Consider the following 249,443-nt stretch of genomic DNA (forward strand, 5'->3'; position numbering starts at 1 on the left):
CATCTTACTACGCTGATGGACAGTGACTGTAATGTGATATGTTGGGGGGACTTAATAGGGGGAGTCTAGTAACCATAATGTTCAAGTAATTGTACATTAACAATATCAAAAAAAAAATCACCAGAGGTAGTTGGCTGTGCAGTCCATTCATTTACTCACTACTCAGAGTAGACAGGTCTTCTTTGGTAATAGGGTATATGAAATAAAGTAACCCAACCCAATTGAAATTATGGATATCAAAAGAGATTAAGGATACTATAAAAGGAGCAGAAAGCACAATTGCCAATTTCAACCTCAGTGCTGAGGGTTTAAATACCTGACAAGGATTTTAAATAAACAAAGGTGATAAAAGTAGGTGAGAAATGAGGTAGGTTCTCAGTTCTGTTATATCCATGCTGTCAAATGATCAATTACCAATCAGATCCATGTGGAATGGAAATTTAGCGGTTTAGTTTTCCTAGAGTGAGAAATGACATCCTAACTGTTGGAGAAGGGGCAAACTGTATCCAGGAATACAAGTGAGACTTTGAAGAGATGGCCTGTTCCTTTTTCCAGTGCATGTCAATTCCTGCACTGAAATGCAGTGCTAATTTTTAGGCTTATCTACATCTGGTCACCACCAGTTAAGGCAACAGAGCTTTCCAAGCCCTAGAAGATTCACTTCTAATTCTTGCTTTTAGAGCCTGTTATCAGCAGGAGGAGGATGCATTTTGTCACCCATCCAACCACCACCACCCAAGTTACGCCTGGAAAAATATACTAGATCAACCCACAAATACAGTCCATAATATGGTTGAGAGGGCGGTGAGAGAGGGGAGAGAAAGCTATAGTAACTGTTTTAAGGAAGCATTTGCATTCACCTAAAACTTCTATATCTGTCTCTAGGAATCTGAAAAAGAATTCATCTAGAGACAACAGTATTTAAGTGGTCACTCGTTTTTGCATGTTTTAAGAATTACAAGCTTCAATCCACAGCATTAATAAGTTAGCCAATTCTGCACTAGAAGTGAACATAAAAATCTAATAGCTTAAAATTTTTTGCTATCTGACAAAGCTTATTATTTCCATTGTTAAAAAGTAGTATTTCAGATAAAAGACCGTGAAACTATAAAAAAGAACAATAAAATCTCTGGAAGTCACAGAAGACTTGAAATGATGCAAATGCCAACTAAAAATATTCAGACTAACATTTTAAATAATGAAACCAGGACACAGCTCTGCATCTTACAGCAATCCTTGCAATACCTCTTTTCCACTAATTGAAAGAATCAAATTTTGAGGAGATATTTCCAGGAAAACTATTTCTAGAGTACATGTATAGCTTCATTAAACATGGTTGATTTCAAAACTAAATTTGGCAGATTATACATAAAAATCCCCAAAGTTTATATTTTTTGTGGATAAATTTCAAATGTGTTAGTGTAACATTTTTATATTATGAATTACAAAATAATTCATAACAATCCTACAGACCACATGCAAGTTTATTTAAATAACACTGCACAGAGAGCTAATTTATAAATATAAAAATAGATTTAGCAACAAAATATAAGCACCACACACAAGTAGATTAAATACACACCATCAGGCCTTTGGAAGATTAAGGCAATATTAATATCTCAAGTAGTTTTATATGAATACTTTACTCATATGACAGACGTTAGTGAAACATCTAAAAATAGGTAGAGACTACAAATTTTTCGGTATGAAGTCTTCCCTTCCAGTTTTCTTGTCAATATATTAATGATTCTTCTTAAATACTGTACAACAATTAATCTAAATTGACAAATGGGCTATCAAAGCCACTATCTTGTTGGCTGGGCAGAGGAGCACTTAATTTCCTTGAAGGCTGCTGAGACACTGAAGATGGTACTGTACTGCTCAGTTCTTTGAAATCTGACTTTAATACATCAGTTTTCTGATGAGGTGTGTGTCCAAGAGTCATACTGATCTTCCCCGGCTGTGGATACTTGGTTTCCTCTGACAGCTCTGGTGCATGACCACTCCGACATTTCATCGGTTGACAAAGCATATTGTTTTTCTCCCTATCTGAAAGACAACTGGCTCCTGAAAACTGTTTGAAACTAACAGATTCAGCTACTGTATCCAGATTTTCCTGTGGCCTGCCTTGTAAAAATGACACGTCCTGACTGTTGCAGGGTAAAGTGGCACTGCTGGAATGCCAGTCTATTGAATCACTGAGGCCCACTGCGTCCTTCACCAGAGTGTCCTGCACACCCAAACTTGGGCTCTTCTCAAATGCAGCATTTTCACTTTCCATTAGTGGATTACACTTATATACTTTTAAACCAAGTCTTTCATTATTACCTCCAAAGGTTATATGTGTGGATCCGGATTCAGAAGGACTAGGGGTATATCTGGGTGAGGGTTTACTTCCGAGGGACCCAAGAAAGGGGTATGCAGTTGAATGTTGAGGTGATTCAGAGCCAGTGTCACTGAGGAGGTCTTTCTTCCTGTGCATACCAAAGCTTCTTTCACCTTCACAAGGAACAAACTCAGGAGCCACACTGCCTGGCAAAATGTAACTGCTACCCCTGAACTGGAAGTCTGAATGTGATCCTTTGGAAGCCATGTGTTTTACGTCTCTGAGCTCTGCATTTTCTAACCGCCTTCCTAAGTTACAAGCAGCCCTTCTCTTAGGAGCTTGATCACACATACTTCTGGGGATACTTTTTATACTGTTTGATTCACTTTCAATGTGATGTGATATGTTCTGATTCACATTATTTCTTTTTGATTTTTCAACTCCAATCAGCATCTCTGAAGTTAGAGGCAGTACTATTATATATAAGGGAACACAAAATTAGGGGAAAACAAAATTAGGAGATAATTAATATTCAAAGAGGAGGAAAAAAATAATGTTTTTATGTTATTTCCAAAGAACACATATATATTTTAATCATTCTCCAAGAAAATATATCAATGCTAGACATTTAAAAACATTCTTTTACATATTTTGTTAGATAAAGACAGGCAATTTTGTTACTGAAATCTGATAATTATTGCTATCCATCTGATCTATTTATTTTCCGCAATAGATGTTACAAGCATTTCAAAAACCAAGTGCAACATTTACAATCCTGCTCTGATGTCAAGTATGGAGTTTCTGATGAAGAAAGGTTGATGGAAGGACCCCACCACCCAACACCTACATACACCTACCTACACACACACATACACACACACATGCAGTGTAAAAGCAAAAATAGAGTTTCTGATTTAATTGGTTAAGACACTAAATCAGATCAGAAGCAAAGCAGCTACATAGCAGTGTCAGAGGCATCATATCTCAAAGTAGTGTACCTTGTTCCTTAGAGCCCATGAAAAGGTTTGCTTCTACTGAGGTCATTATGTACATAGTTGCCCTCAATCTAGAAAATTCTTTTATCTGTTATATGCTTACTGCCCTTGGATCATGGCTCCTCCATTCCAAAATCTACTCAAATAATCTTTGTGCTTCTAACTGAAGGATGTTTATCAACATTAGACTTGTGGATTGCTGAACAATCTCTACTTCAAGCTTTCAGAAAATTGAAAAACCCCATTTCTCCACAGATATATTCAAAATGCTCCAGTGTGACTGAGAATTTACCAATTTTTTCATATATTTGCATAAGCTTTATATATTCTACAGCTATTTTGTTATGAGCAGGAAGAACCCACACAGCTTTTGGGAGGCTGTTCCCTTATCATTATGAGCTATCACTTTGGTCCCTTTCAATGCTGACCGCAATTTACCTAACACTGTATTTAATGCTATAATTTATCTAATAACATTGCATCGCCTAGTGTTTATCAGTCTCCATCCCTTCATTTTGAATTTTTGATGTTGTTCTTGTGAAAATGACATGTTCTGATTTTTAAAAACTATTTGGAATTTGTAATCTTTTACTTAGTTTAACCTCTTTATTTAATGTGATTGCTGATGTTTCAACCTACCATAATTTTCTATTTACCATGCTTTCTAGTTGTATTTTCCCTCTTTTTTGATTCTGTTGGGTGGAAATGTTTCTTCCAAGATTTTCCCCTACTAGTTTGAAATTTACATATTCTATTTCTCTATTGGTAAGCTTAATACACATACTTAAACTTGTATTTTTCTAGTAATGCTGGAGTTATCAGTATCTATATCCTCTCCTAGAAAATAGTAAAAATCTTAGCATATTGTTTGTCTACTCTACAATATCCTTTTACATCTTTTCTGAGAACTCTACTCTTTTCTAACATTCTCAGGTCCTGTTGTTTGTTCTATTAATTCTATTTCCTTAGGTGTAAGTTCTTTTGGCTTTCTTGTTGTGTCTTGTTTTGAGTTTAGGGACTTTTTTTTATGGTGCTGGCTTTCTATAAATAAAGGGAGATTCTTGGTTAAATGCCGATCTTTGAGATATCCTGAGTATGCTATTAATGCTGTTTGTTTAAAGGAGTCGGGCATGGAATGGGAGGAATGACCTGCAGGATAGCAAGACCTAAGACCTAATACTCTGGGCATGAGGGCTCCCATTTCCTCTTTAGTGTGGCTACCCACCTGGAGTGCTGCCCTATTCCCAGACTGTTCCTGTTGCTTTTAACCACTCCAGTATTGGGACTGGGAAAGGGTCGGGAGAAGGAGAAATAAAGGGGGTGATCCCAGCAGGTCACTGTTGCTCTAGCACTAATCACACATTGTATCTACCCTCTAGGTTTACTTCTTCCCCTGGCGCATACCACCTTCCTCTGTGGAGGAGTTTCAATACTGTTCCGACTTGTACCTGTCATCTGGCAGGTTTGAAATGAAGATTCCATCTTTAATCTTACTGTCTTCTTTATTTCAGGGATTTCTCATAGTTTCTGGTTTGTCAATTGTAACTTTTTAAAGCCCAGTTATAATTTTTTTATTTTTCTCCTTCACTTGTCGAAATCTTTTCTGTCATTTCTAGGCATGGCAGCAGCAGTAGGAAGTTGGTGGGTGTGCTCAGTCCGCCTGCTTGAACTGGAGGTCTGCACTCTCTTGTAAGTTCCCAGTTTAAGTTAGACATGCACACAACTTTATAAATTAACTCTCACTCCTTATGTTCCCTGTTTTTTCCATACTAAAAATCTTAAATAGCTAAAAACGAAGAATGGAAAAAACCCTTTAAGTGACTCATTTTGACATACCTGACTCCATAGTTTTGCTCTGGGATCTATTAGAAATAGGTGTTTCCAGCAGTTTTGCCATTGTAGCCAGTTTGCTAGCAGCAGTCATAATCTTTTTTTCAGCCCTGGGGTGGGGGGATTCCAGAATATTGAGTTAATATAGTTTCAAGAAAAAATGAGTTTCCTGAGCCCTAGGATTTCTCTTCTCCTATTAGTTTTGCCAACATGTAGCAGAGCACAGACATAAGCCCTTCTTAACCTGCAATGGCTGATCATGTAGAAATAGTTAATTTTGTGGTTAAGGAAAATGCTTAGAAAATGACAGCATGCTGTCTTGGTACTCTCAGGACACACTGTTTGTTTAGATGGAACTTACCCTTCCTGCTTTCCATTATCTTGCAAAATCTGTTGAAGGCAAATCAAATAATATTTGCGCATCCTTCGGGCGGTCTCTTGACGTTCTCGCAGTACCTCTTCTTTTACCATTTCCGCAGCTCTTGCCTTGCTCTCCTGAATGTAACGAAGCATATCACCTGCAGTGAGGGGAATCCCCACAGAATGCATACTTATTAGCAGTTTTCCAAAGACAGGAGAGGCAGATGTCAGACCAATTTTCTGAGACAAAGTGACTGGAGTATACCTTCAACATTATACTTTGCCACAGTGATTAGAATGGAACATTTCTGATCACTTGGGTAGGCTCAAGGAAGTATCGAAAAGTCTTCTAGCATGATGAAAAACACATATGATAAGGAAATAGCATTTTCCCTTGAGAAATTCTGTCATATTCTCAAACACTGAGGCAAGAAAATACCATAAATATGAGGCACAGAAGCATACATTTCAATGATGTATTATGTCCAGTTAAGAGAAGAGAAAAAAGAAATATACAGAAAGGGTGAGGGATAAAGAAGGAGAAAAGTATATAAAAGCCCAGTAAGACAGAGGGAGGTGCTATGAGCTGGACTCATATTCTGCTTATCTGTGTTCTGAAAATCAATGTTTCAATATTTATTCAATTCTTTCAGCAGTATTTATGAGCATCCAACTAAACATAATACTAGTCCACGGGAGAGATGTACAAAATGCTGCTACAGGGAGAGAAATGAGAAGTAATGCTGCTTTCTGACATTTATTTAAAACTAGGTCTCAGCTTTCAAGTTCTCTTTTTTCTTTACCTCAACGTGCTTTGATTGGGACTATGATTATTTAAGGTTAACATTTTTTACTAAATCCATGGCTACAACCTAACTGAAGAATATCACCATCCCTGTTATATTAAGGATTCCAGTTCTTAGAGGAACCTTCCTCCATATCAGTAAGATCCTAAAATTAAATATTCTATGTGAAAATACTAATTGAAAAACTATTTTCTGTATTTGAAATGGGAAAAATTAAAGTAGAACACATGGTCAACACAACTTCCAACCAACATCTAAAATGTAAAACAATATACACACACACAAATTGTCATGCTAGGATGAAAAGATACTTAAAATTTCACTTCCCAATTAATATGACTGCTAACAAAAATTTTCTGTCTGTAGTAATACAGCCTCTGTTAGCACCAGCGAGTGAGAAGCAAATTCACTTTATTGACATTAAGTCGACTTTTCAGAACATCTATCAATGATTCTGATGATCTACCAGTTATATTTGGAACATGAGACCGTTCCTACTCAATTTGTTAAGAACAAAAGCAATTTTAGGAGGTAAATATACATTTCACCTATATTAATGCCGGTTATTGTTTTGAGACACACATACAATCTATGCAATTAAAAACTAGAGGTATTCTGGGAAAACACATGCCAGGGAAATGCTTTGCAGGATATGCTTCATCACTAAGATCACAAAGAACTTGACAGAGTTATATCTATGACTTAATCCATTATCAAAATGAGAAAAAAACAGAACTCCTAACCAGATCCATTTTCCATGGTCCTAAAAAGTTTACTATAACATAACAGCTGCTGATTTAAAATCTTTATGACATTTTCTTTGTTAGTAGTTATTTAAGTTGTAAGATTACACAATTTTACATATTATGTAAACAGGATACTTAACAATATAAAAGTAACTGCCCACATGTCACCTCCAGAAGATACTAGTTGAGTAAAATGATCCATTACTGCATAGTTTAGAAAAGGTACCGATGATCTCTTCTAAAAGCAGCTGGATTCCAGAACAAGGTAGTCTGGAAAAGTCTCCAAAATTACTACAGCTAATAACAGAAAGGTCCACCACCTTAAAATACTGAGAATCTCTTTAGGGACTTACACTTTATTTTTTTTACAGCCCTAATGTACTGCCCACGAAGTTCTTCCAAGACGCTCCTACTGCACGGCAGGCAAGCATTTTCAATGGCCCCTTCTGACAATGACCTAAAAAACCCAAAAGATTGTAGAAACAGAGAATGTAAGTGAAAAACTTTATTTGAAAAAATATCTAGACATATATTACAGTAAAATAAACTGAGATGTACTACAACAATTCATATATAAGTATCTTTACTACACAGTTACATGAAGTGGGAGAAAAACAACAACATGAATATTATGGTTAATATATCACAGTAACTCCATATCTATGCAGCTAGTGAAAAGCATATTACAGGAGAATATCTAATGACTTGGGGAAATGTTCATCTTACAATATTATAGTAAAGGACTACAAAATAGCTTATACAATAATGTGAATTTTTAGAACATGTACATGTGTGTGCACAAAGGGGCTAAAATGAAGGTTTACACTCAAAACCGGGTTAACAGGGTATCTTCTGGGAATAGGGTTTTGAAAGATTTTCTTTTTTTAAATACCTTTTGCTGTATAATGATACTAATAATTAATACTCTTGGTATGATACTGATATGATTGATATGAAAAATTTAAAGATTCTTAGCCATAAACAAGTTCTTTAAAATAGTGAAGGTTAACCTAAACGTAAGACCTGAAACCACAAAAATCCTAAAAGAAAATATAGGCAGTAATCTCTTGGACATTGGTCTTAGTGATGTTTTCCTGGATCTGTCTCATTAGGCCAGGGAAACAAAACAAAAATGAACAAATGAGACTACATCAAACTAAAAAGCTTTTTTGCAGAGTGAAGGAAACTATCAACAAAACAGCAACCTACTGAAAGAGAAGAGACTGGCCAATGATATATCTGATAAGGAGTTATCCAAAATATATAAAGAACTCATACAACTTAACACCCAAAAAAGACAAATAATCCAATTAAAAAATGGGCAGAGGGTCTGAACAGACATTTTTCCAAAGAAGACATACTGAGAGCCAAACACATGAAAAGATGCTCCACATTAGTAATCATCAGGGAAATGCAAATCAGAGCCACAGTAAGATATCACCTTACACCAGCCAGAATGTCCAGCATCAAAAAGACAAGATACAACACATATTAACGAGAATGTGGAGAAAAGGAACCCTTGTGCATGGTCAGTGGGAATGTAAATTGGTACAGACACCATGGAAAACAGTATGGAGGTTCCTCAAAAAATTAAAAATAAAAATAGCATTCAACCCAGTAATTCCACTTCTGGGTATATTACTAAAAGAAATATATATAATGTCAAGTGAAATAAGTGAGATAGAGAAAGTCAAATACCACATAAATTTACATATATGTAGACTCTAAAAAACAAAACAAATGCACAAACTAAAATCCAGGAAGACTCATAAATAAAGAGAACAAATGCAGGGTTGCCGGAGGGGAGGCAGGGTTGGGAGCTGGCAGAATAGGTGAAGGGGATTAAGAGGTACAAGCTTCTAGTTATAAAATAAGTCATGGGGATGAAAAGTACAGCATACAGAATAGAGTCCATAACATTGTAATAACTTTATATGGTGAACAGATAATATCTATACTTCTTGTAGCATATTTTATAATTATATGTTGTCGAATCATTGTTGTACACCTGAAACTAATATTGTATGTCAACTATACTTCAATAAAAAAATACTTATTTAGAAAATAATGGAGACAACACTTGACAAAATATAATTTTTTATAACGAAAAATAGTGGAAGTCTACCTTGATGGTGTTTTACAAAGTGTTTGCAGTTCTTCCAATTTATTCTTCATGTCAGTGTTTTCTTCTATTAACTCTTCAACAACTTTACTATTTTCTTCTAGAAAAGAAAGTGTACAGTATGTTGGTCAATTAATGTCTTTTTTTCCCTCAGTGTTGCTTTCCTGTAGGTTCCCAGTGCAAATCTTTATAGAGGAGACTGTGGAATTTCCAGTTGCTCTCTGTGTTATTAATTCCCTGATGAACCTAATCTGATCAATCCCTGTTCTGTTTTCTCAGCACTCAAAATCTGTATTCCATCTTCACCTTGTTTTGGATTACACATTATCCGGGAATAGGTTTTCCAAATGTTTTATATGCATGTGTTTTATTTTCCAGTTCTAAAGAAACATACTGGGTTTTCTAATTCCACGCTCCTCATGGATCCTGGTATATAGTTTATGCCCATATAAGTGATCATTGACAAGCACCTCAATACAAAATAAAAAGAAAACTAAGCTTAAGTAGGTACCACTTTCACAATTAATGTAAGATTTTGAATTCTTTGAACTTTTAAAAAAGTTCAAGATGAGGAGGAGGAGATTGATAGAGTCCATATGGTATGGAGGAGAAAGCATAAATTTCACAGTCAAGAGAGAAACAGCACTTAAATCCTAGCTCTGCTTCTTATCAGTTGGATGAGCTTAGGGAAATTACTCAACCTTTCTGAACCTGAGTTTTTCATATGTAAAATAAGGATAGTATTACCTACCTTCAAGATTGTAACAGAAATAAAATAATAAATGCACAGCACCTTATCAAGGCCTGGCAATACCAATGTTTAATAAATATGACATGGCACCTCATGATTCCTACTATGCCCCCCCTCTCAACACACCTCATGAGATAGGAAATGAATCATTCTATTTCTCCTAGTAATTGATATACTTGCGTGTTTTAAACCACTCACTCATTCCATCACTTTTCAATAAATGCTACCAAGACAGTGGAAAAGGGAATTTAAGAAACAGAAAAGAAACAATCACAACAGCAGAAGTATTATCAACTAATAGGTTTACACTAAGACAATGCTAAAACCAAACTATCAAATGACTTCTGACTCTGACTGCTTTTAGCAGCCTATTGTTTTGAGCTAAGTATCAACTTTTTTGGATAACTTCTATGTCTATGAATTACAGAAGATAACTGCAAAAGGTACTATTTAGAATAACTATTTTGTGATCACAATGTATGGTCCTAAATATTTATAAATAATAATCATATCCAACTGCCCTTGTCATTTTATCATGTAAAACAAATTTCCTTGTTTCTCAGAAATTTTATAATAGCTGCATTGTATCCACAGCTACAGTTGGAGAAATACCTCATTTACTCTGTGGGCCTCTACTAAGCAGTGAAGCAACCACCAGAAATTGTAGTGGTTATCATTTTTATCTCAAAATCCTTAAAATTCTTTCTGCCCTAAAGAAGTTATCTCTCTCTAACAGACTTAAGAAACCATAGGTGGAAAGTGGGGGCCCTTTTAGCAACATCTTTCCAGTGTGCAGTGATGCCAGGTAGGTGCTAAGTGCTGGGCAGGACTTGATCCTTGTCAACATCAAGTCTATATTCCAAAGGAAAATACGGACAATAAATAATTGCAAGGACAATGACTTATAAAAATCATAGCAGCTTCCGGGAATCTCTAACAGAAGAACCTAACCAAGTCTGGGGAGGTTAAATCATCCCTGAGGAAGTACTGTGCTGGGGGTCAGGTGAGTAGAAGTTAGCCAGGCAGTGTGACAGGAAGACAGAGGTCTTGACAAAGGAGAGATGAAAAGAGGTCCACAGAAAAAAGGCAATGAAACCCTTCAAAAGAGAACCAGAGGGTGAATAAGGGGCAATGAGGCTGAGGAGCTGGCTGATGTTGGCTCATGAAGGACTTCTAGAGTATATTAAATTAGATGTTGTATTTCATACTGAGGGCCAGACAAGCCACAGAAGGACTTTAAACAAGAGAGTGTCATGATCCATGTACATTTTCAAAAGGTTGCTCTAGCTCCCTAATGGACTGGAGAGCTAAGATTGGAAGCAAAGAGTCAGGAGGTGACTGCTGACCAGGCAAGTGATAAAGGCGAACATGAAAAAAAAAGTGAACCCCCATATAATACAGGTTGGTCACAGGGAAGGCAGTACAGCATGGAGAAGACAATTAATGACTTAATAGCATCTTACTACGCTGACAGACAGTGACTGCAATAGGGTATGGGGGGGACTCGATAATAACGGTGAAGGTTGTGACCACAATGTTGCTCATCTGAAACCTTCATAAGACTGTATATCAATGATACTTTAATAAAAAATAAAAATAAAAATATGCTCACACACACATAGTGAACCCATCCACTCAGTCTTTTCTAAATGATGCAGTTATTTGGGGTCCTTGCATTCAGTCTTTCATTCATTCAAACATTTTTATTTCCTGGTATATAATGGGCACCATGATTACAGAGGATGAATAAGACAAGACATATATGTCTTATTCTCTGGGAATTTATAAGTTGGAAAGGATATCAGACAGCTAACCAAAAAAGTAAATAGAGAATGGTAATAGAAATAAAACCAAGTGCTACAGAGCCACGAAGCTGCCGCCCATCTAACCCAGCTGGGAAAGTCAAGGATCGCTTTGCCATTAAGGCACCTTCTCAGCTGAATTCCAAAGGATGAGGAAGAATTAGGCCAAAATGAGAATGAGAGGGTAAAATGTAGGACAGAGTAGAATATCATATTCAAAGTTCAGTAGTAAAAGAAAATTCCTGACCAGTTCAGGAATCTGAAATAGTTCAAGTGAAAAAAGTACAGGGGATATAAATAAATCGTGAAAGTGAACAGGGAGCTGCCTCGTAAGCCCACAGCTTCCCCTCCTCAGCAGGGCAATGGGAAATGGCAGCACACATCCCTTTTTGATAATTTCCTGGCAACATTGTGAAGAATGGACTGGAGGGAGGCCAGATCAGACCGATATGCCTTCGCTCATGTCTTTTCTTTCTGCCTAGAATGCTATTCTCTTTGGAAAATACCTTCATCTTTCAAGGCTTAGTCAGCCCTCCTTAACTCTAACTGGAGAAAGAGTCAATTAACATCCTTTCTTCCAAAATGAACATATGCCAGCAGTACTCAATGTTGCAGTTGTTTATTAATCTGTTTTCTAGTTCTCCAACCTTGATAAAACACTTCTTGAAGGAAATTAACAGGGCCTTGTATATCTCCACTGGCCCTGGAATTCTGTCTGATGTAGTCACTGCTGTATCCCCTGAGCCTAGAACACCTGCTTAACACATATGGGGCATTCGATACCTGTTCAGTCAAAAAAGGAAGAAAGGTATGTGACCTTTTAATCAAAGCTCCAATTTTTCTCTTTTGAGTTCAGTAATAATAATTTGCTTAGTAAAAATGAGGTCAAAACTAGTTTACATTAACCCCAAAGAGAATCAGTGCCTACATTAATTGAAATAACACAATTGAACATCTCAAGGAGATCAAAGAGATTTATACTGGTAGCAGTGCCATTTTAAATGCTAACCTCCGATTTTTTCCACTGCAGCTTTGTGCTTTCTTTCTAAATGCTGCAAATGCCTACAGCATTTCTCCAGTTTCTTTTTCAGATCTTGACATTCCTGCTTGGCCCTTTCAAGTTCTTGGAAGCAGTGTCCACAGCATGAATCTTTAATTTCAAGGATCTTTTTCTTATCTGCAAAAATTAAATGATAGCAAACTTTTATATCGATTCAGACTAAGAACTACCAAAAAGAAAGAAAGAAAGGAGGGGGGTAAGGAGGGAGAAAACCAGATGACATGATTATAGGCTATGGTGTAATTGAAAAGAGCATAATGCTCAAGAGACAGACCTGGGTTTAAATCCTGTTTCTACTATTTACTGGCTGTATGACTCTAAGTGTATTACTTAGCCTCTCGATGACTTGTTTTTTAACATGTAAAACGGATTACAATCATGTTTTAAAACCTGCTATGAAACATAACGCTCAGATCTTAGTAGTGAATGCCATTCCTCACTGAAGGAAACCAGAGATCATCAAGAAATGGCTGACCCCAGTACTGAGACTGGGTCTATACAACACGAGACTACAACACTTTGCTTGCCAGAAAGTAAGAAATTGCTCAAAAATACAGGCATGTCACAAGGACATAACAGTTTGAAGGGGCTCTACTACATGAATCTGGGATGATTTGAACAATAAGTACAGTAATGCATCATGAAATACTGAAATAATAGGAATTCATGAGTCATACCAAAAATCCTACCAATAATTGGGTGGACGGTTGGATGGATGGATAGATAGATAGGTAGGTAAGTTGGTAGGTAGACAGATGGATGGGTGGATAGATAGATAGATAGATAGATAGATAGATAGATAGATAGATAGATAGATAGATAGATAGATAGATAGACAGATAATTTCACAGACAAACTAGAGAGGAGGATTCTCTATTATAACATTCCAAGTGCCAACTGGTAAAAGTGGAAGAAAGTCTGGAGTTGGAAAAATTACAGTTTTGCAACCACCATAGTAAAGACTAGATCACAGAAACTTCATCAGTGACTATTACATACAAGGGAAAGCTTTAATGAAGAAAAGGACATTTTCATGGTCTTAAAAGCATCTTCCCGCAAATTGCTTATTAGTTGCAAGGGGGGAAAGCCCAGTAATAATGAAGTGAAGAAACTGGACAACTCCTGGACCAGGTGTTCAAATGAACTGCACCAATGAAAGACAAATGGATATCGTACACCCCAGATGTGATAACACATCCCCTGTGCAGTGTTCCAGCCAAGAAAACACAACCTGAATGTGCTCATGAAGAAACAGCAGACAAACCTGAAATGAGGAAAGTTTATTAAGAGCCTGGGGTGGGGGTTGAAGGGGTAGTGTTGGGGAGAGCAGAGAACATGTCTTTCCAAAACATCATAAAAATGTTGTAAAAGGCAAAGAAAGGCTATAGAAATATTCTAGATTAAAGGAGTCTGAAGAGACATGGCATCTAAGCATAATACCTGACCCTGGACATTCCTGTACTGGAGGGAAAAAAAATGCTGTAAAAGCCATCACTGGGTCAACTGACGAAATTAGAATACAAATAGTACCTTGATACAATATGTTCATCTAACGTTAAATTTACTGCACTAAGGTTATACAAAAACAACTCCTATTTTTGGAAAATACAAAAGTACTTAGAGGTAAAAGGACACAATATCTATAACTTATCCTCAAATGATTCAGAAAAAAATGAAACCTTCACATACACATACACACAGATGAGCAGAAAACAGAGTAAAATGTTATCAATAGGCGTATCTAGGCAAAGGACGTATGAGTATTCTTTGCAGCTATTTTTGTTTTTGCAAGCTTTTCTATAGGTCTGAAATTATCTCTAAGTGAAAAAAAGGTTTAAAACTGTCAGGAGGTATAAATGCGTATAAAAATTGTTTGGCACAGTACCTGGCATACAACAAGTATACAACAAATAATAGGTATTACATAGAATTTACAAAATTCAAATAATATATAAAAATGACATAAAAAGGTTATGACTATTAATATAATTGATAGAATATAATTGGCTCAGAAGCCAATATCCAAAATGTCGATGTAAAATCATTAGTTCAATAGTCATTCTAAGCTCTGATGTTATTAGATATATATATATGTGAATATGTAACATAATGTTAAAAGACAAACCAAATAAAGCAACAGCTATTTGAGAATACTTATACTTGGTCAAAACATAAAGAAAAGCAAGAGAATAATTTTTTTAAATCAGAATATTTTTGCCTCAGTGTGGGGAAGTTACAGAAATGGATCCGTGGTAAAACACACAGGTCTTCAATTGTATGGGGGAGGTTCTCTTTCTTAAGTCCAGTGGTGTCCCCTGGTTATGAGGCTTCATAATTTACATGTGCATTATATATATTCTTTGTGCATATCAAGTATTTCATAAGTAATGTTTACAATATCTTTTTAAGTGGTTAAGATATTGGGAGAATATAACCAGTTAACAATGGTACTCTCTGGGTGATAAGATTGTAAAGGCTTATCATTTAATATATATTTTGAGTTGTTTAATCCTTTCTAATGAATTTGTTATGAGTTTGTCTTTAGGGAAAAAAGATTGAAGAAAAATAAATCCTTTTTATAGTCTGATTTGTTTTAAGTCAAAGCTAATTTTCTTTCATTTTGATAGACTTCCCAAAGCCAAATAATATCTAAATATTGTTTCTACCCATTTCACAGATTGAAAAAAAGAGTTATCAGGTTATTCCAAATGTAACAATAGGAATAAAATGACATTGAAAAGAAGCAAAATACAAATTAAGATAGTATTACCATGCACCTAATTGACAATAAGACATTCTCAACCATCTAGAACCTAGAAGTAAGGGGAAAAAGTCTATGGACAATGAGAAAATAACAACGGACTTCTTAGGAAAGGGAGACGTTCTCCCAAGATTTTGGTAACATTGCCAACTGAATTAGCCATGTGTGGGAACTACAGTTATTACTTAGTACATACGATTTACTCTGGCAGTTCTTGATTTTTTCCAGGTAATAGCAAATAAGAAACAGAAAGAGTGGACATGTGTTTGTATGTGGAGGAAAAGAGCAGGCTTCAAGGGGTCAATATCATAAAAAGGATTGGAGCTAATAAAGGACACACCAATTTCTAGTTCAGAAATCTCAGTGAATAGGTGATATAAGTCCAGTACTCTCAGTAAGCTCTGAATAACTCAAGGGGCTATGCTATATTAATTTCTACTCATAATGACAACTATAAATCCTTAAGGAAAAGTCGAACTATTAATTTACCAAACATTCAAGGAACACAAACTGTGGGCGTTCACTCTGCCATGTGTTGGAGAGGAAGATATAAAAACACTACCCCTGTCCTCAAGAAACTCACAAATAAATCAGAAAATGCCTAATATACTTCAGAATATTCTTCAGGAAGACTTCCATTCAAAAATGGTTGAAATAAGCTTCAGTAGTTTGAAGGAAAAAGTCTCAGTTATTGGGCTATTCTCTTATGTGAAACCCTTGATTTCTCAATAAGGCCAGGGAATAAAAACATGACTGCTCTATTACAATGCTCTATTTTCTCCTTATAATAAGGATAACTGCTCTATTATTTCCCTTATAAGAATCACTTATAAATGGAGGGAAGATTATGAAAAGACAGAAAAGTAAGAGGGCCAAAAACAACTGTCTTCTAAATGCAAAATGAAATCTCAGGAGAGAACACACATTAAGTAGGAGCAATACTGCACATTGGTTCACTCACAAAACCTGTACACACCTCTGATTTCCTGTTATCCTCAAAGCAACCCTCTGGAATGGTCATTATGGAGTTTACAAAGACCAGTATGAATAATATCCCATTACCTGCTTCTGCTTCTGTTTCTTGCAAAGTCAAGAGCTGAGTGTGGTTTCCAGAAGCGGGTACAGGAAGCACCGCCAGGACTCCAGGGTCTGCTCTGCCAGTGACCTCTGTGGCAGGATCCTTAGAAATCATGGCCATATTTCGCTGAAATAGATTATCTTTATAGGTAATGCGTAGTAAAAATCTTTACAGAAGTCTGCATTTAAAATGTTAATATTAAAAACATAACAGGAAACATTGCCTGAAAAAAATCTTGCCCAGAACTATCACCAGTATTTTTCTTAGAGTGTTACATGAATACTGTCATTATTATGAACTAGTCTCTTATGACTATATTTTCCAAAGTAGAACTTTTGACAGATAACTGGTGGGCTAGCTATGAGACAAACAGGAGATACAGTTTGCACACTTACATATATATATCTCCATATATTATTATTATTATTATTGTATGATATTATTAGTTATTATTATTATATGAAATTAAGATATTTTAAAGTTTACATGATAAAACCACAGGACAACTATAAGAAATCAGAATTGTTCTTGAAAACCCAGAACATTTCACTGAAGCAGGGGTCAAATTCATTGGAAACTATAATACAAACCTTTGCTTTTCATGAATTGAAATTAACAACAGTAAAAAAAATTTTTTTGATTTACAAAGTATGTTATGTTTCTAAATACTTTAATACACACTGTCATTTTCTAAGGAATGCAATGTTAAAGAGAGAAACTGAGTTTCACCTGAGTTAAACATCTTCACAGGACCATTTCTTCACTAACACTTATTAAACATTCTCTGCATTCTAGACCCTGTGATGGCAATATAGATATAAAATTCACTAATGCTCAGACATTCATTAAAGGCAATATTTTCAGATTTTGGACAACTACTAAATCCCAAAGGAACAGAACAGGTGACCTTGAAAAAAACTGTCTTGTTTAATTACTTAAAACACAATACATATGCTTGATTTTAGAAGCTTTAATTCTGATTATGACAAACTCCTTTAACCAACTCTCAGGAAACCTACCTACGATGTCCAACAGAAGCAGTCGGCAGTTACAGAGGAAATACTGATTCCAGGCAATGAAGAGGGTCTAAGGCCGAGGCCAGAGGGCAGCCTATAAAAGCTGAGCCCTATGGGAGCCGGTGTTTCCAGTTGCTACTCAACCTGGAAAAAAGCCAAGATGCCAAAAAGGGCAGGACAGCAGCCTTTCTGTCTTAGTTTGGACTTGAATTTGGTGATACGAAAAGACAGAACATCCCTAGTTTGTCTGAAAAAAATCAATTGTTCCAGTTGATACTTGTTTTCTTTTACCCATTATGAACTGTTGCATTAATACATTTTGATAAAGTATTCATTGTCTTGGAAACTGTACTTTTAATTTATTGCATCTTCCTGTTTAAAAAAAAACTCCTGATCATCCAAGTTATTTTAGTGAGGACTTGTTTTATAGATCCTGGTTGTTTTTATCTGTTCTAATTTTCATTAGCAGTTCCAAACACTACCAATTTAATCAATTGTAAATCAAAGTTCCTTGCTTTTATGGCACCTATATTGCAAACTTATAGTCACTGCTGCATAGTCACTGCTTCACCTCAAGGGCCTGAGCCAAGTAGCTCTAAAATGGCAGACGGTCAAGCATTCTTCGATGAAATGCTGCTCTATTCTCAGAAACAGAATCTGGTCCCACCAAACAAAAGCTGCAAAAGTCTAAGCTCTTAGCCAAGTCATGTGATTCTGCCTCCTCAGACATGAGAGCCACACGAAGTCATGCAGATGATCTTACACTGCTTGCATAATTCTAAGTCCCACAAAAAGACCCCAGGTTGATTATATATTAATAGTAGGAGAAAGGTGTGTTTTCTTGATTTTATAGTAGAGATTACCTTTTCAGGAGAGAAAACTTGAAAGCATGTAACTGATTTTTTCATCATTTCTCATCCTTAAAACCTATAATAAAATTCCTCTTTTTCAAATTACCTATTTTTTCCAAAAATTCTTAATAAAGTATTATAAGTAGTATTCATGGGAAGTGATCTTGCCCAGTTATTTATACACTGAAAGCAACTATTAAATAGTGACATCTTTGTGAAGTCAAAAATAAAGATATCAAATGGAGTAAACTGGGAGGGGGCAGACTGGTCTTTCAGTCCCTTTGGCTCTAAAAGTCTTACTCTTTCAAATGCAGGACACAGAAAGACCAAGCTGTCATTCATATCCTACCAAACTCAAGGAATTAGGCCAGGAATTTGTATTTTCTTTTTCAGATGAGCAGATATAATATACAATTACCTGTGGTAATAAGCTAGCTAGCCCCAAGTGTGGGACCAGAACTCAGACTTTTTCCTAGCTTTCCTACTCTTTCTGGTACGTATGAAGACCAAATGCTCAATGGTGGCCTTGAAAATCTTTGATCAGGATATCTTATTGAAACTTAATTTTTATGCCTCAATTCTATCAGAAAACCTTACAATACTGGCATTTTTTTTTTTCCTACCTCTAATTCCAAATGTGGAAAATGGCTGATCACAATGCCTAGAATATCATTCTGGATTTTTCATGCATACCTAATTTCATTAATTATAGGAAGCATGACTTTGGCTTTATCAGATCTTCCACACAAACTAAAAGCTGGTGTCACAATACATACGCAAGTAAAAGAACCCAATCATTCACTTTACATGCATATGTACGTCCGCCAACCAAGCGGGCTGCACAGCTTCGTGTGAGTGAGCCATTCCTCTACTGGCTTGTTTCTGCACCAATATTCCTGTACTTCTTGGCCTTTTGTTTTTGCCTATGTGAGATATAAATTCTTTGCGGGCAAGAAATAGGCCTCCAAACTCTTTAGAAGCTCTTCAGAAACCCTAATTTAATATGATACATATTTCTTGAAGTGGTCATGCCTCAAAAACAAAAATAGGAATGAGAGCTATTCAGTTTCTGAAAACTTCAGGCTCCTCAAAGAATAGCTTATATTTTTTAGGAAAAAGAGCCCTAGAGGCTAAAAGCTCTGCCTCTTATTTGTGGCACTATGAACTAGAGTTTTTTTGATTAAAAAAAAAAAGCAATCCTTTGGATTTGCTACAAAAAGTTTTTTTAAACCCCAGGTAAAAAATACAAGTCTTATATCTCTTAAGCTGTAAATGAAGAAAGGAAAAAATACCATATATATAATTTCTACGATCATCCTTGGTATTTAATAACAGCTCTTTTCACTTATCAGGAACATACCTTTTCCCATTCTAAGTTGGCATTTTCTATAAATGGGGAAAGCATATCTTGAAATGCTTTCTGTATGCAGACCTTTAGTTTTTCAAAATACTGCACGGACACCCATTTTGAAGAGCAAGTTGACACAAGTTCCAAAAATTGCTTGTTCTCTGAATCACTGACATGCCCCTTTGGGGCGTCCTTTAGGAGGAATTCCAGCACAGTCAGGATGTCTTCCTCATACTGACAGATTTCCGGCTGGATCCGCCTGGCTTCCTGCAAAGCCCACTCTCGATGACTCTGGTCTAGACACGTTCGCAATTCCGTCTCCTTCTCAAGAAGCAGTTCAGTTTTTTGTTTCACAAAGTCTTCTTTAGCTGCCGCAAGCACCTCATTAATTTTATTTCGATGATCATCTAAAAATTGCCGGTAATCTTGGTCATTTTGTTCTTGAATTCTGTGGATTTCTTCTTGCTTTTCTTTGGTCCATTCACTGCGGGCCTTCGCCAGCTCAGCCCTGACAATCACAGGGACTTCCTCGCTCTTTAACTCAAGCTCTCTCTGAAGAGAATGAATCGTCTCTTCCAGGTCCCTTCCAGCTATTACATTCTTCTCATTTTCAAGCTCACTTTTCCATTTTGCTTTAGCTTCAGAAACAGCAAAGGATACCTAACGGACATAATAATGAATGTACATTTTAAACTCTTCATAATTTTCCTCATTAATAAAACTACTAAAGTAACTATTTGGATTCACTTCTGAACTTAGTAAGAGATTTAAAATCAAAATTAAGAAAAAGAAGTGAAGATAGATAAGACATGGTTCCTAAAATATACTAACACTATACTTAAGGATCTTTTCCTTCATTTTAAATCACCTAGTATTTTAAGTCTTACATGATTTAAAAAATGAAACATCCTTTTGAACCACTGTGCTGTATATTTCAAAACAGTATATGATTGTATATCAACGATCCTTCACTAAAAACAATCAGCTACTTCATGGGAACTTAAAATTTAAACTGACCCCCAAAATATATAATTGTATAATTATCCAAAACTAATTTTATAAAAACAATTGTTAGGTTTTTTATACATATGCAGTCTCAAATTTTGCCTCATCCTCAACAAATAAAGTATCTTTCAATGAAGCAAAAGCAGCCTCAAAAGGAAATCTTACTATTACTTAGGAATATAACATATGCCTGTATAATAACTTGCTGACAAACAATTATATTTTAAAGCAATTTTAGTGGTTGGAGCACTTCATTAAATGACAGTACCAAACAGAAAAAGTTATTTTTCCATTAATCTGAAATTTTTTAATAACAGAATAACAAGGCTAGGAGATCACAGAATCAAAAAGTAATAGAGAATCCAAACTCCCGGGCTCTAGCTCTAACCCTGCCTTTGATCACAGAGGTGGCCTGGCACGGTGCTTACAGAACAGGTGCTGGAGAGACACTGCTAGAATGAATGTACTGGCTGGGGGACCACAGACCCATTCTTCAGTTTCTTTGAGCCTCAGTTTCCTCATCTATAAAATAGGGGTAATTATGACTGCTCACCTGATGAAGCTTTCTTTAGGATTAAATGACAAAGGAGACATGCATTTAAAACACTTAGTCTGGAGCCTGCCCGACAATGACTCGATAATATTAGGTAGTCACTGCTACTTTTGTCTGTATGGCCTTTAAGTCACTAAATCGCCTCTGTACTTAGTGTCTTCACCGATATAGTGGGCAGATTGGATAATGACTTTGAGTCCTTTTTACTTCTAATGTTTCCTGACTGAATTCAAAGAAGGACACAAAAGTTCAAAGAAGTGGGCATCAGCAAAGGCTTGGCCTAACAATTGTAACTGCTATTACTCAATACTGTAGATACGCTCTGGATGTTGAGATAGACTGTCTGCTTCCTAAATTTCTAGCTATTACATAATTTCAGCAAACATCTTCACCTATGTAGATTCTTAAACACATTACATACTTTTATTCAATCATGTGTGCTCCTGAATAATTTTGAATTGCACTTAAGTTTACTAAGGAAACTAAGATGAGTTTTACAAAAGAATTCACAACAAAATTCTTTTGCTACCAGGAGAATAATTCAGTAGCGATGTGAAATATGTTCAAAGAGTGCTTTTAGGGAAAACAGATCATGTCACAGTGGGGCCTGGAAACCATTACCAGGTGACTTGGGTGGAGGAGAAGCAAACCCCCCAGAATCTGGACAATTCACCAACCTCCCCAAAAGTGCACATCCTCTCACACGTACTTTTACAGGAATTTGACAGCAGTGACTCAGGGGTTCCAGATATTGCTGCATATCAGAATCACCTGAGGAGCTTTTAAAAATCCTGATGCGCCATACCCTGTACCAATTAAAGCATAAATCCTGGGCATGGGAGCCAGGCAACAGTACTTTTTAAAAGATCCTTAGGTTTCTCCAATTCACAGCAAACTTTAGGAATCACTGAACCAACTCACCTACTTCTGGAAACTGGTTATAAATTTCCACAGGTCTTGATGGATCACTCTTATCTTATAAGAACCTGCCAGCCAATGCTATAAAACTGGCCCTTGCCCACCTCTTGGTGTGGCGGAAGAACAAGCAACATGTTAACGTTATGCTTTGTGGCCGAGTAATTAGCTAGAATAGTATTATTCACACCCAAGTGTGGTCCAGGGATCAGCAGAGTCACATCACTCAGGAACCTGTTAGAAACACTAATTCTCAGGACTCACTCCAGATCTACCCATCAGAATCTCTAGGAGGAAAGCCTGGGAATCTGCTTTAACAGGACTTCCAGGTGATCCTCACGCCCACTGACGTCAGAGGAGCAGCACACTGTCCCCTGGTTTCTGTAGTTCTGCATTCACATACAGTCAGGCCTTCTGTGTTCTAAGGAAAGATCTCTTGCCAATTTTATTTTCTATATTCTACCCAATTTATTATTCATGACTTTTGAGCTCTGAGACATATATGCAATACCTCATACTGTTTCCTCTTTTTCCCTCTTAAGTTTCCTTTTGAAATATTTCAACATATTAATATAGAAAATAATGTAACAAACACCCATGTATTGCCACATAACTTTAGAATAATATTGAAAGATTTTTTTATGCTGAATTATTTCCTTAAGTAATGTGTGTAGTAAGATTATGAATACAATGTACAAATCATTTATAATGTCTGTTACACATTATTTTCCAAAGTAGCTGTGACATGGGAAGAGTAGTATATGCTTGTCATTGCAATCTATTATGTTTTGTATATTACAATTAAGAAGAGGGTATTTATACATATGGCATAAAATAGAATCTTAACTTTGCGATTTGGACTTCTCATGAAGACTATGTGTTCTTAATCCTTGGTACAACTTTCTAAAGATTGTTTTTCTTATAAATTTGTATTATTTTTCTTATCATCTAGTAGTATTAATGTTTCTGTTTGATTAATTTATTTTCCTTACTTTTATTATCCCCTCACATTTGTTTTAATTACAAAAACCAAAATATTTTATATATTTGTACATATTTTATCCTATTACTTTATCTTTCTTTGCTCTGGTGTCCATTGCCTCAACATTGAATTATTGTGATACGGATTTGAAATACTCAATTTCTTTTTCTTGTACCACATTTAAAAATGTTTAACTCCTTAATCAACCTAGTTTCTTGTGATGCATGGTATAGGTAAGCAATTTTTCCAAAGTATCTGGCTATCATAAAACTGTTTATTAAAGAAAATGCCTCTTTCCCTTGTTCTGAAAGAACTTATTAAGCTTTTATCATAGTTGGACCTATCTCTTAAGTCTGCTTAGTATTGAATGAAAAAGAATTCTATTTTTGTGACTCAACACTGCCTGAATTGTTGCTTTCCAACATACTCTATTATGTGTTAGGCCTGGACTACTATTTATTTTCCAGAACATTACAAAAATCTCTAGTCCTTTTGGATTTCCAAATAAATATTAGAATTACTGTGTCAAATTTCAGAACTGTTTTCAGTTTATTGGCATTTTGATTGGAATTGGTTTATAAGTTGGGAGAAAATGATTATAATATCTGATGTTTCTAGTCAAGGAACATGACATCTCTGGAAAGGAGAGTTGGCTGTACACCAGGGAGAATATGTTGTAAGACTATTGACACAGCAGAAAAGACAATCTTGTAGCTAATAACGAACAGGTAAATAACTTTTCTCAATTTCTCCTAAAGATAGGGCAAGACAGAATGGGATCTGTTTCACGAATATGGTTATCTTCCTGATTATGAGAGTTTCAAGACTCAAAATACATATATTGTCTTCTCAACCACATGATGATAAGAAGAGATACTACTAGCCAAGCCCTGAGCTATGCATCACATGTATCATTACATCTAATCCTTCTACAACACTGTAAGTATAATTCTTGACTGAGATGAGAGAAGAAGTCAGGAGAGAGGCCCGCCTGAAGCTTCTTTCTGGGAGAGCTCTTACCCGTTTGGCCACAGAGATCTCTTGTTGTTCTTCCCACTTCTTCTGTTCTGCTCTTACACAGGCTTTATACTCCGCAAGCTCAGGCAGTTCTTCCAGCCATCGATGACGAGCATTTTGCACAGCTGTTTCTACCTGCAGGATGTTGCAAAAGAAAGAGGTAAATTGAGGTATACAATTTCAAGAATAGCCTATTTGCAAATAACAATTATGATTTCATGTGTTTTACATGGTACTGCACTACTTTAGTTACACTGACTTCAAGTACCTCACCTTATCCCAAACAGTGGATTCTAATCCTTCTGTTCTAAAGTTCCCATACTGATCTATGCAAATGCTACATCAAGAAGTGGAAATCTATAAGTATTTCGTGGTCAGTACCATTATTATAAAGCTTTATGCAAAGTACCAATTAATATTTCCAACAAATTCCTATTTATCTTGGGAAAAAGAAAAAGATTTACAGGAAGGCTGCTTGGTATCAGCTGCTGTCCAGTCTGTACACCCACCAGCTCTTCAGTGTCCTCAAGCCCTAAACATAAACACATGCACGCGTGCACCAGTACAGTGTAGAGCCTTGTACCCGACAGATTCTCATGCTGTCAAAAATGAGTTTGTGACCAAAGAATGAGGGTGATAACATCAATTCGGGCAAAAATGTAAGACTTGATAAATTATGAGGTTGAACTGGTTGTAAATACATTACAAAGTACCAGAAGATCATTTGTTAAGTAATCTTTCCTTATTTCCTAGTTTTGAAATACACACAGATACATACATACATATATCATATATACACCAAAAGCAGAGCTGATGTAAGTGGCTGCATTGCTCACTAAAATGCTAAATACATTTACAGGAAAATTCCATGCATTTAATAATTGCAAGTAAGACAAAGTTCCTATAGGAATTTATATTCCTTAAAAAGTTACTACAAACATTTCCTTTCTACTATTTCATGCTATTTGTTTTTCTTCACAAAATCTGTAATTGCATAAATACCAAAGCAGCTTCCTTAAACATGTCTGACTGTAGAACATTTTCTCAACTCTATTCAAATATAGCAAATGTCAGAAAATTATTTAACTGATTGAAGATGTCCTTGATAACATTACATATATTTGCCTATGTTTCCATACTTTAAAGCTTCTCTGTAGAATCATATAGAATTAACAATAGGCAGATTTCCAAGTATTTACCAAAAGCTGAGTATATTTTTAAAAACTTTACTTCATATTTCTAATAAGTAAATAGATCTAAAATAATAAATATACAATAAATAATACTATATAAGGTTCAAGGACCTCTGAGGGCTAGAAACTCTGTCAGGTGGTCTGTGAGCTCAAAACTATTTTAAAAACAATGTTCAGAGCTCATTCATCCTTTATTACCATTCTTTCATGTGTAAATAGAGCTTTACACAGGCTATATGCTATGTAATGTGTCACTGCTGTGACAGCCAATGGCAAGTTGTCTTAGTGTTCTTGTATTTTAAAGATTTGTTAGATTTATTTTCCAATACAGTAAATAGATATAACCTACACAAACTAAAGCTCTTGGGAGTCTTTGATTTTTTAAAGTGTAAAGGCATCCTAAGACCAAAAACTTCAAGAATCACTTAATGGATAACAGAGATAAAATAAATGACTCATCTTTATTCTGCTAACACAGAGCTATACTTCTCTCAGTTTGACATTTCTTGGAAATCAAGTGATATATCCCAGTTAAAAGTGAGCTAGCTTTCTGAGTGCTTCCAAGGGGAGGCACGGCACCACATTTTGGCAGAAAGGATTTACAAAGTCCCACTTAAGGGCCATGCCTGCAGATTCAGCTCTGTAAGTCTCAACACAAATATCGTTAAACACTTTATTCGCTTGAAGTTTGCTTATCTCTTAACTACCTTAGTGGAATACTTTCTATAGAGTTAGATATGAAAGATTCATAATTAAATTGTGCTTTATTCAGATGCAAAAACCACCATCTTCAACCTCAGGCATCTTAAAGCTGAGACTAACCTCAGAGGAGCAAACATTTTGTAGACTGAAAGAATATATAAAAAAATCTGAGGGGGCGGTAGCTTTGTGACAGCAATATAAGGAAGAAAATGTTAGGAACATTGCAAGAGGTTTTCTACCCTAGAATGCAAAAAACTTTTCAAGTACAAAGTTATGAACAAGTTCAATGGTAGCACTTTATAGCTTTCCATTAATAGGCAGTTAGTTCCATTAATTTGGTTATCATAAACCTGCCTATTACCTGTTTGGCAATATTTTCACAATATTTGAGTTCCAATCCAACCTCAAGTCCCTTTGAGCTCCCCTTGCTGGCTGGCTCCTTCTCCTGCTCTAGGCCTTGCTGGACCTTCCACCTCTGCTCTCCCAACATGACTGCCTTCTCCTTCTCAGAAATGACATTGGTGGTGGCTCCTCTGTCAGTTTGGCTGCAACAGTCTGAGGTCTTCTTTTTCATTGCCTTTATAGTTTGATCCAGCTTAGACTGCCACTCCTTTTCAAGTTGTTGAGTAAGTTCTTGCTTGATCTGTTTTCAGAAGAAAAATCGTATGAAGAGAAAAATAGTCAAGCAAAGACTAGAATAGCTAGCCAAAAAAGTGACCACAGCTGTGTTTGAAAGCCATCTAGACATTGTTGTAGTAAATACATGAGGTTTAGAAATGTAATCAATGAAAATACACTCTCAAGTAAATCCTGGAAGTTTCTTTTTTGACCTCATCTATAGAACCTCATCTAAGAAATTACATGGAAGATTTAAATATACTTGGTGAGGTCAAGCCTTCTTGCTTTCAAGATGCAACCTTCTGGAAGCTGGGAAATTGCCACAGCAAAGGTGGCATGGTTTTTAAAACAAGGGAATGTCTGCTAATAATATGTGTTTTCCATTAACACAAGGCATTCCACACAGTGGACTGGGTAAGTCTAATTAATGAACCTAAAGTTGAATAATCTAAAAAATAGTTTTACTTAAACACATTAGAATCTTGTTTTATGATATTTAATTCTACTGAGTCACTGTGCATTCAAGATGGGGACATTATTGGAAAAATGTCTTCATGATTCTTTTCTGCTTTCAACGGTGTAATGAGATACATCTAAACTAAGCATAGTCTTGAGCAAAATCATGAAATAGCGAAATTTGCTTTTCCCTTTTCCTGTTTCCCATCTCCTGAGTACCCCGGGTTCTCAAACTGCTTCCTTGGCTACCACAGCCCCAGGTTGTATTGATTTACTTGAAATGGACATCTTCTGTAACAGTTTATGCTTTCTGACATCCTCCCAAAAATAGTAGCTGTCTCTCTCATCTCCCTGATAAATAACTGGTTAGCAAATCCAACTAAAAAACAATTTGCAGAAATGTAAAAATAGGGGATTTGCTTTGTGCCTTCCAGTATATACATTTTTATGTTAAGAAATGACTAGTAAAATAATTTAAGGTGCCAGCATATGATTAATGAAATGGTACTTGTGGGAGGGAATGGGAGATGAGGAGGCCAAAGGTCAGGACAGTGGTCTACTATTGAATCTTGAGGTAGTCCCAAACCTAATAGCAATTTTGTGGACAGGAGACTAGTTTAAGTAAGCTTGAAAATTTATTTCACTCCCACTATGTTGTTAAAGATCGTAATTTGAACCTTAACTTTCTAAGAAACTATGAGCATTTGCTAGTCTCCTTTGCTACTTAGGTTAGCAGAGATAATGTTTTATGCTTCTGAGCCTGCCCAGTCATTAGTCCTTTCTTCTAATCCAAAATAGGAGTTACTTATTTGTTAATTATAGGTTGGTCTAGAGTTATCAGAAATCATTTCACAATATGAAATTAGATCATGGTTTTAGTTTGAGAAATCAAGAAAGTGTTCCAAAACATCTATTATACCCTGAATTGAGTTGAAGAATCAAGAGGTGGAAGTTTTAAAAAACAAAACTTGTGTAAGATGCTAATAGCCCAATTCTGAGAAATATAATGATGATATATGTACTTGGCAATTAAAAATTATATATCTGCTCAGAAAAGAAATCTCTTAATAGTTAATACTACATTTTAAAACATGGTGACTAGAAAGAAGTTCTGGCCCATGCCTCTTTCTGTTCCTTATCCCACTGTGCTTTGGTTAACATCACCTCATTTTCAACCTGCTGTTTAACATCAGTTCCTTGTTTCAGCCACTTTTTCTTTTCCATCCTAGGAGTATCTTCTACTTTTCTCCAAGTTCCACTGGCAGTTTGCTTACATATGCTTCTCTTTCCTCCAATAGCTGTCTCTTTAAACAAAATTCAAGTATCTCTGTACAACACTAATATTCTCTGTCAAATTCATGAAATAAAGGTTAAATGCATATAGAGACAGCAGCAAGAGGACAACAGATGTTCCTACATGCTAAACCAGTTAGGTGAAGAAACTGTAGTGTGAAGACCTGCTTACATCTCCAATATAAGGGTACAAAATATACCTGTGGCTGTATTAAAAGAAAAAGCACTAATACAATACATTCCTAGAAGACCAAATACTCCTTTAAAAAAAGTAAAACTGACATTTATGTTTACACCCCAACTATCATGGGACCCATCAGGTATCTGAGCCCAGAAAAAATTCACATTTCCAAAAGACCTGTAATCTGACATAAGCCAAAAATTATTGTTCTATCCTAAAAGCTAAGCATCCCATGATAAATCCAGATTAGCATTATTTCATCATTAGCAAAGACAAAACTTTTTATCGAGTGTCAGTTAAACTTTAATAATTTGAACTACTCAATTCACCATTTTCTATTCATTCTAGAAAGCCAGTTGTTCCGAAAAGTCTAATAAAAGTGTATTAGGGACCAAAACTATGAGAGTTTCTGTTTGGAAAATGCTGGGGTTTTCGGGAGGTCCCACCAAGATGCCGTGAGAAGTCTGAAACTACAGCCTCTGAGGGCGGCGGAGCAACCTCACGCACCTACTGCCGCACAGCGTCACAGCAGTAGCTCGTGTCTCCTTGGCTTTATTTCTGATTCCTGACAATCTGGTTCTGTTTTTTCTGGCTCACAGCTGACCTGGATTACCTCTGTCTTAATTGCCATCTGATTTCTCTACACTACTGGCAAATGCCAAGATGATATCTGTGTTTATTCAGTGTTATATGATTTTGGAAGATCTCTGGTGGTCGAGGGACCCACTTTGTCACAATCAGGTCATGGAGACTACAGCAGTATTAAGACGACTGGATGGTCTCAACCATGTGGTGGAGAAAGTTGTCCAGTGTCACATCCTATTTTCACTGTTACTATTTTTGCTTGACTGCAGAAGGAATTCTCATAGTCTTATCTGCATACGTCTATCATTCAGGAGTTGTTTCCATATATCTGCATTTCCTTTTGACCTAGAGCAGAAAATTGCTATAAATTTTCTGTGTTTGTATGTTTGTGAGTATATCAGTTAGCTTCGCTACATAATAAACCAGACGAAGCTTAGATATTTAAAACAACAAACATCTATTATTTCTCATGATTCTGTGGGTCAGCTGGATGTTGACTGGTCTGATCTCTGCAGGCAACTGGGGCTATGTGGTCTACAACGGCCTCACTCACATGTCTGGTGGTTGGCTTGATGTCTTCTACGGCCATGACTTGGTCACCTGTGTCACCATCCAGCAAGTTATCCCAGATCATTCACATGGTGACAGTCACAGGGTTCCCAAGAGTATCCAGCTTGCAAGCCTCAGTGCAAAACTGCTTTTTAAGCCTCTTTTTGCATAATGTTTATTAATTATGCCAAAGTAAGTGATATGGCCAAGATCAGATTCCAGAGATGAGCGGCACACTACCTCTCACTGAGGACAGCTAAAAAGTCACATTGCAGGGGCATGCATTTAGGGAGGGGGAAGGTGTGTGACTATTTTTGCAATACACCACAGTGAGGAAAACTTTGCTTCTCTCTCTTTACAGAGGAAAAATAATAGATTTATTGGGCATAGGAGTCTGCCATCTGAACATACTGCAGGAATATCTAATTCAAAAAGTTTTATCATTAAAGGGAAAGCTGTATTGGGTAGTTTTAAAACATTTAAACTTGTTTTGCATGCCTCTGATGGCAAAACAATTCCAAGAACTGAGTTAGCATTTATTACAATTGTATTAATGTGTATATAGGAATGGGCATGTTCTCATCTTTGCCTTGTGGCCTCCACTGATAACTACCGACTCTGAAGGTTCTGTGTCCATGACATTTTTCCCATTCTCTGAACAAGCTAGGTTAACTTTTGAGGCAAGTTCCGTGTTAATAAAAGTTTTAAAATGTGGAATTGAGCTCCCTTTTAACCCACAGCCTGACTCATCAAGTGTGTCAGACAAGGGCACATACGAAACAGGGAAATACACGCCAGGATTCTTGGTGGTGTCTGCCTTATAAATTCTGTTTCCAGACTAGTTCCAGCCTAATGGTCAACTGCAGGAAAATGGCTCATGCTCTGCAGAGAAGTTTCTACTGTATGAATGTGAAAACACTACCTAGGAAAACAGATGGCATATGTTGGCCTACCTCTGGAGGACATGAAAAGATTACATAAAATCTCAAATTTAAAGAGTGCTTACTGATTGGCTTTTAATGACTACTAAGCTTTCTAGGGCTTTTATAAATCTGAATGAAAAACTAAACAATTCCCAGAGAAGGAAGGACTTAAACTTCTAATACCCTCAGTACACTGGACATTTCAGTGCGGGGTGGATAGCTTCAAAGGGAAAGCAAAGGCAATTTTTTAGGCTGATTGATCTATACATGTGTTGAAGATTTATAGAACTGTGCACCAAAAGAAAAAGTTAACTTCATTGTATGACATTTTAAAAATTTTAAAGAAAATTAACATCTAAGGTTTTCTGGGAGGGCTAAAGAGCAGTTCTAGCTTTCCTTCTTGCCTCAGTGCACAAGCATTCATGAGCCAAACTATCAGTCAGTAGGAGCTATTAACTGCAACTGACGGATTGTATGAGATCCAGTTTTACAGCCAAATTAATTCTTTTAAAAGTACCAGAAAATATATTCCTGAAAAGAATGACCTCTTTGAGAGAGCTACTCTTACGTTCCTGCCAGTTTACATATTTAAAAAGAAAGAAAGAAAGAGAAAAGAGAACCACACTAGAGATCTTCTCCCTATTTAAAATTGCTGAAACATTACTGAAAGTTTAGTCCTTCATTCTTTAGGTAATTTAAGATCCCTTCTAGCTTTCATGCTGCCAGCACTAAAATATCTCCTTTTAGAAATTCTTTTTTTCACCAGATGAAATGTATACATGGCATGTGTTTTTACCATATTAATCTATTCAAAAATAATCAACATAGTAGAAGAACTGAATGCCTCGCCTGCTCTTTACTCTTCTTTTGAAGTCTGTCGTAGCAATAGCTTGCTTTAATGTAACTTATTCAGAAACCTCTGTATAGAATATTTATTCAAGCCTTTAAAAATATTTTCTGATCTTGATGCAGGTGGCTTTCAAGCTGTGGTCTGCAGGCCGGTCCACAGTGGAAGGGAGAGTCAGACGTGTGTGTGGATGACCCTCCGGCCAGAGCAGGGAAGAAGAGAGGAGGGGCAACCGTTCACATGTGACTTCACTCCTGGATACTCACCAAAGGCGACCTGGAGGGCCCGGGCAGGAGTAAAGCGTATACTGCAATTCATAAGCCCCTCCAGCTTCTCTGCAAACTGAGAGCTTCCCTCGAAGAGGTCCCACTCACACTGTGACCTTGCTCCTTACAGCTGCATGTCACTACCTTCTCCACCCATGAGACCCAAGTTCAAACTCCTGCCCTTCTCCCCAGGAGAATAAAATGGCACTTAGATACTGGGAGAGAAGTGGGTCAGAGGAATATGTTTCTGAGGGAGTATTTTGTGCTTTCAGTGTTCACAGGACTATGCAGAGCCACCTAAGCAGCCAACAAACGACTGCAAGAGATCTCTGGGTTTCAAACTCAAAGTGACTTGGGACCACTCTTGCTTATTTTTAGAACTCTTTCTATAAGGACGAAACACTTTCTTCCATATAGATGCCTTCTACTAAGGTTTTAATAATCATTTCAGTTATTAGTTTCAATATTTATTCGCTATATGATGATACAGCCCAGAGTAAAGAGGTTCCACATATGTCTTCCCCATTTCACAAGGGAACAAGGGTGTTGGTTTCAATGACAACAGCAAGGACAGAGAAATGAAGGAAACATGACATGAGCTTGTACTGTACCTTCTTCTCCTGAGCCTGCTGTTCCTTTTCAATGGTCCTCCTGAGAGTCAGTTCTATATTATCCTTCTCCCTGCACACTTCCAGGTAACATTCTTGCACAGCAGCCATCTCTTTATTCATCTTATCTAAGTCAGACCTTGGATACACAAAACCAGCAACTAAATGAACACAAAAAAATACAAGGACTGCAGAACAAACAATGTTCCTCTCAACCATGGAATAGAGAATGTTGCCTCTATGGCTCAAAGGGCAGCTAAACTCCCCTCACCTAAGCTGCAGGCGAGTCCCCTCATACACCTCAAAGAGCTGCTGCTTCTCCAAAGCATGCTTTGCTAACAGGCTTTCACGTATTTGGGCTTTCATGGCTTCATGGTGCTGCTGGTAAGTCCTCTCACACCTAGAAACAGACAGTGAACAGCAGAAATCTATGGCAGTGCCCGGCAATGCTAGAAACACTAAGGTGGACTGGTTTCCCTTCCCTCCTCCCCACTTGTTCCCTCTAATGCAGATTATAATTAAGGTCAGCTTCTTTTTTTCCCCAACTGTAAGTGTAGTAATAATTAATTTTCAATAGATGACCATCTGAGGATCTTCAAAATTTTCTTTCTTCAAATGTTTCCAGAGAAGAATTAAACTTAAATGTGAGAATGCCCCAGTTCTTCAGAGTTATGTGTTGAGGGCTTCTGTTTATAAAAAATTAATTGAAGTGATAGAAGGTATAGTTCCAAAATTCCAAGTCATCTATAATATTAAACGCAAACACTAGCAGTACCCCACACAAGTTATGTTCCAAGAGTCTGTTTCCAAGTTTATGGCTTGGTATTTAGAAGACATATTCCGTCCCACAGATTTTTTCCTTATAAAGAATAACTTCCCAGACTAGCCTTTAAAGAAAACCATTAAGCTATCCTACTTCAATGAACTGCATTTTGGACGGAGTTACAGAACCCAACTCACTACATAATATCATTTATATGAAAAATGCATTCCAAATTCTAATTTGAGAAGCTAGGGAGACATCTCCTCCAAATCCAAGATCTCAACAGGGAAGATTCACTCTATCGTTTCTCTTGAATCTTTTTTGGGGGGAGCAGGGGAAGGGAGCCCAGAGGCAGGCATCAGGCTTCTGTTGGATGTTACCTATCCACAGCTTCTTGTTTATCATGGTCAAAATCTTGTACCATTTGTCTCATTTGATTACATAAACCTTGATTGGCATGTCTCAGTTTTTCTTCAGTTTCTTTAAGTTCCTAGATACAAAAGAATAAAGTGTTTAGAGGAAATAAACATCATTTTTCACTGGTAAGTCTGATCTCATTTTTTAGCATCTTCTGTATTTTATCACTACCCTATATAACATTGTTTGAAGTAGTAACATGTTTATAATTCTACAAGAATCTCTTCATGCCTTAAAAGAGTAATATTCATTTATTTGACAAGTAGCCTTCTGGCAGGACTAAAAGTTAAAATTTTGTATTTATTTTGAAATGCATGAAAACATTGAACCAGAGAAGCATTGGCTTACTAATGCCTAAAAATAAGTCTTAGAATTCAATAATCTTCACAACTGTATACATAGCAAGGTTTTACTTTTTGGCCAACAGCTGGCCAGGCAAGAAAGAACACCTCCACTAGCCATGCTATTATAGACAGGAAACTGTAATTACAAACTTACCTTCTAATGGAACTACTACCCCCTGACCTGTAGGAAAGGGAAATCACTGGAATCTTTAATCACCTACTAAATATATATGTATACTAACGCACACTGTCTCTATGTTTTTCAAAAGTCTATTATATCCTTTGAACTTAATGAAGCCATGGAAATTCTTACAAAATAGAGGAAATGTTTTTAATCACCTGATTTTGTTGTCGCAAAACTTGAATTTCATTTTTAAGTTGCAGAATATCATCTTTGACAGTCATATCAGAGGTAGAAGAGTCAGGCCATAACTGATTAGTTGGTTTTTCTGAAATATCTGTTTTGGTCTAAATGATAAAAAGAAATCAAGTGTTTTAGGTTTTTAAAAAATTCTAAGTACTAGTTTTGAAATAATTCCATCGTGAAAGAGAAAATACAAGAACAGCACAAATAATTCCCATATACCTTTTACACATCATCCCCAAATACAACCACAGTACAATTCTCAAAACCAGACAATGAAAAAAAAAAAAACAGACAATGAACTAGGATGCAATACTATTAACTAATCTACAGACCTCATGCACAATTTTCCAGCCTTGCTCTGATGTCCTTACTCTGGCTCGGGATCCAATCTGTAATCCCACTGGCATTTAGTTGCCATGTGTCATCAGTCTCCACCAGTCCAGGTCAGTTCTTCAGCCTTTGTCTTCAAACCCATGACATTTTTGAAAACTACTAACCAGTTATTTCGCAGGATGTCCCTTAAGTTGGGTTTTGTGATGTTACGTCATTATTAAATTCAGGTTATACATTTTTGGCATGAATGGTACTGAAGGGATGTGTGTGCTTTTCAGGAGACATCATGTCTCACCACTGGAGATGATCAATTGATGAAGGTAGTGTCTGCAGGTACCACGATTGTAAAGTTACTATTTTTCCACTTATAATTAATAATATGTATCTTATGAGAAGATACTGTGAGATAATGCACATTCTCTATTTTCTGTCATACTTTCTCCCACTAAGCTTAGCATCTATGCTGTATCTATACTTATTATTATTATTAACTCATAGATATATATTTTATTCAGTAAGTACAATTTTTAAGACTCATGATAGGCTTTGGAAAATTATTTCCAGAAGTTGTACAAGTGTACTGCCAGGTAGTGCATAAGAATCTGTCCAACTCTCTTCACCTCTAATGGCGTTGACTGTCTTTAAACAGTCATTGTATTTGATGGGGAAAAGGATATCTAACAATGGCTTTCTTTTGCATTTCCTGTATTGCCATCTTAAGGAACCTCTTACATGCCCTCCATTGTTTGCTTTTCATTTCTCATATTTGTGTATATGACTGCGTTTTCCTCTTACCGTCTGTTTTCCTTATCTATTTTATGAGTTATTTATTCATTGAGGGGGTCACAGAGATTTTGGAAAATTCTCTGTTTTATTTGACTTGTTGGTTTATGTATTTACCTCAACTCTGAACTCTCTTCCACAATGTTTACAAAATATCCTATACCAAGGTTCATTCTACTCATGGATGGGGACACACAGGTATGTGTATCTTATTCCTATGTGGGGTGACAGACACCAAGGCTTTGGCTAGGTCTTCCAATTTATAGAGTTCACTTCCTTCAGAGGGAGACTGCTCTGGTTGTTGACTTTCCCCTTTCTACTTGCCATCATTTTTCAGAAGCTAGCTCAGCCAGAAGAGGGGAAAGCTAAGAATAGCTACTCTGTTAGCTTCTCTCCAGATTTGAGAGTAGTAATGAGATGTTAAAGGATTTTACTGCCTCATTCAAATGTCTTTCCTTTTTTTAACTTGATCTCCACCTTTTAAAGTTTATGATATTCATTTATGCTTCCCTCCCCACTGGTGAGTTTTTATTACTAGGAATAAAAGTAATATCATACTGATATACTGAAAATGACTTTCATGACTAGTTATTACATTCAGTTTTGACATATTATTGCACACACAGGAACTAGATACTTGTACTTGTCAGCACAAAATCCTCATGATAATCTTTAAAAAAGAAAAAGACCACTTGAATATCACAACATTTCTAAAAGTGGGATACATCTTCAATGAAACATATAAATGTATGAAAAATCCATCTAAAAGTATGGAAGCCATCTTCAAGAAAACAAGACATAATACACCAATTCTCAGACTATCTTCCTAATTTCTATGTCTAAAAAGATTCTAGCTAGGAACTTTATAAGTTGGCTATTGAACATTACCTGTCAAGTACCTGTCAAGTACCTTTGAGTCAGAGTATGGCTTTAACCACAACTTGTAGTAAGGTAACAATCTCTATTGAGTATCAGACACAGACAGGCCTCTGTGTTTTCACTTATGATGCTTACAAAAAGTTCAGTGTAGATGTGGGCTCTGACTGTTAGTATGCCTTTACCACATCCTAAGGCCTTTACCACATTCTACCTTATTGGCTCTGTTGTTCAATTGCAATGAATAGCACAGTATTTGATCCACTCCCAATTATCACATAGTGCTATGTATGGGTAGACTCCTAATCATGGATTAGCTTAGAAATGTCATAAAGCGGTATTCCTAGGAGTAGTTATATGACATGAAAACAAAAAAAGACCTGCGTAATGATTTTAAGTTGTTCAGCATAAGATGGACATAAACAAGCATAAAATGTACTTACTGTAAGGTGTATATAAAGCAGTAACTATATCAATATTTTAAAAATAATCATAAAAGGAACATGCCAAGTAAGACAACATAGTAAATATTTTTGCGGACCTTGTTCATACTTAGAAAAGTTTTAAGGGAGACTTGATGGCCTAGTTCTCTTTAAAAAGATATACAGGGAAGTTTGATATGTTCTTTCCCTTAACATTCCTATAGCAAGCAGAGAAATGTGATTTTACTTTGTTAACATCAGTATTTAATGCCAGCTATAATCATTCTGAAAGCTGATATTGAGACATATGTTTTTGGCCTTATTAAAGATTTCAGTAAGATTGAGGTTGTGTAATATAGACTTCTATTCACATGTCTTACCCTCTAGTTACTGCTTATTTGCTACATCCTCTTATACAGTTCTAGTCAAGGCTGAAATGTCCCTTCCCAACTTCTCTCCTGGATTTACCTTTGAGGACAGAGATCAAATGTTCCTTCCTCTAAGATTTCACAAAGGCTGCCTTACCACCCCACTCCCGCACTCAACTCTGGTTAATTATCCCTCTTAATAGCACCATTTAACTATTACCCAAAGTTATAAATGTCTATTTTCTTGTAGCTCTTTACTGTTGAATATGGTAGCCATTAACCACATATGGTTATTGAGCACTTGAAACATGTCTTGCCCAGATTGGAAGTGCCTTAAGTAGAAAATATATGCCAGATTTCAAGGACTTAGCACACACACACAATATGCAAACCATCTCATTAGTAATTTTATATTGATTATATTGAAAAGATAGTATTTCAAATTTATTGGTTTAAATAAAAGAGATTATTAAAATTAATTTCACCAAATACCTCCAATAGTACTACTAGAAGACTTTAAATTATATATGTGGCTCTACTGTATTTCTATTGGATAAATCCTATTCTAGAGTCAGTTCCTTCAAGGTATGGCCATCGTTTCTTTCCAGTGAATCCCACAAGATCTTGCAAAGAGCAGCTTTAAAAAAAAAAAGCTTAAACTGGAATGATTTTTGCTTTTCTTCCACATACCTCCCAACCATGCTTTCTGAATTTACAGACTAAATAGAAAACCCCCATAAGAAACGATGTGAGAAGAGGCAAAGGCAAAGTTTGAGGGTATCCATGGGCTAATTAGATGACTGTGAATTTGAAGGTTCATTAAAAAAAAACACCGGTTGGTTAAATTACTACTTCCTCTCCCTTCCCCCATCTAGGATGTGGATCATTATGTGCACCAATTCAACAAATATTTACTGAGCAAATATGCAGAAATTTATCAAGACCATACTCCCAAGGAACTCCCATAGAGCAAGTTTAAACAAAATAGATATAAACAGTAAGGGCTGAAGTCACACTTTTAAGAAAAATTGAATGTAGACTGCTGAAAAATCATGATGGCAAAAAGGTAGCTAGACAAAAAGAGTATTTGAAGATGAGAGAGCTCCCTTCAATCTATTAATCAACCAGACTACAGTGGCAAATGGAAAGGTTAAAAAAAACATAAGGGACAGCCACCATCAACTGTCACACATGTGAAAAGTGTTTCTGTAGAACAAATGCCACTACTTATTTCAATATGAAACAAAGCAAGCAGCGTGATACCTGTGCTAAGGCTCAGACTCAAAACAAGGTTCCCACTCTCCTAAATCTCAGGTACTCACCCCAAAATGCTTAAAATAATCAACTCTAATCCAACACAAATTGAGACAAGTGTCCATTACGATTCTTTTTAAGAAACATGGGAACAAGACAGCTTGAGTTAAAGATGTGAAATGTGCTGGGGGAAGATGGTTCTTCCTCATTTGGTTATTGACATTGAAATCAATCTTGTACTCATTAAATAGAGTTCCTTCAGAAGGAACCAGACTGGGCAGGGTTTTTAACAGTGAAAATACACTATTATTTCTGGAAGATAAGTTAGACACAATTAAGATTCCATCATAAGCACCACAGAACATCTTACATACTTTGCTTTAATAGGACTATTTTGATGAACACAATCCCTAGTTTAAAGGATCAAGAAATACTAAACAGGCCAAAAAAAGGAAGTAAAATATTTTTTCTATCCAGGAAGAAAAGGAATATACTACCTACATTCATTTCCTCCCTTCCCTTTCCTTCTAGGGATTATTTTCCATTGGAATGGTAGACGGGTTGGGTTTGGACATATGGAAGAGCAAAATGAGCTGCTGTGAAGGGAGGGCAAAGAACTCTGTGAGGGTGTGGTCTTGGGGAAATAACCTTGACTTAGTACCTATTTATTAGTCAAGTGTTTCAGTTTAAGTTTGCCTAAAGACTGACTGTAACCTCACAAATTCCTCCAGTTTCATTTCCTCATCTGTAAAGTAAGGGGACTAACTGAAGGATATAAGGTAGATTTCACTAATTGACATAACCTGATTCTGTGCCTTCCCCCCCATAATACCACCACTATATAATTATCTTCTTTATGCAGAATGACTCCTGCTGTAGAAACACAGACCAGAGAAATCTCACAGACAAAATGCTAAAGAACTTCACTGTCAATTTAACTCAATTTCAGAGCTCTGTTAGTACAAGCCAATCTTGAGGAAATGCAGACACTTTGTTATGTACGATGTTCCCTTGGATTTGTGGTAAAGGAATTTTTCCTAATTGGCATCTCATTAACTAGATGCCAAGGATAACCAGAGAATATATTCCTTTGCATGGCATTTCCTTCTTTAAACTTTACTTCTAAAAAAAGTCAAATGCTTCGAAAGGTTTAACTTAACTACGAAAATTGTAAGCATTTTCTTGATTAAGGCTTTTAAAAATGGCTTTTTTAAGCAGTTACTGTGTGCTGACCTCCAATGAGTTCTGCACAGTGGTATAGAGGGCATGTCAAAGTGTGGGCAAAGGGTCTGTTTGTTTCTATGCAGAAGATCAAGGCCTAGCTTGAATACCCAGAAAATGAACTAAGATACGATATGAGGAGGAGCTTCCGGCATCAGCACTCTCTGGAGGACTTGTGCTGGGGGATGATCATCAAAAAGCCTCCACAGGGATCTGAACAATGCTGCGGTTGTGGCTGCATCCAGCCCATCGTCTCCTGGACTTGCCATAGGAATGAGGAGGGAGATGTCTAGGCTGGCATGTGCATACAGTGAGACAACGAATTTGACCGGATCTGTACTGTTGGAACTCAACCAGGAGTTGGGAGGGGTGCAAGTTGTAGCACTCCAAAATCTCATGACTATAGACTATCTACGGTTAAAAGAACATATGGGATGTGAACAGATCCCAGAAATGGGCTGCTTTAATTTGTCTGATTGTTCAAGTACAGTTGGACAATATCCACCATATCATAGATAAATTTTCGCAAATGCTTAGGGTGTCTAAATGGTTTTCTTGGCTTCACTGGAGATGGATGGTAATTATAGATTTGCTTTGTTTATGTCACCGTATTCCTATTATGTTAATATGTGTGTGCAAATTAGTTAGTAGTTTAAAACCTATACATACTTAAGGTACTCTACAAGAAGATATGTCAAAGAAATAATCAATCCTCCCATGTTTCCTTCCATATGCTACCTCTATAGCTTTTCTTCTTCCTTCCTAATTACAACCCTTAAATAGAATTCGTGCCTCATATCGAAGTTACCGAGTATCATAATTCCTCCAGGTGGTAAAGATACCTCGAGACAAGTGCTGGGCATAGAAGCCACAGGGCATAAATGTGCAAAGAAGTAAAAAGCTAACCTTTTCAAACAATATGGCTTCTCTCTCACTTACCAACTTTACATTTCCCTGTATGGCCCCGGAAGATGGCTGGTTAGCCAGAGACGGGTAAGATTCCTCAAGGGAGGAACAACCTAAGACAGGCACAGTCGCATGGGGGCCATCAGGTGAGAATTTGGGGATCAACAGAGGTGAGGCTCAGAACCTCACCCCCCCTGCTTTGAGAGAAATCTTCTGCATCCGTGGATGTCTTGCTGCCCTTGTCTAGCCTGGATTAATACTTAGTCCATAGGCACACACCTGATCATCTGATCATCTACATTTGCCCTCTTACAGCACTAAACTATGTTTTCTACCTTTATCTTGCATCTACCTACCACTTCAGCATTTTATTAAAAATAAAAATAATAATAATAATAGAGGGAGAAATGTGGGATCAACGTATAAATCAAGTACAAAAATCAAATGAATATTCGTATTTGACCTGATTGTTTATGGGTCATAATGCGTGATCAAAACCGAAAGTTTCTGTGATGAATGCCCTTGTACTGTTCACCATGTAAGAATTTATTCACTATGTAAGAATTCGTTCACCATGTAAGAACTTGTTCATTATGCTTCAGAAGATTGGAGACTGACGAGAATTAGGCTTGAGATGGATTAATGATTGTACATTGAGCATTGACCCCCCCTATACTGAATTTTATTGTTGTTAACAACCATTTGATCAATAAATATGAGAGATGCCCTCTCAAAGAAAAAAAATGAATAAATAAATAAATAAAATAAAATAAAAATTTTTTTAAATGGCTTTTTAACTGTACAAACTCTACGAACCTCAACCTTGATGTTTCTTTCATTCTTCTCCACATGTTGGAGATCCTCAATTTCCTTACGACAGCCTTTGAGGTCATTTTGTAGCTGACACACCAGGTGACGCTTCAGCGAGTTGCTACCCAGCAAACGCTGCACTTCCCCTTGCAGCTTCAGAATGACCTCATCTTTGGAAAGCTCCTGGTCTGGGTCTTCATTCTGCACAATGCTAAAGGAAAATTAGCATATTTAAGATTAAATCAAGTAACACATCAAGCATGGTTACTCGTTAAAAGCAACTAACTGCAGTGGTGACCACGTTTGTAAACTATACAACTATATGCTAGTATTTCAGAAATAATCTTAAGCTTCATCATATACAAGGGTATCACCTTTGCTACATCCCCATATTCAGAAATAAGTTTATTCACAGGAAGCTCATTCTTAAGCTTATTGCAGCTGCCTCACTGAAAGGAGTTCAACCATGTGAACTTCAATAGCACATGCATTTTTAGTTTGGTAAACTGCATGTTGTAAATGCATGTCCTTCATGACTCCAAGAGAAACATGACAAAAATAAAAGAGGAAATGAACAGTAAAACACTAGTTATTCCAACCAACGATTTCTGTATCTCTTTCACTAAAACATAAGTCTGGGTAGATTGCTGGGCAATTGGGGAAAAAATAACAAAAATAAAAGCCATGCCAATTTTATCCCAACTTCGGTTTCAATAAATTTCAAAACAGGAATGAGAATTTCTTCTGCTCACCATAACAGAGTAAAAAGACCAGATTTGTCTTCCTGCCTTAAAGCACTAGAAAACCAGGTCATCTACATGAAGCAATAGTTTTCAATCATTAGATAGGCAGCCCAGCTAAGTGATTCCTGAGAGAAGGAAGACCAACAAGGTGAGCCCCAGATGCTGCAGCATTCAGCCTGTATAGCCCAGGGAGAGGAAACCCAAAGAAAGCCCAACAGTCTCACTGAGTTGCAGAGTTCAGTTTGGGGAGACCAAATAGTTACAATTGGAGGGGAGAAATACTGTGAGAAAGGTGGCTTCAGAGTTCTGAAGATCCCTGAATCCATGTATACATGTATGCGAGGCCAGGGAAAGTGCCACAGGAAAAGGATAGGACTGGGAATATTTTGTGCTTCAACGAACCATAATGGAAAGACCTCCAAATTCACAGACCATCAAACATTGCCTTGATAATGGGGCCAAATTAGTCCCAGATTAAAGGCTGCTCTAAATCTAATGTAACAAAGCCTATAAAGAAGCCCTGGAAGGACCAAATGGATTCCAGATAACTTAAGTGTGTCACAGAAGAGATGAACAATATTTTTAAAAATACAATGAAATCCAATGCGTTAGACATAAAACTCAAAATGTTCAGCATCCAATCGAAATTTACCAGGCATGCAAATAAGCAGGGAAGAAAATCTGAACCAAACCAGGAGAAAAATTAATCAACAGAAACTGAGCCAGCAATGATTCAGGCAGCATTATATTGGAAATGAATGAAAAGATAGGATTTCTCAATAGCAAAATAAAAACTTAAAAGAACCAAATATAAATTTTATTGTTGAAAAATACAATATTTGAAAGTTTTTTTTAAAAAAAAGTTCTCACTGGACAGGCTCAACAAAATAGAGATGACAGAGTAAAGAATGAAGAATGGGTGAATGTAAAAATAGTTCAGCAGCAATTTTCTAATATGGTAACAGGAAAAAAAAGTTGAAAAAAAAAATGACCAGTGTCTCAGGGAACCGTGAGACAATATATAAAGATTTCAGAGGAGACCTAAAAGGGGAGGAGAAAGAGAGAGGGCTAGAAAAGACATCTGAAGGAATAATGGTCAACATTTTCATAAATTGGTAAAAGACAATAAATTTACATTTTCAAGAAACTCAGTGAACCCTGAATGAGAAAAACTAAAAGAAAAAATACACTTAAACACGTCATAATCAAGGTGCTGAAAACTAAAGACAAAGGAGAAAAAAGTCTTGAAAACAGCAAAAGAAAAACTACACTAATTTTCCTATTGGAACAATGGCTTAAATAACAATAGATTTCTCTTCAGAAACCGCGGAGGCCAGAGACAATGAAAGAACATGTCTTTAAAATGATGAAAAAAATATCAGTTGATCCAGAATTCTATAATCAGCAAACATAAGGACATTTTCATATAAGGAAAATTAGCAGTAAAAATGCTAAGGAAATGTTAAAAGAAACTCTTCAAGCTAAAGGGAAATGATATCTATATAAGAGAAATCTCTACACTGAAAACTACAAAAAAATTACTGAGAGAAATTGAAGAAGATCTAAACAAAAGGAGAGGTATAGCAAGCATATTCAGACAGGAAGACTCAATTTCTCTTCTTTCCTCAGCTTTCATTGAGCTGTGATTAACAAATAGCAATTTCTTAAGAGGTCAATTCTCCCTAAATTGACCTGTATTCAACACAGTCCCAATTAAAATTCCAGCAGACTTTTTAGTAGAAATTGACAAGATAATCATAAAACTTATTTTGAACCACAATGGACTTAGAATAGTCAAAACAATTCTGAAAACAAAGTTGAAGGATTTGTCCAACCCATCTCAAGGCTTACTATAAAACAGCTACAGAGTCAAGACTGTTATTAGCAAAAAGGTCAGTGGAACAGAATGGAGTACAGAAATGGGCCCACAAATGTATGGTTGATTGATTATTAACAAAGATATCAAGGCAATTCAATGGGGAAAGAAGTTTTCTGACAAGTGGTATTAGATCAACTGGATATTGTTATGACAAAAATGAACTTCAATCCTTATCTCACACCATACTACAAAACTAACTCAATGGATCATAGATATATATGTAAAAGCTAAAACTAAGCTTCTAAAAATCATGATTGAAAATTTTTGTCATATTGAGTTATAAGACATAAACATCATGATCTATAAGATAATTGATAATTTGAATTCATAAAATCTTAAACTTTTGCTTTCCAAAAAATGCCATAAGAAAATGACATAATCTTGCATGTAAAAAATTCTAAGTAATCCACTAGAAACTATTTGAACTAATTAACAAGTTAAGCAATGTGGCAGGTAAGATCAGTATATGAAGTCAATCTTATTCCTGTACACTAGTAACAAACTACCTGCAAATATATTAAGGAAATAAATCAGCAAAAAAGAATACCTAGGAGTAAACTTAACAAAAAAAAGTATATGACTAGTATATGACTGAAAACCACAAAACTATAAAAATACATGTCTGGTACACTGCAAGAAATTTAAAAAGACCTAAATAAATGGAAGTAGACTGTGTGTCCAGGGATTGGAACACAATATTGTTAAGGAGGCAATACTCCCCCAAACTGATCTATGGATTTCATGCAACCCCTATCAAAATCACAACTGGGTTTCTTTACAGAAATTGACAAATTGATCATTTAATTCATATGGAAAGGCAAGACACTAGAATAGTTAAAGCAATCTTGAGAAAGAACAAAGTTGGGAGACTCACACTTTCCAATTTTAAAACTTACCGCAGAGCTACAGCAATCAAGTCAGTGTGGTACTGGCATAAGGACAGATATTTAGATCAGTGGAATAGAATTGAGAGCCCAGAAATGAACCCCTACATTTACAGTCAACTGACTTCAACAATGGTGCCAAAGCAATTTAATGGGGAACAGCTTTTTCAACAAATATTTGAAACTGGGACAACTGGATATCTACATGCAAAAGAATGAAATTAGCCCCCTACCTCACATCATATATGCAAATTAATTCAAAATGGACCCAAGACCTAATGTAAGAGACGAAACTGTCAGAAGAAAAATAAGTTAAATCTTCAGGACCCTATGGTTTCTTATATACAAAAAGCACGGCAACCAAAGAAAAAAGCAAAAGTTGGACTTCATAAATTAAATACTTTTTACATTAAAGGATGCTATCAAGTAAGTGAAAAGACAACCCACAAAATAGGAGAAAATATCTGTAAATCATATATCCAGATGGGGAACTTGTATTTGGAATATGTAAAGAACTCCTAAAACTAAGCATTTAAAAGATAATCCAATTTTAAGATGGCAAAAATACTTGGATAGACAATTTTCCAAAGAAGATACACAAATGGCCAATGACACATGAAAAGATGTTCAACATAATTAGCCAATAAATCAAAACCACATCACTAGCAAATCAAAACCACAATGAGAAACCATTCCATATCCACCAGGAGGGCTATAATGTTAAAAAATGTAAAATAGCAAGTGTTGGTGAGGATATGAGGAAATTCAAACATTGCTGATAGGAATACAAAATGGTGTAGCCACTTTTGAAGACAGTATGACCATTTTTCAAAATGCTAAACATAAAGTTACCACATGACATAGCAATTCTACTCCTCAATACATATCTAAGAGAAATGAAAACATGTCTACAGAAAATTTGTACACAAATGTTCATAACAGCTTAATTCATAATAGCCAAAAAGTAGAAATCCAAATATTTATCAGCTGATGAATGAATAAGTAAAATGTGGTATATTCATATAATATAATATTATTTGGCTATAAAATGGGATGAAGTACTGATACTTGCTATAATGTGAATGAACATTGAAAGCATTATGCTAAGTGAAAGAAGCCAATCGCAAAAGACCACATATCATATGATTCTGTTTATGTGAAATGTACAGAACAGGCAAATCCATAGAGACAGAAAGTAGACTAGTGATTGCCTGGAGCTGTGAGGACAGGAAGGGGTAATGAGGAATGACTGGTGATAGGTACTGGGTTTGTTTTGGGGGATGCTGAAATGTTCTAAAATTAGATTGTGGTAATGGTTGCACAATTCTGTGAATGCACTAAACACCACTGAACTATATGCTTCAAGTAGGTTTATTTTCTGGTATTTGAAATATATCTCAATAAAGCTGTAGAAGAAAAAATAACACCTAATGTATGAATGCCCTTTATATAAAGACAAACCTGATCTACAGTGTTTAGATATGAATGAAAGATAACAACAATAAAACCAGAAAATTATATCTTTAACAGTTAAGATAGTAGTTAACCTCAAGGTTCTGACTAGAAGGAGGAACAGAGTGTTTACTTCTTGACCTGGGTAATGATTGTTCCATGAGGATTCAGTTTAAAATAATTCATTAAGCTATACATTTATGTTTCATGCACTTCTCTTTATTATGTTATATTTCACAATTCTACAAGGTTTATGAAGTAAAATAAAACTATAAAAAGTAGTAGAAAAACACCATCCAGAAATCATAAGGGAACAGAGTAATGGATGTAACTATGTAAAAATTTTAAACAGGAAAGTGGTAACTCTCACCCTGGCTGGAGCACAGAGAAATGGGTACTGTCACATGATATGGGTAATAATGCCAGCTCAGCAACATGTATCAAAAACCTCAAATATGTGCATACTTTTTAGCAAAGACATTCACCCACATCATAAGGAAATAAAATATGAATAAAGACTAAACTACAAGGTGTTTATAATAATAACACTATTACTTCTAATAAAATTTAAATACAAGTATAATAAAATTATTACTAACTATAGTTCATTCATATCCATGAGTAAATATATACAATATATACTGACATGTAAAGATTTCAGAATGTACTAAAAGACACATTATAAATAGTATTTTCAATATGATTTTTATCTTTCAGAAACATACGAAACAGATAATGTGTAACTTACATACCAAAATGTAACTTGTGATTTTATTCATGGTAGTTGAAGTAAGATTATGGCTGCTTTTGATTTTCTTCTGTTTTTTTTAATATGTATTTTCTAATTTTTCCATAAGAAAGGAGAAAGTTATTTTTATAAGAAATAGTTGATAATATATACCCTTTAATCTGATGTGATGAAAATGGAACCTCATATCTGTTATCTTCCTCCTCAAAACCCATAAGAAAAATATGATATGAGGAAAACATCAAATTCCAAGAGGGGCTTCCTTTAAAATACTTGACTATTTCTCAAACTGTCAAGTTTATCGAAAACAAGGAAAGTCAAGATAACCTAAGGAAACAAGACTCTTAAATGTAATGTGGTGTCCTGGATACAATCTGGGAACAGAAAAAAGACATCAAGTGGAAACTAAGGACATCTACGGGCTATGGGCATCAGTTAATAATAATGTATCCATATTAGTTCATTAACTGTAACAAAGGTTAAGATGATGTAAGATGTTAATAAGGGAAACTATATGGGAAATTTTATACTGTATTAATTTTTCTGTAAATCTATATTTTTCTGTAAATTGTTCTAAAAAAACTAAAAACCTATTTGAAAAAAATAAATAGCACCTGAGTCAAAAAAATTTTACTGTTTTTCAACTTCAGATGATTTTGAGTGGAATGTTAGAATATATATATAATTATGTATATACATACACACACATATATACAGAGGATGAACAAAATATTAAGTTTTTTAACATTATAAAGAGCTCCTTGCAATATACTATGTATTTATCAATATACACAACTTTCATGTTATATAATGTAAATATCATATGCACAGATCTCATCTATTTAAACCACCACTTCTACTTCTACAGAAAAGAAATAGAAGATATAAATATAAGAAATAGAAATATAATTGCATAAGAAATAGCAAATATATTACATCTTCCTGTGCTGTAAGATGTGGTGAACTAATTTTTAGAACACTTACTTTGTTCAGTTAACAAATACGCATCCCTAATTTCTTTTCTTACTGAATGCTGACCACTGAAATAGCACATCATGTACTCCTAGAGAGAGCCAAGTCAGAGAGCAGAGAAAGCGCTTGCTAAAATAATTTTCTCTTCTTTCCCAAAAGGGAAAAAGTCAGCAGTGGTGACCAGTCCTGCATAAGGCTCACTCCTGAGCCCTGTGGAAGTCAGTTCCCCTAAGTCCAAATAAACTGTAGTCCCTTACGAAGCCTGCTGAGAAGACTGAAGGGAAAAAGCATTCCACTTGTTAAATGTTTATTGTTTGAGCTTCACAGCCAACTATAATAAGGGAGAAGGGAAGCTGTCTGCAAGCTGCATGCAGATTTAGCTACTCAAATGCCATGAATGTGAAATAGAACACTGAGGCTAAACCTTTAAAATTTACTAGGCGGGTAGCTTGAAGGGAAGTGGGAATTGGGAATTGGAGCTGCTAGTATTTGGGTCAGTGACTTGAAAGCTGCTCAAGTCAACAAAGAACTTAAATTCTCAAATGCTGGGAAATCTGCTTCTTTCTCTTGTTCAAAGAATCACAATCCAGCAGAGGAAAGGTACAAATCTCTCTCTCCTCTATCTCTTCTCATTTTGATCTATGAATAAATATTTTTACTTTTTCCTCAAAGCCAATTTCTTATCTACTAAACTGGTGATGAGCCGAATGACTATTAGCTAAATCTTTCTTCATTTATCCAGCCTTCAGGCAGGTCTAGCTGAACTTCAGTGACCAACCACTGTGTGCCTAGTTATTCTTTACTTTTCCAGTTGAGCGTGGCCGGCACTCCTTTTACTACAATTGTGATGGGATTGCTCAGATTTGTTATCTATAGGAATGTGCTTTAAATTAGTGTCGAATTTTATGATGTTTACTAATAGGGCAAAAGTAGAATACATTTTAGTAGACGTAGACATCATGAAGTCTACTTGAAAAGATAAACACATATATACACATATATATTAACATTTATATGTCTATTATATATAGATAATAGACATATACTGTATATAAGTATATTATTTACCCAATTCCCAGGATAATTGTGGCACAAAATAAAATAAAATAATGACAAGATGGCGACAAATCTTTTTTGGCATGAACTAAATCTTTAATCCTCTAAAATAAAAGACATAAAGAAGAATGAAGTCTAAGGGGAACAGGATGACTGTCATGTAAATGCGAACCAACAGATTTACATGACAGCAAAGTTTTGGGTTCAAGTACTGGTTCTAGTGTTAATGGTCTGTCTTATTGAGCAAAAGAATTCAGCTCTTTGAGCTCTGGTTTTCCCAAATCTAAAATGATAATATGGATTCAACATTCCCCCCAAGTTGAGATGAGGATCAAGAACTGTGTATAAAGTATATGTTGAACTAAAAGTGGATTAATACAAAAAATACATTAGTGATATATTTTAAGCAATCATTTATTAAATACTAATAGCTATGAGTGATGAAGTACCTAGTATGTACAAGAACATATTATTACATGAGGCCCTTTATGTTCATTATTTTAATCCTCACTTTAACCCACAAGGGATAAGCTATAATCTACTTAACAGAAAAAGCCTGATAAGAAAACATTCAGAAATGAAAAACTTGCCCAAGGTCATAACACTAATGATAAATGGCAAAACTATGATTCAAAAGAAAATATGGATCTAAAGAACTTGTTCTTTCCACTAGTCCCTTACAATTAAGCTGGCATTAACAGGATTATTAATTAAATGAGGCATTCACAGAAGTAAATTTTCCAGATGACTCCATTTTAACTTTGAAATTTTATGTAAATCTGGGTAAAAAATATAATGCACACATCCTTTTTTGCTTTAATTAACCAGCCAAACTAAGGCTTTCTTCAACAGCTCAGGATCATGACTGTGGCCATCCTGTTTGGATCTCAGCTCCATCTACTTGTGTTCCTATAATGTTCCCTTGCTAAGACCGGGCTGCCTGGCTAAAGCACTGGTAGAACCTCTCCTAACAGTCTCCCCCAACCACTCTGTGGTCAGTCAGGAAATTAGGTAACTCATGGGGTACAAACAAATCTAAGTGAATGTGACCCTGGGATAAAAGCTTGAAAGTGTCCTCTATTAAATACATCCCATAATCTAGTTCTACTATTTACTTCTTTGCTTCCTTCTGGAGTACAGCTGTGATCTGTCAAGATGATAGTCCAGATAAACGGAGTCTAGCTAAACTAAATTAACATCTTGTTTTACAGTATCACCCTGTCGCTTCACATTTCAGTTTCCTGAATCTTATCTTACTGCTCTGAAAATGAAATCACAGTAATAAACTACCTTTTAAAACCTATTGTAGAGCAAATCTTTTAGGAGATTTATATATTTGTATTTAATTGTGTGATACCTGAAACACAACAGGTAGCAAACGCTCTCACTAAACAATAATGAAGGTAGAACAGTCTTTAACTATAAACTGGATGGCGGTAGTGTGAGCCAAATGCATTCAAGAAAAGCCTTCCTTAAACCTGAATGCAGTCTCTTCCAAATACCTCATCCTTCCTCCTTACCCCAGACCAATAGAAGGAATGGGTAAATGCTCCTTTGTCCATCAGGCACAACACAGCATAAAGCACTTAGTTGGTTACAAGTATGTCTCCCTCTCCCCAACTAGGCAAAATGTAAACTTCCTATGAAAAGGGACAGTTTCTTTCTCATCTCATACTTTACTCCCAGAGCCTTGCGTAGCACCACACAAATAACAAGTGCCTCACAAATGTTCATCCTCCCCTTTGTTCATCTTCTAAGTGTTTAATGATGCCTGAATGTGCTCCCTCTTCTACCACCACCAGCACCCCCTCAAGCAGCCCACGGAAGGTCCCCTGCCATGAGATTGCCAAACTATCTGCGTTAAGCAGTAGTATTTTAAAGGTAAGGTCACAGTAAGGTTCCTAGGGAAAAGTAGTGCTTATTTTCTCATACACCATTGATAAATAATGGGAACCTACTTTCAACACACTTGCCATTTCTGTGCACTTTGATTTCAGACATTTACATGTCATTAGAAAATACTTAAGCATACTGTCCACATTCAAGAACCCCTAGTCGGCTCATTTCATGCCTGTGCTACTTGTTTACATGCATGATCAGTATTATTAATGTAGGTTCTTCTACAATAAACTATTTTCTTCATACCTCTTTACTTTGGAGTTTTTCCTGTTGATTTTTTTAATACCCAAATCCACATATGATTCAGTGAGTTCTATATTTAATTCTCCTTCTGAGTCACTTGGAAGTATTCCCAATTTTGCAGCAGATTCATAGAGAGAAATTTCATCTTTTAGTTCTGTTAATTCTTCCTAAAACACAAAATTTACATTATTTTCATTATTTTCCTGTATGAAGGAATCATTCTATCTAAACTTCAAAATTCATTTTAATGGTCAAAAGAAGGTAGAAACGCTTCCTCAAATACATTTTAGCATACATTAAAAGTAACTTTATAAAGGCCAGCACATATCAGGTTTTCAAGTAAACTGAATGAACAAATGAATAAACGAATGAGAAAGCAAATGTACGAAGTTTCCGTCACACCTCCCTAGCTTACATTTTTGTCCTCCAGGAAAAGTGTCCCTTGAGCTGGGGAGCTGATGGCAGCACGTTTTGGCTTTCTGGAGTAGAATGGTTTGCCAAGAACTTGTACTTTAGTTTGCCAGTGGTAAAACAGCGAAAGGCCTCTTCCCAGGGGAGGTCATTCAGGAACTCTTCCTCCAGTGGGAAACGTTAAGTAGCACAGGAGGAGGAGGATGTGAGAGAACTGCAGCAGACTGTAGGTTTCCCACACCTGTAGACGTCCCCACCTCTGGGGGCACCCATAGACGAGAGGAGGAGGCAGGCAGGCTGGCGGCGGGGGGCACAGCCCTGGCTCTAGAGTCAGACAGACCTGGGCTCAACAACCCAAGTGTGCGGGGAGACTGATCACCTCTCATGGACTGGTTTGGAAATGGCCCAACCACCACCTCTTCCAGAGAGAAATCTGTGATTCAGAAAGGTGACAGAAGCCCTGCCCAACTCAGTCACCCATAAAGTCTCTTCCAAGTGGCAGGACTCACTTGCAAAGCCTGGTTCATGCTTTCACTCATCGCGTGCGCCTTCTGTGCCTGCTGCAGCTGGAGCCGTAGCTGAGCCACCTCCTGTACTGAGCCTGGGGGGGAGGAGGGGAACATCAAAGAATACTGCAAATGTAAAGGGACAAAGTACTTAGGAGGTACAGAAAACCTGAATCTGCTGAAGTTACAGAAGGTGGAGTTCTGCTTTATTACCTTTTTCATTATCTTTTTGGAACACAAAGGTATATAGCCAGTGAGACCCACAAGGCATAGGTCCCGTCCAGACATTGCCAAGATTTAGTATGGCTCCCCCATGCCCTTGGGAAGTTGAAAACGTGGGCTACTGTGGCCTGCTATGAATAAGATCAGCCACATTAACAGACCTTAACACCCCACAGGTCCTTTAATAAGAGCATAACATTCTACCTCACAGCAAGCCAAAGCAAAAATTCTTTGGAATCCATTTCTACCCTCTAATAAGAACACAGCATGCTGCCTTTAGCTTCTTTCTAAATGCTTTTATTTCTACCACCCCCCCCACACACATGTGAAAAAAACATACTGGGATTATGCTTCTAAAACTTTAGGAACCTAATCTTTTAAATGTACTAGGGAAGGTTCCCATTTAAAAGGGACTTTATTGGGTTTATCCACAAGAAAATGAGCATCTGGGAAATGGTTAAGCAAAGTAATGATGGCATTTTATGCAACTAAACAAAATAGTATTTTCAAAGCCTTTAATGGCAAGGAAAAAGGCTGAGTAAATAATGCCATGTGAAACAAAAGGACAGAAAATCAGCAGGAAGGGGGAACCTTAACAGAGTATGATGCAAATTTTGCACACCCCACCCTGCAAAGCGCACACACACACATATTTAGATAGTCTTTGCCTTTAGTACTTTCAACTTTTGAATAGCCTTCTCTTATACATATCATACCAACAGTCTGAATTGACTTTATATGCCAAAGTGTGACTCTCATATATCAATAAAGAACCACTGACGGATTTTCAGAGTGAGATACACACCAACAAATAGGGCAGTTGTGTGCACTTGGTAGTATTTGTATAAACATTTTATTATTTTATTGCCTTTTACTCTAATATGTAATATAAAAATTAGTAAGAAATAAAAGTACTGCTGAAACTAATGATAGAAAGCATATGTCTCCAACTTAATACTATGAAGGACATTCTAGAAATCTTAAGCATGACAAAATGTTAACTCACTGGCTTCAACTGACCCGGCAAGTGGCTATTCCACTGTGAAAGGAAAAAAACATTGAAGAAGCTATACAAAACAATAGAAATTTGTGATCAAAGATAGAGTATTAAAAGCAAAATATAATGGGATTACATAATCATTTTTAGCCTTCATGAATAAAATCTACCTTGTAATATATATTTTAGTGTTCAATTTTTGAACATTCAGCTTTGGTATGTTTTCAGAAATGCACTACGTACAGAAGCAGAGAATTGTCTAGGTGTGTGCATCCATTTCACTTGAAGGAAATACATTCAACTGTTAGCAATTTGTGTAACAGGATTAGTGGTTATTTTTATTTTCTACTTTATACTTGTCTGTTTCCCAAATTATCTAATGCAAATGCACAACACCTTTATACATGTATACTAAAAAAAAGTTAAAAAAATTTGTCACTGATGATCTTTTCTGCCTTTCCTGGATTTTGATGATTCATGGATCCTACTGTTATCTCTGCAATTATACTAGCCTTTTGGGGAGACAATATTCCACCATACACCCACCTGAGTGCAACAGGTTGGCACACTGATTTTGACTCTCCTCTAGACTTCTTGTCAATCTGTTAATGATCTCAGTCTTTTCTAATTTGGTTGCTTCTTGATTCCTTTCCAGTTGTTTAACCTGATCTCTCAAATGACAGCAAATGTCTTCCTAAATAGAAAAAGTGTTCAAGAAGTCATTTTCACACTCATTTATTAAGTATTAAACTAACAATTACAATACATAAGTCAAATATAAAATCATCACATGGTAGCCTCACCTCTTGTATAAGGTTAAGTACACAGGGCTGAGAGTCAGGAGAATAAATCCACATGATCTTGGGCAAGCCATTAACCTCTGAATTTTTTCTTTTCTAACTCTCCTAATAAATGTTGAATTCAATGATTTCTAAAGTCTCCTCCTGCTCTACAATCATAAGACACTGTTATTCTAAAATTAGTCTTCATTTAAATCAAAAGAAATATATTCCTATTTGCATTTTATACTGTCAGTATAAGTGCATGTATACATATTTAGGCAGAACACCTTGAACCATGTTATTTGTATCCCAAGACAGCAAGGATACAGATACATGTGGAAAGTCACTTCATTCTGAACAGGCAAAAGCTCATACTATTTTGAGTAGCCAAAAATAATCTCTCCCTCTTCTGAACTTCTTTATACTTGATCTGCTTCTCATTTGTTTTCCTTTTTACCTTTTACACATCTTATTTCTCTTGAGTCTCCTGGAAGGTGCCCATGTAGTGCCTTATATGGAGTGCTACCAAAAAAAAAAAAACCTGGAGAAATGAATGACAGAGAAAATCCAGGATAAGTGTGTCTGTGCACGCATGCACGCGTGCATGTAGTTATATGGGGATACATAGGAAATACAGAGCACATATACAATACATTCAAATTTCTTCAAAAAAAAATTGTTTTGGAGAGTAATGAGCCATGGGAGTCCCAAGCCCAGATGGAAGAAAGCATAACCTGTCATTCAAAAAAGGCTACACAGGCTAAACTCTAGGCGAATTGCAGAGCACGAGAGGAAGAGGAGTAAATTAAGGTAATTGGTTGAAGTTGCCTAAAAAAGACCTGAGAAAAATAAGTAGTAAGAGGAATATCAGGAAAGGGCTTTGAAGCAGAGTGGACATCTGGGGCTCGATCCATAGAATAACCTAAAGGCCAATAATGTCTTAAGGATACTAACATAAGGTGCACCTCCCTAAAGATACTAACAATACCATTAACCAGAGGAAAGGGATGGTGAAGTCTCCCCTATTTTAGCTTAAAAATTCATGTGAAATTTGTATTCTATTTCATAATGTAGTCATGCTTGTTGCAAGTTTTCTCTACCAAATTTTTAAGCAAAATGAAGTTTCTGGAAACTGGTCTATGTTTATTCAACACCACAAACCTCTTGGCACACCGCTGCTGATCCCAACGCCAGCTCGAAAAGCATGGTTCTAAAGTGCCAAAGTAACATAACAGACACAATGAATAGGGTGATATTAATGATAGTGTGAATGTGTGTGCAAGAACGTAGGGAGACAACTAACATTTATGTACTGGGGAGATCACAACAGCTGTTAATAGGAGACTGAGAACAGACAAAAAAAAAAGTTCAAGAAAAGGTAAATATGAAAAACACTGACGAAAAAAAAAAAGGCAGACTGTGGCGATAATTTGACTCTACCAATTAAATCATGTTGTTTCCTGTTGACAAGTTCAGGGAATCACATTATACGCATAAAACTGCAGTTTAAGCACCCAGAAACAAACAAAACAAAATGAATGGGTCCATCTTTTCCATGATTAGCTTGAGTAAGAACATTCAATTCAAGACTCATAAAGGCAGAATCTTTTAGGACTGAACAAGACAATGTGGTAATAAAGAGAGAATAGCTGAATCCATGGAAGCAGACAGAATTGAACAGATTTCTAGTGCACAGAAAAATTAGGATTAGGCCACACACACAGATGTCTATAGGAGTTTCTTAGCCAATACAAAGTGTTTAACATAGAGCCGTTAAATATAACATTAAAGGAAAGTTAGAAAACGACCCAAGTAAAGGTCATAATATAGAAATCAAATTGATGACTTCACCAAAAGCTGAAGATTTCAAGAAGACCAGAATGAAGAAAGGTTTTATACCATCAAGGAGATAATCAGAGACCTTCACTTGTTACTTCTACAAACAGGAGGAGATAGCAATTTGGAGAGATAACCAGAGATTTAACACGTCCATGAATGGGAGAGGTGAAGGACAGTCTGGGGGAGTGTCCAGGAGATGGCTGGCTTAGTTCTGTTACCGAAGGAACACGGAGCTACAGAGCAGCTCATTCCTTCTCATTGTTTTTGCCTCTCTAAAAACACAAGAGGAACTCAACCCAAATAAAAATAACTGTTGTATGTTGAGTATTCAATCCTTTCTACCCAGGAAAGCTGATTGCTTAAGGAAACACTAAATTCACAGTATAATATTACAAGCCATGCATTTCTGAAAATACACTAGTTACAGAGACATTAAAAATAAAACAACCCACCAACTATATCATGGATTGCTACTCCTTCCATTACATAGTATTAGGTAGTCCCTGTGTTGAACTTTATCCTTCAAAATATAATTATACATTTAGTCTATTTACATCCTGATGTTTAGCTGTGGAATAATCTGATTAGCTTACAATTGTAGTCCTTTCTCATCAGTAACAAGTTTTTTATAAAGCAGTGATTTTCAACCCTTGCAAGGGGAGGCATGAAGTTGGAAAATCTAAGAAAAGCTCATGGGTCTTCTGTAAAAAAACTGCATATACTGACCCCCAAAGAAAATTACATCGCAATACCAGGGGATTCATCAACTGCCTGGAGCCTAGTCATGTACTGCCTTAGGAGATGCCAGATTAACAAACTCTGTAACCAGCAAAACTTACTATGTCTGAATAGCTACTCTGCTAACACTGTGTATACACTATACACTGTGTATACACTATGTACATAATATTAGGTTCAGTTGTGTACGACTACATTAGAGCCCCTCAGATCCTAGATTATTTATTAATCTTGGCTGTGTGTATGTAGTATACACATAAGTTTGGCAAACTTATTCATCTGGCAAAAATCATCCAGTTATTTGTACCTTGCTACTATTTTCCAAGAGTTGTTTCACTTTTCTTTATAATCTGCTGAATGGAGTATAGTGAGAAAAGGTTTATTAAAAGGGAAATAGTTTACATTTCTTCAGTAACTTTTATAAAGAAAAAGAGGGCAAGGAGCAAAATGCAGCATGTATGTATGGTTACCAGCTACTTTAAGAAAATCTCAATCCATCCCCTCTTTGTAGAACACATTCATTCATTTTTCCTATTACAGGCAGGCATCTCTTTAGCTCCTGGTTGATCTTTACAGAACCTCTCCAGTCAAGAATCTCACTGGGACTTAGATAATATGGACTGACCTTTTATTAAAAATGCTGCTGAGCCAGTTTATACCAAATGGATAAAAGGGATGGCACAAGAAACATTTCCCAGAAAGAAAAAAGTGTGAGCACTTTGGAATCACCGCTTTGCAAAGCAGTTATGCAATGATATACAGACAGCAGTTAGCTCTGTTTAAAAAAAAACATCAGCTCTGTGTTTTCTGTACAAAAATAAAAAAGCTGTTTAAAAAAAAATCCATTGCGAATCATAACAGGGAAAAAGACCTTAATCAACCCAGCATGGAAAAGCCTCCAGACTCTACTCCCCTCGTCACCAAGGAAGACCGTTCACCAGCTAACTTTAATGCTACTACATAAACACAGCCAAGATTAATAAAACTATATCTCAAATCCCATTTGTTTAAGTATTACAGAAAACAAACTTTTCAATGTGGCTAGCCTTTGTCTTTCCCCACCCCTACATATCCTCCACACCAAATTCACAAAATGTTTTCTTTATTAAAAAAAATTAAAACATTGAGGAAAAAAACCTAATAAAACTTACACAAGTATATATTATATATATATATACATATACATACATATATAAAATAAAACAGTGTACATCATTGCCAATAATGCAATCTGACACAGCTGTACCTAAGTCATGGAAACATTTAGCTGGTGTATAAATAACAACCTGAATCAGGACGAATTTAAGTGTGGTAGGATTTTCCATTCCCTCAACATCTTATTTGTCTTCTGTTCCCTTGGGTTAAATGAATTCTGAAATTTCATTAAGAAAAATGTGCTCTGAAATTTTTCTCACTCAAGTGATTACCTGGGGTTTTGGAGCACAAGCAAATCCCCCACATGGCTCACCCCCAGCTTCCAACATTTTATTCCCTTTGGGGCGAAAAAATAATAAAAACTGAAATACGCTCAAGTGTGAAATCTTGATGATTTTAGATCAGACTTCCTTCCCTATTTTCTTTATTACACTGTTCTCAAAATTAACTCTTCTCCCAAGAACCGCTTCCAGACAATCTTTATTGACAGGTTAATTACCAAATGCTGGGAGAACTCAGAAAGGCTTTCTACTGGTTAGGCTCCCAGGACAACCTCTCAAGTTCAGGCCAGCTCCCAGAACGCTCATTAGTGTTCTGGATCTATTCTAAGACAATGCGAACAATATGTGTAAATACGCTACAGGTAAAGGACCAGTAATGTGAGAATTGAGAAAGTACTAAGCAATCCTACAAGAAGAAGGATTTCCAATACTATGCCTTCATGGTTACTCTGAGGTTAAAAATCTTCGGCTTTTAAACTTTACTTACAATAGAACACATACACATACATCCAAAATTTCTACAGATGAAACACAAAATAGCAGCTGAAAAAATAACCAGCTTTACTCGTTTATAACAGTTGCTCATTTGAAATCATCCCAACCTGTTCCTTAAGTGCAGTGACTGTAGCATCCAATTTCTTTTGTAAGGACAACACTTGCTCTTCATACTTCTTTGTGAGGCCCAGAACAATGCTCTCATGTTGCTCTCTGGCACGTTGAAATGATTCAGAATGATGAAGGTCCAGCAGCTGCTGCTTCAGACTTTCCAGAGCCATCTCAGTTGTTCTGGACTTCTTAATCATCTAGTAAAAACACACAGGGTGTCCATGTTTACTGTATTTCAACTCTGTTCTCTCTTTATGATATTTAATTTAAAAAATCAATCATGCTTTAAGGAGACTAGAGCAGAAAGGATCTCCCCCAGTTCCTTAACACTTCCCCAGCTGGTACACACCAGGGCGATGGTTACTGGAAACATTAATCACAGAGAAGCAGTGTAGTTACCTGAGGAGAGGGAAAGAAGATTTTGCACAGCATGATGGCAGTGTGTGCACCAGGTAAGGAATCTGCTGCTACTACACTGGTCCCACTGCTGTTTGCATTGCTCTCCTCTGTGAGCCAAGCGGGAGGCAATCCAATTGTTAGGTCATAGAAAAATGATAACTGTTTCTTGAAAGACTGATGAAATCTGTCAATGCTTGCTTACTAAAAACAAAGTATTAAAAGCTGTAACTGTACAGTTGTTGAAAAAGTGGTATAGTACACTAAATAATGGCTCCCAAAAGATGTCCATGTCCTAATCCCTGAAACCTGTGAATATGTTATTTTACATGGCAAGGGAAAATTCAGGTTACAGACCAATTGAAGTTGCTAATAAGGTAACCGTAAAGAAAAAGAGATTATCCTGGATTATCTGGGTGGGCCTAAAGTATCCCCAAGTGTTTTTGAATGGGGGAAACTGAGCAGAAAAGTCAGAACCAATGACTTCTGGCTCTGAAGATGGAAATGGGCCTTACGCCAAGGAATGCAGGTGGCCTCTAAAAGTTGGAAAGGCAATAAAATTGATTCACCCCAGGAGCCTCCAAAAAGCAACACAGCCTTGCTGATGCCTTGATGTTAGCCCACCTATGTCGGACTTCTGACCTCCAAAACTTTCAGGCAATAAATCTGTGTTGTTACAAGCACTAAATTTCTGGTAATCTGTTACAGCAGCAATAGGAAACTAACACACTTGGTGGTTCTGTTGTTTTTATTTTATTATTTTATTTGTGCTACTTTATTTTTGTATAAATGTAATTTCTCACTTATAAAAAGATTACAAAGTTATAACCTTTACTACATAAAAGCAATGGAACTTTTTAATCTAGTAACTTTATCAGTTTTCAAAAAGTTAAAAATGTTCATAATCTACATTACACACAAAAGTTAAAATTTCAGATGAGGCTTATTCTTCATTCTGATCCAGAGACTGCCTGTTTATTCAATACTGCTTTAATTGTTTAAGACATTTATTCATTGGCTCAGTAAATAATGTGGATATTTTGTGCCAGGCAGGGTTCTAAGCACTTAAGCAGATAATGACAGTACAGGCAAGGTCCAAACTCTTAATACTTTCTGGCAGGAAAAGACAGACAATAACAAAGTAAACAAATGAGATCATTTCAGACAGTTTTCAAATAGAGTAACAGAATATGGCAGGATGAAGGGGAGTGGGAATACGGAGTTCTGGGCTACTTTAGATAAAAAGGAGATGGGAATTCCTCTCTAAAAAGGTGACTTTTTTTTTACCTGAGACCTGAAGGACAAGAAGCAGTCAGACATGAGACAACATTGTCCAAATTCTTCCATTAAACCATCCCCAGAAACAGCCTCAATTCTCATATAAAAGCAAGCTAGTTTATAACCACTTTCTCTTTTAACTACCCTCATCCCCTGCTCCAAAACGATGTATTACTCTCATGAATCATCTACCACCAGGCATGGCTACCAATAACTATTTCTAACAATCAAATGTCTATCTCATTAATCAAAAAACGTGCTACCACTTTACAGGCAAGTCTATTGGGATCAGGAAATTTAGGTTCTGATGCTTTGCCAATAACTGCTTTGAAACCTTAGGCAAGAAAATTTGATGTCTCCAGGATGTAGTTAACTCATTTATAATATGGTAAACATACAGTGTCTCACTAATCAAACTTCCAACAAGACTTTTTACAAAATATGAGAAGTTGATTATGAGATCTAGAAGAGAAAATATGAAAAAGCACTGCAAAATTTTTTAAGAATATTACGGGCAGCCCTTGTTTACCAAATTTCAAAACACACCATAAAGCTATAGTCATGGTAGTATCAAAGCCAGGAAAGAAGAAATAAATAAGAAAAAAATATACAGGTTATAGATAGGTTAGGTCAATGTTGAACAACATTCACACAACATACACTGAGTACCTATTATATGCCAGGCACTGGGCTAATGTGGTGAGGCAATAAAGATGAGGGCAGCCTATTCTTGCTTGTCAAGATGTCCAATATCTCCTACAACAGCTGTAATCATCTGGCTTGGGGAGGAAAGCAGGGGAGACTTCGGAAGAGAAAGTCTGTGAGCAGCTGCTTGCTAATCAAATAGCAACGTGTCATAGAAAGGGAATTCCAGAGAGGAGACAGCACATACAGTTATATAAAAACAGCAAGCTATTGAGTTTGAGGAGAGTAAGAGAAAAGATAGGCAAGGATCAGATGGTCACCTGGATGCCATACTTCATCCCACAAATAAAACAGCGTGACTGAAAGGTGTTAACGCAAGGAAAAGACATAATCAGAACTATATTTTAGAAAGGTTATGCAGATGACCAGCACAGAGAACTTGGAGAAGGGGTAAAAGACTGGAGACTAGTTAACAGACTTTTGTAATAGATGGTAAAATCCTGATTAGGGGCATCTGGACAGAAATGAGGAGACTCAACAGAACATAGTAGCTGACTGGGTGAAGAGAAACAGAGGAACTGAGGCCTCCTCTAGATTTCTGCTAGGTGGATAGATGCACCATTTCTCCAAGGTTAAAGGAAAGAAAGGCAGCTTATGGTTGAAGAAGGTATAAACGTCAAGGTTCTTCTAAAGTTGATCCTACTATATTACAAGTTAAGTAACAGAACTTTGCACTCTAAAAAATAATTTTACTATAAATAATCAAGATAAAATATTTACCTGTTCTTCATTGACTTTTAATGCTTGTATTTGGGTCTCTAGTACTTTTATTTGTGCTTCAAGCTGCATCTCTCTCTCTTTTCCATTCTGGAAGAGTTTCTGTGATTCCCGGAGGCTGAGGGTCAAACCATCCTTTTCATCTAACATTAAAAATGTTTAGATAAATAATGTTATTATAGAAGAAGCCCAATTGTCATAATTTCCATCATATATCATATCTATGTCACAAATAAATGTTGTTGCATTCAATTCAATTCAAATTATGAACTTCAGTTGATTTAGAGAAAACTAGAAAAGTTTCCAAAATGAATGCTTGAATGAGACCAAAAAATTTTTAGTGAACCAGAACCACTTCATTCAAAAATCTTATCATATCCCTTTGGGGACCAAATAGATTTCCTAACAATGATTTCAGGATCTGTTTACTTGAGAAGAGATAGAGAGGTGACAAACCCCTGCTAATCAAAGAAGGAATCTGAGGACTAATTACTTTTTATACATACTTGCAACAAACATTTAAATTCACCTAATCTTAAATTTTTCCCACATACTTCACTGTAACAGCTTACAAGTTCTCTCAAAATAAATTTTATGAGCATTACAGAAGAGACCTTTTCACTACCAATTAACTTTGAAATGAGCTGAAGTTCAGTCAAAAAATCATTCTACAAATGAAAGCTCAACACTGACCAAATACAGAAAGCATGAAGAGTAAGCAATTATAATTTGAATCCATTTACTCCATGTGCTTCTCCCAGACACAGCTCCATTGTCTCCCTGGCACAACTAAAGGAGTTAAGGACCACTAAATCTTACTTGGATTAAACATTATACTAATTTGTAGATTCAGAAGAGGTACTGCAAACTAAGCGCAGACTCTCTGGGAACTGAATACATCATCCAAGGTAAACTACAGAAGGAATCAACATTTTAGGACAGAAGATTATCAGTACAGTTGAATAGTGTTCATTGACTCTAACAGCCTAATAAAAAGAAAAAGAAGGGAGAAAATGAGGACCTCAAACTAATTTTGGAGAGAAGGAATCAAAGCCAAGGGTCAAGAGTCCTAGGTTTTTTGTTTTGCTCTGACTGACTCACAATGACACCTCTACCAAGTGTATCAGTTCTCTAAGCTTCATATTTAAAATCAGGTTACTGGAAACAAGGAATCTTGTAGTGTACCTCATAAACGACAGAACTCAACAGTTATCTTACCTTTGGTCATCAGAAGCTGGTGATTCAGATATCTGATTTGACGTTCACTTTCTTTTAACTTTTCAACTAAATTATCTAGTTGTCTCTCTTTTGCTTTGTTAAGAACCTGAAGTTGAATAATCTGCATATTTTCAGCAGAATCTGCTTTGGAATTAAAGGTAATTTATTAGATAAAAGCATACCAAAATATGTGGTCATTTAGGACAGTGTTTCTCAAACTATGGATACAAGTCATTACAGTATCATAAAATCAATTCAATGACTTGTGACTAGCATTAAAAAAAAACCAAGATAGAATATAATAGAATATATCACACTCCATCATGGGGTATGAATAAGTATAATTTTGTGAAACTTGTTTCAGTTATACAGACAAATATTATAGATGGCATCAAATGTAAATGTTTCTTACTGTGGTCACTGCCAGGTTATTGGTTTAGAATATAAGACTGAATGACCACCATTTTGGCTAATTAAAAATAAGTAAATACCAATTACAATGGATTACAGTTCTATACAGTAATAAAACTGAAAAAAAAGTACGCTTCTATAAAACCATTTTAAAAGAAAATTTTTAGACATACTTCTCAAAATATTTCATTTTGAGGAATGGGGATTCTATTCATATTTATGCTGAATTAATAAATTAATAATTAATAAAAAAAATTTATTTTTTGTTTCTTTTTTAATTTTTTTATTGAAGTATCATTGATTTACAATCTTATATTGGTTTCAAATATACAATACAGTGCTCGAACAGTTATCCACACTATTAAAATCCTCACCCCCCTCTAGTGCAGTTACTGTCAACATAGAAAGTTGCTACAGAATCACTGACTAGATTCCCCATGCTGTACTACTGTCCCCATGACAAACTTACAGTATGATTGAGAATTTTTATGCCCCTTTATCCCCTTCATCCTCCCCACCCGCCCACCCAAACCCATTCCCCACAGTAACCACCAGTCACTTCTCAGTATCTATGAGTCTACTGCTGTTTTGTTTCTTCTGCTTTGCTTTGTTTTTATATTCCATAAATAAGTGAAATCAGATGGTATTTGTCTTTCTCTGCCTGGCTTATTTCACTGAGCATAATACTCTATAGATCTTCTAGATACTTCTAGAATCTCTAGATCTCTCTAGATAACTCTAGAAACTTTTTAGTTTGATGTAGTCCCACTTGTTCATTTTTTGTTTCCCTTGCCTGAGATGTATCCAGGAAAAAACTGGCTCATACTTATGTTCAAGAGATTTTGCCTATGTTTTCTTCTAAGAGTTTTATGGTTTCATGTCTAACATTCACGACTTTGATCCATTTCGAGTTTACTTTTGTGTATGGGGTTAGACAGTTTCATTCTCTTGCATGTAATTGTCCAATTATCCAAACACCAGTTGTTGAAGAAGCTGTCTTTTCCCCATTGTATATTCAATGCCTCCTTATCACATATTAATTGGCCCATCACACATACATGGGTTTATATCTGGGATCTCTATTCTGTTCCATTAACCCATGGTTTTGTTCTTGTGCCAGTACCATACTGTTTTGATTACTGTAGTTTTGTAGTATAGCTTGAAATCAGGGAGTGTAATACCCCCAGCTTTGTTCTTCTCTCCCAGGATTGTTTTGGCTATTCAGGGTCTTTTGTGGTTGCATATGAAGTTTAGAACTATTTGTTCTAGTTCACTGAAAAATGCTGTCGGCATTTTGATAGGGATTGCATTGAATTTGTAAATTGGTTTAGGCAGAATGGTCACTTTGATAATATTAATTTTTCCTATCCATGAGTAAAAAATAGGTTTCCATTTATTTATGTCTTAATTTCTCTCATGAGTGTCATAGTTTTCAGAGCACAGGTCTTTCATTTCCTGGTTAGGTTTATTCCTAGGTATTTTATTCTTTTTGATGTACTTGTAAATGAATTGTTTTCCTGATTTCTATCTGAGCTAGTTTGTTGTTAGTATATAGGAATGTAACAGATTTCTGCATATTAATTTTTTATCCTGTAACTTTACTAAATCCACTTATCAGTTCTAAAATTTTTGGAGTCCCTAGGATTTTCTATGTATGTCATCTGCAAATAGCAACAGTTTAACTTCTTCTTTACCAATCTGGATGCCATTTATCTCTGTTATGTCTGATTGCCATGTCTAAGACCTCTAGTAGTATGTTGAGTAACATCTTTGTCTTGTTCTTAATCTTAGAGGAAAAGCTTTCAGCTTTTCTTGATTGACTATGATGTTAGCTGTGAGTATGTTGTATATGGGCTTTATTATGTTGAGGTACACACCCTCTATACCCATTTTGTTGAGAGTTATCAAGAATGGATGTTGAATTTTTCAAAAGCTTTTTTAGCATCTATTGAAATGATCTTGTGGTTTTTATCCTTTTCATTAATGTGGTGTATGATATTGATTTATAATATTGTACCATCCTTACATCCTGGAATAAAACCTCCTTGGTCATGATGGATGATCCCTTTGATGTATTTTTTAATTTCATTTTCAAATATTTTTAAAAATTATTTATTTACTTATTAAGGTGTCATTGATATACAATCTTATGAAGGTTTCACATGAGCAACACTGTGTTTACAACATTCACCCATATTATCAAGTCACCCCCCACACTCCATTGCAGTCACTATTCATCAGCATACCAAGATGCTATAGAGTCACTACTTGTCTTCTCTGTGCTACACTGCCTTCCCCATGACTCCCCTATATTGTGTGTTAATCATAATGCCCTTTAATCCCCTTCTCCCTCCCTCCCCCACCCACCCTCCCTAACCCTTTGCCTCTAGTCCCTTCTGGGAGTCTGGGAATCTGCTGCTGTTTTGTTCCTTCAGTTTTACTTTTGTTATACTCTGCAAATGAGGGAAATCATTTGGTACTTGTCTCTCTCTGCCTGGCTTATTTCACTGAGCATAATACCCTCTGGCTCCATCCATGTTGTTGTACATGGTAGGATTTGTTTTCTTCTTATGGCTGAATAATATTCCATTGTGTATATGTACCACATCTTCTTTATTCATTCATCTACTGATGGACACTTAGGTGCTTCCATATCTTGACTACTGTAAATAGCGCTGCAATAAACATAGGGGTGCATACTTATTTTTGAATCTGGGATCTTGTTTTCTTTAGGTAAACTCCAAGGAGTGGAATTCCTGGGTCAAATGATATTTCTATTTTTAGTTTTTTGAGAAACCTCCATATTGCTTTCCACAATGGTTGAACTAATTTACATTCCCACCAGCAGTGTAGGAGGTTCCCTTTTCTCCATATCCTCACCAGCATTTGTTGTTCCTTGTCTTTTGGGTGGTGGCCATCCTAACTGGTGTGAGGTGATACCTCATTGTGGTTTTAATTTGCATTATCTCTGATAATTAGCAATGTGGAGCATCTTTTCATGTCTTCTTTGGAGAAATGTCTGTTCAGATTCTCCACCCATTTTTTGATCTGGTTATTTGCTCTTTGGGTGTTGAGACTTGCGAGTTCTTTATATATTTTGGATGTTAACCCCTTATCAGATATGTCATTTATAAATATATTCTCCCATACTGTAGGATGCCTTTTTGTTCTACTAATGGTGTCCTTTGCTGTACAGAAGCTTTCTAGTTTGATGTAGTCCCATTTGTTCATTTTTAATTTTGTTTCCCTTGCCCAAGATGTGTTCAGGAAAAAGTTGCTGATGTTTATATTCAAGAGATTTTTGTCTGCATTTTCTTCTAAGAGTTTTATGGTTTAATGACTTACATTCAGGTCTTTTATTCATGTCGAGTTTACTTTTGTGTAGTTAGACAATAATCCAGTTTCATTCTCTTACATGTAACTGTCCAGTTTTGCCAACATCAGTTATTGAAAAGGCTGACATTTCCCCATTGTATATCCATGGCTCCTTATTGTATATTAATTGACCATATATGCTTGGGTTTATATCTAGGCTTTCTATTCTGTTCCATTGATCTATGGGTCTGTTCTTGTGCCAGTACCAAATTATCTTGATTACGGTGGCTTTGTAGTAGAGCTTGAAGTTGGGGAGCATAATGCCCCCAGCTTTATTCTTCCTTCTTAGGATTCCTTTGGCTATTCGGGGTCTTCTGTGATTCCTATGAATTTTAGAACTATTTGTTCTAGTTTGTTGAAGAATGTTGTTGGTATTTTGATAGGGGTTGCACTGAATCTGTAGATTGCTTTAGGCAGGATGGCCATTTTGACAATAGTGACCTTCCTATCCATGAGCACGGGATGGATGTATTTCCATTTATTGGTGTCTTCTTTAATTTCTCTCATAAGTGTCTTGTAGTTTCCAGGGTATAAGTCTTTCACCTCCTTGGTTAGGCTTATTCTTAGGTATTTTATTCTTTTTGATGCAATTGTGAGTGGAATTGTTTTCCTGATTTCTCTTTCTGCTAGTTCATCGTTAGTATATAGGAATGCAACAGATTTTTGTGTATTGATTTTGTATCCTGCAACTTTGCTGAATTCAGTTATTAGTTCTAATAGTTTGGGGGTGGATTCTTTAGGTTTGTTAATGTAAAATATGTCATCTGCAAACAGTGATCATTTAACTTATTCCTTACAAATCTGGATGCCTTTTATTTCTTTGTGTGGTCTAATTGCTATGGCTAGGCCCTCCAGTACTATGTTGAATATAAGTGGGGAGAGTGGGCTTCCTTGTTTTGTTCCTTATCTTAGAACAACAGCTTTTAGCTTTTCACTGTTAAGTATGATGTTAGCTGTGGGTTTGTCATATATGGCCTTTATTATGTTAAAGTACTTGTCCTCTATACCGATTTTGTTAAGAGTTTTTATCATGAATGGATGTTTAATTTTTTTAAATGCTTTTTCAGCATCTATTGAGATGATCATGAGGTTTTTATCCTTCTTTTCATTAATCTGGTGTATGATATTGATTAATTTATTGATATTGTACAATTCTTACATACCTAGAATAAATTGCACTTGGTTGTGATGGATAATCCTTTTGACGTATTTTTTAATTCAGTCTGCTAATATTTTGTTGAGGATTTTTGCATCTATGATCACCAGGGATGTTGGTCTATAATTTTCTTTTTCGGTGGTATCTTTGTCTGGTTTTGGTATTACAGTGATGCTGGTCTCAGAATGAGTTTGAAAAGTATTCCCTCCCCTTCTACTTTTTGTAGTACTTTAAGAAAGATGGGTATTAGATCTTTTTTAAATGTTTGGTAGAATTCAGCTGTGAACACATCTATTCCTGGACTGTTTGTTGGGATTTTTTTGTTTTCCAATTCAATTTCATTACTAGTAATTGTTCTGTTCAGATTTTGTTTCTTCCTGGTCAGTCTTGGAAGGTTCTATTTTTCTAGGAAGTTGTCCATTTCTTATAGGTTGTCCAATTCATCAGAATATAATTTTTCATAGTATTATCTAATAATTCTTTGTATTTCTGTTCTGTGTTGTGACTATTCCTTCTTCATTTCTGATTCTATTTATTTGTGTACACTCTCCTTTTTTCTTAATAGTCTGGCTAGGGTTTTATCTATTTTGTTTATTTTCTCAAAGAACCAGCTCTTGGTTTCATTGATTTTTTTTTTCTATTCTTTTATTTTCTTTATTTTCTTTATTTCTGCTCTGATTTTTAATTATGTCCCTCCTTCTACTTACTTTGTGTTTCATTTGTTCTTTTTCTAGTTACTTTAATTGTAATTTTAGACTGTTTATTTGGGATTGTTCTTGTTTCTTGAGGTAGACAATTAAAAAAGAATTTTGATGTCTTCTTACAGAAGTCATTTTAGGGACTACTTAAGAATAACTGGGGAAAAAAAAGAATAAAATGACTCATAGAACAATAATGTTTCAACTACATAATAACCAATATTCTTCATTTTCTACTAGAGCAATATTTCCACTTGCTAACAAATTAGCATTCTTTTTAAACAGAGATATTGTTAAAACCAAAAAAAGAAAAAATAACTGAAGACTGAAAAGCTTGTTACAAGTCAAACACCTAAACAGTCTACAAGCCACAGTTCTATTCAAACTCATTTTTTTAAACTCCTGTTGCTAAGAAACTATAATCACTAAATTTGGCACTGCTGTTAAGTTATTTAATTAACTCCCAAATGTCAAATTTAGACAAATGTATAACTTAAACAAAAAATAAATCAATTTGATAAAATGCAGATTGTTACAAAAATGATGAAAGGTTATATATACAGAAAGACCAGGAGATATAAACATAACTGAACACAGCATAACTGAAACAGTAAACACCAGGATCTCAGGCCACTGTTGTGCTACTTATTTACTCAACCTAAAACCAGTTATGCCACACACACTGTCCACTTCCTCATCTCTTCATTCTACAAACACTCCTGAACAAAGAGGGTCCACTCCATATTTGCTGCTGACTCCTTCTGAGGAAAGTGAGTCCTGGCCTCCTCCTGTAATTATCCTGTAGCTATCCTGTGATGGGAGCAGCCCTACAAGGTTGGTGCACAGAGTTCAGTTTGCTCTTTGGTATAGACCTGGAAACCCAGAATATCCAATACAACTTTCCCCTCTTCTTAAATGTAAAACAAAAAATTTGCTGTCAAACTCTAGAATCACACTGGCTCATAAACATGCACAACAATTAGAAGTTATCTCAAATATCATAGAGTATGACAAGAGAATGGAAGTGGACATATGCAAACTCTAATTCAGGTTAATCAGAATACAAGTTTTAGTTTTTAGTTTTGGATGTTTCATCTCCTCAAAATCTCCAGTAGCCCTTTTCTCATTCTTATACTTTATATATATACTATACAAAAGGAATTTTTTTGGCATGTGCCACACGACTACACCTGAAATAAAAGGCTCGTTCAAATTCTGAATGTAAAGTAATTTACATCAGAATTGCCTAATTATTACACTAAAACTCTAAAAATCAAAAGAAAACATTAAAGTGCAAATGGCTGCTATACTAAATTACATTTCTATGTAATGAAAAATCTACCATTGAAAGGAAAACTCCATTTCCAAATTAGACTTCAGTAAGAAAAACATGAAGCCAGTAAAAAGTCTTAACCAACTAGAATGACTGAAATAAACAGTTGAGAAAAATTTAATTTTTTATTATGGAAAATTTCAAATACATAAGAAGGTAGAGAGAAGAGCACAGTGAATCCCTTGAACTATCACCCAGATTCAACAATTATGAACTCATGGACAGGCTGTTTTATCTGTAATTTACCCAAAACTACCCCCTAACAACATATTATTTGAAATTAAGTACCAGACTTCATAACACTTTAATCATAAATACTTCAGGATTTAACTCTAAAAATAAGGGTTCTTTAAAAAACAAAACAAAACACAATTTCATCATCATACTTAAAAAAAGTAGTAATTTTTGAACATGGTCTAAATGTTCAAAATTCTCCAGTTATGTTAGTAAGAAAAAAATCCAAACTTGATACATACTTTCATTAGCTCCTAAAAATTGTTGTTGCAGGCCTTCAAAAGTGTCACTTCCTGCTACCTCCTGGGCTGGTAAGACATTATTCTGGGCTGAAGACTGGTAAGGTTTATATGTCACTTTATATGGTTCCAAAGCTTGACAACTGGGACCTTGTGATGTACCAAATTGCTATTATAAGATGATAAATGAAATTGACAATTAGAATTTGGTCTGTTCTTGAAAAATTACCTGGATTAGACATCTTAATTTGTTATAGAACTTTACTGTGATACAATTATATACATCTGCTTGAAAACCAACACTTATTGTTGTTTAATACTGGTAATTGAAAGTTTGCAATATACAAGTGCATGCATCATAATTCTTCTTTCGAGCACGTAATTCCACAGTAACATTCAAGAATTCCAATAAGATAGTATATAAGTATTTAAGAATGATTTAGATGACTCTAATATCTTAGAAACATAAAAATGTACATTAATAATAAGAACATGCAATACAAGGCCTCATATGTAACAAATATTTAATGACTTCCGTGGAATGAATAACATTCTATAGAGCTATAAGTGAGAGAAAATGATCACCTTAAAAGAACCAAAAAAATTGTCCCATCATTGGGTTACACAGAATAGCTGTTGGCAAAATAAGGCATTCATTGTCACTGAGAAAATCTAAAAAACAGCTAAGTGTATTCTAAGATTTTGTTTCATTAAACATTCCCAGGGTTTAAAAAAAAAGGTATTCTTTTCTTTACCATTCATCCTGTCTACTGCTATATCATCCCAAAACAGGTATCAGTTTTAAAGTGCTTAACTTAGAATTTGTTATAAGGGTGGTGAGCTAGAGAATCAAAGCAACTAACTGGTGTCATCAACATAGATTTACCATTTAAAACTGTATCAAGATAACTGAACATAGCTTCTCACTGAAGCACAGTGAAATGGTAGAAGCCAGAAGCAGCAGTAAATGAGGGTAGTTATTCTTCAACAGATGTAACTTTAAATGTTTAATTTATGTTTCCATGAAGCCTCTATTTTAAAACTCTGATTTAAGATCATGATTTCATGAGTGAACAGAAAACAGCAGCACTAATTTAACATGAGCCTGAATAAAAGCACTGTCAGAAATTTCTGCTCTTAAATTATACTATTGCATGTAAATAAATTTTACAGAAATACAAGCAAAACTGTGTACACACATACACAAATACTTGAAAGACAAGTTCTTACAATACCTGAAAATGATTCCTGTGAGGATCTGAAAATTTAATTACATTGGTTGGTTGGCTATTAAAGTCCTGCTTCTGACCATTGCTGTATGGCCTAAAGTTTTCAGGAAGGTGATATAAATCTGTCTGTTCATATTTGCTTGGAGGACTATAACCACTTCCACCTTCATCTCCGCCTTCTTCAGGATGGCACCCAGGATGCTGGTCTTCATTTTTACTTTGATTGTCTTCCCAATCATTGCCACTTTTCTCTCCAACATATATGTCCCGAATCTTACGATAGTCCTATTAGATAACAAGAGTAAAACAAAAGCACTAAGATCTATTCCCACCCTCATTAAAATCATTATCACATCAGATACTTACATTTACAGTTTGAGATTTAGGCAGCACTTGATGCTCATTCCACTTCACCTCCGATTGCTCAGAACAATGTGGTCTTGAGAAAAATCAATACTTTAGATTTACAGCCTATCATTTAGTTGGACACAAATATCACAAATATCTTAACATTTTTTCCCACCAAACTTTACCTAAAAGCTTAAGACTTAAGACTACAATTTTCTAACCACATACATTGTTTTTACCTGCGGAGAATGAAAGGAAAGAGGCTGAAAGAACTGTAATACACAAATGAAAGTGATTTCAGATCCTTACTCTCCGTCAGTGCCATCCTCACTGCAGTCCAAAGAGTGGAGCTCGGGCGAGGACAGGTCATCGTCCAGCATATCGTGAGGAAGGTCTGTGAGCAGCTGCTGCAACTGAGACAGAAGGTCAGCATCAATATCACACCGACTGAAACACAGCACGCCAAACGAAAGCTGCCTTGGAACAAGTGATTTTGACTGTAGAAGTCAAAAGAAGGTCCTAAATCCTCCGTTTAATAAATGTCTTACATTCCACATGAATTATGTTCATCATTTCACTTGGGCGAAGGGGAATACATAATATTAGGTTTTATATTAAAATTACATGAAAAGGCTTTTTTTATGTTACATGAAAACGCTTTTTCTCTATAAAGCTCTCAGATTTAAATACACATACCTTACAACAGAATTTAAAAACTTCTTTATGGAAACATAGCAAGTCATAATAATGGCACAATCACAGTATTGTGTTATCACAGGGTGGACCTGAGTCTCAGAATCCTGTTCTACCAGTAATCAGACATTCCCCAGGGAACCTGAGAAGCCATCTGCTCTTTGCCCAGGTGGTGAGAATAGCAGCAACAGGTGGCCTACAAGCCCTTAAAAGCTCTAATAATGTGATAGAAACCTCTGGGGGAGTAACTAATTAGTACACAGCCATCTAATTCCAATGATGAAAAGATATACAATACTCAGCTCTCATGAAACAGATGAGTAAAAAGAGAGCTGTGAGATTGTTTTCTACAGATAGCATTCTCAAAGCATAACTCTAAAACTGACATAAAAACATTTGACTTTGCTAATTTTTTCCTAGAAAAATCACATCCTTAGCATTTTGCCTATAAAAGCAGACAGAATAAATTCTTCCTATAAAAACAGAATAAAGTTATTCAAGTGTCAAACTGTGATAAAGAGATGATTTGTCTAATCTGTTGAATTTCAATATCAATCTGTAAATGTCTTTCTTCAAATCCCAGTATAATGTCTTAAAATTTGGTAACAATCAAAGATCCAAATATTATGTTATTAAATAAGTAGGGACTTCCTTTGAAAATTAAGTACCAGTTATGTACTTAAAGGAAGTAATGACTTCCTTTGAAAATTAAGCACCAGTTAAATTAACAAGGTGACTGAGTCCCTGCATAGTGCTTAAATCAATCCCATAACATTCTGCAGTGAGTGAATCTCAAAGATATTAAATGCCCTGTAAAACTTTAGGGGGAAAAAAATGAGATGCTTCTGAAGTCTATGGCAGGTGTTCTTTTTTCCAACTTTCTCTGTCTTAACAGTAAAAGAAATGAAATGTAGATACAAAACATATGAATTATATTTATGAACAAAAAACTGTCTTAAAAATATATATGGTTAAAGTTAAATAATCATATTCTAAGAAAGGTCTGAAAGGAATGGTCCAATCGTTAACTGAGTTTTGGTGAAGTTAAATTTGGGAATGTAAATGGGGTATGTGAGATGGGGAAAGGGGATACTTCCTTACTCCTATATATATTTCTAATATTCATTGGATTTTTTTTAAAAGCTTTTCTCAATCCATTTGGTTCTTTAAAAATGAAACAAGAGAAACATATTTTATTCCAATGAAAAGTTACCTTCATCTCAAAGTTTATTTGATACTAATATTAACAACAAAGATTGATTTATTGGCCACCATGCAGGCTAACTGAAAAATCAGTTTGTGAATTAGCCATATCAGATTTGACCTCAAGATATAAAGAATAAGAAACAACATCAAAAACAAAACAACACATTGTCATTAGTATGCTACATGCACGCCTCAGGTGAAAGGTAGCAGAGTGATTTGACAGACACAGAACTCAGAAAAAAAAACCACCTCTGAGGTCTTTCATAAGTAGTCCAAACTGTTGTCAATAATTAGGTACCAGTGCTTTAAGGAAAAAGACTCCCCCATTTATATGGGGAAAAACAACAAAATAAATCTTTTATACTTACATTAAGTAAGGACTCCTGAAAGAATATTTTCTTCTAAACCTTCAGAGAGGTTCAAATACATAGCCTTATAATTCAGGGGCACTTGGACATGGACACCTGAACAGTACATGTTCCCCACACACAAAGATCGGAAAAACTACATAATAATTAAGCAGTTCTCACAGATTCCCTTGCGATACTACAAAATGAACAAAACTGGCATCGACGAAGGAAAACTAACTTGAGTTTATAAGCATTAAGCTCATCAAAATGCTTCTGGATTCAGAGGTAAACTTATCAACTAGCAAACTCATCCCTATAGTTGTTAGTACCTTATAAAACATCTTACACGTATGCTAACACTTTTAAATTGCTTCATTCACCTTCAAAAATTTCTCCATCAAGTTCTTGGGCATTAGCTGAGCCATACCCTTCGGCTGCCATAACTTTCAGGACAAGGAAATGAAATGAGGTGAGTCCCCCTATCAAGGCCGTTCAGCAACAAAATCTCACCTTTGAGGCTCCCATTTCCCAAAATGAAAGCGTGCACTCCTCAAATACACAGACTGTCAAACAGATTTTGCTTTTGGTCACTGCAACTTACACCATAACACACAGATTGGCCATATCAACGTATGCATGTTACCAAAGAGAGAATTTTACAAACTATAGATTTTCCTTATTAAATATCCACCCAAATACCAAATACAGTTTCAACAACCCTTTCCAATGACAAGACTTAATTCTGCTCATTACTAGCAAATTCAGCAGACTGCTTTTTGGTGGCAAATGCCATCTTCTCAGTGAGATATCACTCTGTATCTACTGAGTTTAATAATTAAAGAGATTCCTTCCTTAGAAAAAAAGGTAATTTGCTATTGTTAAGGCTTCTACTGAAACACAATCTAAACCATTCTATAAACTCCTGCCCCTTTACTACTTCACGTTTCTTCCCTAAAGAGAAAAAAATGAGGGCACTTCACGCAAAAAAACTTCAGCAACAAAACACTTTACAATATAAAAACCTGTGTACAACATCTAAAAAGCCTATGTTAGGAGGACCGTAAAACAGAACACGTAAACCTTTTGTTAGGGTTTTTGACTTAAATTAACTAAACAGACTGTCTTCAGAGACTATAATCCTCAACATTCATGAGAGCAAGAGTTTCAGATTACAAACTGTACATCTCTCCCAAGAGAAAAGCAGCAAATGGGGTAGGCAACATCCGTCTGGCTTGGCAGCACGTTACCTCAAAAGTACACTGAAAAGAGTCTGATATTTTAAAATATGAATTGTTAAACAATCCTTCCACGGATACACACGAAGCAGAACCTTCATTTTAACCTAAGAGCCAAGACGCAGCATGGGCTGATAAAGAGCTAAAAAACCTGGCTGCTCCAGCTTTAGTTTATGAATTACTATGTGCAGAATTATTTTTAAAAATCTATTCCATTAGTTAAACTAAATTTTACAGTGTTAGTGGGGAAACTTGTCTAAATTCCCACATATCTTAAAAAGATACGTGGCGACATTTATTAAAGACAAATATCAGCTGCACTACAGATGCCGTACAGAACGTTATCCGGGAAAGAACATAGGAGCTCTCCAAGACAAACCTTCCGCCTAAAAGTGAGCAAACCAAGGCCCAGAGGAGGTCAGGGGCAGGCCCAAGAGAAGCGGTTGCAGTTCCAGAGCCAGTATCAGAACCGGCGTCTCTCCACTCCCACTCCTGGTTTTCCTATGTGACACTGAGTCGGTCACTGCAAGACACTAATTTCTATTTGTATACCGTCAAGCTTCAGTTGGCCAAAGTTCAATGCTTTTGTTCCCATTATGACAATCCCTGAAAAATACCTGTATATTATGGGAAACATTCAAAGGCACAATCTAGATAAAGTATAAGAAAGTACTGAAGAGAAACATCAGAAAAAATATATGAAAATATAAAGCTCAACCATGTTTCTTTGATTTTCTTGAGTGATGACAAGAAAATTCCAAGTCACACAATATAAAACGTAAACAAATAGTAGCTTTACAACTCCCTCTAGTGGGGACAAAATATCAAGATGTTTCCACGATGACATCAAACAAGGCAGTTAAAAAGTGGAAAAAAGGCTATGTATGCAACGGAAACTTTACATCTAAAATACACGATTCCAAGCTCAGCTCAGCTTTATTACTCTGTTAGAGAAGTACCAATCCAAAAACCAAGAGCAGTTCAAACCAGCACTGCCAGGTGCAGCTTTCCTCTGCCATCTGCTGCTTAAACCACCTACCTTTCTACTCAAGATCATTTTCCAGGTTTCAAATATATCATCACTAACTGAACCATACCAGCAAGTATTATCTTGACATCAAAGATAACTAAGTAGTTCTGCCTCAAACCACCAGCTCCAAAACACATATGTACACACGAGTTTAATATCTAAAACCAAACGATCATCACAGAGCTACTCCTGGTGACATTGCAGAAAGTACATGCATACCCAGCAAACCAAGATACCCATAACTTTGAAGCTTTTAACATCCATTCCTGTCCCAATAATTACAACTATGTCTCTGTAATATCCGACGATGAAATCATAAAGTATAATGATTTTAGGTGAGAAATATTCTATGAAATCACATTGTTACATTATGACTGAGTTAATAAAAGAACTTTTGAATTCCCCTTCTCTGGGCCAGCCTGACAAGTGAAAGTTTGCCTAGAATACTCTGGATGAGGCCTACTTAGTAGTAAGAAGGACAACTACATCAGTAGTTCTCAGGTGATACAGCAAGAGAATAATTTGCTCCAGTAAGTTATGAATATAAATGACTTGAATATTAACTGACATGACACCAAATGTCCGTGGTATCATTACCTTTACTTACCTGCACCCCAATCTGCTCTGTTGATTGTGCAGGAAACAGAGTTTCAGGTGAAAATCTGGATGAGGCTGTGGGTTATGATGCACTTCTCTGCTATGCCTTGGCCCACAGGGGCCAAATTTTACTAACATAACATTTAGAATTAATGATTCTACTGCTTTACTTTTCTATGAATTTCTTGGAAGTTTTATTCAAAATATGGGTCTATTCATGGAAGTCTGTTTTGAGATACCACTGGGCTAAATATCCTCTGAATATTGAATCACTTTACCACATCCTTTCCTCCTCTGAAGATTAAAACACTTTCTCCATTTGCTCTTCAATGTAAACAATGGAGGGAATAGAAATGGAAAAGACAAGATCATAATTGTAGAGCTGTTAATTAGGATGCCATGCTGGTTGAAATTTGGCTTATTCGCTGACTGATGGGCAAGTGTGGATGTTATCCCAACTGACCCCAAAGCACCAAAATTAAACTCAGTTGTATTTAAAAGCATGTTGTATTAGCACCTGGCCATTCACACCAGGTCAAAATCAGGACTATTTGCCATTTACAGAGAGAGGATCTCACAAACCCTTAGCAGGGAAGGCTATGAGTCAGATATGCCCTGCCTAGCCAGCCCTCCTGCACATCCTGGGGAATACAGGCATTCCTCCTACTTAAATGAATTGAATACCAAGTGATCCAGTAAGTAAAGAAGCAATATGCATTGGCCAGCTGCTAACTTCTAACCCAGCCACCACTCCCCAAGCTACCAATAAGGCAGGCAGGAAAAGACTATTCTCTTCTTTAACCTCTTAAGGCTGTGGCTGTTCTGCTATTACAGGATTACGGGGACTGAGGAGGTTGAAAAGGCTTCTAGCTATGCAAACAAACTTAGTTTTACTCCACCTACTTATTTTAATTTGCAGTGATGAAATATACATACACCTTTTATAAACAATCCTGAATTTTGTTGCTGAAAATCGGAAACCCTCTAGCCTCCCACCTCACTTCTTCCCTTACAGCAATTTAAAAAAAGCAGAAAGACTTTTTATTAACATGAATCATAATCACCATATTAGATAGTTATTATTCTTTTCTTTCATCTGCTAGAAACACTCATTCCTAGATACTGCACCTCTTAGAAGCTCCTTTTCCTCTGGGAATTCCCTACCCCAGCGTATTATCAAGTGATCCCAATGGCTATTTTCTGTATTTTCCAGAATGAACTGCCTTTTTACCTACTATGCCCTATGAAACTTACACCACACAATACCCTCAGCAGTAAGTTCTCTGTAGTACCTTACCTCCCTCTCTAATATCTTTCATAATGAAAAATCACCTGTCATATTATTTTTTCTTCTTCTTTAAAGTCTACTCTAGTAATTACTTAAACTGATCCTCTCCAGAATCCCAGTAGCTAAATTCCAGTGAGCTATCTAAAGCATTCAGGGTCATGAAAACCCCATGCCGTGAGTTCACAGAGAAACAGAAAATCCTCATCTCCATCCTTTCCATAGTTGTCATGAAGGACTCTGTCAGAACCCGGAAACCCTGGCCAGGGTCACAAACTCCAGTGCTCTCAGAGGTCTGGCAGAGAACTTACGAGAGAGGAGCTGGCAGGTCCAAGTGCCCAAGTCCATGTCGTATGACAGGTGGGGGCGGGGGTCAGCTGGGATGGAGAGGCAGTGCTTGGCTCCAGCCTGCCTGCTGCCATGTGCAGACATAGGCAGCACGTGGCCAGGGCTCAGGACATTTTAAGACAAGCCAGAAACTCTGTATTGTTACATGAAATTTTCCAATCTTTAAATACAATCTTTAAATAAATTGAATACAGGTTCAATTTTTTAAAAACACGGTGCAACCCAACAATTACATGTCTATGGGCAAAATCCACCACACTGCCAGTGTTCTGGCAGCCACACTAACTCTGCCTAACTCTACTGCCAGCCACACAGGCAACTGACCCTATTTCTTCCTTCCTGTTAATGTTGATGGTTCCCAGTAGCTATTAGAAAGGATTATTTTACACATTAGAAAATAGGTCATATCGAGCATAGCCTCTGTAAAAAAGAAGCCTGCTATAGTCAGTCAAAAATTTGACTCAGACTTAAAGGCAGTCATAACAAGGAAACTGACTTCCCCCAAATGCTACTATTACTCCTGCCACCATTTACTTAACAGTTACTTTTGTGACATGAATTCTGTTAAACACTTTATACACTTTAAATATATGTGTACATATATATATATATACATAAATATGCAACTTATATACAAATAATATGATCTCCTCCTCTTACTCCTTTCCTCCTTTAGTCTATTCACCACACAGCAATTAGAAAGATCTTTCAAAAATGTGATCAGATATTGCTTCCCTGCTTAAAATCCTCCCCTGGCTTCCCACTGCTTCTAGAACAATATACAAACAACTTACCATGACATACGATGATCTGGCTCAGTCACCTCTTCACCTCATCTCTACTGTTCACCTTTTGCTCACAAATCCCAACACCTCAGCCTTCTGGCTACTCTACAGATATACAGGGTCTCTTCCAGGCTTCCAAGCTTTACATTCATTGGTGTCTTGGCCTAGAATATGCTTCCTTAGACTTCTATATGGCTGCTCCTTCTCATGAGTCAAGTCTCAGTTCAAACATTTCCTCTTTCAAGAGACCTTTACCCATCAGTTCCCTAGCAGTTACTTTAATATCACCCTTTTTAGTTTCCCTATCATTTATCAATGATTAATTATTTTATTCACCTCAGATTGTATTTTATTCATCTGTTTACTTGTTTACTTACTGCATCTACTAGTATGTACACTGCCTGCAGCAAGGAATCTTGCTGGACTTGTTCAAAGCAAGACTCTAAATAAGGCCTCCACTAAGTCAATCACTACTCCATAAATGAAAAGATGTTAAGGAATCTAAGCATTTCTCTGATGGCATCATTCACATTTATGCTTTATTCTAGTCTCAAAAAAGGAAGCATTCCACTCATCCACCTTTTAGAAGTCCAAATACTGATTAGGTTTTAAGGGTTAAAAAAAAAAAAAGAACTATAAATTCCTTCAAAATGATGATATAATATTGATCAGGAAATAAAATGGCTTAAGATTGGGTTTAGGGTGTGAAACAAATACTAACAGAATTAAAGGAGGAAATAGGATGCAATGCATTCACTTTAAGAGACTTCAACACACCACTCACTCCAAAGGACAGATCAACCAGACAGAAAATAAGTAAGGACACAGAAGCACTGAGCAACACATTAGAACAGATGGACCTAACAGACATCTACAGAACTCTATACCCAAAAGCAGCAGGATACACATTCTTCTCAAGTGCACATGGAACATTTTCCAGAAGAGACCACATACTAGGCCACAAAAAGAACCTCAGTAAATTCAAAAAGATTGAAATTCTACCAACCAACTTCTGAGACCACAAAGGTATAAAACTAGAAATAAATTGTACAAAGAAAACAAAAAGGCCCACAAACACATGGAGGCTTAACAGCATGCTCCTTAATCAATGGATCAATGACCAAATTAAAACAGATCAAGCAATATATGGAGACAAACAAAAACAATAGCACAAAGCCCCAACTTCTGTGGGACGCAGCAAAGGCAGTTCTAAGAGGAAAGTATATAGCAATCCAGGCCTTTTTAAAGAAGGAAGAACAATCCCAAATGAATAGTCTAAAGTCAGTTATTGAAATTGGAAAAAGAAGAACAAATGAGGCCCAAAGTCAGCAGAAGGAGGGACATAATAAAGATCAGAGAAGAAATAAATATAATTGAGAAGAATAAAACAATAGAAAAAATTAATGAAACCAAGAGCTGGTTCTTTGAGAAAATAAACAAAATAGATAACCCCCTAGCCAGACTTATTAAGAAAAAAAGAGAATCTACACAAATACACAGAATCAGAAATGAGAAAGAAAAAATCAATATGGACACCACAGAAATACAAAGAATTATTAGAGAATACTATGAAAAACCATATGCTAACAAACTGGATAACCTAGAAGAAATGGACAACTTTTTAGAAAAATACAACCTTCCAAGGCTGACCCAGGAAGAAACAGAAAATCTAAACAAATTACCAGCAATGAAATTGAATTGGTAATCAAAAAAACTACCAAAGAACAAAACCCTCAAACCAGACGGATTCACCACTGAATTTTATAGGACATTTGGAGAAGAAATAATACCCATTCTCCTTAAAGTTTTCCAAAAAATAGAAGAGGGAATACTTCCAAACTCATTCTATGTCATGGACCTAACAAGCTGAAGCCAGCATCACTCTAATATCAAAACCAGGCAAAGACACCACAAAAAAAGAAAACTACAGACCAAAACTGATGAACATAGATGCAAAAATACTCAACAAAATATTAGCAAACCGAATTCAAAAATACATCAAGAAGATCATACACCATGACCAAGTGAGATTCATCCCAGGGATGCAAGGATGGTACAACATTTGAAAATCCATCAACATCATCCACCACATAAACAAAAAGGACAAAAACCACATGATCATCTCCATAGATACTGAAAAAGCATTTGACAAAATTCAACATCCATTCATGAAAAAACTCTCAACAAAATGGGTATAGAGGGCAAGTACCTCAACATAATAAAGGCTATATCCAGCCAATATCATACTTAACAGCAAGAAGCTGTAAGCTTTTCCTATAAGATCAGGAACAAGACAAGGATGCCCTCTCTCCCTGCTTCTATTCAACATAGTACTGGAGGTCCCAGCCACAGCAATTAGGCAACACAAAGAAATAAAAGGCATCAAGATTGGTAAGGAAGAAAACTGGGTTTAGGTTTTCTTCTGAGTCACTTACCTCTTTCTCCCTTTCATAGTCTTCTTTGTCATATTCATCCTCTTCATTTTGTGTCTGCAGTGCTACACTGCCAAAGTCTAATGACATGGTCCTCCTGCAGGACGAGAAAGATGTTCGGTTTCTAAATACCCCATATAATCTTCCCAGACCAAACTACACAAGGGGTGCTATACACAAAAAGACAACAGCAGCCAGGAAGAAGATACATGTCACTCACATGTGACACATGGTTAGTATTCCAAATATAAAGAGAGTTTTTAGAAATTGCAATTCACACAAAATAGAAAAAATGCAAAAAGCTAATAAACTTACGACTAGACCTTTCTAGGGATCTGAGAAATATAACTTAAACAGTAAGATTTTTATCCATAAAAAAATAAGGTAATCATAATAAACTAAAAATGTACCAAAACATAAAATTGTTCATATTACGCTGTTTCCAATTTGATGTATTAAATATGGCAAAGGTAGTATCCTCCACAATTCACTTCATTCTTTGATGACCACACAGCCAAACATCACGTTTTACACAGACAGCTACTAAATCCCGAGTTAACGAGGGCTACCCAAAAATCATTTCCGTCCTGGTAAACTCCATAGCACACAATAAAAATACACATGCTAAATGTCTGCTCTTAAGCTGGATAAAATCAGGGTTCTGGCAAAAAATACTCAGGAGAAACACAAGTGAAGGCTGTGAAGCTACACCACTGTGGGGTTTCAGTTCCAAAAACAACAGCGAGAGTCCCCTGGGGGTGCAACTGCTGGGGCAGAAGCACCAGCGGGAGATGGCTTTCAAGCACTTACCGTCAAAAGGCTGCTGATGAGTTGAATTATACTTAGGGATCCTGACATTAGACAGAAACCACCCCAACTTCAAAGCTCTAAACAATCTGGACAAAAACACTGGCAGACATCACCGATTACCCAGCCTAAAACTGCCCTCCATTCAGCCCACAACTCTACATGCCAATGAAATGCACTTTGATGTGAGCCAGAGCCCCTACTCATTGACTACAGAGTTTTCCAGGCTATAAGGTCATTAAATTGGAAGTGAAATAGGAAGGAAAAACCCAGCAACCCAAATGCATTTTACCATGAAAAACTTAGCTTCCTCATGTTAACGGTTGAAAACTACTTTAAGTCAAGGGTTCTATAGCAAAAGATACTCCATTTCATCAGATCTAAGTCATCCTTGACTATATGACATAGTACCACTTGTACCACTAAGAAAAAGATTTGGCCAATTACATTATAACACATCATTCATTTTATAATGCAGCTGGATTTTGTAGATGTTAAAATGTGAAAAGAAAGTGTGCACTTTAGATCAAATATGTATTACAGATTAACGTAAGTATGAATTTCAATGCCCCAAATCCCTATAGTCTGAGTTTTGTTTGTTTTTCAAGGACTAAATTATATTTCTTGGCCAAACTCCAATCTGCAGTCTATCTTCTTTATCCCTTTCTCTCTGGTCCCTACATGCAGCTCATCCCTTTCAATTCTATCAACTCAAACCCCTCATATCATTGTAAATTCTTCCATCCTCTTAGGCCAGACCTGCTCCTTTCTATTCTTGTGCCAGGGCGAAAAGGAGAAAGAACATGTATACTCTTTCACCAGAAGAAAAAAATATGAGCTTGGGGAACCTAAATCTTGTCCCCACCCAGCAGCTCCAAGAACCCTCTTGTACATACCAGCATAACATGGAGATCTGACTGACAGTGGGCCTATAATACAGATGAAGAGGTGAGGGAAAAACACTCATACAAGCTCATGTCCCTAGGGTTTTTTTCACTATTGAAAGTGGACATCAAGTCTGCAGAATAGATAAGGAAAATACTAGCCCATTTAAATTCTGGCTCTTTAAAAGAAATTAAATTAAACTGGACCTTAAAGACATCACTGAATTCTCCAGGCAGAATTATTTTTCTTGCTTCTGATTGTTAAAATATTCTCCTCTTCCTCTGCATTTTGTAGTTAAAGCCAGAATATGGAATTTGGGTTAATTTCTCCTTTATTATGTAAAAGAAGGGAGGGTTTTTTCCGATCCTTCACCAATCTTCCATCAATTCTTAGTGAATATTGAAAAAGAACATTAAGATTTTTATAAGAGCCTATTGCTACATACAACTATTTTAAATAAAATGCTGTTTTTCTCACACAATAGTAAATTCCACACTCATTTTTAAGCGACGAGAATTAAAAGACCAGTTTTTTTTAATGGCATTTCAAATCCAAACCATGTCATTAAAGAAAATGTCTAAAAACCAAAGACCCAAATCTCTATCCACTGGGGAAGAAAAGGTACAAGTAAGATTTCTTTCTGAAAAGTGCAAACAATCAGAGACTTTAAGAAACTATTTTAAGCATAAAAGGAAATTTCATACTTATGTGGTTAAGAAAAAAAGACTAAAAAGGTAATAGAATTTTAATCATAGTTTAAAGTAAATGCTAATGTTTTTCTTCAACTTACTAATCACTACCAATTATAGTACCACTGCTGTCAGAGACTACCAATATTCAGAGAGACTGCTTTAGGGAAAAAAAAAAAGTAAGACAGCAAACCCAGAAGCCAAAAAGGAAAAATTAACAGAAACTTAACTACAGAAAAATAAAATTTGTATATGACAAAAGACATTAGCAAGTCACATTTATGTATGGAAAAATACATCACTAATAAAGTCAAAAGATAAAATAATGAGAAAAAGACAAAAAAATTTTAAATGGACTGCTGTGACAATTTATTAAAAAAAGAAATGCAAATATTCAATTAACTTGAAAAGATGATTAAGCTCATGAAGAATTCAGTGTACCATTTAAACAATGAGATATGATTTTCAATCACTAAACTGAAAAAACTAGATAATGCCTTAGTGGTGGCTATTTTATAGGAAACAGGTATCCTCATGAATTGCTGATTAAACTATGATCTATGAAAATCATCTTGAAAACGACCAATATTGATATACTGAAAAAAGATTTGCCCTAGTAGAAGTACTTTTGAATAAATTTGGCAATACTATGCCACTAATAAAAATAAAATATTTTTGTATTTATTGAGTGATGATTTAAAAAAATCAAGATGCAGAAAAAGTGTACAATATTTTTTTAATAGCAAGCTGGTTAATACCTTCTTCCTAGATAGATAATTTAGCATCTGCTGTGTGACAGATTATACCCTAGATGTATCTAAGACATGGTACCAGCCATGGGGAGCTTACAGTTCCTTAATGTAAATAGTTACAATGACACACATTGTGATAAATTCTGTAATAGAGGAAAATATAAAACACACATTAATTTAGCTTAAGAAAGGAAGGCTGAGAGTTTCACAAAAAGAAAAACTTCAGATTAGAAATAAATTTTAAAGGACATAATATGGCTGTTAAGTGGTTAAGAATGAGGGCATTCATTCAGACAACCTGGGCTCAATTCTCCTATTTATCAGCTGTGTAATCCTGAGCAAACTGTTTCTATTTCTTTGTTAATAAAATGAGGGTAAAAATAGTACATAGGGCAAAGACTGGTTATGAGGATAATGCATATAAAGTGCTTAGTACTGCATACCAATCAATACGTTTTAGTTCTACTCTTACGACACTATTACTTATGAATAAGAATAAGCCAACTACAAAAGAGGTTAAAGGAAAAAGAGCATGCAGTGTATCTGAGAAAAGTTGAATGTAGCTTGTGGGAAACCTTACTTGAAATAATGCAACCTTTTCTGGGATGAAAATGCCAATCCCATACCCCCATGGAATTAGTCACTCTTTAACAATTTCAAACCATATCTCTTATACTTTTCCATGGCATTCACATATCTAGGGAGTACACATAAATTGTCACCCATTGTGAAGGATATGCCTAAATTCATCATAAATCAGACGCAAACTCATGGCTATAAGATACAAGAGGTTAAGTGCAATAAGGGGAATTGTAAGTGCCCTAAGAGGAAATTCTACATACTTGCTTACATGCCAGCTTCCCTTCTAGAATGGAAATGGCCGGGGCACACTAGCCTGTTTAAGACTTGCACTGCCAGGTTTAGGAGGGCTATTGAATCATTCAGCAATTACTTACCAATCACTGTTCAAGATCACAAAGTTGAACAGGACTTGGAGCGAAAGAAAACAGACCTATTAAAAATGATGAAAATAATCTGTGTTAAGTGCTAATGACAGCAGCTTGTACAGATCGATTCAGGGTACCCAGAAGATGCACCCACAGAATAAACGAAAAGAATAAATCAATGGTCTTATCGAGGAACTCGGTTTGGCGCTAACTACCGCACAACAAATAGGTACCGCGAGACCGAAGGTGCACGGAGCCTAGGATGGGTTGGGCTGCTGGCTTTGGCTGCCAGCGTCACATAGCACTCGGTCAACACGTGCACAGAGCACCCACTGTGAGCCAGGCGCGATGCCAGGGTGCCCACAGCGGGGGTCACCAGTATAGTCTTAGGGCTAGCCTAGCAGACTGGACAAGGTGAGGAGGGCTTCCCAGATTTCACGTCTATGCAGGATCTTGGGGTCTCGATGACATTTCAAAGTCAAGGGCTGAGTCCCGCAACCCGTAGGTTTGGGAAGGGGGCGGGTCTGCCCTCTCGGAAGCCTCAACCAAAATCCCCAGGACCCTGCACCTCCTCCAATTCCAGACCCAAGCCCCGCCACAAAGCCAAAACTCACCGGAGGCCAGGGATGCTGTCACCGTGGGACAACCTTAGTCCCTGCCGAAAACCTATTTCTAGCAATCCCCCTTACCCTGGCCCTAATTAGCCAGCTCCTTCCTAGTCACAACCAAACCCAGGGAGCCGAGGCCATTGAGGGGCAGCCGCCTCCTTCAATCACCCGCTAGAAGGTGCCTGGTGGGCGGGACCATTCCCGCTGAGGCGGGGCGTGGAGCGGAAGTCTCCGCCTTTCCCAAACTAGGTTGAGAAGTCCGCCTGCAGTTGAAAAGGCAAAGCTGTTTGAAAGCGGGCGCCAGAGGTGGCGGGAAGCTCCTCCTGTGCGTTCATTGGTGGATTCGCGAGCCAATTATGAAAGTGTTAACTCTGGAGAGGGCGGGCTTATCGGTTGCCTAGAGATGCCCAGGCGCCTGGCCTTCCGCCTTCAGCGAGGAGGAATGGGCCTGCCCGTCATCCCCGCCCTTTGCGGCTTCCCTGACCACCTGGTGCAGGAGACTGGTGAGGTGACTTGATCTCCCCGCGCTGCCCTCTCCTAAACCCGAGTTCTCGACTGCAGCACACTGAATCCCTCACTCCCCCACTGAACCCTCAACCTTGAAGGATTTTGCATTTGCACTTATGACTGCCCAAGTTGCCTGCTTCCCCAACACGTAAACAACTTTAAATACCGTTTTACTTTGTCTTCTTGTTTACTAGATCCCGCCTTGTGTGAATTTGTGTTTCTTTAACTACTGATGAGATAGCACATTTTCCCACGTGTTTAGTCACTACTTGAATTTCCTCAACTGTTGAATGTTCTTGTGACTTGGGTAAGTTAACCCCGTCTTTTAAGACAGCACTGCCCACTCTGCAGTAAAGCCCGTTACTGTGTCCACCTTCCGTGGTTAAAAGAGTTCAGGTGAGTATCAAGGTAATTGTTGCAGTATGTTCGCTTATCTTTTTAACCCTTTCCCGTATACACTACATGAGTAAAATGATTTTTCAAGGCTCTTCATAATATGGCCAGTGCTCCTTTGCTACCTCACTGTCCCAACCCCTGTGATGCCTACCCTGTAACCCCATCAACTAGCGCAAAGGTCTGCCATGTAACGCATATTCAATCCACAGCAACAGATGACTAAATCGCTGCTGGGCTGCCTAGGTTCCTCGGGGGCTATTGTTCCGCCCAAGCGCTTTCACCTCAATTGCCCTACCTTACCTCTCCACCTACTCAGCCTTCTAGTTAGATGAGCACCCCCTCTATCTTGACACATACCTCCCTCCCTTGGCAGAAATGATCTCTTCTACCTCTCTACACTGTGTATATATCTATTATAGTTCTTATTATCTTCCATAACTGGTTGTGTTTCTGTTTCACTAGGGCCAATGTTAGGATCTTGAGGTACTTACTTTGCCTCTTGGACATTTAGCATGTCTCATGGTACTCAAAACAAATATGTTACAAGAGTACATAAATGAGTGAACAAATGAAGGTTTTTATGCCAGAAAAAGCAAATAAAAGCCATTCAAGTAAATGGAAGCTGTTGAAACCTGAACCAAGGTATCTGTTAGCGAGAACCAGGCTTTGGGACTGTTTGCCTCTCACTGAGGTCCATCAGCAAGCTGCGTGTGGTGTCCTGTGCTGCGGGGTAAGACGGAATGCTACGACAAGAAAGCTAAATGATCCCTGCTCACAAACAACTGTTTCGTAAAGAGATGAAAACATAAAAATGTAAGGGGAAAGCACATGAGGAGACGGTGTGTAACACCCTTAAGTGGTGCTTAGGAATTTGATTTATTCTTTATTTTGCTTCTTTTGTGACTTGTATGCTTAAGTCTCACTTATATTTTTTTAATTAATTGATTTATTTTGTTGTCATTAATCTACAATTACATGAAGAATATTATGTTTACTAGGGTCCCCCCCTTCACCAAATCCCCCCCACAAACCCCATTACAGTACTGTCCATCAGCGTAGTAAGATGCTGTAGAATCACTACTTGTCTTCTCTGTGTTGCACAGCCCTCCCCATGTCCCCGCACACACACATTATACATGCTAATCGTAATGTCCCCTTTCTTTTTCCCCACCCTTTTCCCTCCCTTCCCTCCCTTTCTCCCCAGTCCCTTTCCCTTTGGTAACTGTTAGTCCATTCTTAGGTTCTATGATTCGGCTGCTGTTTTGTTCCTTCAGTCTTTCTTTGTTCCTATAGTCTTTGGGTTTGAGGTGAGTCTCTTGTAAGCAGCATAGAGATGGGTCTTGCTTTTTTATCCATTCTTATATTCTGTGTCTTTCGATTGGTGCATTCAGTCCATTTACATTTAGGGTGATTATTGAAAGATACGTACTTATTGCCATTGCAGGCTTTAGATTCGTGGTTGCCTAAGGTTCAAGGTTAGCTTCTTTAGTATCTTAGTGTCTAACTTAACTCACTTATTGAGCTATTTTAAACACTGTCTGGTCATTCTTTATTTTTCTCCCTTCTTATTCCTCCTCCTCCGTTCTTTATATATTGGTTATTTTATTCTGTACTCTTTTGTGCTTCCTTTAACTGCTTTTGTGGGTAGTTGATTTTATTTTTTGCCTTTAGTTAGTATTTGGTTGGTCTGCTTTCTTTGCTGTGATTTTATTATCTCTGGTGACCTTTATTATCTATTTAGTGTTAGAAGTGCTCCCATCTAGAGCAGTCCCTCTAAAATACCCTGTAGAGGTGGTTTGTGGGAGGCAAATTCCCTCAACTTTTGTTTGTCTGGGAATTATTTAATCCCTCCTTCATATTTAAATGATAGTCGTGCTGGATACAGTATTCTTGGGTCAAGGCCCTTCTCTTTCATTGCATTAAATATATCATGCCATTCTCTTCTGACCTGTAAGGTTTCTGTTGAGAAGTCTGATGATAGCCTGATGGGTTTTCCTTTATAGGTGACCTTTTTCCTCTCTCTAGCTGCCTTTAAAACTTTGTCCTTGTCCCTGATCTTTGCCATTTTAATTATTATGTGTCTTGGTGTTGTCTCCTTGGGTCCTTTCTGTTGGGAGTTCTGTACACTTCCATGGTCTGATCTATTATTTCCTCCCCTGGTTTGGGGAATTTTTAAGCAATTATTTCTTCGAATACTCTTTCCATTCCTTTTTCTCTCTCTTCTTCTTCTAGTTCCCCTATAATGCGGATATTGTTCCTTTTGGATTGGTCACACAGTTCTCTTAATATTGCTTCATTCCTGGAGATCCTTTTATCTCTCTCTGCGTCAGCTTCTATGCGTTCCTGTTCTCTGGTTTCTATTCCGTCAATGGCCTCTTGCATCTTATCCATTCTGTTTATAAATCCTTCCAGAGATTGTTTCATTTCTGTAATGTCCTTCTGGACATCATCCCTTAGCTCTTGCATATTTCTCTGCAGCTCCATCAGCATGGTTATGAGCTTAATTTTTAATTCTTTTTCAGGAAGACTGGTTAGGTCTATCTCTTCTCAGGGTTTGCCTCTGTGATCTTGGTCTGTATCAATTTCTTCTGCCTTTTCATGGTGATAGATATATTTGTGCGGAGCTGGTGCGTGTGTTGGGTAAGAGAAAGTCCCTTCTTGCCAGTTTGTGGCCTTCCTCTCCTGGGAGAACAGCGGCCTCTAGCGGCTTGTGCTGGGGAGCTGCGTGCAGACTGGGCTTCTGATCTTGCCCGGCCGGTATGGAGTTTATTTAGCTCTGCAGTTGCTGTGGGTGTGGCCTGCCTCAGGCTGCTACTCCAATATGGTGGAGCCGGGTTGGAGGAGGAACAGGTGGGAGGCTGTTTATTGGGGTGAGGAGCCTCCGAGCTGTGCTGCAGGGGTTCGGGTGCCCAGAATTCCCCTGGATTCACAGCTGCTAGGCTAAGTGTCCCAGGGTGCTTCTGTCCAGCTGTGGGGTCCCTGTCCCTTCAAGACTTTCAGAAAGCACTCTCTTTTCTTTGTCCCCGGGGTGCCGGCTTCGGGACCTACTCACAGGTCTTACTGTCCTGCTTCCCTGGTATCCAGCACCCCACACACGCACTGTGTGTCTGCGCTCCAGTGCGGATGGCTGGGGCTGGGTGTTCAGCAGTCCTGGGCTCCTCTCCCTCCCCGCTCCGACTCCTCTCCTCCCACTGGGAGCTGGGGTGAGGGGTGCTCGGGTCCCGCCAGGCCGCGGCTTGTATCTTACCCCCTTTGCGAGGCGCTGGGTTCTCATGGGTGTGGATGTAGTCTGGCTGTTGCCCTGTGTCTTCTGGTCTCTCTTTTAGGATTAGTTGTATTTGTTGTATTTTCAAAAATATATATGGTTTTGGGAGGAGATTTCCACTGTTCTACTCATGCCTCCATCTTGGTTCCTTTTTTTTTTCTCACTTATATTTTATACGTGGTGATAAGCACTGGATTTGGAGATAAAGGAGCTGTGCTCAATTTCTATTTGTCTCACATTAGCTGTGTAGTTTTGGGCAAGTCAGATTTTTGGGGTGGGTCATCTGCTGTAAAATGGGATACTAATTCCTGTCTGAACCCCTCATAGGGTTGTGAGGATCAAATGAGCTTGTGTCTTGTGAAAGAATTTAGCCTACTCTAAAGCACTATACAAGGGGTTTAAACATCATCTCCTCATGTGCTTTCCCCTTACATTTTATGTTTTCATCTCTCTACAAAAATACTTGTTTGGGAACAGGGATCACTTAGCTCTCCTGCTGTAGAATTCCATCTTACCCCCTAAAGGCACAGCACAGTACACACAGCTCGCTGATGGACTTCAGTAAGAGGCAGAAAGACTCTAACCCCCATCACCTCCCCACCATCCCAGGCCCTGGCCATACCTGATGGGGTCAAAAGTGAGCACTAGACCCTACCTGGGACAACCGCACTCCCTTCCCAGATAACAAAAGTAAGACTCCATGAAACTGAGTCAGCTGACAACCATATAGAAGAGAAATGGGCGACTTTTTTACACTTTTCTACACTTTATGGGAAATATGCTACTTCCATAGCTGTATCATCCCTATGGTGGAGCCTAGACTGAAGATCATGAACTTCTACCACTCAAAACATGGATCTGCCAGATTCCCACATTTTGTGAAGTCTGGCAGTCAGCTTTTCCTTGGCTTCTGTGATAACCTGAGCCTTAAAATATCTTCTGACTTGAGCTGGCTTGGGTCACATAGAGGTTGAATAGTGTCCCCCAAATTACATGTCCACCCAGAATGCCAAACATGACCTTATTTGGAAATAGGGTTTTTGCAAAATTAAAATTAGGTCATACTGAATGAGGGTGGGCCCTAAATCTAATGACTGTTGTCCTCGAAAAAAGAGAAGAGGACACAGAGAGAAACCAAGGAGAAGACAGCCTTGTGAAGATGGAGGCAGAAATTGGAGTTGCGCATAGTAATATCTCACTGTGGTTTTAATTTGCTTTTCCCTATGGGCTAATGATGTGGAATATATTTTCATATGTTTATTTGCCAACTATATATCTTCAGTGAAACGTTCTGTTCATTTTTTTTTTTTGCTTATTTTCTAATTAGATTATTTTACAGTTGCATTTTAAGAGTTTTTAATATATTCTAGATACAAGCCCTTTGTTGGATATGTGGCTTACAAATATTTTCTCGCAGTCTATATTCTGTTAAGTAAAGACAACAGAGTCTTTCACAGAGCAGAATTTGTAATTTTGATGAAGTACAATACACTGGTTTTTTATTTAATAGGTCATGTCAAATCTAAGAACTCTTTGCCCAGCCCTATATCCTGAAGATTTTCTCCTGTGTTTTTCTTTCCTGAAAGCTTCAGTTTCACATTTTATAGTCCAAAATCCATTTGAGTTAATAATGTTTATGTAAAGTATGAGGTTCATTCTTTTGCTTACAGATATCCAATTGCTCCAGCCATTTGTTGAAAGGCTATCCTTCATCCATGAAGTGTAATGTCCCTAGCCTCCTCCTTTTGAAGTCACTAGGGCTGGTAGAGTCCCTCCACTGGAGGCCACAGCTCCTAAAAGGCAGCCCTTCCATAGAGCTCTCTCTCCAAATTGGGCCCCTGCTCCCTCCCCTTACTCCCTTGCTGGCCTCAGGGCACTGCCTCCTCCCTGGTGGTTTCCCCAGCTCTGCCCACACCTTTGTAAATACTACCTCTATCCAACTCTCCTCAAATTACCCAATTTAAGTGAGCCATCTGTTTCCTCTCAGAACCTTGATATATCCTCCAAATAAATTTTCCAAATCCCAAACATCAGACACACACTGCCAACTGTCACAAAGCAATAACCATTTATTTTTTTTGAAAAGTCATTTACAGGTATTTATAGGCAAATGGATTTCCACTTTAAGATGGATGAAGATAAAGTATGTTATTATAAGAGCATGCAATCAAACATGTGTTTCATTTTGTTTTCACTGTGTCTGTGGTACTTGTAAGTGCAGTCTTTGCTCGTCCAACTCCTTTGCCATTCCAGTCAAATACTGATTACCTGTGTGGACTGCTCACACCATATATACTCTACATCTTTTGTATCAGGAACTCTTTCTTGCTACCCACTTAATATTCTGCACAGCCAGACTGAGACCACAGCTCTGCTCTGTCTCTGATAAAGGTGATTAGATCACCTATAGATTTCTATGATCTATACCCACACTGATTCTCTTCATGAGGACATATAATCAAGAACTAAGGTGAAACCAGGAAAAATACATTATTTCCTGGTTGCCTAAGAAGAAATAAACCTACTTAAGAAATCCATGGCAGTAGAACTAAAATACAATTATAAACCTTCACATTAAAATATTAACAGTGTGCTTGATTTCTGATGATTTCTACTCAAAAGAAGCTCCTCATATTTAAAATTTAGCAAATATATCACAATTCCAAAGATTAAATGGTGTCTACATAGCCAAAATGAAGTGAAGTTAAGGCAGTTGTCCAGATAACTCAGAATAAAAAACACTAAAGTAATGGCCATATGTCTACATGCAAAGGTGGGTAAAGAACTGAAGCAATTTTCTGCTACTCAAAACAACCAAATCCACTTCTGCCATTCCAAAGTTTCAATGTGTTTGATTAATAAGCTCAGGGTTGCTGCTCTTTAAATGTTGATCTTAGTTGTGCCATTCATTCTGTGAGTATAGGCACAGACAAAAAGAAAAAGATGAAGTTTTTGCCCTAGTTATACAGACTGCTTATCAACATTGATTGACCCCTAATAAATGGAAAATCTGCTTTTTTTAGACTCATTATGTTAGGGCTGATATAGATCTCTGAATTCGTCTAGCCCAGCTCCCTCATTTATAGAGGAAGAAGTTGGATTCCAGGCAGGTTCAGCAGCTTGCCTCAAGGTCACACTGATGAGACCCCTCCAGCACTTTTCCCTACACAGTGCATGATTACACCATCAGTTGACCAGCGCACCTCCATGTAGCAAACCTTTCCAACTGTTTAGTCCAATATGTTTTCTCCCTTCTGACTTATGTCTGATCATATGTAGAAATGGTGCTCAGGATCACATAGATGAAGGACAATGATTCCACACAGTCAGTCAAGAGGGTATTTCCCAATACTTTCAAATAAATTCAGTACTTTAGATAAGAATGAAACTCATTTGGATATTGAATATGAAAAACATTGGTTTGTTTGCCATCTCTTAAATCCATGCGCTCATGAGCTTTCCTTTTTTCTTTTTGGTAGGGAGGAGGGAAGGAGGGAGAGGCATGATGAAGTCTGAATGACTGACAGATTTGGCCTCTTCAGCTTGTCCTGTGCTGCATAAAAACAGTCCAAACAGCAAAGATTGAGAAATACTAGGCCAAAGAATTTGGGCCCCAGCCCTTTAATGAGCAAATGGGGCAGGCCAATGAAACAGACAATGAAACATCAATTCAGTGGCTTTGATTTGGTTCCACTGGCATAGACACAGTCTTAATTTAGTGTCAAATTTATTTTAATATTGCAGTGAAAGTGCTACTAAACAGAAAATGTAAAAGTCAATAACTATTAAGCAAATTGCTTCTTGTTTTTGTGTCAAGGGAAATCTTGTTTTTGGCAAATAGTTCTGTAGTTGTAGAATATGAAGACAGTTAATACTAACCTCCCCAATATGAAAATGTTCCCAAATGATCAGGTTGAAAGGCACATACCACTGCCCCAGCAGTTCATTAAAGTTGTCCTTAGCATGTGAAATTTTAATTGTGCTTTTAGCTTGGTATCAATGCAATCGGGCCTTAAAAAGTGATCCGTGCATATGCATAATTTCTTCTCAAATTGACCAGTCCTCTTCTGCTTCTCAGATTTTCACTTTCTGGAGATCAGTTTTTGTTAGTTCTTTGTTTTATAAAGAACCTAGTCTATGAAGGTCTCAGAAAGATATACTTCACAGTCTGTGCTCTGTTTTATCTAGTCACCAAGTCTGAATTATCTCTGTATCCTAATACAAAAGGGACTTTCTTGAAATATCAGTGTGGTGGTACTTCCGTACTGTCATTTGTTGGAATGCAAAAGTCCTGGGTTGTTATCTTTTCTTACTGGTTGTTTAAGGCTTACTTCACTTCCAGACGAGATGATTGGCAAACTGTTATCCATGTGGTATCTGATAAGGTGGCCAACATTATCAAACACATGATCCTTGGTCCTCACCTTGGAAAGGAAGAACAAATGTATTTAGGTTAAATGATAATAATTCTCCTGGAAGATTATAAATAATCAAGGAGAATAAATAGGCATATCCCTGAAGGAGATATTTGCTGAATAAAGAAAAGAAAAGGTACTTTTTAACTCCGTGTCCCTTAGTAAACAATTTTCTTATTCCCCATTTCCCTTTCAAAGCAACCATCTTCCCCAGTTAGGAACATGGTAAGCTTGTCACCCAGTCCAAATTTGCAACCATGTTACTTTGCCATGTTACTGTTTGATATATTCTATCATGTCACCATTCCTTTAAAAATTTAACTGGGTGTATACAAGCATGAATCCCAGGATTACAATTATATCCCATCAAAGAGATTGCTTCCTTAATATCCTGTCTCTGTAGGAAGCAGACCTTTCTGAAGAAATCATGCTTTTCTAGGTGGCTCAACACAAATCCTTTCTCCTCCATGAAGTCTCCTCAGACCTTTCTAATATGTATTTATATCGCTTTCCTGCGGACTTTATGGTAGCTGATTCATAAATATTTGTTACATGGAACTTCCTGACTGTATGCCAAAGGAACTCAGCTTCCCTAAGCCTGCCTTCTCCTGTGGAATTTCCTCCCTAGTATTATTATATCCTCACCCTGTGCACTGGTTTAATGCATGAAGATATTACTCTCCAGCATGATTCCACTGGCTCAGTAGTCTGCCCATAATGTACTCCTGTTAGGAGGGTGACTAGGAACTGTCCAAGAGAGGGAAGGCATTCGGCCAGGAAGCACCTTCTCCATAGGAGAAGGCAGGCTTCAGGAGCCTGCGTTCTCCTGGCATACAGTCAGGAAGTTCCATGTAACAAATATTTATATAAAAGGTGCTACCTCTCCACAAGAGATTCTAGATACTAGTTTTCAGCTTACTAAAAATACACACACTTAATTGGAATAATTGGCCAAATTTGAATATGGACTGTGAATTGGGTAATGGTATTGTACCAATATTTAAATTTCTTGATTTTGATCATTGTACTGTGGTTATGTAAAAGAATATCCCTATTCTTAGGAAATACACACTCAAGGATTAAGAGGAAAGGGGAACAATGCCACCAACTTACTCTCAAATGGCTCCAAACCTTGAAAACGTTTTTATCTCCTCCATCTCACCCCCACCACACGTCAAATCAGCTGACCAGCCCTGCCAGGCTGTGTTCTTAATTCTAGCTCCCTCTACCTTCTCCCCTGCATTTCTCCTGCCTGTATTCCAGTTCAGGCTTTCACTTGCTTTTCTTTAGGATCCTCTAATTTCTTTCTCTGTTCCCGGTCTTTCCCATTCTCTTGGATCCTGCATATAAATGTCAAATTAATCTTCCTAGTGTAGGGATTATAAACTAGCCACTCTGGCCAAATACACCAGCAAATGTTTTAGTTTGCTTGAGGGTAATGTGAAAGGTACCCAATAGAGAGTTTTTAAGTATTTTGAATTAAAAATGGGGAAAATTCATTATAAAATCTGTTTTTGTGGCTTCTTCAGAAAAATTAAATCTGGCTACATCAGGCCCCTACTCTAAATGGCAGAAATTGACTAGAGCAAATGGTGACTGTCCCCCCTTACACAGGACATGAACTTTTAAGTTCATCACAGTCCAGTACACCCTATGCTCATTTCTTTACCTCCCAAGCTTTACACATTGGGCGCTCACCAGGCCCTACAAACATTTGCTGCCATGACCCCAATCACATAGGCTTTTGCACATGTGTGTGTGTGTGTGTGTGTGTGTGTGTAACATGAGATCTACCCTCTGAGCAAATTTTAAGTGTATAGTATAGTACAGTTAGTTATAAACACAGTGTTGTACAGCAGATCGCTAGAACTTTTTCATCTCTAGCTGAAACACTATACCCACTAAACAGCCACAACCCATTTCCCCCTCCCATTAGGTTCTGGCAACCACCATTCTACTTTCTTTTCCTACAAGTCTGTTTTAGATACTGCATGTAAGTGGAATCTTACAGTATTCGTCCTTTTACGGCTGGCTTATTTCAATTAGCATAATATTCTGAAGGTTCATTCATGTTGTTACATATGACACATTTCCTTCTATTTACCGCTGTGGTACTTTCTCAATCCATTAATCCATCAATGGACATTTCACTTGTTTCCACCTTTTGGCTATTGTGAATAACACTGCAATGAACATGGGAGCAACAGATATCTCCTCAAGATTCTGATTTCAATTCTTTTGGATAAACACCCAAAAGTGGAGTTGCTTTTTTATTTTGGGGATCATCTGGGAGTTCTTTATTAATTTTTTTTAGGAAACTCCATGCTGTTTTCTATAGCATAGTAACTGTACTGTTTTATACTCCCATCAACTGTGTGCAAGAGTTCAAATTTCTGCACACCTCACCAACACTTGTAATCTTCTGTTTTTCTTCTGATGGTCATCCCTAACAGATGTGAGGTGATAGCTTACTGTTAATTTGATTTGCATTTCCCTGATGATAAGTGTTGTTGAGCATCTTTTCATATACCTTTGGCCATTCATATATGTCTTCTTTGGATAAATGTGTCTATTCAAGTCATCTGCCCATTTTCTAATCAGGTTATTTGGGTTTTTCTGCTATTGAATTATAGGAGCTCCTTACGCATTTTGAAAATAAATGCCTTAATCAGATATATGGTTTGCAAATATTTTCTCCCATTCTGTAGGTTGCCTTTTTATTCTGTTAATTTTTTCCTTTGCTGTGGAGAAATTTTTTAGTTTGATGTAGTCCCACTTGCCTATTTTTGCATTTGTTCTCTTCTTTTCTGGTGTCATATCCAAGTAATAATTGCCAAGACCAATGTTATCTCCTAGGAGTTTTATAATTTCAGATCTTACATATAAGTCTTTAATCTATTTTGGGTTGATCTTCACATACACTGTAAGATAAGAGTCAAACTTCATTCTTTTGCATGTGGATATCCAGTTTTCCCACCGCAGTGTGTTGAAGAGGCTATCCCTTCCCCATTGTATATTCTTGGAAATCTTGTCAAAGATCATTTGACTACATATGCATAGGTTTCTTTCTGGGCTCTCTGTCCTTTTCCATTGGTCTATATGTCTGTCTTTATGCCAGTACCAAATTGTTTTGATTACTGTAGTTTTGTAATATGGCTGAAATCAATAAGATATAATATACATGTGTTCCTAGCTTTGTTCTTCTTTCTCAAGATCATTTTGGCTATTCAGTGACCCCTGTGGTTCCAAATGGATTTCAGGATGGTTTTTCTGTCTTTAAAAATGCCATTGGAATTCTGATACAGAACTGAATCTGCAGATTACCTGGGTAGTATGGGTATTTTAACAATGCTAAACCTTCCAATCCATGATCAGGGGATGTCTTTCTATTTATACACTTCTTTAATTTTTTTCAGCAATATATTATAGTGAACATAATCAATATATTATAGATTTCAGCAATATATTATAGTGAACAAATCTTTTGCCTCCTTGGTTACATTTTTTCTTAAGTATTTTATTCTTTTTGATGCTACACTAAATGAGATTGTTCTGTTAATTTCCTTTTCAGGTTGTTCACTGTTAGTGTATAGAAATGCAAAATGATTTTTGTATTTGATTTTGTATTCTGCAACTTTGCTAGACTTACTAGTTCTAACAGGTTTTTTGTGGAATCTTTAGGATTTTCTACGATAAGGTCATATCATCTGTGAACACAGAGCATTTTCTTCCTTTCCAATTTGGGAGCCTTTTTTTTTTCTGTCTTGCCTTATTTCTCTGGCTACTACTTCCCATACTATGTTGAATAGAAGTGGTGAGAGTGGGGGATCTTTGTCTTGTTCCTGATCTTAGAGGAAATCTTTCAGTTTTTCACCATTGAGTATATAATAGCTATGGGCTTTACATATATGGCCTTTACTATGGTGAGATAATATCCCTCTACTCCTAGTTTTTTATAATCATGAAAGTGTGTTCAATTTTGTGAAATGTTTTTCTTCATCTATTGAGATGATCATGCAGTTTTTATTCTTCATTCTGTTAAAGTGTTGTGTCACACTGGCTGATTTTCTTTGAAGAACTATGCTGGCCTTCCAGGCATAAATCCCACTTAGTCATGGTATATGATCCTTTTAATGCACTGTTGAAATTGGTATGCTAGTATTTTGCTGAGGATTTTTACATCTATCCTCATCAGGGATATTGGCCTGTAGTTTTCTTTACTTGTAGTGCCTTTTTCTGGTTTTAGTATCAGGACAATAATGAGTTTGGAAGTATTCCCTCCTCTTCAATTTTTGGAAAAGTTTAAGAAGGATTGGCATTAATTGCTATTCAAACGTTTGGTAAAACCATCTGGTCCTGGGATTTTGTTTGTTGGGAAGTTTTGGATTAGTGATTCAGTCTCCTTATTAGTAATTCATCTGTTCAGATTTTTGTCTTTATGAGTCAATGTCAGTAGGTTGTATGTTTTTAGAAATTTATCCTTTTCTTCTAAGTTATCCAATTTGTTGGCAAATAATTGTTCTTCATAATCTCTTATAATTATTTAAGTTCTATGGCATCAGCTGTAATATTGCCTATTTCATGTTTGAATTCATTTGAATTTTGAATTTATCTTCCCTTTTGTCTTCTTAGCTAATCTAGCTAAAGGTTTGTCAATTTTGCTTTTCCTTCCAAAAAACCAACTCATAGTTCTTTGGATTTTTCCTATTGTTTTCCTATTCTCTTTCATTTATTTCTGCTCTAACCTGAATTATTTCTTTTCTTCAGCTAATTTTGGGCTTAGTTTGTTCTTCATTTTATAGTTCTTTGAGGTGTAAAGTTATTTTGTTTGAGACTTCTCTTTTTTTCAATGTAGACATTTATCACTATCAATTTCCTTCATGTTATTTTGCTGCATCTTATAGTTTGATATAGTGTATTTTCATTTTCATTTGTCTCCAGATATTCCCTTGAACAACCCATTGGTTGTTTAAGAGCATGTTGTTCAATTTCCACGTTTGTGAATTTTCAAGTTTTCTTTCTGTCATTAATTTCTTTCATTACACTGTCATTAGAAGAGATATTGGTATGGTTCAATCTTCTTGAATTTGCTAAGACTTGTTTTGTGACCTAACATGTAACCTATCCTAGGATTTTTGAGCTAACATGAGAATGTTCTAAGTATGCTTGGGAAGAATGTGTATTGTGCTGCTGTTGGGTGGAGTGTTTATTATATCTATTAGGCCTATTTGGTCTATAGTGTTGTTCAGATTCTCTGTTCCCTTGTTGGTCTTCTGTCTGGAAGTTCTTCTATTATTGAAAGTGGGGTATTAAAATTCCCTACTGTTATTGTGCTATTTTTCCCCTTCAGTTCTGTCAATGCTTGTGTCATATATTTGGGTACTCTGAAATTGGGTACATATATATTTATAGTTGTTGTATCTTCCTGGCGAATTTATCTTTTTTTCATTATAAAATGTCCTTTGTCTCTTTTGGCAGCTTTTGACTTGAAGTCTATTTGGTCTGTTAAAAGTAAGGCCACCCCTGCTCTCTTTGTTATCATTTGCATAAAATATCTATGCATCCTTTCACTTTCAGACTATGTATGTCTTTAAATCTAAAGTAAGCCCCCTGTAGACAACATAAAGTTCGATTTTGTTTTTTTTATCCATTCAGCTATTCTACATCTTTTGATTAGAAAGCTTAATCCACTTATATTTAAAGTAATTGTTGATAATTATTACTATTACCATTTTGTTCATTGTTTTTTGTCCAGAATTATTTATGTCTACAGACATTCTCTGTTCCAGTTGTATATCTTTCATTGGCTTAATACCATTCTACTGCTCTATCTGCTCCCGTGGTTCCTTCCCTATGCTCCACATGTCTTCCTTTTAAAATTTTGCCCTCTTTCAAGGTTCATTTACATGTCAGTCCTTGAAAGAAGCCTTTTTAGTTTGCCTCAACCACAGCATGGTTGAACTATTCTTATGTCATTCATATTTATGTTATAATTATTTAGCCATTCATTTAGTAGGTATTCATTTAATTCACTTAATTAATGAAAATTTAACTCAATTCATTTAATTAAATTGAGAAAGCAGAAAAAGGCTGTCCTCTACTTGCTCCTCCAGGGTAGCTTCCACTCAAACTCCTCCACTGGCTTCTACTCAGCACTTCATATTCCAACTGGAGGGTTCAAGAAAAAGTAAATTCTTAACCTTGAACAGCCTTGAATATCAGGTTTGGGGTCTATCACAGTAACGTTAATCACAACATCCTGTGGAAACTTTAATGAGAGGTCAATGCTACCTTGCCTTCAGGATCCACCAGGAGAAGATGTTTTGCCTGGCCTCCCTGCAGCCCACTCAGCACATACTGGCCAGGAGATGTTGCACTCTCTCGAACCAGAAAGTCTCCGTCCGTTACCAAAAGGCTCTCTGCTGCCTTCCTGCTCAGCTTGCCATGGTAGCAGTCTTCATTCCACAGCTGCTGCTTAATGTGTGGCAAAGCATGTGAGCTGGCAGGCTGGGCCATGCCACCTGGCTGAACAGTTTCTGGTACTTCTGAATTCAAAACACAAAGGGAGACATTACCAAGTTACCTCCTCATCCATCCATTCATTCATTCATTCACTCAGCGAATGTAACGTGAGACCCTACTGTGTGCCAGGAATTATTTAAATAATGCTGTTTCTGGAACAACTGGGGTTTTTGTTTTCCAGAACTTCCAACAGGCTCTAATTTAATGGTAGGTCCAAACATTGCCTTTGGCTTCTGTTACCAGGAAAGGCTTGCCCAGGTGCAAGAGTTTTCCTTTCTGATGAGAAGTGGAACTGACCCATAAGAACTGCTTTCATAAGTGCAGAGAGAGGCCCTTTATGTCCCAGAAGCTGTATGTTAAAGAGAAAGAGACTTATTCTGTACCTGGATTACAGACAACTTCTAAAACATTCCCAAACTCTTTGAAAATGTCTACAGTAACTTTGGGCTATTCCTATTTTTCAGTACTTAGCTTTATTTTAAGCCATATTACTAATGTGCTTCAGAGATATTACTCTACTTCTATGATACCCACAAATGTCCCTGGTAGATAGCAAGGCTATCAAGATGATATCCAGCATCACTAGAAGTAATAGCATGAAATTCTTATATCTGAATCCAGGTAAAAGTTGTATGTTTAATATGACAAATTTACTAGGAAAATAACCATAGAATCACATCTTCTCTTTTTAAATGCAAAGGATCTTTTCCATAGAAGCCAGCCTTCATCTTCATAAATGCAATGGAGTGTTTACATGTCCTTATGTAAGGATATCATGAATGAGAAATCCTCTTGACTCTAAGTTTTACAACTTATACATGACAATCCCATGGCAACCACTGGCAACCAGTGTCCTGTAGACATCATCCAATTGTCCTGTTAATATATTATAGTTTTGTCACTACTAAAGAACTTTTCTCTGCATAACACAATAATGATACAGCATTCACAAATATATCTTTTAGAAAACATCTTTTATCTACAGCTCATGGCTAAAAACTTTTCTACAAACATTCAGGTCTATCTATCATTGCCAGAAAAAGCCTGAAGAAATGTGTCCAGATTGGTGGATAATACTCAGAGTTGGCCTTAGTGGTGCCCACTTTCAGGCAATATGGAGGACTTCTGATGACTAGCTGTGTGTGTGGTGCATCATGCTTTTTGGTTTATTCTGAGAGTATAGGGTTGGGCTTTTGGATGGGGACAAAAGAAAAACAGACATCACGTCATCTCGAAAAGAGGCAGCATGCCCTGGGCCAGCATGGGGATATTGTCAATATTCTCCTAACACAGCTTCCCAAATTAGTGCAAGAGTAAGATACACTGTACTGGGAGATATCAATCATTGGAACATTTGCTGAAAAATCTAATTTTTCTAAAAGCAGAATATCTGACAGAATTTTAATTTTTTGTTTCAATTTTAAAAGTTACACACATTACTTTTTTTTTAATCTGGGAAAAATCATAGAAAAACAAAGAAAAGTAATGACCTACAGTCCCATCACCAAGTATAACCATTCTTTAACATTGTGGTGCATTATCTATTATCAATTCCTTTTTTTATGTAATGTTGACTTTCAGAAAGATGCCACAATTTAAACATAGTCACTTAAACACAATTTCCATACAATATTTAATGAACTGCTGGCTTGATAGAATTAAATTTTCTTACAAGTAGTGAAAGTTAAGGAAGTAACAAGGAAGGCCACTCTAGATTTAATTCAAAAACAGAAAAAAGTGATGGGAATCATGGAAGAAAATAATCATGTCATCCTGGAGTTCCTATTAACAACTAAAGACCTAGTTGGTTTCAGGGTCCATCTGATGGGAAAAACCTCTGAAAAGAAGAAATATGGTTTAAGGAAGAGAAAATATCTAACATGCAAAATTTGGGTTGAACAATTGTAAGTAATCCCAATGATGAAGAAAAGATGAGGTGTCCAAAGAAATCTACATGAACTTTGAAAACAGCACATTGATGCACTCGGTTTTTTAAGAGCACATGTAATTGGATGTTTTTGATAGTATTGATTATTATATTAGCAAAGGACTGGAGAAAAATTTGATGTCCATCAAAGGGACTGGTATAGAAATTTTGATAAACTCATACAATGGAATACTATAAAGCAATAGAAATTAACATGTAAATGCATTCAACATAGAATCACCTAAACATATAAAGCAAACATTAGTAGACCGGGAAGGAGAAATAATGAGCAACACAATAATAGTAAGGGACTTTCAGTACCTCATTTTAAACAATAGATAGATCATCCAAACAGAAAATCAGTATGGAAACATTGGACTTATACCTCATATTAAGTCAGATTGACTTCACAGACATTTACAGAACATTCCATCCCAAAGCAATAGAACACACATTCTTCTCAAGTGCACATGGGACATTCTGCAGGATAGATCATATGTTAGATCATATCACAAACAAGTCGCAATAAATTTTAGAAGATTTAAATAATAGCAAGCATCTTTTCTGATCACAATGATATGAAACTAAAAATAAATTACAAGAATAAAACTAGGAAATTCACAAATATGTGCAGATAGAACATCTACTGAACAACCAATGGATGAAAGAAGAAATAAAAAGAGGAATCAGAAAATATCTTGAAACAAATGAAAATAGAAACACTACATTGCAAAACCAAATGGGATCCATCAAAAGTGGTTCCAGGTGGGAACTTGATAGCAATTAATACCTAATTAGGAAAAAAGAAAGATCTCAAATACACAACCTAACTTTACACCTGAAAGAACTATAAAATGAAGAACAAACTAAGCCCAAATTTAATAGAGGGAAAGAAGTAACAAAGGTCAGAACAGGAATAAATGAGAGTTAAAAAAATAGAGAAGATCAATGAAATGAAAGGCTAGTTTTTAAAAAGATAAGCAAAATGAACAAATCTTTACTTAAACTTCACCAAGAACAAAAAATTAGGACTCAAATAAATAAAATTAGAAATGAAAGAGGAGACATTAAAAGTGATACCACACACATACAAAGGATCATAAGAGACTCCTCTAAACAATTACATGCCAGCAAACTGGATAACCTAGAAGAAATGGATAAACTCCTAAGAATTTACAGCCTACCAAGATTGAATCATGAAGAAATAGAAAATATGAACAGATAAATTACTAGTAAGGAGATTATATCATTAATTCAAAACTTTCCAACAAAGAAAAGTCTAGGAACTGATGGCTTCACTGGTGAATCCTGCCAAATATTTAAAGAGAAATTAATACCAATCTTTCTCAAACTCTTCCAAAAATAGGAGGGAACACTTCCAAACTCATTTTATGAGGCCAGCATGATTGACCCTGATACCAAAACCAGACAAGGACAATGCAAAAGAAAATTTTATGTCAATATCACCAGTGAGCATAGATTTAAAATTCTCAACAAAATATTAGTAAACCAAATTCAACAATACAGAAAAAGGATCATACACCATGATCAAGTGGGATTTCTATCAAGGATGCAAGGATAATTCAACATCCATAAATCAATCAATGTGATATACCATATTAACACAATGAAAGATAAAAACCATACGATCATTTAAATAAATGAAGAAATTTAATGAAATTCAAATTTCATTCATGATAAAAACTCTCAACAAAGTCAGTATAGAAGGAATGTACCTCAACATAATAAAGGCCATATACGACAAGCCCACAGCTAACATTATGCTCAAGGAGAAGAGCTAAGCTTTTCTTTTAAGAACAGGAACAAGATGCCCACTCTTACCACTTTTTATTCAACATAGTATTTTAAGTCTTAGAACAGTTAGACAACAGAAAGAAATAAAAGGCACCCAAATTGGAAGTGAAGAAGTAAAACTGTCTCTATTTACAGATGACATATTATGTATACTGAAAATTCTAAAGACTCCATCAAAAAAAAAAGGGGATAGAAATAATAGACAAATTCAGTAAAGTTGCAGGATACAAAATCAATAAATTTAGTTGCATTTCCATACACTAATAAATGATCAGAAAATTAAGAAAAAAATCCCAATTACAGTAGCATTGATACAACAGCACACACACACATGCACACAAGAATATTATTCAGCCATAAAAAAAGAAGGAAATCCAGCCATTTGCAATTGTGTAAATGGACTTTGAAGGAACTATGCTAAGTGGAATAAGTCAGACAGAGGAAAACAAATACTGTATGATCTCACTTTTATGTGGAATCGGGAAAAACTGAACTCACAGAAACAGAAAACAGATTGGTGGTTGCCAGACACAGGTAGTGACATGTGAGAGAAACGGGTGAAGGTGGAAAAAGGTACAACCTTTCAGTTATAAGATAAATAAGTGCTGGGAATTTAATGTACAGCAGAGCAACTACAGTTCATAACACTGTAGAGCTAACAAGACTGTATTCCATATTGGAAAGCTGCAGAAAGTAGTTCTCATCAGAAGAAAAACAATTTTTATAACTATGTGAGGTGATGGATGTTAACTGAACCTAGGGTGGTAGTCATTTTGCAATATATACATATATCAAATCATTATGTTGTATACTTTAAACTAATACAATGTTATATGTCAATTATATCTCAATAAAACTGAAAAAATAACAAAGGACATTATGTGCTAATTTGGACAAATCTCTAAAAGGAGAGTGAAATAAGCAGGAATAAAAGGAGGTTTTCATAACTTCCTATTTTTAAAGTAGACTACATAGACAGATGTACATAGATACTTAACCAGGCACTAATATTTGGGCAGTAATCAGAAGAAACTGTTCATATCTAGAGAGTTGTATACAGTATTAAGAGCTCAGGAAGGGACATTTTTTCCTTTTTATTTATATCATTATTTGTTATTTGGATTTCTTTCATGAGCATTTGTATTACTGTTGATATTTTCTAAGTATATTAAATAAAAAATGTATACAAAGGTCAAGATAGCCATATAGCTAAAGATTAAATCAGAAGAGAGATATAAACTTGTGAGAAAATTGTTGAAGTTGGGAAACAATCCTCAGTTTCCTGTGGTGGGAGGAAAAGCCTCCCTATTTCTCACCACAGCCTGTTATAATGACTCCCTCTCTGATCCAGGAGGACTGTAATTCATCAATTATCTTTATTCACAGTAGTTACATTTTACAAAGTTGCCAGGAACACTGAATTAGTGAAAACTAAACCATTCCCCCTAGAAGAAATGCATGGCTAGGTTCCTCCAAACCTCAGGTCACATTTTCATCAGTCAATCAATACATAACCTTGTTTTATGTGTGTTTCTGCTGAGAGTCACAGTATATAGTGCTGATTCAATAACACTGAACTCCTGACCAGCAACACTGGAACTCATGCCTGAATGTTTATCCAACACATGTATTTTCTCCATTAAACACATCCCAATCTTCTGCACTTCAGCACTACACTTGGAGGCCATTTTTAACATCAAGATCATCAACAAATAGCATAAAAATGCAAAAAAAATGGAGCAATACATAGACCACAGAAGGACAGTTCTGTAAGAGCTGGAAGAAGAAGGCAGCGCCGGCCATGGTTGACCTCAGCTGGCCATGAATGAGCTCAGTGGGCAGCTCAAATTTCCTGTTGTTCTGTGCATGTCCACAAATGACCACCAAAGTGCCATGAGTACTGATTTTGGAGTCACAATCAATTTTAGCAAGTGAACAAATTCTCAAATATGGAATCCATGCATTATGAAAATCAACTGTATATTGCTTACTGGTATAGATTACTGGGTACAAAAATTATAAAATAGGAATTTATTTGCATTATTGAGGGGAGAAAACACATTCACATCTATAAACCATCTAACAAATTGGTATAAAAGGTCTTAAAATTTAAGCATAAAGTAACCACAGAGAAATGATTTGAATTATAAAGAATTATATGTCTATTAAGATATATTAGAAAGCCAGACATAATAATTAGTATAGTGAGAACAGACAAGTGGGACAAGAGAAAAAGTGTAATAAAAACCTAGAAACAGATTCATATATATAGAAGGAATCTAGCATATGGAGAATGGCATCTAAGAAAAAGGTGATTATTTACTCAATGGTGTTTGGAAAACTGGATCACGTACATAGATAAAATTAAGTTAAACCTCCTACCCCATAGAAAATATGAAGCTCAAATAGAATAGATGTTTTATTATGCTGTGTATTTTATTATAAAACTGTGAAGTCAATAGAAGCAAATGTAGTACAAGCCGGACAAAGAAGAAAAAATTTACTCCAAAAAGAGTAGAAGGAAGACATACTGAAGATAAAAGTGGAAATCAATGACAGAAAATAAACAAAACAAAACAATAAAGAAAATGAAACCAAAATCTGAATCTTTTGGAAAGATCGATTAAACCTCAAAGAACACTAATCAAGAAAAGAAGAGAGAATACAGAAATCACCAATAATAGGAAAGAGAGAAGGTATCTTGCAGGCAATAAAAGGACAACTAAGAAATATTATGAGAAATTTCATGTGGAACAGACTATAAGCAAATAAAGGGGAATCCTACTAAGTTTTTAAGGAAATTATATTGCCAAAGAAATCACAATCCCTTCTTGTCTATGGCTTTTTGGCCTCTAAAGCAAACTCCAGTCTCTCAAGGCCACACCAATGGGAAATAGGCTGTAAAAGTAGTGAAGCCCCTATAAAAGGCATTTTCTCCAACATCTACATGAGATGTACATATAGAGGATAATGGCAAGAATGACCAGAAGAGCACAGCCCGGGCCTACAGATGACAACGGACAGGAGATTCCTCTCATAAAGCTGAACCAAAGTCTAAGCAAATCACTTTGTCCACTTTGAGCTCAGGAAGTCTTCACAGGTGCTGCCTGGAAGGTTTGGTAATTGCTGTGGACCAGTGACTGCTGTGTGTTTTGCATGCTTCCCTTTTGAGAATGTGGGTTTTTATTGCAATTAATTTATTCCTCTCTCACCACTAATTTCGGGTGTGGAAAGGGGCAAACAACTTGGCAAAACTGTCTAATCTTGATCAAGAGGACTTCACATCACCCAGATGTCATGGACTTGAAACTGGATGCTGTCACTGCACGGGGTATTTGCAAGGTCTCCCTTTGGAAGAAGGCAAATATAAAAAGAAGAGCCCATGGATATTTGGGGAGCGGAAAGGTGTGCAGTGGCAGAGTCAGCTGTGCACTAAGACCTCTTCTCCCTTTCATGACATCATAGCACGCCTAAGTTCTAGCTGGCCACACGGCCCCCCAGTAGAGTGACTATTCTAGCTCCTCAGAAGCTGGGTATGGCTGCATGCCCAGTTCTGCCAATAGCAGGGGAAAAGAAATGATGTCCGACACTTCTGGGTCATGTCCTTTAAAGGAATGTTTGGACACTCCTCCTGCCCTTCTCTCTTCCCCCAGGCCTAACACACATGCGATGGTGGGAGTCCAGGTTCTCAGACCACAGACAGAAGACCTTAGACCAGAGTGAAGAGCTTGCACCAAACTGAAAACCTGAGACCAGAGAGAAAAGCCAGGGGTCGAGGATGGCAAAGCTGTCCTACCAATCCTATACCACCAATTTTTGGGGATATTAGGTAAAACAAATAAACTTCAGCCCTTTTTATGTTATAGTATTTGGGGTGGGGGGATCTTTGTTATGGGAACTTATATTGAAGCCAATAATAAATTGATAACAAAAATGAGACAGTATCCATACGAATGATTTCTTTTTCTGCAATGCTTCTTCTCTGCTGGTAGTTTGATAGGATGAATTGAGGAGCCCAGGAGGCAATGCTTGAGAGATACTAGGTTCTTGTCGCTAGAGTTGTTTTCGTTTTACTGAACTAAGCAGTAAGCTTTCATCTAGATAAGGGAGCCTAAGTATGCCTATAGAAGCTAAAGAGGATTTTTGAGGGAGGAAGGAAAGAAATAGGGGCAAACATTAGGAGAGAACAGTTAAAAGGTGTACCTAAGGCATTTTGCAGAAAAGTATGTATAAAGTTTTCCCTACTCCACCTTACTAAATTTTCTTAAATCAACATTATTTATACTTTTGGAGTGGGAGTTAATTTTTTCGGAGGGAGGAATGGCAGACTGAAATTAACCTCAAGGTGGTAGCAAAAAGCTAGGGAGGACTATGGTATATTAAATCCTAGCCGGAAATAAAGAGTGAGAGAGTAATCAGAGGCCTAAATTATTAAACATGTTGCCACCATGGCTGGGAGAGAGAAAAGGGATGAAAAAAAGGAGAAGACTGGAATCAGTGGAAACACATTTTGAACAGAGCAGATGCTATTTGCTTTCACCTGATGACAGGACTGCTGCTATGGATTAATTTCACATTTTCACATTATTGAATTGTCTTCGACAAAAGGCAAAGCTTCTTTGCTTGAGTTATGAAGATATTTATGAAGAGTTGCTTATAAAGGAACTGGAGTAGTGAATCAAGGATATACCCCAGATTCCCTGATGTGGGCCACCCACTAAATAAATGAGTTTTCTAACAGTACACTGTTGCTTTGTAGAGTCTATGAAATGGAAGCTATCCCGTGTATACTCTTATAAAATTACTTTTAAAACCTGAGGCCCAAAACCTTTTTTTTCAAAAAGTTGTCCCTCTAACAAGTATTACCTTATTCATACAAACTACTCTACACTGAACAGTCAAGCTCACTGCAGAAACCTGAGTGGAATACACATCCCACCATCCACGGCACAGGTGCCCTCTGTGGTGGATATGCACTGCCCAGGTCACTCTGCAAAGAGGGGCCGAGGCTGCAGGTGTCAGCTGCCAGCCTCCGGCTGACCACCTTCAGCAGGCTACACGTACACCTCAGCTGCAGAGCTGCCTTGCCCAAGGGCTTGCCCTCCCTCATGTAGCCCAGGTCCATAGACAGAGACAAGCATCACAAAAAGGCCGAGCCCTTTGGGCCCAATGTGGCACAACCTGGATGAGCCCTGCTTACTGTCTGCAGGGTTGGCTGAGGCTTTGTCAGCCTGAACTGCATGCTAGTTCAGTCTCTCCCTCTGCCCAAGTCTGCTTCCTTCCCTCCTCCTCTGAGATTGAACCCAATAAAGACCCTGCATGCCAAGCCCCAACTCAGTATCTGCTTTCAGAGACCCTAAGCAGGTTATGTGGGTGCCAAAAGTGATCCTGAAAAGTTTTCAAAAAGGTGGCCTTCTCACCACCTAGCTGGCAATGTGGACTGACGTTTCTTATTCAGGTGGCCTGGTGAAGCCAAGGCCCAGCAAAAACTCCTTTTAAATTTCATCTTGCCATTGCAGCCATGCTAGATGGACAGGTGCCAATCTGGAGAGACTTCCTAGGCTCGTGAAAGGCCTTTCTCAGAGACTGGGTCTCCGTCTTTGGAGCGAACCAAATTTCAAAACTCAACAAGCTTCAATATTTTATGAAAGGCATTTTTTGTTTATTTTTTAGTTGATTGGAGGCTTTTGGCTGATTTTGCTTTTACTTATTTGTGTTCCTGTTTATGCATTTATCCCTGAAAGCAATTGGGCAGGAAAATGATGTTTGTCTTACTGCATTTTACTCATAGTATATGGTTGAAGAAAGGAGCCACCTTATTTCAGTGCTGTATAAGCTTACCAAGAGGTTTTGAAATGAATCAAATTAGCACTCTCACTAAACACGGCCAGAATAGTGGCCACTGTTTCTTTCTTTCTTTTTTAATTATGGTATCATTGATATACACTCTTAGGAAGGTTTCACATTACGATTATAATATTCACCCATGTTATCAAGTCCCCCACACACCCCATGCAGTCACTGTCCATCAGCATAGTAGGATGCTGCAAAGTCACTACTTGTCTTCTCTGTGCTACACTGTCTTCCCCATGACCACCCCCCTCCACACACACACACACACCACGTGTGTGGCCATTGTTTCTTATACAAATTCAAAATTATCTCCCAGATTCGACAGCCCTTCCTTCAGCAGGAGCCAAAAGTTGGCACTCAATTTTAAGTATTTTAAAGGATTATTCAAAATCAAAACTCTAAAACCTGAAATCCATAACATCTCCACAAAATTCTAATCTGTATTACCTGTGGTGAGGGATTGAGGAAAGAAAGAATCCTTTTAGCTCCCTAAACATGAGGCCAAAGAATGGCCTTTTTTACAATGAGCGACTGTAGTGAGTTGAAAAGTGGTCCCAAAGAGGTATATTCCAGTCCCCACCCCCAGTGCGTGTGATGTGACCTAATCTGGAAAAAGGTTTTTGCAGGTGTAATAAAGGATCTCAGGATGAGACCTTCCTGGATTTGGGGCCCACCTACAACAGAAAGGTTTTGTCCTCTAAGAGAAAGAAGATTTGAGGCACAGGAGTGAAGGCCATGTGGAGACTGAGGCAGCAACTGGAGAGATGTGTCTACAAGCCGGGCAATGCCAAAGACTGCCAGCAGCCACCAGAAGCCAGAACAGCGGCATGGAGCAGATTCTCCTCCAGAGCCTCCAGAGGGAACCACCCCAGTGGAGAGAGTAGGACTTCTGGCCTCCAGAACTGTGACAGAATACATTTCTGTCGTTCTAAGAAGCAGAGTTTGTGGTCATTTGTTATAGCGGCCGCAGGACCCTAATGCAAACGCTAAGCAGGGACTTACTTTCACCGTGCCATGGGCTCCCCAGGAGGTGAGCTGAGCTCTGCTTTCGGGCTGAGCCAAGTGTGCTCTGAAAAGCCTGCGTATTAATGTAGCAGGGGTCATCGAAGAGCTCCACTCGACACGTGTGCTTCCTTGACAAGGTGTCTCGTTGTGGCTGCGCCCCCATCTCCTGTGCATTACCTGTGGTGATTAACGATCAGTGTATTATATTCTTGCTTTCTAAACAATGAATAAAATCACGTTTCAGTTTAGAATTGATAGAAAGGGAAAAGCCACCCCTATCCCACACAAGCATTGAATTTTGATGCTAGATTTGACCTGGAAAAAAACAAGATAAGCACTGGTCTTTGAGATAAGCAGCCTCCCTCAGCTGACCCGTTGCCCTGACAGCAGACAGGAGACACACACGGAAGACCCAAGAGAGGAACAGCCGGGGAAGGAAGGCAGCCGACTGTCCTGCAGACAGCATGAACTCACACACAACATTGCTTGGCGCTGCAGGCCAGGAACCAAGAAAACAGACATGCCATGTGGAACCTGAATAGCTGTTATTTAAATTCTTATTTCAAAACACTTATTACTTAATTTTAAATTATTAAATGTGGGAAGTCTGCCTTCTCTATGCCCAAAGTTTTGTTTTGCCAAGCTCAGCCTTCCCCAACTGCTGCTATTTATTCTGTTATTTAAAGGAAAGGACTCACCCTCAGTTATCTCCTCCTTTCCCCTTACTTTGTCCTACCTTTTTTGCCATACATAGTGGTCAAAATGATCTTTCCACAACTGAAAATCGCATTGCATTGAGGTTTAAAAACCCTTTAATTGCTCCCATTGCTCTTCTGATAAATCGCAAATCAAGAAGCCCCAGGCCCTGTTCACGTCTACCCAGCTTCCCTGGCACCACTGCCCTCCCCAGTCTCTGCCCAGCTTGGCTCACACTGACCTTCTTGTAGGATCATCTCCACCGGAAGGCTATGTTCTCTGATTGACATGCTCTTCCCTCCCCTTCTTCAACACCCTCATCTTTTAAGTGTCAGTTTAAACAGCTTCTCAAGAGAGCCTCCCTTGACCTTCTCAGACTAGACTAAGTGTCTCTGCTTTCTGAGACTGTACTTCACCTTGAGAGCCCATATCACAAGACTAATGAATTATATTGTTATTATTTTTTGTTAATGTCTGTGCCACATCTAGAGTACATGTTCCATGAAGACAGGGATCCTGTCTTGTTCACAGCTGCAACCCCTGCTCCTCCTCTGCACATATCTGGCATACAATATGATATCATATAGTTATTGAAAAAATGGATATTAATACCATATTTCACTACCTGAAGGGAAGAAGTACTTTGTACTATCTAGATGGTTCTGTCCTGAGAATGCCAGGATAGAATGTTTCTGCTTTTCTGTTTAAACAAGCACACTTATCATTTGTGGTCTAAGATCACTAAGACATTGTACCTGAAGTCGTGACAGTGACATTCCATTGACTTACTGTAAAATCACATCAGTCCTATTGTTTCAGTCATTAGACCCCTTCAATGTGGTATGCAAAGAAGAACAACTTTATAATGGATTCCACACCACGAGGAATAGTGCTATGTGATTCCTACAACACAAAGCATGGCAACCTAAGCCTACCCCAAATAGGGGAAGGCATCAGGAGACTGCAGTCTTACTCCCTGCTCCCCCTTTACTCCTTGTCTGCCAGCCACTACCCACCACCTTCTCCCATGTCATACTCTGCAGGTGGGATGTCCCAAGGGAGGAGCGAGTGTCTACAGAGAGAGGGGTTGACAAGACACCTTGTTTCTTTACTGCATTGTGCAACATATCACAGTTTCTATCTGCTTTATTTAGTGTATTTATGAATTATAGTATCTAGTCTAAACTAAACTTTCACAAATGGACAAGTGGCTAAAAAGAGCAATGCTAAGAAATCAAGGATTGAATATCATTCTTTTAAGCTTAGCACAAACTCCTCCTTAGCTGCACTGTGACCTTATAAACAAGAATGGTCTGATGAGATCAGAACTTTGGCCTCCCCAAAGTTGAAACTATCAAGATTTGAAACATGGATTTATGTCTTTTTCCTTATCTATAAATGCTCGAAATGTATATCAGGCCTTGATGTATTACCTAACGGTAGTAATCAGTCACTAAAATGGCAAGACATTTTTTTAAATGTTTATCATTAACTGTAACTTTGAAATTTTGTATTTTTGTGTTTTATAATACATGCATAATATATTAGCATATGTGTATATAACTTACACATAATAGAATTATCATTTATTTAGGAGCACCCACTCATAAAAATGTACTGAAAGAGGAATATGACCAAAACTGCATGTAAGTGGTCTGCTCCTAAATTAACGTAGGCCTGAGTTCAGATCCCTATGGTACCTGCTACTATTTGTGTGCCTGAGGCAAGGTACTTTAACATCTCTGTCAGTTTTCATATCTGTGAAATGGGGATGCCTAGCTTCAAACACACTTGTAAAGCTTAAATGAAAGAATGTGAGTGAGACACAGACTGAGCTTGGCATCTGCCTCCAGGAGACATTTAGTGAGTAGTTCCTCTCACAGCAGCTGTGTATTTACTCACTGTTGCTGGGTCTCGGCACATGATACTTATCTCTTGATGCAATGTCCTCCCCATTCCCTTCTCTACCTAAGTCCTGATTGTCCTTGAGATTCTGCTTTGAACCCACCTCCTTCAGGAAGATTTCCCCTCATTCTTCGACCCCCTAAGCTGGGCAAGGTGCCACTCCATGATACATTGTAGGTACCTATTCACTTATCTGTCTTCCCCTTGAGACTCTAAATTCTGTGGGTCCTTGAAGAGAGAGTAGGACCCATTTATCTGTGTATCTTCTGCATCTTCAATGCCTGGTATGAAGTTAGGGCTCAAAATAAGAATGTTTTCACCTGAATGAACAGATGAGTGAATGTGTACCCATTTTCCCTTTCTTAGCCTATCTGACTCCATTATGTTCTGAAGACCTTGAGTCAACCTTTCGCTCAGGGCTCTGATTTCTCTGCCCTTCACAGAGCACTGGCGTGAGCTGACCACATCAGATTTACCATCCCACTGGCTTATACAAAAGCACCAATGTCTATACGTAGTCTTTCTTAAAACTACTATCCATTTTTTTCCAGTGTGCCATTATATTTAAGTCAGCAACATTGTCTTAAATTTTTTTTTAAAATCTCACCCTTAACTCAAATTTAAAATCTTTCTAAACTTAAGTGTGTGGTTGTTGAGAGCTTAACCACATGTGCCAGTCACTATACATTCCAAAATTTCTTTGTGCCCAAGTATTACTCTGAGAACCAATCTAAGCTGCCTAAGAGAAGATTTGAGGCAGAAAATAAATACATATGCAGTGTATTTACTGTGAGTACTAAATTTTTTAAGTGCAAACCCTCAGGGTTTTGGGGAATTTAATATCTTTTTTATTAGAAATATCAACATTTCCATTTTAACTTGAAGGTTAGGAAAACACTATTCTAGTTTGCTAATTATTTTTTTTCCACAAGGGAATTCAGTATTAAGGATAGGGATCTTTTATGAATCTGGCATTAAATAGATTTAACACCTTCAACAACCAGGAGCCTATTGCAGTATTTGTAATACACCGGAATTCAAGTTGTAAGTCAGTATTTGAATAAATAAATGTCTTGGGAGGATAATAACAAACATTATCGGAAGTATTTGTCTAGGTGCCTCTCAAATGCTTAGATACGAATCTCTAGGAACAGCCATAGAAACGGTGTAACTGCTATCCTGGCAACTGCTAATAATTTGCTCACTTGTCAAAAATTCCAAGATAACTTTTTTAACATATGCCCAAATAGTCACAGGCAGGTCCCAAATGGGACCACCTGATTTCTGGGTGTCTGGGGATGAACGGAGACTCGAACCACAGTCCTTTCTGCTGCCATCAGAGGACCTGTGCCTGTCATGGCCCCGGAGCAGGGGGTGGGTCCTTCCATCCCTCCATGGTCTTGGTCTTGACATCTGGGAGATGGCTTCCTAGCTTTCTGGTTCCCACTGGAACTTAGCACCTGCTTTTCTAAGGAAACAATGTTGTAGCTCAGTGATTTTCAGGGGAAGAGAGTATCCAGATGAAGGACTTTTTCCAACCTGCAAACACTGTCTCTCACTCCCAAGAGTCTGCAAGTTTCCCAGGTATGAATTGTTACGGCAGGGCCATGGTAAACAAAGGCAGGGAGCTGAAGCTCTGTGCTGGTCCCAGAAAACCCCACAGTTAAAGTGTAGCTGAAGAACAGGCACTTGCAATGGACTTTTCCATTGTATTCATCACTGCAAAATACATATTTAAACTCTAGTATAGGCAATCCAGAATAAGAGGATATGGTGCACTTGTCTAGGAGATAGCCATCATGGCTAAAATTAATTGGATGGAAAAAATTTATTCTAGACTTTAAATAAACACTGATTACAAAGATCTTTTCATGGGTCTGTCCCAATTTATGGTGACTTAGAATATGAATAAACCATGAAAGAATAGAGGTTACATTGTTGGTTTAAAGAAGAAATAAAACTGAGATAAACAAATAATAAATTGGGTTATATGACAAGGTTACCCTTACAAAAAGAAAAATCTTGAATAAGGTTGAAATAGCACCTCCCCATCCATTAATTCCTTCATAAATGTGTGCTTTGGGGGAAGGGTACTTTAAAAATGTAAAATAAAAATCAAGGCGAGAGCTCCTGGAAGAACAGCCTTGTTCTTCCACAGCCCACTCAGCGCCGTTCTGGAGGTGTGGGGGCTTTCATCCAGCGCGGTCCCGTCAGGAGCCAGGCGACCGAGGACAGGACAGGCGGGTGACCGCGATGGCTGTTCAGTGGAGGGGAGGGGGATGAGCCGGGCAGGGAGGCATGTGGGTAAGGACAGAGCTCTGGAGTTCCTCAGGACTCGGTCCTAGGTCCGAGACGCGTCCCCCACCCCACGCCTGGCTCTCTCTGTGCGATCATCTGGGAGTGTCCCCGCACACCTAAGAGTCCTGATACTCCCTTATCCAATTGTACTCTGTCTCTCTCTCTCTCACTCCATTCCTCCCTTCCCCATGTCCCTCTCTGTGCCTGGATAATCCCTCTCATCCCTCTGGTCTTGGTTTGACTGTCACTTCCAAGCAAGGGTCTCCCCGGCTCCCCAGATTAAGTTAGGTTTCCTGGTTATTTGTTCCCATAACATCTTGGGCTTTGAAATACTCATCACATTTCTAAGCATTCGTTTAAGGTGTGTCTTCCTGGTTAATCTGCGAACTACAGGAATGCCAGTTGTGTCTCCATCCTAAGGCAGTGCCTGACCCACAGGAGGTCCACAGTCACTGAGTGAACTGCTGAATTAATGAAGACTCTACTACGATAAAATAGTATGTGGAGACATTTCCAAGTGGGCTCCAGCACAGGCAGAAAATGGTTACAATACTACATAGTGTGTTCCTGTCTGTAGTGTGTTCCTAACTATTAAATCCTTGCAGGGTGGAGGAAAGCAGTAATCATAGCTGCACCAAAAACAATAAACCTCAGATATCCCCGACTGTATAAGAAATAATAAAATGAATTGATTACACTGGTATAATTCCATAAGAAACATGAAAGTATCTTTGCAAGTGACTACCTTCTAGGTGGCAAGTTCCTACTAATTTAATTGGAGTCGTTAAGTGTGGTTATCCAACTCTATCCTCTACCATAATGCTGTTCAGTCATCTCCCTGCCAGAAAGCTGCAAAACTTTTCTGCCCAAAGAAATAAATATTGTCAACAGTTCATAAGGAGGAAGTGACTAACCAGCAGTATAACTTCTCATGAAAATATGTTTCCAATCTGATAGTCAATACCCTTCATTTGTGCTGTGAAGTTGTGCCCAATATCAGTTTTCACGAGTAGTAAGAAGACATACAATGCCCTGGCTAGTGCATGGTGGATGGGCCCCTAATTGGGACTTTCACATTTCAGATGTCTTTTTGTTCCCTTTTCCAAGCAGAAATAAAAGTTTTGTTTTAATCTGAATGGATTTGACAAGCATAAAGTCTCACATTAGTGTCTTCTTTGAAGTGAAACTCCCTTGAGTTTTGAGCACAGACAGCACCTTTCCAGCGAAAATGCTTTCACGATGATGAAGCAGGGAAAGAGCCCATAAAGTGAAACGACAGCGTGACAGAGCTCCCAGGAGCAAGGGAGAAGCGAGCCTTTCTGGCGACACCTTCCCGGTGGCATTCTGGGCCATCAGAGTGTGGGAAGCCTGCAACTGGGGCATTACGTGTTTGGTTATATACACCTGACTTTCCCATGGGGGTTTAAGAGCAAGGGGCATACAGGACCCCATGACTTAAAGAGAATAAGATGGGGGCAGGAGGGGAAGGGCAGTTGTACCTACCTGTTGCCCTGCTTTGTTCTAAACAGTTCTCATATACACTGCTGTGCGTGGAGTTTCCAGGCTGTACGAAAGCAAATGAAACATTTACAAACATAGTATATGTCTATAAACTTAAAAAAAACATTAATAATATGCCCTGCAGAACACAGTAGACAAGTTCACTTCACTTTCTGACACAGGAAGTGACTGACAGGTAAGAAAAGGAAACTGAGTTTGTGGTGGGGAGCTTAAACTCCGCTTGTTTTGGAGCTGCAGAGGGGGGTCTGACTGGGCAGGGGGCCATCAAGGCTGCCAATGTGAGGCCTGTGTCCTGAGGGCTCCTGCTTCTTTTTGAGAGGTCACAGGACTCAGTCCAAGTTTCAGCCAGAAAGTGTGATTTCCAGAACATATGAATAAACACTGGCCATTTAGCAAACCTCTATCTAACTGTAAACTGATAGATTGGATCTCTACTGAGATATATGTCAGGCTCATTTTTCATCCTTGAAAATCTCATCTTATCAGAGGGCTTCAACAAACCCTTATATACATATACATTGCTCTCTTCAGAAATGGAATGATGTCCATTGATGCCATTGAGAACAGCAGTGTCTGTGCTTTAGAAAGATTAATCTAGCAGTACCATGCAGGAGGGTTTGAGAGAATGATTTTGGAGATGAGGAAGGGGCTTTCGGAATCATCCGGGCAAGTGAGGACCAGAAGTTAGAAAGGTGCAATAGGAATAGAAAATGTTGGGTAAATTCAAAAGATATTTTCATGGTAGAATCCTAGATCTTAAAGTCTGAGTTGATATGGGCCCTATAGTGTGAGAAAAACATAAGACTATAGTGAAAGAGTGGTAGTGCCTTAGTAAATAATAGTAAATCAGGAGAGGAATACAGTTTAGAGTCAAGGAGAAAATGCTGAGCTCACTCCTAATAGAGACAAGTAATGTCACGCTTATGGCATTACAGCTGCAGAGACAGGTAATGGCTGAAGGAAGATATGGAAGCTGGAGGAGAGCTCATGCATGTGGGAGAGGTGAAAGTAGGGCCAGGAACAGAGCAGAGCAAGAACAGGTAAGTGGGGGGTCGGGTCCGCAGGGGAGGGAGTGAAAGAAAACAAAATATAAAAAGAGAAGATGTAACCTACTTTGCAACTCATCAAAAAAAAGATGTATTGATGGGGTGATAGATGGCTACACAGGATGACAGAGCAAGAATAGTAAAATGTTAACTGTGGAATCTAGATGCTGAGTATATGAGTTTTCACTATATAATTCTTTCAACTTGCCTATATGTTTGAAAATACTCATAATGAAATGTTGGAAAACATGAGAACTAGAGATGTGGAATGAGAATGACATGACGGAAATGCTTTAGAAGCTAACAGAAGAGGTCAGACAAAAAAAAGAAGAGGCAGCCAACAGGTGTCAAAGGCTGTAGACAGACTGTGTATATTAAAGAAGGGAGTAGGCTTAGCAATTAAACTGTCGGTGACTTTTGTACAAGTAATTTCTATCAAGTTGTCAAGTGGAATCCAGACCTGAGAAGTATAGTGTGGATATGAAAGCAGAGATAGGAACAGTGTTTTTTCTAGGGTGAAAGGAAAGTGACAAGGATGTGGGACATCACCAGTTGGGTTAGGGGAGTCCAAGCACATTTGCAAACAGAGGAGAAAACCTGGCTGACAGAGAGAATAAAGATTGAGACCGTGGTTGATGGAAAGCACAAGGGCAGGTAGCTGGAAGGAGGAGATGGGATCAGGAACTCAGGGGAAAGAATAGTGGTGGGAAAGACAGCCACTAAGAAGAAAAGTGAGAACATAGGAAGACTTGGAGACGGGGAAGAATGAAATTGAGGATGACATGTTGACTGCCTTAGTCTTCCCAATGAAATAAGATGTGAAGTCATCTGCTGAGGCTGAGGTTGAAGGATGGGAGTGAAAAATGATCTAGTACAGCCCTTGACAATGATTCACTCTCTGGCCCTGTACTGAGGAAAATGATACTTCCTCTAGCATTTGGAGACCTTCAAATTAAATTCTCAAGTGATAAGGACAGAACTGCATTGTTAGTTCCAATAACAATAAAACATTACTTACCAAATAGCACAACTTCTCACACCGTATGGGGCAGTAAGCCATTTGTTCTGTGGCTTGAACTTTGATCCGCACATCTGAAACGCCACCTGCAGGTGGCTGCTTCCCTGGGATTTCATTGTAATACTCATGATCCTCTCTCTCCTCAGCGCGGCCATCACTGGGCACCTCCTCACTGTAAGGGAAAGAAGAATCCCCAAGAGGCTGGGCGGGAATTCAAATGCTGTAGGGGATGCAGAGGGATCAGAACCATGCAAATCATCTTGAAAAACTTTGAATTCATGTTTTAAGTTTATAGCTGTGTTTAAGAGATTTCAAACATATGGGTGGAAGCAACCAGATGGCTGACTTGTTTAGCTTTCCATTTCCACTTTACCAGACAAGTAAAATGGGTAAGCCAACAAAAAGTGCCAAGGGTGGTGCTTGTGTCTCTCCCTCGAGTGATAAAAATATATGTACATATATATGAACTTCCTGAATGTAAGATGTTTTTGTCAATGGGATATAAAAATATAAAGTTTTCCTGGGTATCTCTAGCATGTTTGATTGTACCATTTTGGATATGTTTTGCTGAAAGAAAATTTAGATTTGGACAGAGGGCCTGGCCCAGTTTAAAAATGAAAAAAAAAAATAAGAATGCTGTGGACAGCTATCTTGTCTGCACAAATCTGGGGGAGTATACAGGAATCACAAAGAAATATTAGCACCATATGTGACAAGTGGGTAGATTTATGTAAACAGGCATTGTTTTTAAAATAGAAACGGGGCAAAAAAACAAACCAATATTTTTTTTCCAAATTGGAATTAGTAAAAAAAATTATGAGAAAGAATAAATCAAGTCCTTCTGGACTGAGCTGATTCCATCGACAACCCACAGTTTTTGTGTTATTACATGTCAACAAAATGATGGCACTGAGAGAAGTGCTTTCCTTGGAAAAATTCAACATCAAGCCTCCCTGGTAATCCCCTCCCCTTTGCTACCCTAGACCACCACCTCAGGGAAGATCTCCAAACTCCATGTTTATTGACACAAGAAATGACAAATGAGGGGTACTGTTAAATATGTGTCCATGCATTTTGTTTCTCAGGAGTGACTTCTGTAAGCCAGAGGCCCCACTGCATTCCACGCATGGTGCAGTCTGGCAGCCCTGACAGGGTTCAGCTTTCATTGAGGACTTTCTGTGCTTTAGGCAGAACAACCAGATCCTTGAGTCACGTCAGGGTCCACCCCTGCCACAGTTTAGCTGGAGCTGATCTATTTACATTGCAAACCAGCAAATTAACAGGAATTCCTGTGGTAGACATTTGATTCTTATTATTTTGCTCTTAATTCATGATTTTGTTTTTGTGGGATTTTTTGTTTTTTGTTTTCATTGATATGCAAGGGATCCGGGGTTGAAATAATGTTGAGAAATTTATTGACGTTTATTATTTTATGATACTACTTAATTATTAGCTCTGTATAATAACATCAGAGAAACAGAACTGATCCCTTCTCACTTTGAAAGTCTCCTTTAATTTTGTTACAAAGCCAGAAGAAACAACACCTGGACAAATATGAATGGAAGAAAAACAGAAAATGTCACTGTCCATTTGTATTGCAACTGTGCCTATTGGTAAGAAAAAAAATTCTAATTTCATTAGCCAATTTTAAAATGCTACATTAATTTTAAAATAAAAGAAAAACACTAAGTCAAGTAATTACAGAACTCTTGGCTGACCTTTCACAAGAAGTGTTCAAAGAAGGATTTTGCAAATACTGTTTAAACCGGAGTTCAAAAGCCTGCCCTATGGTACTTATGACGTCTTGGGCCATTCCGTTGCGGCATTCCAATACGTGGCAGGCTGCAAGAGGACATACAAAAAAAAATTAAAATATATTGTCAATAAGAGAAGATTACATAAAGTCAAAATACTTCCAGCCATATACTGATAACTGAATAAAGGGAGTAGGTTTACAAGCTCTCTTCAACTCTGACATGACATAAAGATTACTTCATATTTCATATGCCTTAAACAGAAGAAACATTTGTATTTTACATCTAACACTTAAAGTTTGGGTCTCAAAGCAGGTATTGTGGGTTCACACTTTAATAAAAGTGGGCTCATCTTGACTAATAATGTGACTCATGTTCAGTGTCAGGTCTAGAATTCACTACAGGAGCGGCGCGGGACAGCAATGTGACAGACACACAAGGCTGGCAGTCTTGTCTCTGCATGCTATGCTACAGGAGATTGAAAAAAGGTAACTTCCCAAACCGCCTGCCTTCCCCCAAATAGTAGGGGATAAGCTGCTGGTGAAGATAGGAGCTTTGGATACCCCTCGTCTACCACCACCCCTGTGCCCTGCCGTTGCCCTTATAAAGCAGGGATGCTATGGTAATCCCATTTTCAAAATCCTACTCAAGAGTTATCTCCATTAAGCATCAAATCAACATTTTGTGATGACATTACTAAAAGATACTAAAATTTTTACTAGACACTTTCTCTGAGAAGCAGTGACTGGGAAGACACTAATTTCAAACTAGTAAATTAAAGAAAGAAATTGTGGAGGGGGCAGCTGACAGACGAGCAAAGAGGAACTAGCAAATCGGCTGCTGCTATGTAAAAACAAGAGCATATGTTCAGGGACTATAAATTCCTCTCCCCACCATATGGAATATCATTCTTGACTTGGTAAGAGTCACATGTCTTGCTTAAGGCCTTGAAGATTTCATTGAAATTGAAGTTTCATATGGATGGTTTAGAAAGAATCCTAAGGATGGCTAGAGATAAAGGCAATTAAGTTTCATGAGAAACAAAATTTTTTTAATAAAAGAATATTGGTTTGTATGGCCTGAAGAATTGAGGGATGAGGAAAAGCTTGATAACAGTTAAATATATACAAGAGTGTTGTAAAAACCGTCAGCTGTTCCCTGAGAATAACAAGGTGTATATGAGCGCATGGAGAATTCATTAGACACAAGGAAGTCTTGCGGATCTCAGGAACTGTGAAATCAACACATTACTAAAGGAGGTATCTGAGCAGAGGAGAGATAGCTGTCTTTATGGAATGATTTACCTGTGCTGACTTGGAAGCATGATTTTGTGCTTTGCACTGTCTGGGAAAGGGTTTTGTATTTACTCAAACAAAAGACAGTTCACTCACATCTGATATACTTTGCAGAGCCTATAACAGTAGGTTATAGTTGAACCTCCAACAGTGTTTCTTAGCCTTATATTGATAATCATCTCTAGGAATCTCAGTTAATTCTCATTTCAGAATTGACTTTTATTTAAAATATTTAAATGAAAATTTTGGAAGAGGGGTGTGTGTATGTGGGGGCATGGGGGTCAGAGGACAGTATTACCAAATCAAGCAATGCTGAGGTGTCAAATTTCCTCAAAAGCTATTTATCATTTCCTATAAGGCTGTCCCTTTAAAGAAGCAACCTGGGTCCTGAAATAGACTTAGAAGCTAATTCTAATTTTGAAAGCCCAAATAAGAATATCTGTAAATTTATATTATTTCTACCAAAGGAAAATGTTTGGTCTATCTTTAGACTGCCATTTTATATTGCCTTTTCTTTTTCTCTATAACAGTTTCACACAGTGACCAACGCACAGCAGATGTTTTAAAAATATGTGTTGATGAATAAAATACTGATTTCCCTGGATCACATTTATAATTATACTGTGAGAAATTGTCTTCAGTTTTACTGAAGCAAGATCTGCAGGGAGCGCCCACAGTAGGGCAGGTTCTTAGAGCCAGAGTGATACAAATGATTACTGGGGCCGCAGTCCCCTCCTTCTGGGCCTCACAGCCTTACACCTACAAAGTGCCCCTCGAGATGTGTCCTCCAGGGGAGCCAAGGAAAGTTCTGCTACGTTAAGATAAGAAAAGGTAATTCACTAAAATTCTTTGTTTTTCATCTCATAAATCCCTGGTCCAATTAAAAATAAACCAAGACCAGAAATCCTATCTAAACGAGACAATGATTTTTACAACTTTATTTCTTCTTAGGATCAAGGAGCTGTTGAGAGATAAAGATGGGGAAGGTAATGAAAGAGGCAGGAAATTCAAACATACATACGTATATACATACATAAATATAAAGAACAAAAGAAGGAAGGAAAGAGAGGAAGGGAGAGAAGGAAAGACTAAAGTGAGACTCCTGTGAGAGGAATGAGAAAACAACGATGTTTAAAAGAATGCTGTGAAAACAATCAGATTCATGTTTAAATTCCAATTATGCTACAAACTGTGTGACCCTGAACAAGTCATTGTACAGCAGGATCCTTGCCTGCTAATCAGGGCACTGGGTGACCTCTGAAGTTGCTTTACAGAAATCCTATCTTTCCTTTGTTGCAGAAGCTAAAACCCTCTGCAGAACAGGACAGAGCAGGGCATGTGGGCACTCAGGAATGAGTGAATCAACCAAACCCAGAGACTGTCCTCTGCCACGTCTCACACACTTCTAAAATGTTTTATTTCTCTCAACTTTTCTGACTCTGGTACTTTGAGGATTTGGTCCTGTGCCTGGGCTGATGCTAGCAACATAATTTTCTGCTTTTCTTTGGATAACCTCATTACTGCCATATTACTTTTGAAAGAAGATTAAACAGAAAAACAAAAACAAAACAGTGGAGCCTGCCACCATGAGAGAAATGACACTGGGCAAAAAGGCTGACCCTGTGAGTGTGTGCAGCCTCCCCACCTTCAAGGAAGACACACATTTTGATAACTCTGATGTTGCCACTAGCAGACAGGCTGCTCTGTGAAAATGGTCTTCGTTCTTTTTAAGGCTGGGCTTTGAGTCACACAAATATGCCCATTTCCCAGTGTTAGACCCATCTCCAAAAGCCAAGAATTGCCCAATCTTTACCTAATGGGAAAGAAGGAAGCCAAGTATATAAATTCCAATTTCCAAAAAAAGAATGTCTTCCCAGTCATGTTAATTTTGCACGGAGGCCAAAGCTTGGTCTCCATGTCTGGAATCAGATGCAGATCTGGGTTCTTTTCATTGCATCTTGTAGTCAGACCCACAGTTCTACATTTGGGTATCAGGTACTACACTAAGGAGGATTTAAAATCTTAGATTCATAGTCTTCTATATTTAATTGGATAGTCATGGACAAGAGGCTGAGAACTATTCCTACAGGATAATGGGCCCTTCTTTACTAGTTTATATTGGTTTTTAATAGACCAGTTTTTTGTTTTTGTTTCTGTTTTTTGTTATTAGAAACTTGAAATTCAAAAGTGCAGCTTCTCAGATTAACCACCAGATGGTGCTGTGGGGTAGAAGCAGTGAGACCTCCACCCCTTAGGAAGAAATCAACCAGAAGCCAGCTAGCAGTTAACTGACGTCGCCAGAGATATACACATTTTATAACCATAAACATAAATATAAATAAGCAGGCTAATTTAAATTGACTTTATAGTCTTGTTTTTTTAAACTTTCTTCAGTGACTCAGAGCCATGGCCTTCCTACATCCAGGTAGCCCAGGTAAACTTGGGGCCTCTTCACAGACTAGATTCAGAGAAAATATCTAAACCTTCCTGGACTATTACATATTTGGAGGAAGAGGTGAAGAGAATATGGATTCGTATTTACAGCAGTTTCAGGGGCAGGCCATTAGTCACCAAATAAACTCAAAACATTCTTACTTGAACTTACCTTTTCTACAGAAAAGGTCTTATTTATAAGAAGATGAGTTCACCAAAGGATCCTAGCCAAGATGGAAAAAAGTGGCCACTGCTTTGACTTGAATGAGCTAATGCTAAAAGTGAATCAAGCCACGGGGAGTTAGTAGGAACGTGCATGCAGAATCATCAGCACACAGCCCGGTCCACTGCCTGTCAACCATGCTCTCCTCCTCCCGCCTGAGGTCTGGCCCCTGACTTTGCCCATCCACTGACATGGTGCTTCCCGAGGCGACCAATGGCCTTTTAATTGCTGGACAGAGTGGCAGTGTCTACCTTCACTACCCCTCCTCCTTTTCACTCTGTGACATTCAGGGTCATCTCCTCTCGGAGAGACTCACTCATCCTCCTCAGGTGACACCCATCCCCTGATTTTCTCCCTTCCCCCCAACTACTCCTCCGGGGACCGTCTCCTCCAGTTCTCCCACTCCTGAGGCCCTTGGCCTTCTCCTGCTCCTCCCTCAAGGACCTCGCTCACCCTTAGGTGTTTCTAAACCTGCCCCTGAGGCCTGGTCTCCGTCTCTGCCTCAGTCTGTCTCTTTCTCTGCCTCTACCCTACCCGTTCCCCAGGCTTCTGTCTGCTGAACATTTTTCCCAGGACAAATCAAACTCACTGGGTGATCATATAACATCATCTTTCTGGCTTCAGTATTTTTAAAAAATGTATTCATGGATTTAAAACACTTTTTTGTTTTTATAAATATAATAAATACTCATTGTATGAGTTTTAGAAAATAATAAGGCACCAAGAAAAAGTAAAAATTATCTGTCTCACTATCTAGGGATAACTGTTATTGATATGTTGGCATGTGTCTTTTCAATCTTTTTTCTAAGTATATCTACCTCCAAAATATTACCTGGGATTATATTATACACATTACTTCAAGTTATGCTTTTTGCACTTAAAGCATTGTGAACATTTTCCCCATGTCATTATTTAACCTTCTATACTACTAGCTTTTATTGCTACATAGTAGTACGTTCTATGGATTCATTTAAATTATTTGCTATTTGTGAACATTGAACTAATTTTGTTTTTCCTATTAAATAATACATGACAACGATCTTTATTGCTTAATCTTTGTGCATGTCCTATTTCCTTACAAGTGAAATTAGTGGTTCAAAAGCATTTACATTTATAAGACTTTTGATGCAAATTGTCAAATTGCTGTCCAAAACATTTGGACCTACATTCCAACCAGCAGTGTTCAAAGTAACTTCTACTTTGAACCACATTTTACCTTTTATCAGCGGTTGGAATTTGAAGATGAAGTATATTTAAATAAAATGTGTGTTACTTGGATTGCTAGTGAGGTAGCTAATAAATTTTTTAAATGTTTCTTGGTGCCTGGTAATGTTTTTTTGCAAAGGTGTGCTCAGCACCTGCTTATTGGCTGGGTGAGCTTGATAACCAACTTTCTTTTCTCAACTCCAGGGTTTGCTTCTATTCTAAAGGAGTTAAGATTAACACCAAGCTCAGAGGGTTGCTTTAAGCAAGAAATGAGACAATGCAAAGTACTCGGAACAGTGCCTGTATGAGGTGAGCACGCAGTAAATAGTACCTATTACCATTTTTGCCCTGTTTCTCTACTGCGTTGTTTTCTTTTCCTAGTTTGCAATAACCCCTGTTTCTTTAGTGGTAACACCACTCCAGATCACACAGGATGATGACTATAATGATGACGACAGTGACGACGATGCTAACAATAGCTATCATCCATTGCAGACTTACTACGAGTCAGGCACTGAGGTATTTGCACTGCATACAATATCTCATTAAATCCTCAGGACCATCTGACTTCTATTTCTTCATCAACCTCATATCTAAATAGTTCCCAGGAACCAGGAGTTCACAGATTTCTCCAAACTGCCCCTTCCTCCCACAGTGCAATGTAGAACACTACCACCCCTGCCCAGGACTGATGAGATGTCCTCCAAATTAGACTCTACAACTCGAGACTGCTTTTCTGCCCTCCACTATCACTTTTACAGATACAAATACTGGCAAAATTATCACTTTAGAATTTCAGTGGAAAGGTGGAAGCTAGAATAATTTCTATAAAGCCCAAAATCCCTAGTGGCTCCCAGTGACCTTCTGACCAGCATTCAGAGCCCTCCACAATCTGTTTCTGACCTACCTTTTCAGCCATGGCTCCTATTTCTACTCTGTCCCTTCTCTACAACACCACTTTTACTCACACACTATCCAAAGAGAGAGCCCACACTCTCACCACATGGGTCCATCACCTGTGCTTTTATTCATTTCTTCCACAAATCCTGACCGAGCACCTGCTATGCTCCAGGCACTGTTGTCTCGGTCACTCTCCTTCTCCCTGCACATCCTACACATTGTGTTTCTCTCTCCACTAAAGGATGAGCTTGTGGTGGCCAGGAACTATTTTTCTTCCATAGTGATTAGCTCAGCCCCTTGTATATTAGTATGTAATTAATACTTATTTGTGGACTTGACAACTGGGTCGGTATCCCTGTGCAGAAATTAAAGTCCAGGAGCTCAGGAGAGAGGAAAGGATTTAGCACTAGAACAGTGTGTGAGCAGGGGGTATGCTGAGAACAGAGTGGCTTCTCACAGAGGTTTCTGTAACCAACATAAATAAGTAAGGGCATGAGAGGACTGGAAATGGAGCAGTAAGGGTGGAGAGATACTAACTTTTTAATCCAAGAAAATCCCCCTGTTTCCAAGTATCTGTCTTCTAGATAGACCCATTTCTCTAAAGATCAGATGAGGGAGGAAAGGAAATGATGCTTTCCATGTGTTATCTCAGTTAGTCCTTCAGCACCAGCAGGTCAATGTTTTTCCTCCCAGTTAAATAAATTGAAGCTCAAGGATGTGAAGCAACTTAGCTGAGGTCACCTGGTGAGATGGCAGGAGAATTACGATTCCCACCTATCCATTTGACTCCAGTATTTATTTCCTATATACAGGGTGGGGGCTAAAGCAAGAAATAACTGAAACCTCTATTTTAACTGCTTCTGAGTCCATTGTCTTTTTATCTCTCAAATCCCACCCATGACCTCAGTCAACAGCTCTCATACGTGTCTTCCTGGGACCCCCTTCAAGTAGCTCAGCTCTGACTTGGGCACCAGAACAGAAGCTTTCAAAGTGGATGAGCTGCATGATCATTTTCTTTGCCTCTCCTGTATCACTTAAGCAAGGGGAGAGATTTGTGAGCATGTGGGTCCTGCTTGGCCATTACCCTCAGCAACTGACATGGAACTCCTCACCACCATTTACTGAAAAGCAATGACACGCCTGACATATTCAGTGATTGATAGCAATGTTACTAAAGAGCTAGGTTTTGTTTTTTTTTTTTTATCTATGTGTTGTTCTTTTGCCCTGTCCTTTTCAGGTTAAGAGAAGAAGCTGTGTTGTTCAGAGGCCTTCCTCAAAATACCATGCAGTTATTATCTGGGGAAACGCAGGCTTAATTAAAAGATGTTGCTCTTCCCTGGTATCCCTTGTCGTGTTCTGTTTCTCCACCCCCAGTCCCGCTTCTCTAGTTCCTGTCTCTCCTAGCCGCTCTTTGACTGCTATCCCTTCTTCATTAGAGTGATTTCAATGGAGCATTACATAGTATTTCTCACCTGTTCCTTGCTTACTATGCCACTGAGCCTTGTTCTTTTGGCAAGCATTTACTGAGCATCTCCTAAGTGTCAGGTTCTGTGCCAGCAGCTGGCCCTCGTCCTTTCATTCTGACAAGCACGACAGCTTCCAAATAGATCTCCCTGCCTTAAGTTTCTCTCTGAATCCATCTACTGCACGTTGCTGCCGAATCAGTCTCCCTAAAGCTCTGCTTTGTAAACAGCATTCTTCCCCATGACACTTGCCCAGAGGAGTGAGCCCTACTTATTAGCTGTCTCTTATCTGTATAAATGCTTTCTAGACTTATTTTCCTCCATACACAATCTGCATTCCAGTAAATATGTTCTATTTACTTGCTCCCCAGCATGCCATGTACATTTCCACCTGTGTCTTATAAAAGTCAGAATTGTCTTTGGAAGTTCTTTGGACTTCCAAATTACATTCCATGTGTACTTAATAAATGTTTTGGGGTATACTCTATTCCTGGGGGTGGCAGAGGTTTATTAGATGCTGCCCAACTAATAGGCTTAGTTAAAAAGGAGAAGTGACCTAATAACACTCATCCCTCAGAGGAGTCTGAATGTCCCAGAGTTAGAGATGAGAAGCAACACTAACCATGTCTGTCTAGAGTCCAGTGACCTAAAGAATCTTGGGCCTTTGACCCACAGTATAGCTAGGACATGAGTTTCTCAGGCAACCTTGCAAAATCCTGGGACAAGCAATCCAACTAACACACTCCTCCATTCACTTACTCTTCCGTTCATTCATTCCATTCAGTCATTCAACAAAAATAGTTACTTGGTACCACCTGTGTGTTAGGCATTGTGATGAGTGCTTGGGAAACAACAGTGAATAAGATAAACAGGTTCCTGCCTTCATGGAGGTTTGAGCAGAAAGGACAGACATTGAACACATCATCAGGTGAGTAAATAACACACCGAAAATGTGGGAAAAGTGTTAAGAAGAGGAGTGAAGTGTTATGATGAAGCAGGGAGAGATATGCCACTGGAGACAGGAGCTGCTATCTGTCAAAGAAGGTCTCTCTGAAGAGATTTAAGCTGAGATCCAAACTGAAGCTGGGATCCAAAATATGAGAAGAAGCCAAACCCTCACAGTGACATCCACCCTCTTGAACAGCAAGTGCAGAGGCTCAAACTGCATAAACACATATGCAGGCTGATAACCTCACTGGCATGGGTCTTACATGTAATTCACTTGTCTGCTGGGGATGGAGCAGCCAGCCCCTTCAGTCATAAACAAAATAGCTTTTCTTTCAACAATACAAAAAGATAATAAGCCTTTTGGTTTGTGGGTCTCTCAAATGACTGGGATTTAAATTCCCACCTACATATTGTTTTCTACTTTGTTCTGCTAGCAGGGCTATTTATTTCCAACCCAAATATCATTGTATTTCTAGAACCCAATAGCATACTCTAGTGATCTTCACCACTGTGTATATCGAAAATAACTGCTTGTTACTTTTTAAAGTTGGTATATAACAGCTCTAAGAAAATCTAGAAGTTGCTTTCCATACCTCGTTGATTAACTGGGTCTTTAGCTACATAGGCAACATAGTCTGTAGTATCCTATAAAAAAGGGAAAATGATTATGTTTAAAATGAATGGATTATACTGTTGAAATACAGAGTACATGCAGGACATGACACTCAGGCCAGAACTAATATACTAATAATCCTGTTTAAAGAGAAAAGAAAAGCATCCTAGGCAGAATATAAACAAATAGATACTATACAGTTTAGCAACGTCCACATACTCTGCCCCTTGGGGAAGGAAGTTGAAGATTAAAAATTTAGAGGCAGATTTAGTGATTCTTAGTCACTAAGAATAAAAAAGAATGGAGGTAGAGAATATGTTAGGACATAGACTCTTTAAAAACGGCTAGGGACTATGACTCTCCTGTGTTGAAAGCTGAAATACCAGGGTTACGCAATCACAAAGGTGGTGCAAACTAGGATGTGGCACCATGATTTCCCAGTTGCCCAAGCAGATACCATGTATGTCAGCAAGTAAGTTGATTAAAAAGACACATCAGGCTTTGTGGTTGTTAACTTGCTTGTGTGCAGCACAAGTTATCTTAAGGAATAATAAAGCAAAAATACAAGGCATTTATATGACCAATATATGGAAAGGAAGAACCATTTTGAAAAAAACCATTTTACCATCCATGAAAAACCCCAAACAGATGCACTGCTGACTTTGTAAAAGTAAACAAACCAAAAGCCACTTGGTAATTCTAACTTTTATTGAAAATAGTAAACTGATGAATGATAAGATTTTAATAATTAAAGATGCTTTTTGTTATCTCAGTTCTCAGGGAAAAAAAATACACACAATGCCATTTGCAGATTAGAAATATGACTCTCTAGAGGGAAGATGCAATCAACTGGCAGGAAATAAAAGCCCGTTTTTAATACCCTCAAGGACAATCACTTAATAACCCACGCTGAATCATACAGGAAGTGGATCTCAGGGTCAGCATAACTTGTCTTCAGTTATTTTAAAAAATAAAAAACACCTAAGTAATTTTTCTTATGCAAAAAAGATAAAAGGTTTGAAATATCTTGTAAATAAATAAGGACATACATATATACGAGTTTTGTTTTATATTAATTTAGAAGCAAACTACAGTTGCTGGGAGCTTGGCTGCTATTTTTCAAGTTGAAGGGATGGTATGATGCCAGCAATGTTGTCTGATGTACTACACGAGGGGAAAGGAGGTCACAGGAACTCCCCAGACTTCAGTCTCCTCATCTTTAAAAAAGTGTCCAATATTCTTATAGTTCAAAAATTCTATACCTGTAAATACTTAAAGAATTTAAAGAACTTAAAAGTAAAACATAAATAGTGTGTGGGGGGGAATATAAGAAAAGTATTTAATGCTGACATACTTGTAATGAATTTCAGCAATGGAGAAAGTATATATAGATACAGAAGCATTACCAAGAACCGTCTTCAGGGATGATAGGAGGAAGACAAGTAAATTGTGTTTGATAAGAGAGGTGAGGGTGAGCAAAGGTCAAGAGGTGAGGAAGAATACCCAGTATTTTTTCAGCTTTGAAGGAAATCTGCTAGAAGGAAGGGTAATACATTGGGCAATGGAGACTTTTAGCTTCCTGTACCCAGTTAGCTGTGAGGTTGTAAATTATTTCAGTGAATGTCTTAAAAAATATGGACATGTGTTAGTACTAGCAGTGATGGCAGCTACAATGTGCTTTTATCACTCTGTGCCCGGCACTACGCTAGCAGTTTACATGCACCATTTCACTTAATTCTTACAACACTGTGAGGCAAGGGTGATCATTCCCATTTTATAGATGAGGACCCTGAAGCTTAGAGAGGTTAGTGAGTCTATGTCACTCAGAGGAACCTCTAATACCAATGCTTATTGTTGCTCCAGTTTTGTATTTTAAATTAAAATCAGCAGCCTTTCTCCCCAGCTGCACAGGGGTCCCACTCAAATCAGTAGGTACAAACTTTCCCATAGTGGCTAGAAATGCTCTACTGTTTGTTTTTGTAGGGGCTGTGCTTTGGAGGGTTAAAAGAACTAAAGAACTAAAGACATATGAAAAAACTCTAAAAAAAATTAGGATTCTGGAGAACTATAATGGACACCATGCAAGGCATGCAGAGGGGAACTGAGGATTTGCTTACAAATCCTAAAATGACAGCAACCCTTGAAACTTGAAAGGGGAAATTTAGTGCAAACACTACCAATTATTTTTCACATGTTTCTATGTATAGAACTTGACTTACAGAAACCTTTAATTTAAGTTGCTTAAGTCAAGTATTTGAGTTCTTTCATGGATGATTGAGCTATAATGGGCTAGGGAGAGAAGAGACAATGCTGGCCTTTTGAGGCTGGATTCAGTCCGTCCTCACTGCTACCAAACATACACAACATATCCCTTGTGTGTTGCTGTTGAGGACAGATCAGAAGGCTGGATGGATCGAAGTTCAGATTCAGTAATGGGTTCACACTGCAGCAGCTAAGGAGGCACTTGAAGGCCCCCTGTTTGCTAATGAATTAACCATCTGTGGATTCTCATGGGGGTAAAGGTAGAGTTCTCAAAATTTGGTTTACTTTTAAATGGTGACACCATGGAACTAATATATTCATTTGAAAATAACTATACCCAAAGCTGAAAGGTAAGGAAGTAGTGAGGGCTAAAGAGAAAATTTTGTATCCATTAATAAAAGGGAAAAAAAGCACATGAAAACAATGACTGGAAATCCTGTAAAGACTGCTTTTCTTCCATACGCTTCAAAGGAGTACTGAAGGCAGGCTGTCTAGACTTGACATGCTTAAATACTTTTCAGTCCCAGGGAACCAATGTGAGGACAAGTAATTATTGACATGTTTTAAAGGGTGGACTAATTTAAATACTACTTAACTGTGTATATTTCACATACAAAAAAATTAGACCAACCCCCAACTGAAGGAACTTTGCGTGAATACCTTAGATGGCCAGCAAAGTAAGCAGTGGTTACAGAGAGTAACTTCAGAACTTTAATTCCTTATACAATAGACAATTATTTTTCCTTTTCAATATTTAGCATAGAGATTAAAACAAATCAAAACTCTTCAGTGACACCAGTTGCTAGATCTCATTTTTACTATCATTTCACACCTCTCTTGAGTTTCTAAGTTACATGTCTTATCCTCTATGACCCTAAATCCTATTCTTCAGTTGGAAGTGAAACACTAAGAGTGGTGGACAGAAAAAAATCAACTATTAAGATGGATTTTACTGCCTCATTTCTGAAGGATATAATCTTCAACAATAAAGGCTCTGCAGAATAGAAGGTGTAATACATTGTCAGTAAGACCATAAGAAAAACGTCATGATGTCACAGAGGCGAGAAACCCATCTACTCCCTCAATTTAAACACATTAGTGTCTTTGGCAGTTATTACAGGCTTCCTGGCTTCAGTGTCCCTCTCCTTTTGCTCTGGTTCAAAATGATGCAACAGAAAGTCAGGGAATGACCCCCCACTCTGCAAAGCAGGCTTGGAGAGAGAGCATCCACTCAGTGGCACACAATTCATGGATAAGCACCATGTGGCCTTGTAGAAGGAACTACAGTTCTCTCTCCCCAGCTGAGCATTCCCTCTGTGAGTTTCTGCAAACCTGGTTGCTCATTTTAGATTAGACTTAGTTGCCTTGGCTGAGAGCCAGAATGGCAAATAGGCTTCCCCTCATTTCAATTCCTCATTCAATTTCCCCTCGTAAGCAATTGATTAGCAGGATATGCCTGGAACTCTATGTTGAGAAGAATTCCAAGGGAGGACATGTATAACATAACTTGTGTTTTGTGACTTTGACAAGAAGCTGCTCATATGTAACTCCACGGCTAAAAACACTATGGAGTATTAGCTCACCTACTAATCTAAATATTTTAAAAATCAGTGATGGGAAGCATTTTGTCAAAACTAAATTTGAGTACCTGCTACATATAGCTATTCACAAGATGTAATAAGATATTTGGAAAAGACATGTAGTGGCTAATATGCTTTATGTGGAAGTTCTTTTAACTCTTACAGAAAGAATGCTTATGAATCCATACTTACAGAATCCCCTCCAGAGGCAAATGAAATAGACTGCATATGATGATTTGCAATAATCTGGAAAACATAAACAAATTAAGCATGTATGATGCTATAAACTAGTTATGCTTGGTTACATATAATCTAACAGTAATGGACGTGCAATTTTGGTTTCTTTTTGCCTGCTCAGCATCCCTTTGGAAACCATTCCATCCACAATCTTACACTGATCTTATATAGACATGGGGTTCAGGTGGGCTTGATATGCCCATTTCTCTCCCCATCTCCTTGCAGGTGGACACATGATCCAGGCCAGCCATTCAGAAAACACCATGAATACAGCAAAGCCAATCAGAATCTTTGGGGAGGAACCAAGGTGAATCATAGGAGAGAATGCATCTCTCAGCCATCAAGGACCACAGTGTTAGCCCAAAGCTTCTGGGAGCCATCTTTTGCTGCCATGTGGGAAAAGCCTAGCTGGAAATGAAGCTTTCCCTCTAGAGAAAACCAAAGCTGAGAGTTAAAAATAGAGAAAAGAGAAAGTCTGGTGACAACATTTGTTTCATCATTTCAGCCAATACATCCCTTCCCACCTTATCTTTTTAGATATTTTTTCTAGTTTATTTTTTGTAAGTTAGTTTGAATTCGGTTTCAGTCACTCACCTCCAAGAGTATCCTGATTAAGACACTAACATTAAGATTTTTCAATATGAAGGAAGACTATCCATGTGACCTGCATTAGTTAGCCAAGAAGATTGTCTCTTTTACCTGAGTTTCTAGGCTTGCTTATCGGAGACCACAGGGTAATGACCAGCTTGCTGAGGTGTATTTATCATACTGTTTTGAAGGCTCAATGAAACATCAACTGTGTACCAATTGGCTAATCCAGTTCTCAGAATTATTAAACAGAATCTACTAAAGCTGCTTGTATAAGATGACTGAGCAATTTTATTCTTAGATATGTATCTGACAGAATTGTGCACATATGTGCACTGAAAGATATTCTCAAGAAAGATAACCACTACCCTGTTTATAATAACCCCAAACGGGAAATAACACCAATGATAATCACTGTGATAGTCAAACAATGGACTACTACATAGCAACAACATATTTCTTGGGCAAAAGAAACCAGACATGAAGAATATATACTGCATGGTTTAATTTATATGAAGTTCACAAATAGGCAAAATTTCTGTTTTTTCTGTGAAGTCAGGAAAGTGGTGACTGGGACAAAGGGAGAGAAACTGAGTGGTTTTCTGGGATCCTGGAAATGGTGTTTCTTGATCTGGGTAGGAGTTGCACAAGTATGTTCATCTGTACACTTAGGATTTGTGCACTCTTCTGTATTCATGTTTTCTATATTTATATTTCAGTTAAAAATAATTACTAAAAAAATAATTCCCATGTATCAGTAGCAGTAGCCACACTATATGGTGGGGGCAGGATGGGGTACATTTTACAAGAGTACCTAAGTATAAAGCTAGTAAGAATCCTGGAAGGTTTTTTTGGAAACCTTCATTAAAGGGTATAAATAAGGAATGAACAAACAGAAAGACATATATCATCTTTATGGAAAAGAAGACAATATTGTAAAGATGTCAATGCACCCCCAAATAAATCTGTAAATTCTATGTAATTCCAGTAAAAATTCCACCAATGTCATTAAAGGACTTTTTCAAGGGACTTAGGGACATTAGGGACTTCTAAAATTCCCATGGAAGAATAAATGTGTAAGAAGAGCTAAAGCAATTTTTTAAAGAAGACACATGATTTTCCTTATTAGGAAGACATAAAACTACAGAAACTCATTAGAATAAAAAGTCTAAAACAGACTCACATATTCATGATATATATGGTACCAAACAGCCAATAAAAGGGCAAGTGATTAAATTAATGGAGTTGACTGAATTAAGTATGTATCTGGAAAAAAATGTATCAAAAATTCCTGTCTTCATACTATTTATATCAAGGTTTGATTCATAAAGATCTGTACAAACATGAGAAGACAGAAAAAAGATTATGCTTGTAGTCTCTGAAGTAGGAAAATTCATCATAAAAAGAAAAAGACATACAGACGAAAACAAATGAACCTTGAATATGACTACCTGAAAACTCATTTTAAAACTTTCATATAAGAAAAGACCCCTGAAACAGAACAAACAAGAAGGAGAATATATTTGCAACATGTAAAACAAAGTATTTATATACAGAGTTCATAAGAAACTCCCATGGATGAACAAGAAAAAGAAACAAAGAAATAAATATAAAAGAAAAAAAAAGAAAAAAAGAAAAAGAAACAAACCCCAAATTAGACAAATTAGTTTTCATAAATAATGCAAATGCCCAACAAACATATTGAAAGATAATCAGTCTCCAAGAAATCAAGGCTATGGAATCAAAATACCATTAAATTAATAAAATTGTTTAAGTTTGACAAAATAAAGTGTGGCCAGGGTAGTGTAACACTGCTGCTGTAAGCTTAAATGTGTTCAGCAACTTTGGAGAGCAATTAGACTGTACTTATTAAAACTAAAGTATGCATACCCTACAATTCCAGCCTTACCTTCTAGGTTATTTACTCCAGACAAACATTGGCACATGTGGATGCTCATTTGCCCATAGTTTATACCATAAAAAATCGGAAATTATTTGTGCATAGTTAAGCCAACTGTAGTATAGCTATACCAATGGAATGCTATAAAAATATGTATAATAAAAAACCTGAATCCTCAAGACTTTTGAAGACTTTTTTGCTTGTTTTTTAACTTGAAGACAGTTATGTAAAACGTAAAACACACACAGAGTAAAATCTTCCTAGGAAGAGATAAAGTTCCATGTAAATGCAAAGAAAAAGAACTTAAATACACACCAAATTGCTAACAGTGCAAAGTTACCTACCACGAAAAGAAATGGAATCAAGCATTCATTTCTTCACTGTTTTTTTTCTTAAGAACATAAATAATATGCTTGTGAATTTTATTTTTTTTAACGAGGAAAATAGAAAAGCTGAACGGATCAGTTCTTGATGTTGCTCTGTGGCTGAGAACCCTGTGTCATACGGAGGTGGGGATTTGAAAGTCTTCAGCGCACTGATAAAAGTAGGTAAAATGTGGGAGCAGAGGCGATTGCCTGGGGTGCAGAGGAGAGGAGGGGAAAGGGGGGAGAAGGAAGGCGGATTAAGCGTGTTACAAGGGCGATGTCAAGTATTTTCAGGATTATAGCATCATAAGCAGCAGAACGACTGATCAAGGCGGAGACTAAGCAATCTCTTGAATGCACAGCGCGTAGGTACGAAATTCAAACGGATCACAAAGCACAGCCCGGAGCCACGCCGCTGTTCCCTGGGGCACAGAGAGCCGCGCCCTCCCCAGGAGCAGCCCAGGCGGGAGGCGGTGTCCGGGGGTCGCGCACACGCACTGGGTCACGCAAGCGCACGGCTTTTGCGCAAGCGCACAACCGCACCGCCTCGTAGCTCGATCTTGCAGAGAACGCCTAGGAGAGGTTGAGCCGATTGTATAATGTCGGAGATGAACGTGCTGTCCGAGCTGTACGAAGAGAGCAATGACCTGCAGATGGACGTGATGCCTGGCGAGAATGACCTTCCGCAGATGGAGGTAGGCAGCGGGGGCCGGGAGCCATCCCCGAGCCTCTCCCGCGGCGGGGCCCCGCCACAGCTCGAGGAGGAAGGGCCGATGGAGGAGGAGGCGGCCCAGCCAATGGCGGAGCCGGAGGGCGAACGAGGCCTTGCCAACCGGGCCAGCCCTGGGGAGAAGCCAGGCCAGATCGCGGGCCATGACTTCGAGAGCGAGGACGAGGGCGAGGAATTTGACGACTGGGAGGACGACTACGACTATCCTGAAGAGGAGCAGCTGAGCGGGGCGGGCTACAGAGTATCGGCGGCCCTGGAAGAAGCCAACAAGATGTTCCTGAGAACATCCAGAGCAAGAGAGGCAGCCCTGGATGGGGGGTTTCAGATGCATTATGAGAAGACCCCGTTTGATCAGTTGGCCTTTATCGAAGAGCTTTTTTCACTTATGGTTGTCAATCGTCTGACCGAAGAACTCGGCTGTGATGAGATCATTGACAGAGAGTAGTCAAGTGATTTTTAAGAGGAGGAATCGTCCTGAGGAGAGACGCAGCAACATTCCACTGGCTCTCGGGTGCATCCCAAATAGTTCCGTGCCAATGAAAAACTTGATCTTCAAAAAAAAAAATGTTTCCTCTCTGCAGAATAGAATTAGGGCAGCGACTGAAGTTAAGAAAAAGGAAGAAAATTGTAAAAGAAAAGGCATCTTAGGACTGTTGGAACCTGTTATCAAAAATGTCCTGAAACACCTGTGGCTTTGATTTTGTTGTTGCTCCAGATTATTTTCCTTGCATTGGGAAAAATACCTCACATTTCACTGTAAGGGATGGTTTTGCAAGAATAAGGATATGACCAAGACAAACAGCCAGTAAAAAAGCCCACTGATACTAATTTTATGAGAAAAAGTAACCAATATATCCAGCTGAGGACATGAGACGTTTCTGAGTCATTTGGACCGAAAACCTATTGAGAAAACTAAAGATTCCACTTTGTGATCTCTCCAAGCCATAGCTGTCAAAAGCTAAGTTTTTAGTGTAATATACATTGAGTATTCTTCATTATACCAAAAGGATAAGAAAACCCAGAAAGAAATATGTGTCACTTGTGCTATATCTTAAAATGTGTTCCCAAGAGCATCTGAAATTTGGTTTGTACTTGTACCTTGATTATGTATAAAGCTACTATGATATATATAATTCAAGAAAATTCTTTTCTGGCCATTTTTAAAAGTAAAAAATTAACATGTTCATAATAAAGTTTCAAATTTAGACATTAAAATGTATGTAAAGTATAAAGAAAATATTATTTCTAACATGCTTATATACTAGAGAAATTTTCTGTTTTACTTGCTCTCTGTTTTTCATTTAACTTTTGCAGGCAACAGACTGGTTGAACTTCAAATGTAAGAACTGTTAAATGAAAATTGTCAAGTAAAAGGAAAGCCCTATTTCAAAAAAAAAAAAACTTAAGAACAATATGCTGTCAATCTTTATATAAAGGTTTTAAACCTGCTCAAAAATCCACCTCAGTGTCTGAAGTTTCCCTCTCTCCTCCTCTAATTAAGCTTGTTATTGGTTATGCACCAGCATTTAAAATAAAATTTCTTGTTCTGTGTATTTTGTTTGGCTAATAGTACTGCGTATATACTTTAAATACTACTTTTTATTACATATTTTATTGTATTACTGCAACCACATTATGATTTAAATTTAACCACTATTCATATAAGAAAGTGCTCCAGCCTCAACTACCCAACACAAAATTAATTTGTGGAAATTAAACTTAGTAGGTTTCAGTAAGTATTTGCCATCCTGGGAAAACCTGCATGTTGTAATGAGCATGTTCCTGTGGTTACTTTATTAAGGTCTGAAGTTCTATGAAAATAATTATGTGAGAAGGCTGTGCCCAGTGAAACACTATATCAGAAGGTCTTAGGATCAATAAAAGTACCAGATGTTCCTGCTCCACTATGGCCATAAAGGACATATCCACAGCAACAGGACAACATGCGGCCTTAATTATGTTACAGTCATCCTGTCTTTCAGGGAGGGGGTTCTTTTCTGTAAAATACGGACCAGTAAGGATAATCATAATTACTCAAACACTAGCTTGATGGGGATGAGAGGAGAGAGATGAGGGAAAAACTAGGCAGGAAGTGAAATGTCAGCACTTAAACGTCTTAGTCCTACTGCTTTTCATGCCCCACTTTCACTGCATTTTCAAACAATGCACTGTGGCAGACAAGTCTGGATAGTCTTGATGGTACAGTGCCGGGGTTGAGGGGGTGGGGAAAGGACACCAGTATAAAATGAGCTGACCAGTTGCATTTACCTCCAGATAGAAGATTTCAGGAAATAGGCTCAGGAGAAAAAAAAAGTCGTTCTGTTTTTTTCTAAAACTGAACAGGGAGTAAGGGTGTGTGTTGGGGGGCGGGTGTACTCTTGTTTTTTCTCTGGCTGAGGAGGAACACCACTCTTGGGTTTGAAGGCTTATTTTGGAGAGAGACCTAGACTCTGCAACTGACTCCTGTCGTGGTTAGTTTGTTGGTCTTATGAATAGTACCGTCAGAGACCACTGAAATAATACTTAATACTTACTGAAGATAGAAAATGGTACACATTTCAAGTTTTAAAAATTGCTCCACTGCTTACCAGGTTTTGTAAATAGGTAAATTAATCTCTCTGCCCCAGGGTCCTGCACTGAAAATAGGGATAACTGGATGTACTTTATAAATTGCTGTGAGGATTAAACCAAGATACATACATAAAGATATATGTATACCTTCATTTAATGGGGACTAAAGAAAGGAGTTCTGGAGAAATTCTTATCCCACTTTTGCGATGGGGGAGGGGGACTTAAAAAAAATTTACGAGTATGTAATTGGGAGAAAGTTTTTTGGATCTATCCATGTGTATTACATATTTGCTTAGATGTCCCACATTTGGCTGCCCTAAGGACACACTGATTTTTTTTTTATACTTACAATTCTAATTTCTTAAAGACCAATATCTCATAATCCAGAGAGAGCAGCAAAACTCTCAGATTTCCATCTTTTTTCCCCTCAAAAGTTGAACATCTGGAAGCCCTTGACCTATAGTGACGCAGGAAAAAAAATACCTGGTACACCTTCACGTAGGGAAGATACACTGCACCATGTCCCCCAGTGTTGTCTCCCGACATGAAGGTCGAGTTGCCTGCACCGTTATTTTTCTTACACTTGGACAGTTTGCATTACCTGCCTGGCCTCTAGATAGCTGAACTTGCCTCTCCTCAGAGAAACTAAAGATGTCTCCATTTTCTACCTGTTTTACCTTCTTTACCTCTCTTACCTTTCTCAATTTCAGTAGCTATTAGAGTTGGCAGTAGGAATATAGAAATGAATGAAGAATAGTGGGAGGAGGAGCTATTGAGACTGACATTTTTGCTTAAGGCCCTAACATACTGTTATTAAGTATGTCAAAGAAGCCTGTTGCTTGAATTTTTAAAACAAGGAATATACAAAAGTCCCTAGAACTTGCTTTTCTAAAATGTATTTTCCCATCCCCCATAGGGTAAGTTTAAATCATCACATGTTTTATATAATTGTATTTTCTGCCTCTGAAGTTCTATGAGACATTATCTGAGAGTGAATGGTTATATTTTTGAAGTTCTCAGTGGTTGGAATGAATGTGAACCATCTGGCCCAGAAATGTTCTGTCCTCTGTGAATGTATCTATAAATTTGAACCTGTTTATGTTTTCAACCCAAAGTATATCTTAGAAGTTAAGCAGGATGGGAGATAGAAGGCATTACTATTTCTACTTATCTTAGAACTTCAAAGGGTAGCATTCTTTAAGGAGAATTTAATGAATAAATCTTTCTCTCATGCTATATACATAAGGTCATGTCTCTGCTGCCTTTGTCCCTTAAACATCTCAGTTGCTCTTTTGATGTGACATAAAAATTATTGAAGCATCCAGAGTGGCACATCTTTTTTTACACCCCACCCTCACACACAAGCCATTTATCCCACGCCTGCAGAATCGTTCAAGATTATTTTTAACAATCAGCCCCTGGGTCTGAGATCAGTGAGATCCTAATTTTGGTCCCTACTCCAACAGTGGGTGGGCTGAACACCACCCTATTCCATGCCACCAGTGCAAAAAAGATGTGAGTCACTGCCAAAGGCACCTCATTGCTATCACCACTGGCAGTGGAAGCCATTCGTGCCCATTGTCCTTACTTCTGTTCTGCCAGAAAGATTATGGGTATGTGGCAATACCACCTCTAATTGCAGTGGCCTGGAAAATGGTAGTGAGCAAAAAGAAATGCTGAGAATGAACTATGCCCCATACTACACTCAACCACAACCCTATTCTTCCTAAATGCCCCATTCCTTCAGGCACCCCACGGAAAGAGCCACTTCTAGAAATGCTCATCATATTCTGCACATGAGGCTGTCAGCATCATGGCTCTAGCTTCGCCCAGTCTTCTTCCCCTACAAAATGCAAATAATTTAAGGACTCCTATATTCAATGAGATCTCACAACTAAAAGAATTAAGCATCCCTGGTACCGTACCAGTGGGTGATACCAAAATTAATTTTACATCTACAAATGTCTGAGGGCAACTCATCTAAAAGAGTGAATGAATGTTTCACTTTCCGCTCAGATATGCTGCGTCGTCCAAGTACAGCCCCAAATGTACTGCTGTTGTTATACCAACAGTCCTCCTTCTCCAGGGTGACCAGGGGGGACCAAGGACGCAGGAGTCCATTTTGACTGTTGCATTTTAAGCATTTTTCTCTATGGTGTTTTATACCACTGTGCAAGCAATGTATTTTACTCTGCGTTCGAATTTAGAAAATAAAGCAGCCCTCAAAACCACAAGTGAATTTTTTGGCAAAAAAAAAATGGAAGTCAAAATGTATATAACTATGCTTGTAAGTTACTATACTTGTAAGTTAATTTTATATATTATAATATTCTTTCCCTGTTAGTACTTAGTATATAAAGAAGTTTTTTCAAGGAAGAGTGTTTGAATAAATAATAATAGCTATCATGGGACTGGCACTCTGCTAAAGTGATTTACATCCATGATCTCATTTAATCCTCTAAATAACCCTATGGGACATACACTATTGCTCAGTCTCTCCTCTCAGAAACTCTGTGAGTAGGTCCTATAACCCTCATTTCACTATGGGGAAAATTGTGCGGTAGGGTAACTTGCTCATTAGTGTAAAGCCAGGGTTTCAACCTATATGTGATCTCAAAGCCTCTTAGTATTTTATCACTGCCAAATACACATTAAACCTTCCATGAGTCCCTGACCAACAGCACTCCATAGAGTAACACCTTAAATATTAAGAACCTCGGATCACTACAGTCAGACAAAGAAAAGTTAGACTAACACACATAAATAACCTGATATAAGGATTTAATTTAAAAAAGTAAAAAGCAAGTCAAAGAGTGTCCTAGTTTAAGGTACACATTTAGCCCAGTGCCTGCTTATCTTTACATTTGCTTCAGCAATGCCATTCTTTAAGAAATAAGGTTCACAGTGAGAACTCAGATACACCATAGTATCCTAAATCATCAACAAAGAAAAAACAATGTTTATACAATAACATTTTAGAAAGCTTTTCAACCTCAAGGTTTGGAAGAAAATGTTTTCTGCTTAAATTTCAGTAACTAGAACATTAACCCTAACATCACTGTCCCCTTTGTCCTTCATCTGCACCCCAAGTCCAACACACAGTCTGTTAGTTCTGATAATGGAATTGCTTTCCTTTTGGAGAGGGTTGGTGGGGAGTAATAAATGACTCAAGTATATGAGTTTCAGGTGGTATTTACTGTGTTTTTTGCACCTTAGTTCTTATTACAAAGCAGTTAGGTAGGAGCAAGTATGCAAGCAGTTAAATGCCCCAGTGATGGGTTAGCAAGCCTGTTGTTGTTATTATTGTTAGGCATAAATCCTTGGCAGAAGTTTTTTTCCCTTATGCTTTATAAAATTTTAGGCATCCTATGTCTGGAACTTTATTCTTTTGATGATGCCCAGGCTAAAAAAATAGATGTACTTTAAACGGTACAGGACATTCCTGATCTTACCTGTTGGTTGTCAAGATTCATCAGTGTCAGGCTACACATTGAGATGGTCAGCTTTATATTCATTCCCGAAAACTGAAGATTATTTTTGCCAAGAACTGTGGACAGGAACTTAACTGGAGGCTTTAAAAATGACAAAACAACATTGTACATTATGGAATTTGTTACAGAATGTTTTTGTTACTTATGTTTTTAAAATATTAAAAATGGGTCAAAGCCCATACTCTTTGTCCTTATTTTATTTTACATGTATCAAATGATACAAAATGTTTTTTTAAGCAACAGCTTCAAAAAGTTGGAATACAGCAAATTCTTCAGTAAGTAGTAGAATTGGAGGCCACAGAAGTTTTTTCATACATTCTCTTCTCCCGAAGTTTTGAGAGTAGAGGCCTGATTTATATAAAGGAGATTCCTGTAAGAGTTCTGACTAGCTGAACCCTGAAGTCCTATTGAACATCACAAGACTAAAAAGAAGAAAAAGTTGTCGTCTAGATTTTTTGTGATGATTAAATGGGTATGAAAAAGACAACATGCCAAGCTTAGGGGACACGGGAAAAGGGGTGCTAAGGGGCAATATATAACCATAAACACATTTAAAAAAAAGAAAGATCTCAAATCAACAACCTAACTTTATAACTTAAGGAACTCAAAATAGCACAAATTATATGCAAAGTGGAAGAAGGGAGGGAATAATAAAGATTAGAGCACAGATACAGACTAGAAAACCATTAGAGAAAATCAATAAAACCCAAAGTTGATCCTTTGTAAAGATAGCAAATCTGACAGACCTTTGGCTAGATGGACTAAGGAACAGGGGAGAACACCTAGACTACTCAGATCAGAAGTGAAAGTGGGAACATTACTACCAAAACAGAAATAAAAAGGACTATAAGGGAGCAATTGTATGCCAACAAGTTGAATTATCTAGATGAAATGGACAAATTCTTAGAAACATAAAACCTACCAGGAATAAATCATGAAAAATAGAAAATCTGGATAAATCTGTAACCAACCAAAAAAAAAAAACTCACCCCAGAAAATACAAGCATTGGCAAGAATGTGGAGAAATTAAAACACTTGCGCTCTATTGGTAGGAATATACAGTGGTATAACCTCTATGGAAAACAACATGGAAGTTCCTCAAAAAATTAAAAACAGAATTTCATATGATCAGCAATTCCACTTCTTGTTATACACCCCAAAGAACTGCAAGCAAGTACTTGAACAGATACTTGTATATCCATTATTCACAGCAGCATTGTTCATAATAGCAAAAACATGGAAGCAACCAAAGTGTCCCCCAACAGATGAATGGATAAGCAAAATGTGATGTGTATATATATAGATATACATACACAATGGAATATTATTAAGCTTTAAAAAGGAAGGAAATTCTCCAATATGCTACAGCATGGCCATGACCCTTGAGGACACTGAATGAAGTGAAACAAGCCAGTCACAAAAAGACAAATACTGTATAATTCCACTTCTTTGAGGTATTTAGAGTAGTCAAACACATAGACACAGAAAGTAGAAGAGTAGTTGTCAGAGGCTGAAGAGAAGGGAATGGAGAGCTATTGCTTAACAGTTATAGATTCTCAGTTTTATAAGATGAGAAGAATTATGGGGATGAATGGGGATGATGATTACATAACAGCAGCAATGTATTTAATAGCACTGAACTGTACACTTAAAATGGTTAAGATGGTAAATTTTATGTTAGGTGTATTTTACTGCAACATTTAAAATGGGAAGGAAAAGTAATATAAAAAATATAAAGTGCATGGAAGAGTCCCTAGCACATATTAAGTATTCAATAAATGCTGTCCAAGGAAATTACTTCAAAAACCTCATTTTTTTCTTCACATGTGTATTTCGTGGAAAGATGATAGCCCAGTTTGTTTTATTCTGTTTTGGGGTGTAGACTGTCTATTCCTGGAATGAGAGTATCTTGAATGAATGAGCCTGTTCGTTGCAAACATCTAGTTGAAGCATCCTAGTCACACAGGTTACTAGAGGCAGGAGGAGGCTAGAAGCTACCTTGTGGCCTAGGTTCTGTCAAATTAGTAATAGGGAATTCTAATAGAATTCAAAGGGCATTTATTATAGTTTTCCATACCATGTGGCTCATCTGAGTCACTCCAGGTGACACTGGGTTCAGCCCTATGCAAAATAATAAAGAATGATAGAAAATGAGGCAGGGTGGCATGGAAATAGAGCTAAGCTGGGAGTTTAAAGACCTGGCTTCCACTGCTGGCCCCAACCTTCAGCATTCTAGCGACCCAAGGCAAATCCCTTCTCTGAGCCACAGTTCAGTAGCTGGCAAAATGAGAGGGTTAGACTAGAAGACCTCTAAAAATTCCTATTCTCTTAAACAGTCTACAATTCTATGATTTAAATAGTTATCTTAAAAGCCTTTACACCTCCCCTGCGGACTTCTCAAAGCAACTAAACATTCTAGGGTTAACAGCTTAACTAGCAGTACAACTAAGTACCCTATGACTGAAAACCTAATACGTGTCAAAAACCATGCTAGAGACTTTGTATACATCATTTCATTTAATTTATACACAACCCTATATTAAAGCAAGTATTATTTTTTTCCCTTTTTACAGATAGGAAAATATGAAGGATCCTGAAGATGAGGGGACTTGTTCACAATCACACAGTTAGCAGGTGACAGAGACAGGGTTTAAATCCAAGCCCACCAAACATCAAAATTGTGCTTTCTTCCAGCATGGAAAGCTTCTTCTACCCGTGTGTTATTACTCCTCTCTACCAGCATCCATGTTTCCATTTGAAAAACAGGCCAAGGAGTCTAAAATGTTACAATGCAGAATACATGCATTATAAAATATTAAAGTTGGAAAGTACCAAACTGATCATCTAGTTCAACAACTTAACTTCACAGGAACAAGAATGGAGTCTCAGAAAAATGAGATACCATTCTCTAAAGCAAGTAAAGACCCAAGCTGGGAACCCGGATATTCTAACTTGAAACCTAGATGCTTTCTCCACTCTGTCACTCCAGGCATCGCCACTTCAGACAGTGTCAGGCAAGTCAGAAAAAGCTGAGGGACAAGAACAACTTTGAGTGTATGTCCAATATTACACCGACTAGGCCATATGGTGGACCTTAGGCCATATGGTGGAGTGACCTGGCAACTATTTTGATATTATCTTTCCTATAGTTAGGGGAATATGAACCAAGAACACGGCACCAATATTTACCTTTCGCTTTTTAATGGCTCCATTTGCCCCAGAGACGGCTTCACACAGGCGACTTATTGCTTCCCTACAGAACAGAAACAGTATAAGGACTTAGCATACTATCGAGCACACAGTAAAAGTACAAAAACTGTTAGCAAGTATTATGACCAGAATGTACACAAACATAATGATGAATCTGACAAAAACCATTCCCCCACCACCATCGGAAAAACTTTGTGCTTAGTCTTTCCACAGTTCAAACCCGAGAAAACCCAGCAACACCCTTATACTGAGAAATCAGCTCACAAAAAGGAATCCCACTATTCACCTTCTACATCTCTTTTATATTCCTTGGATTTTCATGTTTGATTTTTAGTGTTGCTGACTTTTTTTCCCATAAAGGAGGAGCAGAAATTTATTTATTGTCTGGGAATAATTCACAGTTTTACCTTCAGCAAAATCCTCTTTGGTGTTACGAATAAAAAGCACCAAAAATAACTGCATAGAAAACAATCTGACACTAGAGGAGGTTTAAAAGGATCAGTAGAGAATTGAACTTCAAGGCGGTCTCAGACGGAGCCTTACTGTCACTGCCACAGGCTGGTGTGCCTTCATGTAATTTCACAGAAGAAAAGAAAATCAATAGCAAATTTCCTCCTTTGCTTATTTTTCTGCCCTTCTATATATTTCACTTCCTGAAAGAAAGGCACTGCTAAAATAAGTAGTTGTTCCTTAATGGATGTGGCAAACAAACCGGCGCCCTCCTCTCCAGAAATGCAGTTACAACTAAAAGCTTTTGTCTCTAGGACTCAGCATTCATAATCGCCTGAGCTTTCACTCTGTGGAACCTGACCCTCTTTTTGTGGCTTTTGACACATAGATTAAACTTGCACAAAGCAAATGGAAATTCCTGAACTCTTTCCAACAGGGATCATTGCTTAAATTAGTAAAATGTATTCTCACACACACATACACACACACGCACACACACACACACTGCACATGCACACACACATGCAACATTGTATTACAGTTTATACATATATATTTCATGAGAATATTTTCTATGAAATGTTTTTGATTCCCAAAGAAAAGAAGGAGCACTCAGAGAGGAATGTAGACCCATTAAAGAAATATACATATTTATATAACTATATATAACATACATGTGTATATATATATAACTATATAACATATATGTATATAACTATATCTACATATAGTATTACAGAGCTATGCTGTCAATGTTCCTGTAACAGACACTTTGGAAAGATAAGTAGAATTCCTAAAGATTCTAAGCATCATTTTGGACTTACAATGTATGTTTTACTTCAGATTCCTTTTTCTTTCTGGATAAATGAAACTCTTCTCCAAGGGTGTTCTGCTGTCTGATTGCATAATTACTTGCAACCAATAGATAGAATAGCATTTTGGTTTAGCAGGTTTTTTTTAGGATTTTATATTGTTTCTCTAGGATTCCAATCTTTGTTCTCTGGAGTCAAATAGAAGGATAACTCAGAGAACAGAGCTCATTTGTTTGGTTGATGTTTTGAATCATCTTGATGATCATTCAATAATTGATGAGGCACATATAATTAACTTATCTGAACTGGCCTCTGGTATTGCTTAAATAACTAGAGCAGCCACGCAACTGTGTTATTGGTATTTAATAGAGAGGTATTGTAAAAAAGGTATTATCAGATCTTTTACTCCACGAGAGTCAACTGGGGTGCTTTAGTTTAATAAGTTCCCTGTAAATTGTTTGAAATAAAAGTAGAAACAATAGTGGGCATTGATGCTGCGAAGTACAATAATAGTTATGATTAGAGATTGTTACATTTATATAGCACCTTGCAGTTTTACAAAGTGCTTTCCCAGGCACAGTTTTCTTAATTCCCATACCAACTGTCAGTCTCTTCTAACAAACAGTAAAGTTGTGAATTTAATTTAAAGAAATGCTTTATAACATGAGCACCTCCCAAGGAGGGTCTGAAAAGATTAAACTTCCTTGGCAGAGTGGAGTTTGGAAATTCCAGACAGAAGGAATAGGATGGGTAAATATGCCAAAACATAAATTATTATGACATGAGGGGAGTTACATTGATATTGCTGGAGCATAAAGTATGATGGAGCAAGTGTGAATAAGAACTAAGAGATGGGATTTGAACCTGAAAACTTTCTGTAAAGGACCAGATAGTATATACTTTAGACTTTGCTCTGTTGCAACTATTTAAGTCTGTCATTATAGCTCAAAAATAGCAGTAGACAATATGTAACAAATGAGTATGGCTATGTCTCAATAAAACTTTATATCTAAAAAGAGGGAGCTGACCATATTTAGCCCAAGGGCCATAGTTTGCCAACCTCTGGATTAGATAATCCACATGAAAGGAGACATAAATAGTTCAATTTTTAAAAATGGGAAAATATTCACATTCTTATCATTTTAAAGTTGAGAATTAAAACAACTACAAGATACTTCATGCTCATTAAATTAGCAAAGAAGAAAATTACAAATCTAGTGTTCAAAAAGATGGGAGTGATTCCACTTAAGGCATATTTATCCATTGCTACAAGCCTTGATTAGTATTCATACAATCTTTCTAGAGAGTAATTTGGTAAAAGATGGCAAATATCATAATGTTCATCAGAGCTTTTGACAAGGGAGGGAGAATTTGAATTGAAACAGCATTGACTATATGTATAAAAGAAAACAACCCCAAAGCCTGTGATGTAAATCCAAACATCAGTATAAATATTGCCACTTAGAATATAAAGTATAAGGACTGTAGAAATAAATGGAAGAAATCTACATAAATTAGTGGGGAAAAAGTAGAATTTGGAATGGCATATACACATTAGTAGCAGCTATGAAAATTTAATTCTGTGTAAGTAGTGATACAAAAAGAGCTTATGAACAGTGATTTGGTTTAGGTGTTTCTTGTGTGTGTGATTGTTGCTTCCTGGTTCTGATTCTATTGATGTTTACATGTAAAGAGTGTAAACAGTGCTATGTGCAATTGATTAGATAAATATTATTTTTAAATATTCAAAAGAATGCAAAATAAATTCCTCAACAGTTTTGTCCACATGTGTGGAGATAAGAGGGCACATCAAGGATGTCCCAGTGGAGGGGTGACACAGCCTTTCTTTTGCCAACATCCCAGAAAGGTGGCACAGTGTTCATGTTACAGATAAGAACAGATCTTCATTTCTCTCTCTGCTCCTGTCTCAGCTTAGCCTTTAGCTCCTCTCTTGCTATAGCCATTAAATCCAGATTTATTTTTTCAGTTTATTTGGTAGACTTTCCTATTTCCATTCCCCAAAGTTTCATAAAGATAAAAATTCTTGAAAAGTTTAGCAATACTTTCCCTTAGAAATCTCTACCCTGCTATAGCAGGGAGCCTGAATTCTAATGAAGGAGCAGCTCCTATTTTTACGACCAGGCCCAGGACTAAGCACCTATGGACATCATTCATTTAGTATTATGATGTCATTTCAAGGTAGGTATTTTACCCCCATTTTATAAGTGAGGAAACCAAAGTTCAAGAATTTAAATAATTGCCTCAAAATAATGAAGTTGATAGTGAAAGAGGCAGAATATAAATCCAGATCTGGCTTCAAAACCCATCATATTCCAGGTAGGGGTCATGTTGCCAGATGCATGAAAAGAAGGGAGTCACAGGCTCTGGGAACTGGAGAAGAAGTATATATACCCCTTGCTCACTCCCGTAACGTTCTGATGGGCTCCTTTTTAGCCAGTCCTTATGCCAATGTGGCTGGGGTAAACTAGCAAGGGAATAGGACAAAGTGGCAGAGGTCAATTCTGGAAAAGACTCACACAGATGCCCCTAGCCTTTTCTCAACCCTTTGTTTTCTAGCCATTGACTGTTATCTCCAATAACCAGAAGAGAAGAGCATCCCGAACCTGACTGTATTCCCGCATTGGCAGGCACCCTTGTGTGTGCATGGGCAAACTCATTTAGAACTTTAAAGTCAGAGACACCACAAAAAAGAGAATTATAGGCTAATTTCTTGATGAACACAGATGCAAAATTCCTCAACAAAATGTTAGCAAAACAAATACATTAATACATTAAAAGGACTATCCACTGTGATCAAGTGGGATTTATTCCAGGAATGCAAGGATGTTTCAACATCAGCAAATCAATCAACATGATATACCACATTAGCAAAATGAAAAGTAAAAATCGTATGATTATCTCAATAGATGATGAAAAAGCATTTGACAAAATTCAACATATATTTATGGTAAAAACTTTCAACAAAGTGGATGTAGAGAGAATGTACCTCAACATAATAAAAGCCACACATGTCAAACCCACACCTAACAATATACTCAAAGGTGAAAAGCTGAAAGCTCTTCCTCTAAGATCAGAAACAAAACAAGGATGCACACTCTCTCTACTTTTATTCAGCATAGTATTAGAAGTACTAGACACAGCAATTGGGTAAAAAAAGAAATAAAAGTCACCCAATTTGTAAGAAAGTAACACTGTCACTACTTGCAGATGACATGACACTAGACACAGAAAACCTTAAGGACTCCTCTAAAGACTTAAATGAATAAATGAATTCAGTAGTCACAGGATACAGGATACAAAATTAATATATAGAAGTTGGTTGTGTTTCTGTACACTAACAATGAACTAACAGAGAGATAAATTAAGAAAACAATTCCACTTACTATAGCATAAAAATAATACAATACCTAGGGATAAATTTAACCAAAGAGGTGAAAGACCTGTACTCTGAAAACTCTAAGACACTGATAAAAGAAACTGAAGAAGACACAGATAAATGTAAAAGGATACCACCCTCATGGAATGGAGGATTTAACATTGTTAAAATGTTAATACTACATAAGCAATCTATAGATTCAATTCAATCCCTATCAAATTCCAATGACATTTTTCACAGAAGTAGAACAAATAATTCTAAAATTTATGTGGAACCACAATAGAACCCAAATAGCCAAAACAATCCTGAGAAAGAACAAAGCCAGAGGTATCGAGTTCCCTGATTTAGTAATCAAAACAGCACAGCACTGGCATAAAAACAGACACATAGATCAGTGAAACAGAATAGAAAGCCTAGAAATAAACCCACACATATATTGTCAATGATTTAAGACAAAGAACCCAGAATATACAGTGAAATAGTCTCTTCAATAAATGTTGTTGGGAAACTACACTGACAACTACATGCAAAAGAATGAAATTAGACCACTATCTTACATCAAATACAAAAATTCACTCAAAATGTATTAAAGACTTGAATGTAGGACCTGAAACTATAAAATACTTAGAGGAAAACATATGTGGGAAGGTCCAAGACATTAGTCTTAGTGATTTTTTTGGATCTGACTTCAAAGGTGAGAGAAATAAAAGCAAAAATAAATAAATAGGACTACATCAAACTAAAAAGCTTCTGCACAGTGAAGGAAACCATCAACAAAATATAAAGATACTTACTGAGTGAGAGACTATATTTGCAAATCATATTATCTGATTAGGGGTTAATATCCAAAATGTATGAAGTACTCATACAATTCAACAACAATAACAAAACAATACAATTTAAAAATGGGCAGAGGATATGAAAAAACATCTTTCCAAAGAAGACATACAGATGGCTAACAGGCACATGAAAACATACTCAACATCACTAATCTTCAAGGAAATGCAAATTGAAACCACAATGAGACACCAATTCACAACCACTATATTGGCTGTTATCAAAAAGACAAAAAATAACAAGTGTTGGTGAGGATATGGGGAAAGAGAACCCTCATACACTGTTGGTGGAAATGTAAATTGGTGCAGCCACTATGGAAAACAGTAGAGATTCCTCAAATAATTAAAAATAGAACTACTATACAATCCAACAATTCAACTGCTGGGTATCTATCCAAAGAATATGAAAATACTAATTTGAAAAAATATATACACAGCTCTGTTAGCTGCAGCATTATTTACAATTGCCAGGATATGGAAGCAACCTAAATGTCCAGTGCAAATGTATGGATAAAGATGATGTGATACATACATACAATGGAATACTATTCACCATACGAAAGAATGAAATCTTGCCATTTGTGGCAATATGGATAGACCTCAAGGGTATTATGCTAAGTGAAATAAGTCAGACAAAGACAAATACCACATGATTTTATTTAGGCAGAACCTAAAAATCAAAATAAACAGAGAACAAAATAAAAACCAGTCTCATAGATACAGAGAACAGATTAATAGTTACCAGAGGGGAGGGGTGCTAGGGCAGGTGTGAAATGGGTGAAGAGGATTAAGTACAAACTCCCAGGTATAGAATGGAGATGTAATGTACAGCATCGGGAATATAGTAAAAAATATGGTATTAACTTGGTATGAGAACAGATGGTAAATAGACTTACTGATTGATCATTTTACAATGTATACAAATGTCCAATCACTATGTTGTTAACCTAAAACTAGTATAATATTGTATGTCAATTATACCTCAATTTTATTAAAAAACCTGAAAGTCTACTGAGGCACTGGAAGCTTCATAGATTCTGAAAATCTCAATATACAACTTTGCTCAAAAAAGGGGGGAAACTTGTGCTTATGAACTTGCTTTTAAAAAGCAGTTATATTATACACCCTCATTCATAAAGTATTATTCACATATAGCTAAGACATGGAAGCAACCCAAGCATTCAATGAAGTATGAATGGATAAGAAAAATGCAGTGCATATACCTACAATAGAATTTTATTCAGCCTTAAAAAAGAAGGAAATTCTGCTTATGCTACAACATGGGTAGACCTTGAGGACATTACGCGAAGTGAAATAAGCCAGTCACAAATAGACAAATACAGGACTACAAGACTGCACTTATATGAAGTACTTAAAGTAGACAAAATCATAAAAAGGAAGTAGAATGGCGGTTACCAGAGGATGGGAGAGGGAAAAATGGACAGTTATTGTTTAGTGGTTGTTTCAGTTTTACAAGAAGAATAATGGGGATAGATGGTAGTGATGGCTATAAAACAATGTGGATGTATTTATTAGCACTGAACTGCACACTTAACAATGGTTAAGATGGCAAATTTTATGTTATGTGTACTTTACCACAATAAAAAATGAAAATATTGAAAACATAGTTACCAACTTTTTTGGACCTGAGACTCCAAAGAATCACAGGCTGTCTCCAATAGAAGGCCTGTTTGTACAAATTTTTCTATTCAGTTTTAGAGGACCTCCCCCCGACACTCCCACTCATCTGTGGGTCTCTTGGCAATTCAAGATCCTGGGCTAAGAACCACTACTTTAAAATAACCTCTCACATTCTGCCTTCTGCACTGTATCAGTGTTAACAAATCTCCTGAAACCCAAGCCAGGGTAGACAGATATATGCCTGCATTTTGTTGCCTTTCTTCACAAAGATCTTTTCTTCCCCTTTAGAGTGGGACCAAGAGATTAACTGTAACATTTTCAAGAACAAATAGTACTTTCAATGCTTTCCTGATGTTTTGGCCACACCCTCAGACACTTTACAAATGCAGAGGAAAAAGCAAACAGAGAGCCTGAAGCAGGGATTTCTTTGGGGCCTGCGGGGCCTCCACCATCCGAGCCCCCCCATCCACCCTGCATGTCTGCAGAGCCCTTCTGGAGCTGACTTGCCATAAGACATTCTCCAAAACATTCAGCAAATGCCCTATCTTACAGGAAAAGAGTTTTTGGAGTTTAAATGGCTAAAGATTTCCATCCTGGGACCCTGTACTAGAAAGAGGGAGAAACACCCCAGGGCATCAACAGTGGCCACTTTGTTTATTGTTTTGCCACATGCGAGGGAAGGGGAGAAGTGGGCTGATGTAAGAGAAGGAGAATGCAGTTAAAGATTTGCTTTTAAGCATGTAAAACCCTGCCTACGCCATAAGCCCAGAAAAAGATATTTTGTCTGTCTTAACAGAGTCCAAACTAATCATCCAAACAAAGCCACCTTTCATCATCAGCCCCTGGCAGCTTAGCATTTAAATTATAATTTTTCTGTGTTTTTAACCCTTAAACAGTTACGCATCTCTAAAAGCGATGTTGTCTAACCCTACCACCACTTTTTTAAGTTTGGAAGGAGATATGCCATCCAGGACAGGGGGGAGTAGTGGGGGAAAGAGCAGTAGGACAGATTGTTTCTAATGATGCTAAAATAAAATTCTTCAGTAAATACAAAGCCAGAAAGTGTGTAACATGAAACTAGGCAAATGGCCCAGGGGAATGGTTAAACGCAGCTCTCCCCACCTCCCAACACACACAGACACACACAGACACACACACAGACACACACACACACACACACACACACACACAGTGAAGAAGTGGTTTCAGTTTTATCCAGGCAAACAAAACTAATAAATTTTCATTACAGCAACAGCCTCTCCAAAATACCACTCAAAAATACTCAGGCAAAACAAAGTCACCTTACGTCCCAGGGGACCTTACTTTTCCTCTCCAACAGAAACCCTTAAATGAATCAGTTAACAATGTTAAGGGGACAGGCTGTCACCTGGATGTCTCTGACTGCCTTCCTGTTGATTGATGAAGGGGCTTGTGACTACTTCAGGCTCCACGTCAGTGTGGCATTACGTTGTTCTGTTGTTCTGGGGAAACGAGTACCCTCTTTTCTGAAATCTTTGCCTTCAGAACATCATGGCTCAGTGATCTATGTGTTTAATTTTGTTCAGCTTGGTGAAATTAAAGACATCCAAAAATTGTGCAAGCCCTCAGACAGGACACTTTAGAACATGAGCCTGCCTCCATGGTGATAAGCACACAATGAATGCAGTCAGTGCCCACAGACCAGCAGAAAATGGAAAGCTTCAAAATTCCTTTGTGCTATTATCAAGGGGCATCGCCCATGCACTCTAGGAGGGTAGACTCACTCAGCTCATAAAATACATCCTTTCATTTTAGAACAGGCACTTCAGGTCCCAGGTCAAATAAAACCTTTCAGTACAGCCCACAGCATCTACTCCCACACTGACTTATCCATTCAACCAGCACTACCCCATTCAGCCTGAATTATATTTAAAATCTGATTCTCATTTGCAATTCTACCTAGCTCAGCAACCACAGAACACAGGTTGTTCTGTCTACTCCATAAGTCTGCCTTTTGGCTCTGATGCAAATGTTGATCCATCAGGTGCATGAAGTGAAAGACCATCCTGTCCCCAGTATGGCCCCCTCGCTACAACTCTCCCTGGTGAATGGAAATGAAGTGCTAATCTTCTCCTCTCCCCACATTGATTTTCTGTAATAGAATTACATATTTCAAAATGCAAACATCTGCCCCCACTAAGTGATGACTTATACACCTTCTGCGTATCTAAGCCTTATGAAAATGAACAACAGAGAAGTGGGGGTGATTTCATACAAAACACACAGGAATTTGTCAGTCCAAAAGACTGCTCTCCTTTACTTTGGGATAAACTGGGGTTTTCTAAAACAACTAAGTTTCAGACAAAATATTCAAAATATTTTAAGAGTAACATCTTTTGGAGTTAAAGAGTGAAGTGATAATACGGTGTGGTCACTCACAAGTTGAAAGTGACTTTCATAAAAACCAAAACAGATCCAACTTAATCGGACACTTTATTTACCACATTTTCACACCAAATGATGTTATGTATTTCCAAAAATTAGGCCTATCTTCAAAGAAGGACGATTTGGCACTATTCAAGATACTTCAAACGGTTTGCCATAAAGGTATCTATTCTTTTGAGCAAGACAGCGATTGGTGAAATGAGTGTGTATGACCATCACCACTGTTTTTTTAATAACTGATTATTTTAAAGGCCACATTGCATATTTACTATAGACTTTCTTTGGCAAGGCCATCTTTTCTTTTAAAAGTGTGTGTACCCCTCCGGAAGGCCTCAGTAGTAGCTTAGCCAGCTGAGCCCACTGTGGGGAATGTGGCAGGACAAAGGGGACCTGCATATCTGCTAAGAATTCACCACCATAACTGTCTGGGTAAGTGGTGATCAAACCTTAACGTTTTTAAGAATCAACTAGGATGCTGGTTAAAGTGCAGATTCCTGAGACAGTTTCTCTGGATTTTGATTCTACAGGTCTGGGGTATGGTCCAGGAATCTGCAGTTTAACAAGCCTCCCAGGTGATTCTGAAGCAGAGCAGTTCATAGACCACACAGCTGATTCAAACTTCTGCTGGGACTGACTGCCTGGCTCTGTGCTCTATGGCGAATGGATGCTATGGAATTAGGTCGCCTGTTCCCAGTGGCTATAGTGGGTAGGGAAGGTTACACCACCTGTACATTTGGTGATGTTCCATTTCAATGAAAATCTGTCTTCAGCTCACTCACTGAAAATGCTGGGATAGATATTTGGTAAACTCCTCTCCTCTCCCCTCTGTCTCCTTCATCCCTGCCATGTCCTTATGGGAAAGCCTTTAACTAGAGGGGCAGAGGTCCCGGACATCTTTGCTTATATCAGCCCCTGCACACACAAGTAGTGATAGTGACCTCCATTCTCTCTCCCATCTGGCAGCCTGGATGTGGACAGTCCTAGTCCATCTGCCCCTTAAAACGCATTCATGCTCTAGGCAGTGGTTCTAAAACTTGGCTGCACATTGGGGAAACACGAGGTAGCTTAAACAAATCCTGAAGATAGTGTGAAGCAAACAACAGCACTCATACACGTTTTTACCTTAACTGACAGATGATCTAGTATTAGCAGAAACACAATCTTTAGCAGATAGACACCCAAAGTAACAAACTACAGATGATTTCCTCAATTATCTTTTTCTTCTTTTTTCTTTTGTTTTTGATTATAAGATGTATCTTTATTTTAATTTTTAATGAGGAACACACACACATCTTACACATCTTCTTTATCCATTCATGCATTGATGAACACTAAGGTTATTTCCATATCTGGGCTATTGTAAATAATGTTGCAGTGAACACAGGGGTACATATAGTTTTTTTGTATGTCCTCTTTGGAAAACTGTCTATTCAGACTCTCTGTCCATATTTTAAAATTAAAGAATCAATGATATACAATCTTATGTTGGTTTCAAATATGTAACACAGTGGACCAACATCTACCCATATTTTCAAGTCTTCACCCCCTCCAGCGCAATCACTGTCCAACATAGTAAAATGTTTCAGAAACATTAACTGTATTCTCTGTGCTGTACTGCTGTCCCTGTGACAAATCTATATTGTGACTGCAAATTATTGTGCCCCTTAATCCCCTTCTCCTTTGCCCTTCTCTGCAACCCCTCCCCCTTGGTAACCATTAGTCCCTTCTCGGTGTCTATGAGTCTACTGCTATTTTGTTCCATTTTGCTTTGTTTTTATACTCCACAAATAAGTGAAATCACTTGGTACTTGTCTTTCTCCACCTGGCTTATTTCACTAAGCAGAATACCCTCGATCCATCCATGTTGTTGCAAATGGGAGGATGTCTGTTTTTTATGGCTGAATAATATTCCATTGTGTATATGTACCACCTCTTCTTTATATATTCATCTACTGATGGACACTTAGGTTCCTTCCATATCTTGGCTCTTGCAAATAGTGCAGTGATAAATGTAGGGATGTATATGTCTTTTTGAATCAGGGATCTTGTTTTCTTTGGGTAAATTCCTAGGAGTGGAATTATTGGGTCAAATGGTATTTCTATTTTTAGTTTTTTGAGGAAGAAACTCCATAGTGCTTTCCACAACAGTTGCACCAGTTACATTTCCACTAACAGTGTAGGAAGGTTCCCATTTCTCCACATCCTCACCAGTACTTGTTATATCTTCTTTTGGATAGTGACCATCCTAACCGGTGTGAGGTGATATCTCATTGTGGTTTTAATTTGCATTTCCCTGATTATCAGTGATGTGGAGAATCTTTTCATGTGCCTGTTGGCCATCTGAATTTCTTCTGTGGAGAAGTGCCTGTTCCTCTGCCCATTTTTTAATCTGGGGTTGTTTTTTGGGTGTTGAGATATATGAGTTCTTTAGATATTTTTGATGCTAACCCCTTATCAGAAAAATTACTTACAAATATATTCCCCCCTACTGTAGTATGTCCTTTATTTCTGCTGATGGTGTCCTTTGCTGTACATAAGCTTTCTAGTTTGATATAGTCCCACTTGTTCATTTTTGCTTTTGTTTCCCCTGTCCAAGGGTATGTGAACAGGAAAAAGTTGCTCATGTTTATATTCAAGATATTTCTGCTTATGTTTTCTTCCAAGAGTTTTATGGTTTCATGACTTACATTCAGGTCTTTGATCCATTTCGAATTTACTTTTGTGTATGGAGATAGACAATAATCCAGTTTCATTTTCTTGCATGTAGCTGTCCAGTTTTCCCAACACCAGTTGTTGGGAGGCTGTCTTTTCTGCATTGTATATTCATGGCTCCCTTATTGTATATTAATTTACCATATACACGTGAGTTTATATCTGGGCTCTCTAGTCTGTTCCATTGGGTCTGTTCCTGTGCCAGTACCAAATTGTTTTGATTAGTGTGGCTTTGTAGTAGAGCTTGAAGTCAGGGAGCATAATACCCCCAGCTTTGTTCTTTCTCAGGATTGCTTTGGCTATTCAGGGTCTTTTGTGGTTCCGTATGAATTTTAGAACTATTTGTTCCAGTTCATTGAAGAATTCTCCTGGTATTTTGATAGGGTTGCACTGAATCTGTAGATTGCTTTAGGCAGGATGGCCATTTTGACAATATTAATTCTTCCTATCTATGAGCACACGATAGATTTCCATTCATTAGTGTCTTCTTTAATTTCTCTCATGAGTGTCTTACAGTTTTCAGAGTAAAGGTCTTTCCACCTCCTTGGTGAGGTGTATTCCTAGGTATTTTATTCTTCATGATGCCATTGTAAATGGAGTTGTTTTCCTGATTTCTCTTTCTGCTAATTCATTGTTAGTATATAGGAATGAAACAGATTTCTGTGTCTTAATTTTGTATCCTACAACCTTGCTGAATTCAGTTATAAGTTCTAGTAGTTTTGGGGTGGATTCTTTAGGGTTTTCTATGTATAATATCATGTCATCTGCGAGTAGTGACAGTTTAACTTCTTTACCAGTTTGGATTCCTTTTATTTCTTTGTGTTGTCTGATTGCCGTGGTGAGGACCTCCAGTACTATGTTGAATAAAAGTGGGGAGACTGGGCATCCTTGTCTTGTTCCTGGTTTTAAAGGAAAAGCTTTCAGCTTATCACTATTAAGTATGATATCAGTTGGAGGTTTGTCATATATGGATTCGCTGCCCTTTTTTTATTGGATTATTTATTTTTGATATTAAGTTGTGTAAGTTTTTATGAATTTTGGATATTAACCCCTTATTGAATATACAGATGTATCTTCTCCCATTTAGTAGTTGCCTTCTCATTTTGTAGATTGCTTCCTTTTCTGTGCAAAAGATTTTTAGTCTGATGTGGCCCCACTTGTTTATTCTTGCTTTTGTTTCCCTTGCTTGGGGAGACATATCCAGAAAAAAATTTCTAACGTTGATGTTCAAGAGTATACTACCTATGTTTTCTTCCATGGTTTCAGGTCTTATATGTAGATCTTTAATCCATTTTGAGTTTATTTTTGTGTATGGTATAAGACAATGGTCCTGTCTCATTCCTTCTCATGTAGCTGTTCAGTTTTCCCAACACCATTTATTGAAGAGACTGTCCTTTCTCCACTGTATATTCTCATTTCCTTTATCATATTAACTGACCATATGCATAGGTTTATTTCTGGGCTTTCTATTCTATTACATTGATCTATGTGTCTGTTTTTATGCTTGTATCATAGCGTTTTGATTACTATCATTTTGTAGTACAGTTTGAAATCAGAAGCGTGATACCTTCAGCTTTGTTCTTCTTTCTCATGATTGCTTTGGCTATTTGGGGTCTTTTGGTAAATAGGATTGTTTTCTTAATTTATCTTTCAGATAGCTTGTTATTAGTGTATAGAAATGCAACCAACCTCTGTATATCAAGTTGTATCTGTGACTTTACTAAATTCATTTATTAGTTCCAGTACTTTTTTGGCAGTCTTTAGGGTTTTCTGTAACGAGTATCATGCCATTTGCAAATACAGTTTTACTGCCTCCTTTCCAATCCTGATGTCTTTTCTTTCTTTTTCTCACATAATTGCTGTGGCTAGGACTCCCAATACTGTGTTGAATGAAAGTGGAGAGAGTGGGCATCCTTCTTTTGTTCCTGATCTTAGAGGAAAAGCTTTCAGCTTTTCACCATTGAGCATGATACGGCTTCTATTATGTTGAGGTATGTTCCTTCTGTAATATCCTTTAATCATAAATGGATATTGAAACCTATCTGAATTTCTGTAGATATCCAATAGCACCTAGTAGGCCACCTTGGACATATTATAGGTTCAATATGTAAGTGTTTGGACATATCTACAGTAGAAACATAGTGTGATCCTGTCACCCTATTAAACTACTCCCCCTTCAGAACTCATTGCCCTGGTTGTGGTGGAATTCACTGCTAATGACTCACAGCCGAGTTCCTGCCCCAGAAATTGCCTTCTCCTTAAGGCCGTTGCCTTGTCCACAGATACGTCCCTCCTCCCAGAGGCAGCAGCCATACATTGACAGGTCAGTACAGGTTTGAAGGCCTGATCTCTTTGCCCATGAGATCTGCTGAGGCCTTTGTTGAGATAGCATCTCTATTCAACCTCTCTCTTTGTCCAGTCCTGTGTCCCTCACTCTGTCAGATATTGATCTTAAGAGCCCTCCCAATAAATATTTTGCATTTAGCTCTCCATCTCAGAGTCCATTTCTAGATCCAGACCAAATCCTGCTAATGAGCCAGTGCCGGAATCATGATACCATTTCATGCCATGTACAGTTAACTGCAGGATGTCTTTCCTTTTTAAGAATCTGTCTTGTCACAAATGATAGTGAAAATAAAAATTTTTTTCAGAGAAATTCTTATAAGTGGCTCAGATAATCTGGATAGAAAAGATCCACCCTCTTATTGTTCCAGTCATGTATAATTAAAGGGGTCAGAGCTGTGCACTCACTTCATTAAGAATTTCTGTTTTCCTAAGAAGAATATCCATAGAAAGTGGAACAAATCTGCCTGGTAGTGGGTGGAGGGGGGAGATGCACCAACTGCCCTGCATTTCCTTTGGCTAAGAAGCTCTATTTTTATTAAAGAAAGGACTCTCTCAGGCTGAGATTAGTTTTTAATTAATTTTAGCTCACTCTTCCCAGAAAGAACTATATCACTGATTTACATAGAGCAAAAATAAAAGTTGCTGCTCTGGCATTCCCTAAACTTTGCCCTTTCTTTTCTTAAAAACATGAACAAAACAGTAGTAAAAACCTCCTGATACTTTCTGGGGTGTTCTAGCGAACCATCTTCTCCAAACAATGTGGAGTCCATACAATCCATGGTCCAACTGGGGGCCTCATTTTGCAACCCCTGGATAGGCTTTCCTTACACCTGTGGTTCTCAAAGTGTGGTCCCCAGACCAGCAGCATCAATAACGCCTGAAAACTTATTAGCAAATTCTTGGATCAAAAACCCTGAGGGTGGGATCCAATATTCTGTGTTTTAATAAGCCCTCTAGATGATTGATTCTCTTACATGCTAAAGTTTGAGAATCCCGGTCTGACACAGTCTTTTTTTTTTCCCTTAGTTGAGATTAGAAAAGGACACTAAAAGTATCCTTACCTACAGATTTAGGAGTATTTTTATGAAGGCCCTTCCCAAGAGAACTCACAAATGAGGAATCTGGCTTACTGAACCCAGGCCAAACCCCAATCTGCTAATTGAACATTTCCTTATTCTGTCGCTCCTTATACTGTCACTTCTGACCTTTAGCATTTCCTTGAGTTTGTTCCTTAAAACTCTCTCATTTTGATGGAGGCATAGTATACAAGAGCTAGGCAGATCTGATTTCTGGTTCTGCCACTTACTGATTGCTAGGTGACCTTGGTGAGTCATTTCTCTATGTCTCAGTATCTTCATGGGAAAAAAGGGATTAGTAGTAATACGTATTTTATGAATGGTAACTTTGGAATGGTGACAGCGCTGATGATAGTAGCTAGGAACAGTGAGCTGTTCTGTAGACTGCTTGCTAATAGTTGAAAATCATGTTTGAGTCCCTAAACTAGGAAAAGGTTGAAGTTCAACTGTTTCCAGGTAGACTGAGAAATCCTTCTTTTCATCTGAATCAACTCCTTGGACCCCAAAGCTCTCTGAACCAAACTGAGTATCTTCAGTAAATTAATTTTTATTCCTTTGTTCAACAATATATACAAATGGCGCCCATGTGCCAGACACCCTGCCATGAAGCCAGAGAGCTAACCCAATTGTCTGAGAGAGCTCCTCATTCTGGAATTTGGTCTAGTTCAGGAAGCCAGAGTCCAGGCTTGTAGATTCTCTTGGGCTTTTCTGCTCTTCACTGATTAACAGCAGTGGCCATGGAGCCTTCAAGATGGCCAGAGTCAACTCAAGATCTGTGATTTAGGCCTGAAAAGCCCTGAAACCTCTCTGCTAATCAATAAATATTTATTGATTCAACTAAGTCCCAAGCACCATGGCTCTGAAACCTGCCAAGCCCATGGACTATGCTTCCAGCGAGAAGCTTAAAGTCCCAAGATGATGGATGACGGAGCTCTATGACTACTGCATTGAGATAGAACCATAGATGACCCAATTTCTTCCAGGCCAGACACAGTCTGGGGCATATACTGAGCTTTCACAGGAGGCTCCCAGGTGACTACAGTGTTGGTATTTCCAGCAACAATGGTCCAAAAGGCCTATTCTACTTGCATTGTTAAATGATTCAGACCAGAAGCTGATCACTGTCTATCAAAATCAAAATTAGAAATCTACTCTCTGCTCCTAGAGAACATTTGCAGAGTATAGTTGAGAATGCTTGGGGTGATACAAATATTCAGTACTGACTTATATAGGAAACCAAAAAGGTTCACAAAAGGGAGGTTCTCAAATGCATTCTCATCTGGCTTTGCATTGTAAAGAAGGCCTGGAGGGAAAAATCACTGGAGAAAGCTATTCCCTTCAGCAATCAGAGCTAAAAATACTGTGGTCTCCCCAAAATGCATAAGATCTTACATTAATGCACTTTAAGCTCTGAATTAATTTCTTTCTCCTTAAACACTTGAGGCTATCCACTACCATCCAGACCTAGACATGTAAGGATACCTAACTATTCTGCTCAACTCAGTGAATATGTGTATATCGCCTGTTTAAGAGTATGTGTTTCTGTGATAATATCTATACATTGTAAGTTTCTACAGAATCATAAAGATAAACTATCAGGCTCTGATTTTGGCTGCAACATATTTTTAGAAACTACTTCCTTAAGTGAATCTTATTTTCCATGGAAGGGATGCATAATTGGGGGTCTTTATTCCTGACCAAATAAAATATAGATACTGTAAACAGTTTGCCATAGAACAAAAATAATGACCATTTTATAAACCCCTATAAATATCTAAAGCATTCAAAAATTCTCTAAGTCCTATGAAAGGGACATAAACAGACACAATACCTCTACATGCAGTCTCAAAATTTCTTTGGCCATCTAAAAATGCAGTTAAATTGAATTATGTTCTAAAATTAATGCATTAGCTATAATAACATGAAACATTTGAATAATAATTTTTCAAACCTTAGATTTTAGTGGAGCATTTTGGGTGATGATTTAAAGTCACAGTTTTTTAAGGAGTCCACAGAAATTGATCTACTTTCTTTTTCCTTTGAAGTAGAAATCTATTTTCTACAACCTCTGTTTCACGAGCTTCTTTTTCCTCCTGCTTTGTCCTGTCCTCCATCTCCCAGCCACTCCCTTTCCCAGGTCCAGGATGAGGCTCAATCACACTCCCACCTGGGAGTTCGGTGTCTCGACCAGAGAGAACCAGTGGTGGGGATTCTCCATTCCAGCTAGTGACGCCGAGGAGCCCAAACCCCTTTCCTTCCACTGGTTTGTGCTCTGCTCCTCAGGCTCCATAAGCTGCCCCGCTATACTTTCAAGCAGTCCCCCTTTTGGCATAAGTGAGGCAGAGTCATTTTCTGTTATTTAAAGCCAAAAAGACTCTAAAAATACACCTTTGGCAAGTAGATGCACTTAAAATTCTTTCTTCTACCTTACAGCTCAGGTCAAAACAAATATAGTCATACTTAATGACCTAGAAAATGTGCACAATGACAAAAATACATGATAAATTAGTAAGTACCAAATAGTCCCATTTTAGTTTTAAAACATATGACTGGAAAAACCTTATACCAAACTAAGTCATTCCTTTTGTAATCAGAAAAAGAATAGTGAAAAAATTTTAAGAATTTGATGTTCCACTTGATAATATGGGTGAATGAAGTAACCATATGTTGCTCACGTGAAACCTTTGTAAGATTGTATATCAATTACAACTTAATTTAAAAAAAAAAGAATTCGAGGTCCCACAGAGAGATGGCATCAGTGACGGTGATGACCACAGCCATGTTGTTCTCTCACCTAGAAATGATTTTTTAAGATTTCTCAGGCCTGCTGTTGCCCCCTTAATTGTCACCCACCATCCTAGCTTGTTCACAGTTGCAAGAGCAGTTTCTTAGCTTCAAACCAAAGCAATGTCACTAGGAAACATTAAGTGCTGCTGGAACAGGATTTAGAGAGAGTACCTGGGTCCAGCATAAGAGTGTGTGGTCTTGGGATGGTCACTTACCTTCTCTGAGCCTCAGTTTCCCCTGCTGTAAAATGTGGAATTGTAGTACCCTCCTCTCAGGGTGACAGTGCAGTTCATAAGAGAACACGGACGTGAAAGCTCTGTGCAGTGCTAAACAAGCATTAGCTATTGTTCACTAATCTCTCCTCATCCCACAGCAGCCTCTCAGCCAGGGTGACTTTGGTTGGGCTTCCTTGTGAAGCAATTAGAAGAGGCCTCTAGAACTCCTTACCAAATTCTCTTGACTGTAGGACCTGCTAGAAACTCAGGCCCTGAAGCTTCAGTTATCCTTCTCTTAATGGCTTTGCACCCTTTCATCAAAATAAAATCAATTTATATGATACCGATACTCCAAAAAATACAACTCAGCTAGCATCTATACTTTTTAAAAATTATGAATAACTAATATTTACTTTTGTAACCACTTTTAAGTGCACAATTCAGTGGCATTAAATGCATTCACAGTGTGATGCAACCATCACCACCATCCACCCCCAGAACTTTTCCATCTTTCCAAACTGAACTCTGTCCCCGTTAAGCACTAACTCCCTTCCCACCCCAGTCCCAGGCACCCACCGTCCCACTCCCTGCGTCTGGATCTGACCACCCTAGGCACTTCATCGGCATGAATTCATATGGAATTTGTGACTGACTTGGTTCACTTAGTGTCATGTCTTCAAAGTTCACTGGTCTGAATGTGTCTCCCAGAATTTATATGTTGAAATCCTAACCCCCAAAGGTGATGATATTAGTAGGGTCTTTGGGAAGTAATCAGACCAGGAGGGTGGATCCCCCACGAATGAGATTAGCACTTTTATAAAAGAGATATCACAGAGCTCCCAGACCTCGGCAATGTGAAGACACAATGAGAGTCTGACACCCAGACTCAGGCCCTCATGCATTCATGCTGGCACCTCGGTCTCAGAGACCCAGACTCTACAACCAGGACAAATATGTTTCTGTTGTTTATAAGTTACCCAGTCGGTGCTTTTTTTTTATAACCGCTCAAACAGACGAAGACAAGGTTCATCCACGTTGAAACATATGTCAGAATTTCCTTCCTTTTCTTTCTCAGTTTTACTGAGGTATAATGACAAAATCATAATATACTTAAAGTATACAATGTGATGATTAATATACATATGCACATGGGAGGATTCCCATAATCGAGTTAATTAACACATTCTTCACCTCACATATTTACCTTTTTTTGCTTTTTACCTGGTGAAAACACAAGATATGGCCTCTTATCAAATTTCAATTATATAACACCATTATCAACTATAGTCATCATGCTCTACATTACATCTTTAATGATCTTATCCCCGTAAAAACTGTTATGCTTTTACCAGCATCTCCCTACTTCCCTCACCCCAAGTCCCTGGCAGCCACCATTCTCCTCTCTCTGCGAGTTTGACTTTTTTTTCTGTTGGCTCAACATTTTTTTTTTTTTGGAAGATTCACATATAATTGATACTGTGCAGTGTTTGTCCTTCTCTGTCTGGCTTATTTCACTTAGTATAATGCCCTCAAAGTCCATCCAAAGATAGGATTTCCTCCTTTTTCAAGGGCAATATTCCAGTGTGTGTGTGTGTGTGTGGTGTGTGTACACACTTGACACATGTACCCATTCGTCCATCAACATCCATGCAACTTGGGTTGCTGCCACCTTTAGGGTATTATGAATAATGCTTCTATGGACACAGGCATATAAATATCTGTTCGAGCCCTGCCTCCAATTCTTTTAGATGTATACCCTGATGTGCAATTGCAATATCATACAGTAAGTCTATTTTTTTTATTAAAGTATGATTGATATACATTCTAAGAAGGTTTCACATGAGCAACATTATGGTTTTGACTTTCACCCATATTATAAAGTCCTCTCCATACCCCATTGCAGTTACTGTCCATTAGTGTAGTAAGATGCCACAGAGTCACTACTAGTCTTCACTGTGCTACACTACCTTCCCCATAACCCAGCCCCACACCATGTGCACCAATCATAATGCCCTCAATCCCCTTCTTACTCCCTCCCCACCTGCCCTCACCAACCCCTCCCCTTTGGTAACTGCTAGTCCCTTCTTGGAGTCTGTGAGTCTGCTGCTGTTTTGTTCCTTCAGTTTTGCTTTGTTGTTATACTCCACAAATGAGGGAAATCATTTGGAATTTCTCTTTCTCTGCCTGGCTTATTTCACTGAGCATAATACCCTGTAGCTCCATCCATGTTGTTGCAAATGGTAGGATTTGTTTTCTTTTTATGGCTGAATAATATTCTATTGTGTATATGTACCACCTCTTCTTTATCCATTCATCGACTGATGGACACTTAGGTTGCTTCCACATATTGGCTGTTGTAAATAGTGCTGTGATAAACATAGGGGTGCATATGTCTTTTTGAATCAGGGATCTTGTTTTCTTTGGGTAAATTCATAGGAGTGGAATTCCCGGGTCAAATGGTATTTTTACTTTTAATCTTTTGAAGAACCTTCATATTGCTTTCCACAATGGTTGAACTAATTTATATCCCCACCAATAGTGCAGGAGGGTTCCCCTTTCTCTGCATCCTCACCAGCATTTGTTTTTCCTTGTCACATCCTAACTAATGTGAGGTGTAGCTCATTGTGGTTTTAATTTGCATTTCCCTGATAATTAGTGATGTGGAGCATCTTTTCATGTGCCTGTTGGCCATCTGAATTTCTTCTTTGGAGAATTGTCTGTTCAGGTCCTCCATCCATTTCTTAACCAGGTTATTTGATTATTGGGTGTTGAGGCATGTGAATTCTTCATATATTTTGGATGTTAACCCCTTGTTGGATATGTCATTTACAAATATATTCTCCCATACTGTAGGATGCCTGTCTGACAGACTGATGGTGTCCTTTGCTGTACAGAAGATTTTTAGCTTAATGTAGCCCCATTTGTTCATTTTTGCTTTTGTTTCCCTTGCCCAAGGAGGTGTGTTCAGAAAAAAGTTGCTCATGTTTATATTCAAGAGATTTTTGCCTATTTTCTTCTAAGAGTTTTATGGTTTCATGACTTATATTCAGGTCCTTGATCCATTTTGAGTTTACTTTTGTGTGTGGGGTTAGACAATAATCCAGTCTCATTCTTTTACATGTAGCTGCCCAGTTTTGCCAACACCAGCTGTTGAAGAGGCTGTCATTTCCCCATTGTATATCCATGGCTTCTTTATCATATATTAATTGACCACATATGCTTGGGTTTATATGTGGGCTCTCTATTCTGTTCCAATTATCTATGGCTCTGTTCCTGTGCCAGTACCAAACTGTCTTGATTACTGTGGCTTTGTAGTAGAGCTGAAGTGAGAGAGTGCAATCCACCCCCCCCCACACACACACACTTTATTCTTTCTTCTCAGGATTCCTTTGGCTATTCGGGGTCTTTTGTGGTTCCATATGAACTTTAGAACTTTTGTTCTAGTTTGCTGAAGAATGCTGTTGGTATTTTGATTGGGATTGCATTGTATCTGTAGATTGCTTTAGGCAGGATGGCCACTTTGATATTATTAATTCTTCCTATCCATGTGCATGTGATGTGTTTCCATTTACTGGTGTCTTCTTTAATTTCTCTCATGAGTGTCTTATAGTTTTCAGGGTATAGGTCTTTCACCTCCTTAGGTTTACTCCTATGTATTTTATTCTTTTTGATGCAGTCATGAACGGAACTGTTTTCCTGATTTCTCTTTCTGCTAGATTATCATTAGTATATAGGAATGCAACAGATTTCTGTGTATTGATTTTGTATCCTGCAACTTTGCTGAAATCAGTTATTCTTGTAGCTTTGGGGTGGATTCTTTAGGGTTTTTTATGTACCATATCACATCATCAGCAAACAGTGAAAGTTTAACTCCTTCCTTACAAATCTGAATGCCTTTTATTTCTTTGTGTTGTCTGATTGCTGTGGCTAGGGCCTCCAGTACTATGTTGAATAAAAGGCATTCAGATTTGTAAGTGGGGAGAGTGGGAATCCTTGTCTTGCTCCTGATCTAAGAAAAAAAGCTTTCAGCTTTTCACTGTTAAGTATGATATTGGCTGTGGGTTTGTCATATATGGCTTTTATTCTATTGAACTACTTGCCCTCTGTAATCATTTTGTTGAGAGTTTTTATCATGAATGGATGTTGAATTTTGTCGAATGCTTTTTCATCATCTAGGAGATGATCATGTGGTTTTTGTCCTTCTTTCTGTTGACATGGTGTATGATGTTGATGGATTTTTTAATATTGTACCATCCTTGCATCCCTGGAATAAATCCTTCCTGATCATGATGGATGATCTTTTGATGTATAAGCCATCTTGTACAGGGGTTTTGTTCTTAGGTAGTTTTTGATTACCAGTTCAATTTCATTGCTTGTAATTGGTCTGTTCAGATTTTGTTTCTTCCTGGGTCAGTCTTAGAAGGTTGTATTTTTCTACAAAGTTGTCTTTCTTCTAGGTTATCCAATTTCCAATTTGTTAGCATATAATTTTCAATACTATTCTTTTATAATTCTTTGTATTTCTGCAGTGTCTGCAGTGATTTTTCCTCTCTCATTTCTGATTCTGTTTATGTGTGTAGACCCTTTTTTTCTTGATAATTCTGGCTAGGGGCTTATCAATTTTGTTTATTTTCTCAAAGAACCAGCTCATGGTTCCATTAATTCTTTCTATTGTTTTATTCTTCTCTGTTTCATTTATTTCTGCTCTGATTTTTATTATGTCCCTCCTTCTACTGACTTTGGGCCTCATTTGTTCTTCTTTTTCTATTTTCATTAGGTTTGAGTTTACACTGTACATTTGGGATTGTTCTCCTTTCCTGAGGTAAGCCTATATTGCCATATACTTCCCTCTCAGCATGGCCTTCATTGTGTCCCACAGATATTATGGTGTTATTGTTTTCATTTGTCTCAATAGAGCTTGATCTCTGGTTTTTTTTTTTGGTCATTGATCCATTGATTATTTAGGATCATGTTGTTAAGCCTCCATGTGTTTGTGGGCTTTTTCATTTCCTTTGCTTAATTTATTTCTAGTTTCATACCTTTGTGGTCTGAGAAGCTGGCTGGCACAATTTCAATTCTTCTGAATTTACTGAGGCTCCTTTTGTGACCCAGTATATGATCCATTCTTGAAAATGTTCCATGTGCATTTGAGAAGAATGTGTATCCTGTTGCTTTGGGATGGAATGTTCTGTAGGTGTCTTTTAGGTCCATTGGTTCTAATGTGTTGTTCAGTGTCTCTGTCTCCTTAGTTATTTTATGTCTGGTTGATCTGTTCTTTGAAGTGAGTGGTGTGTTGAAGTCTCCTAAAATGAAAGCATTGCCCTCTATTTCCCCCTTTAATTCTGTTAGTATTTGTTTCACATATATAGGTGCTCCTATGTTGGGTGCATAGATATTTATAATGGTTATATCCTCTTGTTGTACTGACCCCTTTATCATTATATAATGTCCTTCTTTGTCTCTTGTTACTTTCTTTGTTTTGAAATCTATTTTGTCTGATACAAGTACTGCAACTCCTGCTTTTTTCTCCCTGTTAGATGCATGAAGTATCTTTTTCCATCCCTTCACTTTTAGTCTGTCTATGTCTTTGGGTTTGAAGTGAGTCTCTTGTAGGCAGCATATAGATTTGTCTTTTTTTAATCCATTCAGTAACTCTATGTCTTCTGATTGGTGCATTCAATCCATTTACATTTAGGGTGTTTATCAATAAATATGTACTTACTGCCATTGCAGGCTTTATATTTGTGGTTACCAAAGGTTCAAGAGTATCTTCTTTACTATCTGGCAGTCTAACTTAACTCACTCACTATGCTATTTCAAACACAATCTACAGGTTCTTTTTTTTATATTCCTCCCTTCTTTTTGGTCCTCCTCCATTCTTTATACATTAGGTGTCATAGCCTGTACTTTTTGTGTATCCCTTGACTGACTCTGTGGGTAGTTGATTTAATTTTGTATTTGATGAATAATTATTAGTATACTTCCTTTACAGTGGTTCTATTTTCTCTGGTGACAGCTATTTAGTCTTAGGAGCACTTCCATCTATAGCAGTCCTTCCAAAATGCACTGTAGAGGTAGTTTGTGGGAAGTAAGTTCCCGCAACTTTTGCTTATCTGGAAATTGTTAAATCTCTGCTTCAAATTTAAATTGATAACCTTGCCAGACAGAGTATTCTTGGTTCAAGGCCATTCTGTTTCATTGCATTAAAGATATCATGCCATTCCCTTCTGGCCTGTAAGTTTTCTGCTGAGAAGTCTGATGATAGCCTGATGGGTTTTCCTTTCTATGTGGTCTTTTTTCTCTCTCTGGCTGCTTTGGTACTCTGTCCTTATCCTTGATCTTTGCCATTTAGTTGTTGTATATCTTGGTATTGTCCACCTTGTATTAGGAGATCTGTACTATTCCATGGCCTGAGAGACTATTCCCTTCTCCATATTGGGGAAGTTTTCAGCAACAACTCCCTCAAAGACACTTTCTATCCCTTTTTCTCTCTTCTTCTTCTTCTGGTACCCCTATAATACAATTGTTGTTCCCTTTGGGTTGGTCACACAGTTCTCTTAATATTACTTCATTCCTAGAGATCCTTTTTTCTCTCTGTGCCTCAGCTTATTTGTATTCCTGTTCTCTAATTTCTATTTCATTTACTCTCTCCTTTACCTCATTTAGTATGCTTTTAAATCCCTCCATTTTATGTTTTATTTTGGATACTGTATTTTTCAAAGTTTCTATCTCTTTCTTGAATTCCTTCTTCCTCAGGTCTTGAATATTTTTCTGTAGCTCCATGAGCGTGTTTATGATTTTATTTTGAAATCTTTTCAGGATGATTGGTGATTTCAGTTTACCCTTTTTCTGGTGTTTGTGGGATTTTGGTTTGTACCAGGTTATTTTGACATTTCATATTTGTAATGAATAATATGGAATAATAACTTTGTGTAGGCAGTGTCCTCTAGTGCCCAGAAGCTCTACTCTCTGGAGCTACTCAGCACCTGGAGCAATGGTGGGGGTCACAGGCAAGTGGCTCTGCTGCCTGGGGGGAGCAAAGAGCTCTTTCCTGCTTCCTGGCTTCAGTGCCTGCCTCCACTGCCAGGGCCAGTGGGCCAAGCACACAGGGAGGATTCTCTACTCTATGCCTTGTAGCTGCACTAGGTGGGGCCACCTTCTGTCTGGTCTGGCGCAATGGCAAGGACAGCAGATTGTGAACTGGTGCCAGCCAGGAGGAAGGAGCAGACGGCTGTGTATCATAGTGGGGGACCTCGGTGTTGCATAGCCAGCCAGGGAGATGGAGCTCCTGAAGCTCCCAAAAGATCCCAACTTGCTGGGCTGAGTGTGCCTGGATGATTTTGTCCATCTGTTCTTTCTCCTGGACAGCAAGCTCTATGCAATCCTTGCCCCTTTAGCAGTCCTTTCACTGTTAGGGAGTCTCTCAGAGTGCCCACCTTTCTTCGGTCCCAGAGCAGCCAGTTGTGGGTACCTGTTCTCCACAAGCGGCTTGAATCTCAGTCTCTCTGAGTATTCCTCTTGTCTTAGCTTACCAACCCCACTAATCTCCAGAGCACCATCTATTGTAGGTTCGTGCCCCCAGAGCATATCTCCAGGGCTGGGTGTTCAGCAGTCTTAGGCCTCCACCCCCTCCCCATGCTGTATCTCTTTCTCCTGCTGGTAAGCTGGGGTGGGGGAAGGGCTTGGGTCCCACCAGATCATGGCTTTGGCACTTTACCCTTTTCCATGAGGTCTGCTCTTTTCCCCAGATGTAGGCAGTTTCTTGCAGCCTTCTTTCCTTTCCTGTTGCTCTTTCAGGATTAGTTGTATTTGGTATATTTTCATATTATACATGGTTTTGGGAGGAAGCTTCTGTCTCACTTCTCATGCCACCATCTTAAGCCCCTCTCTGTAAGTCTACTTTTAATATTTTGAGGACCTCCATGCTGTTTTCCATAGGAGCTACACCATTTTATATGGCTACCACAGTGCACAAGAGTTCCCAATTCTTCATATCCTTGCCAACATTTCTTCTTTTCTGGTTTTTGGATTAAAAAAAATAAGCATTCTAATGAGTATGAGGTGCTATCTCACTGTGGTTTTGATTTGTATTTCCGTAGTGATTGGTGATGCTAAGCATCTTTTCAACAGTGATTCAACAGTTACATAGATTATTAAGTGCTCATCCCATGTAGTTACTGTCACCACAGAAAGATGTCACAGAATTATTGGCTATATTCCCTATGCTTTTCAGATGCTTATTGAACATTTATGTATCTTCTTTTGAGAAATGTCTGTTGAAGTCCTTTGCCCAGTTTTTAGTAGGGTTGTTTGTTTTTTCTTGTTGCAGAGTTGTAGGGGTTCTTTATATATTCTGGATATTAACACTTTATCTGATATATGATTGGCAAACTTTTCTCCTCCTGTGAGTTCCATTAGTAACTATACTTCCTGGCTTTATACCTGTTCATTCAAATAGTAATAACTGTTCACTAACAACATTGTGCTAATTACTCTGAGCAATAAAGTCTCATTGATTTTCATACCATCTCTCTGTTCATTTGAGTCTATCATGCTATCAGAACCCTTTCCAATTGTTTGGAAACTCTTTTTTTAATTACTAGATATTGGAAGTCTTCTAAAAGGAATTTAATTGGCTATTTCATCTCAGATATTTGAGAAGTGAGATTTCAGTCCAAAATAAATTGTGAGGAACAGGGAAGCGGTGGAAAACTGAAACTAAAAGAAGTAGTCATTGTCCACACATCTCCAAAACCTCCAGCTAGGAGTTCCTGACACCTACACATACTTGAGAAGAAGTACTTCCACTTATCCCAGTGCTTGCCTAGGAGTATTTGACTGTCAGGTTTTATTGTGACTGTTCTCACCAGCTGATAAAGGGCATAAACCTTGACTCTGGGATACCAAACCCTTACTGGAATATGAACATCCATTTCTGACCAGTGAATAATGCAACTGTTTTACCCAACTATATACACTCTGCAATAGCCAAAATACTTGTTTTCACTTAACATGACCACCAGGACTAGAACTTAAAAACTACTGATTTATTTTCCCCTGACCACTCTTAACAGTAAATTTCTTCACTGGGAAATGTTCCCTTGCCTGGCAAGCTAACAGAATTGGCCTTCTATCCCCCTTCTGCTAGTCTTTATTTTGCATGCCATATAGGCTGCAATCCCCTTCTAACTCTATGGTCTCCTCACAAGTCGATGAAGAGCCCACACACCAGATGCTGTAGTTAACTCTGAGTTTTATGCAGAGTAACACACCTATCCATGTGTAGCTGCAACCAATCCCACTCCTACAAGCCTCAGAATATGTAGATAAATGCCAGCCTGTTTCCAAACAGATATCTTACTTTTGCCATCTATCAGAGATATTTGATGTCTACAGAATACTGTCCCTGCTAATGTTCACATTTCTTAGAAATCATAAGCACAGTCCTTTATGTAAATGTTCAGCTGCATGCATCTTGGATCTGCTTTGCATCTAATAATTGCTAACACACACATGCACAAAGTATGCATTTGTCTCTGAAGAACCATCCTTAATGTCCTGTTGAAGCCAAAGAATCCAAATTTGAAGATAGTGAACTAAATTCGCAGAATCACTGCTCATTAGCGATAATGTTTCAAACAGGAAATTAGCCCAATTACAATTTATTTTGATTTATGATCTCCACTTCCTTGTTGATTTCCCAGGAACAAATCACCCAAACAGCCTGCTTACTATATAAGCAGCAGTGCAAAAAAGACCACCACCCTATGGAAGGGATGAGACAGATAAATAATCTACAACATGAAGCCCCTTATGATCAGCTAGAGAAAATGAATCTTAAGCAGGACCCCAAAAGGGAACATGCACCACCCACTGTCTAACAGCTCCCCATTTTTCTTCACAGACCCCCAGGGATGGCAATCACAGGACCAAGGCGATCAAACTGCAAGCTGGTGCTTCCTGCAGCCTTGACCCTGGTGTGGACAGATCCTGCGCTCCATGCCTTGCGCTTAGCCTGGCTGATTTTATTATGAACAGTTACAAATGTAAGGCAATAAACACAGAAAGAGGGCAGAGTACTAGGACAGTAATCTGGCAGTCCCTACACCAGCAGTGCACCCTGCCCTCTGGGGTTAATCATGTCCCATGATAACTGTGATGAACCAAATGTCCCCTCAACAGGGTCCTATGAAGCTCTGTTCTTTAGCGTTGAAAGCCAAGCTCTGTCCTACCAGCTCCACTTATGGGCCTTCCTTGAGGTACTTATTCCTTATTTGGTATCTGATGCAGGTTCTCACCTAGACCTAAAAGCAGGAACATACTGAAGTGGGGAGGGAAGGATATAAAGGCAGAGACATCCGGAAGGTGACGGGGAAGGACTTTTTCTTCTTTGCATGATGCAGATGCTTTACTCCAGGGAGGGGAGGTTTCAGGCTGCAGGTTTTAGTGACCCAATTTCTTCTCTGTGCATGTGTGTGCTTGCATGTGTGTGTGCTCTGTTCTAGATCATTTTTTTTTTGTCTTTCTTTTGCTTTGTTTTAAAAATCCTAATGAGAACCTTTTCTTAGGAGACAGCGAATGACTATATTGCCCTTAGCATGATTTTCGCTTTTCTCCTACTTTTATCCCCCTTGGATATTATCTTCTAGACAGTTTGAAGACAACTGTGGCTGTGAGCCTTTGTTTTCCTATTGATCTCATTTCTCTTTTCTCTCAGGAAAAACCTCCTCCTTTGCCCTTTGCATGAATACTTGATTACTAAAACTTGAGATCTATCTGGTCCTACGTCAGGCAAGAGAATAAATGTCTGAGTGAGAATTAGTGGATGAACAAAAGTAAAAGCCCCTCAAGGGGCTCCTTCAGGGACCAAACCTGGAGTCAAAATGAAGGAGTGCCACGGGAACTCTGAAAGGGGTGTTGATGGCTCACCTCACAAGTTTCCCAGTTACCAGTCTCGACATTCAATTATCCCTCTTTCCACTCTCGCTTTGAACTTGATGTTAATGAATTATGCCTTGTATTTCTGCTTCTGACTTCTCTCTGTGTAATACTGATTCTGGTTCTTCCCCCAAGTGCCTGGGCCTACCCTGGGTAAGGCTCCCCCTTGTTCAACTCTTCCACGCAGCTCACTGTACACACCAGCGGGAGACTCAGACAGGGCGTGAGCAGGTTCTCATGTCAGGGAGGGCCCCACGTCTTGTAAGGAGAGCTTGGGCTTTCTGAGGTGCAAGGGTCTTCCCTGGTCTTCTTTTTGCCTACTCCTTCAACAGATCTGAGATTCTGTCATGTCGTATTTCCAGGTATAATTTTAACTACTTCTGATACCTGGGAAATCAGCTATTTCTATGACCTCATCATCTTATCAGTTCTTATGTAGAATGCAGACACTCTGCCACACAATCGGGAAATCTCTCACATGATGAGATAGAGCCACTCATTCATGGTCACTGGGCTTGAAGGGTTGCATTAAATTCCCGAGGGGAGAAACTACTGTGGCTTTAAACTATGATCCTCAAAGCCCTCCCATTTTTTGTTCTCTTACCTTGTAACTTGGGTTCTCATTCCAAAATCCAGTGACCTCATTGATTGCAGCACTTCAATACAGCCCATGTACTGGAGCAAGGGGAAAAAAAAGAACAAGGTAGGAAAAATAGCACAATGATGTCTCTTAGCTTCAGTCATCTCCTGGGAAACACCTTACATCAGCTCCTGATATCAAGTTACATTTACACATTCAGCCTACCATTGGTATTTCTGAACATTAATGGACACATGCCTTAAGCTTCAGTTCAGTTTTAAAACAACAGCTAAATCCAAACTCTGATATCAGGAATGCAGATAGCAAGGATGAATGTGAGTTCAGTGGTTAAGAGCATGGGCTTTGGGGACAGACTGTGTGAATCTGAATCCTGGCTCTGCCACTTATTAGTTATGAACCTCAGCAAGTTACTCAACTTCTCTGCATCTCAGTTTTGTCCCTGCAAAAATAGGGATACAATTTGGATTGTTGTGAAAGTTCAATTATTTCACACAGGTAAGGCTATCGGAACAGTGTCTGGTACATGCATGTGCTCAAACAGTATGTGAGGCAAACAGTACAGGAATGTCGACTCTTTGAAAGAGACAAAAAACAAGCATATGAATGCATAAAACACAGGCTTTAGGAATATAAGATCTTATATTTTTCACAAGTAATTTATTAAGGGAGTTCAAGAAGCGGAAAAAGGCATATCCCACACCAGGAATTAGTAAGTTTAGCTTGTGCACAGAGTATTAGAAAAGGAATTGTGCCTTACAAAGCTGAAAGACAGTTCGTATTTCATATGGCCACAGTGGGAGCCATATCAGGCTGCCGGTCAGAAAGTGCTGGGACTGGTCTGTGTTTGAGAAGCCCTGTGTCAGAGGCAGTATGGAGGTGAGTAAACAGTGAGGGAATAAGTGAGGACGCTCCTGTTGAGAAGGACATAATGACAGCCCACTCTGAGGAGGGATGGTGGCAACAGGAAGGAAGGGACACATTCAGATGGTATCACTGAGATAGACACTACATGATCCGGCAGTGCGTTTGCTCTGGAGAGTACGAGAGAAGGATGAGTCAAGGATGACTCAGACGTTTCCAGCCAGGGTAGCAGAGGGAACAGTGATTCCATCAACAGAAACAGGAAAGCCAGGAGAGGGGAGACAATGAGTTGGTTTGGGACCCGCTGACTGAAAGATGCTGGTGGAGTCTCCAGGAAATTACAAGCTGGTGGTGGAAAATTGGATTCTGGAATGGTAGAGAGGAATTAAGCCTAGGTATGCAGACTGAGTGGTCTGCAGTGTGACTCTGCTAAGTGAGGCCGTGGGAGTAAATCCTCTTAGCAAAGCTTTAGCTGACAAGGGAGAGTGTTTCTCTGAGAATAAGCTAGGAAATGTTATGAGAGCCAGGCGTCTGATTGAAAGTGGTCTGCTGGCTCCCCGGAAATTATATACTTCCTGTCAGCTTTCCTTGGGAAACCTTCCAACCTCCCTCTGCTTGGATGTGGCACAAGCACTGTGGAAAGATGACAGGCGCGGGGGCAGGGTTGCCTCCCCAGGCACTTCTTGGAATATTGCCAAGCAACTTCAGTAGATGGAGCGTCCTCACAGCTGCTCGGTCCACCTAGCTGGCCAGGTGTGGCCTAGAGCCCAGTGCTGGGGAAGGGACACTGGCCAGGACAATCACCTGTCATATTCCTGTTCACCACACCCCTCTTGGGGTCTCTAGCTTTAACACAAAATGTATTTTTGAATACTTTATTCTGTCCCAATCACACTTGACTTTGCAAAGCTGGGGTACTGGAGGGATATCAGTAATGTCTAGGGATTTCTGTTCAATAAACCATAGGAAAAGGAGAGCTAGATTTAGGGGCATGGTAGAGAGCCCGACTCAGAATGGTTGAGATGGTTCCGAGGGTCCAGGCTCCCTGTCAGGGCGGATGGGGAAGACTGTTCTCACATCCCCACGGGCCGCTCTGGCTTTCAGCATTCTCTTCCAGTTTAGAACTTAGCTCCTGTCCCCTGTTTGCTGCACCCCTCACCCTGGAAAGAATGGACTTCCCACATAGGTCTGGGCTATACCTCCAATTCCCCAGGAGACCTTGTCAGTGCAGAAGCGGGGGTCATCTTCCCCTGCAGCTGCATATCATCGATTTAATGTGAGGTGGTGCCAACCAGCCTATCAGGACCAAGCATCTACATTTTCCATACTCTGCCAGAGTGATTTTTCACAAATACTTATCATACCATTGCTTAAAAATCCTGGCATTCATTATCAAAGCAAACTTGGTACTATAAACCCCTAGCCCCTGTGTTTTCTGGCCCCTGATTACCCCTTCAGCATCATCTGTGCCACTCTCCCCTCAAGCACTTTGATGACACGTTGACCTTCTTTCTACTCCTCGAATACACCCGACTTTTCTGCACTGTCCGTTTCCTCTCCCCCCATTGCTGCGCCGCCTCGCTCTTCCCGCACTGCTCTCCAGGACTGACTCCTTCTCATCCTTCAGGTTTTAATTCAAATGTCACTGCCTGAGAAGCCCCCTCCTGTCACCGTTAACCACAGCCCAAATTTGTCACTTTCAAGCCACTGATCGATGACCAGGTTTACTTATTATTTTGCCTGTCTTCCTTCCACTGGCTGTGAACACCCTCTGAGTAAGGACCACGATCGCCACTGCACTGCCAGCACCTGGGACAAGTGACACCTTCTGCCAGCCTCACTGTAATAAACTGAAGTTTCTGAGAAAAACGTGAGTCACGCCTGGGATGATCACGACAGTAAGTACAATTCCCCTTCCACTAGGGGCATGTGCTGGGGAAGTCGTTCTGAGCAAAGTGAAGGAAGGGAAATCACTGTCTTGAATATTTGAAACTAATATAGTATTGTATACCAACTATACTTTAACTAAAAATAACAAAGGGTAATCGATGCCTGATTTGTGCCACGATTATCCTGAGGCCCAGAAAGGAGTTGGTCTTCCCGCTGACTCACACAGTCCATCTCGCCCTGACACCACTGCTATGGGGAACACAGGGAGAGGGCAGTGCGTTAAAGGAGTCAGTCCACTTCTTCTTTAGGTAGCCGGTGACTGCCTAAGGAGATAGTAGCTGAATGTTGAAGCCTGAGGGAGGAGAAGTTCACTTTGTTGATTTAAGTATAAACCGGGGATGACATTCCCTCTCATTAATTTATTAATGTAGATCTGCATAAGACATGGGCTCTGTTCTTAACAAACCCGGTCCCATACGGATAGGACAACCATGAAAGAGATGATTTTTCTTTCTATGAGGTTAGTCATTGTTGTTAATTCCATTTAATAGATGAGGAAATTAAGGCCCATTAAAGGGAGTGCCTGGCTCAGTTTCATTTATTCAGCGAGACGGAATCAGGGTTTATTCTAGAGTCTGAAGTCCATTTCTGGGACCCTGTGTGCCAGCCTTGTATAACAGGAAAAGAAAAAAAAAGCTGGCTCCCGCCGATTTTTCCCTTGGTCTGCCCAGGCGGGTGACAATGAGATGAGCCTGGGTAAGCGCAGGCATGAGTCCAAGTTCTTCTGGAGACCGGGGGAGGTGGCCCATGAGACAGGAGACACTCCCTAATTCCTGATCCTGTGATGAGGACAGGACACCGAAGACCTTTACTAGAGGCACACAGGGGTGGTGAGAAAGTGGCGAAGCCCAGCGGAGCTCAGACAAACTTCCCATTCAGCACCCGACAGACAGCTTCCCTGACTCCCCGCTCACACTGTCCCTTCACGCCACATGGTGCTAATAATATTTGTGTGCTGTCTGAGCTTCCACCGCTTGCTCCCAGGGAGAGGTGAACAGCCCATTCATGGCCATGTGTATCTTGGGCTTCACATTCTAGAGAAGAAATTACTGAGGTTTTCGGACAGGAGGAATGACAGCCAGCTTGTGAGAACTTATCCTCACTCTGCCAGAAGATGACTTTGAGCCTATTACCTAAAGAAAAAGGATATGTATGCTATGCCCTCCAAAAGAATGTCTGAGTGTGACGTAAGAAACTTAACAGGCTTTGCCTCTGGGAGTGGGAGAGTGGCTGTGTTTTACTTTTTACTTTACATTTGTATATTATTTACATTTTTAAAAATAAGTAGGTAACATTAATTTAGAGTTAACAAATTAAATAACCAAACCTTACCTTAACATCTAGGAATCACATTTTAATTATTAAGTAGGATTAAATCCCTCTTTTCAATGGCCTGTTCCTCCCTAAGAATGTGCCTGCTCCTGTGCTAGGAGTGCAGGTAGGGAATATTGTTCAAGAGAAGGTTTGAGGCATATGCCCTGTACTTGGTAAGACAGGGAAGAATGATATTTTTGAAGCAATCAGAGCACTGAAGAACAGTACATAATTAAGTCTGGTATGATAAGGGTCTGACCTTCATGCAATAAATGTTCAACAATGGTATCAACCACCAACATGGCTGGAAGACACTGCAGGTTGTTTCAGCCACCTTTAAATAACTTCTAGTCTTTCTCAATTAAAAAAAAGGGGTGTAGTCAGGGGAGGACAGGCTCTTCAAAACCCTGACACATTGCCTCCACTTCCTAACCTATCACTCACATCTCGACTCACTTTCTGGCCTCAAGGCTCTACTAAAACTGCAAATCGTTTCTGCTCTCCACCTGTCTAGGGCATCTGCCATTGTTGATCTTCACCCACCTCCTTCTCTTTCCTCTGAACTTCTCTCCTTTCTTGGATTTCATGGGAGCATTTTCTCTGATCCCTCATCTTCATCCTCTGACTATTACTCTTCAGTCTCCTTTGCTGGACCTTGTTTTTTCCTTGTCTTTTCTTCAAACAATGGTCCCTTCTCCTTTCATTCTTTATCAGTGGTGCGGAACCCTGTGTGCATATTAGAATCACCAGGGAAGCCAAGGAAATTCTGGTTTTCAAGTTCTAGTCCAGTCCAATAAAATCAATCTCTCCCAGACATGCCTTCGATTATTACCTGGGTGCTAACAGCACACAAGATTTCAACCCAAGCTCTCTCCCATGCTTCAGACCGGTATAATCACTTGCCTCTCAAATTCAATATATCCATTTTATTCCTCTACTTATATATCTGACCTCAACCAATAGTACTGCCATCTTCCTGGCTAGTTAAATGAACCAGAAAACTCAACTCTTCCCCTTTTAAATCCTTCAGCCAATCAGGGGCAAAGCCGCATCAGCTCAATCTCCATATCCTCTCTCATATCTGCTCTATCTTTTAAATTTGAGATACTCCACATCCCGACCCAATTTTTACCATCCTAGTTTATGCACTCTCTGTCTCTCAACTGCAATAGATTGGACTCATGCCACATTGTATGTCCAATGTACTTGAATCCAACCAAATCTATTTGGCCGGCAGAAAGCAAGAGATCAATCCCTTTGTCAGCGCCTTGGCCCCCAACACTACTCCCCAAACTAGACTTTGACTTCAACTTCCCCAGAGAAAGGGGACCTCCCTGCAAATGCAAACAGAAATACAAGATAATTGATTCTGACCCATGATGGTCCAGGTTGGAGATTTTAGGGATTATATATTCTTTATCTGAGTTTCACCCTACTGCTAAATTTAGAACATCACCTACGACAAAGCATCTGGTCTCCCACCCTCTGAATCTGTCTTTTCCAGTGCAGCTGGCACCTTTCTGAAGCCAAGTCTGGCATGATATCACTCCACTCCTACTCCACCCCATTTCCACTTAGAACCCTTGCAGAGTGCCCATCCTCAAAGCAGAGCATCTCAAATTTAAAAGAACTTCAGAATCCAGGGAAACTTAAGAAGCAGATTTTAAACCACAGATTCCCAGGCTCTGAGAGATTCTGCTTCAGGAGGTCCGGCAAACTGTGTTTCACAAGCTCTCAGGTGGCTCTGCTGTGGGTGGCCCAGGAACCACACTTTAGAGAAAGTGCCAGTCCTCAGGAAAACAACCCAACTTTCTTAATTTGGTGAACAATTCTCAATTACCATCACACAAAGATCACTTCTTCTATGGAACCTCTCCTTTTCTCTCCCTTCCTTACCCACAGGCTTGAGCATTCCCTTCTCTGGCTCTGACCTATACACTGCATGGAGTTCTAGCAATACTTTTATAAAACTCTAACCATCTACATGGTACTTTTGGTCAATTGTCTGTGTCTCTTTTAGAGCAGGTATGGTGTCCGTTTCTTCTCTGCATCCTCAGTGTAGAGCCTAGCTCACCAATGATCCTGAGATGAATGAATAAGATGTGGCTTGAACGACTTTTGAGAACGGAAAAGGATGTGTATACAATAATAATCATATTAAAAATTCAGGTAATATTCATCTCTCTTTCAAACTGAATCTTAACTAAGATTTCTGAAAGGAAAATTCATAAAGATCAAAAACTCAGTGTTTAATAATTAAGATATAATGAGAGAATTACATAAAAGAAGTAGCCAAATAAGGACAAACTTGGAACATGGCCTAAAAGAAGGACAAAACCCAAACTACTTGCTTCAGCCCCTTGTTGCCATTTGGGAAGCCAGATCTGATATTTCAAGAGAAGTCAGAGATCAGACTTTGTGATTTTTCCTAATTTCAAAAACTAACAGGTCACAATGAACAATCCAAAAATGAAATTAAAAAGACACTTTCATTTACAACACAGTAAAACAGAATAAAATACAATGAATAAATTTAACAAAATAAACACAAAACTTCCTTGAAAGCTACAAAATATTGTTGAGAGAAATTCAAGATCAAAATAAATGGAAAGACATCCCATGTTTACAGATCAAAGGCTTAATGTTGTTAAGAGAGCAATACTCCCAAAAGTGATCTACATATTCAACTCGATTCCTTTCAAGATCCCAGATGGCTTCTTTGCAGAAATTCACAAGCTAATCCTAAAACTCATATGTTGGCCAAAAGTGACCAATACAATATTGAAAAGAACAAAATTTGAGGACTTACTTGCCCCAATTTCAAAATTTACTACCCAGCAACACAATCAAAACAGGTATGGTACTGGCATAAAGACAGACATAATGATCAGTGGAGTAGAAATAAGATTGCAGAAAAAACCCTCACGTTTACTGTCAATTAATTTTTAACAAGGATGCCAAAACAATTCAATAGGGAGAAAGGACAGTCTTTCCCACAAATGGTGCTGGAGCAACTGGATATCTAAGTACAAAAGAATGAAATTAGACTCCTACCTCATACCATATGTACAAATAAACTCAAAATGGATTCAAAACCTACATATAAGAATTTAAATGATAAAACTCTTAAGAGAAAATAGGCATAAATCATCAGGACCCTGGATATGACACCAAAAGCAAAAGCAATAAAAAAAAAAGAGAGATTTGGACTTCATAAGATTAAATACTCCTGTGCGTCAAGAGACACTATCAAGAAAATGAAAAGACCACTCACAGAATGTGAGAAAATATTTGCAAATGATGTATCTGGTAAGTGACTTGTATCTGGAATATATAAAGAACTCTTACAACTCAATAATAAAAAGACAAATAACACAATTTTTTAAATGGGCAAAAGAACCGAATAAATATTTCTCTGAAGATTAGACAAATGGCCAGTAAGCATGTGAAAAGATGCTCAATATCATTCATCATTAGGGAAATGCACATCAAAACCACAACAATGTATCAGTTCACACCCTCTGAGATGGTTATAATTTTAAAAAACAAAGGAACTAAAATTAGCAAGTATTGGCAAAGATGTGAAGAAACTAGAACCTTCATACACTGCTGATGGAATGTAAAATGGTAGTCACTAGGAAAAACAGCAATTCCTCAAAAACTTCTATTAGAATTACCATCTGACCCAGCAATTCCACCCCTAGATGTATACCCAGAAAAAGTAAAAACCTTTGTCCACACCAAAAACTTGCACCCAGATGTTCATATCAGCATTATTCATGATAACCAAAAAGTAAAAGCAACCCAAATATCAATCAAATGATAAGTGGATCAATAAAAAAGTGGTATATCACACAGTGGCATAGTATTTGGCCATGAAGAGCAATGAAGTACCGATACATGCTACAACATGGATGAACCGTGAGAATATTCTAAGGGAAAGAAGGCAGTCACAAAGACCACATACTGATTCATATATATGAAATTTCCAGAGTAGACAAATTTATGGAACTAGAAAGGAGGGCTGTGGAAGGTTTGGGAGGATGGGTTGTGACTGCAGAAGGATACAGGGTTTCATTTGGGGTTGATAAAGTTGTTCTAAAATTGGTGATATTTGCACCACTAAAAAGTATTGAACTGTACACTTTAAATGGGCAAAATGTATGGTATATAAATCTATGTATGGTATGTTTAAAGCTATTACTGAGCTACAATAACAGGCCAAACAAACAATATCTGCAGGAAGTATGTGACCCTGATATAAACCATACAGGAGATATGTAAGAACAGATGCATAATGAATGAATAAATGGGGCATCAGAAATCATTACAGTTATTTGAAATCTTCTTTAGCACCCCTGAGGCAGAGTTCACTGCTCATCCCTTGGGCTCCCAGAGCATCTTGGTCATAACCCAAGGTTGCACTCACCCAGTGGTGCTGCAATTCATCTCCTTAAATGTCTATGCCCGCCCCTGGACTATGGACTTTTCAAGGGCGGGAGTTAGTCTTAGTCATCATTATCCCCAGCACCTCTTACAGTGCAATAAATGATTTATTTGAGTGAAGTAGCCAAGAAATGATATTCAGGAAGTCTCAAAATAACCTGCATCCTAACTGGACCATCTGTAATGTGTTCCTTCTTAAAGAGGTATATTGCCAGTTAAAATAATCCTGTGGTTAAGCTGGTCAAAGCCCTCCTTGTGCCAGATTTGAGTTGGAATGTGTGTCCTGGGAGAAGGGAATGGAAAGTCCTCCTTTGAGTACAACATCAAGCTAATGAAAACCCAGGCAGGTGGACAATGGGATGGAGGGGCTCCTCCTATGGAATGGAGAACAATATTGGGGAGCAAGTTTAGAGAGAATTCAGTAAGACAAACAGGGAGAGAGGCTTCAATGGAAAAAGCACAGGTTGTCTTGGCAAATGCTGACTTTTCTTAGAGTCTTAAGGCACCTTTGAAACTCCCATGCAGGAGCACAGGGCTGCCGATGCCTTCCCTCTCTCCGTCGTTCTCTGCCCCTTGTATTTGTTTTTCTTCAGAGCACTTATTGCTGACAATATTAGCTATTGTTTGCTGTCCATCTCCTCCCTCTAAAAGGTTAGTAGCAAAGAGCCCAGACTGTTCTAATCCACAACCCCCAAAATACTGTTTGGCACACAGTAGCCTCTCAAAATATACTTTGGTTGATTGAATTGAACAATTTTTGTTTTTTAATCTAAACACCTGCCCTGCTGAAAGCTCCTTCTGCTCCAGGTTCAAAAGCCTGAAAATCTGAATGTATTCATTCATTCACTTGGCATCCTGGCAACCAGGGAATTTCAACCCTCTGCCCCTTACTGCTTACCAAGATGAAATCTTCTAAAAGTAAGCTGTGCATTCTCTTGTTCTTCCAAAAGCAAGATCTCTCCAGGGTTCCTGCCCAAGCCAAAGCAGGACTGCACAGGGGGTGAAGCTCCTCACTCTTGGCCCAAACCCTCACCTTCTTTGCTCTTTCCCCACAAAGTAGACTCCTTCTCCCACAGCAGATGGAGAGACCACCTTTGTTCAAGTTCATTCCTAGACCCTCCAAGACAAGCAGAGCTTAAATATAATTTCTTGGGGGGATTTTTAAATTAAATAAGAGAAGTTTTAAGTTGATTCCAAAGAAAAGGTTCTCTTTAAACAATAGGCAACCCAAGATCCAATAAATAGGGTATCATGAGGTCCAGAAGCCCATATAAACAATAAAGATCTTGGTCTGGCTAGAACTTTGGTGACGCTCTAATATACTAGGATATGAGCTGTCTACAGTTATCCAAAGAAACCTTCCAGTTCATCCGAAAAAAAATTGCTGGTCATCCTTGGGCAAGGAAAGTATGACAACCATTTACATCATATGATGTGGCTATGCAGCGCTTCGCACCAGCAGGCCTATTCCCACTGAAAATCCCTCACACACGAGATTTTTTTGAGTGGAGAAAAGTTTCATCTCTGCCTACAGACCTGAGCACGGACACAGTCACAGCTAGAGCTCATCCCCATGGCAAAAACCACCGGGTTTTCTAGAGCATTTGGGGGTGTGTGACCTCTCTTAGGAACAAGTTTACACCCCTGTGTTGAGACACACAAGTGGCTCTTCCTGCTACTGGGCACAGCCAGAGAGGCATCCCGTGTGATCATGTGCTTTTGCTTGAACAAAGATTTATGCTCTTATCTATTCTCATGAGTGTTACCATTTGATTCTTGCAGTGGCAGATATTCATTGCATTCTGTAATAACTTATAGTGACTTGAAGAATCACTGCTGCATGCACCACCAGACAGTAAGGGCTGCACTCAGTTCCACACCATGTTGATCACCCTTTGTTTTCTTGGAAAACAGGAATTGCACATCGTACAAAGGTGAATTTTCCTTGACCAAAATATCCTCAGTGTGCTTTTTGCAGAAACTGCCTGGGAACCTTGTAACTTACATTCAGTTGTAACGTAGTTATTGAGATCTAAAAGCTGACACCAACAGCTTTAAGCCAAGTCCTTTGGGGGAGGGCAAGTGCTGGCACTATGTCCCAGTGTCTCCTGAGAGATTTTAATCACTGTGGAGACCTGATCCCAGTTGATGAGGAATACTGTTTCCCACTCTTGTCTCTGAAGTCTCTAACCTGATGGGACTTGTTTGTCATAATGAAAATGAGAGTTGAAACACTGGCCAGATTAAGTTGCTTTTGTAATAGCAATTGACCACTCTTTCCTGATGGACCCTGTGAAATCCCAAGTTGGGTCAAAGCATTAATACATTCAGAAGAGAAGCCTTCACAGTGCTGCTAACAGGAAGAACAATTGAATAATTGATCCCAACAGCCGTTTAACCAGATACCTATGGTTAAAAAGACAACCTTTCTCTTATTCTCTGCAAGGCCCTCACTCCTCTGGACACTTTACCCTTCCGTTTTGTTTTTCATCTGTCTGCTTCCTCCGCTCTGGACACTTTACCCTTCCGTTTTGTTTTTCATCTGTCTGCTTCCTCCACTCCTTTCTTTGTGTGCATGAGAGTAGCTAGTGCTGTTTCACATGTATATCTGATTTTTCACCTTTCCAGCCACAGTAGGATTGCCCTTCTCCTGCCTTTTTGAAGTTGGGTGCAGCTCCTGATGTGGCCAATAATATCCAAGTAGACAGTACTTTGGGAGTGCTTTTTCACATTTCCTTTCTCTTGCAGTTGGAGACTTCAGCCAAGGCTTCTGCAAGAAAATGACAGAGTAGAGCCCCCCACCAATTTGCTATGGACACGGGTTAAGAAAGAAATAAACCTCTTTTGTCTAAACTGCTAAGATGCTGGGATTGCTTGTCAACAGAATGACCTAGTCCATCGTGACTGATAGAATAACCAGGAGAGCGCAAGAAGGAGGCACAGAGTCTAGGAGCATGGGCTTTGAGAGTCAGACAGTCCTAGGTTTGAATCTCAGCTTTGCAGGTACCAGTTGTGACACCTTGGGCAAATAAAAAACTTTATATCTCAGAGCCACAGTTTCCTCATCTATAAAATAAGGACAATAACCCATTTGTTTCGTAAGCTATTATGAGGCTCAGATTAGGTGATACATGTGCGGGGCTGAGCACAGTATTTTAAGCACATGGCAAGTGTTCAGCAAATGGCAGTGGCTCTCGTAGGATGACAGTGTTGTTCCTCCCAGGCCTCTTCGGTTCCACCTGACTTCTGGTTTAGGAAGCTGATGAATAAGCCCCAGTTACTGTGAACGGACCTCAGTCAAGATCACTCTTTCTGGGAGTGTGATGAACCCCAGGATGCAAGGTGCCATGGGACTGAGTAGGAGGGGGTTCAAACAAGCCTGGGGGAATCAGAGAATATTGTTCAGAAGAAGGGAGGCTGTCGTGAGTCGTAAGGGCAGCTAAGGAGAAGTTGGGGGAGGGATTTCCAGGCAATGGGCACAGAATGTACAAGAAGTAAGGACATGAGTAAAGAGTGCTTCTAAAATACCAAATACTTCAATGGGACTGAAGTCCAGAGATATGGCTGGGAGGATAGGCAGGGGTACATCTATTATCTTCTTAGTTGTCTGCCTTCACAATTCACTGGGCTCTTGGAGGGCAGAAGCTGGGTCTCACTGGCTTACATCCTGAGAGTCTGGCATAGTACCTGACACACAGTGGGCTCTCCATAAATGTTTACAGAATATCTGATAAGCACAAAAAAATTTCTGGCCACCCAAATTCAAGTGTGATGCCAATTTCTCCTCCTTCTTCTGTAAGTTTCTCAACAACACTTCTACCCAGCCCCCTTCTCAGACCCAAATAAACACAAGCTAAAAATATAGACCAGGTCATGAATCATAAATGAAATGGAAAAGCAATGACTCACAGCAGTTAATCTGCTTTCCAGGAGAGTATTGCTGGATGTCCTTTGCTCTGAAAGGGTAAAGCAAAATGCCAGCATCACTACTGTGCAAATTAAGCTAATGCAATTCCCAGGCCTGCCACTGGGCACCCATGTGATATTCTAAGGCTTCCATTCAGAGATACCAAGGGATAGCAGCCTTATGCATCCTATACAGGACAGCAGACGGGTGGGCCTAGGCACAGAGGCTAACAAGGGTGCTCTGGGTATGTGCTCAAGAAATTGGCATAGGGCCTGTCTACCGTCTCAGTGTTCCAACATATCCACCACCTTGTTGGCTACAGCCTTAATTTGGTTACTGCTGGAGCCAAGGCAGTACCTTTGCAGAATGGCCTAGCACATGACCTACCAATTATATTTTGCCTAATTAAGTTAGGAACTTCATTTAATCTAATAGTGATGGTGTGTGTGTGATCTCTCCTGCCAACCCAAAATCCACTGAAAATGCTACATCCCTCATTTTTTATGACTTTATTCCTCAGCTTTGAGCTCCTTAAAAATATTAAATGAATTATACCCTACACCTAAAAATCACACAAATCTGACTCAGCCTAGAGTAGTCAAAACCTAGAGTTTGATTGAATCAAACATTATTGGAGGATTAAACCTCACTCTCGGCAAATAATCTTAAATTTTACACAACAGTATATAACTAAACTACTGTGAAAAATGATGAGTACCATTTAATTAAGTGTACTGGAAAAGGCCAACGTTTCTGTCCCCAGTTGCCATGTTTAGCAAACACCATGTCCCCCATGTGTGATGATGGTTTCAGCCTTCCCAACTCTCTAGGACTGTAACCATGCCTGGTGTGTGCTCATGTCTGGAGGCCGTGGGGACCAGAGAGCCTCAATCACACCACCCTCCCTCCAAACCACAGCACTGGAGTCCTACATGAATGGCCGGTTGTTCTGTTATGCTGAAACCACAGCTCACAATTAGTCAGTCTCCCACAGAGTGATAAACTGCTGAATGAGGTCGTACTAGTTTTCGGCTTTTATGATTTCTCTGAAAAAGCAGCAGCCAACAATATGCCTTTGCAGAACTGCAGCCCTAAGGTTAATCATCTCTCATTACACTTCTTTTTACATGAAATACAAGAGTTTTCTGTAGCTCAAGTCAGTACATTCTGACTTCTGATAATATGACTAAAAGGATACTAGAGCTTGAAGGGAATTTACAGATTATCCATTTCAATCCCTCTATTTTTCATGGATAAAAATTAAGTGGCTTATCTGATGGCACTCAGCATTTAAAGGGTGGGCAGACTAGAGTGCATTAAAGACACAAAACAAAAGTCAGAAAACCAGAAGAGTATGAGATGATGAAAGTCAAGGGCACACAGAGTTTCATGGTAGAAGAGATTGTTAACTGCATCCAGAGCCGTGGAGAGGACCAACAGGCTAAGGGACTGGAAAATGCCCACTGGGATTTGGCAATTGTTAACTTCAGTGGAGCAAATAAGTGAAGTAAAGGAGCAAAAGCCAGATAGCAGGCAGTTTAGAGTGTGATACAGAGGTGAGGAAGGCAACTAGACACCATAGTGCGTTTGTTTTCATTTTTGTTCTCAGAAATTTATGATTTAACAAAAGAGGAAAGATACCACAAGGGGAGGAGCTTATTTTAAGGATGGAACAGACTTCCACATGTTCATATCATAGAAAGGTTGACAATATTAGGAGAGTAGGAGGATGGCAAGATCACAGCCCCTAGGGAGGTAGGAGTGCAGACTATCTGTGAAATGTGTAAAGTCTGATTCAAATAAATTCTTCAAATAATGAGTCAGATTCTCCCAGATACCTACCTCAAACAGCTTTCAAAGTTGAAAGAAACATTTTCCCTTTCCATGTCTGAATACTATTTGGGGATTCTGAAGTATGCTTATAAGTAAGTAGGCCTTAACAAGTTTCTTTAAGTGTAAATGCTATTGGGATGGACAGCAGCATAGTCCTATGACTTCAGCAACCACAGGATTGCTTCAGAATTAAATCGCAGGAGCACTGTGATCAGAGCCAGAAAGGGGTAACCCACTAGTCAATATTTTTTAAAAAAACAGCAATGCTAGACTCCTCAAATCTTTGTACTAGAGAAGACTATTTGTTCCTACCTCCTTATTTGCAAAGCATGTGAGTGACTTGAACAAAGTCATATAACATCATAAGGCTCTAAACAAGTACAGGAATTTGCTAACTGTTTACACTTTCACAGACATCAAGTTCCCAACAAATTCTAACATGAATTTGTGAATCAAACTCAAATGATGCCTTTAGATTACTTAAAGTGACACCTTCAGAAAGCCATTCAAATAGAATCTCAGATTCAGTTTGCTTATTTTATAACTTGTACTCTTTTCTTTAAAAAAATCTCAGCATTTTTAGATAAAGAGAAAGAAAAGAGTACAAGGAAGATCTCTATTTTCCTAAGTCTATTAGCATGAGGTGGATTATTAGTACTATTGGTTATTACATTAGGTAGTGGCTTTCTACAAAGATATGTGGTTCAATTTAAGTAATGAAGAAGACAGGAATGTGAAGTAAGATGCAATTGGTTATAGTTAATAATGAAGATTCTAGTTCAGGTTTGAGATTTTCATGGAAATCAATTTCTTTCCTTCCCCAGACATTGACTACACTGAGAACCCCCAACCATTGCCTGGACTACCTGACCAGTGGCATTCGTGAGTACAGAATGGGAAGAGTGGATGACACCACGCAGATGGCTCTAGGCCAGCCCTTCCCCTAGTACCTGAAGAGAATCTCTGTTCATAGCTTCATTTCCTTTAACATTCTTCTGAAATCCCATTATCTTCCAGAATGTCCTCTACTCCTCCCACTCAAGAACCAATATGGACAATTCAACCATTACCAAAATTCATCCTTTTCAATAATCTAAGACTACAAACATTGAAGTGGGCTGGGGACAGGCTATTGTAAGGCTCTGCACAGCTCTGTGACACTGTGTGGCAGCCTGCCTTTGTCTTGTCCATCTTAAACCATGAGCTCCTAGGAGGCCAGGGAAGAGACTGTGCGTTACCTACCCATATCCTTTCCCCTTTTTCCTTTCCTCTTTTCCTCCCTACTATCAGAACTCCCAATGTACCCAGCTTAGAAACTACCAGTTCTCAGCTCCTCTTGAAGCCAGGAGACCAGTGGGATGTAAGAGGATGCCATTCGTTAGGGGCTAACTCAGCCAGGATGTGCACCAGTTTTGTCCTTGCCCATCCTCTGTCCGCTGCCTGGAAAACAGACATGATGTGGGGGTGCGGGGTGCTCCGGTCACCATGGCAGACTCTTGAGTGAGCCTAAGGATGGAAGCCGTATGTTAAGGATGGCCAAAGAGAAGTATTGGAGAAGCCTGAGTTATTGATGGCTGTGGGACTAATATGTGGCCCTGGACTACTTGCCTATGGACTTTTCTACATGATTGAAAAAGTAAACCTCTGTCTTTTTAAACTCCAGTTATTCAAGCCTTTGTGATAACCTAATCCAAAGAGATATAGAGGCCTTTTAACCCGTGCTCTGCAGATGGCACTCAAGAAGGCGGGGCTCCTCTGTGGCTCCCTTCCTACCAAACAAGAGCTCTGTGAACAGGTTTTCGACTAGAATCAGTTCAGTAGTTCTAAAATATATTTTCCTATATTCCTTTAATCACTAGTATCTGAAGGTAAAGTCTTTATACAATAACACCTTTAATGGAAAGTCTCATACTTGACATCTTCAAATGTCTAAACATAGCTGAGAATATAGAAATAAGTGGCCAAAGAGATTTTTAAAAATTAAGTCAACACTAACATTTATGTTTGCGTTTTTCTCTTAGGAGAGCAGCTCAGTCCTTCATTCAGAGCCCTACTACTCCTGATTTGGATATAGTTATTATAAGTCATCCTCTTGGGAACCCAGAGGCTCAGATGGAAATGTTAGGCTCTCCTAGAGATGAGCTCACTGTTGAAAGCAAAAAGGGAATGTGAAAAATTGTAAAAACATAGACATATAAATTTAAAAGGCTCAGCCATTTCAGGACTCAGAGCTCAGGGGCAGCTAACCCATCACACTCATCAGCTCCTGAGGGTGTGCCCTGGTCTCAGCACAGCCCTGCGACTGTTAGACTGAAGGCTCCATTTCCATCAGCAGAAAAAAGAGGTTATATTCCAATCTGTATCCACTCACAGGTACAGACCCAAGAAAGCTGAAAACACATGTCCACATAAAAACTTATACATGAATATGCTCACTGCAGCATTACTTATAATAACCAAAACATAGAAATGACCCAAATGTCCATCAACTGAAGAATGGACCAACAAAATGTGGTCTATCCATACAATGGAATATTATTCAGACATACAAAGGAATGAGTATTGAGACACGCTACAACATGGATGAATTTTGAAAACATTCTGCTAAGTGAAAGAAGCCAGACACAAAGGACCACATATTATGAGTTCATTGATATGAAATGTCCATAATAGGCAAATCCAGAGACAGAAAGTAGATTAGTGGCCACCAGGGGCTTCAGGGTGGGTGGGGGTAGGGAGCTAATGGGTATGTGGCTTCTTTTTGGAGTGATGAAAATATTCTCAAACCTGACTGTAATTAAGTTGCACAATTCTCTGAATATAATAAAAACCACTGAATTTCATGGTATGTGAATTATATCTTGACAATTATGTTATTTAAAAAACCTCACAGATCTACAGGGAAAAAACCTGGCATTTCCCTGTCAAAAAAAATCTCTTTATCAGATATCAACTGTCTGTGAAGAGAAAGAAGCGCATAATCTTTATCATACAGAGGTTTCCTTGTAAAATGTTTTATATTTTGGGAGATTAACTTCTGAGGGAGAAGCTTCAGTGAACTGAAAAATGCAGTGGTTTTGGTGATGCCAACAAAATGAGTTGAGAATATCAGGAGCTCTACTGGCAGGGGTTGACAGTATGTCCATGGGCACCTCATTCAAAAGAAATAGCCCCCTCTTAACTTCTCTGACCAGGCGGGTGATGACGCACAGAGCTTCTGTCCTTTCACTTTCTCAGAATTGCTCAGTGTGTGTAGGAAGCACTAAGCCGGTAGCTGGTGAGCCACCACAAACCCTTTCTGGAAGTCAGCAGGGCATAAATCACAAGTGAACATATGACCCAGGAGTGCGCACATTATGCCTCCTGAAGGCCTCCGGGATCACTACTCGCTCCTTGCCAGCACCCAGCCTCCCACCTCATCCTTTCCCTTCCTTCTCTCTCCATTCCCTCCCCTCCCCCTTTCCTTTCCTCCTGTTCTTCCTCCTTCTTTTCATAGTGATAACCTAGTTAGAAAATCGGATTCTTATATTTTCTAAAGGGAGATTTGGAAATTTCCACACATTCCAGGCCCGAATCTCTTTCATTTGTTTCACGTTGGATCCTGCATGGCTCTCTCCTGCTCCTCACTGACCATCTCTCTTGCTCTCTGTGTAAGACATTCTGAACATTCCCTCCACAAAACCTTCCTATCGCTGCACTAGGCACAGTGATATGGTGCCCGCAGTCTCAGCCTTTATTTTCACAGAACTTGGCAACTTATTACTGCTTGTCATAAAAGATAAAGAATTTCAGATCTGGTGTTGAATAAGGGTGTCTTTGTTTTTGAGGGAACAGCTGATAGCTACTCCAGTTAATGTATTTTATAAAACTCATCTCTGTATTTGAAGGGACTTTGAAGAGATACTTGAAATAACTTAGACAGGTCCTGAGAGTCCAGCATTATGTGCACAGGCAGGTATTGGCCCCCATCAGCTATCTGTCCATGACATATAAGTTGGGAAGTTCATGGCGGTACAGTTACAGCTACTCTGAAAAGTTTCAGGCATTTATTTCAAACTTTCAGTACTTCCAAGATAGAGTATCTTCAAACCAAAAACTCTTCCCAAGTATCCTTCATTTAACCAGAATAAGTATCTTTGACATCATTTCAGAAACCAAAAGAAAATCAACATAAGAATAGATGAACCTCTGGCCAGGGCTCTCCAACTACCTGCAGGTTCCGTTCCAGGCTGAAGCACCAGGCCTTGTCATTCCCTCCAGCAAAGCCACTCAGGTCAGAGAGCAGCAGAGCGAGGACCCTGCCTGCCCAAGGGTACCCTCCACTATCTGCACCTTTTCTCATCAGCTCAAAGGTGATCACATAGGACTCGTTTTAAGTTCTAAAAGCTGAGTTCAGTTGAATGGTCAAAAAGAAGCCAAGAGCCTAAAAAGATGTCATCCTTTCTAGCCCTAAATAAGTTAGTCTGTATACTGGAATGAACCCATTGCCATTCATAAATGCATTTAACTCCAGTATTATTCTCTAAGGGAATACATCAGACAAACTATAGGTTTTGCTTTCTGAAACAACATCCACAGTCACAGTTACAGATGTGCATCCAAACATCAGAGTGAGTTCTTGCCCGGTGGCTGATCTTAGTTAAGACACTCACTTTCCTTGGGGAAATGGTTTTGTTACCAAACCAAACAAACCCGGGTCCACTCACCTGACATGCAGCAAAGCCAACACTGACATCAGGACGTCATGAAAGAAAGAGGACATTGCACGGTGCCACACACGGAAAAGGGTGGCTATGTTCCTGTGTTTATATAAATATGCAATGCTTAGGAATTTGTCTGAAAGTATACAAAACCAGCTGTCAATAGTAGCTGGCAACTACCCAAGAAAAAGGACATTCACCTTTTACCTTCTGCACTGTTTGAATTTTTCCCAAAATGAGTGCGTATTTTCTTTGACATTCCAGGAAAAAAACAATAAAGGAACAATTAGGTTAAACCGAAGGAGCTCAGCAAAGTTAGCCTTCATTGCTCTTCCTCTTTATTCTTCCATTTTCACAAAATACAAGTGAGAAACCAGTCTCATTCACCAGGTTCAGGTAGCCTTTGCATATCTAGAAATGCTTGGTAAGTAAGAGTTAAAATGTATCTACTTGAGTAAAGTTTCTTGGTTTTGGGCAAATGGATATGTAAAATCAAACTGGTTTTTGCTAGAGTATATTTCCAATAATTAATGTTAAAGCACCTGAGAAATACATGTATTTTTTTCCTGATGACAAATAAAAGCTACATCTGTCCTCGTAACAAACTTTATTCTATTTGTCCCATGTTTTCAAAATGCTATAAAATGCAGATTCTCATTTAGAGAAACAAAAAACAGAGGGACTTCACTTAAGTCATAAATTGGTAGAAATGCTGACAACACTGGGGGGATCTCAAACCTAGGATGTTTTTGGTTTTCTTTATAAAGGGAAAGGCTTGGGGCTAAAGGTGACTTTCTAAACTAAAGCTTCCAGAGATGCCCTTCTAGTTACTGATGCAGTTTCAACTCCTGATCACAGGGTCTTGGATAGGATTCTGTACAGGCAGCCTTGTCTGGTGTCCTCCTAGCTGTGTTTTTATTTTCCAGTTTACTGTTTTCCAGGTCACTCACTCTATATCACTCTCCCTGAACCGTTTGGGGAATAAGTACAACAGTGTTCTTTAAGTGCTGTTTGCTCTTCAAAGGCAAGAAGTAGAACGCAAGCTTCCTCGTTGATTACAACTATGCAACAAAACATTTATATGTGATGACAAAAATCGGAAATGCATTGTGACACACAACAAACCAAGTTGCTGAATTAACACCCAATACTCCAAAACTCTGGTAACTGGTTGCCACTTAACCAACCTACTGCAGCCAGCAGGCTACTGGAATGCTCACACTTTCTGTTGTCACCATGTGAATGGTAGACTGGACCACGAATCCTGTTGTGTTTCTGCCACACCTATTACAGCAACTATAATTGCTATTGAAGTCACGTCATTTAAGCAGACATTAAACAAACTGATAAAATGAGTGGGGATTTTTTTTAAAGATAGTCATTTCTATGAAAATTAAGTCAAAGTTTTGGAAAAGCCTTACAAAGGCAAGTTGCTCTAAAAAATAATGTTAAACTAGATGTGAATAAAACAACCCTAAAAGATTTTAAAAATTAAGCTTAGATTGCTTTGAGGAGGCCTCTAAGCTCACCTCACCTGAAAGAAACTGAAAGGAGGAATGTAAATGAGAAACTACAGGTGGATTGATGGAAGAACAATAAAAGGAAATATTAATTGTTGCATCTATAGAAATGAGAGACAAGACTTCAACTCTATGACATAAAAGCACTTACGTGTCAAAGTATATATGAAACATTTTCATCATGAAGTGGCCTTCTCCTTTATATTAAGAAACATCATTCTTTACCCCCCTCAAAAATGACCCAAAATCTCTCTGCTCTAATGGACAGTTGTCAGATAAGGATGCCCAATAACTTAGCTTGACACAGAAAGTGTACACCAGGCCTGAGGCTCTCCCCGTATCGGCCTGCCTGCTGGACACCTCCCTGTTATCTAGGTGACTTTCTGCAACTTCAAGTTAAGTATGTCAGAAACTGAACATATTATCTGCCCTCTCAACACTGCTTCTCTTGTGTGGTCCGTCCTCTGTGTCTTTTACTGACATCTCCTCCCTACCCACCAAGCCTTTTGTCTCAAAACTTCTGGCAGGTTGGATTGGATTCTGCCCTCCCTCTTTGAACTCTTCATCAGATTTTTCTTCCATAACATCTCTACCAATGTTTCTTTACCTCATGCCCTGTATCAAACCCCTCATAGACATTTCTCATGTTGATTACTGCTGTAATAGCCTTTGAAAGGGCTTCCCCGCCTCCAGTCACTCCCTTCTCTAGCACAAATGAATCCCCATGCCTCTGCTCAATTATCTAAACATAGCCTGATATTTAAGGCTTGCTATAATCTGGGTCAAATCTTAGTGTTATCCATAAGTCTTTTCCAAGCAGCCTCTACAAATAAAAATCAGTGCTCTCCTTTGTATACATATAAACCTGTATTTCCCTCCTCTGTTTGAAATACCCTTTCTTTCATATTCCCTCTGGTTAAACTTCTATCCAATCTTTAGGGACCATTTCAAATGCCACCTACCCTGGAAGCCTTCCCTGACTACCCAGTAGATGTTCTCTCTACCTCTCATTACACTGATGTACCTATTTTCTATAGGTATGTGTCATTTTCCACCTTGTATTATGATCATTCACCTCCTAGTTTCAAGTGAAAGCTGCAACAGCAGAGTTTCACAAAGCGTGTTCATGAAATAGTTCCATAGGAAGCTGATCAAAACGTTTGAAAATGGTGCCTATCACAGTCCCCATCTTAGAAATTGCAGTGGGATGGGGAAAAATGGATGGGTATGAGGAATGTCATAAAGGTGGACTTGGTAACTGAAGGCTGCAATGGAGTATGACAGGGAATGATCGAAAATGACTGTTAGATTTCAGACTTGGGCAACTAGGAAATGGCACTCACTGAAAGGGGAAAATGGAGAGACTGGGAGTGCGTGGTATCCAGTGGTATGTTTGGTTTGCACTGCTGAATTTAATATCTTAGTGGAGAGGGGGAATAAGAAGATAAAAGGCCAAACCCATGGTTCTTTCTCAGTTCTGTTCCTTGAATACTCCATGGGTTTTTTCATTGTTCTGTCCAAACTCTTTCTCCTCTAAACTCCCCTCCTTCTGCCTAGATGACCCTGTCCTCTCTGCAACCTCCTCCCCACGATGCTCATTCTGCCACAGTGACTTTTCCTTCCTCCTCTCCTTAGGACACCTAAACGTGGCATTTCCAAAGACTTCTTTTCTTCCTATTGTGTACTCTTCCTTTGGTAGCATTCTCCATTCCCTGGACCTTGATGACAACAGCAACAAAAATAATTTCTCCGCAGTCCTAACTATTCTATTTTCTGCTGGCATTTTCCACCTGGATGCTTTGGGGTCACCTTGAATGCAGCACGTACAGATTGGAGCTAAACTGTAACCCCCAAACCGTTTCTCCCCCTCACTTCCTCTAGCGGGCCCCACATGTGTCCTCATTTTCATTGCCATGGCTTTCGTTTCCATACTGCTTCCCTTTCTCCAGTCTCCTTCTTGGATCTTCTCTGAGCATTGCAGTCCACGTAATCTTTCTAAAATATACCTCTGAGTTTGCCATTCCCCCATTTTAAAAAACATTCAATGGTTTTTCTGTTGGAAAACTCAAGTTCTAAGATATTACATAACTTTGTTATAGCATTGATCCATCTTTTTTTTACCTCTGATATCCTAAATATACCTCACATAGTGTCCAACCAAGTTAACTTGCTCACTATTGCCCAGCTACATCCTCTGCTTTCCCTCTCCATAGAATACCTAAAAGTGAACAGCCTCCATTCTATGCCTTCAGTCCAGTCATTCTCTTCACCTAGAATACTCTTCCTCCACCTCTGCCCAAGGAAACTCTACCCATCTCTCCAAGACTCAGTTAAAATGCCTCCCCTTTCATGAAACCTTCTCAATGCATCTCATAGAGAAGGAGTTCCCTTTCCTCCCTGAATCCCCACATGCCTTACTTGAATCCCTTTGGAGTCATTTACTATGCACTACCTTATATTACAGTAATTTGTATAGCCATCTTAGCTCCTCTTTCATACTGGAACCTCCTCATGCAACAATTATGTCTTATTCTGGGAGTCAGGAGACCTGAATTTTAGTTCTTGCTCTGGGCTGATGAGCCCTGTGACCTTGGATAGATTTACTCAACATGAAACAGAACTTTGTAGTCAATGTATCATTCTGAGTCCTGAGTTCTGAGTCCAGCATTAAGGGAACCAGGCAGAGGAGAGAAGGGGGAGAGGTAGTGCCTTTCAAGGACCTAGAATCGGCACTAGGTTAAAAAAAAATTAAGTTTGAATTATACATTATACCATTTCCTAAGAAATCATTCATGTAAATTATTATTTGATGACATTGAGGGAAAATATCCAATTTCTGGGCTTGTCCTTATCGCACACAGACTTTTCTCTCAAGTTGCTTTCAGATTAAAGCAAGTTTCCAACCCCAAGTCAGGCTCTGTTCTTAAAATTTACTTGTAAGACAGTTGTTAAAATTCCTACTGCATTTCCCTGCAACTCAAAACAACAATGAGGTATCACCTCACCAGTCAGAATGGCCACTACCCAAAAGACAAAAATAACAAGTGTTGGTGACATTGTAGAGAAAAGGAAACACTTCTACAATATTGGTGGGTATGTAAATTGGTGCAGCCACTGTGGAAAGCAGTATGGAGGTTCCTCAAATAACTGAAAATAGAAATATACAACCCAATAATTCCACTTCTAGGAATTAACCCAGAGAAAACAAAATCCCTGATTCAAAAAGATTTATGCACCCTGTGTTTATTACTCCAGTATTTATAATAGCCAAGATATGAAAGCAACCAAAGTGCCCATTAACAGATGAATGGATAAAGGAGAGGTGATACATAATGGAGTATTATTCAGCCATTAAAAAAGAAAGAAATCCTGTCATTTGCAACAACATGGGTGGACCTAGAGGGTATCATGCCAAGAGAAAAACAAATACTATATGATTTCACTTATTTGTGGGATATTAAAAATAAATAAATAAGCTAGCAGTAGACTCATAGACACTGAGACGTGACTGGTGTTTACCATGGAGGAGGGGTTGGGTGGGTGGATGGGGAGTGTGAGGGGGATAAAAGGGCACAAAACTTCTCTCATAATATAAGTTGGTCACAGAAATGGAAGTACAGCATGGAGAATATAGTCAATGATTCTGTAACATCTTCCCATGTTGACAGATAGTAACTGCACTAGTGGGAGTGAGGATTTAATAACGTGTAACTGTTGAACCACTGTGCTGTATACTTGAAACCAATATAAGATTGTATATCAATGATACTTCAATAAAAAAAATTCTTAATGCATTTCCCTATGGAAATGTAAGTACCAATAATGGCAGGATACCACGGTTAGGATACCAAGCTAGGCTATAGATGCTATTTAGCCCAGAGTGCACCTGAGTCAAGGCTGAATCTGCTGCTAATGTGGACACGCCTGATCTGTGAGTCATAGCAGTGAGTGGCTGATGCGCCCCACACTCATTCCCATCATCTGAGATCCTGATGTGGAAGCCATAGAATTGCAGAGCTGGGGTGATGGAGTGGACTGTAATTTTTAAATGGTGGATTTAAAATAGGAGAAAGAAGGAATCTTAAGAAAATTAGAAGTAGTTTAGGTTAGATTTTTCAATAGCCAAATGACTAATCAGCTGTTGATTCTTCCAGTTACTAGTACTTCCTAGTGCACATCCCAGGTTTATGCACTTCATTCCACTGACTCAGGTTTCTCGGCCGCAGTACTACTGACACATTGGGTCTGAGAATTCTTTGTCATGAGGACTGTCTTGGGCACTGTAGGATGTTTAGACACATCCCTGGCCTCCTTTCACTAAAGGCCAGCAGCTCCCCTTCCCCTGTAGTTATGACAACTACAAGTGTCTCCAGGCATTGTCAAATGTCCTCTAGTGGCAAAATCAGCCCTGGTTGAGAACCACTGCACTAGCTGGACTCAGCAGAGGTTCCCATATTTTCTGTGCATCAGAATTACATAAGGAGCTTGTTAAAAATGTAGGTTTCTGGGCTCCAAACTCACAGGTTCTGATGCAGTAATTCCAGGATTGGGGCTGGGAATCTACACTTTCAACGAGCATTGTTAAGTCATAGAGGTGCCCTGGCAGACTTTGGGAAATACTAGGAGGAGATTCAATGAAGTAGATAAACACCCTTTCAAAATGCAAGTTTTCACTCTGCTGCCCTGAGGGAAGAGGAAAGCTGGCGAGTGGAGGAAGAGCAGGCAGCTCTAGAGGGAAGGGCAGGCCTGCCCTGCTGAGCACCAGAGGAAGGACTTCAGGGAGAGAGTTGCACCAGGGTGGCACTGCTGGCCTGAAGAAAGGATGCCAAATGGACACGCTGAAATGCCAATATCAAACTTCATCTCTATGGATTCTTTTTGCCCACTCCGGTACTTCTGGACCTTTAAAAACTCATTCTCCTTCCCCCACCTGGGATCTGTCACCTATGACAGGCTCTGTGAAAAGCTTTTTACATATATTTTCTCAATTAACCATCTCCCTAACCATATGAGAAGGCTTATCAACTTTTAACATTATTATTTCTCTGGGAAAATTCATTATCCTAAAGAACTGATGTACAAATTAACTTTTGGCCCAAAATCTCTTCACAAAATAGAGTCGGCCTGGCCTCATCCTGGAGCTCTGCTACTCTTAAAAACTGCAAGTTTGTTAGGAGGAGGAAAGGCTTTCTGAGTGGAGAAGGCAGGCTCTCTCTCTTGTGGGGCTCACGAGCCCCCAGTTCTCTGCATAAAAGCAGGAAGTCCTGCTAGGTTCTCCAGCTTCTCCCAGGTGTTCTGGATTGGAAAATGAAAGATAAAGGCGTTAGAAATTTCTTCCCGTTCTGATGCTACAGGTGGTTATGCAAACTCAGCCACTTTCTGAAGCAGACAGGTGATGTAGCAAGTGAAACTGCAAGACTGTGGCTCAGTCCCCAGCTCTGGCCATCTGGTGGCATCTGGGATGGCCAACCCAGAGCTGCCAGCTCTTCTGAGAAGCCAAAAATCCAGAGTTTTATATGGAACTTCTCCATTTTTAAATGTTGGCAACTCACCCCAAATTTTTTTCTTCTAATTTGACCAAACAAAATATGTCACTAACCTAGTGGTTTATGACCTCTGCATTCCAGATTCTTTTCTGGGTAGGACGCTGCCTGTACCATGCCTTCTTTCCTCTCTCTTTCTCCCTCTCCCACTCCCTTCTCAACCCCACCAACCTCCCACAGGCAATATAATGTCCAACTCCCTTAAGGGCAGCCTTCAGCTTCATTTTCCATCAGAGCCCTCGGCTGCCAATGTCTGATTCTGACAAATGGAAGCAGCACTTTATAAACTGCATCCTGTCTTCTTCCAGCCTTTATAGGCGGGCTTGTCCTTTCCTTTGAGTCCTTCTGCTGTGTCCTCCCTTGATCATTTGGTTGCTAGTTAATTCTGGATTTCCCACTAACTTGCTTAAGCCATCTGACCTCCCCATTCTTCAGGGCCAATGATGTTGATATTGATGGTGGTCTGAGAATTACGGACTCTCAAACTGTGTCCTGGCCAAGCTCCTAGGAAGTGGCAAGGCCTCCCAAGGGGATCGGCTGAAGGGGCAGCTGGGAGGCTGGGTTCTTAGCAAGGGGTCCCCAGAATGTGTGAGGCTTCTGTGTACAAATGGATGTCTAGAGTCAGGGGTGCCTCCTGCCTTTGGGGGACCATCAATATCCTAAACAACGAACTGAAGGTCAGAGGCCTTTCACCCATTTAGAGGCACAAAATAAGACCCCTGATTCACTATGTGACCCTGGTTAGAATTTGGAGGATGAGTAATAACCAAAACTGAAATTATTGCTAGCCAAGCAGGAAAGGGCTTGGTGTTGGATTTCATGTGATTTAAAAAATCTTTTTAATGGCATTTCTTGTACACCTGAGTTTGTGGCTGCAAATTTATACTTACTTATAATCATAGCTATGATAACAGTAGATATCATAGGCTCTCAACCAATTTTCTCAATGAAAAATCCAGTTCTTCAAGGCCTCTTTCCAAATCCCTCCTTGCCAAACTCTCCTTTTTCAGGTGCAATCTTTTCACGAGATAGCTATTTGTGGGCAGCACTGAGGCCTGAATCTTCTGGTCACCATGATCTGGATACCTCAAGACGAATCTGGCCAGATCCCTCTGAGATCTGAAGCTTAGATCCTTTAGGAGGGGAAGAAAGCCTGGCTACCTGACGGCTGCTGCAGAGGGAGGGGTGGAATGGCCCGGCCTCAGGAACTGTGTGCGTCACTTGTACCACTCCCTGGTGATGGAGCTGTCACGCTGGGGAATAGGATTAGTTCAATCCAGTCAATGTAATAACAAGGTACTGACCATAGAGTAAGTGAAAATGGAAGTGTGGGGAGAAGTCACATAGGGAAATGACCCCAAAGGGTCATGGAAGATGAATGAAATGGGTGCCAGTCCATGCACACTGTACAAGCCCTGGTCCAGCCGGACATGCTGCCATCCACAGGGACCTCTGTGAACAAAAGGGTGAAACTGGACAAGCCAGTGCGCTTTGCCCTCTTTGCCACTCTTGCTTTTTCCTTCTTACTGTTTTCTAAAGACAGTTTCCTGTTAGAAAAAAGGTTTTCATTCTGGTCTTTTCAAAACACACATGCACAGCCTTGTAATCCATAGTGACATTTGGCAGAGCACATTTAGTTCAGGGAGTGAGGGAAGGTGAAGCGAGGTGGGGGTAAGAAATAGAGTGCTGTACACAAAACTGGGAGCTCTTGCCTGGGATCCACCACTCAGTAGCTGGGCAGCTTTGGGCAAATTACTTCATGTCTCTGAGTCTTTCTTCAACTGTAAAATGAAGGTTTCAAACCTGCTGATCTCTAAGACTCCATCTTCCAGTAATGCTTTAGTGGTCAGGAGTAGGTAAGGACTGGACAGATCAATAGATATGTGAATACTTAAAGAGAATAATAGGAACAACGGGTCAAATTTGCCAGGATTTCTCAAACTTCTACCAGAATCTACTTCTATATCTACTCCAAGAAAGAAACAGAAAGGAAAACATAATACCCTTAATACCAAATTGTCAGTTTTAGCTAGAATAATTTCCTCCCACCTTATTACCTCCCTTTTGGCCACCATTAACTTAGAAAAAAAGGGAAATTAGCAGAGGCAAAAAGCCAGCTCCAGTAGCTGTAGGTCCCTGACCTACAACACTGAGGTCTGCCTTTATTTTGCATAAACTGTGTCTTAAGAGGTTTCCCAGAGTCATAAGGTTAGAGTTACCAGGCTTGTAACTCTCTTAGCACTTTTGTCCAAAAAGAACAGAGAAAGGGTCAACTCCTGCTGCTCCTAGAGTTCTCAGATGGATGGCAAGCCCCAGCCTGGCCTGGCAGGCTAGAGCACGTGAGCACTGCCACGTTCCCAGGACTCTGGCCGCCATCAGTCGCCCTGGCCTACCCCACAGACCAGCCTGCCCTCTTCTCCTCCCTGGAATCTGACATTTGGGAGCTGCTGCACCACCTGACTCCTCTGACACCAACTCTCTAAAACGGACCACCTGCACCTGCAGCCAGTATAACATACCCCTTTTTGCTTTACCAGTGAAGCCAGCTCAGTGTTCATAAAAGGATGCAAAGGACATTTTTTCTCCTTTCAAGTAACACAAAGATGTTAAAAATGATGTCCTTTGGAAAACTGCCTTGAATCTGTTTTCTGACCAAGGAGATCCTAATAATTAGAAGGAAATTTCAGACTGATGAGAAAGGATAACTGGAGTCTCAGGATCTTAGGAAACATTTTGTTCAAACCTCTTACTTTAAATATGAGAAAATGAGGCCCAGAGAGGTGAAGTGCTCACCCAAGATCACACAGCTGGTTAGTGCCAGAGCCGTTACTTTAATCCAGATCTCATTACTCCCTGACCTGTGCTCTCCTGCAGGAAAGATACCTGGGGCAGACAGAAAACTGTGGTGCTGTGGACTACATCTAATCTAGACAATAGACACTGGCTGAGTAAGACACAATATTAGACAAGGGACGATGGACGGTAAGAGTAGATCATGAGATTTACAAAGGAAGTAAAGAAAATTCTCAACATAGATTTGCACACAAAGCTGATGAGCCCAATACCAAGAGCACCTGTGGGCAAACATACTGCAATTAACATTCTTGGGCACTGTTATGCATTGAATTATGTCCCCCCAGAACATAACGTGAAGTCTTAACCCCCAGAGTCTATGAATGTGACCTTATTTGGAAGTAGAACCTTCACAGATGTAATCAAGTTGAGATGAAGTCATACTGAATCAGTGTGGGCCCTAATCCAGTGACTGCTGCCCTTATAAGAAGAGAGAAATGTGAATATGGATAGGCGAGAAAGCTAGGTGAAGATGCTGGTAGAAACTGGAGTGATGCACCTACAGGCCCAGGAGTGCCACCTGAAGCTAGAAGAGGCAAGGAAAGAGCCTTTCCTAGTGCCTGCAGAGACAGCATGGCCCTGCAAGACCTCGATTTCAGACTTTAAGCCTTCAGAATTGCAAGAGAATAATTTCAGTTTGTGATGCTTATTACAACCGCTTTAGGATATTCATACAGTCTGGGGAACTCATCGCGCTTGGTTAGGCTGAGGTGAGGAAACTGTACTCGTGCAAACGCATGCAACCAGGCAAGTTCTGTGGGCTGGTCCCATAATAAAGCCATCCTGCTCAGTTTGTTTCTTCATCTATGACACTCCATTCACAAACCTGCAGGACTGACTGCTTTGCTCAGAGATAGGACGAGAGGGTGGGAGGAAAATGAGCACTGGAGTGAGACAAACTTTGATTTGAATCCTGTCTGCTCCTTCCTTAGGTTATAAAGTGTAGGGTAGACAACTTATCCTCATTTGGAGAATTCTGCCTCCCGCTGAGGGTTACTGTGAGAACTACCCTGCTCACCTGTACCTGCTCTGTCAGGGTTAGTTTCTTTGCCTCTGCTTTATTTAGTGTTTGAATTAAATCGTAAGCCATCTGGGTGTTGGGGATGAGAAAAGAACTATGATTTTAAACATGTCCCATGTGGAGAAAGGGGCCATAAGGGTATTAATGCTGGTCCTGGGGGCACAGCTGAAAAAATATAAAGCCACACAGACCAATCCTCTCATTGTAGAGATGAGAGCACCAGTCACTTGGTATATTTTCCACACTCACCACAGACTGTTGGGCACCTGAGAGACCTCCAAGTGCATGTTTGTAGATGGATGAAATGACCTGGGAGGTCCTCATAAAGAAATAGACTTAATCTCACTTTGGTGGGAACAATAGTCACTATCTGGCACCATTTGGCAGACTTCATCCACCTCACCTACTCTGCTCAGACTGGGGTTAGCTGTCCCATTTCTGGCTGAGTGTCTCTCTAAGAATAGTTTGCTGGCCTGCCTTCCTTTGAGACCTTCAGGAAGTTCAGTATCAGAATTTCAATGAAAGTTAACTCAAAATAGGTGCTAAGGATTCACAAAGTATTTTTTTGGCTGTATAACTGATTCTACATCCTAAGACCAAAAGAAGAGTCAATTTTAAAAAAGGATATTAACCCAATGTCGACCCTAATGTAAACAGAAAATACAGTTCCTATTATGAAGAGGAAAGATGTAAGAAAACAAAATAAACAGCTATGCCCAAAAGGAATGCAATACCCACCACTTCCACCAAGCAACTGCCTTTCTTACTGCCTCCACTTTATTGCTCCTCCTGACACTTACTATGGGGGACACGTTGTATTTCCTTGTTCACTCAGGGCCTGTCTCCACTGACTTTCTAGCATATTCCATGAGGTCTCAGACCTGGTCTCTCTTATTCACTGAGGTATCCCCAGGGTATCCCTGGAACAGTTCCTGTTATATAATTGGCTCACAATACATATTTGTTGAATAAATGAGTGAATGAATAAACAGATAAGTTTGGGCAGGAGGAGAAGCAGCCGCATGCTGTGGATGAGGAACAGTAAGGGGCTCCTTTGGCCTATGAAAGTTGCCCCTATGTCTGCTAGCCATCCAGAACCTCTCACTTCTCTGCTCTGATTCCATCACCTTCAAGCAATCTTTCATATAAATCTTCCTATAATCATTTTCCTACAGATGAGAACATAGGGATCACATTTTTGGTTCACTTAATATGACATTTTTTATTGTAAGTTAATAGGTTGGTATTTTATTTTTTAAAAATTGGTTCACATCTAAAAGAATTCTGGGGAACAAAATCTCAACCAGGATGGAAACCTGTGGTAAAAAGAGCAAAGAATGGCGCACATGGGGACTTGGGGTCTGGGTCTCACTCCTCCTTTCACTCTGCTGTCTGGCCGTAAAAAATAAGCCCTCTTCTCTGGGCTTCAGCTTCCCCATAGAGGCAATGAACTTGAAAACTTCTGAGTCCCTTCCATCTTTCAAAGTCAGGGTTCTAGAAAGATTGATAGGCAGGTTCTTCTGTGTATTCCGACTTCCTAAGAGAGGAGTTAATTGGTGTCTGTCTCCCTGTCTACTAGCCCTAGAGTGTGGGTCACTTGATCATCACCATGAAAAGACAGATGGTGTCCTTAATAGAAATTGAAAATGCCAGTGGAGACACTCTCTGGGGAAAAAGCAGCTCTTTTCACATTTATGATTGTACAGGCATGTGGGTGTGGGGAGGTGGAAGGAGGTACCAGAGGGAAGGACAGGCCAGGCAGAGAGAACACAATGTCTAGGTGACGGGACAGCACGTGCAGAGAGTGTGGGTTTGGAGAGGCATTCGTTTTCCCATTAGGGGCTGGCAGACACTTGAACTTGACAAATAAGAACGTGCCCAGGAACTTTTAGTAGATATATGACACTATTTCTGTTATGAGTCACGTCACTGTGGGGGAGGGCAAGAGCTGAGCAAGACCTATGGATTTGTCTCCCTTAGAAGCTCTAGTTACCCACTCGCCCAGGCTGCCCCAAGCCTGCTCTCACTAGAACCTTTCCAGTCTTCATTATTCAGCCCTCCTGGAGATCTTGCCCATTTGTGATACAGTTTGTTAGGTCATCTCTCAGATTTACACCTTCAGGTCAGGCTTTTCACCTGAGTGCTAGTCTTATATGACCGCCTATCTACAGATCAGTACCACGTAGATATCATTAATTTAAATGTATTATGTCAAAAGCAAACTTAGCATGACCCCCTCCCAATTCACACTGTTTCTATCACTGACGTCACTAATCCCATGCTGAGTCTTACATTTGAAGTTATTTTTCACTCCTTACAATCCTTTATAATAATCATCCACAACCTCCATAAACAACAATAATATGCTCACCAAACTACCCACTGCTCAATAAATGTTCACTATTCTATTGTTTGTATTATGAGCTGAAATGATCTGCTCGATTACCCGAGACCGCTGAGGCTTCTCACAGAGGCTTTGTGCTCATCTCCACGCTCTCAACGCCACCTTAAACCACATTCCCATCCCCTCATGCCTAAACTCCAAGGGTATCTTTCTTACTGGTCTCCCAATCTCTCATTTTTCCATGCTTCGATCCATCTCAAATGAATTCACAGATTAATCTTTTTGAACCACTTTCATCAGGTCATAGTTTGCCTATAAACATACAAGGGTTCTTGTTTACCAGTCAGAGTGTTTACAAAGTCCCCATCTGGCATTTAAGAGCTAAGGTCACCTATTCCCTCCTCTGGAAGCCAAGCTACCCAAGATCTGTATTTGTCTGTATGACTCTCATTTGTCTGAGCACCTACGTACCGGCCACTCTCTGTCACCCACCATTCCCCAGACTTTTCAATTAAGCTCAGCTTAGGTGGTGCTCCCCTGAGCCACCACAGTGTTATCTGCCCTTTGGACTTTGCTCACATTCTTGCCCTGACAGGCATTTCTGCCAGTCCAGATCTCATATCTCTTCCAAGATGCACCTTCTCCTGAAGATTTCCCCATGTGAATGAATCCCAGATCACGACAACCTTTCCCTTTCTCTGAATTCCCTCAGCATTCTCACCCAAGGTATCTATGGATAAGCACTGTCCTTATTATTGCACATGCATTTACTGGTCTCTCAATTGAAACACAAGCTCCAGAAAGGCAGAGGCCAAATCTTCTATAATTTTACACACATCTGGAATGGCCAAGGGGGGATGCAAAGCCAGTAAGGACCCTGACTTTGCACAGAGCTCATGCACAAGGCCTACCTGGCACAACAAGAGCAGCAAAAGCAAAAAATGTGCACTGAAGACTTAATTCTAGCTCTGAGCACAAGGCTACAGGATCGGCCATGTTTTGGAAACTCTTTATTAAATGCTGAATTAAATTTTTAAAAATAATTTAAGTCTGTCACACACCATGTATCCTCTAGCATAAAAATCTCTCCTGAAATACAATGGCTGGTAAAACCTACCGGGTCTCAATCACTAATGAGATCTGAAATTCTTGGTTCTTCTTGGCCTGAATGCTAGGTTCAGTGGAGACAAGAACGCCCCCACCTTGCTGTCTATACCAGAAGCTGCCCCCACACCTAGCAACCACCTACAAGTTGGCACCAGTTCATGCCCTGACTCCGATACAAGCCAGATATTTGTAGGTAAACCTGTAAGGCCAGCTCCCCTTCTCTCCTCTGTCCAGTTGCACAATGCCTTGCCTAAGCCCAGAACCCAGGCAGGTGGTGCGCAGAAAGCAGAGAAGACACCCCTTCCCCAGGAGCTCTAAGGAGTGCAGAAAGGGAAATGGACTTACCCTCACTTGGTAGTTCATGCCGGGTCCCAGTAGGTGCTGCAGCAAGTGCCTGTCCTGCCTGCTCCCTGGCGTTGGCTCCCCAGGGCCAGGAAGGGGGCAGGTATCGGGACTTAAGGCAGTAGCCCTGTGGCCCACCAGGTCTGGCTGCAGCGGAGGTGCAGACACGGCCCTATTTAGACACGTTTCAGGGGATTCTGGGCTGCTGGGAGCCGGGTCCTGGCTTTCCTGGAGCTTCAGCCGGGGCACCTCTTTGGTACCCAAGCAAAAGTTTTTCAGACTCAGCAAGGTGGCTGGGTTGGCCAGCTTCATGCTCGCCAAGCGAGGTATCAAGGTGCACAATGGGGTGGGACTCTCCTGGGACGCCGAGGTCGCATCTTCAGCCGGCAGGTGAGGTGCCAGGGCCGGGTAGGGAGGCTGCGGCGAGCCCTTGTTGCCAACCGAGCCTCCGGGGCTGCCTTCCTCCAAGGATGTGATGGACTCGTTCCGAAAGCGGCTGTACTTGGCCCTGTGCAGCATCCCGGGGTGCCCGAAGAGTCCTACATACAGCACGAGTCCGGCCAGGCTGTCCTGACTGCGTTCGCGCATAGCCTTGGCAGCGCCCAGACAGGATACTGTTGCATAAATCGCCTCGGTCGTCTGCTAGATAAACGGAACGCAAAGCAAGTGCACCTCGCGGCAGCCACCTCTCCAACTCTGTTCTCGCCCTCGCCCGCCTCGGCTCCCGGGCCCAGGGGGAAAATGCCTCCCCGGCTGATTTCAGTCCCTCCCAGGCCCAGGCGGCCGCACCCGGTGTTCTCGCCTTGGATCCCTTGCTGGGAAAACCTGGACTCCGGCTTGGGCAGCGCGGACCGCTCTCAGCCAACTGTGCACAGAACCGGGCCGAGTACCGGATAGCCAGCCGCGCCGCAGCGCCAGCGGTGCAGGAGCCTCGCCGGAATATTTAGCGCCCCCACTCCCCACCCCCAGCCTCCCCTTCAGCACACAGGAACTTTCAAACCTGCTCCCTCTGGCTCCCACAGGGCGGGGCAAGGACCGGCCTATTAACCCTTTATTCGTTCCAACGATTGCTCATTTAAAGAAGGGAAAAAGAAAATGTGTGTTAAGAGCCAAAGGCCCTTCTGCGTTGATTCTGAAGGATGCCCTCTCTCGGAAGATATTGCTTATCTTGCATCCCGGCTGGGCCACAAGCCAGGAGTACTAGTATCTGTCACTGCTTCGCATTATTTCATGGACTTGCGATCCCTCCGAGTCGCTCAGATCCCCTCCCAGCCCGCCCACGCTCGCTCAGAGCTTCCCCCAGTCTGGACTCATCTCAGAGCCTTTCAAGGGCCCACCCGCAGCAGAAGGCTGGATGCGCAGGATGACACACAAAGTGTTGAAATTTTTATGAATGAACTTTACTGAATGAATTTCTGTCTGTGTGTGCAAGCTAATAAATCTGTGAATGAAGCTGAGAATAGCTGTAATTGACTGATGGTCTCAGGGGTGCTTGGTTTTTATCCAATCAGGCAGCAGCTTGATGACTCATGCACCACAAATATACTAAACTAGTAGCCAGAAGAAATAAAGCTGGAGGGAGAGAAGGAAGAGATTTTACTTGGTGACATCTGATGAAGGGGTTAAAGGGAAAGGCAACCTTTACTATAAATCATCAGTAAGCCGGGAAGCAGCAGGTTAAAAGGTCTATCTCCTTTTTGTTGAGATGGCCGAGAAAGCCAAGCAGAAGAGCTAAAAATTAGACCCATTGTTCCAGGGATGTTAGAACATATGGTAAAGAGCTCCTTTGGGAAGCTGTGATGCATTTTTCTTCAAAACATACTTCTTTTTGTATTGATTGCCGGTTCCATCTCCCATCTGGTGCAGCTTCCTGTACCTATCAAATGCATTCTGAAGACATGATGACAACTGCAAGCAGCTCAGCACACAGGAAGCCAGGAAGGGAGCCGGGAAAGGGAAATGTAGGTTCTTTTAGGCATGGGGAGGAGAAAGCTGCTGAAACGCTGGAGGGATGTGGAAATCACATACCAGGAGACACAAGGAAACCTCTGCTAAAAGTTACATCTCTCAGTGGGCCAAAGCCTTGCATCTGAGCTTGTTTACTGATTCAAAAATGAGAACAAACCGGCCATCACAGGACTCAGGGATGCGGCCACTGTCTCATCAGCCACAAGGCTGCGTTAGGAGTGTGTTGTGCTCATGACTTCGGTGGTCTGAGCCCCCTTGAGATCCAGTGACAGGTTCCAAATTAAATGGTTGCTTGTGACTAGCCAAAGAGGCATCCTCACGGGCTTGCTGCTCCCCTAGAGAAATACGAAACTTCTTCATGTCCTCCCAGCCTTTTTGTGTCTTTCTAAACCTTTCCTCAATCCTTGCTGACCTCCTCCTGGCAAGACAGGGGAGCAGCCAAGTCAGCGGGACCCCCACATCCCTGGGGCTGGGGAGACAGGCTCTGGGCAAGAATATGAAGTAACATTCCTCTTTTTCTTTCTTCCCGTCCCAGAGGTCGCATCCTTGCTGTCACAGACCCCATGCTATGCGCTGGGAGAAAATTCTCTCTCTGTGCCTGGGTGCCCTCATCTGCTAGGATCAGCTATCTCATGGGATGTTATGAGGGTTCATGAGATTCTCCCAACCTCTGTGAGCACTTGGCACATGCTCCGTATGGTGCCTGCCTTACTAAGTACATGCCGGGCAGGGAACAGAAAGGCCATCTGAACAAGGGCCGCCTGCCCCTGAAGCCGACACTCATCCCCTACCGTGGAGAGTCCATACCATTCTAGGCGATTAAAAAGAAAAACTGACACAAAGTAGGAGAAGCCAAGAAAGCCAACACTGTCCAAAGAAAACAATTTCCATATGATCATATGGGTCTGGAGGAGGAAGGAAACAACAGGAGCCCACCTGGCTGACGTGGACCCTCGCTGAGGTCTTCGTGGCTGAAGGACAGTATCCGCGGGGTCACCAGTTCACCCAGGGGGGCGCTGCCCTTGCCAGACCGGGGCCTGGACCTCCATCAGCCATTTGGACCATGAGGAGAAGAGATATACTTCAAGGAGAGCTGAGAGTTGACACTATCCCTGGACTTCCCACCTCCAAGGAAATAAATTTTTAGTTTAAGCCATAGTTCTGTTGGGTTTTTGTGTAATTTGCAACTGAACCTGGCCCTGAGTAACTCATCTACTTTTCATTTGCATGATGTCCAACTCTTTATATAGCACTTCCAGGTATATTATCTCATTTTTCAACAGAGAGGAAAATATCCATTGTCCTATGATCTTTCTAGCTGGTCCTCGTTCCAAGAGAGGCCAATAGCAGCCGTCACAGAGCTGTTTGCCTACCAAGGCTGAAGACTGTGGGAAAACGGAAAACACTGGGTTCAGGAGGCAGAAGGAAGATGTTGCTTTCAGAGTTAATGACAACTCTGGGGGAAATGGACCTGCCTCCATTTTTGTGATACTAGGCCCAGACTTTCAGAGACTCAATCCTTCCTTACCATCTCACTTCCCTGTCCTTAGAATGGTATTCTGGTCTCTGCTAAGAGCTTTATATAAATACTGTCTTGTGGAAGCATCTTTTTCCCCTGAAATAGAGCTTCAGCAATGTTTTCATTCCTCACTGAAGGGCTGTTGGATGCATCCTTGGTGAAAATTCTTCGGGAGTAGTTATTGCCCAGTGCCAGTTCTTCAGCAGCAGGTCTGGTTTGTTGTACAAATGGTACTGGTGGCTGGAGCAGGAGTCTGTGTGCCTATGATGCCTTGCTGCACTTTGTTCCAAAGTAGCAATTGGCCTACAATCCCCCAGAGCTATTTCTGTTTTGTTCTATCTGTCCCCCTGCACTCCCTAGCACACCCTTTGTCCACTCCAAATCTTACAGGGGTTATCTTCCACCCAAGCAGGCATTTTTGTATCCCTGTGCCCCACTCCCACAGTGACCTCTAACAAACCCTAGCAGGACCCGGCTGATTCTCCCACGGCCCAGCCTGACCCAGCTCTTACTCGAACCTGCTTGTTCCACCCAAGAAGCCCAGCCAAGATGGAATGTTCCTTAAGGAGTTGGCATGCTGATTCACAGCATGTCCCTGTAGAGGGGGCCGGTCTCTAAGCAAAGGAGGCATATGCTGTGGTCTAAGCAGGACCCTGCTTTCCAAGGGCAGATGAGAGGGGTTAATACTAGTATTCGGAGGGTTTAATGGCAGTAACGGTCTTTCTTATCTATTATTCATATTTTTTACTTTTGGCCATCCTGTGAGGGGTTTAGAGTAAAGTTTGTAAGTGTAGTCTTCAAGGAGGAGAAGGGCATAAAAACTAAAATTTGGTGAGTGCCACATGTAGGTTAGGTTCTTGCACATACTGGCTGTTTGTTATAGCAGTTAAGGGCATGCAGTTGAAATGAATCAGCACTTGGTTCTATACTAGACCTGCTGTGTAGACTCACTGACTACATGGCTCGGACAAGCTGGTAAACCAGAATGGCTTACTGCAGATGCAAAGCCTCAGCTGCCTCTTTTGCAATGTGGAGATGATAGGCCTGGGATTTAGATTTGAGTTCTCTGGTGCTCTGGGAGGCAGGAAGGTACCCTGGCTACCAGCACAGGTTTTGCAGTCAGGCAGAGCTGCTAGAAGGATCCTGGCAACATTGGTCAATCAGTAGCTGAGGCACCTTTGCCAAGTCCCTGAACTTGCTCTGAGCCTCATTTGACACCTGTAAGGCAGTGATGAAAATTGTCTCAGCCCCCAGAAGCTGTCATAACATCTGAATGAGAATGCAGGCAAACTGTCTTTTGTTCCATAAACAGTAGCTCTTACTAATATTATTTTGATCGTTCCTAATTGAAGAGGATGATCTAATGTTGGGGAAAAGAGAAACCATCCACTTTGCCCACTGCCCTACCTGGAATGGTAAGCCATTCAATTACTGAGCCTTCTGGGCTGCTGGGGCCGAGAGCTGCACAGCTGGGCTAGCCGGGCCTCTGGGGCTGTTCCCCACTTCCTGGCGGCAGATCCGTTGCTCCCACCGTCATAAAAGGCCCTGAAAGAGCGGCCCAGGAGAGCCAAGGTCTCCAGGGGCCCCAGTGACAGAGAAGCAGCCCACGGTGGTCCCGGCTGCTTTCTTACCTGTCCTGTTCTCCCCTGCTTCCAGCCCCCAGCTCTCCTACAACGCCTTCCTCCTGCGGAACGTGGGCTGGCCTGAGGCCAGCCATTGAATCTGCACTCCAGCAGCAAAGTGCATGAAAGGACAAGGAAAGACATGCCCATCCTATTTAAAGAAACATCCTGGAAGCACAACACAATGTTTCCACTTACACTACATTAGCCAGAACTTAGTCACATGGCTGTACCTAGCTAGAAGAGAAAATGGTTAAGTTGTCTTCATATGAGAATGAAGAGCTCTTTTATCTGAGTGCATATAATCGTATTCTGTTACTAGGGACAGAGAGGAGAATGGATATTGTAGACAATAGTATATCTGCCATAGTAACATTTTCAGAAGGTCTTTTACCTAGATAGAATTTAAAGCTAGCATAGGATAAAAACGTCCTTGGTCAGTGTGGCCCATTCCCCGACCCCCCACCCCTTTTTTTTGCATCTGCGCACATGCTCACACACACGAAACTTTAAAATGACCCATGTAAAAACAGGTGCTTTCAGAATAGAGGCTTGCCTCTGCATAGCCAATGGGACTGGTGGAGTCTCTAGGCCTCTGAAAGGTGGTCAGGTGCTTCCAGGGCCAGCAGGAAGCATTGACAGGAAGTACATCCAGACCACAGCAGACAGCAGTCTAAGTGGTTAACTGGGGTCAGGGATCTCTCACAAGAAGGAGTGAGTGGCTGATGGGCAGCTGGTCACAGCACAGTCATCAGGAGGTGCGTGACTCAGGAGCAGGATTCCGATTTTAATTGTGAACTGGCAAGAGGAAAAGGCAAAGACAAGCTCCTGGACAGATGGGAACTCTGGCACTATGACTTGGCTAATTCAAACTTCATTTCCAATCTTTCTTTTCCTTTGCCCACCTCCACCAGGAAAAGCTAAACACTGTACTTACTTTCTCAGGCTTCATTGTAACCACAGCGGAGGAAACATGACACAGTCCTGGTGTAGGAGATGTAACAAAAGTCTCGTGGGGGCTTCTGGGAAAACATCTGCTTTCCTGATAAAAGGGGCAGACAAAGCTGGAGCTTACTCCCCTCCAACCTCACTTCCTATGTCCTCCTGTCTTGAATGTGAATATGATATATGGAGCTGTGGTAGCCATACTGCAGTCGTGATGGAAAGGCCAATCAAATTATCAAGCCAAGGGTCTTGACATCTTTGCCTCACAGAAACAAGACTAGCAACCATCTCTAGGTATGTTTTTAAGTGCGAAAACCTTTACTGGTTTAAGCAGCTCAAGCAGCTCTTGGTTAGCTGTTATCTAGTACTTATAGTCCAAAGCATCACCATCTGATAAAAATACAGTGGCAAGAGCAGGGGTACAAGATCAGTAGGGCCTCAGGACAGTTATGAAAGGACGCTATGGAGTCTGGCGGAGAAAGTCCAAACATAGTCAGACCAACCTGGGTTCAAATCTGGATGCTGACAGTATGGTAGGCAGATCTAAAGGCTCCCAAAGACATCCACACCCTAATACCAGGAACATGGTAAAAGAAACTTTGTAAATGTACAAGGTAGTTTCTGATTATCAAATTTCAGTATGTGTGTGTGGAAGGGGTATTACCCCACCCCACCAAGTAATTCTTGGTGACACCTGATGGATGTCATACAGTTTAACTCAATTCTGACACTATCTACCCACAGACAGTATCAGATTCCACAGGTGGAAGGCTCAGTCCCACAGGCCTGCCCTCCACTTCAGATGCCAATTAAAGCCAGGTTGTTGTTACCTGTGTTTCTGACAACTGGCTATAGATAGAAGATTCTAACAATCCCTTCCTTGTGTTTCCTTTGCTAGAGCAGCTCACAAAACTCTGAGACACATTTTTCTTACTGCATCACCAGTTATTACAAAAGGGTATGTCAGGAACAGTCAGCTGGAAGAGATGCATAGGACAAAGTATGGCAAAAGGGCCCAGACCTTGCATGCTCTCTCCAAGCGGCCACTCTCCCCAAACCTCCAGGTGTTCACCGATCCAGAAGCCCTCAGAACCCCGTCCTTTTGGGTTTTGACGGGGCTTCATTACATAGGCATGTTTGATTAAATCATCAGTCATTGGCAATAGATTCACCCTCTTTGCCTCCCCAGAGGTTGAGGGGGTGGAGGCTGAGAGTTCCAACCCTCTAATCATATGACTGTCCCGGCACCATCCCTAGGTGCAGCCCAAAAGTCACCTCCCCAGTATAACCAAAGACACCTTTGTTGCTCTCATCACAGGAAATTCCAAGGTTGTAGGAGAGCTGTGCCAGACGTAGGGGAAAAGACCAAATATATATTTCTTATTAAAAATCACAATACCACAAAATGGGATTAAGATTACAGGCCTTGAGATCGGTGGGTTCTCTAAGTGGATTAAATCTAATCACATGAGACCCTCATAGCAAAGAACCTTTCCCAGCTGTGGTAAGAGCTGGGAGAACTGAGACAGAAAAAGGAGAAATTTGAAGGGTGAGAGGGACACCACCTGCTGTTACTGGCTTTGAAGAGGAAGGAAGGCTGGCTGTGAGTCAAGGAAGTTAGGAAGGGCTCTTAGTGGACAGCCAGCAAAGAAACAGGCATATCAGACTACAGCTGCAAAGAGCTAATTCTAACAACCCAAATGAGCAAAAACCATGTTTTCCCAAAGCCTCCAGAGAGGAGTACGGTCCTGCCAATACTTTGATTTTAGCTTGGTGAGACCCATGTTAGAATTCTACTCTAACGTGCAGACCAGTAAGATAGTCGATTTCTGTTGTTCAGGCTAAATTGGTGGTAATTTGTTATGGCTGCAGTAGAGAACCTAATACAGATTTTGACACCAGGAATAAGGTGCTACTGTAATGAATTTAAAATGTGCAGTGGATTTTGAGAGTGGGCAACAGGCAGTGGCAGGAAGAATTATGAAAGGTATGATCAAAAAAACCTAGATTTCTTTGAGTGGACTATTATTAGCAGAAATCTAGGCATTAAAGGTACTGCTGGTGAGGTAGCACAAGAAACTCAAAAACACACTATTGGAGAGAAGACAAGTAATGACTCTATAGCATCTTACTACGCTGATGGACAGTGACTGCAATAGGTGGGGCAGACTTCATAATATGGGTGAAGGATGTAACCACAATGTTGCTTGTGTGAAACCTTCATAATATTGTATATCAATGATACCTTAATTTAAAAAAAATAGGAAAAAAATACAATATTTACTAAGTGGCCAATATTTAATAATACATGTGTATTATTAATAACAAACAATTTATAATAACAATAATAATAAACAAATATTTAATAATAAATGTGGTTGAAAAAAAGACCATGCTATTGGAAACTAAAGGAAAGAGGATCCCTGTTACATAATGGCAGAAGGTTTAGCAGAATTGTGTCCTGCAGTTGTGTGGAAAGCAGAAATTGTAAAAAATGAACTTGGACATATAGCAGGGGAGATTCCCAAGAAAAGTGGTGAAAGTGAGGCCTGGTTTCTTCTTGCTGCTTTCAGTAAGATATGATAGGGAAGTGATAAACTGAGGGAAGAAATGTTAAACAAAAAAGAACTAGGATTTGATCGTTTTGAAAACTCTCAGCCTATCTGGATGTCAAAAGATGGTAAGATTAAAAGATTCACTGTCAGGAATATGTACTGTACAGGAAAAGCTGAAAGTGTGACACTCAAAACGATCAAAAGGTTGGAGTACAAAGTTATACAAAAGACTCTTAGATTAAGTGCGTGCCTCATAAACACCTTCAGTCAAGCTAGAGAGCGTAAGGTCCATTTTCTCAGCCATATCAACAAAAGCCAAAAATACATATGAGATTATCCAGGAAAAGTCCGTGAACGAGCCTCTTGTCGAATGGAGCAAATTGCTGTGACACACATGGGAGACCCACAAGGTTCTTGAAACTGTCACACCAGCAACAACACTGCCAGCCTAGACTGAAATAGATGGGAGGAAGGCCGAGATGAAGCAAGGCTGTCAAACCTGAAAATCCTCTAGACGGGAAGCACTCTGACAAAACTGCTTGGCTGCAAACACATGAAAAGAAAGGATGATCCGGGAGGCAGGACCGTGAAGCCAGCAGACAGAGCCATGAGTCACAAAGGATTACTCCAGACTTTGAAACCCCATGACATTTGCTCAGCTGGATTCAGAAATTACAGGAGACCAAGACTCTTTTCTTGCTTTCACTTTTCTCCCTTTTTGAACTGGCACACCTGTAACTGTTATCCTGTGCTTGTCCCACCATTATACTTTGAGAGCTGATAATGACTTTCTTTAATTTCATGGAAAGAAATTGTGCCCAGAATGGATCATTCCCATGGCTTCAGCCATACCTGATGTAGATAATTCAGACAGTAGGGGTTGGAACTTCAGGGCTGATGAGATTTTGAACTTTGAGTTGATGCTATACGACGCTGAGACTTTGGAGGACCTGAAAATGAGGTGAACATATTTTGCATGTGGGACAGATGTGAACTTTGGTGGCCAGAGGATGGAATTACCTATGAGACATTAGTAAGTTAGTGCTGTTTAAGCTGCTAAATTTGTGGTAATTTGTTTTTATGTCTGCTGTAGAAACTAGTACAGATACTTTGTACTGTGAGTTGGGGAAAGAAGCACTTTCGTATCCTGAGATTAAAAAAAGCAACAACTTAGAAAAAAATAAATGGGAAAAACAGTTTTCCCTGCCTAATTCTAGGTCCCCAAATAAATGAGAACTTCATCTGTACTTGTCAAAATTGTAGGATTGACTCTAGGTGTTTGCAGTCTCATCTTCCATTCCTGAAACATAAACTTAAAAAATTTGCTTTGTCTTCCTGAGTCTCTATTTCTACAAAGTAAAATAGGTATAGACAAACCATTCACTGCTTATTGGGCAGTGGCTCTGTTCACAGCAGTAAAATAGTGTCCCTGAAGGGGCTGAGCTCCGGTGAACCATCTTTGTCCCCAAGCCAGTGAAGTAGTAGAGAAGTTGCTTTTCTTCAACAGTCATATACATATCCATGGTTTTTGCTCACTATCAACATACTGCTAATGCTTACATTTTTCTTTCTAATCCAAGCTCACAAATTCCAGATTTGAATTCCTGACAATCAACAAGCTCAAACTTATCAAGTCAAAAACACAGCCTTCTACTTTGAGCACCATCCCCAAGCTTCCATCCATCTGGTTGTCACCTCAGACTCCTTCCACCTTTCACACCCCACATTTGATCACTCACCAAATCTGTCCATCTGCCTCCAAATTGCCCTTTGTTTTATACTCACCTTTCCATCCACATACAGGTCAAACCCGGGTCATCTCTCACGGAGCCTTTCCCTCGGCACACCCCATACACTCTTATCAGAATTATCTTTCTTTCTAATTTGAAAAAATAATCATATCAGTTTCTGAATTAAAACCATTAATGGCTCCTATAATTTTCAGAATAAAATTCTAATTCTTCACCATGGCTAGCTCCAACTAGCTTTTTACCCTCTTCCTTAGCCATTATTCTTTGAAAATCCTATTTCTAATAAGCCATGCTACTGGCCACTGTTCAAGGACAGAGGAACTATATATTCTGATACAACTGTCCTGAAAATTTTGGCTAATCTCCCCTCTCCCATTTAATCCTCCTTTATCTTCCTCAGATCCCAAGTATTACATCTTTCAACTTCCCAAAATCCATTCTCAGATTATTCATTTACACTAAACCAAATCAAATAGTTGATAACATTTTGAAGTGGTATTGATGATGACTGCCTTTAAATAGATTTTATTCAGCTCATCAAAGAAGGACTAAACCAGTAGATTGGTAAAGCTGGTTTGAATGGGGATTAAAGAACTAGAGGTTTATATAGTCTACCAGGAATGGTATTATTAAATAGGTTTGCCAAGATGGAAACAAAACTGGTCAATGTTCTACAGGGCCAAAAAAATCATAAACTTCAGGGTTAGCTTTTCTACTGGACAGAAATTATTTACCCCTATTCCAGGCAAGGTTTACAACTTGACATGCAACTTCAGAGTCGGAGCCCTTAAAAACAAAGTCAGACAGCTACATTCCCCTGAATAATTAATTCTTGATTGAGCCTGTTAAACAATGTTTCATCATAACCTTATTCCCAAGTTTTTAATGAGTTTTTTCAAACACATCAATAGAGGCGGTCAAACTGGAGGAATTTCAGTCTTCAGTCAGTAGATGTATGTGGGTAGATTAGAATTCTAATATGTCTTCTTCCCTCTTGAAACCAACTATAAAGATAGCTCTGCTGGCAAAGCCAATAGTGAAATAGGGAGGAACTTCTCTGAAAGTCTCATACCCTCTGAAGAGCTCAGTGATTTTGGGATCAAAGATGAAATTTGATCCACATTACTCTGGTGACCCAAGCGCAGCCAAGACTTTGAAAAGCAAATCAGGCCTATTGTCTGTAAACTATTTCCTAGAAGACCCACAAAGGCAATGTGGTTACGCAGACACCATAGAACACAGGAGAAAACTGGGTTCTGGGGCAGACGGGTTTGAATTTGAATCCTAATTCAATCACTTATCAGCTGATGGTCTCTGAAATGCAGTTTCCTCACTTGCAAGTAGGTGATTGATTAAAATATCAAAACCAATGGAGAAACGGTTCCCAAACCAGTGCTTGAGTGTGAAAAAGTTTACACAGTTTATATAGAAAAAGTAATAATTTGAAAGGTACATGGGGGGAGAGGTGGACCTTACAGTGTTTTACTGATTTAAATTTAAAAACTGTTGTTTTCTTTATTTTGAGATTATCCTCCTTATTTTGTGCATGTAGTAAAATGTCTTTTCTGTTATTTAATGATAATTAAATGTTATTAATAAAATATAATAAGAACAATGTTATTACAATGATAATTGTAAATAATAGTTTCAAAAATGGTTCTACATGGCAAAGTGAAAGTTGCAACCCTATGTCCATCGCCAATGATTTTTGATACTGCTCTGGGAACCATTGTAAGAAAGAAAGTCTGTGGATTTACTTTGTGAACTAAAAATATCTGTACAGAGTGAGCTCTTAATACTGTAGTCTCTGAAAGTGCCATTGCTTATATTGGTGTTGAAAAGGTGTCCAGCTTGCCCTAAAGGTTCCTGAAGAACCACAGTGAAGCAGCACCGCCCTGGGCTCTAACAGCAGCCTGGCCTCATGGAGAAGGACCTTGGGGCTCATGGGCAGCACAGAGCCTCCCGGTTAAGCCCTGATTTTCTCTTTAAGAAAAGAAATTTCATTCCATAAGAATTTTACTTCCAGGGAGGAAAGTGAATAGCCTAACAGGGACCTCACTCTTTAGTGGCTAAGGAAACTTCTCGGCCTAAGAGTCAGTGCTGACAGGGAGGAATCCAGTTCGCTGCAGAGCAAGGACAGAGAAGGAAAGAAGTGCCTGGGGCTCATATGTGGGAACCTGTGTGTGGCTGGAGGAGCTCTAAGTGGCCAAGACAGGTGACACAGTCATGTTCCCACAGGAGCTGGCACTTCTGTCAGAACAAATGGTGCTATAATACAGAATAAATGGTGTCAACTTCTCAAATGGACCACACGTGTTTTAAATCCCTTTTTCACTTCACATAGAAGCACTTCATCCAAAGAAATAAAAACAAGCCAGAGATGAAAATCAGACTCACCCACATCCAAATTTAGACACAACTCTATTAACAAAAATTTTTAATATATAACCTCAGGGTATTTTTCTTTCCCATCCATAAACATTTCTGTTAACACCAAAGTAACATAATATTGTGCATCCAATTTTCTACCTTTCTTTCATTTAGCAAAAACCACACATTTTTCCATGTCACTAACTGTGTCATGTTATTTTAATTGCTAGGTAGTACCATAGTGCAAATGTGTCATAATTTAACAAACGGGGTGGGGGTATTTAGCTTTCTACACACACACACACACACACACACACACACACACACACACACACTCACAAACACACACTTGAAATTTTTTGCATTTTTTAATTAAAAATTTGTAAATTTTAGTTTTTTTATTTTAAACAATTTCTGCATGCTTGACATTCTTTCATAAGATTAGAGTGAAAATAGCAAACCAAATTCAAAAATACATCAAGAGGATCATACACCATGATCAAGTGGGATTCATCTCAGGGATGCAAGAATAGTACAACATTCGAAAATCCATCAACCTCATCCACCACATCAACAAAAAGAAGGAAAAAAACCGCATGATCATCTCCATAGATGCTGAAAAAGCATTTGACAAAATTCAACATCCATTCATGATAAAAACTCTCAACAAAATGGGTATAGAGGGCAAGTACCTCAACATAATAAAGGCTATATATGACAAACCCACAGCCAACATTATACTTAACAGCGAGAAGCAGAAAGCTTTACTCCTAAGATCAGGAACAAGACAAGGATGCCCACTCTCCCCACTTTTACTCAACATAGTTCTGGAGGTCCTAGCCCCAGCAATCAGACAACACAAAGATATAAAAGGCATCCAGATTGGTAAGGAAGAAGACAACAAACATCACTGTTTGCAGATGACATGATATTGGACATAAAAAACCCTAAAGACTCCACTCCAAAACTACTAGAACTAATAATGGAATTCAGTGAAGTTGCAGGATACAAAATTAATACACAGAAATCTGTTACATTCCTATACACTAATGATGAGCTAGCAGAGAAATCAGGAAAACAATTCCATCAAAAAGAATAAAATACGTAGGAATAAACCTAAACAAGGAAGTGAAAGATCTATACCCTGAAAACTATAAGACACTCTTAAGAGAAATTAAAGAGGATACTAATAAATGGGAATTCATCCCATGCTCATGGATAGGAAGAATTAATATTGTCAAAATGGCCATGCTGCCTAAAGCAATCTACAGATTCAATGTAATCCTTATAAAAATATCAACAGCATTCTTCAATGAACTGGAACAAATAGTTCTAAAATTCATATGGAACCACCAAAGATCCCGAATAGTCAAAGCAATCCTGAAAAGGAAGAATAAAGTAGGGGGGATTATGCTCCCCAACTTCAAGCTCTACTACAAAGCCACAGTAATGAAGACAATTTGGTACTGGCACAAGAACAGACCCATAGACCAGTGGAACAGAATAGAGAGTCCAGATATTAACCCCACCATATATGGTCAATTAATGTACAATAAAGGAGCTGTGGATATACAATGGGGAAATGACAGCCTCTTCAACAGCTGGTGTTGGCAAAACTGGCCACCTACATGTAAGAGAATGAAACTGGATTACTGCCTAACCCCATACACAAAAGTAAACCCAAAATGGATCAAACACCTGAATGTAAGTCACGAAACCATAAAACTCTCAGAAAAAAGCATAGGCAAAACTCTCTTGACATAAACATGAGCAACTTCTTCATGAATGTATCTCTCTGGGGCAAGGGAAACAAAAGCAAAAATGAAAAAGTGGGACTGTATCAAACCAAAAAGGTTCTGTACAGCAAAGGACACCATCAGTAGAACAAAAAGGCATCCTACAGTATGGGAGAATATATTCATAAATGACAGATCTGATAAGGGATTGACATCCAAAATATATAAAGAGCTCACACACCTCAACAAACAAAAAGCAAATAATCCAATTAAAAAATGGGCAGAGGATTTGAACAGATATTTCTCCAAAGAAGAAATTCAGATGGCCAACAGGCACATGAAAATATGTTCCACATCACTAATCATCAGAGAAATGCAAATTAAAACCACAATGAGATATCACCTCACACCAGTTAGGATGGCCAACATCCAAAAGACAAACAACAAATGTTGGCGAGGATGTGGGGAAAGGGGAACCCTCCTACACTGGTGGGAATGTAAATTAGTTCAACCATTGTGGAAAGCAGTATGGAGTTTAGTCAAAAAACTAAAAATAGAAATATCATTTGACCCAGGAATTCCACCCCTAGGAATTTACCCTAAGAATGCAGGAGCCTAGTTTGAAAAAGACATATGCATCCCTATGTTTATCGCAGCGCTATTTACAATAGCCAAGAAATGGAAGCAACCTAAGTGTCCATCAGTAGATGAATGAATAAAGAAGATGTGGTACATATACACAATGGAATATTATTCAGCCATAAGAAGAAAACAAACCCTACTATTTGCAACAACATGGATGGAGCTAGAGGGTGTTATGCTCAGTAAAATAAGCCAAGCAGAGAAAGACAAATACCAAATGATTTCACTCATCTGTGGAGTATAAGAACAAAGAAAAAACTGAAGGAACAAAACAGCAGCAGACTCACAGAACCCAAGAATGGACTAACAGTTGCCAAAGGGAAGGGACTGAGGAGGGTGGGCAGGAAGGGAGCGAGTAGGGGAAAAGGGGGCATTACGATTAGCACACACAATGTAGCGGTGTTGGTGGGGACACGGAAAAGGCAGTATAGAACAGAGAAGACAAATAGTGTCTCTGTACCACCTTATTATGCTGATGGACAGTGACTGTAAAGGGGTATGTGGTGGGGGTGTGATAATGGGGGGAGTCTAGTAACCATAATGTTGCTCATGTAATTGTATATTAATGATACCAAAATAAAGAAAAAAGATTTGAGTGAAAATATGTCCTCAATGTCCCTGTATACAGAAAGAGTTCCTAGGAGCAGCATTGCTGGGTCAAAGAGGGTGCCTGCTTTCAAGGTCTGAAAGGAGGGGAGCCGGGATGACCGGTTTCGCAGTTGACTTGTGGCGGGGTGGGCTCCTCGCAGGCCGGCCCAGCGCCCCTGACCAGCTCCGCGCCGCCGGGGCCCTGCACCAGTCCCGCGAAGCCGGCGTCCACCGGGAGCGCCCTGAACGCCCTTTTCGCAAGGCCTCCCTGAAAAAGACCAGCGGAGCGCCAGGCTGCCAGGCGCGCAGCATCAAAGCTGAAGGCCCCCGGAGGAGGAAGAAGAAAGGGGCCAGTGTGCGTGGGCGAGCTCAAAAGCCCTTCTCCGGGCAAAGCGACTACCGGGTGGGGGCGAGGGTGCTGACAGTGCGCTTGAACAGAGTGGGCAGTCAGGCTGTGGGTGCCCCGCCAGGACAAAAGGGCCTAAGTGCTGGAGAGGAGAACGCCCCGGGGCTTGTGGCAGCATAAAGGGAAGCTGTGTCCCCGCAACCCTCAAGTTCACCTTTGTCTTCTGAGTCCAAGTCAAAGGAAGGTTACAGAAGGGGCCTGCCGCTCTGCTCCCTCCTCCAGGGTCTGGTGGATACGAATGACCTGGTTCATTCCCCAAGATGCTGGGAATTCAGATGAAAATAGAACAGTGCTTGCCTGCTAGCTGGGACAGCCAGTGTTTAGGTCAATGCTGCATCCTCTGGCTGGGGCCAGTGAGGAGTGGGAAGCCAGTACAAATTAGTGGAACAAGTGGCCCTGAAGAGGGACAGACACACATGTCACAAAGCAGAAAGAATCTGCCCGAGTGGGAGGTCGGGGTGGGGTGGGGCAAGAAGGGGATGTGAGCAGATTCTTTCCACCAGGGCCTAACCAGCCACCAGCGGCACTGCCGCGGCTACTGCCCCTCGCAACAGAGAGCCCACAGGGTAATCAGGCCGAGAGCTGCAGCCTGCCCATCAGGAGGGGAGGTCAGTGAGGGAAGGTTAAAGTCCACCTTTCCCACACCTGCTCTGGGCTGTTTTCCCCTGGAGCTGGCACAAGATCAGCCTTCTTAGGCCAGGTCTCTGTAGGCCCTTAGGGAGAAAAAAATGCTCTGGGTGGAATTACCTAAATAATTTCAGTGTCTTGAAGTAGTGTGAGGAGCCGATGTAATGAAAAGCAATTCACAATCCCAGACCACCCACCTCCAATATCTACACACCCAAGTCATACATAAATTTTGTAATCCTAGTTTTGCTACAGAGAGGTGAAACAGCTAAAAGGTCAATATGTAAAGGGACTGACACAAACTTTAAATCCCAGATTTGAACTTCATTCCTAGCTTTGCGACTTTACCTGTGACTTAGGACGATTGTCTTGACCTCATTCAACTGCCTCATCTATAAAATGGGCATATGAGATTTGCCTTACAGAGCTGCCATTAGAATAAAAAGAAAGCATATGTGAATATACCTAGCACAGCAGTAAGCTTTCAAATAAACTTTTGTTTTGTTTTTTTAAAACCTGATTATTTCTAATAGTGTCCCAAATAGATTTGAGGCTGCTTGCTTGTAATAGAGAGTATGACACCATGAATAACAAATGAATACTTTCAAGTTTTACTCTGTATACTGCTGAGTACTTTTCATCATCACTAGCATGTATTCATCCATTACCTTGTGAAATAAACATTGCAGAACCAATGAAGATGGCAAATGAGAAGGAATTAAGGAGACAGCCCTGGTGATAAAGTATCTGACAGAAGGGCAACGAAACTTGCTAGAAGTAGGCTGGCAATTTAATTCTGAGCTCCCAAACAGCCAAGACAAAGAGAGAAACATCATTATTTTCATAATTCATGGTGTTCACTGATGAAAACAAACCTGTTTCTTGGATCACAAGCTAATTCTTCAGAAATTTCTTCTGAACGCATTTGTGAAAATAAACACTGCACCTTTGTGAACATGAGTGATGTTCTTTAAGAGCAGAGTTGAGTTTGGCAGGGTTGCTTTTCATAATGCTCCTCAGTGATGGTCTGAGTCAGTGTGCAGCTCCCCTCAGCACCTCACTAGAGCACTGCTCGTGCGATTGCACGTTACAGTTGGTGCATCTCTTCCTCACACCCTAACCCCTGTCCTCTCCCACGACGGTCCTGTGACCTGATCGTGGCTCCCTCCTAGAAGAGGGCAGAGCTGCGACTCCAAACCAGATGTTTCTACACCTGTACACCTGGCTCCACCAGCACCAGAATGCCCATGTGCAGCGGTGTGAGAATCCGAGAAGAAAAGAGCCCTTTCGTCATTATGATCATATCTGGTGGGCCAGAGAGAAGCAGATGAGAAATGGAGTAACAGAGAGCAGCTAAATTAGTCAAGCTGACCTGAAGGCGAAGAATTTGAGCTGAGAAGGTGCGAAAGAAGAGACAAATATGTAAGCAGTAATGGGGAGAGTTCTAGAGAAACTTGTGGGTTAATCTCCTGGACTCCACGCCTTCAGGTTGAGGTGGAGGGCAGAGAGTGTTGCCCTGGGAGCTGTGTTAGTCTCCTCGGGCTGCCGTAACAAAACACCACGGACTGGATGGCTTGCCCATCAGACTGTTTTTTTCTCCTAGTTTTGGAGGCTGTAAGTGCAAGGTCAAGGCGGGGCAGGGTCGGCTTCTTGTAGCACCAGTGTCCTGGCTTGCGCCTGGCTGCCTTCTCGCCGAGTCCCCCTTGGCTCTTCCTTTCTGCATATGTGTAGTAAGCTCATGTCTCTTCTTCTTGTGAGGACACCACCAGTGCTGTCAGATAGGGCCCCACCCTTATGTCCTTGGTAAACCTCCATTACCTCCTTAAAGGCCCCATCTCCAAAGATAGTCACATTGAGGGTTAGGGCTTCAATAGATGAATTTGAGGGGAACACAACTCAGCCCTTAACAGGAGCCAAAGGTGGGGTTGAGGGAGTGTCCCTAAGACATAGGAAAAGAGAAAATTCCAGATTTGCCAGTGAGAACCTATTCCCTCAGGCCTGGGAGCTGCGGGAGACGGGCTAGTTCTACCTGGTAAAGAACATAGAGCTAAGAGATTCTTTAGTCCGAGGTGGGACCCATATGGGGTCTGACAAGGGATCAGATTGTGGTTTCACAACATGTTAGTGCGAGAACCTTACAGAACAGTCTCCTGGCTCAGCCGCATATGACCTCTGGAACCTTGGGTGAGTCACTTAAACACTCACAGCCTCAGTTTCCTTAATCTGTAAAATGGGCTAATAATGCCTTCCTAGTCTATCTACCTCAGAAGGTACAGTGAGGAGCAGCATCACGGAAGGGCGATACCCAACCTCCCCACACTCACACAGCCCAGTTGCACATCGGTGTTGTTATCTACAATGAAATAAAATGAAGTGGTGGCTGTGAAAGTGCTACGTGAGCTAGAAAGTGCCACATAAAGGACATTAAGTGTGACATCAGGAGTGATGATGACAGCAGCACAAGCTACATTCTCTGGCATTTTGTCATCTCAGCACCCACACCAGGTGCCTTGGTGTGCAAGGTGCTGCTCCCAGCCCCTGCTCATCACAGTGGTGGCAATGGGAGGGCACACGAGGGGGCCACCCGATGATTCCCTGGCTGAGAAGGGGCTGCCTTTCCCTTCCTTCAGTGATGCGCCCCATTACTTTCTCTTCTGCTCCTCGTCTCTCCCTCTCTTCCCTCCATTCTTCCCCCAAGATTTACATGTTGGGGAGGCAAGGGCAGGTGGAGATGGAGCCCCACATCCTCCTGAACCAGGTCAGTCCTGGGTCTGGCACATCCCCTTCTTCTCCCTGTCATGACTGTGAGTGGCTCCGCAGGTGCACGCTGAGGCCTGGGGGTCTGACCCCCATAGGAATGGGAGCTCTGACGGGGCTGGAGCTGACACCGGGTTCCTGCTCTCACCTGGGCTCGGCCCGGCGGCTCCGACGCAGCAGCACTCAGGACAGGCTGAAGAGCCAAGGTGGGTGCTGCCCAGGAAGCACGCCGGGTCCCTGACATCCTCGTCTGAGTGACTGTCTTTTCTGGGGAGCCAGGTGATATGAGGAGAAAGCTGCCATTTCTGCCTCCACCTTGGCAGAAGTTCTCTGAGCCTTGGTTTCTTTCCATGAAAAGTGAGCACTGCCAGGCTCACAGGGAAGCAAGGAGCAAGAAGTGAGAGGTCACAGAAGAAATGTCACCGACGGGGCTCAGCACGTGGTCATCCCGGCACAGGGCCTGTCCCTGCGCCATCACAGTACTCACCCTCCCCACACGTTCCCGTGGCACCTGGTTCATGTTCCTGTGGTGGCATTTGTTCGTGTAGGGAATTCAATATGATAATTACTAAAATCACTCTTAATTGAATGTCTATCACATCAGGCACTGTTTCATGGGCTGTGCATCATCTCAATCCTCAAACTTTCAGGACAAATTAGGTAACTTGTCCAAGATGGGATGTGAACCCCAAAATGAATCCAGAGTCTATGCTCTTATCCTCTACATTAATTGCTACCCACCCATTCTGCCGTACTGTAATTTGTTTGCTTAGATTTCCTATTTCCTCTTCCTATTTTAAATCATAAGCATTTTAAGGGCCAATGTGTTGTTTTACTTCTCTCTTTATGTCTGTACCTAGCACGTTGTCTGGCACATAGTAGGCAGACAGGATATAGCCACCATTTACTGAACACACATACTTTGTGCTGAATATGTTACAGATACTGATTCACTTATGTCATTAGGAGTCATCATGTCCACTTGTCAGAGGAGAAAACTGATGCTCAGAAAAGTGACGCACTGTGCATGTGATCAGTGCCTATTCTGCCCTAGAGCTTTCTGACTCCACGTGGCATGTGCGTTAACTGTTAAGATACACTGCCCTCCCCCCACCAGATGAGCACTATTGCTCCTGATGGAAGGTAGCTCCACATGCAGAAGTGGAAAATACATATGTGTAAGTGAATAAAGCTGATCTCTCATTTACATTCACACACATGCATACATGCACATATATATATGTATTCACCTACATATATTCACTTATACATACTGCTGGTATGTGCACAGATTAGCTCTGGAAGGCTGTATCCCTAGGGAGTCGCTTTGGCGGGGAGAGCTGATAAGCAGGGAGGAGACTTACTTTTCACTGTACACTTTTTTGTACCTTTTGAATTTTGAACAATGGGTAGGCATTATCTATTTAAAAACAATTAGGTTTTTTAAAAGACTGCTATATTTTGGGTGGCAAAGATATTGGATCCAGAAGACCCAGGGTCTAATCTCATCTCTACCACTGACTCAGTTGAAAGAATAGTCACACTTATTTTCAGTTTCCTCATCTATAAAATGGGTAGAGGAATTGCTGCTCTACTTCCCTCAGAGGGTCAAATGAGATCGTCGACACAAAAGCATTTTGCAAGGTGAAAACAGCCCTGCATGTGCGATACATTGCTTTACCCTAGTCGCATATCCAGAGCACATCCACCCACTCTGAAAGTGTGAGGACCTAGTGAAAAGCAGCCTGGCCTTGAGGGAGATCATGGGCATTTGCAGTTTGAAAAAAGGTTTGAATACAGCAGCGTGAAGCACCAGAGGAAATCTTTCAGCAAAGTGCTCATATTCCCTCTTCCACCACCATCACACACGTACAAGAACTGGTCTTACTGCCCCTGGGGCTTAAGAACATTTACAGAGATAAGATGGCCAGGAACGCAGCAGCCATTCTCCAACAGGCAAACACGACGAGGGTGGCCAAAGCTGCCGGTGGTTGGTAGTGCCGCCCTGTTGCTGCTTTCTGCTCCATTCGAGGACGCTGGGTGCTAGAAGCTGCCACGTCTCTGCTGCCACAGGACGGCAAAGTTTGGCAGTCTGCCTCAGGAGTTCTGTGGCTCCAACTCAGGAAGCACAGCTATTTCGGTCAGAAAACAAAGCTTTTCTTAGATAATCTACTTTCAAAAGTAAAACTGGAGTGGAAGAGAATCCCAGTGGATTTTCAAGTTTCTGAGGCAAGGGTGGAGAGGCAAGCACCTAGGGACTGAGAAATCTGGCTTCTTCTAATACGCCTTCAACAGTCTCAGTGACGTTGGACAGTTCGTTTCACTTCTCTGAGCCTCAGTTCCCTCATCTGTAAATGCAGGGATTGAAATGAATCATCTCTTCAGTTCTTTCCATACCAAAGATCCTATGTCCTGGGAACGGTGCCTTGGGCTCAACTCACGTCGCCCTGCCCATATGCTGCTAGCCCTGCGTCCGTGTTTGAGAGTAGGGAGTCTGCTGTGTTTCCTTGTCCCAGTGATCAGCATCTGAAGGCCACAATAAGAGTGGCTATCCTGAGATGTGAACCTCAGCAGGAGAGGGTGCCACTGGCTTGACATCACACCTGTAAGCCTTGATATTTAACTAGGGTGGGAATTTGGTTAAGAAATAGACAATGTGTATGTGTGTGTGTGTGTGTGTGTGTGTGTGTGTCACACACATGCACATATATTTGTTTGTACGTGTTAGTAGGAGGGGCAAGAAGTTGTAACTGTACACCTATCACCTTGAGTTATACAGACTTGCTGTGAGAAACAAGGGGAAACCACCACTTCAGTTTGAACCCATGTAGTTGAAGCACTGTACTTGCAACGGCCTTGTTTCCTGTAGTAGTGAGGGGTTTCTATCATCCAACTCCAATATGAACATGTTTCAGGACTTCTGAGATTGAGCTTGGGAGTAGAGTCAGCACTTAAATATGGTTTCTTTTGGAAAATGTTCTGAGTTCCAAGCCAACAGTTACACACTCTCAGCACACACCACATGTGAGGCAGGACTGCCTGTACTTCTCTCCCCTCTGCTGTGGCACCTAACTCAATCTTAGGCACATACTCATCAATAATCGATTAATTCAATTAAAATATAATAAAGGGTCCTTATTATGTGACTTAGGAAGTCTCCCTATGTCTTTGAACAGGAGCGTGACCAACTCTTACCAGATTTCCCAGAACTGTCTTGGTTTTAAAATTAAGTCTCATACCCAGAGAACCCTCACTCCTGGGCAAACCAGGATGTGAACCAGTGAATCCCTTGTAGGCAGGGGCTTTGTTCTCCTTCTCCTCTCTAGGAATACAGAGGATGCTCAGGCATTTCCAAGGCCCTGTCCAGTGATCCTCCCAGTGGCCGTGGTTGTGGGCAGCCTTTCCTGGAGAAGTGGCAGAAGGAACACGCAGAGGCTCTGACGCTCACTAGGATGGCAGCTGTATTCCACTTCATGATGGTGTGTCTTGCTTGAGTCAATTGAGTGGCCAGGGCCCAGCCAGCTCATTCCGTTAGCACTTGACTCGTGCTTTTCATGGAGCATTCGCTCGGCAGCCCTTGCCAGAGGTGCCTCCCTGCCCTTTTGCCCCTCACATGCCTCCTCATGTGATGGGAGAAAATAAATGAGACGTGGGAAGAAGCACTGGCATGTGATCAGAAGCTCCGGATGAACTCTCATTCTCTTCCCCAGGAAGTGTGGGGGTGAGGGGAGGGGAGGGAAGGCCTGTTTTATCCAGAAGATTTGGATGTGTCCAGCTTAGCCTACTCTGCAACATAAATGTCTAAACATGTGCGAGAAAGAGAGGTCAAGAGCATTTAGCTGCACCATGTGAGCACTGCCCAGAAACATGGGACTCTGAACCCATACACGACAAATCTACCATTCTGACGTTGAGTTAATGTAGTTTCTCAACATCTGCACTATAGACATTTTGGGTCACATAATTCTTTTGCTGTGGGGTAGGATGGAGGTTCTGTCCTGTGCATCATAAGATGCTGAGCAGCATCTCTGGTCTCTACCCACTATATGCCAGTAGCACTCTCTCCAGTTGTAACACACAAAAGTGTTTCCAGATACTGTCAAATGTTGGGGAGAAAACCAGGGAGAAAATCACCCTGGTTGAGAACCTCAAATTAGAGCAATCAAGGCATCCCTGTGGGTCCCACCCTCCTGAGAACTTCATAGCCCAAGCAACACGTTTTGATGCACATTACATGAAAAACTAGCTCCCCCAGTATTCATAGTTTTACATAGAGAAAGTACTCGGTGGAAAGGAAATCTGGAGAACTCCAGGTTCCATGATCTAATACTTTGGAGAAATGCTACCTGACATATAATCAATCTTTTTCCTTGTGGAAAATCAAAATGCATTAGGATACTGTAGGCTCCAAAACATCTGACAGAGAGGAAACCTGCTCGACACGGAGCCAGACTTTGCTTTCTCATGGCCACCAGTGGTGTTGGAGATTCCTGTCTCAGAATCCTGAAAACTGAAAACAACTAAGCCAATCTTTCTCAGACCCAAATACAAAATCCCAAGGTAAAAACCCATTGGTCCATCCTGGATTAACTGTTTCAAGATTCCCAGCCCAACCAATGGTTTCAGGATCAGTTAACTATCTACCATCAGAGACTATATTCCTGGTGGGGCTGGGGATAGAGCGGGCATGGAGCCATTCCCCAAAGAAAGTACAAAGTGGACAATCATGAGTGTGTGGCTGTGGTTCTTTAATAGCAATTTCCTTGAACACCTCTTTTCTTTTTTCCTTTGTGCTTTTCCTAAATGTCTGGCAGCTTCATTATCTTGATTTCTGCTCGGATTTCATGGAAACTGGTGGCAACATACCTAAACTGCTGAGGAAGTTACAAAGACATGGACATTTTTTCTTATATTTCTGAATTAAAAGAGATTCCTCAATATTTTCAGGGATTGGAGATAAAGGCCACTGTACCTGGCAAGGGTGAGGTGAGGCTATGGATATAGGTCCAGAGCTTTTGGTATGATTACATTCCAGGTAATTATCCTTTTGGAGGTTTGCTACTGTGAACAGCTAGGTAAAGAAGAGTCTTTGGAGAGGTAAAGCAGCCCTGAGAAGCCAGGGGTACCACGAGCAAGGCATGCTGTCACTTTAAATACTGCATTCTGGTTGCTAAGGAAACCAGATAAGTGGGTTGCCAACAAAATCTTCAGTCTCTCTGTGAAGATTAAAGCACCTTGCTCCATCTAAAGAGCAGATGGGAGAGTCATAGGTCGGAGACACATTTCTCATTACCAGGGGAAGGGTTAGGCCAAGTGAAAGATGGAGATAGTTTCTAGTTTATAGGAAGAAGATAAAATTTGTAGCTATAATCTATTTAACAGACTTTAAGTATTTGTTACATCCAGCAAGATAAGGGTTTAACCCTGACTTCTAGTTCCATTTCTACCACTAATTTTATCAACATATTGAAGTCACACTTAATGCAAAGTTTGGGAAGTTAGTTATATACGGTACAGAAAATGTTTGCATTTCAGTTCATCTGTTCCTTTTATTCTTACTAAATATCTCAAGAACACAAAAAGTATAAAGAATAATTTACCACACCCTCATGTACTGACCACACAGCTTAAAAATAAAACACTATAGATACACTGACATTTGCTTGTGCTTCCCTGCCTCTTCTCATTCAATGGCATAGAAAAATCTTGCATGCATTTCACCTCCCTCTCTATAGGAATCATTAGTTAATAAATATACCATGTTTTCAGCTATAAGCAATACAGGACCTGTAAATACAGAGTACTCTGGCAGCCCCCTAGTCTAGAATAAGGCTTTTCTATTTGGGATTCAGGTTAGTTTTTCCTCCAAAGCCAAACTCTCAACCAGTGTGAGAAAACAGTAGTCAGGGAGTCAGCAAGTGTGAGTAAAAACGCTGTCTAAAGCAGCTGCATTGCAAATACCACTTTCCTTACTTTATCTCTTTTACTGATTGATTCAACAAAGATTTGTGATTGCCTATTTCATGCCAGGCACTGAGGGTACAGCAGTAAGACAACCCAAAGTGCTTGTCTGCATAGAGCTCAGTAGGAGAGAGACAAGCTGAATAAAAGCTACAGGAAGTTAGAGCATGGTAAATACAAATGGAGAGAGAGAGCACGCATGGGAGCAGGTCTGGGAAACAAAGTGATGAGGTGGAGTTACAATTTCAGGCAGGGTAGTCCCTGACTCCCCTGAGGCCTCTCTGGGAAGGTGCATTTGAGCAAAGTCTCAAAGAGGGTGCAAGGAGTGAATGGACTTGCCAGCAGAAGGGACAGACAATACAAAGGGCCTTGAGGCAGCAGCACACTTGTCATGCTTCAGCCACAGGACAGTGTGGCTGCAGGAGAGCACATATTCTTGGCAGAGGTCACCATGCCTGGCATTTATGGTGAGCCCCTCTCAGTCACAGAACCATAAGACATTTTTGTATTGAAAGGGAACTTAAAGATTATCTATAAAAGACTGCCAAAAACAGTCAAGCTCTCTACAGTTAAGAAAAAACAGTGTTGGCAGGAGACACTGAGAAGTGTTAGGGTGGGGAGGGTGAGGGGGATAAAGGGGCACAATAATTCGCAATCACAATATAAGTTGGTCACGGGGACGGCAGTACAGCCGGAGAATACAGTGATTCTGTAACATCTTTCTTCATTGACAGATCGTAACCACACTAGAGGGGGTGAGGATTTAATAATATGGGTAACTGTTGAACCACTGTGTTATATATTTGAAACCAATGTACCACTGTATATCAACAATACCTCAATAAAACAATAAAGAAAAGAAAGTGTTGGTAAAAGGTCTAGAAAACGGCTAAAAATGCAAAGCTCTCACAATAGAAGGTAGCTCCTTGCTCTGTTGTTCTCATGCCTTCTCTATGGTCTGTGCATACTCTGTTTCATTTCCTGTGGCCTTGAGTTCAAATTTTCCAGGGAACTGGGTTGATGGATCTAATTACCATGGCCCATTCTGAGTCCCAAGCCACTCTGAGGGTGCTGGCCTGAGGGAAGTGCCCAGCCCTGGTCCAGCTCATGACCACCCCTGACCAAAGAATGGCACCACCGTTTCCCCAGCGAGGAACCAAGTTCCAGCATCCTGTGACTGACTCAGCGAGCACATCCCTCACTGATAAAGGAAGGAGAGACCATGCACCAGAGGAGCAAGGAGCTAGCCCACTGTCACAGAATGCAGAAAGGGGTAAGGAGAACGCAGGCCTTCCCTGTTCCTGTGCTGTCAAAGCCCCGGGGCTTGTTTCTGATGGGGCTCTGCCCAGGCATCCACGTGCCTTCTACCACTGCCAAGAGAGAGCTTAATGGATTTCTTAGCACGTAAATTCATGACAGAGGTTATCATCTCTAGAAATAAAAGAAGAACAGGGGAAAAAAAATCACATGTATGAAATGCTGTTGAGTCATCTCAGTTTTAGAGGTTGGCAAACATTCTGTTAAAGGCCAGGTAACAAATATTTTAAGTTTTGCGGGCCATATGGTCTGTCACATTGACTTAACTCTGTCACTGCAGCACAAAAGCAGGCAGAGACAATATGTAAACAAGTGAGTGTAGCTGCGTCCCAACAAAATTTTATGTACAAAAATAGGCTGCTGGTCAATTTGGCCCACAGGCTGGAGTTTGCCGATCTCCTCATCTAAAAGATTTCAGAACAGTTTAAATGGCTCATCTTTAAGTACTAGGGGAAAGGTAAAATTAAAGAAATAGTTGTATCTTTTTTCTTGGTCATCAGTGCTTGGATATTTATTTGTGAACCAGGAACAAATATTTTTCTTACCTCCCTAACTACAAATGTGACAGCATTTGTCAGAAACCCACCATTAGAAAACAAGGAAGAAGAAGAATGACAGGGATGATGACCTGTAGCATTTCTCCTTTGACAGGAATCGAGTTATTTTCCAACTTTTCTTTCATTCCTCCTTAACCAGAACAAACAAAACTAACTGCTTAAATTTCAATTCCTTATCCCATTCTCCAGTTGAGGGTTTGCCAAGCAATGTAAAGGCTCTAACTGGGGTAAACAAACACTGAGGAGCAAAGGTGACCTGGAGAATCTGTGCACACTTGGGGAATACGTACCACTTCTACTCATGTCACTCCTCCCCTAGTAAATAGGGTGCAGCTGACACTGCCTTAAAACAGAGCCCCACCTAGGAAAGCTGTGGTTATTACCTGTTCCCTCTGGTCAATTCAAGGCCAGGTCCAAGCCTGCCACTTCCCAGGAGACCGAGCATTTATCCCTTCCACAGAAGAATACACTAAACTACTCCAGGCCCCAACCACAGCCCACGAACTCACAATCCCCTCCTCTCTTTGGTTCCTCAGTAACTGGATGAAGAATACAATGCTCAGCCAGGAGCCTCAAATCTCATGTACCTCAGTGTACTTGCTCCAATCCTGTTTCCAGACTAATATCTTGAATACAGGTTAATTAACTTATATCCCCACAGTTATCCAACACATTTCTGTAAGAGTAAATGTCTCTGCTTGAGAAAATGCCTCTTTGCTTGACAAGTTTAAGTACTACCTGAATATTCAATGTGTCAATAAGATGGGAAGAGTGGAATGAAGAGAAGAAACATAGGTGAAGACTGGGCCCAGAATTGAAACATCTCTTTTCCCCAAACCCTGTACTGTGGGGCATGCTTTGGCCTTGCAGTCCACAAGGTTCTATCGACACCTATTCATGTAATAAGCCACATGATATTTCATACATGTCAGTAACACCAAGAACTCAAGTTAAACTAAAATATTTAACTGAATTGCTAAGATAACTCAGAATTGTCAAATGACTGAACTTCTTAACACACCTAATTGTATTTTGATTGTGTTCTCTTTCTAAAATGAAATACCTATGGGTATGGTTCCTGAGTTCTGAGCTTAGATGCTGAACTAAATGAGTACCTTTTATGGCAAGGCCTAAAATTTAGGATACTTCTCTTCTCTCTCTCCCCATTAAAAAAAATGTATTAATATTACTTTAATATTAATGTACAATATCCTTGACTGTTTTCAGGTGCACCCTATTCTGGTCAGAAAAAAAACTGATCACTGTTTAGGAAAATAACTATTGGGAGTAGTCTAAAAGTTGATCGTTAAAGAGAAACAATCTGATACAACTAAAGAAGCATCCCTCTTTTCTTTGCAAGCACAAAAAATTGATCTTTTTCTATTACAAAAATTAGTGATCCTCAAAGACCTAAATAAAGACATGAAACCATAAAACTCTTAGAAGAAAACATAGGCAAAAATCTCTTGAATGTAAATATAAGCAATTATTTTTCTAGACAAATCTCCTCAGGCAAGGGAAACAAAATAAAAAATGAACAAGTGGGACTACATCAAATAAGAAAGCTTCTGTAGAGCAAAGGACACCACAGCAGGAAAAAAGGCATCCTACAGTATGGGGGAATGTATTTGCAAATGATTCATGTGATAAGGGGTCAACATCCAAAATATATGAAGAACTCACATGCCTCAACACCAGAAAAAAAAACAAATAACATGATTAAAAAATGGGCAGAGGATCTGAACATTTCTCCGAAGAAATACAGATGGCCAACAGGCACATGAAAAGTTGCTCCACACTGCTAATTATCAAAGAAATGCAAATCAAAACCACAATGCGGTTATCACCTCACACCAGTTAGAATGGCCACTATCCAAAAGACAAGATATAAGAAGTGTTGGTGAGGATGTGGAGAAAAGGGAACCTTCCTACACTGTTGGTGGGAATGTCAATTGGTAGAGCCACTATGGAAAGCTATATAAATTCCTCAAAACACTAAAACTAGAAATACCACATGACCCAGTAACTGCACTTCTAGAAATTTACCTGAAGAAAACAATATCCCTGATTTGAAAAGATATATGCACCTGTTTACTGCCCCATTATTTACAATAGCTAAGATATGGAGGCACCCAAAGTGAGTATCAACAGATGAATGGATAAAGATGTGGTACCTGTACACAATGGAGTATTATTCAGACACTAAAAAAAAAAACAGAAATCCTACCATTTGCAGCATGGAGGGCATTATGCTCAGTGAAGTACACCAGACAGGGAAAGACAAATACATACCATATGACTTCACTAATTTGTAGAATACAAAAACAAAGCAAAATAGAATGAACAGAACAGCCATAAACACATAGACACTGAGAAGTGACTGGTGGTTACCATGGGGGAAGGGTTGCAACGAGTAGGTGGGAAAAGTGAGCAAGATAAAACGGCACAGAAATTCTCAATCATAATATAAGTTGGTCACAGGGATGGAAGTACAGCAGGGAGAATATACGCAATGATTCTGTAACATCTTTTATGTTGACAGGAACTGCACTACTGGGAGTGAGCATATAATAATATGGGTAACTGCTGAACCACTGTTCTGTATTTGAAAACAATATGATTGTGTATCAGTGATACTTCAATAAGAATGAAAAAAAAAGAAATCCTACTATTTTTTTATTAAGGTATCATTGATATGCTCAGGTTTCACATGAACATTATGATTACCACATTCCCCCCTATTATCATGTCCCCACCACATACCCCATTACAATCACCCTCCATCAGCATAGCAAGATGCTAGAATCACTACTTGTCTCCTCTGTGCTATACTTCCTTCACCGTGCCCCAGCTATATTATGTGTGCTAATCGTAATACCCATTAATTCGCTTCTCCCTCCTTTCCCACCCACCTACCCCAGTCCCTTTCCCTTTGGTAACCATTAGTCCATTCTTGGGTTCTGTGAGTCTGCTGCTGTTTTGTTCCTTCAGTTTTTGCTTTCTTCTTATGCTCCATAAATGAAGGAAATCATTTGGTACTTGTCTTTCTCTGCCTGGCTTATTTCACTGAGCATAATACCCTCTAGCTCCATCCATGTTGTTGTAAATGGTAGGATTTGTTTTCTTCTTATGACTGAATAATATTCCATTGTGTATATGTACCACCTCTTCTTTATCCATTTATCTACTGATGGACACTTAGGTTGCTTCCATTTCTTGCCTTATTGTAAATAGTGCTGCGATTACTGGTGCATATGTCTTTTTGAATCTGTGATCCTGTTTTCTTAGGGTGAATTCCTAGGAGCAGAATTCCTGGGTCAAATGGTATTTCTATTTTTAATTTTTTGAGGAACCTCCATACTACTTTCCACAATGGCTGAACTAATTTACATTCCCACCAGCAGTGTAGGAGGGTTCCCCTTTCTCTGCATCCTCACTGGCATTTGTTGTTGCTTGTCTTTTGAATGTTGGCCACCCTAACTGGTGTGAGGTGATATCTCATTGTGGTTTTAACTTGAATTTCTCTGATGATTAGTGATGTGGAGCATCTTTTCATGTGCCTGTTGACCATCTGAATTTCTTCCTTGGAGAAGTGTCTGTTCCGATCCTCTGCCCATTTTTTAATCAGGGTATTTGCTTTTTGGGTGTTGGGGCATATGAGCTCTTTATGCATTTTGAATGTCAACCACTTATGGGATATGTCATCTATGAATATATTCTCCCATACTGTAGGATGCCTTTTTGTTCTATTGATGGTGTCCTTTGCTGTACAGAAAAAAAAGAAGCTTTTCAGCTTGATATAGTCCCACCTGTTCATTTTTGCTTTTGTTTCCCTTGCCTAAGGAGATATGTTCATGAAATGTTGCTCATGTTTATATTCAAGAGAGTTTTGCCTATGTTTTATTCTAAGAGTTGTATGGTTCCATGACTTACATTCAGGTCTTTGATCCATTTTGAGTTTACTTTTGTGTATGGTGTTAGACAGTAATCCAGTTTCATTCTCTTACATGTAGCTGTCCAATTTTGCCAACACCAGCTGTTAAAGAGGCTGTCATTTCCCCATTGTATGTCCACGGCTCCTTTGTCATATATTAATTAGCCATACATGTGTGTTTATATCTGGGTTCTCCATTCTATTCCATTGATATATGGGTCTGTTCTTGTGCCTGTGCCAAATTGTCTTTATTACTGTGGCTTTGTAGTAGAGCTTGAAGTTGGAGAGCATAATCCCTCCCAGCTTTATTTTTCCTTCTCAGGATTGCTTTGGCTATTCGGGGTCTTTTGTGGTTCCATATGAATTTTAGAACTGTTTACTCTAGTTCATTGAAGAATACTGTTGGTATTTTGATAGGGATTGCATTGAATCTGTAGACTGCTTTTGGCAGGATAGCCATTTTGACAATATTAATTCTTCCTACCCAAGAGCATGGGATGTATTTCCATTTGCTAGTGTCCTTCTTAATTTCTCTCAAGAGTGTCTTTTAGTTTTTAGGGTATAGGTCTTTCAACTCCTTGGCTAGGTTTATTTCTAGGTATTTTATTCTTTTTGATGGAATTGTTTTCCTGATTTCTCTGCTAGTTCATCATTAGTGTATAGGAATGCAACAGATTTCTGTGTATTAATTTCGTATCCTGCAACTTTGCTGAATTCAGATATTAGTTCTAGTAGTTTTAGAGTGGAGTCTTTAGGTTTTTTTATGTACCATATCATGTTATCTGCAAACAGTGACAGTTTAACACCTTCCTTACAAATCTGGATGCCTTTTTTCTTTGTGTTGAATGATTGCCACGGCTCGGATCTCCAGTACTATGTTGAATAAAAGTGGGGAGAATGGGCATCCCTGTCTTGTTCCCGATCTTAGAGGAAAAGCTTTAAGCTTTTTACTCTTAAGTATGATGTTGGCTGTGGGTTTGTTGCACATGGCCTTTATAATGTGGAGGTACATGCCCTCTATACCCATTTTGTTGAGAATTTTTACATCAATGGATGTTGAATTCTGTCAAATGCTTTTTCACCATCTATGGAGATGATCATGTGATCTTTGTTCTACTTTTTGTTGATGCAGTGGAAGATATTGATGGATTTTCGAATGTTGTACCATCCTTGCATCCCTGGGATGAATCCCAGTTGATCATGGTGTATGAACCTCTTTATGAATTTTTGAATTTGGTTTGCTAATATTTTGTTGAGTATTTTTGCATCTATGCTCATCAGGGATATTGGTCTATAATTTTCTTTTTTTTGTGGTGTCTTTGCTTAGTTTGGGTGTTAGAGTGATGCTGGCTTCATAGAATGACTTGGAAGTATTCTCTCCTCTTCTATTTTTTGGAAAAATTTAAGGAGAATGGGTATTAGGTCTTCTCTAAATGTCTGATAAAATTCAGTGATGAAGCCATCTGGCCCAGGAGTTTTGTTCTTGGGTAGTTTTTTTATTCTGATCCAATTTCATTGCTGGTAATTGGTCTATTCAGATTTTCTGTGTCTTCAGCCTTAGAAGGTTCTATTTTTCTAGGAAGTTGTCCATTTCTTCTAGGTTATACAATTTGTTAGCATATTTTTCATAGTATTCACTACTAATTCTTTGTATTTCTGTGGTGTCCACAGTGATTTTTCCTTTCTCATTTATGATTCTGTTATGTGTGTAGATTCTCTTTTTTTCTTGGTAAGTCTGGCTAGGAGTTTATCTATTTTGTTTATTTCTCAAAGAACCAGCTCTTGGTTTCATTAACTGTTTATATTGTTTTATGCTTCTCAATTTCATTTATTTCTTCTCTGATCTTTATTATGTCCCTCCTTCTGCTGACTCTGGGCCTCATTTGTTCTTCTTTTTCCGATTTCAATAATGGTGAATTTAGACTGTTCATTTGGGATTGTTCTTCCTTCTTTAAATAGGCCTGAGTTGCTATATGCTTTCCTGTTAGAACTGCCTTCGCTGCATCTCACAAAAGTTGGGGCATTGAGCTGGTTTTCATTTTCTCCATATATTGCTTGATCTGTATTAATTTGGTCATTGATCCATTGATTATTTAGGAGCATGTTTTTAAGCCTCCATGTGTTTGTGAGCCTTTGTTTTCTTTGTATAATTTATTTATCATTTCATACCTTTGTGATCTGTGAAGCTGGTTGGTACAATCTCAATCTTTTTGAATTTGCTGAGGCTCTTTTTGTGGCCTAGTATGTGATCTATTCTGGAAAATGTTTCATGTGCACTTGAGAAGAATGTGCATCCTGTTGCTTTTGGGTGGAGTGTTCTATAGATACCTGCTAGGTCCATCTGTTCTAATGTGTTGTCAGTGCCTTTGTTTCCTTACTTCTTTTCTTTCTGGTTGATCTGTCCTTTGGCATGAGTGGTGTGTTGAACTCTCCTAAAATGAATGCATTGCATTCTATTTCTCCCTTTAATTCTGTTAGTATTTGTTTCACATATTTGGATGCTCCTATGTTGGGTGTGTAGATATTCATAATGGTCACATCCTCTTGTTGGACTGACCCCTTTATCATTATATAATGTCCTTATCTCTTTCTACTCTTGGTTTTGAAGTCTATTTTATCTGATACAAGTATTGCAACTCCTGCTTTTTTCTCCCTATTGTTTGCATGAAATATCTTTTTCCATACCTGCACTTTTAGTCTGTGTATGTCTTTGGGTCTGAAGCAAGTCTCCTCTAGGCAGCATATAGATGGGTCTTACTTTTTGTCCATTCTCTAACTCTGTCTTTTGATTGATACATTCAGTCCATTTACACTTAGGGTGATTATTGATAGATAAGTACTTACTGCCATTGCATGCTTTAGATTCATGGTTACCAGTGGTTCAAGGGCAGCTTCTTTACTATCTAACAATCTAACTTAACTTGCTTATTACACTATTATAAACACAATTTGAAGAGTTTTTTTTCTTTCCCTCCCTTTTCTTCCTCCTCCACTCTATATACGTCAGTTATCCTATTCTGGACTCTTTGTGTATCCCTTGACTGGCTTTGTGGGTAGCTGATTTAATTTTGCATTTGTTTAGTATTTAATTGGTCTACTTCCTTTACTGTGGTTTTATTTTCTCTGGTGACAGCTATTTAGCCTTAGGCAACTTCCATCTAGAGCAGTGCCTTTAAAATACACTGTAGAGAGGTTTGTGGGAGGTAAATTCCCTTAACTTTTGCTTTTCTGATAATTTAATCTCTCCTTTAAATTCAAATGATAATCTTACTGTGTAGAGTATTCTTGGTTCGAGGCCTTTCTGTTTCATTGCATTGAATATATCATGCCGCTCCCTTCTGGCCTGTTTCTGCTGAGAAGTCTGATGATAGCCTGATGGGTTTTCCTTTGTAGGTGACCTTTGTTCTCTCTCTGGCTGCTTTTAATACTCTGTCCTTATCCTTGATCTTTGCCATTTTAGTTACTGTATGTTCTTGGTGTTGTCTTCCTTGAGTCCCTTGTGTTGGGAGATCTGTTTACTTCCATGGCCTGAGAGACTATTTCCTTCCCCAGATTGGGAAAGTTTTCAGCAATTATATTTTCAAAGGCACTTTCTCTCCCTTTTTCTTCTTCTGGTACCCCATAATGCAAATATTGTTGTTTGGATTGGTCACACAGTTCTCTTAATATTCTTTCATTCCTAGAGATCCTTTCTTCTCTCTCTGCCTCAGCTTCGTTTTTCTGTTGTCTAATTTCTATTCCATTTACCATGTCCTCTACCTCATCTAATCTGCTCTTAAGTCCCTCCATTGTTTGTTTCATTTCAGCTAGTGTATTTTTAAGGTGTCTATCTTCCTCCTGAATTCATCCCTTAGCTCTTGAATATTTTTCTGTAGCTCCATTAGCATGCTTGTGACTTTTATTTTGAATTATTTTTCAGGGAGATTGGTGATTTCAGTCTCACTGAGCCCTCTTCCTGGTGTTTTGAGGGATTTTGGATTGAACAAAGTTCTTCCTTTTCATAATCCTGCAGTGATGGCAGTGGTTGCAGGCAAGTGGCACCAGTGCCCACCCTAAAGAGCAAGCCCTTCCCTGCTTCCTGGCTGCAGTGCCTGTCTCTGCCATCAGGGCCAGTGAGCCATGAGCAGGAGGCTTCCTCTGGGTTAATCTCCACTGCCATTTGTGGGGCTGCCCTCAGACTGGCCTGGAGCCATGGTGGGGGGTTAGGTGAGCAGCACCGGGGCCTGCCCAGACAAAGCTTTCCTGCTTCCTGGCCACAATGCCTGCCTCTACTGTCAGGGCCATTTAGATGCACACAGAGAAGCCTCTGCATTAAGCTGTGTAGTTGCTGTAGGTGGGGCTGCTCTCCAGCTGGTCTGGAGCAATTGTGGGGACAGTGTGTTCATGCACAGGTGCCAGTGGGAATTGGCAGAATGCTTACTGTGGTGAGGGGCCTCGGGGCTGCATTGCCAGCGAGGGGGATGGAGCACCTGGAGCTCCTGAAAATTTCCAACTTGCTGAGCTGAGTGTGCCAGGACGATTTTGTCCACCTGTTTCTTCTCCTAAACCCTTGCCCCTTTAGCAGCCTTCTCACTGTTGGGAAGTCTTCCAAAGCGCCTGCCTTTCTTTTGTCCCAGGGCAGCTGATTGTGGCATCTGTTGGTAGTCATAGTCTCTGACTTTGGTTTTCACCCCCTTTAACTCTCCAGAGCACCATGCAGTGTGGGGTTTGTGCTCCCGGAATAGATATCTAGGGTTGGGTATTTAGCAGTCCTGGCCTTCTACTCCCTCCCTCCTCTGATTCTCTTCTTCCCACCACTGAGCTGGTGTAAGAGGGAGTGCTCAAGTCCTGCCAGGTCACAGCTTTTTTACTTTACTCTTTTCCATGAGATGTTCTCTTCTCCCAGATGTAGACTGGCTGGTCTAATCTTATTTTCTGGTCACTCTTTTAGGAATAGTTGTTTGCTGTATTTTCATGACATACGTAGTTTTGGGAGATTTCTTCCTCACTTCTCACAGCATCTTTTTTCCAGTCAATCCTATTTTTTTAACAGATGAATCTACTTAGATTCCCTACACTTCACTGTAACATAGTGACAAGGCCTGAGACTATTCTAGGTAGAGTGATGAAACAAAGATCAATAAATTTGGTCTCTGAGACAGTCTAGTCCTGGCACATTTCACATTCTAGAAGATATGTGAAGGTGGGGAAGTTGTGTTTGGTTTGCATACTCTGAGCATTTTGTGCTGAGACACAACAGAACACAGTGAGTAAAAGCATGGGCTTTGACATGGGACTGAGTTTGAATCCCAGCTCTGCCATTTACTGACTGGGATCTTGACTCCATGACTGTTTCACCATTTAAAAAGAGAATATTTCCTCATAAGGCTATTGTAAAGATTAAATGAGTTAATACTGGGAAATGGCTTAGAATATTGCCTGGCAGAGTTAATTAGCATAAAAAGGA

The 249,443-nt window shown here is 39.2% G+C and overlaps 3 protein-coding genes across 6 annotated transcripts; 1 reads left to right on the forward strand and 2 right to left on the reverse strand.

The window, feature by feature from the left end:
• Positions 1–1,472: 1,472 nt before the first annotated feature.
• On the reverse strand, positions 1,473–86,982 carry CEP152 (centrosomal protein 152). 4 transcript variants are annotated; one of them, XM_073211774.1, is made up of 29 exons: positions 86,815–86,982; positions 86,210–86,265; positions 84,019–84,200; positions 82,124–82,217; positions 72,469–72,572; positions 72,178–72,250; positions 71,818–72,096; positions 70,586–70,751; positions 63,137–63,280; positions 61,922–62,061; positions 58,819–59,019; positions 53,968–54,115; positions 52,206–52,297; positions 51,289–51,452; positions 41,416–41,620; positions 34,409–34,537; positions 33,689–33,798; positions 32,817–32,945; positions 32,549–32,684; positions 26,581–26,862; positions 24,328–24,459; positions 19,865–20,512; positions 16,622–16,763; positions 12,748–12,915; positions 9,189–9,285; positions 7,417–7,520; positions 5,513–5,669; positions 5,158–5,261; positions 1,473–2,799 (listed from the first exon to the last, which is right to left on the reverse strand). In XM_073211774.1, exons 3-29 carry the CDS (start codon positions 84,027–84,029, stop codon positions 1,772–1,774), a joined length of 5,187 nt encoding a protein of 1,728 aa, XP_073067875.1. In that variant the 5' UTR covers positions 84,030–84,200; positions 86,210–86,265; positions 86,815–86,982; the 3' UTR covers positions 1,473–1,771. The 4 variants fall into 4 exon arrangements, with proteins under 4 accessions (XP_073067875.1, XP_073067876.1, XP_073067877.1 ...); XM_073211775.1 differs by lacking the exon at positions 84,019–84,200 and having other exon boundaries at positions 86,815–86,981; XM_073211776.1 differs by lacking the exons at positions 84,019–84,200; positions 86,210–86,265.
• A 6,043-nt stretch (positions 86,983–93,025) lies between these two features.
• On the reverse strand, positions 93,026–213,672 carry SHC4 (SHC adaptor protein 4). The gene is made up of 12 exons (XM_017668841.3): positions 212,746–213,672; positions 179,005–179,075; positions 148,746–148,809; positions 145,518–145,637; positions 135,867–135,920; positions 131,813–131,864; positions 122,716–122,839; positions 120,998–121,169; positions 118,916–118,976; positions 112,511–112,690; positions 101,683–101,936; positions 93,026–95,400 (listed from the first exon to the last, which is right to left on the reverse strand). Exons 1-12 carry the CDS (start codon positions 213,328–213,330, stop codon positions 95,245–95,247), a joined length of 1,893 nt encoding a protein of 630 aa, XP_017524330.3. The 5' UTR covers positions 213,331–213,672; the 3' UTR covers positions 93,026–95,244.
• On the forward strand, positions 139,281–141,047 carry EID1 (EP300 interacting inhibitor of differentiation 1). Its single transcript, XM_017668842.3, has one exon. It carries the CDS (start codon positions 139,364–139,366, stop codon positions 139,937–139,939), a length of 576 nt encoding a protein of 191 aa, XP_017524331.3. The 5' UTR covers positions 139,281–139,363; the 3' UTR covers positions 139,940–141,047.
• Positions 213,673–249,443: the final 35,771 nt, after the last annotated feature.

The sequence above is a fragment of the Manis javanica genome, chromosome 8 (genome assembly GCF_040802235.1).
Source record: "Manis javanica isolate MJ-LG chromosome 8, MJ_LKY, whole genome shotgun sequence".
Lineage (NCBI taxonomy): Eukaryota > Metazoa > Chordata > Mammalia > Pholidota > Manidae > Manis > Manis javanica.

Excerpts from the sequence above, each read along its gene's own strand:
- CEP152 (XM_073211774.1), bottom strand. Across the intron at positions 72,573-82,123 it reads ACTATGAAAGGGAGAAAGAG|TTGCAGCAGCTGCTCACAGA; the intron begins GTAAGTGACTCA and ends CTTCTGTCTCAG. Across the intron at positions 41,621-51,288 it reads AAAAACTCCAAAGTAAAGAG|CATTGTGCAGAATGAAGACC; the intron begins GTATGAAGAAAA and ends ATTTTCCTTTAG.
- EID1 (XM_017668842.3), top strand. The coding sequence starts at position 139,364 with ATGTCGGAGATGAACGTGCTGTCCGAGCTGTACGAAGAGAGCAATGAC.
- SHC4 (XM_017668841.3), bottom strand. The coding sequence starts at position 213,330 with ATGCGCGAACGCAGTCAGGACAGCCTGGCCGGACTCGTGCTGTATGTA. Across the intron at positions 145,638-148,745 it reads GAGCCATTAAAAAGCGAAAG|CCTCCAGTTAAGTTCCTGTC; the intron begins GTAAATATTGGT and ends TCATTTTTAAAG. Across the intron at positions 131,865-135,866 it reads TTGCCTCTGGAGGGGATTCT|GATACTACAGACTATGTTGC; the intron begins GTAAGTATGGAT and ends CCTTTTTTATAG.